General features: G+C 41.2%; 2 protein-coding genes across 3 annotated transcripts; one reads left to right on the forward strand and one right to left on the reverse strand.

Moving 5' to 3' along the window:
• Positions 1–12,617: 12,617 nt before the first annotated feature.
• Positions 12,618–12,905, reverse strand: LOC122742893 (small ubiquitin-related modifier 2-like). Of its 2 annotated transcripts, XM_043987468.1 has the most exons (2): positions 12,752–12,905; positions 12,618–12,694 (listed from the first exon to the last, which is right to left on the reverse strand). In XM_043987468.1, exons 1-2 carry the CDS (start codon positions 12,903–12,905, stop codon positions 12,618–12,620), a joined length of 231 nt encoding a protein of 76 aa, XP_043843403.1. The 2 variants fall into 2 exon arrangements, with proteins under 2 accessions (XP_043843403.1, XP_043843402.1); XM_043987467.1 differs by having other exon boundaries at positions 12,618–12,905.
• An 18,006-nt stretch (positions 12,906–30,911) lies between these two features.
• Positions 30,912–211,517, forward strand: PLB1 (phospholipase B1). Its single transcript, XM_043980996.1, has 56 exons — positions 30,912–30,945; positions 30,986–31,044; positions 34,229–34,266; positions 35,347–35,390; positions 39,806–39,896; positions 40,364–40,415; positions 41,637–41,723; positions 46,074–46,136; positions 50,015–50,094; positions 51,556–51,631; positions 53,674–53,778; positions 56,060–56,131; positions 66,351–66,422; positions 68,772–68,846; positions 71,183–71,246; positions 84,563–84,621; positions 87,892–87,965; positions 89,543–89,586; positions 94,775–94,883; positions 98,409–98,460; positions 103,304–103,384; positions 107,488–107,553; positions 109,431–109,531; positions 111,386–111,467; positions 113,105–113,209; positions 113,312–113,407; positions 114,887–114,958; positions 117,230–117,307; positions 118,133–118,193; positions 121,878–121,936; positions 122,565–122,638; positions 130,158–130,201; positions 130,627–130,735; positions 132,335–132,386; positions 133,030–133,110; positions 135,329–135,394; positions 137,907–138,007; positions 139,520–139,601; positions 141,218–141,322; positions 145,885–145,980; positions 147,649–147,720; positions 157,665–157,730; positions 162,507–162,567; positions 162,669–162,727; positions 167,128–167,195; positions 169,423–169,466; positions 169,722–169,821; positions 174,601–174,652; positions 175,730–175,810; positions 182,540–182,605; positions 192,372–192,460; positions 192,680–192,761; positions 196,274–196,378; positions 197,125–197,220; positions 208,309–208,383; positions 211,314–211,517. The coding sequence occupies exons 1-56, from the start codon at positions 30,912–30,914 to the stop codon at positions 211,515–211,517; spliced, it is 4,281 nt and encodes a 1,426-aa protein (XP_043836931.1).
• Positions 211,518–288,358: the final 76,841 nt, after the last annotated feature.

The raw sequence follows: 288,358 nt of genomic DNA on the forward strand, positions 1-288,358 counted from the left end.
AAAATATATAAGATAGTAGAACGAATTCTGAATCTGGAGCAAGATGCCATTTGTAAGAATCTAGGCTCTTTGACTTATTTACCAGCTGTGTCACTACAGGCAAGTGACCTCATCTTTCTGGGTCTCAGTTTCTATCTCTATAAAATAATTCTAATAATAATTAGCATTTATATAGCTCTTACTATGTACTAGGCACTGTGCTAAGTATTATCTCATTTGATCCTCACAGCAGTTTGGGGAGGTAAGTGCTGTTATTATTCCCATTTGTACAGCTAAGGAAACTGAGGCAAATGGAAGTTAAATGCCTTGCCCAAGATTATACAGATAGTGAGCGTCTGAAGCTGGATTTGGATTTGTCTTCTTGTCCAGGTCCAATGCTCTGTCTTACTATATCACCTCACTGCCTCCTACAGCCAAATGATCCCTTCCAACTCAAAATCCTATGAAAGGGTCAAAAAGATTAGGGAATAAGAATACTTTAAATGTCTGGGGGACTGTAGTTCTCATTAAAAATTGGAGTCTTCCATTTTCAGTTTCTAATCAACAAGCATCATTAAATCATCTACTATATGCTGTATATAGTGCTAGGTACCACAAAAACAAGATAGTCCCTGTCCTCAAGAAGCTTACATTCTACTAGATAAATAATAAAGTGAACTCTGTCATCTGGCATGTGTTGGTGAAAAAGGAAAGGCAGAGCATGTAAACAACTCATTCTTCAAGTTAAGCAGTAAAGCAAAGAAGGGATAGTAGATGATAGTTTAAGAGAGTGGCAAAAGGAAGGCTTTCCTTTCCTTTCCTTTCCTTTCCTTTCCTTTCCTTTCCTTTCCTTTCCTTTCCTTTCCTTTCCTTTCCTTTCCTTTCCTTTCCTTTCCTTTCCTTTCCTTTCCTTCCTCTCCTCTCCTCTCCTCTCCTCTCCTCTCCTCTCCTCTCCTCTCCTCTCCTCTCCTCTCCTCTCCTCTCCTCTCCTCTCCTCTCCTCTCCTCTCCTCTCCTCTCCTCTCCTCTCCTCTCCTCTCCTCTCCTCTTCTCTCCTCTTCTCCCATCTCCATTCCTTTCCTTTTTTCTTTTTGATAGTTGAAACCTGAGTATGTTTGTAGGTAGAGAGAAAAGTCCCAGTAGACAGAGACTGAAGAAGAGAAGGGCTTAGGAAGAGATGGAAGAGTGACAGGAATCATACAAATGAAAGATTTAGTCTTGGCTATTTCATTTTCTGAGATTGAATGGAAGATGAAGTTGGGAGGTTTGGAGACACGGGTGAGATGCAGATGCCCACCCTGGATGCCTGGATGTTGTCATTCTTCTCAGTAACAGGAAGTTAGATCACCTGCTTGGAGTAGGTAGGAGTGGAGTTGGGGCCTTGAGCAAAGGTCAAATAGTATAGAACAGTTGTTGTTGGGGGTGTGACCACTAAGCACAGCATGAGTATTTGATAGACCCCATCAGCATGTGACTTTCTCTAGCAGCATCTGATGGCTTAGAAATAAGGGTGGAAAAGACAGAGGATGAGAGTTACTCAAAGATGAGAATGGTGGGAGGACAAGGGGGCAGTGATTCAAGGGTAGAGAATAGTGCATCAGTGAAGTGGCTGAGTACAGGTAAATGAGGAAAATGGTGAAGTCAAAATAGGAGTTACTGACTTGGAAAAGAGGAAGGAATCTGAAGGTTTTTTTTTTTTTTTTACTGTTTTCTCTCACAACTAGCTAATATGGGAATTTTTCCATGACTACTCATGTATAACTTATTTTGAATTGCTTGAGTTCTTGTGGGTGGGGCGGGGTGCGAATGGAAGGGGGGGAAGAGAAGTTAGAACACAAAGTTTTTAAAAAATTGATGTTAAAATTTTGTTTTTACATATATTTTGGAAAATAAAATTCTGTTCAAAAAAAAGAAGAAAAAAGAAAAGAGGAAGGAATCAAGGGACCAGAGGTTACACTGTGAATGAAGAGAAAGTTTAGGAGGACCAGAGCTGTAACCAAGATGGGGACAAATGGGACTAGTCCAAGGTTGCCAAATTTAGAAGGTACTGATTTCATCAGCAGAGACACCACAGAATGTAGTAAGAATCATTAGGAGAGAGAGAGAGAAAGAGAAAAAGAGAGAGAGAGACAGAGAGAGACAGAGAGAGACAGAGAGAGTGAGTGAGTGAGAGAGAGAGAGAGAGAGAGAGAGAGAGAGAGAGAGAGAGAGTGTCAGTCTAATGGTAACCATCTTGAAGTTTGGGTGGGGAGGGGAAGGGGAAAAAAAGAAAATTGTAAGATAACTGGTGTATTTGAAAGGAATATCAAGTTGCATATAGTGGATTGGCAATCTCAGGGTAATGCTCTGTTTTTCTATCCCATTTTGTTATGGAAATGCTTGTTTTCTTTCTTAAGTGCAGAATAAAATAAATACTTAAAAAAAATCATTAGTTAAAATAGAAAACTAGCGGTTAACAATCTGTCATGGCCTCCTCAGCAGCAGACTCATGCCACTGTCTCACCCCACTCACAACAACTGAGGTATGCTTCATGCTCCTTGCCCACTTGTCTTACAAAATTTTCTAGTTATGGATCTTGAGAAGGAGTGAGAGAGTGGGGGAGAGGTGGGAGGATAGGAGATTGGGACCAGAGAAGGGAATTGCTGAATTTAGCATCTTGGAAGTGTCATAGTTTGGTGAGGTCCCAGGTCTGACTGACCTTGTGGATAGCCTTTATTTAAAAATGTGATAATGTAATTGGTAACTGTAACTTTATCATATGATATAGGTAATGTCTACATATCTAAACCTCGACATTATGAAATAATGAGATCTAACAGCAACCTGTATGTAGCAGGTAGAAAAGACACTAAAACCAAAATAAGAAGCATAATTCTTAGTCATGTGACTTTGTGCAAGTCTCTTAGGCTCTTTGAAGTTCAGTTCCCTTATCTGAAAAACACATAATTTGTGAGAAACAAATGAGCTAACTCTCCGTCTTGTTCCCCGATGCTTCCATTTGGTACAGTTGTGATGCCGGCCTCTCTCAGTTTCTAAATGAGGCTATAATAACAAGAGCCCAAATTCTGGCACTTTCTAGTGATCTGTAAAGGTTTTAAGTAAGGGACAATGATAGGCCTTATGCCTGTCAGTGGAGTACCAGATTAACTCTAATTGAAGAGGCTTTTCTTCGGTAGGTTGGAGGCAGAGTGATGATTTTTGTTGTGTTATAGCAACTTCCCCAACATGTCTACTACTGCATGTGTACTATTTTGTTTTGGTTTTTTTGCAGGGCAATGAGGGTTAAGTGACTTGTCCATGGTCACACAGCTAGTAAGTGTCAAGTGTCTGAGGCCGGATTTGAACTCAGGAACTCCTGAATCCAGGGCCGGTGCTTTATCCACTGTGCCACCTAGCCGCCCCTGCATGTGTACTATTGCAGAGTAGTTTTAGTCTCTAAGTGAAGGAAGCCCCTGCTCAGCTAGATTATGAATTCTTTAAATATTTTGGAACAAACGGGATTCTACAATGCTTTGTGTTTCTAGAGTACTATACAACTGAAAGTCACATAATCTCTGATTGCCTTGGCAACCTCTATGCAGTTGGCTGAGTTGACTAGTGTGCGATTGATTGGAAAAGGAGCTGCAAGTTCCAACGGGGTGACTACAACAGAGACATGTAGGGACAAGTTCAGGGGTAGAAAAATAGTACCAAAACTTGGACTCCATGACTTCAAATAAATTATTTACCCTCTCTGAATTTATATCTTCATCTGTCAGATAAAAATAAAATCAGATACAGATGATCAGATACAGTGATGAGGTATAGATGATACCATGTACCCCCTGCCAACCTCATGAGATTGTTGTAAGGAAGCCCCTTGTGTGGTATTACCGATAATCTCATTCTCATTTTTTTTGGGATCGAGTTCAGAGAAAAATGGTTTGAGAACAAGTCCCTACCCTGCTGTTAGGGCTTTATATTCACTGTTTTGTGTTCTGTTGTGCAGTTGGATAAAGTAACTACCATTTTGTAATTGAATAAAAGTATTAAGATAGATGCTCATCTTCTATAGACTTAATGAAGGCATCTTTGGGACTAGTCCAGTAGCAGACAGGATGATGGGGATGCTAAATGGTTTCAGTTTCTCCCACTAGGTCTCTGTATTTTGACATCTTTGCAATCCTTAGAGACTAAAGGCTCTGAGAATCTCCTACAGCAACATCTGTTAAAAATTGTCTTAAACTGTTATAAACCTATGTTCTCTACACATTGTTGTGGGCAAAAGTTATATATGTAATGATAAGCCAGTTCCAGTAGAGTCTATTTATTGACTTGCTATTATTATCCTCTTATTCTTCTCATCTCTTTTTCCCCCCTCATCTCTTTTCAATGCATGTCAGGTAGAAATGGTTCTGGGCCATGTTACTGTTCTATGATTAGTTTACATTTTATATTTAATGTCCTGTGGACTATTTTGCAGGTAGATAAAATGACTGCTTTTTGTAATTGAATTAAAGTATCAGGGTATAAGCTTATGCTCTGTAGGCTCACTGAAAGCATCATCATCCCATAAAAGCCAGGACAACTAGGACGATATGCACCTCATCCTGTGCCCTTCGGATTCCCATCTCCTCTTTTAGAGCTCTATATTTTGAAAGCTTTTTGATCCATGTAGCTTGGAGATTATGAGCATGTGGTTTGGTGACATCTATCGAAATGTTGTTCTTTAATTTTTGTGAATCAATGTGATGTTCAGTGATTGTGGGCAACAGTTTGGTCTATGACAAAATCATGCATAGTTTATTGGTTGAATTTTCTAAGGATATTTCAAGGCTTGTATTTGTAATATGGGGATTTGTCCCCTGTAAGTCCATGAAATATTAGTGAGTTTCTGATGTGTAATTTTAACCACCAGGTCATGTCTTGCTACATAGACTAAATTTTTACTGTCTGTAATTATGTTTTGCACAGTTTCTATCATATAATCTACATTGATCACTATGTCTGGGTTCTATAAGGACATAAGCCTTCTACAATCTCTGATGGCAATGACCTGGCCCTGAATTACAATAATAAACCCTTCTGTTTCTATAAACAAATCCTTATGACTCAGCTATTTGTTCCATATTTCTTTGCTGACATATTGTTGGCTGAGTTCATATAGATGTTTTTCATGGAAGGCCTTTGGATTCCATTATTGGACCTTAGCTGTTTCATAGACTCCATGAAAAGATAAACCACTTTAGGTTCCATTTGTCAAATTACTAGTAGTAGTAGTAGTAGTAGTAGTAGTAGTACTATTACTACCACTACCACTACTACCACCACCAGTACTCCTTGCACAAGTCATTATCTTGCTTTAAAAAAAAAATTATGGGGGCAGCTAGGTGGCGCAGTGGATAGAGCACCGGCCCTGGAGTCAGGAGGACCTGAGTTCAAATCCATCCTTAGACACTTAACACTTACTAGCTGTGTGACCCTGGGCAAGTCACTTAACCCCAATTGCCTCACTAAAAAAAAAAAAAAAAATTAAAAAAAAAATTTATGGCTTTGGCTAAAGTCCTTAACTGGAGTGCTCTCTAGCACCTACCTCACAGGATTGCCATGAGGATCAGATGAGTTCATATTTTAAAGTGTTTAGCACAGTGTCTGGCACTCACTCGGCACTTAATAAATGCCTGTTTCCTTCTTTCCTCCCTTTCCTAATAGCTATTTAATAAAATCATTTGTAGATTTGGAATTTCCCTCCTATGTACAGACCTTCTCATTCAAAATCCAGTGTTCCCTCCACTGTTATTACTTGTTTAAATACAAAATAAAACCACAGCAAATTCTCAGAAAACAGAAGATCTATTGGAGCTCTTCACACTTACCCCCAGAATGTGGAAGTGGTATATATAGCGCATGAAAGGATTTTCAACCTCTCTAAACTTTTCAAATACAATCTCCAAAGCCTAGAATGCCACAGTAGTCACTGGAAAAGGGAAAAATTCAGCCCACCAACTGGCTGGCTGGTCTACAAGACCACCCAATGCCAGACAACTACTTTTACTATTCCTTCTTATTCTCCCCACCCCAATAAAAATCGATAACTTCTTTTTGGGTTATGTGGACCAAGTCCCTTTGCCAGAGCAGGCAAACATTCCCCTCTCCATTTAGCTACAGGAAACCAACTCACTCCAAGTGTTATTAGCAGAATGAGGAGTAATAATAATGATAATAACTAGTATTTACATAGCACTTACTATGTGCCAGGTACTATGCTAAGAGCTTTACAAATATTATTATCTCAAGACAAATATTATCTCTCTTTTTTTTTTTTGCAGGGCAATGGGGGTTAAGTGACTTGCCCAGGGTCACACAGCTAGTAAGTGTCAAGTGTCTGAGGCCGGATTTGAACTCAGGTACTCCTGAATCCAGGGCCGGTGCTTTATCCACTGTGCCACCTAGCCGCCCGACAAATATTATCTTACCCTAATGACAACCCTGGGAGATAGATGCTATTTATTAACCTATTTTGCAGTTAAGGAAACTGAGGCAGGTAGAGGTTATGTGATTTGTCCAAGGTCACCCAGCTAGTAAGTGTCTGAGGCTGGATTTGTACTGCGGTCTTTCTGACTCCAGGCCCTGCACTTTATCCACTGTACCACCTAGCAGCCTCAGTAGGGGCCCTGATTCTCCTATAATATTTCCAGACACAAGACCCAAGTCACTTAAGCAATCTGGGCTTCAGTTTCTTCATCTGTAACATGAGGCAATTGGACCCCCTGGCCTCTAAAGTTTCTCCTGCCTCCAAATGTGGGATCCTATGGATCTAAGGCTCTCAGATGTAGCTCTCCTTGGATACTCGGTGTTTTCTGATCTGCTTCTGATTGATTTCAACAAATAGCCATTTGACTAAGCATAAAGAAAGGAAGAGTAGGGGGGCAGCTAGATGGTGCAGTGGTTAAAGCACTGGCCCTGGATTCAGGAGTACCTGAGTTCAAATCTGGCCTCAGACACTTGACACTTACTAGCTGTGTGACCCTGGGCAAGTCACTTAACCCCCATAGCCTGCAAAAACCAAACAAACAAACAACCTCCCCCCCCAAAAAAAAGAAAGGAAGAGTAGAGGAGTATGCTGGTAAATGATTAACAACTGGCTCTCTAACACATTTTACAATTTAATCTGTATTATTAACATTTTCTCCATCAATGAACCAAACAATAAATCAAGCCCTGGTACATACACAGCTTTGCTGATTTCTGAAGCCAAGCCTGAAAACTTGACAACCAGCTCTCCCCAGCTAATATAGCTGGCTCCACCACACTCCTAAGTCATTAGACCCTTCTTTCAATAATGTACTTCAGAAGATCCGCAGTTTCATCATCATGACTCCTCCCTCCACTAATGGAGATCACAGATCTCCATACCTTCTGAAGCCATTGTCACCAACAATCATTCTCTAGTGGCTCGCTCTCTACAGATGAGCTTTTCTGGCCTCAGAAGTAGCTGATTATTGATCTCATTCATGGACTTTTCCTAGTTTGTTCAACTTTTCAGGGCCTAGACTCCACAGGTAGTTTTCAGGAAACCAGGGTCACCTCCACAGTTGAATAAAGCATCTCTCTCTCTCTCTCTTTCATTTCTTTCTCTTTCTCCCTTACTCTCTCACTCTCTTCTTCCTTCTGTCTCATACTTTCTCACTCTCTCTTCCCTTCCCCCCTCACTTTCTATCTCTGCCTCTCTCTCTCCTTGCTCTTTTTCTTTCTCTTCCCCTTCCTCTCTCTTACTCTCTCCTTTTCTTTTCTTTCTCTTTTACTTTCTCTTTTATTGATTGTTGTTCCATCATTTCAGTCACGTCTGACTCTTCTGTGACCCAGTTTTTGGGGTTTTTTGGGCAAAGATACTGGAGCATTTTGCTGTTTCCTTCTTTAGCTCATTTTACAGATGAGGAGACCAGCAAATGGAGGCAAAGTGACTAGCTCAAGGTCATACAGATGGTGAGTGTCTGAGGCTGGATTTAAACTCAAATCTTCCTGATTCCAAAATCAATGCTCTATCCACTGGGCCTCCTAGTTGCCTCAGTTTTGTTGATACCTTTTCCAGCTATGTCTCTCCTCTCTTCCCTTATAAAGAAAACTTTAACTTATACATTTTTTTTTCTTTTCCCCCCTGGATAGTATTTTATTTTTTCCCAATTACGTGTAAAGATAGTTTTCAACAATTGTTTTTTATAAGATTTTGAGTTCCAAATTTTTCTTCCTCCCCAAGACAGAAAACAGTCTGATATAGGTTACATATGTACAATCACATTAAACATAGTTCCACATTAGTCATGTTGTGAAAGAAGAAGCAGAAGAAAAGGGAAAACCCTCAAAAACTAAAAACAAAAACCAAAAAAAGTACACAGTTGTGTTTTTTTCTGGATGTGGAGAGCATTTTCCATTATGAGTCCTTTGGAATTGTCTTGGATTATTGAGTATGGGTATATTGAGTATTGGTATATATATTGAGTATATTCGTATTACTGAGAAGAGCTAAGTCTATCACAGTTGATCAACACACAGTATTGTTGATACAATGTTATCCTGGTTCTGCTTATTTCACTCAGAATCAGTCCATTTAAGTCTTTCCAGGTTTTTCTGAAATCTGCCTGCTCATCATTTCTTATAACACAATAGTATTCCATTACATTCATATACCACGACTAGTTCAGCCATTCCCCAATTGATGGGCATCTCCTCTATTTCCAATTGTTTGCCACCATAAAAAGAGCTGCTATAAATATTTTTGCATATTTGGGTCCTTTCCCCTTTTTTTAATGATCTCTTTGGGATACAACCTAGTAGTGGTATTGCTGGATCAAAGGGTATGAACAGTCCCATAGCCCTTTGGATATAGTTCCAAACTGCTCTCCAGAATGGTAGGATCAGTTCACAAAAATATTTTTAAAGTAATAACTCACTTATCAAAACCCAGCCCCCACACCAACCATTTCTACAGTACATCCAACATTCATCAGCCATAGTTCCTCACCTCTTTAAGAAAGGAGAGAGGTGCATTTTCCCAGAGAAGCACTTCAGTGGAAGGAAAGATGATACAAGGCAGAATATGTTTAACTGCAGAGGAGAGGTCTAGACAAACTGCTAGAAGTTCCAGTAGGGAAAGATTGCTTTTGGTTGTGCAAATCAGTTCTTCATGGTGGGCGGTGGGACTGGAATTGGGTCTTGAAGAAAGAGGATTTTCAAGAGACTGTGATTGCGGTGGGGAGGGGCTCAAGGGGACCATTCCAAGCATGGGGACAATGATGCCAAAAGCAGGGACAGAACAGGACAGAATGTGAGGTGGGGATGAGGGTTGGAAATGTTGAAATAATATTGTTCGCCTGCAACCTCTGGCTTCGGGGAGTAATGTGAGATAAAGCTGAAGGGCAGATAAGGACCTCTGGGGTGTTTCATAACAACACCCACTCCCTCCCAGTTGCCTAGTTACTAACAATAAACCCTGTGGAAATGCATGGGACAAAGGAGATTGAAACTCTTACCCTAGTTCTTGTGGGGGAAGGGGATCAAACAATCCCTTCTCGGGCCAGAGATCTTGTCCAGGGAGACAATGCAACAAATCCCTGGGATGGTGGAAGACTGTCTTTGGGAGGTGCTCAGCTTTCTCATCATTAGAATGAAGGGGTTAGACGAGATAACCTTCAAGGTCCCAGCCAGATTGAAATCTCTGATCCTACCTGTGACTTCCTGTATACATGTGCTAGGTTATGAACTCACCTTCACTGGGCAATGTTAAAGATGCTCATTCATCTAAGGCTGGGGTGCGAATCCTTTTGTGTGATGAAAAATGAGTACCTCATTCTTCCTAAAGTTTGAGAGCACAGGTGTGCGGAGAGGGGGGGCGTGGCACTGAGGTCCCAGAGCAGGATGGGAGAGGGGATCCTACTATCTCCCCAGAATGCCTTGCCTGCATAGAATTCTAGCAAACCAAGGAACAAGAATAGAGGAAGTGGCAGGGACAATAAATAAGGCTGGGGATTGCTGATCTCTCAGGCAAAATCTGGGTCTGAATCCCACTTCTGCTACTTATTAGCAATGTTACTTTGGACATGTCACATAACTTCTCATTTTCCTCATCTGTAAAATGAGTGGATTAAGTAAGATCAGAGGTTCTTAACTGGGGTCCATGGATAGATCAGATGGTCTATAAACTTGGATGAGAAAAAAATCACAACTTTATTTCAATATAATTGTTTTGCTTTGGAATGCTGTGAATTTTATTTTATGCATCAATTTTTTTTTTCTGAGAAGGGTTTTGCCAGATTGACAAAGGGTTCCATGAGACAAACAAGGATAAGAACACCTGAGTTAGATCCTTTGTGATCAATCAATCCTTCCATCATCAATCAATCAACAAATATTTTAAAATGTACTTGCTAGGTGCCAGGCACTAAATCCCATGATCTCATGATCCCATGAATCATGACTTGGTCAAGTCACTTCAGTTTTGTAAGCCTCAGTTGCCTAATTTGTAAACTGGGAATAATAAGCCTTGTTTCACAGTGTAGTGGTGAGAATTAAAGGAGAGAATAGAAAGCCCTTTGTAGACCATAAGGAGCTATATAACTGATCACTCTCACTATTATCTGCAGCTCCTAGTCTCTCAGTTGGGTCCTTGGTCTATGGGCTTAGGTCAGGACTTCCCTGAGACAAGAATGTTGCTAGTTTGGTTGCCAGAGATAATGGGGAGTCCCTTGGTAACCACTTGCAAAGAAACATTCAAGGTCCTAGGCATGTGGTTTAAAAGACTGTTCTCTGGCATGTTTGATCTATGACATTTGTTATAGAAAAAAAAATGAATAAAGGGCATTTACTGTAATATAGTCCCAGCTCCACCATTTAGTCACTGTGTGATAAAGTGGGCACTTTCTCTCCGTGTGCCTCAGTTTCCTCCTTTGGTATAAAGTAGTGGAAGTCACCTAAGTGATCGCTAAGGCTTTTTCCCATGTTAAAGTTCTAGTATTCTATCATCTATGGTCTTACTAGAAAGCCTAGGTTCTTCTAATTCTCCTTAAAGGCTGAGCCTGAGAACTATATAAAAAAGTAGGGACCTTTGTGCTCAGGGCAAGTGACACTAACCATTCCCTGGACCCAAGGCAAACCCTCACTTAGGAAAGGAATAGTTCGTGGTATAGACTCATATTTGAGGCGACTTATCTGGAGACCAAAGCCTGGGAAGCTAAGGTGCAGGGCCAGGAGAAGAATAGGCTGGCAGGGGAGGAGCTCACCCCAGCTGAAAGCTCTCAGCTTTCTCTTCTGACTAGTTATTCTCCATAATGAGGGATTAAGCTCTACAGTTTCTACAATTTAAAAGATTCTAAGAGCTGTTGCCCTTCTAAACTTGGTGCCTACTAAATTTAGCACCCTTCAGCAAAGCCCTTTTCACTTTGCCATAGTTCCGTCTCTGCCTGTATCTTATTGGAACTTCTCATATATCCCCTAGAACAGTATTCTGCACACAGAAAGTGGTCTACCTTGTGATAAAACTCTCCAAATTTAGGTAGGCTGGTCTTTTTTAGGACAGACATATAGCCTACTAGGTGTTGCAGTGGATAGAACACTGGGCCTAAAGTCAGGAAGACCCGAGTTCAAATTTGACCTCAGCTACTTTCTAGCTATGTGACCCTAGACAAGTCACTTAACCCTGTTTGCCTCAGTTTCTTCATCTGTAAAAATGGGGAAAATAATAGCACCTACATTCCAGGATTGTTGTGAGGATCAAATGAGAAAATGGTAAAGTGCTTACATAGTGCCAATCACATAGTCATTGCTATATAATGTTAGTTTTTATTATTATCATTATTTACTACTACTACTACTACCACCACCACCACCCACAGTCTGGCAGGTCCTGTCAAATCTTAGCATCACATTGGAGAAGCCAGGGTGATCTCGCCACCATGAGGAATCACAACAGGACTTCAGTGGAGGGTTACTTAAGCTGTCTCCTCATTGGTTGTTGTTGTTTAGTCATGGGCCATGGCATGTAATACTGTCTGTGGGGTTTTAAAAAAATTTTAAACAAGAAGTTTATTTAAACAACAAAATGTTTGACTTGAAGGGAAAACTATCTAGGATCAATGTCTTTATAGTAATTTATCCCTACTGAGAGACAGAGATTGCCCTACATGTAACAGCTGTGTACAAAAAAGTTATAAAATCGTCCTTGGTTTTACAATGATAAAAGAAAAACATTGAAATTATCCAATCAAACAAGGTATGCAAGGATTTTTTTGTGTTTTTTTTTTGTTGTTGTTAAACAGTGAGAGCAAAATAACTTACTGGAATATAAAGATAAAAGTTGAATGAGCATGCCACTAATGGAGAAAAGGGGTATTTTCACAGAACCAGTTTGTTTTTCCCCCTCCCCATCTCCATTTGATGTTGATCAAAACACCATCGGCTATTTAGTTAAAAAAATACTCATTATGCCTGTGCACATACACCAGTTACTTTATGTACGATAAAGGAATGGGGGAAGGGAATCAAATAAGAGAGAAAACTATACTGCAGTAGTCAGGATGTGGATGAACCAAATCTTGGTTTTCTAATTGTGAATGTATTGTTTTCCTTGGGAGCACAGTTCTGGAGTAGAGTTGCAGGTCCTCTTTTTAGTAAACACCACCTGTCTGCTGCTGGAACACATCCATTGGATCTTCATCCTCCATTTCCAACTGTGCAGGTGTTTCTGTTTCATTGATTGGTTGCCCATCCAATCGGAATCTGATCTGCCTCATTGACAAACGCTGTAGTTCACAATAGGCTTTCATTAGTTTACTAAGCGGTGTGTGCCTCTTCATCTTAAATTGCCCCACGGAACCATCTTGCCCGGCTGCCTTCAAATTAATGTGGTTGTTGCTTTCAGTCTTGACTCCTTCCTTTGGCTTTTCCTCGGCCATGGCGAGCCTAGGGGTCTCCTCAGCCGCCGCTTCACAAAAGAGGCACGAGGATGGTCCACTCCAAGGGAAAGGGGAGAAGCAGCAGCAGCAGGACCAGGGGAGGAGGAGGAGGAAGAGGAGGAGGAGGAGGAGGAGGAGGAGGAGGAGGAGGGAGGAGGCGGAGGAGGCGGAGGAGGCGGAGGCGGCGGAGGCGGAGGAGGAGGCGGAGGCGGTGGCGGTGGCAGCGGTGGAGGTACTTAGGAAGTGTACATTCTGCGCTCCCTCTCCCCTCTTGTGTGCCCATGGGGTTTTCTTGGCAAAGATACTGGAAAGATTTGCCTTTAAGAAAAACAGAGGTGGGGGCGGCTAGGTGGCGCAGTGGATGGGGCACCGGCCCTGGATTCAGGAGTGCCTGAGTTCAAATCCGGCCTCAGACACTTGACACTTACTAGCTGTGTGACCCCGGGCAAGTCACTTAACCCCCATTGCCCCGCAAAAAAAAAAAAAAAAAAGAAAAAAAAACAGAGGTTAAGTGACTTGCCCAAGTCACACACAGCTAGTATGTGTCTGAGGTCATATTTGAACTCAGGTCTTCTTTACTCTAGGTTCAGTGCTCTATCCACTGAACTACCTAGTTAGCTGCCTCCTACCCACCTCCCTCCTCTCTATCTCTAAAACACATATAGACACAAAAGAAAGTGTAGAGCCAAATTTTATTTGCTTCTTTCTATTGGGAAATGGCAACTGTCTTAAATGAGGGGAAAAGAAGCAATCTTCCATTGATCAATAAAGGCAAATCCATTGGATCAAGGAGGTCTTGTGTTTTTGATGGAAAGAACATTGGACTAGGGATCAGGAAATCTGGGTTCATTCTTTAGTCTCACTACTTACCAATTGTGTGTAGTTACCATCATCAGTAAATGGGGATAATAATAATATTCATGTCTTTCTCATATGCCCATTGTGAAGAAAATCCAGGAGGAATCCAGGGCCATAGACTCATAGATTTCAGCCTGGAAGGGGCCTGAGAGTCATCTAGTCCAACACCTCTCATTTTATAGATAAGGAAACTGAGGCTCACAGAGCTTAGTAACTTGCCCAAGGTCACATGCGGAGTAAGGAGCAGACCTGGGTTTTGAACTCTGGTCTTCTGACTTCAAATGCTTCAGTGGGTCATTGTGACTTGTTCTGATTTTCCTTTGAATCAGTTTAGTCCTATACTAAGGAGATTTGGGTTTTGTTTTGGGTTTCTTTTTTTTTTTTTTTAATGGTCCAGAGCTGTGATTTCTTTGGTGTAGAAAAATTACTCTACCAATCTAGGCACTTGCCTTGCAATTTAGAATGCAATGACTGGGGGCATTAAGGGATTCATTGACTTGTCCAGGGTCATAGAGACAAGCTGTGTCAGCAGCCAGATTCAAATCCAGGTCACCACACACCAAGGCTGCCTCTAATTGTCCCTATTATTAGAGTAGGCCCACAAAGACAGGGAGCTACACTGTGTGTGTGCTTGTGTGTTGGCGGGTTGAGTGGACCTGAATCTGGGTGTTGTCCTGGAAAGGTCTGGAAAACAAGAGGCCTGGCCTCCAGCCTCAGCTCTGTCATTCAATTGCTGGAGCAAGTCACCTCTCCTTTTTGGTCCTTGATTTATTTCATCATCCTTAAAATAAAGGCATAGGGGTAGCTAGGTGGCGAAGTGGATAGAGCACCGGCCCTGGAGTCAGGAGGACCTGAGTTCAAATCCAGCCTCAGACACTTGACACTTACTAGCTGTGTGACCCTGGGCAAGTCACTTAACCCCAATTGCCTCATCACAAAACCAAACCAACCAAACAAACAAAAAAACCCAACTAAAATAAAGGCATAGAGTCATTTAGTCTTTATGATCCCTTTCCAAACTTTGACATTCAATGAGGCTCAGATTAAATACTCTTGATGAAGGTTGGGTTTTTAATGTGTGAAGGAGAAAGATGGACCATAGTCAGAGATGTGAGAGGAAGCTAGATTTCTGGGTCTCCTTTACTGGCTTCTCTTTCTATTATCTCTGTGCCCCACTTACCATTAGAGATGCCCTATTTCAGTGTCTTTCCAGACTATTTAGCCCTCTTTCTGTGTGACCCCCACCCCAAGTTTAGCATTCTAATTTCTTTTAGAGCTTACAAAGACCTTAGAATTAATATTCCTGGGGCAGCTAGGTGATGCAGTGGATAAAGCACCAGCCCTGGATTCAGGAGGACCTGAGTTTAAATCTGGCCTCAGACACTTGACACTAGCTGTGTGACCCTGGGCAAGTCACTTAACCCTCATTGTTCCGCAAAAAACAAAAACAAAATCAAAACCAGAATTAATATCCCTAATTTTATAGACAGGAAAACTGGGATCCAGAGAAGAGGATATTTCATATCTGTGATCAGTGAATTTATGGCAGATCCACCATTTTAAAAAAATCTTAAAAGTATTTTATCATTTTCCAGTTACATGTAAAAATAATTTTCAACATTTGTTTTGATAAGATTTTGAGTTCCAAGTTTTTCTCCCTCCCTCTCTTCTTTCTCCCCTCCCCAAGACAGAAAACATTCTGATATAGGTTATATATGTACAATCACATTAAACATATTTCTGTATTAGTCATGTTGTGAAAGAAGAATCAGAAGAAAAGGAAAAAAAAACCTCAAAAAACCCCACCAAAAAAGTAGAAACAGTGTGGCTCAATCTGCATTCAGATTCCACAGGTGTTTTTTTTCTTTCTTTTTTTCTGGATGTGGAGAGTATTTTCCATCATGAGTCCTTTGGAATTATATTGCTGAGAAGAGCTAAGTCTATCATAGCTGATCATTACACAATGCTTCTATTACTATGTACAATATTTTCCTGGTTCTGCTTACTTCCCTCAGCATCTGTCCATTGAAGTCTTTCCAGGTTTTTCTGAAATTTGCCTGCTCATCATTTCTTATAGCACAATAGTATTCCATTGCATTCATATACCACAACTTGTTCAGCCATTCTCCAATTGATGGGCATCCCCTCAATTTCCAATTCTTTGCCACCACAAAGTACATGTGGTCCTTTCCGCTTTTTTATGATGTCTTTGGGATATAGTACTAGTATTACTGGGTCAAAGGGTAGGTATGCACAGCTCCATAGCCATTTGGGCATAGTTCCAAATTGATCTCCAGAATGGTAGGATCAGTTCACAGCTCCACCAACAATGAATTAGTGTTCCAATTCAGATCCACCATTTTGATATTTACTTATTCAATAAAATAAATGGCTGGAGGTAAAACCAGTCAAAGATTGAAACATTTTTATTTTTATTTAGCAGACTGAGTTTATCTAACAAGCTGGATTATTTGGTTTCCCAACAAACAGCAAACTAGAAGTAACTGTTAGAGGTTATTTTGAGGTTTTTTGTCATTGCTCTGATTTTTCTCTTATAACATGACTAATGCAGAAATATGTTTAATATTATTATGTGTATATGTATATATGTATGTATGTATATGTATATATGTATGTATGTATATATATATATATATATATATAACCTATATCAGATTACCTGCTGTCTAGGGGAGGGGGGAGGGAGGTGAGGGAGGGAGAAAAATCTGAAATTGGAAAGCTTGTATAAACAAAAGTTGAGAACTATCTTTACATGTAATGGGAAAAAAATAAAATACTTTATTAATTTGAAAAAAAAAAACTGTTGGAGGAAAGCATGAGGAGACCAGGAGAAGAAGCAGAGGTTAACACTTTCATTGCCTAAAGAATGATTCCCAAGCTCTGGAAGCTGTGACTCCGTATCAGTTCTTACCTAGTGCAACTCAAGTATAATTAATGATCAAGCATACTTTCTTTAGAGTGAATAAATTAAATTTTGTGCATGCAGGTATTTTTCCTCCCTGGTATGGACCTGTGATTCCATTGGTGTTAGGAAATACTTGGGGTGGAGAGCCTTCTACTGATGCAGAAACTTGGAGTCTTAGATGGTTGCCTAAGTCAGAAAAGGGTGACTTGCCCATGGTCACACAGTTAGAATGAGTCAGAGGCAAGAAATTGTACTCAGGTTTTCTTGACTCCAATTCTTACAGACTTTCTATCCAGATCCAAACACAGCTGTAGGCAAAGTCCTAATAGGGTTTATCCTAACAGTTACTACCATTGCAGCCACACCCCTTCTATCCCCCAAGAAAAGAATGAGTTGGCAGTCGTCATGTATATTCATGCAACGATCATGTTGCTGTCTCCCTTAATCCCTAGTGCCTCTCCAATTTGGGTGGATGCTAGTCACCTTTCTGTATATTCTCAGTCTATGAGTAGTAATAGTATTCTATTGTGAAGGAGGAGGAACCACAACCTTTTTGTGTTGGAAACATTTGGACACTATTAATCCAGGTTTCTTTTATGTCTTCCTGCTGTATTCCAGTCAGAGTCATAGTGTTTGTTATGCCGATGATAAACTAATCTCTGCTAATGTGCTAATAGGTGATAAATGATTAAATTGTACCTCTCAGGTAACACTGTTGCATTGTGAACAATGCCTACCCAGAAGGGTGTTGTTATTGTTCATTCCTTTCAGCTACTTTCAACTCTTCATTACTCTATTTGGGATATTCTTGGCAATGGTACTGGAGTGGTTTGCTGTTTCCTTCTCCAGCTCATTTTATAGATGAGGAACTGAAGCAAACAGGATTAAGTGATTTGCCTGGGGTCACATAGCAAATAAGTGTCTGAGGCCAGATTCGAACTCACAAAGATAGGTCTTTCTGATTTCAAACCTAGCACTCTATTGGTTGTGCCACCTAGCTGCCCTTACCAGAAGAGTAGATAATTTCAAACCAAAAGCAGAATCAGGATGGATGAGGGATGATAGAAGATGAAGTCAAAGTTGGTGATTTTGCCTCTCAAATCACATCATATAGGTAAGGATCCTGCATGGGTAATAAAGAGAGAATAGTGTGATAGAAAAAACTGCAGCACAAATGAAAAGAAGAAGAGAGATGAAAACACATTATAGAGATTGAACCAACAGAACTTGGCAACTGATTGGATGCATGGAGTGAAAGAGAGAGGGGAGTTGAGGATTACTCAGGTTGTGAAGCTGGGTGTCTGGAAGGATGGTGGTGTCCTTTACAGAAATAGGGATGTTGGGTAGAAGGGTGGATTTAGGGAAAATGATGAGCTTCATTTTGAAATGTGGAATTTGAGCTCCCTAAAGAACATCTAATTGGAGATGTCCAACAGGCAGTTGGTGATATAGAACTCAAGAAGGCTGTAATCCAGCAGCACATTGGTTGGATTTCCTGTGGTGAAATTAAATTTGTAAATGTCCAACTCTAATTTTTGTTTCCAACAATTAGAGCTTCCCCAAAGTGGAATGGATTGCCTTGAGAACTGGTGAGTTCTCTATAACTGTACATCCTTAAATGAAAGATGAATAATCATAAGATTTAGAAGTGGAAGATGTAGTTCAATTCCATGATTTTATAGGTTTGCAAACTGGAGCCCAAAGGAGTTAAATGTCCCTCATCCCCTCCAAGGTCATATGACTAGTAAATAATGAAACTGGTATTCAAATTCAGGTCTTCTGACTCCAAATCCAATACTCTTCCCAAAATGCCACAGCTGCTTTATGGAATTATGGAATCTACAAACATCAGAGTTGGAAGAGACCTCAGAGGATCATCTCTTAGTATGATCTAATGTAAAGTGAAGTAGGTAGAATCAGGCAAGCAGTATACAAAAATGACTACAACAATGTAAATGGAAAGAACAATAACAAAAATAGTATTACTGAATGTTGTGAAATTATGGCCAAGATTAGCCCAAAAGAAATGAAAAGTTGTCTTGTCCTACTTCCTCCTTTATAGGTAAAGGTTCATGGATGTCAAATATTGCATCTATTGTCAGACTTCTTTTTGACAAATTGACTAGGTTTGCTAATCCCCCCCATGTCATCCTCTTTGTAAAAATCTTTGTAATAAGAGATGGTATTCTTTGAGGGGAGAGTGAAGGGCATTCAGAGGGAAATGTAGGTGATATAAAAACCAAAGACACAGAAATCTATTTTTTAAAACTTTAGTTTTTGGGGGCAGCTAGGTGGCACAGTGAATAAAGCACTGGCCCTGGATTCAGGAGGACCTGAGTTCAAATCTGATCTCAGACACGTGACACTTACTAGCTGTGTGATCCTGGGCAAGTCACTTAACCTTCACTGCCCTGCAAAAAACAACAACAAAACAAAAACAAAAAGCCAACTTTAGTTTTCTTTGTTAAACTTGGTTGATATTCCACTAATGTCTTCCTTTGGTGCCTCACTGTGATTTGAAGGTGATCCTAATTCAGAGAGGTCCATCACTACTTAAAATGATGATTTTTTTTTTCAGACAAAGCAATGGAGGAAGGGAAATATACCAAATAAGGGTTCTGATCAGGATTAGAAGAGATACCATCCATACCTACAAGTACTGAAGCATAGATTGGCCAGTGAGATCCTTGTACATCCAGATTCAGTTTAGACAGCTTCCCACTTTCTTCCTAATCCACAATGTTTGTGGTTTTTGTCATTAGAATTTAATACTTTAGAATGTCCTGTCCTTCTTTCAGGAGCTTCCCTTGTAGAATTTTAGGCATTCTATGGTATCCCATCTATCCTCTCTCTAAACTTTTTGAAACAGGTCCTCCTGAATCCAGGGCCAGTGCTTTATCCACTGTGCCACCTAGCTGCCCCCTAAGTGAAGTCTTAAGGATCACACCGTTAGTAAGCATTCGAGGCCAGATTTGAACTCAGGAAGATGAATCTTCCTGACTCCAGACTGAGCATTCTATCCACTGTACCACCTAGCTGCCTCACTGTGCTAAGCACTGCTTTATAATATAATAGCCCTTGCCCTCAAAGGCCTACATTCTAGTAAGGGAAGACAACATATAAAAGGGAGCTAGAAAAGATGGGGGGCAGCATTGTGTCAAGATAGCTCAGAAGTGGAGTAGATGTCAGATTCTGGGCCAGATAAGGTGAATGTTCATCTATGAGCGCATGGAGTCCCAGGGCTGGAATCCCAGACTCCAGTAGGGATGGGAGTGGAACCAGCCTGGTGTGGAGATAATGGAACTTTATGGCCATTATCTCATTTGGTCCTCAAGACAACCCGTAAAAGAGTTGTTATTATTAAACCCCATTTTCAGATAAGAAGACTGATGCAGTAAACAATTGCCTTGCACAAGGTCATTTAGCTAGTAAGTACTTGAGGTAAGATCTGAGCTCAGGTCTTCCTGATTTCAGCTCTTGATCTACTGTGCCACACTATGATTTTTTCTTACCATCTCTATTGAAGTTCTATCATGGAATGGACACTTTCCCCTAAGGTTCTGATAATTTTTACTTTAGCAGCCAGTTCCTTCTTTTTGGTCAGAACTGAGTCTAGACTATTAGTTCTCCCTGTTGCTTCCTGTGCCTTTTGAAGAATGGAATTCTAATTTTAAAAATCAAGAATTTCTCAGCTGCTCTGCTTTTGGCAGATAGTGAGTTCCTACAGATCTATGGGTGGTTCAGGTCCCCCATTAGTGCCAGGTCTATGATCTTTTTGCTGGACTCATTAATCATTTTCTTCTTCTGTCCAGGTGGTCTATGGTATACTCACATATCAGCTTTTTTTTCTTCCTTTGTCAATCCTCACCCATGCTTGCACCTAATCTTTGTCATGCTTCCTTGCTGTATTTCTTGCATTCTCTCACTTGAGTGTACATTCTTATCGTATAATGCTATGCCAACATCTACTTTATCTATTTTGTTCTTTTTAAGTGAAGTACATCCTTCCAGAGCCATATTCCATTCACAATTCTGATCCTACCAAGGCTTAGCAATTCCTATATGGTCAAATTTGGATCCTTGTCTTAAAATCTCTCTCTACTTGACCTTGCCTATTACTCATGCAATTTTATGTGTTTCTATATCTGAGGTCTTAGATTTTATTGACTGTCTTTTTACATTTTTTCCCAAAGGATCAGCTCTCTATTGCTATTCTTGTTTTGTTGTACATGTTACTCTCTGTGACACCTATACATAGACAAATATTCTCCCTCCTTCCCTTTGCCATTTAAAGTTCTCTTGATCAGTTTCACAAGATGCTAGGCAAATACATTTTTTACCAGCTCTTGTTAGGTGCACTCAATCCCTGGCCAAGAGCCTTCATATCTATATTTCAAGATATGGTGCAGATATCCAAATATGTTTTCCAGACACCATCTTCTGAACCAGTTGTTCACTTCCCAAATCTGCCAGTCTTCTGAAGTCTCTACCTTCAGCTGTCAGCAGTGATGGAGACACCTCCCAAGCCTATCACAGATGAGAATTACCCCTTTTTTCCTTTTTTGTTGTTTTTTTTTTTGGGGGGGGAGTTCTTCTTCAGGAAATAATTCATTCTACCTGATAATTAAAAAAGTAAAGAGGTGTTTATCTTCCATTATAGTAGAGGGACCAACCTGTACTTTGTCCATTCAGAAATGCTCCTTAATACTGACAGAAACAAAGACATAATGCACACTCTATGGGTCACTGCAAAATTCCCCATGCACTCAATGCTTGTTGGAGGCAGTCTTTCATCCTCTGCCATTCTTATTTGTAAGTCGTGGATAATTCTTGTAAGCTGGCATGACAAATGACCTATTTCCTGTGCTGGGAGCTCAGTTGCTAGGGGCTCCAAAGTGGGGCTTTACTTAATTATGGTAAGTCTTCCTGCTTTGCCTCTCTGTGGCTAGCTTGCTCAGCTTCCTTTGATTTCCCATAATCACACAGCTTATGACAATGTAAGGTAGGATTTAAATGCAGGTCTCTAGTTTCTAGTATCTCTAGTATCTAGTTTCTTTCAGCTTTCCATTCTATTTTACTTCCTCTCTGTGCCAAAGCTATGATTCTGTGGTTCACTTGAGCATTTTCCTATACCTAGGGTCAAAAAAGTAACTTCAGTACAAAATGGGGGAGGCAATGGTTAGAAGCTGTCAATGTGAAGATTTGGGGAGACTGAGTCAGATGGAGCACACCTGTAATCCTTGCTTTCTACAGGGGAAGCTGAGGCTGATGGCTCACTTGAGCTCAGGACCTTGGAGCTAAAGCAGGTTCAGCCAATCTGGTGTCTTCACTAACTCTAACATCCATATGGTGAACCCTGATAGCAGGAGGCCAACAGACTGCCTATGGAGGGTGCAAGGAAGTGAAGCAGGTCAGAGTTCCCAAGCTGAAAAGCAGTGACACTGGGTCCATGAGTAGCCCCTGCACTTTTAGCCTGGGAGAGATAGGGAGACCCAGTCTCCAAAAAAAAAAAGTTTCCACCCTCAGATATTAGTGCCTGGGACTTTGAGTTGTGCCCTCTTATTAAAAATGATACTGAAAGTAGACAGTCTTTCCAGCTTTAAAACCATAAACTCTGAACTGAGAGGCAACATTTGTATAAGTTTACAAAGAAATTTCTTCACAATAACCCTGTGTAGTAGGTGGTACAAGGGTTATTATCCCCATCTGACAGGAATTGAACCAAATGTCCTAGAGAGAGGAAATAACTTCCATCTGCCATCTCTGTGTCATGGCATAGGCTATCCTCTATACCCAGAATGCACCTTCTCCTCACTTTCATCTCCTAGAATCCCTAGCTTCTTTCAGAACTCAGCTCAAATTCCACCTTGTATAAGAGGCCTTTCTTGATCCCTTTTATCTCCACCGCATTGTAATTTCTTAGCATATGTTTTACATATACAAATATGAATAATAGTAGTATTGGTAGTAGTGGCTAGTGTTTATATAGATATTTTTTAGGGTTTGCAAAACACTTTATAAATATCTCATTTTATTCTCACAACAACCATGGGAAGTAGGTGCTATTATTATCTCCTCTTTTCAGATGAAGAAACTAAGGAGGAGGTTAAATGGCTCGCCCAGGGTCACACAGCTAGTAAGTGTCTGAGCCTGGATTTGAACCAGGGTCTTACTGATTCTGGGTCCAGTACTTTATCCACTCATCGTAGGATGCAAGTTCTCTGAGGGAAAGGACTGTTTCCTTTTTGTCTCCACCTCCCATTTCTTGGCAGAGAAGTGATGATGGAGTAGTGATGCGGGGTGAGATGTGTTCTCAGACCTGGACAATGTGTTCTTGACTACACATATCTATAACCAGGGAAGCTTCTCTTGGGGCTGGAGAGAGAGCAATAGGCTCATGGTTAGTGGCAGGGATGAGACCTATGATCTCATTGTCATGTTCGTTTTGAACCTTCTCTGTAACTTCTAGTCTAAGAGGCTTGTTTAGAATACTGAGAGGTCATGACTTGCCTAGGATCATATATCTTCCTGATAGAGGAGGCTGAAAGGGTTTAACAGATAACCTATCAATAGTACCTAAAAGAGTTAACAGAGAAACTAAGGTTTGTGTTCTTACAGTAACCAAGAGGGTTTGTCCCTATCAACCCTCACCATCAACAGAGGCTGTAACTAGGGACCATTAACCATTAATAGCCATTAATATTCCTAGATGACAGGACACCTAGAAACCAGATCTTAAGTAAAGAGATACCAAAAACACAGAGACCCTCTGAGATTGACAAGTTTAAGCATGCCCTTAGGGGCATGCACAGAAAAGGGCCAAATGTGTTCCTAGGTTCACCTTATGACATGTAAACCCCAAAAACACACCTCCAGGAAAAAAGGTTTTAGGACCCCAGGAAGTCCAAATTAGGATAAGACCTGCTATGAACCCCCCACGAGGAAGAGATTAAGATAATGAGGAGATAACCTACTTTTTCTTACTATAAATACAATTCTTCTTCTTCCCCCTTTCCGAGGCACCTATCTCCTTGGGTGATTCTCCCTGTGGTCACTTAGAGTATTGCAATAAAACTTGGGAAACTGAGTCACTGAGTCTTATAATTCTTTGGGACACCTCACAATCAATCTGATTAATGAACCCCTCCCCCCCCACATCATTCCCAGCTCCCTGGACAACTCTATCCACTGCTGATGCCTCTAGTGATGGATATGTCTCTCTTTGGCTTAAAAAAAAGCATTGATAAAATATTTTTAAATTTATAGAAGAAAACAAAAAAAAAGGAGCTGAAGAGGATACAAACAAAAAGAGAAATTTGTTAGGATCTTATTAAAATTTAAATGTTATATATAGAGTATATGTTATACAGGGTGTCCCCCCAAAGTTATAATATGTTTGTATTAATTTATATAATATATTATATATGTAGTATATGATATTTAATATAAATATTATATCATTGGTAGTATTAATAAATGTCACATATAATATATTATATACACATATACACATATATACATACATATATACCAAGATAGAGATATCTCCTTAAAAACAAACTTTGTATGTGTAACGATTGGAATGACGCCATCTGCTGGAGACTTACTATAGAAGAGTTCCACCCATGAAGCGAAGGTCTTTGAGGGCAAGACCAGGAGTCTTTTCTTTGGCGTCAGGAAGTGACGTGGGCTAGTGGGAGGAGGAAGGAAGAGACTGGCGCTCGGTCTCGCGCTCTTTCCTTTGGACTCTGGTGGAGAGCGGAGCTAGAAATGTGCTCTCCCTTTAATAGATAGGAATCTAGGCCTTTTTCTCTCTCTTAACCAAATTCTTGTTTTCCTTAATAAATGCTTAAAAGCCTAACTCTTGCTAAAGCGTATAATTTATTGGCGACCACTCATTAGATATTTTAGACAGACTAGCTAGAATTATAGCCCTTAACATATGATAGAAATTCACAAAATTTCTTATACAACATCTGTTTACCCATCTTTATATATTCAAATGTTTGTATTTGCTAATGACTATGTATTTGAAAAGAAAAAGAAGAAAAATTAGATGTATAAGACCCAGTCCTTGCCATCTAGTTGAGGAGACAAGACCAACACATGAACCAACAGTGACAAATAGGAAGTTGAAAGGAAAAACCTTCCTGAGGGCTTCACCCTGAGAAATGAGGTCAGCTTAGGAAACTGTAACAAAAGGAGTTTATTATTACATACAAAGCATACTCACTGAATGGGCCTGGCATGGAGATCAGGCCTCGCTCAACTTTTTAAAGACAAACTTGTAACAAGAGAAATTAATTCTCATGGGTTGCAATTACAGATGGGGATAGGCTAGTGTTGTATCACTGTTGAGTTTACAGTCTAGGTAAGGGAATTAAGACACTCAGCATGGCACATAGGGCATCTTCCCTATGAGAGGGCCGTCATGTTTACCCATGCAGCCTCCTGTCATGTAAATCTGTCTCTAAAGGGGATGAAAATCATGGGTATACTAGGATTTATGTGGTGGTAGTGGATAAATTCTTCAAGAATGAGATCACACGTAGTTGTAAGTTAAGGTATACAGTACTACTATTGTGACTTGCATTTAATCACATGAAAACACGTGCAACCTCAACAGTTGTCCTAGAAACAACCTTATGAGTTATGCAGTGCAAGTATGTTATCCCTGTTTTAGAGATGAGAATACAGTTGTCCCTTCTATATCACAGATGTAAGGGTGTGCCTCTCTCTCTATCTGGAAAATCTGCATAAAATTTGTTGGCCCTACCTTCATACCAGAGAAGTCTGATTTTTTTCTTTTTCTTTTATGAGGTGTTTACAGTATAATACATATATTTTTATGTATTTCTGAGTTTCTAAATTTTTTCCCTTATCTGCTGGCCTTTGTGTGTCATCTGGGGCTTCTGCCAAACTCTCTCCCCCCACTCCAAATTACCATTTAATTTTTTATGCTGACTCGAGTTATATTGAAACCATGATGGGGAAGGTTGTGATGTGGAAGGGACAACTGTACTCATAGAGATTAAATGATCAAGGTTATGGAGGTAGAAAATGCAAGATTGGAACTGGCTCCTCTGACTGTTTCTCTATTAGACCAAACTAGATATCCAGAGAGGGAAATCAATGAGATAGAACAGTTAGGAAAGGCTTCCTAGTAGAGATGAGATTTGAGAGGGGCCTTGAAAGGTAGATGGAGTTTTCATAGCCAATGAGGAGCAGGGAGGGCATTCACAGCCAGGACAATAACATTAGGGAATGGGCAGAGATGAGAATTGTGAGAAATAATTACTAATAATTGATATCTTGGGAGACCCAGTGACCTCCCCATAATTTTTAGTTCTTTCTCCCCTCCCGCCAACTCCAAAAAATCAAGTTCTCTTTGAGAGATTTCATCAAATCTCTCCATCTGGCCCGAGCCAAGCCCACAAAAGGAGCCTTGGGTGGAGACAGATTCTTTTGTCTAGATAAGATGAAGGACTTTACTGATGAGATTTGACCCAAGAACCAGTTCTAGGTGGTCATTGTGCTCTTATCAGCTTGGGTGGGGGTCTCTACATTTTTCCCTGATATCATTTTGAGGCATGTATCCCTGACTTCATTTGAACATAACCCACCTCCAAATCATGTCAGTCAATTAGATTTTATTGTTATATGATGGACCTCCTACGGTGGGAAGGTTATAAGAACCAAGACCCAGCCCAAGGAAGGGGTCTTTGGTCTGAGAGAGACAGCCAGCCATAGAGCTAATTTATTAATAACCTGCCACTATATTGATAAAATTATTAAAATACTCATATATTATATCTCTCATATTTTTAGTCATCACAGAATGAATGTGCTAATGGGTCAAGGACACTGAAGACGCCAAGCTGAGAGAGCAGAGGCTATGTGATGGAAGAGCCTGCTAATTTCTATTATAAAGTTGATACTGTTATTTTTTTCTTCCAGTGACCACAACCCAGGCTGCTCTAGGAAACAACCCCTGGGAAGAAGAGACATGGACAGAGGTGAGGACCTTGCAGGGTATAGATGGCTAGAACCAAGTCTTGCTTCAAATCAATATTCTTCTTCCTGCTTCAATAAAGATTATTAGGTTTCAATAATTTGTTTCCTGTGAGGACATTCAGGCCACTGACCTTGTGATGGCTGTACAATTTTTGTCACTTGGAACTTACCCTTCTTCATACCTTCTCTTTGAAGGGGCAACTCCCAAGAGTATCCAAAAAGGATTAGTGAATAGTTCTGGTATCTCTTTGAATCTTGAGGTAAATTGAATCTTGAAATAAACCCATATCCATCTGGTTTAGTCTTCCAGAACACCCCCAAGGCAGGTACCTGAACTATGAGTTCTATCTCTCTGTGTAATCAGCAATTGGACAGAGATCTACTCCAAAGCATGTTCATCCAAGAATTTCAGCTATTTGTATATTTTCCTGATAATGGACTGCCCCCGGGCCCCTTTTAGTGTTGATGGAAAAATAAATAATTTTCTTCTCCTCAAAATAGTTCCTCCACCTAGAAGGGACCTACTGCTATTGAAACAGCATCAGAAATTACTCGAAACAACAGCAAAAACAACAAGCATTTATTAAGTGCCTCCAAAACATCAGATACTGTGCTAGGTACTAGGGATAGAGAGGCCAAAAACAACAACAACAACAAACCCAATATCTTCCCCCAGGGGCATTATATTTTATTGGGGAATATAACATAACATTCATCCATCCATTAATACAGTCAACACGTATTTATTAAAAGCCTACCACATGCCAGACTCTCCATTTTTAGGTGCTAGGGATTCAAAGATAAAGCAAAGCAGCTCCTACCCTCAGAGAGTTTACATTCTGACAATATGATCAGAGATCAATAAATACAAAATTAATACTTGGTACTAAGGGAGAGACAAGGCACTAACAATGTTGCAAAAACTTGGTAAAAATAACAATAACACTTATATAGCTCTCTAAGTGCTACACATAGAGGGTTTCATTTGTCCCTCACGATAGCCTTGGGAGGTAGGTGCTTCTATTATCCCCATTTTATAGGTAAGGATAGTAAGGTGGAGAAAAGTTGAGTGACTTTCCCAGAGTTACACACCTAGTAAGAGTCTGAAACACGATTTGAACTCAGGTTTTCCTGATTCTAAATGTAGCCCTCTGTCCACTAGGCCACCTAAAAATGAATTCATCATTGTGAGTTCTCAAATGCTCTTCTTGCCTCTTCAACTGTACTTGCCCAGCCTTCAAGGGAGAAAAATTGTACCCATAGGCTATAGCTACATTGGCCCTTGAGTCCCCAGGGTTCATCCAATAGCAGAAGGAAATTGCTCACATAACTTCCCCTCTTAGAAGTTAAGCCCAATGAATACAGTATTCTAGATTTGATCTTCTTTCTCCTGCCCCACATACTGTCCCCCAGGGTGGTGCCCTGAGCACCACTGGCAAGTCTGTGGGTATATATTCTCTCCCAGTATGTGAGCAGATCTACACAGTAGGCAGCTATAGCATCTAGAGAAGATAATGTGGTTGTTTCTTTGGATATCTTTGTACGTGATTTCCACACAGTACCCTCACTATTTCTGATGTTCCTCTCATTACAGGTCCTGAAGAATTTTCCATTTCCCTGCAGAACAGAGGAGACAGCATCCAACCCTCCATCAGAGTCAGGTTGGTGCTTGAAGGCTATAGCTGGGTTGTTGATTTTTCATTGGTATTTCATTGATTTGGCCAATAGCAAATCTAGCCTCTTACTTTCTTGAATGTTGCTAACAGATCAGCCCATTCATCCCTACTATTTATTATCTTCATACAAAGTATTTAACCAAGGCTAAATGAGCATTGAGGGTAACCAACAGGCCTCAAATCTGTTGGTGAGTTAGGGGCATGTTTACCCCAAGCATGTAAAGACTTCTCCTAGTGGAATGGGTGGATAAAAACAATTTATTCCAATGGCTGTAGAGCTTAGTAAGACATTGAAGATACAAAGGTCATCTCCTGCATCCTGGGTCATTGCCAGTCATCTTGACTTTTGTCTTGCCACTGGACTTGGGTGACTCTGGAAGAGAGAGTGAGGCTGACAACTTTGTACAACTCTGCCTCACTTAAATCCAATTCATGCTCAAGTCAAAATGTCACCCATCTTTTACTACTTTAACCCAACATTGTGATGTCATTGATCCTCTTAGAAAATGAAGGACAAAGAACAGCCATCAAGGCAGTTAGCCAAAACTACCATTGAAAGAAATGAACCAGTATGAACCCTCTAGCTTTTGGCCTGGATGAGAAATGTTATCTAGCTTTCTTTCCTATGAATTGACAATTACTGAGATCTTTGTGATCATTCACTGTGTTCTATACCAGTGGTTCCTTAAACCTTTTGGTCTTGACCTCTTTATACTCCTTTTTTTCTCTTTATATTTTTTCTCTTTATACTCTTAAAAATTATTGAGAACCAGGGGCTGCTAGGTGGCGCAGTGGATAAAGCACCGGCCCTGGATTCAGGAGTACCTGAGTTCAAATCCGGCCTCAGACACTTGACCCTTACCAGCTGTGTGACCCTGGGCAAGTCACTTAACCCCCATTGCCCTGCAAAAAAAAATATTGAGAACCTCCTAAGAGCTTTTTATTTATGTGGATTATATCTATTGATATATGCCATATTAGGAATTAAATAAAATGTTTTAGTAGTATTATGAAAATGGGGGTTTCCTCAGACTACACAGTTCTAGAGATTGGCTTTTGCCTCTCTTCTACCAGGGTTTAAAAAGAGAGGTAGTTGAGTGGCCTGCCTTCTCCATCCCTTTCAAGAAGCAATGTCTTTAGGAGTTTTTCATCATGAATCTGCTGTTTTCCAGATCTCTCATTTCAATTCAATTCAACTCACATCTCTTAAGTGCCTACTTGCCAGGAGTGGGGGGGGGTAGGGGGGGACTTTAAAAAATGAACCAGTCCCTGCTCTCAAGGAGCTTACATTCTATTGCAAGGGTTATAAACACACACAATATGATGGCAACAAGTTTTTCACCTGGGTCTTCTCCCTTGGTCACTTTATATTGAGGGGATGGGAGCTGCTTCACAAAAACTTGTTTAATGAATGCATTGGTTCTCTTTCAATAATTAATTGAGAATTTCCATGTTATTATTGTGTAGTTATATGATGACTTGAATCTAGTAAGGCAAATTTCTTGGGGATCAAGTGGCTTCTTTTTAAGGTTTGCCTTTTTATCTCCAGTAACATGACCCATGGTCTATGTAGTGGTCCTCATTAAGATTCACTTTTTGAAAATAATAGTGACTTAATCATACAAAAGTTGGAGCTGTGTTTTATTTGCATACAGAACTTTGCATGGGAACACCTCATTTTTAATATACTGTCTACTCATAGGCAGTCTGCAAGCTGTAAGGGCCAAATTTAATATATGGAGAGTTAATTGAGTGGCTCACCTTAATACTGGGGTCCCAGAAATAATGAGGGATCTCTAGGTCCAAAGCTCCCTTCCCTCCGAACTGCCTTTTTAGATGTTTCTCCCAGGCCAATAAGAAAGGAGCCTAACAGACTCTTTTCCACAAATGAATCAGGTTTTATTAATGGGAATGAAATAAACAGCAAAGGTGAAATTAATAAAATCAAAAACAAGGGAATAGGGAAAAAGAAATATGGTTAATCCTTCTAACTCTAACCTAAGTCTATACAATCCCCAAACTTGCTTCCAGTTCAGCTAATTCAAAAGAGCAGGGCTCATATGTTAACTTACCACCTGGGGTCTGAAGCTTCAATGGAAAACCAACTTGTAGCCAGGACCTGAAGGACTTGTCTGCTGCTGCTGCTCACACTGGAAGAAAAAAGTCACTCCGGAAGAGACTGAGAAATGATATAACTCACTCAAAGTCATATACTTTGTGAGGGGCAAAGCTGGAATTCAGACTCTGATCCCAGCATTCCAAATTTAGTGATCTTTTCACCATACCATGCTGCCTTCTTCCTGACTAGGCTGTGACAAGATAACTTTAGTTTTGTGGTAAGATTATTGGAATTTGGCAGACCAATTGGGATGAGCCACACCTGGCCTGCCCTGAGTGACGTGTGCTGCTGATGTCAGCAGGAGAAACCACTCTCCACAGGCAGTTTTGAAGGGCCTCCCCTTTTGTGGGAGGAAGAGTAAATGCTTGCTGAGGGGAGTCTCAGTCTAATCCTAAACCTCACTTCTTGTGAGCATGGGGTTTTTCCACATGGATTCTGCCTGGGAAGGTGAGTTTACCCTTCTTAAATGGGATTCTTGTCTTCACAGTTCATGCTCTGAGAATCTCAGACATCAAAGTCATCGGGGCCATTGGGAACCTGAAAACTGTAAGTACTTGTAGCGGCTTGAGGAAGGAATGGAGATTTAGAATGGGTTATAATCATGCCTTAGAGTTGGTAACATGTGGGGTTCAGATCTCAATCCAGACAGTAGCTATGTGACCATGGGTAATTTGCTTAATCCCTCTGGGTCACATTTTCCTTATCTGTAAATTGAAGACATGATGACCTATAAGGTCCCTTCCAGTTCTAAATCTGTGACCATAAGAGGGGAGAATAATTAATGTGTCTATGTAAATAAAAGGAAACCTCTCCAGTTCCTTTGATCAAGTTAAGTCTACAGTCTAGATAAACCTGTAGTCTCCTCATTGTCCTGGTTGTTTCCCCTCTGAATTTGCTCCACTTTGTCAATATTCTTCCTAAAATATGGTGTCCAGAACTGAATAAAATGCTAATTCCATGGACTGACTAGGGCAGATCTGGTGCAGGGGGACAGTCACATCCACAGTTCCAGAAATTATGCTTGCTGATGTATTCTAAAAAGCCAATAGGGTTTGGAGCCCTTGTGTTTCACTATTGACTTATACCAACCCCACTGTCTGTTTAAACCCTTGGATTTTTTTTTCCTGGAGACTGAATCTCCCTGTTTAGCCCAGCCTAGAAATTCAGTGACTATTCACTGGCTTGGTCACACCATTGAGCAGCCCAAAAGCTTTGACTTGCCCCACGTCTGCCCTTCCTTAGGGTAGCCTAATGGTTCCTGCTCCACATTGTCATGGTATTTATTGATGCTAGACTGACTGCAGATGAACATTGGATTGGCTTTAGCATTAAAGAAGCTCAGAGCTCCTGAGCTCAGTCACTGCAGCCTCCATATCCCCAGTAGCAGGGATCATAGGCATGCACCACCCCACCCCCACCCAACTTCTGTTTCCCAAGCAGGTCTCCCCCATTTTGTACTTATCAAGTTGGTTTGGGGGCCAAATGGATAGGAAAATGCATAAGCTCCTGAATATCAATTGCAGAATCATAAAATATTAGAGCTGGAAGAGACCATGGAAATCTAGACCCCCTTTTTATAGGAAAAGAAACTGAATCCAAGAGAGAGAGAATGTGACCTACTCAAGGTCACATAGATAGTAAATGACAGGATTTATAGGATCATAGATTTAGAACTACAAAGGACCTTAGAAGTCATCTAGTCAAACCCTTTCATTTTACAGATAAGAAAACTGAGGCCTAGAGAGAAGAAATGACTTCATCTTACCAGACACCCAAAGTCACACAAATGACTTACCTTTACCAGGCATCCAAAGTCACAGAAGTAGTCAATGGTAGGGCAGGGATTTGAACTCAGGTCCTCTCACTCCAAACCCAGTGTTCTTTCTACCAAATCCCAAACTATGGGAAAGGGATGGCCAACAGGCAATTTTAGAAAATCCCCATTGACTAGAATAAAAGCTGACAGCTTCTCAACTCCTACTTTATGCTAAGGAATGGAATCTATGTATGTGTTGTATACATACACACACCACACATCACACATCACACATGTGTGTATGTATATGTGTGTATATATATATATATATATATATATATATATATATATATATGAGAGAGAATGAGTGAACACTGGAAGTTTATAAATATATGTATCTGTATATACACACATATATACATCTATAATGAGAATGAATACTGGAAGTTTATAAATATATGTATACATACAAACATACATATATATATATATGCAAGTGTTTTTAGGCTGTGTGGGGTTGTGGAGGATGGAAAAGGTGGGAATTGTTACTAGAAAAGATGCAAAAATAGAGTTTGAAATAATTCAGGGAAAAGGGCCTTTGTAAAAGATTCAATTTTCTGAAGTCTTTTGTGAATAATACTAGTTAAATTTCAGAGCCCAGGAATTGCTACTAGGTTGTGGCTATGTATTTTTCCACCATGTCAGAGTGACTTCAGACAGGAAAGATAGTCTTCCAAAACACAATCCACTCTACTTAAACCAGTATAGTAAGTTCCTCTCACCACCCCTACCCCTACCAGGTCTCGGGAAGGGAAGGGAAGCATTTTTCTCTCCCTTGCTGTTCTTGAATGGGGCTAAGCTGACAGCTCTTGTCAATCAGTCCCCCATCCTCCGTGTTTGAGCCTGGGGGCTGTCATCTCCACTGAGCAGAAAAGCTAGTTCCCCAGTGACTCTCTCAGATAATCCAGAGCTGGAATTCTTAATGGGGAACGGAAGTTCACCTTAAGCCTTTGGGTTCCCATCTGAAGCCCAAGCCTCCATTGGGCCCTGAGAGGAGGACTCAGGCAGGGACCTTCATGCTCATCTGGAGTCATCACCAGCTCTGGTCAGACCTGAGGCCTGAGACTTTGGGCCTCACTCTAAAGAAATCAAGCTGTGAAAAAGTATGATTTTTTTTCAGGTCAATGAGGGTTAAATGACTTATCTAGGGTCACACAGCTAGTGTCAGGTGTCTGAGGCAGGATTTGAACTCAGGTCCTCCTGAATCCAGGGCCAGTGTTTTATCCACTGTTCCACCTAGCTGCCCCAGTATGATTTTTTTTAGTATGATTTTTTTAAAAAGAGGAAACTAGAGTCCTAGCACCAATTTTTCTTTTTTAATTTAAAACTTCTTTACTGTGATGCTAATATGAGTCAGTCCGTCAATAAGAATTTATTAAGCACCTACTATGTATTAGGCACAGAGCTTCATAAGTACTGAGGATACAAAGAGGACCTCAGAGGTTGTTTTCTTGTCCCATCTGTACTTGAACAACGATGACGACGATGACGATGACAACAATCCCCTCTCTAACACACCTGAATTAAGAGCAGAGTTAACAATGAACCCTTGTTAACTGATAGTTTGAGACAGCTTTGGTAAAGTGAGGCCCAGGAAGGCGAAGGGACTGATCCATCCAAGGTTACACAGCTAATTAGCAGTGGCAAAACAAGGATCAGAACCCTGGCCTCCTTATTTTCAGTCTATTATTCTTTCCACAACTTCACATAGGTGTTTGTAAACTGAGGCAGGTGGCAAAGTCCTCCCTTCCTCCCGAGCACAGGGCATCATGGACCCTTTCCTGAATCCTAGGGGTTATTCCCCTTCCTTCAGGAAATTAGTGGAATTCAGTGAGGGCTTGAGGCTTAGAATTTGCCTCTATTTGACTGCTGCAATTCTTTGATGGGATAATTCATCTCCTGTGTCTTTTCCAGACCCCAGATGCAAGGATGATCCCGAAACAGCAAAAATGGTAACTGGGAATTGTTGTTGGCATATCTGTGACAATTGTGTGGTGATTGCTATTGACACCCATGATGGCATAGGCCTTGTGCTATATTAGAGGCATTATCAGCAGGCTGGTTTGGGGTCAGAGAAGTGATGCATGGGGTTGGATCTAGAAAATGAACAGAATCATAGAATTCCAAAGTCAGAAGGAAACTCAAAGGTCAGCCCGTACAGCTCATGTCTGAACAAGAATCCCCACTATCTACATATCTGGCAAATGGTCAGACCTCCAGGGAGGGAGAACCCACTACCTCCCAAGCCATCTCAGTCCATTTCAGGACAGCTCTAGTTAGAATTTTTTTTCCTGACAAGTCTAAATTTGCTTCTTTGTAGTTTCTATTTATCCCTCCTAGCTCTTACCTCTGGGGACCAACACAAGAAGTCTTATCCTTGCATATAAGGCCCTTCAGATACACTTCAGTACACTGTGTGGTCTGATTAGGGCAAAGATCAGGAGAACTCTCACCTCCTTATTAGTGGAAGCCATGCCTCTCTTAATGCAACCTAAGACAGCATTGTTTTACCAGACTGTTGCCTCATATTGAGCTTGTAGTCCACGAAAACCCCAGATTTTTAAAGTTGTTGTCTAAACACGTCTCCTCCATCTTATGCTTACGAAGTCAATTTCTTTAACCCAAATGGAATACTTTACATTTATCGCTATTAAATTTCATCTTATTGTCTTTAACCCAATTTCCCAACCTGTCAAGATCTTTATATCTTGACCCCATCATCCAGTGTGTTACTTATCACATCATCTACAAATTTGATGAAGATGTTATCTATGATTTTATCCAAGTCATCACTAAAAGCCAAACAAATGTCCTCTTAATACCTTACTTGGAGAGTAGGGCTAGTTCTCTGACTCCAAGCATATGCTGGCCAGTCTTTAGTGTTAAAGGATAAACCTGGAACCTACTATTCTGGGCTGGGGTTGAATCCAGAAATGCTTTAAAATATAAAATGAAGCAAGAACCTGACTATATTGGATTGCAGATACTAATTACATCAAATAAGATAATTCCATCTTTATTTCTTTTTGCAGGACTGAGAGAAACCAAATGCAGGAATGCACGCAAATAGTGACAGGTAAGGTCTCTCTAGTCCCATAGAGTCCTAACAATCTTTCCTTCCCAATCAATAAATCAATAAATCAATCAATCAGTCAATCAACAAAAAATTAAGTGCTTCCTATTTGCCAGGTACTATAGAGTGTCAGAGCTGAAGTAGGCCTTAGGGATCATCTAGTTCAACCACCTCTTTTAACAGATGAAGAAACTGAGTCCCAGAAAGGTGAAGGGACTAAATAATAATTCACATATATAGTGAGTTAAGGCTCTCTTTCCAGAATAACACTGTGAGAAAGTCAGGGTTGTTGAGTCATTTCAGTTGTGTCCAGCTCATTACTCCATTTGGCCTTTTCTTGGCAAAGATGCTAGAGTGGTTTGTCATTTCCTTCTCCAGCTCATTTTTATGGATGTGGGAACTGAGGCTACCAGGGGTAAGTGACATGCCCAGGGTCACACAGCTGATAAGTGTCTGAGGTAGGATTTGAAGGAGCTCTGTCCATTTCACCACTTAGCTGCCCTGAGGGAGGTGGTAGGAACATCATATTATCCCCATTTTACAGATGAAAGAATTGAAACTGAGAAGTTGTGTCTGACCCATGATCACAACAATAACAATAAGAATAACTAGCATTTATATATAGTGTTTAAATTTTAAAAATTTTCATCTTTATATATAGTTTTAAAGTTTGCAAAATACTTTACATATATTTTTACAATAATACCAGGAAGTTTGTGCTATTATCCTCATTTACAGATGAAGAAACTGAGGCAAAGAAATTAAGTGACTTGCCTGGGCTCACCCAGCTAGGAACTGAGGTTGGATTTGAACTTAGGTCTTTCTGACTCCAGGCTCAGTACCATCAGCTGCCTCTACCTGAAATAGATTTTCCTTTCAAATCTCTTCACTGACTCCAAGTCCAGTCCTTTGTTCACTATGCCACATTGTCTCTCATGATATAATCATGGAATTTTGAGCTGGAAAGGGGCCTTAGTCATGATCTAAGCCAGTCCCCCTCATTTTACAGAGGAGAAAACTGAGGCTCACAGAGTTGGAATTACTTACCTTAGGTCACATAGGTAGTAAGGGCTAGAGCTGGGATTCAAACCCAGTTTCCCAGAGGAGCAATTAAATGTCTTTTCTCCTAAGCCAGCAGCCAAATCTGATCATCCCTCTATTAAAATTCAATATGGCACAAGGAGAAAGAATCTAAAGAAATGTCCTTATCCTCAAAATCTTACAGTATACGTAGTTGACTAGCAATTAATTAACACAAACATATATTAAGTACCTACTATGTATCAGCTGCAGTGCTAGGTGCTTTATAAATATTCTCATTGTCAGTGGGGGGAGGGATTGAAGTTAGCTAGAGATGTTGGAGGATGGGCATAGGTCACCTAGAAAGGGGAAGCTCTCTCCTAGACAGAGGCTGGAGTGGGGGTGGGGGTGAGATTGGGGGGCAGTTAGGTGGAGCAATGGATAAAGCACTGGCCCTGGATTCAGGAGGACCTGAGTTCAAATCCAGCCTCAGACATTTGACACTTACTAGCTGTGTAATCTTGGGCAAGTCACTTAACCCTCATTGCCCTGCCCCCCCCTCAAAAAATAGAAAGAGGCTGGGAAGAGGCCTACAAACTTTCTAGACTCCACACTTTTATACAGGCCCAGGGGCAGAAGGGGGAGGGAGGGACTGAAGCTGCATTGAGAGGTATTTTTGTCATACAGCTGCAAAGGCAGAGGCCCTAATTTGCATGATTTTTGAAGAATATTTCTTTACTTTGTCTTTTGATACCTTATGCATAAAAAATAGCTTTGCATATGTCGAGTGCCATCTTCCTTTTTTTAGCTGAAAAGTGAGGGATTGGGGCTGGGCCATTCAATAGTCACTTCCTACTTGCATGTCCATAAGGAAATCATTTAGCCTCTCTGACCCTCAGTTTCCTCATCTGTAAAATAAGAGTGTCAAACCAGATGATCCATAGGGTCCATCCCTTTTAGCTATAATATTCCATATTTCCTGGATAAGAGGCAACATTGACTAGGGACAGTGGAAGGCTGGGTCCTTCAAAGGAGAAAGAGTCAATTAAAAACCTGTCTGATGGAAGAATACTTGACCACACCAAACTGGAAGAACTGATTCCTGTTTGGGAAGCTAAGATGAGGATTCCAAAAGCCCTAAGCAAGCCAGAAGAACCAGGAAATCAGCAGAATAAAGGCCAAGTGGGGAGAAGTACAAAGTAGTATACCTACGAATTGTACAGATAAACTGATTGTTCAAATCCATATGAAAAAGACCAATGGGTCATAGTGAACAACAAGTTGATTATAAGTCAGGAAAATAATGCCCATACATACCTTTCCTTTACAAAACATCTTTCTTTCAAGAACTTTCCTATTTATAGATAATCTCTTTTGGTTGCATGGCGTGAACCTGAAGTAAAAATGTTGATTCCTTCTTCCTGCTCCAAAGGATATAGTACCATAAACATAGAGGAGAGAAACACACACGCACACACACTCAAATGCATGTCTTTCTCTCTAATGTGACTATTCTTTTGTATTCTTGGTATACTTTGTATACTGTGCATATATGTACACACATGTAGATGTATACATGCATGCACACATGTATATGCATGAACACACATTATATGCATACACACTCTATATGTATCTCTATACCTGTATACACATCACATAAATATATTTTATTTTTATTTGCATATATATATATATATATATATATATATATATAGAGAGAGAGAGAGAGAGAGAGAGAGAGAGAGAGAGAGAGAGGGAGAGAGAGAGAATGTGTATTATACCATCTTCCAGCCAGGACTCCTGCCTTCACTGTGCTCAAAGTATTTGGAATCTCATTTATAGGTTAGAGAATCAGATTCATGATTGCTATAATGATAAAGCAAAAAAAGGGTTAAGCAACTTGCCCAAGAATGTGGATTTAGTGTTAATGCACAGAAGAAAGATTAAAATAGAATGGTTTCCTGATTTCCAGCCCTGAGTTTTTCTCCCTAGTCTGTGACCTAGTCTGGATGAGCTTAATACAGTTCTGAATACTAATAGGGAAAGAAATTTAAGTGACCTTTAAAATCCCCTTCTACACAATTCCCTTTTAAGTACCTTGGGTGTAACTGGACAGGGACAAGAAGAAAAAGAAAATAACAGAAGAGATAGGGATTGTGGAGGTGTTGTTCTCTCTCTTTAGCTCCTTGAAAGCTTTGCCTCCATTTCTCCTGGGAGCAAGATGTAGCTTACTATTTCTGAAAGTATTATTTTTAGCCATCCTCTGGCACAATCAGCACCCGGTCATGTTCTCTATGTGTGTGTACTCCCTGCAACTCTCCTCTCTGTCACTCTCTAGAGGGAGGGAGGGAAGAGCTGAGGAATAACAGGTTCTACTCCTAGAGATGGGCACTATGTCTAGCACTGATATTTTTTTCCTCTTCAAGAGACCACTGCTACCCCCGCCCCCAGCAGAGGGCCAGGGAGTGAAGGATAGACTTTCTGAATCCAAGAAAGTAGACAGGAATTCCAGCCTTCTGCTTTAGAGGGGCTATAGCCTAAGAGTATTAAGAAATTCAAAGCCATGTCTTACGAAGATTGGAAGAAGAGACTGGAGGTGTTTAGCCTAGAGAAGAAAACAATTGGGCAGGCAAGGGGATGGAACATTATACTTGTCTTTGCATATTTGAAGGACTGTTATATGAAAAAAGGATTAGACTTGTTTCTCTTGGCCTCAGAAAGTAGAACTGGAAGAAATGAATGGAAATTATAGAGAGATAGAGTTCAGATTAATCTTAAGAAAAGTTTCCTAACATTGAGAGCTGTCTCCAAGTGGAATGGGCTGTCTCAAGAGGTAGTGAGTTCTCTATCACTAGAGGTCTTCAAGTAAAAGTAGAATGTTGCTGGCTGTATTTTAGAGAAGATTCCTGTTCAGGTGTGAGTTGTACTACTACTATTTCTACTGCTGCTAAACAACAACAACAACAACAACTATTATTACTACTACTACTACTACTACTACTACTACTACTTACTAATGTTTATATGGCACTTGCTATGTGTTAGGCACTGTGTACTAAGTACTTTTATAATTTTTTTCTCATTTGATCCTTACAACAATCCTGGGAGGTAGGTGTTACTACTATTAACTTCATTTTACAAATAAGAAAACTGAAGCAAACAGACATTAAGTAACTTACCTAGGTCACATAGCTAGTAAGTGTCTGAGGCCAGATTTTAACTCAGGAAGATGTCCCCTTAACTTCAGGCCTGTGCTCTGTCCACTGTACTACCAAGCTACTTTAGAAGACCCTTGAAATCCTTTCCAAATTTGATATTCTATTATCAATGATTCCATAAATGATAGTTAGTACTATCCTCGCACATCTCTGACCTAAAAGCAGCTTGATAATTAGTTCTTTCAGATTTTATCAAGAGGTTCAATCCATCTGTCTTGCCACTTTCATGCCCAACTGATGAGGATGCTTCACCAAGAGTCGGAAATGAGTGAGTTCTTTTGCTATTTTTTTCATTGGCCTCTACCCTCTGTTGCCTTGGAAACCTGAAGCTGCCCACTAAGGACTGTAAGATGAGGGCATCCTCTTGGGACTCAAGCTGGATTAACCAAATGGTCTTAAAATAGAGACCAGCATTAATTCAGAGCTGAAATGACTTTCTTGTGCTGATTTCTGTATGATAAATATGGCCATTTTCTCTAATGAGGTCAACATGCTGACCTTTGGAAATCAAGTAAAGAAACAAAGTAGGCTCAGTCACTGATATTACCCTCAGCTAGGTAGGGGTAGAAGCTTCTAGTTCCTTCATCAATGTCCTTCCCAGTCCCATCCTTTACATTTTCATAACCTTAGAACAATATTTATTGAATTAAAGAGATGTACCCACTTAATGATCTTTCTTTCCCTCATCTTCCTTTCTTTTTTATTCGCCACCCTCTCTTTCCTCTTGCTTCCTAGAGACCTGAGGGTCCAGGCCAGAGAACTGGTACAACACATGAAAAAGAATGAGGTAAGAAGCTATCAAATCCACTTTCAGAAGCCCCTTTGGCTACTGCGAAGCAGTCAGGCCCAACTGAGAAGGGAACAGGTTATTGTAGTTACCCTCTGCTACCCAGGGTGGACCATTCTGACTTTCCCACAATTCTTTGTTTTATCTTTAGAGCTTTAAGATCATCTTTGTATGGTTACCCTCCAGAGTTTTTATATCTAGGATGGTTCATGTATGGCCCTGACTAAAATTAGGGGGATTACTGGCCTTCTCATTGTCCCTTCAGGTAGTAGGTCTTAATAATTAGACAGTACTTTGGGAAGAAAGCTTTTGTAACATTAGCCAGTGGATGCATAGGTCATCATCTCTAATATTTATTGCCTTGATAATTCACTGCTGTAAACCTTCTGCTGAAATGTCTTGTAGCCTCTATAAATTAGATTGATAATGGCAAGGTAGAAAATCAGGTCTCATTATAGGCTGCCATGTTTGAGCTAACTTGGACCTCCTAGTCCAGAGCCTGAGAGCCTGAACCCAGGGGAAAATTGTACCTAAGTTCTCACTGAGTAGCTTGAAATAAGTCACAAAATCTAAATTTGAAGATGTGGCAAAACCAGCTGAAACAGAGGCTAAGATCACAAATGTGGGTGCCACTCCACATGGAAACAAATGTTAGACCCATTTTGCCTGAAAATGAAGGTAGTACCACGAGGACTTTTATCTGAGTGACTTGAATCAGCCTCATAGATATTTCCAAAGACTGCTGTCTGGGATTGAAGTGGAAAGGAAAGAAGGGACTTGTTATCAGAGCTGTGGCTAATACTTTTGGTGCCTGAAGTAAACACCGTGAAAGAAATCCTTAAGTCAACCCTTTAAAGGTAAATTCAATTGAGCAGGTTAGGGTACAAAAGAAGAGAGATTCTGAAATACTTCAAGTTCACTGCTAGAGAAACTACCTCCTAGGGAGCAGGAGCTCATTGTGGCTGGGCCAGAACTTACCTGGGTGTAGTCAACTGGGGAGAGGAAGCCAACTGGTAACTTTCTAGTTTGATTAAGCGTATTCTTGCTTGCTCAATACTAAGCTTAGTTTTTTCTATACTGTTGAAGAAGTACAAATTCTACCGATATCCTCTAAATTTTGGTGCCTTGGGTCAAATCCGTATTGTCCTGTCTGAGTTATGGCTCTGGTTTAAACACAAAGCCTTACTATCTCTCTCTGCTCTGATATCTCTTTTATTTCAGCAAGTGGATTTTAATAATGACTGGAAGCTCATCAATGTTTTCTTCAATGCCCAGAACCAGTGTCATCCCTGTTCCTCCAGTCAACAGGTAAAATGGAGGTGGTGCTGTCTGAGAAATACCTTGCCTGCTTTTATCTGCTGTTCCACATGAGGGTATGGGGTATGGAGGAACACCAATCATTAGTGTTTTCAAGGAGCCCTGAGAAGTTTAATAAATAAAAGGACATTTTAGAGTCTTCTCCCCCAACAAGGAACTCAAAGAACTCTCAAATGTGAAGGAGGCCAATTTGATATTTATGAGATACCTGTTATTTATTTATTCATTTATTTATTTTTGGGGGCAATGAGGATTAAGTGACTTGCCCATGGTCAATTAGCCTAGTAAATGTCAAGTGTCTGAGACCAGATTTGAACTCTGGTCCTCCTGAATCCAGGGCTGGTGCTTTATCCACTGCACCACCTAGCTGCCCTGGAGGCACCTGTTATGTGCGAAACCAAGCCTCTGTGGTACCCTTCCCATCCTGACAGATCAATAAATCAAAATCTGGATAAATAAAATTGGTGTTAGAGGAAAAATGGGAACCCATGAATACCAGCTTCCCACTCAGTAAATATTTATTTCTTCTTTTTAAAAAAATAATCCTGCTTTCCTAGGAATATAAGGTTGATAGAATAAAACAAGGTTTAGGAAATAATAATAGTTCATTTCTACACATTTACAATTTATAAAGTTCTTTCTTCCCAGAAACCAATTGAAATTTTAATAGTGGACTTTAGTAATCTCATTCTACAGTTGAGGAAAAAGGAATTAAAAGAAGCCAAAGGTGACAATGTTGGAGCCATGTCTGGAACTCAAGTCTCCTAACTCTAAAGCCAGCATGCCATGACTATCTAACAACAAGTTTGCTCTTACTATTTTGATGAAGTATATTCTTTAGGTTCCCTCCAACCTCCTTTCTTGTTTCCCTCTCCCATCCCCTACCCATGGGGCAGTTGGGCTGTTGTGCTTTCTCTAAGACTGCAGAATTCCACCCGAACTTGCCTTCTCTAAATTGCCAGCACCCCACAGCCCAACATTCCAAACTTAGTGCATTCTCCGGCCATCTTTCAACCACATACTTGGGCCATAAGTTAGACTCTTGGCTTGCTACTCGTTGTTGTTTTGGATTTTAAAAAAATATTTAGAATTTAATTTTCCCAAATTACATGTAAAATACAAATTTTGACATCAATTTTTTAAAAACTTTGTGCTCTAAATTCTCTTCCTTCCCCCCTCCCCGCAAGAACTCAAGCAATTCAATATAAGCTATACATGCATGAGCAGTCATGTAAAACATTTCCACATTATTGGATTGCTACTTTTGAAAATTTCCCAATCCTTATTAGAAATTGTCCTCATTATTTCTAATTCACCTGCAGCAGGAATTCAGAGCCAAGAAAAATAGTGCATAGTTCCTGAGGGAAGGGTTGTGTCTTCTCCTTGTTATATACTTAGGCACTTCAGGGAATATGTCTAACATGAGAAATTTGCTTGTTTGTTTTGAAAATGATCAGCAAGGGGGCAGCTGGGTGGTGTAGTGGATAAAGCACTGGCCCTGGATTCAGGAGGAACCTGAGTTCAAATCTGCCTCCTTCCCTCTCTATATATAAGACCCATGTATTCTCAAAGCTAAGTTCAACAAGCAGAGGGCTAGACTTGGAATCAGGAGATCAGGGTTCAAATCTCAGCTCAGACATCTCTTAGCTGGTTGACCTTGCTTTCTCTAGGTTTCTGTCTCTTTCTATGTAAAATGAAGGTGGTGGACTGGACAATCTTGAAAGTTCCTTCCAACTTGAAATCCTACATATAAAAAGAAAACTAAATTCTAATCCTGACTCTTCTCCTAATTAGCTGGCCTTCTCCATCCTTTGGTTTCCTCTTGTGTCAACTGCAGATGTTGGATTGGGTGATCTCTAGTGACTTTTCTGAAAGAGGTGGTAGGATGGAAAGAGTCCTAGATTTCTAAATGGGAGGTTTGGGTTTGAATCCTACCTCCTATAGTTACTGGATCTGAGTGACCTTCTTTTTAAAATGGGGATCGTAACATTTTGTGCTTCAAAGAGGGACTTACTAAGTCATAAAACTCAGCAGAATGTAGGTTATTGTTGGACTGAACTGAAATTTGGCCTCTAGCATAGCATCTTGCCTCTCATGGGCACATCATTGATGTTGAATTGAAATAATGAGAATAAAAGGTATGAACATAGAATGGTTAAGCACAGGGGTAGAGACAGAGGACAGAGAAAGAAAAAGAAAGAAGGAGACATAGTTTTCAACAAGGGGAGGGGCTGCCAGGAAAGGTCCCATGTTTAGAGAGAGAGAGAGAGAGAACATGAATTTCCATAAGCTAAGGTAAAAACACACATCCCTGAATCCCTCATTTCAGACAGCTGAAACCTGCTGAGGCGACAGGTCTAGTTCCCCTATAAGAAAGACCTGGCAATTTTATTTTGAGGGGAGCTGGCCCACTGCCCTCCTCTGGGAGGAATCAATACCCGAGAGGATTGTCAGCTGTCTTAGCTTCTCTGCTAGTGTCTCCCAAGGGAATAAAAAAAACTGTCAGCCCTCTTTCTGAGCATCCCTGGCGGCCTGCCTGGTCCCTGTCGCTTCAGGGGACAGTCAGATAATGTGCAAATGGCTTGGATTGGGTAGAGGTTGGTTTGATTTTTCCACAGAAGAAGGGAGACTATTCATTTGTGGTGTCAGTCTCATATGCCTTTTGAGGGGCTCTGAAAGATGATTTCATTTTCCCAGCAACAGGGAAGGAAAAAAATGTTTTATGGGCTGAAGTTATCTTATTTACCATTTTTAAAACAGGGGCCAATGTAAGAAAGGTACCTAGGCTGTCCCTTTCTCTGGTGACCTTTTTTCTATCTTGATAAAAATATAGAGAAGAGGGGCTAACAAATATTATTCAATACACCATGCATTTATTAAGCACGCTTGTAATGCAAAGAGGAAACCACAATTTTCTCCTTATCCTCAAAGGGACTACATTCTCATGGGAGATGCTCTTTGAGGATAGACTATTTTATTTTTGATTCTTTCTTCATGGTCTAGCACAGGCCCTGGCACATAGTAGGTATTCAATAAACACTTGTTGGGTGATCGAATGAAGGAATGAACATCTTGAGGTGAGTTGGCAAGCCAGATTGCAGGATTGATTTCCTCTGGCAAAAACCCTGCTACCCGGCATATTTCAGAGAAACCTGGAAGGACTTACATGAACTGATGCTGAGTGAGATGAGCTGAACCAGGAGAACATTGTACACAGTATCAACAACATTGTGTGTTGATCTACTGTGATAGACTTGACTCTTCTCAGCAATACAATGGTCCAAGATAGTTCCAGGGGACTCATGACGGAAAGTGCTCTCCACATCCAGAAAAAAAAAGGAACTGTGGAGTCTGGATGCAGATTGAACCATACTATCTCTATTTTTTTTCTTTTTTGAGGTTTTTCCTTTTTGCTCTTTCTTCTTGCACAGCATGTCTAATACAGAAATATTTTTAATGTGATTGTATGTATATACATATATATGTATACATATACATACGTACACACACACACACACACACACACACACACACACACACATATATATATATATATATATATATATATATATATATATATATATATATATATATATATAACCTATATCGGATTGCTAGCTGTCTTGGGAAGGGGGGAGGGAGGGGAAGGAGGGAGAAAAAGTTGAAACCAGAAATCTTATAAAAACAATGTTGCGAACTATCTTTATATGTAACTGGAAAATAATAAAATACTTTTATGGAAAAAACACCCTGCTATCTACCAAACCTCATGAGAAAAATTCCTATTGCCCAATGCCAGTGAAGGGCAGCTACATAGCTGGCCAGACAGTACCTTACCCAGGTTTTGGTTTTTGGTTTCTCCTTTTCTGATGCTTAACATCTCATTTGTTTGGGTTTTTTTTTTTTTTTCCTGTCTTGGTAGATAAAAGAGAGGAGGGAAAATTTGAAGTAGCCAGAAACAGGAAGATGCCTGGAGATTTAGCCCCTATGATATCTCTTTGCTGGAGAACTATGTTATAGACCAAAGCTTCTTAAACTGTGGGTCACGACCCCATACGTAAATGTAATTGAATGTGGGGGTCGTGAAAAATTTGGTGGTAAATGAATTATATACCTATTTTATATATCTATATACCTGCGGTTCATGTGAAAATTTCTCAGGCAAAAAGGGGTCACAAGTGGAAAAAGTTTAAGAAGCCCTGGTATAGACTAACAAGGTTTGTCCTCTTGGCCAGTGGAGGGAGACAGGTGTCCAGTAAATTGCTAGTACTGAGCCCGTTCCAGCAAGAAACTTTCTGCAGAAGCCTTCTCCTCCAGGGCATTTTCTCTTCTTTCTTGTAGGAGGATCACATGACCAGCAGCATGCAAGAACTCACTAGAATCTTGGACTATTTGCATCAGGAGGTAAGGATTTTTCACACTTCTATTTCTCAGACTTCTAACACCCTGGTAACTCCTCAGCCTCTTGCCCATCTACAGAGAAGGCCCAATGCATCAAGGACATACTCCCATCAGCTAAAGTACCATCTACTAGAAGTTTGTCTTTTCAAAAGAGGTGAGGGATGCTGGTTCTTAGGGCATTGCCTCTCTTGTTCTGGATGCTGTCACTCTCTTAATGCAGCATCTGACTGCATGAGTTTTGGGGGCTGAATCACATGCCCAAGATCGAAACCTATCCAAGCCATCTCAGTTAACCTTTTAAGTATGTTAAATAGTAAACCATAAGAGCTTGGAGGCAAGCTCTGGGACTACGAACAGGACATTTCTCTTTTTTTCCCTTTGAAAAAACCCACAACATTTTTATTTAAAGTTTTGCTAACCTTCTTTCCCTCCCTTCCCTACTCCCTGAGGCGGTAAATAATCAGATATAGGTTATACATGTATATTATGTAAAACACTATGGGTAGGATGTTTCTAAGATAAATTTCTGTGTGGGAAAATAAGAAATGAAATTCTTTTTTTTTTTTAATGTTTTTTAAAGTGAGGCAATTGGGGTTAAGTGACTTGCCCAGGGTCATACAGCTAGAAAGTGTTAAGTGTCTGAGGCCAGATTTGAACTCAGGTACTCCTGACTCCAGGGCCGGTGCTTTATCCACTACGCCACCTAGCTGCCCCAAGAAATGAAATTCTGATGGCCAGTGGTAAACTCACCTGTGTGAGTGATTAAAACTCAAGAGTCCAGTGACCTCTTATCCTCTCAGTGATTACTCACATATTGGCATGTGGGTAGGGGTAAAAGTAGCCTGGAAAGGGATGGATGAGGATACTTTGTTTTCTTCTGGAACATTCTGTTGCCTATGGTGAGGCCACTAATTTGTACCTCCTTATTCTAAGGCTTAAGAGGTAGCCTGGTGTACAAGAATAATCATTGGTCAAAGGAAGGGAGGAAGGGAGGGAGGAAGGGAGGAAGGGAGGAAGGGAGGAAGGAAGGAAGGAAGGAAGGAAGGAAGGAAGGAAGGAAGGAAGGAAGGAAGGAAGGAAGGAAGGAAGGAAGGAAGGAAGGAAGGAAGGAAGGAAGGAAGGAAGGAAGGAAGGAAGGAAAGGAAGGAAGGAAGGAAGGGAAAGAAGGGAGGATCAAAAGAAGGGGAAAAGGGAGAGAGGAAGCATTTATTAAGTATATTTCATGTGCCAGGCACAGTACTACTTTACAAATATTATCTCATTTGATCCTCACAACAATCTTGGAAGGTGAATGCTATGATTATTACCATATTATAACTGAGGAAACTGAGATAGAGGTTAAGTGACTTGTCCAAGGTCACTCAGCTAATAATTGTCCAAGTGTCCAACATCAACATTTAAACTCAAATCTTCTTAACTTCAGCCCCAACACTCTATCCACTGCACTCCCCTTGGAGTCCGAGTACCTGTGTTCAAGTTCATAATACTCTGATATTTTTCTATCTGTGTGACCTTGGGGAAGGCGCTGACCTGCTCTGTGCCTCAGTTTCCTCAACTTTAAAACTGGAATGATGTACTACAGACCTCATAAGAATGTTGTGGGGAAAGTTCTCTGTGAGTCTCTAAATACTAAATCATGTAAGTGAGTCCTGTGTTGTTCTTTTGATACACATCCATTCCTATCTGTTCACCCAATCCATATGGTTTTTTTCTCAGTGAGGAAACTATTTCTTCTAAAGGAAGTTTCCTCAGGGGAAGAAGGTATTTTTAAGGACTGAGACCTGCTCCTCTCCCTGGAGAAAGCTTCCAGACACCATCCTGACATGATGTCATCTCAGAGGAAGCTATGGACTCAAAGCGAGAGAGTAGATGTTTCTCTCCATTGAATTGGACAGATATATTGCAAATCTGAGATAAAGCATTCAAAACTTGGTCCTCCCTGCCCTGTCTCCATTTTTTTTGCTTAGTTTTTCATTTTTGGGTTTTTTTTTGTTTTTTGCAGGGCAATAAGGGTTAAGTGACTTGCCTAAGGTCACACAGCTAGTAAGTGTCAAGTGTCTGAGGTTGGATTTGAACTCAGGTCCTCCTGAATTCAGAGCTGGTGCTTTATCCACTGTGCCACCTAGCTGCCTCTGCCCTGTCTCCATTTTAAAAATTGTACCTTCCCTGGAGGCTTTAAGCTCACCCTGTGTCTTGGTCTTGGGTTCAAAGGATTCCCATGATTTGAGATAGGGGAGCATGGGTCATGGTTGCCTTTGTTGAAGAATCCATAGTTATAGGAGCAGCTAGGTGGTGCAAGGGATAGAATAGCAGCCCTGGAGTCAGGAGGGCCTGAGTTCAAATGTGGCCTTAGATGCTTACTACTATGTGACCTTGGGCAAGTCACTTAACCCTGATTGCCTCAAAAAAAAAACCCAAAATACTCCAAAGAAGCCCCAAAACATACACAGTGATAGAAGTGAGATGGCCCTGAGTCAGAACTGCCCCCAAGGATGGGACAGCTCAGCTTTATGATACAATTTGGAGCTTCTGTGAGATCTCACTCAGGAAATTTTTTAGGGAATTTGTGGCTTAAATAAGGTCTTTAGACAAAGGATCACTTGATTGGCTTTTTTTGGAGAAAGGGTTTTCCCTGCTCTGGCAGTTTCCCAGGCCTGGGCAATGTGTTCTTACAGGTCCAGAAAAGCCATCATGGCTTCCAGTCTGACTCCATTTCCACAATACTCTGCACTCCATGTTATTTGATTTATAGTGAATATACAGAGGATCTGTGATTTAATCAGAGAAGTGGCTCCTGGTGTGAGAACACTCTTTTCCAATGCAGTTGCAACTCATCTGTAATGTGTAGAAAATGCTAAGGAGTCTTCTGAAGCATTGGGAAACAAATGACTTTCCCAGGGTCACACAACTATTAAGCATCAGAAGAAGAATTGGGATTTGAACCTTCTTGATGTTAACTCTAGCACTTCATTTTCTATGTCAACGACATCAAACTCAAATAGAAATAGGGCCACTAAATCATACATAAGGATCCTTGTGGACTCCTCATATTTACACAACCACATATTAGCATTATCTGTTATATTATTCTGTTGTATTTTTATTTATTTTGTCAAATATTTCCCAATTGTATCTTAATCTGATTCTGGTCTCACTGGGTAGCATTACAGGCCACAATGAGGCCTGTAGACAGCAGGTTTGATAACCTCTTATCTATGCCACATTGACTTATCATAAAATAAATACCTACAGGCTATGGTGAATGGAATTTTTTGCATTGAAATATATGTGGTTCTAAAAAAAATAATGTAAAGAAAAATGGCAGTGCCTCATTGTCCCACCCACCCCAACATGTTACATCTTTTTTTTGGGGGGGGGCAGGGCAATGAGGGTTAAGTGACTTATCCAAGGTCACACAGCTAGTAAGTGTCAAGTGTCTGAGGCCAGATTTGAACTCAGGTCCTCCTGAATCCTGGGCTGGTGCTTTATCTCCTACACCACCTAGCTGCCCCCTCAACATGTTACATCTTAAGATAGCAGCATGTGCAAACACAGGGGAACCAGTAGGGGACCAGTGATGACTTTGTGTATGGGGCTTCCTTGTGAACCTGATAGGTGGATTTAACATATACTCTAAACAGAATCTAATGTCCAAGCATGGTACCAAACATCCTTCCTTATGTGACAAATAAGAGAGACCTGGTGCACACAGGTATAAAAATGTCTTGTCCAAATGAATGTTGCACACACAGGAGCCCATGGGTCTGAGGGGTTTCTGACTGGGCTTAGATCATTACCCAACAGTGGCCAAAGGGTTAGGAGACTCCTCCAGCAGGATAATTGTGATTCTGCAGGTATCACTCTATCCTATGCTTTCTTAGGTCCCCAAAGCCTTTGTGATTCTGGTGGATACCTCGGAGGCTGAGAATGCATCTTTATCACATCAGGATCATGGAACCAGGTAAAGCTGACCACAAGTATCCTCAAATGCCATTTCTGGAAATCAGATAAAAGAACTAAACCTTCTTCTAGGATGCTGATATAAGAGCTGGCATGGAGTGGTAGAAGGACCACTGCTGGACTTTCTGAGGGTCCACGTTTAAACCACTTACTGTTTGAGGGAGCTACTTTACTTTTCCTGGTCCTTAGTTTTCCTCATCTGTAAAATGGAGAGGTTGGACTAGCTAGACATTAAAAGCTCTTCTAGCTCTAAATCTAGCATCTTCTGAATTTCAGCTCTTCTCTTACTACTTGAAGACTCTAAGAGGCCAAACCCAGTCTTGGGAAAGGGAATGAATAGGATTTTATCCTAAATTTTGTCCCAAAGTCACAAAGTTTTGCCTATATAATTTCAAGGGAAATCCTGATTGCTTGGATAGCCAATTCTTTTTTTGTGTGTGGGGCAATGGGGAAGGAAGACTCAAAGAAAAACTCAAAGAAAAGAGTGGGGGAAGACACTAAACTGTCCATAAAGAGCCCCAGGGGCTGTGTATTGACTTTTAAAAACCTTGTATTAACATTATCCATTATATTTTTTAAAATTTATTTTGTTAAATATCTACTAATTACATTTTTTTTTTTGGTGAGGCAATTGGGGTTAAGTGACTTGCCCGGGGTCACACAGGTAGTAAGTGTTAAGTGTCTGAGCTGAATTTGAACTCGGGTCCTCCTGACTCCAGGGCCGGTGCTCTATCCATTGTGCCACCTAGCTGCCCCTAGTGTGCCCCCTCTTACAGATGAGGAACTGATGGGGTTAAGTGACTTGCCCAGAATCACACAGCTAGAGTCTGAGGTCAGATGTGAGCTCAGATCCTGACTTCAAGTCCAGTGCTGTACCCACTAGCTGTCCCTTGAGATGAGAGAGGGATGCCATTATTAGAGCCCCAGTGTCGCTCATCCTTGTCCAGACCTAGTCTTTCATCCAGATTCTTGGTTCACCTTGTCTCTTGGTTTTTTTTCTCATTTCCTTTTGATGGTGTCCTCAGATCTTTCTCCTTCCAAACTCCTAGGCCTATCTCCTATGCTCCCATCTCTCTAATATGTAGTCATTCTGGCCCCCAGCATCTTCTTGTCCCAGAGAGAGCAAAAGATCATAGATTTATGATCTGGGATTCTTCATCTTTGTTATGTCATGGGCCCCTCCGGCAATCTGGTGAAGCCTGTGGAATAAAGTTTTAAATGCATAAAATAAAATACAAAGGATTACAATAGAATCATATAGACATTTAATTATCAACATTTTTTTAAAGTTCAGAGATGCCAGTTAAGAATCTCTCATCTAGTCCAGCCTCCTCCCATTTTTCAAATGAGAAAACTGAGGCCCAGGGAGGTTAAATGACTTGTCCAAAGTCACCAAGGGAATAAACATCACAGGCAGGATTCAAACCCAGTACTTTCATTTCTGCTTTGCTTTGGTCTGTAGGGGCCTGAATGAGGTGTGTGAGTGTACAGAGGAGCCTTTCCGACTGACCACAGTTATGCAGAGATGGTACTATCAGGTGAGAGCCCCTTTAGCAGTAAGCATTGGCTCAGGAAAAGCCAAGAAGCATGAGAGGGGACTGCATCTGATTCAACTCAAGTTGTGTTCTCCTCCAAGTCCTGGCACCCAGCCAGTGGCACCCTGGCCTTCCCTGACATGGCACAAAATTAGAGCAAACTTCTCCCAGAGTCCAACTTGCTGAAAGAGATTGGTGTCAAGAGCTATTGTACTTTCTCCCTGGAATCAATTTTCTCACCTGTCATTTGGCAACTTCCTTCCTGTATAATATTTGTGAATTATTTTTTAGAAAGTGTTGACTTTGCAAATTGATAATTATAACATGTGCAGGGTGTCCCACAAGTCTTAGTGCATGAAGACTGCATTTCAATGTCATGTTATGGCTTCTATAGGCTAGGGAGAGCAAGTATTTCCTCATTTGACAGAGAAGAAAACTGAGCCTCAGAGAACGGATGTGACTTAGCCAAGGTCACACATCAAGTCAGTATTGAAGCCAGAATTGATACTATCTAGTGACAGTCTGGACTGTTTGGCTCAGTCAATTAGGGCATCATTCCAACAAATTCAAGGTAAGACCATAGCATTTACATTTGGAATGAACCTTGGGAATTATCTGGTGTGACCTCTTCATCTTACAGGCCAATCCACCAACAGGAATATATTAAGCTCAGAATCATGCTAAGCCCTAGGTATACAAAGACAAAAGGGAAATCATTCCTGTCCTCAAGGATCTTGCATATTACTGGGTCATGGGCTCCATCATCATTTGGTTCAGTTGGCTTTGAATGGTGTGTTCCTTTGCCACAACTACCTCATATGGCATCTTGTAGATATATATTTTTCACACAATCTGAGATAGGAGTGACATCAGTGACCTTCTGGTAGACCTAGAAACCCCCTCTGTGACATCCCTGCCAAGGGCTCATCTGGCCTCACAATTCAAGAGGAAACCCACTGTCTCCCAAAGCCTCCCATCCTCTTTTGCACAGCTCTGAGAATTAGGAAGTCTTTCTTCATGACAAGCCTACATTTTTCCCCTTTGTAACTTCTCATCACCATTCCTGTTTTTCCCTCTGGTGCTGAGCAGCACTTGCCCAATCCCTCTCCCTTGGCCCAGGCCTTTGAATGCTGAAAAAGAACTGGCCTATTGGTCCCCAAAGAGACCACAAGACATTGTGGATAACTCGGAGAAAACCATCCCTCCAATTAGACAATAAACCAGAGCACAAATATGATCAACACCCTAGCGCTCAGTAATAATCTCTATTCATCTTAGTCAGTGTAACAATACCCTGACTCTGGCCTGTCATAACATTGTCTTTGTAGTTGAAGTTCCCACTGTAAAAATTGGACCGTGGCCACAGATTGTGTGCTGGCCTGTATCTCCTATCAGTGTGTAGTTTTTAACCATATATAGCTCCAAGATGTGACCAGTGACCCAGAAGGCCTCTTCCCTCAAGGAATTCAAGTTCTAGATCCTTATCCTAGAGGCGGACCTGAATCCTAAGAAACAGGGGGATCCAGCTTTCTCTCTCTCTAACTCTGGCCTATTATGTCCTCACCCCAGAGTAACTTAGGGAAATATCTATAATAAAACTAAGGTTTGGCTCATGCATGGGTAACAGGGTCCCTTCTAGAAAGGTGTTCATTTTACAGTATGAATAGCTGGTATGCTTAAAATGCTAATGACTTACAGGAGTCTATGAAGAAATACAGAAACACATTCAAATAGCATATCAGCTTGCCCTCAGAAAAGAAATGAACTTGGAGTTGTGTCCTATTCTACCCTTGGCAGTAACAAGGAACTTTTTGCACCTGAGGAAACACTATGTCCCCCCCTCCCCTTGATTAAATTAACCCACCTCAAGGCATTCTGGGTTGACTATTTCAGAACAAGACTTGGTGGCCTATCCTGGTCCAAGGTTCTATGCAACAGCCCCACAAAACACAACAAAAAGAAGAGTTTGGATGGTCAGAGGTGAGGGGTAGATACTGCCCAGCTGCTTGGCCCCTCACCAATTAGTTTTTATTTTTTTTCTTTAGAACTCATGGGAAAAATTCCTGGCCTCAGGCAGGTATGACACACAGGATACTTTCACAGCAATTTATCAACCTTTCCTGCAGGAGGTGGATCCTTCTCTTTTCTTGGTGAGTACGGGTGAATAGCTAGCATGAAAGATGGAAGGGAGGGGAGCTCAGGAACATAGCACTGCAATACATTGTCCTCTGGACACTACCACTATGGGTGAGAAGAGTCCAGATCCAGGAAACATTTTAGGGATCAGGTAGTCCAAGCCCCTGATTTGATATACAAGGGAAACTGAGGCCCAGGGAAAGAAAGATATTTGGTTAAGTCATTCGGCTATATTCCTTCTATCTATAATTTAAGTTCTGGGGGGGGGGAGTCAAGGAGGAGATGCTAGTGGCTTCTTTTTTCAGTTTTGTAAACTGAGGTATTTTTGAATCATTCAACCTCTAAAAGCAGATTCCAGAGCCCAATCCTGCTCCAGGAACAGTAAATGATGACTTCTCTTTACTGTTTTTTGGATCATAGTTTTAGGGACCTTAGAAATCAATTAGGCCAACCCCATCATTTAAAAAATATATTGACACAAACTTTATTAAATATTTCTTTCTATTATTCAACCTTGATTTAAAAATCTGACAATAGTTCAGCTATGGGCATCAAATAACATGAAAACCTGCTTATAAAAAATGAGTCATGGGGGCAGCTAGGTGGTGCAGTGGATAAAGCCCCAGCCCTGGATTCAGGAGGACCTGAGTTCAAATCTGGCCTCAGACACTTGACACTTACTAGCTGTGTGACCCTGGGCAAGTCACTTAACCCTTATTTCCTGCTCCAAAAAAAAAAAAGAGTCATTGGGTACACTTTTTTAAAATGGTGGGTGTAGTGTAGTCATTTTTCAATTATGTCCACCTTTTCAGACCCTGTTTAGAGTTTTGTTGGCAAAGATACTGGAGAGGCTTGCCATGTTCTTCTCCAGCTCATTTTATAGATGAAGAAACTGAGGCAAACAGGGTCAAGTGACTTGCCCAGTGTCACACAGAGAGTAAATGTCTGAGGCTAGATTTGAACTCAGGAAGATGAGTCTTCCTGAATTCAGGCCTGCCATTCTATCTACTGTGCCACCTAGCTGCCCATAGCAATATGAAGTGAGTCTAAATGAAGGGAAGCAATTCTCCTAAGGCTACATGAGTCCAGACAAGGATGACAACCCAAATTTGGAAGACTTGTGTTCCTAATTTTCCTTAGTCATTTATTTGCTATGTGGTCCCGGGAAATCCACTTGCCCTAGCTCAGACTCAGTTTGCTCCTTTGTTAAATGTCAACTCTCATTGCTGACACTCTCATTTTTGACAGATGAGAAAACCAAGACCTGTGGAGGTGAACGCCTTGTCCAAAGTAACACAGGTAGAGTTGCAATCCAAACTGGCTTCTGTGATTCCAAGTTCAGTGCTCCTTCCCCTCACTGTCACTGCCTCCAGCATTCTTTCTACCCATTTTCTAGAAAAAGTGCCAGAAGTACCACTTACCTCAGGATAAATGCCCAATTCCTCAGCATCCCAGGACTAGTAGAATTACACGTAGTGGGTTTAGCCACTGGTCGATCATTCACTAAGCTTCTGTTTGATAAGTGGGCCCAACTGGAAATTGGGCCCTTTAGGACATTAATTGGGGGTGGTTATCTGGAATCCATTACTCTAGTAAATTATATACGCAACCCTTCCCTGAGATGCTAACAGGAGTACCGGGCCTTAGACCCTGTGAGATATTGGTTAGTGTATACCCTACTGACCTCCTCCTGGGGCATTCTTTGGGAGCTTGGTTGTTCAGAATCCCATGGTAATGAGGAAAGGGGTTTTGTCTCAGTCCTCCTGTGGCTAATGATGGATCTGTGCTCTCCTTTAGATATCTCATGTGTTGTTGTTGTTGTTAGTCATTGTATCATGATATCAGGGTGATGTCATGATTTGCACTGAATTAGATTTAAGTGAGGGAGGGCTATGCAAGGTCACCAACCTCACTCTCTGGAGCCATCTGGGTCCAGTGGCAAGATGTATATCCGGATGACTGGAGATGGCCCCAGATATTTAAGACAATGGGGATTAAGCGACTTGCCCAGGGTCACAACAGCTAGTGTCTGAAGCAAGATTTGAACTCGGGTCCTCCCAACTTCAGGGCCAGCACTCTATCTACTGTACCATCTAGCTGCCCCTCTCACAAGTGTAGGTCTTTGGTCACTGGGGAAAGAACCCTTATGTACTAGTAGGGTTAATGTCTAGATGAATCAGTGTAGAAACATTTCTGGTGAGGTGGGAAATCACCTCCAACTACTTGGTGGGTCAGTAGCATCCTATCTGCATCCCAAGGTTTGAAGTATCACCTCTCTTATGGGTTCCTTTTCAGGGGAAACAGGCTTCTGGTCACTTCCTGAGCAAGTCTTCGGTTGCCCGTGCCTTGAGTCTGTGGAATAGCATGGTGAGTCAACATAATCACTATGGGCATGCTTTTCCTAGACCTGTGGTATGGGGACAGAGGCATTTTCCACAGGCTTAGAGCCAGAGGGGAAAATGTACAGCTACTCTATACCTCCCCCACTGCCCTAATTGTTGCAGAGAAAGCAGATAGGCATTCCGTGGGCTATGACCTTGGCAAGGTGCCATGTGGATCTCTGCCCAAGCTCTGGCTGGCACTGTTTTTAACTTTGGGTGTTCTGATGATTCTGGACTGTCAAGGGGCTGGGGGCAGTTGTGGGGTAGGCAGGGAGTGGCAGGACTGAGCTACACTTCAGAGTTAACATAATTCCCTTCATTCAAACCTCTTATGGGTCATATATCAAGGAATGATTTGCCTTATCTGTTGGACAAGGTCCCCCAGTGCTTCACACCAGTCAGCATTTTATTCTGGCTATAGAGCCATCTGTGGGTCTCAGTCCTCCTTTAGATATTCAGGCCCACTCTTCCCAGAAACTTGTAGCATGTTACACACTTATCCACTCAGCGGAGCGAAGAGGGCAATAGCACGGGGCTCAGAGACCTGGGTCCTATTCCTGGCCCGGCCGTTCGTCAGCTATACACATAGGCCAGCTCTGAACCTCAGGTTTCTGACTTGGGAAATGAGGGAACAGGTGATCTCCAAGGTCCCTTCTCCAGCCCTAAAGATTTATGACTTTAGGTAAAGTAGGTGCTTAATAAACACTTGCCACATTGGTTGAATTGAGCCTATGAGCTCTGTCATCTATGCACAGAACCCAGGTAATGGCTGAGATTCATGGTCCCAAATTTGTCAATAGGGTCGTGGTGGTTGTGGTGGCTGTTGTTCACCATTTCCTTCTCCAGCTCATTTCACAGATGAAGGAAACTGAGTCAGACAGTCTTAAGTGACTTGCCCAGGGTCACCCAGTTAATCAGTGTCTGAGGCCAGATGTGAACTTATGAAGAGGAGTCTTCCTGACTCCAGGCCTGGCATTCTATCCATCCCAACACTGAGCTTTCACAGGAGTTGAGTCTAAATGAACAGAGGTAATTCTGCCAAGGGTAATTATATACCTGATACTGGAAAAACCCCCAGGTTGGCAGTGAAATGTGAGCTCATTGAGGGCAGGGACTATCTCCAGCATGAGATAGGGATACAATGGGGAACACGTGCCTGGCATATAGAAGGTGTTTAATAAATTCCTGAATCTAGTGCTAGTGTTCCCTGCCATCTCTTTGTTTGAGAAATTCAAAGCACTCTAGAAGTAGCTGTACCTTTAAGGAGCTCTGTAAGGAAGCTAGACAGGTACAAAGCCTTGCAGGAGCTATAACAATAATTTATTGGATGTCTCCTATGTGCTAGGCATTGAAGCCAAGGCCTTAGGCTTGGGTCCTGGAGGTTGACAGGTATATATGTTCCTGACTTCAGTATTGTTAAGTATCAAGTGAGTGAAGGGTCAGGGTAGCTTGGGTTGTGGGGGGGGGGGAAGGAGGGTGTGTGAAAAACAAGCTGTGGAATCACGGGTTGTTGTTCAGTCATGTCTGACTCTCCATGAGGCTTTCTTGGGAAAGATACTTGAGTGGTTCGCCATTTCCATCTCCAGCTCATTTTACAGATGAAGAAACTGAGGCAAACAGGCTTAAGTGACTTGCCCAGGGTCATATAGCTAATAAGTGTCTGAGGCCAGATTTGAATGCAGGGAGATAAGTCTTCCTGAATGAAGGCTTGCCACTCCATCCTCTGCACCACCCAGCTACCTCATGTGAAGTCACAAGACCTGGGTTCAGATTCCAGTCCTGACTCAGTGCCTCTGTGACATTAGGCATGTCCCTTAACCTCTCTTTCTTCCTCATGTTTCTCTTTCTGCAAAATAAAGGGTAGAAATAGAAGGCTCTGAGTTCCCTTTCACCTCTATATCTCTGATGCTATAATAGGGGCGTCTAGGTGCCACAGTGGATAGAGTTCTAGACCTATAGTCAGGAGGACCTGAATTTAAATCCAGCCTCAGACATTTACTAGCTGTGTAGTGGCCTCCAGAGTCAATTTTCTTGCCAAATATGGGAAAAGAAACACAGACTGATGAAGAATACCTGAGTCAAGGTGCTTGCTTTGGGCATCAGACTTCCACTCTCCAGTCCCCTAGTACCTTCCAGTCCTGACCAGGACTAAGGATTGTAGTCAGAGGTCAACTTTCCTCACTGGTATTCGAGCCCCCACCTCAAGCCATTTCCTCCCCATGATTCTCCAGGCTCAGGCAGAGAGCTGCTGGTTCCCATTTTTTCTCCTTTCCAAGCTGCCCTATTTTTAGAACTCCAGTGACAGAAACATGTTTTTCTTCTCCCTTGGTTTAGAGAAAGACCTCCCTCCTCCCAGTTGACGTGGTAGGCTGACTGATGGGAACAGCTGCATTTCGACATGTGTCAACCTGGATGGGGCCTGAGAAGGGAATCTTGTAGGGGGGAGAAAAGTTCCCACCAAGGCAGCCAGAGTAAATGAAAAACACGCTGTCACTGGGTGGTGGCGGGAGTGTTATTGGATTTCTTTCTAGGGTGAAATGTTTGCTGGGGCAGCTTGTCTTACAAAGTCTTTTCTGTTGGGTTTCACTGACCCTGACCAGAGGGAGAAATCTGTTCAGGAAAATCCTATTGTTATTAACATGTGATGTGACCCTGGACTCATTTCCAGGTCTGAAATACTCAGACAAGGGCTGCCCCTGGTGGGCCCTCACCGTCCATTCCTTGCCTGTCGCCCTGGATGGGAGATGTGTCAATGATGCTTTTGACAAGCCTTGCAAAACCTTCCTCCCTCCCTTCTTCCCTTTCTCTCTCTCCCTCTCTCTCCCACCCTTTCTCTCTCCTTCCTTCCCTCTCTCTGACTCGTTCTTTCCCCCCTCTCTCCCCTTCTTCCCCTCCCTCCCTTTCTCTCTTCCTCCCTCACCCTTCTTACCTCTTTCTTTCTCTGTCTCTCCTTCCCTTTCTTTTTCTCTCCCCCTCTCTCTGTCTCCCTCCCTTTCTCTCTCTCTCTTTCTGGGACTGAGCCCACCAGTCTTGCATATGTGTGTGTTTGTCTCCTTTTCTCCTTTCTCTGTGTGTCAGTGTCCCTTCTCTCTCCCTCTCCCTCTCCTTCTCTCTCTCTCTCTCTCTCTCTCTCTCTCTCTCTCTCTCTCTCTCCCCTCCCTCCCTCCCTTTCTCTCTCATCTCCCTCTCTGTCTCTCTTCCTTTCTTTTTCCCTTCCTTCCTTCCTCTCCCTCTCATTCTGTTTCTCCCTCCCTTTCTCTCCCTTTCTCTTCTCTCGCTCCCTCTCTTCCCCTTCTCTCTCCCTTTCTCTCTCTCTCCTTCTTTCCCTCCCTCCCCCTCTTTCTTCTTCTCTTTCTATCTCCCTCTCTGTCTCTCTCCCTTTCTTTCTCTCTCCCTCTCATTCTGTTTCTCCCTCCCTTTCTCTCTCTCTATCTCTTTCATTTCTCTCTCCCGTTCTTTCCCTCACTCCCCCTCTTTCTGCTTCTCTTTCTATCTCCCTTTCTTTTTCTCTCTCTTTTTCTTTTCTCTCTTCCCCTCCTTCCCTCCCCCCCTCTTTCTGTCTCTCTCTCACCCCGCTTTTTTCTCTGTCCAAATCAATTTGGTATTTGCTGAGTACCTATTATGGTTCCCTATTACTCCTCCAAGCAAAATCTGGACTCCTTTGCCTGGCTTTGAAGATCTTCCTCAGTCTGTCACCATCCTACTTTTCCAGTCTTATCTCATTTTCCTCCCTACCTCCTTTATGCTCCAGACACACTGGACTATTCCTTACACTACAGTCATGCCCCTAGTTTTTGGTTTTTGTTTTGAAACTCTAAACCTTTATTCATGTTGTTAGATAGCAAGGTGTTGCAGTGAATAACCATAATACTAGCCAGCATTTATAGAATGCTTTAAGGTGTGCAAAGCATTTTACAAACATTATCTCACTTAATCCTCACAACTCTGGGAGATACGACACTTTACAAATGAGGAAACTGAGGTAAATAGAGGTTAAGTGACTTATCCAGAATCATGCATTTACTAAGGTGTCTGAGGGAGTAAACTCAGGTCTTCCCAACTCTAGGCCCAGTATTCTCTATCCATTATACCTTGCTGAAGTAGCAGGCTTGGAGTCACCAAGACCTGAGTTCAAATCCTGCATTAGATACTTAATAGCTATGTGACCCTGGCCAATTCACTTAACTTCTCTCAGCCTCAGTTTCCTCATCTGTAAAATGGCGATAATAACAACACCTACCTCCTAGAGTTGTTACAAAGATTAAATGAAATAATATTTGTAAGTGCCTGATATACCTTAACGTTCTAGATAAATGTTACTTATTATTCTTGTATTATATTATCTTTCTGCCTAGAATGTTCTCTCCTTTGCTTGCTCACCCAACAATTTAGTTCCACAAATATTTATTACATAGTAACAAAGGTTTGTCATGCCAGAGTGGGAGTGGGGATAAGCTCCCACTCTCTATAAAATGCTCCAATAACGTGTGTCTCAAATAGCCTCTGACAACTGAAGCCCAACTCCTGGCCTTCTTGTAGCAGAATTGTTTCCACTAACAGGAGAAGGGGCGAGGGTGAGTCACTGGCACCTTAAAACCAGTCGCTTAGGGCAGGTGGGGCTCATTAGCCTTGGTAGGCAACCCACCTAAGGGAAGGAAACCCTGATTTTAAGCCTCTGCTGCCTTGCAGCTATATCCATATATGGGAAAGGCTTCGGGAGTTAACCCCGAGGAAAAATCAGGAGTCGGAGTCCCTTAGGCAGTTGGATGTTGGACATCACATCCCTCTGGCAACTCCCACATCGGCACTGGTGCCAAACTGTATTGGCTCTGCCTCTCCTTTGGATCCACCAATGTTGCAGAGAGGGAAAACATGCTACATGGGCAACAGCTTGTTTTCCATATTGATCTGCCCAGGCCAGCACCCTGGAGAGGACACTCCAGTTACTCCTCATGGCGTAGATACAACACGGTATGCGGCAGTTACCGGTTATAAGTTACTCAGGATCTGCGGCTCCCGTATCCGACTGCACAGTCACACTGTGGCCTGTGGCTCTTCAAGGTGCTGATCCATGGTCGTCCACGACTGATGGAGGCCTACTACTACTACTAACGACTCCATGATTACTATAATGTCCTTTTTTCCTTTGCTTGCTCAACAAATAATTTAGTTCAATAAACATTTATTATGTAGTGACTATTACAAGCAAGTTAAACAACATGGGATAGTGAATTAAAAGCTATCCTAGAAGTGATGACATCCTGGGTTCAGCTCCTGGCTCTGACACATACTGGCCAGGCCAGTCACAACCTTTCAGAGGGCCAGGAAACTCTCTAAGATGACAAGTTACAGGTGGATTATTGATCCAAATTGGTAGAGGGAGTTTCCATACTGGGAGTTTCTCACACCAATGAAATTTCAGGCCAACACCCCCCACCAAAAAAAAAGCTATTGGAGGGTGGGGGCATAGCAAATCAAATGAGTATTATATTTGTTGGAAAGAGCAAGCCACAGTGAGAGTGAGGCAGAGATGGGGGAGGGCCTATTCCAGAATTCTTATTGTTCCAGCCCACTCCTTGCTACTACTTGTCCCCAAGAATTGTCCTACTAGTCTTCTGCAAGTCCTTTCACTTCCCACAGGGTCTCTGGGGAGTGAGCCATAGTAACACTGGTTATTAAGCTAGGTGATGAATTAGGGATTTTCTAAGACTACTTGAACTCAGTTTACCACTAAGGTAAATGTAGACCTCCCTCACAGATCTGAGTGTCACATAGCAAAAGTCTTGGCTGAAGTCTCAGTCGCCCTCCCCCCAACCCCATTTTCCTCCCACTTGCTGGACCACAACCAATTCCATGAGAAATTTGAGGCAGGAAAGCTGAATGGAAAAGACACTAGATGATTAATTCTAATTCTGTTTCATATAATTATAGATTTAGAGATGGAACAGAGTTCAGAAGCTATCTAGTCCAAACCCTTCATTTTGTAGAGGAGCAAACTGGAGCCCAGTGAGGTTAAGTGACTTGCCCAAGGTCACACAGGTGGTAGGGATCAGAGGTAGGATTTTAATTCTGGTCCTCTGACTCCAGAGACCAGTATTCTTTTTACTACTCTGTGTTGCTCATGAGGCCTAGGTTCTCATTCTCATTCTTCCATTAATTGAAATTTGGGGTGAATCACTTACTCTCTCTATGCCTCAGTTTCTCCAACCATCAAATAGGAATGACAATAGCTTAATTTTATATAGCCCTGTACAAAGGAGTGTTAAAAGTTTACTGGATTCCTTAAAAAAATGTACTTATGACACATTTTTAAGTTTAGTTTGTATCATTAACATTTTATCACTTTCTTAGGTGTTAAACCATCCATAAAACAATATAGCAAAACCCGATTTGTAGCATTTGCCGATTTCTGTGGTGAAAATGCTAATTCTGAGAACTTAACAATTGGCTCTTATGAGCAGGATCAAGTTGATTCCAGCATATTCCTTCCAATACATGATCTTGTTTCACTTGTATTACTTATGCCATCTTGTTCCATATATATTATCATTTGACTGTAGTGACAAGAAACAGGGGCTCAGAGGGTTAAATAGCTTCCCTAAGATCCCACAGCTGGAGAATAACAGTCAGGACTCAAACTCGGGTCTTTCTTACAAGTCCACTATATTTTTCACTGTATCACTTTGTCTCCCAATGACACTCCCTTTCTTCCTCCTCAGAAAGCTGTTGTGGATTGGTAAATACTCTTTTCTGAATGACTTTACACCAGTTTCTTCTTCTCTCAGTTACTTAGTCGGCATACCTTTAAAATGCAGGGATTGGACTAGGCCATTAACAGGTTGACTAGGAGGCCTTTCAACTCTAAATCCTATGCCACCATGATCCTTTCTGTACCCTGGAGAACCTCAGCTGGGCACCAGAACAAACCTAGGAGGCCAAGAGCCTCCCTTCAGTATTCTGTGCATAAAGTTTTCCCTGACTGCCCTGAAGAACAGCCTGGCCCAGCTCCTTATTCACAGCCCCACACAGAAGCTCCGATCCATGTGGAGTGTGAGCAGGTCTTGGGTTGCCTGGAGGATACGCTGTCTTTTCCTTCTTCCATCCCTTGCTGCGGACTGTTGTCAATCCTCCATGGGGTGACATGATCAGAACCCACTCATTTGGCTCCCCTACTAATCAGATGGCTCAGGGCTAATCAGAAGAAGGTTAAAGTTCTTTGCCCTTTCTCTTCAGTTACTGGAACACAGGTGCTATGATAAGATATTCTTGGAGAACTTGGTTCTGGCTAAGGCTAGAGTAAATAAACTAGAAAATGAAAGGAAGATGAGCAGGTAAAGAGTTCTATCAATCCACCAGTGGCTCCCAGCCCAGGATATGCCCTTGTCCCTGGGAGGGGTGAGGAAGGGGGTGGGGTAGGGAATTAGCCACATGGGTAAGATAAACAATTCATTTGCATTATTTGAGTACTTTTGAGAGTAAAGGGAAGGACAAAATTCACTTCAACAAATATTGATTAAGCACCTTCTGTGTGCAAGGCACTGTGCTGTGTGGTAAAACAGGGGTTCTTAACCTTTTTGTGTGTGTCATGGCCTCCTTTGGCAGTCTGGTAAAACCCATGACTCCTCAGAATAACGCTTTGAAACGCATAAAATAATATACAATGGGTTACAAAGGAAACTATATTGAAAAAGTTATCAAAATATTTTTTAAAGTTTATGGACCATGGGTTAAGAACCTTGTTTTAGAGACACAAAACCAAGAAATGGAACAGTCTTCGCCCTCAAAGAGCTTACATTCTCCTAGGGGATATGATATGTGTTCAAGTAACTAAATACAAAGTCTATACAAAACAATACAAATTAATTTCTGGAGTATGCCAATAACTAGATAGAAATTGTCTGGGTCATTCAAGTCCTTCCAAATAATTTTGTTTCCTTTCTCTTTCTCAAGTGGAGGAACTAATAATCAGTGAAATGCCCAAAATCCCAGAGAAAAATAGTGAGGACTTAGATGATTTACAGACTAGAAAATTAGCCCCAGATGATCAAAACTTGGTCATAAAAACTATAAGGAAAATGTAGGTGGCACCATACCATCATCACATCATACTAGACTGATTCAGCCAAAGAACATTAACCTATAGTATAGGTCAGGGTCCCAAGCTCCTCAGGTGAAAAATGGCGGCCTGTACAAGGAGATCACTAAAGTTCCTTCTGGCTATAACATTATGTGATGGTTCCATAACTTGTGGTTCCTAGGGAGGTATGGGTACAGGAACTTCAATTCATGAGTTTTATCCCCTTGGCTGATGGACACCCTGTGGCTTCAGTCATGGTCCCAGCTTTCTATAGTCAGAGAAGGTCAATTCAGTTCAATTCAACATTTATTGAAAGCCTACTCCATGCAGTACATTGCGTTGTGTGATGTGGATACAAGGTGAAAAATGGCAGATAGTTGGATGACTGTCATCTAAGTTAGAATGAGAAACATTCATAGGGGAGGTCAAATAGAGAGTCACGAGAGACTGGAGAGGGAGAGATCTCCTCTGGCTTAGGAAATCAGGTATGGTTTTCTGGAAGGTGTGACGTTTGATCTGGACCTTAAAGAAAGGAAGGTAGGTAACAAGTTATCACAAAAAGAGTATTCTATGTGGAATCTGGCAACTTGGGCTCTAATCCTGGCTTTGAATCTTAATAGCTGTGACCATGGGCAAGTCATTTAATTTCTTTCAGCCTCAGTTTCCTTCTCTATAAAATAGGAATAATAACAATGCCTATAGCATCTACCTCATAAAGGTTGTCCTAGGGTAGGATGTAAGTTCCTTAAGGGCAGGGGCTTTTTCTTAGTTTTTGCTTATGTAACCCCCAACACTTCACACTGGAACATTGTTGACAGTGTGTTTGTTGTTGCTCTTGTTGAGTCATTTCAGTCATATCCAACTCTTCATGTTTCTATCTGGGGTTTTCTTTGCAGAGATATTGGAGGGGTTTGCCACTTCTTTCTTTCTTCCTTCCTTTCTTCCTTTCTTTCTTTTTAATTTCCTATTGCTTTTATTCATGTCACACAAAAAGCATACCTACTACTTTTATTTGAATGGGTGAGGCAAAATATGTACCACATGAGAACAGCATTCTATTGGTGTTATATAAATAAATATTCCATGTTACATTTTGCATCATTCTCCATGTACAAGTACTGAAATTTGTTATAAGTTAAGTAAATTGACACAAAAATAGATAACATCTCAAACTATCGATTGATAGATTGGGTACAGTTCCTTAGTCTTATTCTAACCTTTCAGCACCCAAATCTTAGATAATGTAAATGTGCCCTTATTTAGAACCCAAAGTAGACCTTCATCATAGCACCCAAGGTCCAAGTCTAAGAATTGTATTTAGGGTATATGGGCAGGTTGTTGACAGTTTGAATTTGGTGAGTTGGACCATAAGACATGGAGGTAGGATTCTATTTATTCCTCATGCCTTGATGGGTTGGGTTGAGTCACTCTACTCTTCAACTTGTGATTCATTTGGGAATTTCGGGACAAAGTGACATTGAAGGCTGGGAAACAGTGAATGGTCATGCAGTAGTGTGGGCTTTAAGAAATGAACCCAAGTCCCATGTTGTAACTAGCCCATGAATATCAGTAGAATGTCAGCTCCTCTGAGAACAGGGACCTCTCTCTTTTTGTTGCTATTTCTTTCAACAACAAACACAGTATTCCAAGAACTATGGGAAATGCTGGGGGTTACATAAGCAAAAATTAAAAAGCCCCTGCCCTCAAGGAACTTACATTCTATTGGGGAGATAGAATGCAGCCTACAACAACCTTCTGAGGGGGATACCGCAGTCATAGTAGGTGTTTTATAAATGCTTGTAGACTGATTGATTAGCTAGTAGGAAGAAAACTGTAAATATTCGAGGACTACATAAAAATGTGAATTCATATCAGAAGGAGATGTGGAAGGAATTTTCTAGAAAGGGGCAATAGCATGCCCAAATACACAGAGTCAGAAGAGGAAAAAACAAAACTGGGGAATGGAGGATAATCTGGTTTGGCTGGCTGGTGGGTTCATTCAGAAGCCAGATGCCTCCTGACCTGTCCCTCAGTGTGACAATACCGGCTATGAGCTGCAGCATGCTTATTGGTGGTTCCCCAGAGTGATGTTCCTGAGATGAATTTCGCATGTCACTTTCTTTTCCAGATGGATCCAACAGGAAAGAAAGAAGAGTTAATTCCAGCAGGAAAAGGAATTCCAATTAAGTGTCCTACCCAGGTAGGCAGGGGTTACATGGGGTGGGGATGCTCTTGATGATTTGGAATGGCTAAGTGTGTCTATACCAAATGAACTTTGTAATTGCAAATGGCAAAGCAGTTCTGTGTCTGGCTGGTCCATTTTCCCCATTAATGCCCCTTCTACTCTCTTCAACACCAAGAATGGCTTTATAAAAGCCTCTCCCAACCTAGGGAGTTTGTAACCCTTTAGCTTTTTCCTATTTTCATATCAGGAGGGAGAGATGATGAGCAGAACCAACAGAACTCATCTCTGATTTCATAAATCTCCCCATGTTTTCTGCCCAGAGTCCAGACTGTGTGAGAGTGTGTCATTTTCAGACCTTCTGCTCTAGGCTGAAGAAGAGGTAGTGAGGGACTTGGCTGTGGTGTAGTGAGAGGGTTGGGGAAATTTGAGGATGTGATGTGGATGGTATTCTTTAAAAGCTCATGAGCTGAGGAACACATTTAGGGTGGTCACTGACCTGGTCCCTGAAGAGTAGCATCAGTCACTAGTCAACTCTCTCTTTGTACCCAGTCTCCCAGTCTATAAAATGGAGATGTTCACATTGATCTACCACTCATGGACATTTTTGAGCACTTTGGTGACCTCTGATTTCATCAGTGTGGGTACTCCTTTCAGATCTTCTTTGACTTGGCCTTCAAGAATTGCTGTGGCCAAAATAGTCCCTACTCTTTGGTAATGTGATGACAAGCTGCTCAAAACTTAGCTAGGCTAGTCCTAGATGGATGGACATCAGGTCCTTGAAGCTTTTGCAGCTTGGATGAGTGCTTACACTCTACTGGGATGGCCTTCAAGAGTCTAGCGCCATTTCCAGGCCAAAATGAACCATCAGAGTGGAGCTCTAGGGTCATGGTAAGTGAAGATAATGGCAAATGAACAGGGATGAGGTCCCATCATGGTGAAGCCAAAGCAGCTCCCAGGGTGGTGTAGCTGTCTTGGCTACTAGTCATCTGTGGGCCCCCATGAGGTACTCAACTTGGCCTTGTGACCTTGGTTTCATAATCTGTAAAATGGAATCCTTCCCATTGCCCTACCTTTACTGTGTTCTCCTTGTTCTGAGCTCCTGGCATCAGGTGACTCCAGTGGAAACATATTCTATGTTTTCTTCTCTCTGCCCACCCCTGTTCCTCACACATCGACCTGACCTGTGTAGCTTTGAGACTGAGCTTCAGTTGAAACACACACACACACACACACACACACACACACACACACACACACAACACACCCTACTTCTCCGTGACCACTTTCACTTTGAATGTGTTATTTCATCTACATCTGTGACTATAACACCCACTTGTTTCTGGCAAACAAACCCCATCCTGTCTGCACGACCTCTTCCTTCAGCGGAGCACGGCCACACCAAAGAGTTGACCATTTTCTAGCTCCAGCCCCTTCGGGACTCGGACCTTCAGAACATCAAGTTTATACCAGAATCTCCATGCTTATATTCTCCTGTGAGCCCCAGGAGCTTCCAGTTACATAGTCTTTGAGAAAAGCAGGCCTGGGGCATGGTATTAATGATTCACTTTAACATTCATCAAATAATTAAGTCCCTTTGAGGGAAGCTGTGTCCTTGTTCTCAGATCACCCATCACCTGGCTGGATCGGCCCCGACACAGGCCTACCACAGGCTGTAGCTTTATAGAAGAGAGGGAATCAGGGAGAGTAAGGAATTTTCCAGAGGTATCTGAAGACATATAAAGTGGTGTCTACTTCTCAGCTTAGCAGAGGCTCAGCTGGATAAGAATTTTCTCTAGCACTAAAATTTTCCCTTCTTCAGCCAGGGGATATAGTTAATTGAATGGTGGGACTCCTTCTGGGCCCTTGAGTCCAAATTTGTTCTCAGACACTCACTAGCCATGTGATCCTAGGCAAGTCACTTAACCCTATTTGCCTCAGTTTTCACATCTGTAAAATGGAGATAATAGCACCTACCTTTCAAGGTCGTGGTGAAGATCAAGTGAGATAACATTTGTAAAGCACTTAACATAATGCCTGGCACAGAGTAAGAGCCATATAAATGTTAGCCATAATTATTATTATTGTTGTTTATAACTGGAGAGACAGAAACTGTGAATCCTTTGAAATTACAATGACAAAGCTTGGCCCCAAAGAATTCACTTTCCTTCCTTCTTTGTAGAGGTGAGGGACTGTGGCTGTGGAACACTACATATGCTATCAGACTTGTCTGCTGAACTGGTTTGTTTTCCCCTTTTTCTTTGAAATTCTTTGTTAAAAAGGATGACTCTAGGAGGGTAGGGGAACTACCAAGTTCACCCTTACTCTTGGGTTATTGTCGTAATGTATGTTGCTTTCCTTCTACAGGAATGTCCCTATCTATTCACCTACAGAAATAGTAAATACCTCCCTATCTCACCAAAAACCACCAGGAAGACTGAGGTAATAAAAACTCTTTTGTTGCTTGTAAATACACAAATGGGGCAGTTAGGTGGTGCGGTGGACAGATCACTGGGCTTGCAATTAGGAAGGTTCATCTTCATGAGTTCAACTCTGACCTCAGACCTTTACTAGCTGTGTGAACTTAGGCAAGTCACTTAAACCTCTTTGCCACAGTTTCCTTATCTATAAAATGAGCTGGAGAAGGAAATGACAAACCACTCCAATATCTGGATATTGCCACGAAAGCTCCAAGTGGGGTCTCGGAGTCAGACACGACTGAAAAATGACTGAACAACAAAAAAATTTATATACAAATGCTGTATAGGTTCTGGATCATTAGAGGCTGTGGAAAGCCCTCTGCATTGTTCTTTAAGACCTAGACCCTCAGGTCCATACTACAGTGCAAGAGCGAGGCCTGAAAGGGAAAGTTTACGTGAATTTTGTCAGGCTCCTTTTCCTCTCTAGGGCTCCTTTTTTTCTTCTGTTACATGGAGAGCTTGAACTAAATTGGGCGGGGGGAGGTCTATGGATATATATTAGGAGGATATTTGTGAATTTGGATGCAAAAAATGACATCTTTATTTTCACTATCCTTCATCTGAAGTTTAGCATGTCTTTCAGTTAAAAAAAATTGTTCTGACCATCAAACTGTCAAAGGGGTCCATGACACAATAAAAAGATTAAGAAATCCTTAAACTAGATGATAATATAATAACAACTCAAAATTACTGACTCTTTCATGTTTGCAAAGCTATTTCCTTATAACAATTGTAAAGTGGATGGGACAAGTCCGGGGGTGTGCTGTACTTGTGTCAAGAGGTGGTTTAATAACTGACTCTCGGTGGGATGGGGATGGGGAAATATATGTGGGATACACTTCTAAGTTTAATCGGCATTATTAGATATTTCTCCAGCACTTTCTTAAGTCTATACAATCAACAAAACAGCAGGTCAGTCCTTGATTTATAGCATTTGACAGTTTTTGAGATTTAAATGTTAACAGTGAACATTTAACAATCGGCTCTTACAAGATCCCATGAAAGCTGACTCCAGCACATCCCTGGACAAATACTGTGCAACTTTCCCCATTTTAATCATGAAGAAACTTGATCAGATAACATGCTGACCTCAGAAATGTCTCATGGATCCCAAGATCATAGATCTTGATCCAGAAAGGACCTGAGAGGGCATATAGTCAAACCCCCCTCATTTTACAGATGAGGACACTGAGACCTGAGAGGTGATATTACTTGCCCAAGGGAACACAGGTGGCAAAAGGTAGACCTGGGATTCAAACACACGTCCTGTGACTCAGGCTGAGGTCGATACTTTTCTGCTGTCTCCCAATGCATATATACTGGAGTGTCAGAATGGCTCCACCTTACTAACTTTGTGACCTAGCAGCCACCATTTCCCCACCCCTGTTCTTGTAATACCTGTTGTCCCCAAGCTTTTCTGTCTAAAGATGGTTATCGCTCTGAAATAAACAGAAGGCATTTGCAGGTTGGGAACAATGCAGGAAGATGATTCCAAAGTCTGCAGCCCTCTTTAACCACAGAATTACTCCTAGCCATGCTTTCCTCCTTCCTGCCTCATGGAGTCCCTAGGTAACCCTTCTTATTCTCTCTTCTTCAAGAAGAAGTGCTATTGGGCAGCTAGGTGGCGCAGTGGATAAAGCACCGGCCCTGGATTCAGGACTCCCTGAGTTCAAATCTGGCCTCAGACACTTGACACTTAACTAGCTGTGTGACCCTGGGCAAGTCACTTAACCCTCATTGCCCTGCCCCACCCCAAAAAACACACACACACACAAAAAGAAGTGCTATTATCTGAGGGAGCCATCCTGAGATGTGACCCTAGACAGTAGGAATTTATCCCCAGAGGTGACCTGGTCCTATTTCCAACCAGAATAGAGCCTCACAGGTCCTTGTTATTTAGAACTAGAGTGAGACTTATCTCAGCCAAGTGTTGGAGTCTGGAATGTATTTAAATTAGCTTTGCAGATAGGCTCAACAAGCTCTTTGGCTCATACAGATTTGCCCATCCAGGCCAATAGCATAGTGATAATGAATCATCTGATGATGAGGGAAACCTGAAACACAAAGAATATATTTCCCAATGAGTCCGACTTTATATGTATTGTTCCTTTCTTTTTTTTTTCTCCCCCAAAGCCTGATTTCTTTCAACCCTCCAGTCCATAGATGTGTGCTCATTTACATGACTGCTGAAAGCCATGGCCCAAAACAGGGAAACCTCTATGTCCCTTCAGTCTCCTATAGTGAAAATTTAAGGTCATAGGGCATCTGAGTAACTACAAATATTTTTGGTCATTTCAGATGAAAGAAGGATCAGAAGTTCGATGTCCTGATATGAATCCCTCCAACGTGGTGCCCACTTCAGGTAAATAAACCTCTGGAAAGTATTTTTTAAACACATTGGAAACCTGAATCTGAACCAAGTAACAAAAATTAGGCCTTTCCATATTTATGAGTAATAATAATAGAATCATAGATTTGGAGTTAGAAGGGATCTCAGAAGTCATCATTTTACAAATGAGGAAACTGAGACCCAGAAAGGTGACTTTCCCAAAGTTACACAGATAACAAATAGCAGAGTCCTTCAACTCCAAATTCAACACTCTGTTCTACTCCTCTATCTCTGGATGCTAATAACAACTCACATTTATATAGCTCTTTGAGGTTGACAAAGTAATTTGAACAATTATCTCAGTTCATCTTTTTTTCTTCTTTTTCTTCTTTTTCAATTCCATATTGGCTGAATTAGATTGCCAAGGCAATCTTTTCCAATTCAGTTTTATTGATGCCTCTTGTTTTTACACAATAATAATTTCTGGAGAAAAACCAACAATCCTTCCCCACCCCTACATTAATCCCTTCCTCCTGACAGTAAGTTTAACAAAATTCCTCATTACTGTGACTCCTCTCCCACTCCCAAAGCTGACAACATTTTCCTCTGGTAGCATCCTATCTCTCTGCTGAGAGTAGACAGTTATGTTTCATTATCTTTACTCTAAGACCATCATTAATTTTTCAACCACTGGTTGAGTTATTCTTCAATCACAATGCTAGAGTTGTCTCAATAGAATATAGCAGTGGTGTCAAAGTCAAATAGAAATGTGATAATCAAATATAAAGATTCATGTGGGCTATATATTGACTTAGAAAGCCACATATTAACATTATCTATGTTCTATTGCATTTTTATTATTTTGTTGAATGTTTCCCAATTACATTTTAATCTGCTTGAGGCAGTACTCTGGAGTGTTCCAAAGTGTTTGACATCTCAATTTAGAGGATGTTAGAGCATGAAGGGCCTCCAGAGATCATCATTCACATCTTGTATTTTATAGGAACAACTGGGTGGCTCAGTGGAGAGAATGCTAGATTTGGAGACAATAGTCTAAATCTTGAATTTGCATCTGGCTCAGATACTTACTAGCTATATGATCTTGAGGAAGTCACATAACCTCTGAGCCTCTGTTTCCTCATCTGTAAAATGAAGATAATAATACCGCACTCCTAGGGATTCTGTAAGGATCAAATTACATAAAATAGGTAAAGGGCTTTGCCAACCTGGGTACTATTATTTAGAAGGAAGCGAGAAATCATTACCCATAGATATTCAGCATCTATAGGGCACTTGACTAGGGGTAGGGAATATGAATAGAAGCCTTGGCCCAGATCCATAAGGAGCTAGCAGTGCTAGGCTAGTCTGAGATCATGAAAGCCAAATTAATCTTAAAATGAAACTAATCATCCGATCCCCTGACTGCCATCAGAGGTCATGAACAGGGTGTAATCGTGGAATCCACATGGCAACGAAGCATCTATTTTTGCAGATTGGTCATTTTCACTGCCTTGTAGATCGCAGGGGTTTGGTGATCTGTGAAGGTTGAGAGGAATTTAATTTCCTTCATGGAGCAAGAGAGCATAGTCATGGCAACCAACTCACGTACCATTAAATGTTGGTCCATAGGCCATCTTCAGGCTGCATTACATAGGCTGCTCCCCTAATTTCCTAAGAGGAAATTAGAGAATTCTTCATTTCTAACCTTGGGGAACTGCTGATGGGTCCATGGGGCAGAGGAACTGCAATACTTTACTCCCTTCTTCACCCAGAGGGCTTTTCTGCCTTTGGACTCTGGGATGTGGTTGGATCAGGTTCAGTCCTGGGGAGCCTAACCCTTAATGAAAAGGGGGGGGGTGTTAGGCTACCATTCTTTGGCTTAATAAATCACCATCCTGGTTACCTAGGGAAAATGTTTACTTATATCTCCTATTATGCCTACATATAGTGTTTTCCCAAAAAGAGGAGAGTAAAAAAGGTACTCAGTATACAATATTGCTGAGATATGTAGGTGATTTATTTCCACACCTACACACACACACACACACACACACACACACACACACAAGGTTAACCATAAAAGACTAACAAGTATGCATTAACAGAACAGGATTCAATAACTAAACTTATAACTACTATTACAATCACTTAGGAGGCTGATATTTAAACCTCATCAGAACATAAAGCAATTTGCAGGACTGCTAATTAGTCATTTTAAATTTTGTCTCAGCCCTACACAGTCCAAACAACTCCCAATCCATGTACGCTGGTAAAACAGCTTGGCTCAGGCCAATCCTCTTATTAATGGTTAGATTCTCCAAAGTAGAAGTTTCCCCTGGTACCATTTAGCTCCCACCCAATGGGACCCAAGGCCTCTGAGCCTCTCAAACTCATAACGGCCTTCAAACCTGGACACCATCATCTCAGAATACTTGTTTGCCTAAAGTCAGCAAAGAGCAAACACAAAAGAATCAGTCCAAAGCCAGGCTTAGATTTGCCTCGGCAGGATCTATGTTTTTCATGCCACGTGCTCTTGACCATAAGGTAGCTGGTGTGGGGGTCAGGGATAATGGCATGCCACCCTTTTTTTTCTATTCCACCCCATGTTGAGAAGCAGCTCAAAATAGTAGTGACCTGGTTTGCAGTTGGAAAGGAAAAGAGAAGAACTGAGGCCAGTGACACACCTTTGAATATCTACTGTTCACCAATTCTTTTGACTCCACATACAATAATGGGGCTCTTTGTTATTTCAAAGAAAGCCCATTAGTCAGAATCACATATGGTTACAAGTACATCCCTGTGCTTAATTCAATGGGAACCAGGAATACCAACTCAGACAGAGCATGCTCTATGGATGGGCCTTTGCCGGCCAGTTTAACCTTGTCATACATTCATGAACTCATTCATTCATTTCTTCATTGAACAAATAGTTACTGAGTTCTTGTTATGTGTGATTTACCTGTCTGGGGGATATGGCAAGACAGAAGACGTTTAAGATGGGGCCCTTATCTTCCAGAAACTCACATTATCCTGTGAAATAAATGAGGGAAGGAATATTATCTATTTTTTATGAAGAGGCTAAAGGTTAGAGGCAGGATTTATATACTAAGATCTCTAGGTCTAGAAATAGCTCCATCTTGCCTCTAGGAAATAGTAACTGAGCCCTTTGTGTAAACCACCTTGCTGGGAGGTCCTGGGTATAGAAAAGAAGTCTAAGATGAGGGCCTGGTCTTCTAGAAACTTAGAGTTTAGAAAAGTCACTCTCTCCACTGACCAAGCTCTCAGGAGGTTGACAGGATGCTGAGAAGACAGAATTTCAGTTCAGAGAACTGATCTCAGGGTCTGTTGTGTGTCTTGTTGGCATGACATATCTCAAAACTAGAGAAAGTTTTTCCATTATCCTTGAGTTAAGTGTGGGTGAAGTAAATCAAGTACCCAGGCTTTCACTTTACCTAGAACCTAGATCTTAGACTCAGTCAACAAGCATTTATCAAGTGCTTACCATGTGTGAGGTACTGTTAAGTGCTTAGGATAGAGACCTTTCTAATGGAAGAAGTGGGGTTGGGAGGGCAAGAGGGAAGGGAATGTTTTTATTAGTACCTATTACTTCCAGATACTGTGCTAACGTCTTTACAAATATTATCTCCTTTGATAGTTCTTAAAGAATTAAGACCTTCATGTGGAGATAATTCTCAGTTGTCCCTGTGATTTAGTAAGAGATATTCTTTAACTCAATTAGAGTTATCCCTCTCCTAATCTTTTTAGCCTGAAAGTACACTTTGGCTACCTACCTAGATCATCTGTGTTCCAAGATGACAAAAGTTATCTTCAAGTCAAGGTCTTGTACTTAACATTTTCGCTCAGATAAGATATGAGCTTCTTTCCTTATCTGACTCTGAAGACTCCTGACATTTGACCATATAAAATGAGAGAGAAATCTCAGTACTAGAAGATATAAGATGTTATGGTGACAGGTGCGGGATGGCCAAAATAAATTAATAAATAAATAAACAAACAAACAAATAAATAAATTTAGAGCTGTCAAGTCCTAATGAGTGGGAAACTGGAGTAGAGCATTCCAACAATCCCATTTGTTGGGGACCCTAATTTTCTTTTCATTGTAGATTGTTATAGTGATGTCCTGCCCCACCCCACCATGAGGGTTAAGTGACTTGCCCAGGGTCACACAGCTAGTAAGTGTCAAGTGCCTGAGACCGAATTTGAAATTGAGTCCTCCTGAATTCAGGGTTGGTGCTTTATCTACTGTGTCACCTAGCTGCCCCATAAGAGCTTTTAAACTAATACCTTTTGGTGGCTTTTTTATCTTCAGAAAACAATTTCCAAAGAGCCTGTTTTTACTTTTAAGAACAGAAATTGGTGGTTTTCCCAAGATGAACAGCATAACCTGATCTGAGTTTTGCTTGGAAACATGAGCTCTGGGAATATCAAGTGGATTGAGTCTTTGGCAAGCTGTGATTCTCACTCCAATCCATTTTGGAGAGTTGTGGTTGCCTTAGATAGTTCTATGAGCCAGTGGTTTCTTTGGGATGAGAAGTACTTGGTAAATTAGAGTTGTCTCAATCCTTTGTCATTTTATGGTGAAGATGAAAGTTCTTTTATTTATATTATCTCATTTGATCCTCCCAGGAACTCTGGGAAGTAGGTACTATAGGCATTGTCACCCCTATTTGATGATGGTGTTGTTGTTCAGTCATTTCATTCATGTCCAACTTTTCATGACTCCATTTGGGGCTTTCTTGGCAAAGATACTGGAGTAGTTTGCCATTTCCTTCTAGCTCATTTTACAGATGAGAAAACTGAGACAAACAGGGTTAAGTGACTTGCCCAGGGTCACACAGCTAGTACCTTTCCGAGGTTGGACTTGGGTCTTCCTGACTCTAGGATCAGTGCTGTATTTACCATACCAACCAGCTGTCCCCACCCCCTTTCTATATAGGTAAGGAAATTGAGTCTTATGGAGATTATGCAACTTTCTTAAGGTTACACAAGTGTGAATCTGGGTCTTTTTGAATCGAGGTTTAGTACTAGCTAACGAGGAAAAAATATTGCTACCCTCTTACCTCTCCCTATGCATACTTACATAAACTTGGCAACTTTTGTAAACCTATACATTATATATTTGTATTGTTATATAACTTTTTAATAGTATTTTATTTTTCCAATTACTTCTAGACAAATTTTAACTTTTTAAAAAAAATTTTGAGTTCCAAATTTTCTCCTCCTCCCTCCTTCACCTCCACCAAAATATTAAGCAATTTAATAGAGTTTACATACATGCAATCATGTAAAACATTTCAATACTACTCATGTGGGAAACTTTCTAATTATTTTTTTATGTTTTTTTTTTTTGGTGAGGCAATTGGGGTTAAGTGACTTGCTTAAGGTCATATAGCTAGTGTCAAGTGTTTGAGGCCGGATTTGAACTCAGGTCCTCCTGACTTCAGGGCCAGTGCTTTATCTAATTACTTTTTGTGTATGTCAGATATGTGAGTTCACTGATGGTAAGGAACTCTCAAAAAGGAAATGCCTTCCACCAATGCAAATCCATAGATACTCTGCAAAAGAAAGCTGTAGAGAGATGGCAGAAGGTACTAAGTGACTTGCGTCAGAGGCAGTAGCACTTTAACCCAGGTTTTGCTGAGTCAGAGGCTGAACTTTCTCTCCATTAGTTCACAGGTTCCTTACACACTCATGATATTTTACATTACCAGAGTTTCCATGATGTGATTTGGATCTCAAGGGGACCCCTTGGCTGACTTAAAGTTTTTCCCAATGAGCAGAGGAATAAAGTATTTGCATCCTGCAGGATGGGAATAGTAAGATGGTATATAGCTTCCTCCTAGCTTCCTCCCTCCTATTCCTATTGCTATTTCATCAATTCCATAACCCTCCTTGTTTCCAGTGAGTCAAAGGAGGTCTCCTATATGAACAGAGTGCACTAAAGTTTAAAGGACAGGACAATATGGGAGGGAAGTGTAGGCACTGAGAAATTGGGGCTGCATTGACAATTGGGCGTGGTTCCCACAAGTGAGATCCGTAAAAGGCGGGAGATGGCTTGTTAACTTTCATTTATATTTCACAAGTCTTTCCCAAGTCCCTCAGATGACTTGTTTGACCCTGTTGATCAAAGTTAGGCAGACAGTGAAAATGCAGAGATGAAAAGAGCTTACAATTAAACAGCCCTTTGAGGTTTACAAAGCACTTCACAAATATTAGAGGAGGCAGAGTGGCACATTGGAAAGAATGCTGACTTTGGAGCCACACGACCTTGGTTTGAATTCTGGTTTTGCCACACTTTCTGTGCGACCCGAGGGAAGTGACTTCCTCTTACTGGGTTCAATTTCCCCAACTATAACATGAGGGGTTTGGGCAAGATGACCTCTGAAGTTCCTTTCTGTTCTCATTCTGGGATACTGTGATCTTCTGATTCTTACATATCCCTGGGAGACAAGTAGGATAGCCATTTTTATCCAAATTTCACAGGGGAGTAACTGAAGCCCAGAGAAGTTGACTTGCCCCAAATCACCACAGGTGGTACTGGCTAACTAGGTGGAACAGCAAATAGAGCATGTGGCCTGGAGTCAGGAAGACCTGCATTCAAATCTGACCTCCCACACATACTAGCTATGTGACCCTGAGCAAGTCACTTAACCTTTGTTTGCCTAAATCCACTGGAGAAGGAAATGGCAAACCACTCCAGTATCCTTGCCAAGAAAATGCCATCATCTATAGGGTCACAAAGAGTTGGACAGGACTGAATGACTGAACAAGAAGTGTTACTCGCACAATCATAACACAGACCTCGTCTGATTTCAAGCCCAGGCAGTGAATGGAGGTTCCAGAGTAATTCTTGAGGTCAGCTGGTGGTACAGTAGATAAAAGCACTGGTACTGGATTCAGGAGGACCTGAGTTCAAATGTGACTTCAGATACTTGACACTTACTAGCTCTGTAATTCTGGGCAAGTCACTTAACCCTGCAAAAAAAAAAAGTAATTCTTATCTGTGATAAGAAGCCTACTGGACTCTCATTTGCATCAGTTGACATTTGAAAAGAAAGGTCTGAAGAGGAAGATATAAATAAATATATGTTATTCAATTCCCTAAAGGAGAAAAGAGAAGACAGACTCTTTAATACCCATTCTACTCTGGTATTTCCTGTTAGAACTCTTTAATCTCTATAGACCCCAGAATTTCCACTACCTCCAATCTGCTTTTTCATATTAGTTTATTGGGGACTTTTCATTCTTAGCTAGCTATATAATTCTCTATGTAGACCACGAAGCTGTTTATCCAAATGTTTGAGGGTTTTGTGACCCAATCTATTTTGGGATCAAGAAAGGATGGTACATTTGGGGGGAATGATGGGAAAAGCTGCCTACCTCCAATGAATTCAAACTCTTTTAAATTACTTCTTCCCTAGCTGGTGGAAAGAATGCTGGATTTGGAAGTGGGTTCTAATCCCATCCCCGATACTTTTTGGCTATGTGACTTTGGTCAAATCACCTAATTTCTCTGGGCCTCAGGGGTTTTTTTTTGTTGTTTGTTTGTTTGTTCTGGTTTTTATCTGTGAATAGAGAATGTTTGGCTGGATGATTTCCAAGGTTCTCCCTGGTTTGGCCAGAGAATCCAATACATTGCCCGATATTTTGTGAGAAACATGCAAAAAAAGTCAAAGGTACAAAAGATGTTAGGTAATCTTCAACCTTTTTCCATCTGGCTCTTCCAGCTCACCTGTCAACCCTTCTGCTCAACAACCTCTGCTTAGTAAAGGGAGCCCCTCCTGGAATAGATCAGAGGAAGGAAATGAGCCCAATAATCCCCTTGTTCTCCAAAACAAAGCTCCTTTAACCGAGGCAATTAGTTCACCACCATTGTTGATGTTATCTTAGGAGCAGGTGAGTAAGTTTGGAAGGCCTGACTTGTGAATAGTAAAGAGTAGACTGCCGTCTTTTCTGCATCCAGATCCTCTTGGTTTTAAGTGATATAGCTTAAACTCCCTTAACCACCCCCTCCAAATTAGAAAAGACAAAACAATAAACTGTAGAGGCTTCCCCCAGTTATTAGAGTTCAAATCCCTCCAAATCTCTTTCCTGGATTGAACTTTTAATATATAGGTGACAATTTCCCATATATCCTAAGTGGCAAAGTTTTCCGTTACCCATGACACTTTGTTACAAAGAGGCAACATGGTTCAGTAGAAAAAAACATTGGATTTGGAGGCTGGACTTGAGTTCTGGGTTCAAATCTTTTTGAAAGTACTTTAACTTGTCTTAACCTAATTAGATCATAGATCTAGAGATGGAAGAAACCTCATAAAGGAGCAAAATGGCAGAGTCAGCTTAGCAAGTGTTCCATGGATCCCCCAAAACTTCTTCCTCAACATAGAGAATAAATCAAACCAAATGCTGAATGGGAAAGTGAGGAAAATGTCAATTTTGCAACCTAGGACAGTTTAGGAAAGTAGATAGGTCTGGAATTGACAAAACAGGCATTTGCTGTGAGCTGGGCAGCAGCAGTGGGCAGTAGCCCAGAGCCCAGGGACAGTAAGGAAACTGAACATGTGGTCAGAAAGAGATCCCAGGGGGACCTCTGGCAGCTCTGTCACCCTTTACCCAGTTTCAGGTCATAGTTCCAGGCATTCAGGTCAGTCATTTCCCTCCCCATCTCCAGGTGAGCAGAACCCAATTCTAACATGAAATTAAGAAATGGGCTGGGGCAGCTAGGGTGGTGTAGTGGATAAAGCACCAGTCCTGGATTCAGGAGGACCTGAGTTCAAATCCGGCCTCAGACACTTGACACTTATTAGCTGTGTGACCCTGGGCAAGTCACTTAGCCCTCATTTCCCTGCAGAAAAACAAAAACAAAAATAATAGCTAAAACTAGTACCTGAGTTCAAATCCGGTCTCAGACACTTAATACTTCCCTGACCTTCTCTTTTTTTTTTTTTTTGGTGAGGCAGTTGGGGTTAAGTGACTTGCCCAGGGTCACACAGCTAGTAAGTGTTAAGTGTCTGAGGCTGGATTTGAACTCAGGTCCTCCTGAATCCAGGGCCGGTGCTCTGTCCACTGTGCCACCTAGCTGCCCCCAAGCAATGCTTTAAAGAAAAATCCAGATTGGAGACCAACCCAACAAGAATTCCTTGGAGAGCTAAAGAAATAGATTTTTTTAAAAAGCCCTGCCCCCAAAAAGGTTTTAATCAAGTAAGAGTGGTAGAGGGGGAAATGGGGGGAAATGAGAACCATGAGAGAAAGTTATGAAAAGAGAATTAACAGGGGCAGCTAGGTGGGGCAGTGGATAAAGCACTGGCCCTGGAGTCAGGAGGACCTGAGTTCAAATCCAGACTCAGACACTTAACACTTACTAGCTGTGTGACCCTGAGCAAGTCACTTAACCCCAATTGACTCACAAAACCAAGAGAGAGAGAGAGAGAGAGAGAGAGAGAGAGAGAGAGAGAATTAACAGCTTGGTAAAAGAGAGCAAAAATTACTGAAGAAAGATAACTCCTTAAGAAAAAAAAATGGCCAAATGGTAAAAGAGATACAAACCTTCACTGAAAAAAATAACTCCTTTAGAATTAGAATTGGATAACTGGAAGCTAATGACAATAAAACAAAGTTAAAAGACTGGGAAAAAATAGAAGAAAATGTGAAATATCTTATAGACAGAAAACAACTGACCTTGAAAATGGATCAAGGAGAGATAATTGAAGAAACCTTAGAGACTAGTTCAATTCTCTCATCTTACAAATGAGGAAACTGAGTTCTAGAGAGGCTAAATGACCTGTCCAAAGCCTTAAAGGTAGGAGCTGAATCAAATTCTCTAACTTTCTATGGTGCCACATTGCTTCCCTCAATTTCTTCATGTGTGAATTGGGGCTAATAACAGCATATCCCTAACTGGTTTATTATGGGGATCAAATGAGATAATGTATGAAAATAATTCTGTAAATCAATGTGAGCTTAAATTATGGTATGCAATCTATCTTCTGATAAAAGTCCAAAACCTCCCATCTGAGAAATCTGCAAGATCTTGAATGTTCTAGTGATGTATCTATCAACATACTGTCATTTTGTATGGATGTTACATTACCAGATGGTGTTCAGCTAATCAGCCCCCAGATTTAATCTTATCATTTAGTTGTCCTTTCCTCCTAGGATCAGCCATAAAACACAGTATCTCTGGGCTGTGCCTCTAGCTATCTGTGGTCTCCGTGATATTAACAGACCTAAACCAGGAATCAAGTCAACCTAAAATAGTTTTAACTTATATTTTCAGATAACAGGTCAAACTCTTTTCATTCTATGGATGACTTAATATCTTTGAGGGAAATTTCAAAAGAGATAAGAGGGAAAGTCTGAGTGAGGTTTTCCTCCCCCCCTCCCCTTTTAAATGGGTAAGTGATCTAGTTAACTTCCACCGCCCCTTTCACTGGCAAATGGATCACACATGATCTCTAGAGAGACGGGGGGGGGGGGGGGGGGGGGGGGGGGGGGGGGGGGGCAACCTAGAGGGTAGGTTTAGAAATCTATAAAGTCAGGGGCAGCTAGATGGAGCAGTGGATAGAGTACTGGCTCTGGAGTCAGGAGGACCTCAGTTCAAATCCAGCCTCAGATACTTGACACTAGCTGTGTGACCCTGGGGAAGTCACTTATCCCTGATTGCTGAAAAAAAAAAGAAATCTATAAAGCCTTTTCTCTCTGCCACTTCTGGGTATTCACTCAGAGGCTCCTGGGATGGTAGGGACCACCAGTGAAGAAAGTAATGCAGGTGCAGGTACAATAGTGGATCTTTAGTGCCAGTCTTGTCTTGCCCATATTCTGACTTTTTTGAGGTCTGGCTGTTTACCTTCTAGTCCCTTGACCTGGAGGCCTATTCTTATTTGTCATGACTAGCCACATTAATTGAAGTTATGCTTCAAGAAACATGTCACAAGCATGAAATACTAACAGGTAAAAAGCAAGAACCTAGAAGGCAGTAACCAGAGAGGGTGTCGGTATGGATCCAGCAAAGGAAACAATAGTAACAATTGCATTACCTCCTTTACTAGATGGCTGGGAGGAAAGTGCTTTGTGAGCCTTATAAATGTGAGTTATTACTAGCTTTGTGACCCTGGGTGTGACCTCTCAGTATTTGAGGCAAAGGTATGACTCTTATGTTACCAAGAAGGGACCAACCTACATTAGCCCTATGGGAGACTGGACTAGAAAATATCTGAAGAAATGTCCTCATTGTGGGGGGGGGTTCCTTGTATCAGTAAAATCATAGGTCCAGTTCCTAGCCCCATCCTTATTAATAAATGGTGTTAGTATTTTTACATGTGCTGTGTAGGAAGAACTAATGGTGAAACATCAGTCTTTTCTTTTCTTTTCTTTTTGGTGGGGCAACAGGGGTTAAGTGACTTGCCCAGGGTCACACAGCCAGCAAGTGTCAAGTATCTGAGGCCAGATTTGAACTCAGGTCCTCCTGAATCCAGGGCTGGTGCTTTATCCACTGTGCAATCTAGCTGCCTTTTAAAAAAATTGCTTCATGTTTTGTTGTTGTTTGTTTGTTTGTTTTGGCAATGAGGGTTAAGTGACTTGCCCAGGGTCACACAGCTAATAAGTGTCAAGTGTCTGAGGCCAGATTTGAACTCAGGTCCTCCTGAATCCAGGGCCAGTGCTTTATCTACTGTGCCACCTAGCTGCCCCTACTGTTTCATGTTTAATGAAATATGGTTGCTCTTTGCCAGGAGAAAGTGAGCCTCCTTGGAGACAAAGTTCTTAGGTCTTCTATTAGTTTCTCTCCTGGGCAATGGCCATAAGAAACCTTCCCAGATCCCTCTTAATGCTGGTGCCTTCTCCCTGTGGATTGTCTCCAATTTACCTTGTATACCTCTTGTTTGTACATAATTGTTTGCATAATGTCTCACCATTAAATTGTGAGTTCCTTGAGAGTAGGGACTGATTTTTTGCAGTCTATTGCTATCTATACAATTTTTGTATCTCTAGTACTTGCCACATAGTAGGTGCTTAATAAATGCCAGTTGACTGACTGACTGATAACTAAACCAATAAGCCTTATCTGTAACCCCAGTGTCTATGACCCTCCTTAAATGTGAGGGAGGCAGGGGCAGCTAGGTGGCACAGTGTATATAAAGCACAGGCCCTGGATTCAAGAGGACCTGAGTTCAAATTTGACCTCAGACACTTGACACTTACTAGCTGTGTGATCCTGGGCAAATCACTTAACCCTCATTGCCCCGCCCCCCCCCCAAAGTGAGTGAGGCATCTTGGGAGTCTCCTTCTGACATGCAGGCAGGTCCCAGCTAAAATCCACCATCTAGTAGAAGTCTTTCCCAAATCCCTGTTAAATCTAATGCTTTCCTTGGTTGATTATTCCTAATTAATCTTGCTTAGAGCTTGTGTACACATAGTTATTTACATGTTGTCTCTCCCTGTTAAACTGTGAGCTCTTCTGGAGCTGGTATTGTTTTTTACCTCTCTTTGTTTCCTCAGTGCCTGGCATGTAGTAGGTGCTTGACAAATGTTTGTTGACTGATTGAATGATTGAGAAAGGCAGAGTAGGCATTATAGGAGACCACAGAGCTATTGTGATTGTAGGACTTGCAGCTGGAAGGGACCTTAGGAACCATAACATCCAAATGCCTCTCTGCATGGATAAGAAAACAGTGACTCCAACTGGTTAAGAGAAGCACAGTCATGCAGAGTCGGGTTTTGAATCTAGCTCTTAGTACTCCAAGTTCAGCACACCATGCAGAGAATGTGATATGATAGTTAACAGGTGGTTGAGCTATGATTTACGAAGAGTAAATCATTTAGGGAATATTGACCATGATCACAAAGTTCATTCGTATGAGAATGTGGATTTGGGTATACTCTAATGCATATGTATACCATTTACAAAGTGCTTTCCTCACAAAGATCCTATGTGGGAGCTGGTATAATAAGTATCATCTCCATTTTGCAAATGAGGAAACCAAGGCACAGAGAGGTAATTTGGATAATCACTCTGCTAGTAGGTAGTATCACAGATTAAAGAATTTCAGAAGGAACCTTGAAAACTATCTAATCCACCTTCCCCACTAAGTATCAGAGAAGGAAAGTTACATGCCCAAGGTCACACAGTAAGTGGTAGAGCCTGCTCTTGAACCCATCTTATCTGACTGCAAACTAGGGCTTTACTTGTTCGATCTTCTAAGTCCGAATCCAGCGTTCTTTTCCACTGTCCATTGCTACATTTCCGATTTGCTGATATTAAGTCCCCAGTTCTTTCCATGGACTATATTCATATACCTTATGTAAAATATAATTTAATTTTTATTTTTCAGTTCATAATTTGCGACCTGCTGACATCAAGGTGATTGGAGCCCTGGGAGATTCACTTACTGTAAGTCGTTTGCATTGGGGGAAGAAGTAGGTGTCTAGCTGGGGTCAATGCAATTCAATGAGCATTTATTAAGTGCCTACTGTATTCTAGATTCTATGTTAAGCTCTGGGGGCAAAAATCCCCAAAATACCATGGTATCAATCCATAAGGAGTTTATGGTCTACTGGGGTAGTAATAAGATGTATATGGATCAGTAAATAATAATGATAGATAGATAGATAGATAGATAGATAGATAGATAGATAGATAGATAGATAGAAAGAAACTATTTTCAAGGAGTGCGGCACTACCAGCTCAGATATGAGGAAGGGGAGCATTTCAGCATGGGTGACAGCCCATGAAAAGGCTCAGAGGTTGGAGACTGAATGTTCCATACAGAAACCAGTAAATTGGCTGGTTTGGCTGGGGCAGAATATGTGTAATAGGACAGGAAAGATAGCCTGAAGTCAGACAGTGAGAGATCTTAAGTGCAAAACTGGTGATTTGTCTTTTATTCTGGAGGTAATAGGGAGTCACTGAAGCTGCCACTGCCAGTTTATGGTGATGGGGAGGAAGGTAGTTCTGAAATCTAAGGCTGGGAAAAGGAAGAGGGCTTTAAATGACAGGGAGAAGTATTTTGGTAGTATATAATAATAAGGAATGAAGGGTTAGCAAGGATAATAATCATAAATTTAATACTTCACATTTATCTAACACTTGAAATTTGCAAAATATAATTTTGTTTGATCCTCACAATAAGTCTGGAATTTAGGTGCTATTGTCTGTATTTTACAGATGAGGAAACTGAGGCATAAAGAAGCTAAGTGATGTGTCCAGGGTCACACAGCAAATAAATGTCTGAGGTCAGATTGGAAATCAGGTCTTCCCAACTCCAGTTATAGTGCTCTAACCACTACACCACTGAGCTGCTTCAGTGGGCAGGACAGTAGGAAGAGAGGGTGATGCTACTAACTTGTACCTAACTCTGCACCACCTCTTCTTTAAAAGAAAACTACAGGCCCTCTCTAACCCCTCCAGCTTCTGGGAAGTTCTCAAGGTCCTCTAGAAGCAACTGGACATAGGGAAGGGCCCCGGATGCAAGAGGAAAATTTCTCAGACTACTAGATCTGATCCATTTTTATTGAGAATTCAGAGCTCCTTTGGAAGCAACTCCTAATGAGGGGTCTTCAGCAGGCAATTGGATAGCCCTCCCCCAGCACAGGTTTGGACACCCTACGAATGCCCTATTGACCTCCACCAGTTAGCAAGGGCAGAAGGTTCTTCATCAGCTTTCAGGGATTTCCCTGGGGGTGGGGGGCAGCTGGCATGTACCTCTTACTCACCCAGCAGTAACAATGGAAGCTGCTTTTGTTCTCAGCCCCACCACTTATTGCTGGCCCTCCTAGTTCCTTTCTTTAGCATCCTTTCAGGGTATGTAATGAATGAGTCATCAGGTGTCAGCAAAGTTTTATAGGTTTTTTCTGAATGATCTCTAAGGAATTTCCTCAATGAGGCAATAGTTCCTGGCAAGACCTGAACATGGAAACTGGAGAATGGGGTAGGTGGGGACGAATACTGGGAAAACCAATCGATCTGAGCTTACTTCCTCCCCTCCACTATTTAGGAGGCCAGATTCCTATACAAAATGTGATTTGTGGGGGCAGCTAGGTGGTGCAGTGGATAAAGCACTGGCCCTGGATTCAGGAGGACCTGAGATCAAATCCAACCTCAGACACTTGACACTTACTAGCTGTGTGACCCTGGGCAAGTCACTTAACCCTCATTGCCCCACAAACAGAAACAAAACAAAATAAACAACCAAAGTATGATTTGCCAACTTTGAGTGCTTAGAAAGATGTGGAGTATTAGACCTGGGAGGAACCCTAGAGATAATTTAGCTCAAGGGCTCTTAACCTTGTTTGTGTCATGAACCCCCTTGGCAGTCTGGAACATGGACTCTCAACCCTATTCACAGAATGATATTTTGTTACCTACATTCATGATGGAAGAAAATGCTAAATTTCAGTTGTTGGTTATTGAAAATAAAGATGCAACTTTTTTCCCATCCAAGTCCATAGACCCTCCAAGGAGTCTTGGATCTCAGGGTAAGAAGCCCTGATCTAATCCAGTGCCCTCATTTTATAGATGGAAAGACACAGGCACTGAAAGGGCAAAGTGATTTGCCTTGAGTCAGTTAGTTTATGATAGAGCTAGTACTAGGACAGGCAGCCCGGTGGTTCAATGGAGAGAGTGCCAGGCCTGGAGTCAGGAAGATCTGTGTTCAAATATGGTCTCAGACACATATTAGCCATGTGACCCTGGGTAAGTCACTTTAACCCTGTTTGCCTCAGTTTCCTCATCTGTAAAAATGAGCTGGAGAAGGAAATGGCAAACCACTCCAGTATATCTGCCAAGAAAACCCCAGATGGGGTCACAAGGAGTTGGACATGACTCAACAAAATCAATAATAACCTTTGGGTCTTTTCCAGTAGTAAATGATCGAGGTGGAATTCAAACTCATGTCCTATAACTCCAGCTTCCATTCTCTTTCCACTGACCACACTTTGAACTTTATAACTTTAGCTAGAATTGGCCCAAGTGGGAAGACAGCCAGTACTCACAGCTAACCCCCTACCAAGTGTCTGCTTAGAATGTTTTTTAACTTCTCTGAAAGATTGTGTCTATATGTAGTGAAGCAAGACAGGCCTGGCTAACAAACACCCTTCTTTTCACAAAAAGATTTTTCGACACCAAACCAGGGCAGAAAGGTCAAAGGAAAGTTTGATTCTTGCTTTCCCACCCTCACCCCTAATAAAGACTGTCACAGGGGAGGAATCTCATAGGCAACCTCTGTGAGAGTCAGTGTGGTATAGAAGATGACAGATACTCAAGCCTCAGAGCCAGAGAGAGCTGGGTTCAAGTCTTGAACCTACTGGCTGTGTGACCCTGGACAAATCATTTAACCTTTCAGTGCTATAAGTTGCCAAGAAGGTATAGATCTCCATTGGTAGAGAATGTTTCTCATACTAATGAAAGTTCAGGTCCAATCCCTTTCCATCTCTAAATATGTGGGTTGACATGTCCAAAGAGCTTGACCTCTGAGGAGTAGAAAGGATAAGTACTGACACTAGATATGGTTGATTGTCATTTCCAAATGTACATGAGCACTTCTTGGATGGACAAGAATAAGAATGTGAGTATCTGGAGAAGTGGCACCAACTGGATTTCTTTTAAGGATCTCTCTCTCTCTCTCTCTCTCTTTTTCTCTTTTTCCTTCTTTCTCAATGTCAGGCAGGTAATGGGGCAGGATCCAGTCCTGGCAATGTCCTTGATGTCTTAACTCAATACCGAGGTCTCTCTTGGAGGTGAGTGTCACCTCCCTTACCTCCTTGTGAGAGATAAAGGCAAGGTTTCTAGAAGATAAGGAGAGGGTTGGAGGAGGCTACAATTGGAGGAGAGAGGGAAGGAAGAGATGCCAGGCTGTTCTCTACCATGAACAAAACCTGATGAATGGCTCATCTCATCAGAACAATGTCATCCATTACCCCAAGCATAGGGACTGGGATCTGAGCACTAATTTGAGGTTCAAACCATAGAAGACAGGAAAGTACAGGCCTGGAAAAGTCCTGCAGCGACTCTCTACCTGGTCTCTCCACTATTTGCAAGGATTTCTTCCTGTTACAGACCTTAGGAGTGTCATAGACTGTCACAACTACCAGGCATCCTAGAGATCAGTCTCTTCTGGCCCCTTCCAAGAGAATCGTAGAATTCGAGATCGGGAAGCGTCCTCAACAACCACCCTATTTTACAGATGCAAATACTGAGGCCCAGAGCTTATGTGATTGGCACAATATATCTTAGGTTATAGTAGAGCGTAGGAGATTCAAATTCAGGTCCATAACTTCAAGTGAGTCCAGCATTTGTGCTACATTGAATTTCATGACTTCTGCTAAAGAAATGACCCCAGGGGGCAGCTAGGTGGCGCAGTGGATAAAGCACCGGCCCTGGAGTCAGGAGTACCTGGGTTCAAATCCGGCCTCGGACACTTAACACTTACTAGCTGTGTGATCCTGGGCAAGTCACTTAACCCCAATTGCCTCACTAAAAAAACAAAAACAAAAACAAAAACAAAAAGAAATGACCCCAGGCAAGAAGACAGTTAGCACTCATTGCTGACATCCTCACCCCCCTCCTCTGAGGCTCTCCCCTCCCTGACCCCCATAATGATTATGTGGAGGCTGAAGCTAGGTAGCCCCTGTCAAGCACAAGAGCCAGAGAGGCAAATGGCTTCAAAGGCAAAATAAAAATGATGGTCAGTTTAGTTTCCTTACTCCAAGGCCCAAGCTCGCAGTAAACAAAAGGGGTCTTGGTAGGAAAACCCCGGGATTAGAAGATAAAGAATTGTGGGTAAATCCCAGCTCTACTCTTTATGAACTTGGACACTTCATTAACCTCCTTGGGCCTCAGTTTCCTCATCTGTAAAATGAGAAGGGTTGAATTAGATGACCCTGAAAGTGTCTCTCAGTTCTAAAAATCTTTGATGCAAACTGAATATTTCTTTTTTTTTTTTTTTAGTGAGGCAATTGGGGTTAAGTGACTTGCCCAGGGTCACACAGCTAGTAAGTGTTAAGTGTCTGAGGCCGGATTTGAACTCAGGTACTCCTGACTCCAGGGCCGGTGCTCTATCCACTGCACCACCTAGCTGCCCCCAAACTGAATATTTCAAAGTCAGATTTGGGGGAGAATAGGTAGGAGGGGAGAGGGAATTCTTTCTACAGTTCGAAGGGGTAACCTCAGAATGAATGCACAAAGTTAACCCAGGAAGAAAAGGTGTCTTTTGTCCTGCAGGTGGCTCTTTGAGTGTGTGGTTCTGTTTTCCTGGCCTTCTGATTACTTTTTTCTCTCCCCCCACCCCTCCCACCCCGCCCCCACCTTGGAACAGTGTTGGAGGGAATGAGAACATCAGCACCGTCACCACCCTAGCAAGTGAGTACCTGTTCAGTGGTGCCTGGAGGGGGCTGGGGAGCGCTGGGGTGATTTATGGGGCAACTGGCCTCTGGAGCCCAGGTAGCTCCAGTCAAAGCATCTGGTAGCAACGGGTCATCCCCCTGCAGGCTGTGACACACCCTGCACTCCTCATGAGGCATCTTTCACAGGGGCACAACCCAGGAAACTGCTGCCCATGGGGAGGATGCTGCAGGGGCAGTGCACTGTTGGCACTGGAGTCTCCCCTCCCTGCCCGCCCCCCCCCAAGTTGGGCTGGGCTTGTTGGGCTTTGGCATGGAGCCTGTAATTGAGGTTGTGAGAACTGGTGGGCAGGTGAATGACCTGACTGTTTATTAAACTTAAGTGAGAGGAGAGTGAGTTCAGCCCCAGAGCAAAATCAGGATATTGCAAATTGCCTCTAGTCTGGGAAAGAAATGAAGAGAGAGACCCAAAAAGAAAGAGAAGATAATTCGAAGAGAAAAAAGTGGGCAGTTGGAGTCTACAAGCATTTATTAAGCACCTACTATGTGACAGGCACTGTCCTAAGCACTGGGGATAAAAAGGGTATCTTCCTCCCAACACACACACACACACACACACACACACACACACACACACACACACACACACACACACACACACACACTGTGTCCCTGCTCTCAAGGAGCTTACAGTCTAAGGGAAGGCAGCAGGCAGGCATCATTAGAGCCTGAAGACCCCATGTTTGAACCCTGACTCCATTACTTACTTTGCTGTGTGATCTTGGGTAAGTCATTTAACCTCAGCCACTCTCAATTACTTCATTTGTTTAATGGAGTGGTTGGACTAGATGGGCTCTGAGATACCCTTTAACTCTAGATCTAGGGAAAGAAGGAAGGAGGGAGGGAAGGAGATGTGGGGGGGGAGGGGGGAGGAGTTGGGAATGATTGAGGAAGATGGTGGGAGTGTTTACCCCCTTGTACTTAGATTCCTTATAAAAATAAATGAAAATTCTCACCCTTAGAGTGGTAGTGCTATTATGATTTGGGTGCACTGGGACCCTGAGCCCTGGAAAAACAAAGAGCTAAGCCTGGGGCGTTATTAGATGTGATGTAGTGTGTCTATCTAACATCATATGTAATGTTGCCTTCACAGCAGTGAGAGGTGACTAGAGTCTGTTATCTTGATCTCACTCTGCAAACATAGCCATATATGGGGCCCAGTGCAAGCTGCAAACTATTTTCCATTTCTTTTTAAAGTCTGACTAGTCTGTCATACTCCTTCTAAATCCTTACCATTCTACATAAAGGGAATTCTACATATACATATCCTTGTTTTTACCCCCTTTATAATATTTCTTTGCAACCTATGATATTTTTAAGCCATTTTAAAACCTGTTATTAAGACTTTGATCCTTAACAAGAGAAAGTGATGTCATAACCAAGGGAAAACAGAACTGACCAGGACAGAGAGCTTGGAGCCCAAGCCAGACTCTGGGAATTTTAAGTAGGCACGATTCTGTGCCCAAATGTATTCCCTGACTTCTTCATTTCAAGGTCTGTAAAAATGAGCTATAAATAAGCTTCTCTGGTGCTGAGGGATTATTTGGGATGCTCAGTAAATGTGAGTCACTGTACAATCAGCATCCTATAGAGCGTCATTGCTGCTAAGCATCCCAGAGTGTGCTGTAGCTTAAAGAGCTAGCTAAAGCCTAGAGCAGCTGGTTTTCCGTCAATCACCAGGCATTTATTAAGTGCCCACCATGTGCCAGACACTGGGATAAGCACTTTGCAATACAAAGGTAGAAAAGAAATAGTCTTTGGTAAGCACTAGGGAAACAAAGACAGAGAAAAGGAAGGATCTTTCTTCTCAAGGAACTTATACCTTATTAGGGAAGATAAAATGCACATGTAGGTAAATGCAAGTTTAAACAACACAAATTTACACAAGGCCATTTTAGGATGGGTGAAGCATTGGCTAGCTGGGGTGATGAGGAAAGGCCTTTTGTAGGAGGCTGTCATGTCTCTCTTAACTAGAAGATAATGCATATTTTGTCTTAGGTGTTTTGTGGACTCTATTTGCCACTTTGTTTTATGAATACTTTGTACTGATTGGGGCAGGTATATGGTGCGGTGGGTAGAGCACTGGCCCCGAAGATTGGAAGACCTGAGTTAAAAGCTAACCTCAGACACTTACAAGCTGTGTGACTCTGGGCAAGTCATTTAACCCCAATTGCCTTAAATATCTGGGGCCATTTCCAGCCATCCTGATGCATATCTTGCCTCTGGAACCAGTTGGCTCTGGAGGAGTGAGTGAGGTTGGTGACTTTGCATAGCTCTTCCTCACTTAAATCCAATTCATTGCAAGTCATGATATCACCCTGATGTTATGGTCCTCTTCAAGAACAAAGGACAAACAACAATTTTATATTAATTCAACTCTTATAAATGCTAATCATCAAAAATAATAGAAGAGCTATTTGCTAATTTTCAGAGTTAATAGTTCATTAGAATTTCTGTCTTGTAATTGTACACAATATCTTCATATATTTTTCCTTTCTTTTAATTTAATGTTAAGTTTGACTTATATTCTAACCAGTTAGTGGTCTGACTGCATGCAGAGATGATGACTTGAAATGAATCCTAAGTCAGTAACTAGTCATTTCTTTTCTTTTCTTTTCTTTTTTTTTGGTGAGGCAATTGGGGTTAAGTGACTTGCCCAGGGTCACACAGCTAGTAAGTGTCAAGTTTCTGGGGCCATATTTAAACTCAGGTCCTCCTGACTCCAGGGCTGGTGCTCTATCCACTGCACCACCTAGCTGCCCCAATTTCTTTTCTTTTAAGAAACTGCATCTAATGTTATAGTCAGTTTTGGTTTTGTGATGTTCTTTAGCACTCAACAAGTCTAATGCCTTCCAATTTGCTACATTAAAATATGCACTGTGTAGAGGTGTGAGCCTTCTATGTATTTGACAAGCCTTTGACCTCATTTATCTCTTCCTCCTGAATTAAGTTTTTCTGCTCTCTCTCTCTCTCTCATCCGCCTCCTTTTGCAGTAGACTCATTGTGTATTAAGGTGTAATTTAAATTACCTTGAAGTATGTTCTCAGGTTCTTCTTAGAATTTCTCTGTTTCATCCACTGGAGCAGACATTGTTACATAAGCTGCCACTGTCTTTATGGCTGTCTGTTCCTTTGTTTGTGTTCATCACAAACACTTCGAGGTGAGATGACCAAGAATCTCATGAAATGGCATTTCTGGTTGCCCTCAGCCCCATCACCTCCTTTCTTTGCCTTCTCAGAGAAAACCTGCAGTGATGGAAAATGCTTTAGAAAAGTTCATTCCTCTATGTTTCTCAGGACCCAAGTGATTGTGCATGCAGCATGCAGCTAGTGTCTGATGGGATTTATCACTCCAGGAGAGCCAGCTGCTGGCATCTCTATTGTTCTGGCATCAAGCCAGTTGCAGCATAGCATCATAGGTTCAGAGATTTGGGGCTGGGAAGGACTTTAGAAATTTAAACCCTTTGTTTTAAAGGTGAAATTTTTAAAAAGGTGAAATAACTGAGGCTTGGAAAGGTTAAATGATTTGCTCTTGAAGCTAGTAACTGGCAGAAGCAGCCAGGTGGTCCCATAAATAGAGAAGGCAAGACCTGCAATCAAGAAAACCTGAGTTCCAATCTGGCCTCAGACATTTATTAGCTGTGTGATCCTGCATCAAAGACCTCATACATAAAATGGGAATAATAATAGCACCTATGTTCCAGGGTTGTGGTGAGGATCAAACAAGATAATGTTTGTAAAGTGTTTTGTGAATCTTAAAGTGTTGTACAGGGTTTCCAAAAAGTCACAATACAGTTAAACTATTTTAGTTTATGTTACTAAGGTTATTTTGTTCAAACTATTAATGATATTTAGCTTAAGCTATTAAAGCTTAAAACTGAACTATGACTTTTTGAGGCTCTACAAATTCTAGCTATTATTTTAAAAAATTATATATATACATATGCATATATACATATATGTATATATATATGCGTGTATGTGTGTGTGTGTGTGTGTGTGTGTGTGTGTGTGTGTGTGTGTATTGTGGGGCAGTGAGGGTTAAGTGACTTGCCCAGGGTCACACAGCTAGTAAGTGTCAAGTATCTGAGGCTGGGTTTGAACTCAGGTTCTCCTGAATCCAGAGCTGGTGCTCTATCCACTGCACCACCTAGCTGCCCCCTAACTATTATTTTTAATAAAACAGTAACAACTCCATGTTCAGTACTTTCTACTATACCACATTCCTCTAGGCCCTTGTTCTGGTAATTGAAAGTAATCTGGATCTTGTTACAGTATGGATAGAGAGGTAGTGTGGTAGAGTAGATAGAGCCCCCAACTGGGAATCAGCTGTACCTAGGTTTGTATCCTGCTTCATATACTCATTAGCTGTATCACCCTGGGTAAGTGAAACACTTCACCTCTGGGGATCAGTTTTCTCACCTGTAAAATGAGGGTATTGAGATTTGATGACCTCCATGTTCCCTCCCAGATCTAAATTTATAATTCTATGAGAGAAGCCACATGCTTGTATTCCTCTGGAAAAATTACCTCTGTCTGTCCATAATTTTTTTTTTTTTTTTAGTGAGGCAATTGGGGTTAAGTGACTTGCCCAGGGTCACACAGCTAGTAAGTGTCAAGTATCTGAGGTCAGATTTGAACTCAGGTCCTCATGACACCAGGGCCAGTGCTTTATCCACTGTACCACCTAGCTGCCCCCACCCCCACCCCCATGAGCCTTTCCTAAACAGATGGAATTTCTTTTATTTAGATCTTAAGCTCTAAGATTATAGATTCAGTGCTGGAAGGAGACTTAGAGGTCATCTTGGCCAACTTCTTAATGAGGAGGAGGAAAACAAAGACCACAAAGGTTGAATTACTTGACCAAGGTCACCAAAGTCTGAGCCCAGCTCCTTTTGACTGGCTCTACCCACTGTGTTCTGTTGCCTCCTTGAGCCTTGTCACCCTGGCTTGTGCTTCCTGCCTTGTGCCCCTCAGCGTCTGCTTCCCAGATTCTCACAACCTCAAGAGCATTTTCTGTGGGCAGCATTCCCTTTGAGGCCAGAAATTTGGGGGATCTTTATTTTCTCTCTCCTTTCTCTCTCTTGCTTTCCCAGGAAGCCTTCATACAGAATTGAATTCTTGATATTTTTGCCCTTATGTTTATAGACATCCTTAGGGAATTCAACCCATCACTGATTGGCTTCTCCACGGGCACTGGAAACCAAAACAGTGCGGCAGCCTTCCTGAACCAGGCAGTGGCAGGAGCCCGAGCAGAGTAAGTACAGGTGGCCTTGGGGGCAAATAAGCAAAAAGCCAGAGAGGATAGCTGCCTGCCCTAGATTATGGCTGTAGAGTTAGGTGGGGATTCTGTACAAGGGAGATCCATGAGCATCAGGCTAGCAGGGGTATGCCCTCTGAGGGAACCCCTTGGCTCATTGCAGCAAGCATGTTTAGTGTGGGTATGTATATCATATGTATATCATGTGTTCACTGGTGTGTTGTGCTTACACATACATGTATACATGTTCATGAACATGTACATTATGTGGTTGCATAGGCATTATGTGTATGTTGGTGTATGCATGTATAGGTGAATGTATATCAGCTATAAAGAAATCTCCAAGTTTGGGTATCAGAATAAATTTGATTTCTAGAATACATCCACACTTTTTTTTTGGTGGGGGGGGGGTGGCGGTCACAAGGACAGTAGCTTTTATTTGAGGAGCCGTGGAAAGCATGCTGGATTTGGATTCAGAGGACTTGGGTTCCAATTGCACCCCTGCCAGATGTTCACTATGTTACCTTAGACAAGTCACTTAACCTCTGGTCCTCAGTTTCCTCCTATGTAAAATGAAGGGTTTGGATTCTTAACCTGTAACCCTAATCCCAGATTCTGTGAGCTGCTCTTTCCTACCCCGGCAATTCCTTAATAACTCTCAGCCCAGCTCCTTTTCTTCTAAACCAGCTGCTTTGGGCCCTCTCTGACACAGGAAGGCCCCTCCCCCCACCAAGAGCAAAGCCCTAATTTACCCATCGATGTATCGATCAGTTCACATGCATTTATTAAGTGCCTACTGAGTGCCAGATGCTGAAAATATGACAAAGACAAAAGTGAAACAATTCTTGCCCTCAAAAAGCTTACATTCTTGGGGAGAGGCAAGGTGTATATATATAAATGTATACAAAATGATGTCAAATAAATTCAAGATATGAGTGAGGGTGGGGAGGGAGAAGGGATGATCACCAAAACCCTTGTATGAAAGGTGGTCCCTGATCTATGTCTAGAAGGGATTCTAATAGGCCATGCCATTGTCAGGGATGAAAAATACTCTGCTTGGATTGGGCTTTGCACATTTTGCTCCTGGGTGGCGAGAGGAAATCAGGCTGATGAGAAGTCTTTGACTCAGTGAGTTCCAAGCCTTAGGACTGTCAATGTCTTGCTTTGGGTTTGTTGCCTTGTCAGTGAAGAAATAAAACAGCCAGCCTCAGTTAAAAGAGAAACCAAACCAAACCAAAACCAAAACCCTTTCCTTGTAGCTTGTACATTTTCATTGTTGAGTTGTTCCAATTGTGTCCAACTCTTTGTGACCTCATTTTGGGGTTTTCTTGGCAAAGATACTGGAGTGGTTTACCATTTCCTTCTCCAGCTCAGTTTACTATTGAGGAAACAGGCAAACAGCATTAAGTGACTTGCCCAGGTCACACAGCTAGTAAGTATCTGAGGTAGGATTTGAACTCATGAAGATGAGTCTTCCTGGTTCTAAGCCCAGTGACACTGTACCACCTAGCTGTCCCATATTGCACATAGTAGAGGCTTAATAAATGTCTATTAGCTTGAACTTAATTGCTTTAAAATTCCTTCCCTGGCCCCAACCCCTAAGAAAATCAGAAATCTTATTCTTCAGCCCTAAGAAATCTGATGATGTAGCATAACTGGGTGTTTAGATGTGTAGAAAGTCATTTAAATGGTGGTAGGGACTGATAGAACAGATTGATTTGGTCTTGGAGTCCTTTGGTATCATTAGATCTGGAAGCAGTGACCTATACTAGAATGATCCACCCACTTCCTCACCCTCTGCACCAGAGGAGCAATAGTGGCACAAGGCTAACAGAGGTGCCAGGCTTTTTCAAGCTGTGCTGAGAATTATGGGATTTCCTCCCCTAGCAGACTGGCCTGGCTGCCTAATTTGGTGGCAGATAATATTGAGACTATGCTTCATTCTCTGTCTGAGCCCACACCTGTTGAGAATGTTAAAGGGGAAGTGGCCACGAGGCCTGCTGGGCTCTGGAAGCCATCACAGGATTAAATATTCCCTACAAAGAATCAACATCTCCAGCAGATAACTGAGGGCTGTCTGTAGTCATTTAATCCAGTGGATTTCAGCATTAATTTTTCTTCCCCAAACCTCAAAGTGTTTTCATATGATAGATTTGCAATTATTATTTTCTCCATTTCCCAGATAGAGACACTGAGACATGAAGAGGCAACTTAAGCTAGTATATCCAAAGGATATGGCCTCTTTTCTTTTGGGGCATGATTCTTCCTTGAACATGGAATTAATTCTTGGAATGAACCAGTTGGTTTAATAAGCTAAAAGTTACTTGACTTTAAAAGGTAAAAGGGTAAAATTCATAATTCTTCCTAAGATGTGTGTGTTTCAGCCAATCACTGACATTTATCTAATGCTTTAAAGTTTGTAAAGCATTTTATCTTCATTATCTCCTTTGAGCCTCATAACAACCCCATGAGATAGGGCCTACAGGTATTACAGTTCCCATTTTATAGAAGAGGAAACTGAGGCTGAGAGAGACTAAGTAACTTGTCCAGGGCCTCACAATTAGTGTCAGGGGTGGGACTTGAACCTGGGTCTTAAAACCTTCAATTCAACATTCTAAATCCAGCACCCTACTCCATATGCCCCACTACCTCTTTGCACATCAGAAAATACTGCTCACCTTCTCTTTGGTTCACACAAGCTCAAGACATCTTTGGTTTTCTATGTCCTTAACAACAAAAGCAACTTTGTTAGAGAAGTGGGCATAGGCATCTCTTTAAGTGGTATAGATGGGGAAGGGGGTTGGCAGGGGCAAGGAATGCTCATCTACTTTCAGGGATTACCCAGGGTGAGAAGAGAGATGAGGTAGAAAAACTCTCGGGACTAGGAAGAAAGAAATATCCCTCCTGCATTTTATAGCAGAGGAAGGCATCTAATGAGTGTTAAATTACAGTTCTACTGGACTCCTGGTCCCTTTCCTCCTCAGTCTTCCTCCTATGCCCACCCTTGTAAACCCGATACCTTCATCCTGCCCTCGGGATGCCAAAGCCTGGCACTATGGGTCCCTATCCCCACAAGAGAGAGTGTCCTCTCTCTTTCATCCCCATGTTATGAAATTTCCTCTTGGAAAATTACCCACATTAATGTCCCATAGATTGACTTCATTGGATAAGTTTGCTATCTTAAACCTATAGTGCCTAAGAAGCTTTGGTATGTCCAAACTGGGGTGAATATATGGCACCTTTGGTGCTAGGATTTAAAAGTTTGACTTAGAAAACAGAAAAGGCTATAATACATCATGTAATGGCCCAAGGGGTGGAAGAGGAGACCACACAGGGATTTCCATTGCCATCCATTTGGTCTTTGTGTTTTCACCTTCCACTTAAATTTAGGTGCATCAGGCATCCTCTTGCAAGATCTTCCTTTTGTGGACCATTTTCCTACATTCTCTCTACTATAACTTACTCTTTGTGATCTCAAGGTATCATCACTTCTAAAATATCCTCCTTTCTGTGTTATTGTAGGGATCTGCCTAGCCAAGCTAGGAGATTGGTGAATCTGATGAAGAATGATACGGTAAGTATGGATTCATTGAATGATTTGGGGGGGGGCAGGGCAGTGAGGGTTAAGTGACTTGCCTAGGGTCACACAGCTAATAAGTGTCAAGTGTCTGAGGCTGAATTTGAACTCAGGTCGTCCTGAATCCAGGGCTGGTGCTTTATCCACTGCGCCACCTAGCTGCCCCCAATTCAATGAATGATTGAAAGGAACCTAAGTTATTGATTATGGAACTACCTTGAATAAAATGCTAGGCCAGAGGAATCAGGTGGAGACCTAGCTGGAAGCCAGTTGTGGGATAAATGGATGAATGGATGGGTGGGTGGATGGATGCATGGATGCATGGATGGATAGTTGGATGAATAGATAGCAAGCTAAGTCTCAAACTGAAGACATCGGAAGCCTACACTTCTCTGTACAAACGGCCTCCCTTCTCTCTCTCTCTCTCTCTCTCTCTCTCTTTTTTTTTTTTAGGCAGGGCAATGAGAGTTAAGTGACTTGCCCAAGGTCACACAGCTAGTAAGTGTCAAGTATCTGAGGCCGGATTTGAACTCAGGACCTCCTGAATCCAGGGCCGGTGCTTTATCCATGGTGCCACCTAGCTGCCTCCCTCCCTTCTCTCTTCTCAGCTGTCCCCAAGTTGACCAGTAGCTCCTGTTAAAATGTTTCCTGGGGCCACATCCAAATGGATGAAAAAAATCATTAAGAAGTTATGGGTTTATTTTAAAGGCAGTATGTAGTAGTGGCTGGAGAGCTGGCCTCAAAGTCAGGAATACCTGGGTTCAAGACCAGTCTCTGCCACAAGGTGGCTGTGTGATCCTGGGTAAGTCATTGGACTTCTCAGTACTGCAGGCAACTCTTCAAACTATAACTTGCATAATAGTTGCTGATTTGCATTGGCAGAGAAAATCTTTTTTTCTTGTGAGCAGATGAAATCTCAGGTCTCTGTCAAAAAGGAAATGGATAAAAGTTGGATGATATTGAAATGTGCCTGAATAACGTGTATTGTCAAAGTCTTGAAGTCATTTCAGTATGACTGCTACCACCATTACAGTTGCCGTTGTTAGTTTGTTCCCCTTGATTCTTTTGCACCTTTCCCTCTTTCAGAAGGACAGATCAGAGAGACTAAAGTTACAAAGAGCTGAGACAGGATAAAGGGATAGCAAGGGCTTTGCAAAATCTTCCCAAGGCACCGGATGGTGCTGCATCCAAAGTCTGGAAAAGAGCAGTTTGCTCTAGAGAGAAGAAAAAGCCCTTCCAACCTGTCCTGTGCTCACCACACCCTAAGTCTCTTGGCTTCCTAAGAGGGAGGGTGTTTTGAACTTTGGCAAAAAGCAATTCAAAGTGTGAGCTTGTTCAGCAAGTCCTCCATGTTGGATTGTCTTCTGCACAACCCCACCCACCTCTTGGTTCTCAATATTAAATTATATGATGCTTTTACTCAGAGCTCCTTTTCTCGGGGTTCGGTGGGCTATTTCAAAAGGACTTCAGTAGGAGATAATGCCATTCCCTTTTTATTCAAAATGCAAATCCTGGTTTCCAGGACAGTAGAGAACAACATCCTTCCCAGACTCCCTTAAGGTGGAAGAGTCCCTTCGTGTCATCTCTTCTTGCAGTAATCTCCTGCCAAATCATGCCACTCCCATTATGGGTGATCCCTTCCACACCCTTCTTCATGGCTGAGGTCCAGGAATACTTCTGTCTGAGTGGGCATCTGCATTCATGTTAGGACATGTGTCAGTGTCAGAGGGAGTGAGGTCCACCTGAGTGATTTGGCTGCACTGAGCTAGGCACTGGTCTATTCACTGGGTGTGGCCGATTAGAATCACATGCAGGGCCAGTGGTTCTGACCCAGCCAGTGCTGCCAAGCCTTTAATGCCTGGTGTTTGTTTGTTTTTTTTTCATCCAAATTCTATCTCTATCGCTTCATACCCACCTAATCTTGGACTAGATATATCCCACTCAGGTGTTAATATCATCCAAGATTAACTATTCAAGATTCCACAACAGATATGTTTAGTTCAATAATTTTCAGTGTCAACATCATCAACTGAGGCATCAAACAGGGAGGTATATGTTCACCAAAGGAGTTTGTCAGTGTCATAGGGGGTGTACTTTACAAAGTCCCTTTTGATGGAGAAGTCGTCCAGCAGATTCTCTTGTTTTCAAAGGACATTATGTTGAGTGCAACAAGATTTTACAATTTATGAGGCCTTCTCAATGAGATCCAGACACTCAAAAGAGATTGACCTAAGCCATTGATACAGGAGAGACAAAAAGCTAAGGATACACATTGCTCAAATTATGGAATGTGGTTGGAGGGTCAGTTCACTAAAGTAGTGGGAAAATATGGGACCCCCTCAAAAGCTGATTGAAGTTGTCTGGGGAATGTCTGAGAGGTAAATTTCAGCTGGGAGAAGGGTGCTTACTAATGGCTCCTTTACTTCCCCCCTCCCCAGCAATCAGGATCACATGATGAGAGAGACCCAGGGCTGGTCATGTGGGGGAAGAGTTTAGAGGGCTGCCCCTTTGACTGTACTGCATTCCAACTGGTTAGCATTTGGCACCAGTGTCTTGACTGGCAAATTGTAACTGAGGAAGAAGGGTGGGGCCAGCCAGTTGAGATAAAAGGGCTCCCGAGTCCCACACTCGCTGCCATTTCCATTAGGGAGCTGGCCCATTTGTGCTCAAATATATAAATAAAGACCTTTGATACTTCTCCAACACCGAGTCCCCAGAAATTTTTAAATGTGGTTTCTCACAATTTGTTTCTCACAATCAGTCTATACAGATGGATGCTGAGCTGGGCATAGAACTGAATAGGAAATAGATTGATTGTGCTCCATTTGGGCCATTGCATGAGGTTTTAAGTGATCCTGTTTGCTGCTACAAATGCCCATCTTTTTAACATCAACATTCCCTGGTGCTCTGTGTCTAAACAACTACAAAGCAGCTCAATCTAAGAAAGAAAATAATTGTAAGTGACCCAAAGGACAAGAGGAAGATTCATGGTGGGTTATAGAATATTACCAAGGATGACCTGTGCATACAAAGTAGCATAAAAGAAATGATCGAGTATATATCTGACTGGAAAGAGGAGAGGATAAGTCTTGTGGTGAGGTTGAGAGACAATAGAGAAACAAAATATCATATTGGTATTCATGCTAGACTGCTAGGTGGCACAGTGGATGGAGTCCAGGCCTGAAATCAGGAAGATCTGAGTTCAAATTTGACCTCAGACACTTACTACCTGAGTGACCCTGGTCAAGTCATTTAACCCTGTTTACCTCAGTTTCCTCCTCTGTAAAATGAGCTGTAAAAAGAAATTGCACACCACTCTTTTTTTTTTTTGCAGGCAATGGGGGTTAAGTGACTTGCCCAGGGTCACACAGCTAGTAAGCGTCAAGTGTCTGAGGTCGGATTTGAACTCAGGTACTCCTGAATTCAGGGCCGGTGCTTTAACCACTGCGCCATCTAGCTGCCCTGCACACCACTCTTTGCCAAGAAAACCCAAATGGTGTCATGAAGAGTCAGACTTGACTAAAACAACTGAATAACAAAGCCATAAAATATAAGAACTCACTAAAGACTTCAGGTTGGGTGGATCCTCTGGGAAGATCTGATAGAAAGATATGAATAAGCTTTGCAGTGTATATTCCACCAGGGGAGTGAGCAACCACAATGAGGAGATGACAGAGTCCTTTAAAGAACTGAAGCAATGAGCTTTGACAAGTCAGTTAAGGCCTTCTGAACCTCAGTTTCCTTACCTAAAGGAGGAAGATGGACAGGAAGATCTCTAGGATTTAGGACATGACTCTAGAATTTTTCTGATGCCCTCTATGACTCAGGACACCCAAACCAAAGAAAACTCAAATATCTGTATCCACTTTCAGAACATGAAGTTCCAAAGAGCAAAGTTAAACCTGTCCATCTTACCATAGCAAGATCTAGCTGGAGCTGAAAAGGACCTTTGAGGGTTTTCTAGTCTAGGCCTTCTTAAACTTTTTCCACTTGTGACCCCTTTTTGCATGAGAAATGTTTACACATTCCCAGGTTTATGGATATGTAAAATGGGTATACATAACCTTTTACTGTTACCAATTTTTTTTCTACCCCAGCATTCAGTTATGCAACCCACAGTTTAAGAAGCTAGGATCTCATCCAGTGGTGTCAAGCTCAAGTAGAAAGAGGGGCAATATTAACATTATCTATGTTTTATTGGATTTTATTATATTTTATCTATTATATTCTTGTTAAAATTTTCCCACTTATATTTTAATTTGGTTCAGGCCACCTTCAGGATTGTTGACTCTCATATTGCAGCCTGCAGACATTTGATACCACCAATCTAGTCCAACTCCATCATTGTACAAATGCTGTAGTAGTTAAAGTGTTTCATTTGAAGTCAGGAAGTTCTGGGTTCAAATCCAACCTCAGACACTTACTAGCTCTATGACCCTAGGCAAGTCATGTCATCTCTCTGAAACTTAGTTACTTCATCTGTAAAATGAAGGGATCAAACTCAGCCTTTGAGGTCACTTCCAGTTCTAAATCCATGATCCTACAAAGATGAGCCTCTGAGAGGTTGGGTGATTTGGCTCCAATGACAAAGGTAATAAAGGAGCAATTTCAGGGTTTACATTCATGCCTAGTGCCTTGCTTATTTATTGATATGTGCTTGAATGGCCCTTATTGTTCGAGCTTTTTACTTCCTTTTAGTTTTATTGCTATCATTAAAGTGGTCCCTTCTTGCTTTCTACCTAGATCTTATTGCTTCTGAAGGCTCTGCTATTTCTTTTTTCTCTTTTCCTATGAGTTGTGTTTTCTGTGTTATGTTCATTTACTTTCAAACTCTTTTCAGAGAATCAATTTCCAAGAGGATTGGAAGATAATAACTCTCTTCATAGGAGGAAATGACCTTTGTGACTCCTGCAATAACCTGGTAAGTCCCTGGTCTCCTTGAACTAATATCCCACTCTCAGAAAAGGGGTTACCATAGCTTGTGCTTGACAGATTCAGGGAATAGCAGTGTTGGTGTTGGGATAACATGATGCCGGGCCCATTGCAGCCCAGCTAGTTAGGCCTATGAATCTGATGGTCTCCTCCTAATCATTAACTAGGAAATAAGAAGGTCATTCACCTCTAGGGGAGATAAAGCGGAAGAGACGTCATGGTTTTGCTGCTGATTGCTTTTTATCTTGGCAGTTTGATTGCATCTTGCTAGAAGATAAGATAACATTCTGGTGATCACTGAAAAGCTTTAATTTCTTTATTAAGAAATATAAACAGGGGCAGCTAGGTGACTCAGTGGATAAAGCACTGGCCCAGAATCCAGGAGGACCTGAATTCAAATTCGGCCTCAGACACTTGACACTTACTAGCTGTGTGACCTTGGGCAAGTCACTTAACCCCAATTGCTTCTCTCTCTCTCTCTCTCTCTCACACACACACACACACACACACACACACACACATATAAAATAAAAACAGACAAAGGATTCCTCCCCTCCACTCTCTGACATTCCTTCTCTTTTGTGCCCTTTCTACCTTTGTGCTTCTAGTCTAAGTGAGAATCATAGGATCTCAGAGTTGAAACGGTCAGGATTAGCGGTCATCTGAGTTAATTTCTCCACTCCCCTTGCCCCATGTAAGGATCCCCTCCCTCCATAAAATCTCTTAGAGAGGGTCATCCAGTTCTTCTTGAATATTTCCAATGGCAGGGAATTAAGTGCCTGTCTTATACTATCATTGTTTCCTTTATATTCAACCAAAATCTGCCTGTTTATATTCTCACCTACAAGTACCAGCTATGTCCTCTGGCACAGCATGGAGCTAGGGTACTAGACTCAGGAAGAACTAGGTTCCAATCCTACCTATTGCCTAAATGTAGCTATGGATAAGGTCACTTAATCGTTCTCAGTCTCAGTTTCTTTCTTTTTTTTCTTCAATCTTAGTAGTCTTTTATTTTTTTTTCCAGTTACATGTAAAGATAGTTTTCAACATTTGTCTTTATAAGATTTGGAGTTCCAAATTTTTCTCCCTCCCTCCCTTTCCTCTCCCCTCCCCAAGACAGAAAGCAATCTGATATAGGATATATATGTACAAGCACATTAAACATATTTCTGCATTTGTCATGTTGTAAAAGAAGAATCAGAACAAAAGGGAAAATTTTCAAAAAACCAAAAAGGAGTAGAAATAGTATGGTTCAATCTGCATTCAGATTCTACAGTTCTTTTCTTTGTTGTTATCATAAAAGTATTTTATTATTTTCTAGTTACATGTAGAGATAGTTTTCAACATTTGTTTTTATAATTTTTCTAGTTTCAAAATTTTCTCCTTCCCTCCCCCCTCCCCAAGACAGCAAGCAATCTAATATAGGTTATATATGTACAATTGATGTGGGGGGTGGGTTTAATGGATCAAATTGATTGTAAGGTGTCCCAAAGAATTACAAGACTTAGTGACTCAGTTTCCCAAGTTTTATTAAAATACTGTGCTAACCACAGGGAAAGCACCCAAAGGTGTCTCAAATAGGGGGAAGAAGAATAGTTATATTTATAGTGAGATTAAAGTAGGTTATCTCCTCATTATCTTAAGCTCCTCCTTGTGGGAGGTTCATGGGAGGCCTTATTCTAATTCGGACTTCCTGGGGTCCTAAGGCATCCTCCAATCCTCAGAGGAATGTTTTTGGGGTTTATATGTCATAAGGTGAACCTAAGGACACATTTGGCCTTTTCTGCGCATGTCCCTAAAGACATGTTTAAACTTGTCAGACCCAGAGGGTCACTGTGTTTATGACGTCTCATAAGATCTGGTTTCTAGGTGTCCTGTCATCTAGGAATATTAATGGCTATTAATGGTTAATGGTCCCTAGTCTCTGTTGATGATGAGGGTTGATAGGGACAAACCCTCTTGATTAGTGTAAGAACACAAACCTCAGTTTCTCTGTTAACCCTTTTTAGATACTATTAATAATGACTCAAGCCTCAGTTTATCTGTTAATTACTTTTTGCCTTCTCTGTCATGATCACATTAAGAATATTTCTGCATTAGTCATGTTGTGAAAGAAGAATCAGAACAAAAGGGGAAAACCTCAAAAAAGAAAAAGCAAAACCAAAAAAAAAGTAGAAACAGTAGGGTTCAATCTGCATCCAGATTCCACACTTCTTTTTTCTGGATGTGGGGAGCATTTTCCACCATGAGTCCTTTGGAATTGTCTTGGACCATTGTATTTCAGCCTCAGTTTCTTAACTTATAAAATGAGAATATTATCTTTATTACCTGTATCACAGGGTTATTAAGAGATTCAAATGAGATGATGATACAGGGTGTCCCAAAAGTCTTAGTACAGTTCTAAGCTCTGTTCGAAACATTTCTCTGACGCATACTTGCTATGTGACCTTGGGCAAATCCATTGGCATCTCAGGGGGCTAGGCATCTCTCTAAGATCATAATTTGAAGAGAATGTCATAATCCACCTTGGCAGGGTTAGTTTCCTCATCCAAGAGTTCCCTATATCAATGAAATCATGGGTCCTGTCCCTATCTCTATGTGTTATTATTGGGGCAACTAATGTGACACACTGGATAGAGCACTGGGCTTGAAGGCAGGAGGACCTGAGTTCAAATCTGGCCTCAGATACTTAGTACATATGTGACCCTGGGCAAGTTACTTAACCCTGTTTGCCTCAGTTTCCTCACCTATAAAATGAGCTGGAGAAGGAAATGGTAAATCCTTCCAGTATTTTTGTGAAGAAATCCCCAAATGGGGTCACAAAAAGTTGGAAACAACCAAACAACATTTATTAAGTGCCTACTATGGGCCAATCACTATGCTAGGCTCTGGGAATACAGACACAGATACACACACAAATGAAAAGAATGGTGGTTATTATTAAATCTACTATCTCTTCTTCCTGACAGCACTTCAGCTACTTGAAGACAACTATCGTATATATGTGGATATATGGATATGTATCCATGTATATCTTTGTGTACATGTTTACCTGTATATTATGCATGTGTGTACGTGTATATGGACATGTTTATATAGATATTTTGTTGTTCAGTCATTTTTTCAGTCATGTCTGACGCTTTGTGACCTCATTTTGGGGTTTTCTTGGCAAAGGCACTGAATGGTTTGCGTTTCCTTCTCCAGCTCATTTTGCAGAGAGGAAACTGAAGCAAAGAGTGTTCAATTACTTCCTCAGGGGTCACATAGCTAGTAAGTGTCTGAAGCCAGATTTGAACTCAGGAAGAAGTGCCTTCCTGATTACAAATCCAGTGTTCTATCCACTGCACCACCTAACTACCCATAGAAATGCATATACGTATATATGTGTTTACGTGTATACATATTCTCTAGTCTGCATTCCAGTTATTTCAGTCATTCCTCTGACATACCTTTGAGATCCCTAACTATTTGGGCCGCCCTCCTTTGCACATCACTTTCCTTCGCTTGGCTTGAAAGGCCCATTGTCAGAGTCACCAGCAGGTTATACAACAGACTGCATATAGTTCCAGTACACATATATTACCTGGAAAACTCTTAGTCTTCTTTTCCTCTTCTTTTAGCATGGTAGGGAATCTACTTATAGGATGAGCTATTTGACATCCGGGGCTCAGAGAACAGTCGAGTTCCAATGGGGGAGATGCATAGGCTGATGCTGAGCCCTGGGTTCATGAGCAGTGTTGGAGGGGTTGAAAGTGGTGTCCAAAAAAAAAAAAGCCAAAGAGAAGCTTTTGGGGCAGCTAGGTGGTGCAGTGGATAGAGCACCGGCCCTGGAGTCAGGAGGACCTGAGTTCAAATCTGACCTCCAACACTTAACACTTACTAGCTGTGTGACCCTGGGCGAGTCACTTAACCCCAATTGCCTCACCAAAAAAAAAAAAAGCCAAAGAGAGTTGTGTCCATGCTAACCTATACCCACCTGGCAATTCTACTGAGGGGCTGGATACCAGGAAAGAATGGAGCTCAGGAAAGAGAAATGGATGTTGAAAACATGGTGATCTATCCAAAGAGTTAAGAAGTTTTTTGTTTCTACAGGTTCACTATTCTCCTCAGAACTTCACAGGAAACATTGGAAAGGCTTTGGACATCCTCCATGAAGAGGTATGGAATCCATGTTTTATGTCCTCTAAGAAGCTCTGGGCTGTACAACAGCAGCCCAGGAATAACCCTAGCTCCTGTAATATACTACAATGGAGGGAAAGCTGGCTTTAAAGGCAGAACACCGGGATTCTATTCCTGGGTTCTATTCTACCATTTACAGGTGACCTTGGGTAAGTCACCTAATGTTTCTGGGCCCTTATCACCTCATGTCTGGACTACTGCAATAGCCTGGTGACACAAGTCTCCTGCTACTCCAGTCTATGGTCTTCCTAAAGTACAGATCTGATCCTCTCATCCCCCTGCTCTATAAACTCCAGTGGCTCACTATCACCTCTAGGAACAAAGATAAAATCCTCTATTTGGTTTCCAAAGCCCATTATAAGTTCACCTCTCTCTCTCTCTCTCTCTCTCTCTCTCTCTCTCTCTCTCTCTCTCTCTCTCTGTGTCTCCCTCTGTCTGTCTGTCTTTCTGTCTCACACCCTTTTCTAGTCACCTTCTGTTGATTATTCCTAGTTTATCTTATAGATGATTTATTTGTACATAGCTTTCTGCATGTCATAGCTCCCATTAGACTGTGAGCTCCTCTGGAGCAGGGATTGTCTTTCTTTGTATCCCTAGTGCTTAGCCCAGTGGTTGGCACATAGTAGGAACTTAATAAATGCTTATTGACAGCCTGACATCAGTAAAATGAGGAGGCTGGACCAGGTCACTCTCATGGTTCAATTTGGCCCATGGCTTGAGTAGTTTTTAATCAGAAGTAGTCACCCCTGTAATAAACTTCATTGGCCACAAAACTGCCATTTAGCATCCTTAAATCATTCTACCAAAAACAAGACCTCAAAGTGCTGCCAAACTATTTCCTCTATGGAGCCAAAAGTATTGACTCTCACAGAGTCACTGAGGATAAAGAGAAGAAAGCATAGATTAAAGGATGGAAACAATGAGTTCAGGGTAGTTAAAAGTCATTGAAGGGGGCAACTACATGGTGCAGTGGATAAAGCACTGGCTCTGGATTCAGGAAGACCTGAGTTCAAATCCTGCCTCATATACTTGACACTACCTGTGTGACCCTGGGCAAGTCACTTAACCCTCATTGTCCCGCAAAAAATAAAAAAATAAAAAAGTCATTGACCTCTGTGAAATGAGAGACACTTTGGAAGGCTGCCAAACCTCCAATATTTTGACATGCAAATGAGGAAATCTACATAGCTCTTCAAAGTCTAGAGGCTTGTGTTTGAATCCTGACCCTCTTATGTACTAGCTGGATAAACACGGACAAGGCTTTTTTAGCCTCTCTAAGCCTCAGTTTCATCAGCTATAAAATAGGAATAATACTTATACTACCCATTTCATAATGTTATTGTGATATAACAGTGGCAGCTAGTAGGTATAGTGATTATAGAGCAGGACTTGGAGTCAGGAAGCCCGGTTTGAATCCTGCTTTAGATACTTGGTAGCCCAATGTTCTTGGATAAGTCACTTAACCATTCCTTCTCAGTCTCTTCACCTGGACAATGAGGATAAGGCTATCACAAGGCTATTGTGATGATTAAATGAGCTAGTCTATTAAAATGCATTGCAAACCTTAAAGCCATTTGCCCTGGCTAATGTGGAAATGTTTTGCATGACAGCTCATGTATAGCTTATATTGAATTGCTTGGGTTCTTGGGAGAGGGTGGGGAGGGAGGAAGAGAATTTGGAACACAATTTTTTTTAATTGATGTCAAAATTTGTATTTTACGTGTAATTTGGGAAAATACAATTCTAAATATAAAATAAAATTTAAAAAATTTTAAAAGCCATATGCAAATGTTAGCTATTACATGTTACATGAACATATCACCATCATCATCACCATTATTTCACCCTTTGGGCAGGTACCTCGGGCCTTTGTGAATCTAGTAACTGTGCTAACAATTTCCAGCCTGAGGGAGCTGTACCAAGCAGAGAAAGTCTACTGCCCAAGGCTGATACTCAGGTATGGAACACTCTGCCAAAGACTAGGGCTATAAGAGATTGAGCCCTGTGAAGAAAAGTGGCCTTGATTATTTAGAAAGTTCAGTAGAACTGAATGTCAGTGATGTAGGTAGTCCTGACTCAGCCTCTCTCCTCATTAGCACCACCTTTTTTTTTTTTTTAAACCAAAAGGTGATTTGGGAATGGGAAAATAGCTAGGAGTACTGGACGCATACACCTGAAGTGCTAGTGCCAGGGATGAGCAGTTGTGGCTGTCTTTATTTAGTTTCTCCTATGACTGATACTAAAGCATCTGCTCCACATCGAATCCAATATTTATGCAGTGCCTCATATGGGATGTTCAAGGAGGACCAGCACCTCTGGAGTGAGGGCTGCCTGGCCCTTTGCAGGCCAGCTTGTCCACCTTGGGTGTCCACCTGGCACATAACTCTTACCTTTGGCTCCAAGAAGCTGTAACGTGTGCAGCATCAACACCCTGGTAAACCTCAGCAGACAGGTTTCAAACCTCTTGGTGAGTTAGGGGGAGTGTCCATCCCAAGTATATGAAGACTTCCCCCAACAGAAGGGTGGATGAGAACAATTTGTTCCAATGCCTATGATGATGGCTGAAGCAGGTGCTATATGGAGTGCTTAGAGCTTGGTCAGATATCAAAGACACCAAGGTCATCTTCTGGATCCCATGCCATCACCAATCATCTTGACTTTTATCCTGCCCCTGGACTTTGATAACTCAGAGATAGTGAGACTGAGAACTTTGTGCAACTCTGCCTCACTTAAATCCAATTCATACATGACTCAGGACATCACCCTGTGATTGGTCCTCTTTGAGAAGGAAGGGCAAATAATATTTGGTGCCCACAAGATGCCAGGAACTAATGCTCTAGGGGGTTGGAGATAACGGGGGGGGGGGGAACCCTGCCCTCAAGGAGCTTTCACTCATTCTATTGGGGAAAACATATAAGCACATACAAACCATGTACAAAGAAAACAACACAAGGTATTGGACCCAGTAGGAGAGTGGGCTTGATTGTTGGTTCATGGTGGAAGGACCCACTGAAGGCTCAGTCCTTTTGTGGTTCCAATCATTCTCTATTCTCAACTACATCAAAGCTGCCATGAAGGCTAGCCCATCTGGTGGTCTGTGTGCCTCATGACACCTGTCGGGGGTAGAAAAAGAAATCTGAAGACTATGATTCCTCCACGGAGGTGCAGGGGTCAGTGTCATAGGCTTTTCTTCTCAGGGGAAAATCTCAGGACAGAATCCTAAAATTGCATAGGATCCTTTGAAAACATTGTTTCCATCTCTATTCTGAATTCAAACCATGATAACACTGCTTTCCAACCTTTTCTCCCATTTGGCATTACAAATGTTTAGAAGACCATGACCTTCATGGATGGGAAGTCCTTCTTAGTGTCTAATCAAAATCTCTTCCATTCCTTACTGGAAATTTCAGGGGAGGGAGGGCAGATCTGCTCACCATTTTTCACACAATGGCCCTTGGCATACTTGGAAGTTGTTATTAAATTCTCACCATGATCTCTGAGTTCCTCTGTGAAATACTCCCATCAATCATTCTTTCTTTCTGCCTCTCTCACCTCCTCTAGTTACAGTGTTGCCCAAAGCTTTTGATATTTTCTTTCCCTCCCATTCCAGAGGCTCTTGCAGAAATGCCTGTTGTCCCACCTTTCCCCCAGACTTCCAAATTCAAATACTCCTCCAATACTGCCCCTTCCCAAGGGCCCCGTGTCCTGGCTAGTTGAGCTTGTAATGAAAGCTGCTATCTCTTCTGTAGCCATACAAGTTCCAACTGATGGGTTGGGTTGGGTGGGGGCTCCTCTGGCTTCCAACCTGCAGGTCCCTGTGCCCTTGTGTGCTGAAGTTTGAAGACAATTCCACGGAACTCGCCACCCTCATCCAGTTGAATAAACAATACCAGGTAAGATGGAAGGAAGACAAGTCGGCTTAAGGGATTTAATGGAAAGGCATTTGCCAATTCTGGACTCTTTTCAAAGAGCCCTTTTAATGCTCAAGGAAATTTGACTTTGGCTCAGGAGGTAAATACTGCTGACTAGTGTGCTGTTTGGATTTAAAGCTCATTGATTCTGAGAGCTGGAAGGCATCTTGATGCACTCAGTCCCAACCCCTCCTTTTTTTTTTTTTTTTTTTGGTGGGGCAATGAGGGTCAAGTGATTTGCCCAGGGTCACACAGCTAGTAAGTGTCAAGTGTCTGAGGCCAGATTTGAACTCAGGCCCTCCTGAATCCAGGGCCAGTGCTTTATCCACTGTGCCACCTAGCTGCCCCACCCTTTTTTAAAACAGGAGCTAAAGCAGAGGATCAGACAGAAGTAGTGACTTGAACTAAAGTTCAAGCTAGAACTGGGACCAGAACTGGGATCTTACCGGTGGTCAGGGATCTGTCCCATTGCCCAGCCCTGCTATGCTTCTGGATAGTGTACACATCAGCTGCTGGCATTTGTGATTTTTATGCGCGAAAGGAATGTTGAAGCCCTTCTGAATCTGAGTGTCATAGGCTCATTGATTTAAAGCTTGAAAGGCCCGTAGGGGGAAATTATTGTTCCAAGGCTGCAACCTTGGGAAGTAAGTGGTCAGTTGGGATCTGGTGAATCCTGGTCCTAGAATTCCTCATCTAAGAATCTAAGAAACATTTCCAGGTGCACATGGGAATGAGTGGCTGGCATATTCTGTACCAATAAAGGACAGAGGGAGTATAGATCAAGGAAATGCATAGATAATACGAAAACTATTTATGCCCATAGCTTCTACCTCCTCCTGCACTAAATCTTTCATCAGACCAGTTAAATAGCTGTTAGAGGGGTGGGGAGGTAGTGCAATCAGTAGAGCACCAGCCCTGGAGCCAGGAGGCCCTGAATTCAAATTCATCCTCAGACACTTACTAGTTGCAGGACTCTGGGCAAGTCACTTAACCCTGATTGTCTCCCCCTCCCCTCCAAGTAGCCAGGTTGCCATGTCTTATCCCTTCCTTTTTTTATACACAATTATATGAAAGGCCTACATGATCACAAAGGGTTGGGGACAGAGCAGGAGGCACAGACAATCCCCAAGCTAGGTAAACGGGGCCCTGAACAACTTTAGGAGCAGATAGATGGTGCAGGGAGTAGATCACTGGGCCTGAAATCAGGAAGACCTGAGCTCAAATCCAGGTGCAGACAATTACTAGCTGGTTGCTCCTGGGCAAGTCACTTAACCCTGTTTGCCTCACTTTCCTCATTAGTAAAATGAACTGAAGAAGGAATGGCAAACCACTTCAGTATCTTTGCCAAGGAAACACCAAATGGGGTTAAAAAGAATCAGACATGACTAAACAACAAGAACTGTTAATCCAATTTTTTCATGGTTGGCTGTTTTTGACCACTGGGTTATATACTTTATGGTTCATGTTTCCTTATTCAATTTTTTTCAGGCAAAACAAATTTTGGGGCTAAGCCTACTCCCTGACCAAAGGCTTTTGCCCAGGGTAATCTGGGAAAATCCCTTCTGGCTCTTGTTTTACTTCCCCCCCACCTCTTTCCCCACCCCTACTCCCTACCTTAGGAGGAAACTCACCGACTGGTTGACAGTGGAAAATATGATACTAAGGATGATTTCACAGTGGTTTTGCAGCCATTTTTGGAGCACGTGCCTATGCCAAAGACCTCGGTAAAAAAAAAAAAAAATCCAGATGATTTTCTTATCTTTTGCCTCTAGCAAGCCTGGCCACATGATTTGCCTGACTCTCAATCTTCCTTTTTCTGTGACTAGGAGGGGTTGCCTGACAGCTCTTTCTTTGCCCCAGACTGTTTCCATTTTCACAGCAAGACCCATGCACGTGCAGCCAGGGCTCTCTGGAACAACATGGTAAGATGGAACATCTCTCCTCTAATGAGAAAAGTCCTTTTGCCTACCTTGGAAGTTGGTCATCTGTGGCCTAAAAGCCACAGAGATAAGTGCAAGCAATAAATACAGGGAATGATCCATTTTTTTTCTACCCCGTTGACCCTCTCTACCCCACCTCCAATTCATAGTCCAGACCTTTTGCCCCAATTAGTTCTATATTTAGTTAGGTTCAAATAAATCCACTGCATTGGTACAGGATGGAAAAGTGGCTAGATTACAGTTGGTATGAAAAAGATCTCAGGGTTTAAGTCAAGGGGATACCAGGACCGGTTCTAATTGACCTGTGAGATCCCATTGTTAAATTTTTCAGTGGAAGTATTTATAGCTCAGAAATCACCCCGAGTTATTGGTGGGTTTTTTTAATTGTCTAGAGTTAAGACACTGATAGGGAAGATGCTAATAATATATAATAAATTTTAAAGCATATCATGCACACATTTCTCCTACCCCACTCCTGCCACAAGAACTGGTTGTTTAACATTTACCAGCACACTCCTGGTTTTAGTAGACTACAAGATCTATGAGACAACAATGATATGGCAGCCAAAAAAAGCTAATGCAATCTTAGGCTGCATCAATAAAAGGCTAGTAGATTACAGCATGAGCAAGGTGACCATCCTGTCTTACTCGGCTCTTGTCAGACAGATCACATCTCTGGCATGATGCTCAGTTCTGGGAAGGACATTGACAAACTGCTGTCCATTCAAAGGACGGTGGCCAGGATGGTGAGCAGGCTGTAGATGATAGTTTACAAGGGTCTTTTGCAAATCAAAATGTAAACTCTGTTGAAATGTAAGCTTCTGGAGGGCAGACATTGTTTTGCTCTTGTCTTTGTATCCTAAGAATGTAACACAGTACTTGGCAGAGAGCAGATACTCAATACATCTTTGTTAATTTTTTTTTAATCTTTATTTTATGGGATAGGTCTGGGGGTGGGGAGAAATGGAGGAGTAAATGTTGGCAAAAGAAAATCTATTTAAATATACTTGTTGACTAACTGTCATAGACCAGGCACTTAATAAATGCTTGTTGATTGATTGATCAGTTGAAGAAACTGTGAGGATTTAACCTGGAAAAAATAGATATAGGAAACAAAATATGAGAGATGCTTTCAAGTATTTGAAGGAAGGTCATGCCAGAGAGAGAGAAACTTATCCTTCTTGGTCCCAGAAGACACAGCTGGAAAATGAGAAATAGGAGATTTCAACTTTATAGAAGAATGTTCCTACCATTTGAGAGTTCAAAAGGTAACAACTTTGCACTCCCCAGAGGTCTTCAAGCAGAGGCTGAATGAGCCTTTGGTGATGTTGCAGAGGACATTTGTATTGTTGTATAGGTCAAACTAGATCATCTCTAAGGTCTGTTCTTGCCATCTCTAAGCACTTGTGATTCTGGGATTTCTATTTCTTTTACTCTTCTCCCAACTATTTCTTTATTTAGCTGCAACCAGTTGGAGAGAAGAATAATGAAGAACGGTTTGAAAACATGATTGATCTAATTTGCCCTAGTCAGGTAATGTGCTTTTATGGAACTTCGTCTTTCTTGATTCTCCATACCTAGCCTTTAGTTGGTACCATAACTGTCGCCACCACCTCAGGTCCCATAACACTCCTCAGATAACTTCCAAGGCCCCAATTTGAAGGCTCTGTGAAACTCTGGTTTAGTTGATCTCTAGCACAATTGCTAGTCAGCTAGCTCCCTCACCACTGGAGCGGATAGTGGAGGAGATCTTGGCAAGTTTTCAAAGGAAATTTCTAGACCCTATCCAACTGTTATGTACATGGACATCTGGGGGTGATCTCAAGTCAGCCACTGACTTGAGCCCTGGTGGGAATGAGGACTGAGCACACATTGCAAGTTATTAGGTAAGGGCAACTTTCTTCAATAGGTCAGGGGTCATGAGCTCACTGATCATTCTCAAGATGGAATCAGGTCTTGCTGACTGGAGAGAGGATTGTGGTGTTGGGAGCAGGTCCAAGTGTGGATCCCCATCTTTTGGGCTGGGAATTTTGAAGCACCAGTAGAAACTGACTGTATTGTTGAAGTTGGCCTTCTCCTCAACCATGGCATCTTCTGAAGCCACAAACTGAATGGTTGTTTGTAATTCCTGCAATGCCTTCCAAAGTCTTTTGTTGTCTCTAGCCCCTTACCTGCTCCCAACACCACTCTGAGAAACATTGTTCTGTCGTTATTAAAATAACATTAGGGGGCAGCTAGGTGGCGCAGTGGATAGAGCACCAGCCCTGGATTCAGGAGGACCTGAGTTCAAATCTGACCTCAGACACTTAACACTTACTAGCTGTGTGACCCTGGGCAAGTCACTTAACCCCAATTGCCTCACAAAACAAACAAAAAAAAATTGGGCATAATCTTAAATAACCAGTGTGTTTCATGTGGGTACTGGGAAGAGATACTGGTATGGTCCAGGAAGATAGAAGCTATCTATTGCCTAATGAATGAATAAGTGTCAAATTCCTCAGGTTGGTATTCAAAGCCCTATAAAACTTGGCACCCTGTACATTTCCAGCTTTTCCCTCAAACAGCTACCATCAATTCACTCCATGTTCTCACCAAACTGGCCTATTTGCCTTCCCTCATTCATGTCCTATGCCTTTTTCTTAATGCTATCCCCAAAGTTTGAAATGTCCTCTCTTGAATTTCTAACCATCCTTCAAAGTCCAACACAGATGCCTCATCCTTAAATAATCCTTCCATGTTTCCTCCCAGTGAGGTTCCTCAGACCCTTAAAGTAATGACCTTTCTCCTTCAGACCCTCCCTGACACTTTGCTGGTACCTCTCTCATGCATTGATCATATTTTGTATCCTAATTATCTCCATATGTGTGCGCAGATCTAGGAATGGTATGTGTAATGCCCACCAGACTAGAAGGTATATGAAAGCAGAGGGCCATCTAATTTATGAGGACTATTTAGAATCTGTCAGTGACAGAGGGACATAGAAATGGTGATAGCAACAGCAACAGTAGTAAAAGTCATAGTACTTGCTGCAGTACTAGCACTAGTAAGGCTCCTGATAGGAATATGACTAGTAGTACTAGCAATAGTAGTAGTCACAGCAGCAGTAGAAAGTAATACAGTAGAAGTTGTGCTAGCAATAGTAGAAAGAGCAGGGATTGTAGCCCTGGACAAAAATGATAATAGCAGTAGAAGTAATAGTAGCTAGAGCAGTAATAGTTGTAGTAGCAGAAGCAACAATAATAGCGGTAAATAGTAATAGAAGGGGGCAGCTAGGTGGTGCAATGGATAAAGCACCGGCCCTGGATTCAGAAGGACCTGAGTTCAAATCCGGCTTCAAACACTTGACACTTACTAGCTATGTCACCCTGGGCAAATGACTTAACCCTCTTTGCCCCCCCCAAGGACAACCCCCCCCAAAAAATAGTAATAGGAACAATAACTGTAGTAGCAATAGCAGAAACAATAGTAATAGTAGAAGTAATAAGAGTAGCAATAGTAGAAGTGATAATAGTAGCACCAGGCAGTAATTATGGCAACAGCAGTAATAGTAGCAACACAGAAGTGACAACAGTAGCAAGAACAGTAATAGAGATGGCAGAGGTGCTACTGAAAGTCACAAGAGCAGTAAGAGTAGCAATGTATGTAGTGAAGAATGATTCTAAAGCTAAGCTCTTATGATCTTCAAGTGCTATGTAAAAGTCAGTTTTTATTAGGGAGGAAGTTCAAGTCAGAAAGTCTCAGAGGTAAGCCTCCTTAGACTGTTCTATTTGTAGCAATCAGATGCTAAACATGCTCTTTTTACAGAATCAGCCCTATCTCCGAACCTACAAGAACAGCAATTATACCTATCCAACAGCAACAGCAACAACCACAGCAGCAGCAGCAACAACAGCAACAGCAACAGCAACAGCAACAGCAACAGCAACAGCAACAGCAACAGCAACAGCAACAGCAACAGCAACGACCACAACAGCAACAACAACCACAGCAGCTGCTGCAACAGCAACAACCATCAGTCCCAATCTGGTATTGCTCTTTGGTTTTAACTTGGTTTTAAAAGCAAGTATAGGGGGTGGCTAGGTGGCGCAGTGGATAAAGCACTGGCCCTGTATTCAGGAGGACCTGAGTTCAAATCTGGCCTTAGACACTTGACACTAGCTGTGAGACCCTGGGCCTGTCACTTAACCCTCAGTGCCCCCCACACAAGTACAGTAGTGATTACTTTCAGGACATCTGTCTGAACGGTTTGTGAATGGTTTGTACTAGAAACAGTAGAGTGTCATCTACTTACCTAAGCCAACTAGCTGCTCCCCTTGATCTCAGGGAAACTGAGTTTGAATCTAGGATTTGACATTTATTACCCATGTGACCATGGACAAGCCATTTAACTTGTCTGCGCCCCAGTTTCTTTATCTGTAAAATGGCCACCTTGACCTTGAAGATCCCTTCCAGTTCTCAATCTGTGATCCTATGATCATCCAGATGGACTAGGGGAGACTTGAAACATGAGCCAAACAGGGAAGGATTTATCAACCCTTCTTCCCCGTACAACCAGTCAAATCATACTTTTATCAACACCAGAAAACCAAATAATATTTCCCTTTTCAAAGGTAGGTTGGAAGTGTGTGTTGTGTTGGAGTGTGCTGGTGATGAGTCCTGATCCCTGCTTGTGCCCTATGTCATTCAGCTCCATTTTGTTCCCTTTAGGTTTATGGCAGCCAGCTTCAGTGTGAAGACAGAGCCCCGTCTACCTCCCTCCCCACCTCAGGTAAGCACCTTGGGACAAACAGGGGCTTGAATGCTTGCTTCTTCAGTATTCTTGGAGCAATTGTGCATCAATTACTGTTTAATTAAATTTTTAAATCTGGATTAAGAGAAGGTACTCATTGGTCTGAATGCCAGACACTGTGCTCAAGGCTTTACAAATGTTATCTCATTTTATTATCAGAGTCAGCATGCAGTAGGCACAGATGTGGTGTGGTAATCATTCTAGAGATGGCGCCTAATACTACCTAGTGGAATTCCCTCTCTGAAATGGCAGTTGATATTCAGAGAGTAACAGCTTTGCTTACTGTGCAGGAGTGTGGAGAGAGAAAGGATATGTCTTGAAGTGGGGAGTGGAGGGGAGCAGGGTCTGTATAGTTCCTGGATCCCTTCAAAAGAGAGTGATGTGGAAAACAAAATTATGGAATTTTAGAGCTAAAGGTGGGGGAGGGGGCTAGAGGTAATCCAGTTCAACCGCCTTGATTTTTTTCTTTTTTTAAGAATTATTGTATTGATCTTTTCTTTTCTTTTCTTTTCTATATTCACTCCTATTCACCTCTTCTACCCCAGTTAATAGCAACAAATAAGAAAAGTCAAACACAAACCCCCCATATACATTGGTCATAACTGAAAATACATGTTCCAATACACACAACTAGTCCACCACAGAATTCTGAAATCATAATTGGCCACTGTGACAATCAGAGTTCTGAAGTGTTTCAATGTTGTCATTTGATTCCTGAATTTTACAGAAGAGGAAACTGAGGCCCAGGGATGGGAAGTTACTTGACTGAGGTAACACAAGTTAAGTGGAAGAACCTAGGTAGCCTAAACACAACACTAAATGATTGTTTTCCCCATCATCTCTTGTTTGCTTCTCAGGAAGCATGAATGATATTGGATGGCTGAAATCCAGAAATTACTTTCAAGTATTCCACTAACCCTTTGAGTTTATGAGAGAGTGGCTAGTGTCCACCTGAGCAGTGCATCTTTTTTTTTTTTTTTATGGGGCAATGGGGTTAAGTGACTTGCCCAGGGTCACACAGCCAGTAAGTGTCAAGTGTCTGAGGCCGGATTTGAACTCAGGAACTCCTGAATCCAGGGCCGGTGCTTTATCCACTGCGCCACCTAGCCGCCCCCCTGAGCAGTGCATCTTTAAAATTGAGTTCCAATTGAACACACACGCGCGTGCACACACACACACACACACACACACACACACACACACACACACACACACACACACACCACAACCCTTGACCCCATAAGACAGTCGAAGGTTGAGCCCTATCCATCAAAAGTAGCTGTTTTAAGCTTTTGGTTTTGACCACCCTGTTTCCTCAAGATTCCCCCAGACATTCTTCTTCTCTGCCTTTTTTCTTTCTTTCTTTCTTTCTTTCTTTCTTTCTTTCTTTCTTTCTTTCTTTCTTTCTTTCTTTCTTTCTTTCTTTCTTTCTTTCTTTCTTTCTTTCTTTCTTTCTTTCTTTCTTTCTTTCTTTCTTCAGGGCAATGAGGGTTAAGTGACTTGCCCAAGGTCACACAGCTAGTAAGTGTCAAGTGTCTGAGGTTAGATTTGAACTCAGGTACTCCTGAATCCAGGGCCAGTGCTTTATCCACTGTGCCATTTAGCTGCCCCTCTGCCTTCTTTCTTTCAATGGCTACTACTTATCCACCTACATTATCCCTAAAAAGCCCCTATTGTTTCTTCCGATTTTCCATTTCCCCTGCTTCATCTCATCATCATCCTTTTACTCTTTAATCAAAGGAATTATGGGTCTGGACCCCCAGGATCCAGGACTGGGGCTCATAGTTCAGGGTCCTTGTTCAAAGAGAAAGCCTTGACCATGCATCATGCATACTAATTCACTGTGAGAAAGTTGGGATTTAAACTCACAATCTTGGCATTCTTTTTGGTCAGCCCCCTGAGGCATTCCTAAATATTCCTAAAGTTTCCTGGTCTGTAATTTCCACTGAGTAATGAACTCTGTGCTACACAATTGTGCTAACAACAAGCATTTGTGTATGTAGAAAAGAGACATAATGCTTGGTTGGTACAGTGTTGGACTTAGAATCAGGAAGTTCAAATCCTACCTGAGTTATGTATTCATTGTGTGACCCTGAGTAAGTCACTTAACTTCTGTGTGCCTATGACTTATCAAGGCCAAAGGGACTGCTAAGTTTCCTCTATCTCAGATCTATTTCCTGACACTGACAAAATCACAACTCCTTCACATGTGCAGGGCACTGTGCTAAGCTTTGGGGGAGAGTCTAAGTTTGGATAGGACATGATCCTTGCTCTCATGGAGCTAATCGCCTAATAGATAGAGATATTAGGCATGAACACAAAGGATAAAAATAATGCACAATATGTTATGATAACGCATCTGAGGGATATAGAACAAAGTTTCATGTAAGATTTTAAGGGGTGAGTCTTGAAAGGCATTATCATTTGAGCTGGACTTTAAAGAATGGGTAGAAATTCAACAATAAAATAAACTGAGGCATTGAGGATGGGGGTGGGGAGTTGCCATGTGCTAAGGATCTGAGTGGTCCAGTCTAATCAATAATGAAACACCAACAGATATGTCCTTTCCCAGTAGTAGGCAGTAAAAAGAATAAATTTCTCTCTCCACTTTGATTCATCACTAGATTTAGGAAGGACCTCAGAAGTCATATAGTCGGGGCAGCTAGGTGGCACAGTAGGTAGAGCACTGGCTCTGGATTCAGGAAGACCTGAGTTCAAATCTGGCCTCAGACACTTAACACTTACTAGCTGTGTGACCCTGGGCAAGTCATTTAACCCCAATTGCCTCACCAAAACAAACAAACAAAAAATAACCAAAACAAAAAAAAAACCCCAAAAATCATATAGTCCAACCCACTTGTTTTATAGATGAAGAAACTGAGACCCAGAGAGTTTAAGTGATTTGCCCAAGGACACACATATATTAAGTGACAGAGCTTGGATCCAAATTCAAATTCAATAACTGGGGGTGGGTGGTGGGGGTGGCAGAGATTGAAGGGATGGGGATAGGGTCTAGGTCTGTGATTTCATCAGTCTGGTGAATTCCCATTTTGGAAATGTCCTCCATTTATAGAGATCTGGAATTTATAGTTTTAGAGAATTACTTTAGCATGCTAAGAAAGTAAGTAATATAGTCATGGTCATATAACTAGTACGTGTCAGAAGCAGGATGTGATCTCAGGTCTTCCTGACTCCAATTTTTTTTTTTTTTTTGGTGAGGCAATTGGGGTTAAGTGACTTTGCCAGGGTCACACAGCTAACTGACTCCAAGTCTTAAGACTCTTCATCCATATCGAAACCGAGTTCTAAGTGGAATTTTAAAGGGCTTGTCTTAATGGTCAAGCCAGGTTTCCCACCTGGACCCAAAGTTAGGGATAAATTTGGCTTTCCTCACATGTATTCAGGCCATGTTTTAATGCTACTTATTCCTGAGAATTGCCATCTACATCTTTGATTCAGTAGCATTCCCTCCTCCTATCCACATACCCTACCTATACCCTTTGCATTCCTTGCCTTCCTCCATGTCCTTGCTTGCCTACTCCCTCCAGGACAGCCCCAATCCATGGACTGTCAGTGCTTTCTATCTCCTTTAAGCAAGGAAGGGCTAAATTCTGTCTTGTATTTCCTTTCAAAAAACTCATGTTTGTCCACTTGTCTTTCCAGTACATGCTCTGAAACCAGCAGACATTCAAGTCGTTGCAGCTGTGGGTGATTCTCTGACTGTAAGGAAATTTGTCCCAACATCAAGCTTTTGGGTAATAGGGTGGGATGGATGGGAATGCCTCATATGAGCTTAAGGTAGCATTCTCCCATCTGCTAGCCCCTTTGATTTGCCACCAAGAAGGAATAAGGTGGTGACTGCTTTATACATAGTGAAGCTCCCATTATCTGAGAAAAGGCCAATTTGTGACATAGAGAGGTTAAATGGTTAGCAGCAGAGATAAGACTAACCCCCAGGTTCTTCAAGTGCTAATTTGGTGTCTATGTGCTATACCAAACTGAACCCAATAAATAACATCATTGGTACCCAATAACTAACACCACCATAAAATCTCCATTTATGAGATGCTTTTAGATTTGCAAAGCACTTCACATAAATAATTTCATTTGAGCCTCAACAAAAAATTCATGCTTGTTGCTATTTTTATCACTATTCTACAGATAAGGAAACTGAGGCACTGAGCAATGAAGTGATCTGGCCATGGGTCACACAATAAATATCCAAGGCCATATTTGGACCTGGGTGCTCCTGACTCCAAGTCTAGCACCCTTCACACTATGCTATGGGCTGAGACCTACATTTTCACTGGCTCACTGATTTTTTCTTCCATTTTTGACATGTTTTTTAAGGCTGGAAATGGAATTGGCTCAAAACCAGATGATCTTCCTGATGTCAGCACTCAATATCGGGGATTATCATATAGGTAATTCAAACTTTGGATTTTACTAGACCTGGGGAATCTCCTCCCCACCACATACCAACAGATGGGAATTGGGAAGGGTGTAAGCCTGGTGGAGGGAGACAAAGGTAGGCACCAAAGGAAAGTGATTGGACTGGGGACTCTTTTTCAAGGAAAAAAGAAAAAAAATTACCATGGTTCCTTGACTAATCAGGGAATCCAAACTGGAAATTGTGTTTAATGATACCTTTTATTTTTAGATCACAGTCTTTTCCTGAATGCCCTGCCCTGCAGCCTTGAACCTTCCCTTATAATGAAGAGGAAAAAAAAGCTCAGCAACAACCCATAATAGGGCCCTTTCTGACCAGTGGGTGGGCCATAATACCCCTTCAGAATCTCTGGCAAGATCTTGTTGATAACCATAAGTCATTTATTCATTTATTTTTATCATGCAGAAAAGCTAGAGTTCTCTCCTCACTCCTAGGTCAGCAAAGCCAACAGTAAACTCTTCAAGACTTTATATTCTCATGCAAATGCCTTCTCATCTAGCATTTGTCAATTATAAATATTTATTCCTATGTCAATTATAAATAGGCATTCAAATATATACAAAGAAACTATTTATACACATATACACACCTAAGCCCATGTGTAGGCTTTACATTGTATTCAGAGGACCAGAGTATTCAGAGCTGGAAAGGAACTTAAAAGATCCTCTAGTTCCATTCTTTCCACTTGGTAGCATAGTCATTTGATTGCTAGTCATAGAGTCAAGAGGGTCATGAGTTCAATACTACCTCAGATATTTGCTAGTTGTCTAGCCCTGGTTAAGTCAATTAATCTCTATATATCTTAGTTTTCTCAACACTTAAATGGGGTATGATGCTATTATTTATTATGAAGATAAAATAAGATAATACATGTAAAGGATTTTATAAAATCTTAAAGTGCTATATGAATGTTAGCTACTATTATTATTTTCCAAATAGGAAAACAGGCCCATGGCAGTCATATATAGAGTTAGTAACAAGGCCAAAATTTCAATACACAAGTCTTCTGACTCCAAATTCAGGGCTTTTTCCACTACCCTATCCATGAGCCAGACCAAGATAGGAAATACATGTTTTTAGGTTTCTTTCTCTCCAAAGAAACCCTATTTATTTTCACCAAGATGCCATCTAAGAATAGATATCGAGTATCTCTCCTCAACTAACAAGATAAACAGAACTAAGATGGCCAAGGGATTGTAAAGAGGTCATGAAAGGCTTGGCAGTACAAGGACCTACCTGTCTCTTCTCTGCCCTTTTCTTCCTTCCCATCTCAGTAACAAAATTAATTTGAAAGAAACACTTTTCCCTCCTAAATAAAAAAAGAACATTGGCAGTTGCTGTGATCATGCTTTTTGATTCAACCTGAGGAGGGTCACAAAGTGAGAGGGGGACAGGGGTAGTGTCCTGGAAGCATCTAGTTTACAGGCTTCAGAACTCTCTCAGGAATGAGCAAGGAGTCAGTCCGCTGAGAGCCATGGCTGCTGAAACCACTGGATTTGCTGGTTGTCCCCATCCTATAAAGTAGTTCTTAATAACAAGTTGCCATTAGAGACAAATATTTGGAACATTGAATGAATGTACAAACCACTCCAATTCTCAATTCGGAATTCAGGTTCTCTTTGGTTCCTCTCCTTGATGGTTGTAACTAAGGAGCATATCTTTGCCATCATAATAAAAAGAGAATGAGAAAACCAGCAACCCCAAACTAATAACAAGCCATGGAAGTCAGGACAATGATAACACCTTCACCCAGCCTTAATAAGGCAAGGATAAAACATCATGGTCCTGCAAATTAGAATGTTAAAACCCAAGTGAACGAGCCCCACAACAGGTGATAGAGAAGATAGAAATGGTGGGTCAATCAAGAAAAAGAAAGAAATCTGCCCATTTCTGCTGCAAGAAGACTGGTTTCCCAGGTTTCAGATATGACAAATCCAACCTTTTACAGAAAGTACTGTCCCTAAAAGAGTTAACTCTTTAACCAATACCCCATCTTTATCTAAGGGTGAACCGAAAGTTTGTGATGGGTAGAGTTGACGAATCCAGCTATGACTTCAGCTCCTAAAACCCATCATTGATCTGCCATTGACTCTTTCCAGTTCTGTAATAAGTGAACTGAAAATTGAGTTGTCAACCTACAGAGATATCATCCTGTCCTAAGAAAAAGGTGCAGAAAAGATGGCTACACTCAGTCAGAGGTTGACACTTAGTGAAACAGGCACCCAGATTGGGTAAAAGTCACTTTGAGAAAAAATCAGGAGCTTTTGCTTTGAAATGATAGGGAAGCAGATCATCCCCCATGACTTCTCATGTATAACTTATTTTGAATTGCTCGAGTTCTTGTGGGTGGGGATGGGAATGGAGGGAGGAAGAGAAGTTGGAACACAAAGTTTTAAAAAATTGATGTTAAAATTTGTTTTTACATATATTTTGGAAAATAAAATTCTATTCAAAGAAATGATAGGGAAGCCACAATTTGAAAAGAGTAACCTACTCACTCTAGGTATCAGGAAGCCAAGAGTTACCTGATCTTACATTGAGGGAGTACATTGATAGTGAAAGAAGAGATGTCACCAGAATTCATTAGGTGGTTATTATTGTGACCTTCAGAATGCAATTTGGCTGTGAATATACCTGCTGGGCTCCTTGCTTTGGAGAGAGCTTCAAAATAACTAGTGGTCTGTCTTCAAGGGGTTAAACTATTTGGGAGTGGTTGGATGTCTTTATGACCTGCTTTTGCCTTCAGTAGAAGTAAGTTGGTTGGTTTGGGGTTGCTTAAATGCATCAAAATAAAAATCACCATTTTGAAATTCCTTTCTCTGTCTCATTAATTCAGAATCTGAGCTTATGTCACTGAACTTTCAATTATCTGAATCATCTTTTTTTCTGTCTCCCTGCTTTTACATTTTACACAGTTTGTGTACAAAAGTTAAAGTGTTCCAAATAACCATATTTATTTGCACAATTTTTTAAATGAAACTTCACTGTCAGTAGGGCAGAGTTGAGACTATTCCAAGCATTCTGGTACTGGTCTGCCAGACCTCTTGTCTTAGCATGGGGAAAAATTTTCCCACAAGGAATTGTGTCGGAAACTTCTTGAGCATAAGGGTGTCAATGTGGGCATAATGGTGTATTTATAGAAGTAGGAAGAGTTGTAATGGAAGGATGCAGAAGTATGTGTAGGATGAAATGAAGAAGGTAAAGTGTATTTTTGTATGTATTTAAATCCAAGGTTTCCTTTTTACTCAAGTTTCAATTCAGAGCCTACATATCTTTGATTCAAAGAAGACATGGGTAGCTAATATAAGTTTCCTGTCCTGTATCTTCTAGTGTTTGGAGATTCCTCAGAACCTCAAATAAATGTCCAAATACTATAAGCCAAGATTGGCACTAGCGTCCAGGGCTTGGCTCATGTGCAACTTCCTATGGAAAACCTTTCTTGATCTCTGGTTATTAGTCTCTCTCTCTCTCTCTCTCTCTCTCTCTCTCTCTCTCTCTCTCTCTCTCTCTCTCTCTCTATCTCCTCCCCTCTCTCCCTCTCTCACTTCCCTTCCTCTTCCCCCTCTCCCTATCTCTGTCTGTGTCTGTGTCTGTCTCTCCCCTCATATAATCATGTATGTACTTTTCTGTTTCCACATTGTATTATCCTCAGTAGAATCCTTGAGAGCAGGGTCTGTTAAATCAATAAATTAACACGAATTTTTATGGTACCTACTATGCTCCAGGAGCTAGAAATACAGAGCCCAAAACTAAAAAGTCCCTGCCTTCAAGAACCCAACATTCTGTTGAGGGAAATATACCTACGCACAAGTAAATCTAGAATATACAATAAGTAAAAGAAGTTAATGGATATGGGGGTGGTGGTAGGGGTTGATGGAGACACCAGCAGCTGAGAGGAAACAGAAATGGTCTCACATAGGAGGTAGTACTTGCAATAAGCTTTCAGGGAAGGTATGAATTCTCAGAGATGGAGATAAGGGGGCAGTGCATTCTAGGCCCTGGGGACAGACTGTTTAAAAGCATGAGAGATGGGATGCCCTGCATGCAACTGACCAGGAAGGAGACCATTTTGCCTGGAATGAAGAGTATATAATAGGAAGTGAAGTATAATAAGCTTGGAAAGGTAGGTTGGAGGTAGATTAGGAAGGACTTTAAATATAAAACAAATTTATATTTCATCCTAGAGGAAATAAGAAGCCACTGGAACTTACTGAGCAGAGTGACATGCTCCCACCTGAATTTTAGACCAATAATCAGGGTAGTTGTGTACAGCATGGATTAGATAGAGCAGGGAAAGATTGAAGGGAGGGAAACTAATGAGAAGGCCATTGAAATAGGACAGGCAAGAAGTGATGAGGGCTTGGACTCAGGTTATGGCTATGTGAGAGGAGAGAAAAGGAATGATGGGAGAGATGTAGAAGAAACAGAGTTACTGGACTTAGCAATTAACTAGACATGAGGGATGAGTGAGAATGGAATCAAGGATCCCTCTTAGGTTGTAAACATAGGTGCCTAGAAGAATATTGGCTCCTACAAGAGAAATAAGGAAGTTAAGAAGAGTGTGGTTTGAAGGGAGGGAAGGGGAAGAGAGAGAGGATACTTGAACTCATGGGAGCTGATGAAATCAGTAAGAAGAAGGTCACAGAGAAGAGAAGGAGGTCCAGGACACAGGTCATGGAGGATGATACAGCAAAAGATCCTGGGAGGGATTAGCTAGAAAGGCAGGAGGAGAACCAAGTGAGAGCAATGTCAGAGAAGGGTGACAGTATCCAGGAAGAAATGGTGGTCAGCAATGTCGGATTCTGCAGAGAGGTCAGTAATGATGTGGAATGGGGGACAGGAAGTCATTGGATGTGCCCAGTAAGAGATCACTGATAGGGGCAGCTAGATGGCACAGTGGATAGAGCACTGGCCCTGGATTCAGGAGGACCTGAGTTCAAATCCAGCCTCAGACATTTAACACTTACTAGCTGTGTGACCCTGGGCAAGTCACTTAACCCCAATTGCCTCACCGGAAAAAAAAGGGAGAGAGAGAGAGAAAAATCATTGATAACTTTGGAGATGACAGTGTCAGATGAAAGATTAGGTAAGAGACCAAATTGCAAAGAGTTGAGAAGTGATATGAGAACAGCAGAAGTGCAGGCAAACTCTTCAAATAGGTTTTTTTCCCTAGAAATTTTGCTGTAAGATGAAAAGATAATGATGGTTTAAAGGGATGATAAGGTAAAGAGAAGAGTTGTTTCCAAGGATAAAGTGGGTATGTTTGTGGGTAGCAAGGAGGAAGGCAGTTGATAGAGACTGGATATTAAAAAGAGAAGGGGTAGGGGTGGGTGGTTGTGTAGGGAACATGAGAAGGATCACCTCTTCAGAGAGGGAAGCAAATGAGAGAATTGAGGATGAGGAGAAGGGTCTGACATGTAAAAGAGAGAAGAGAGATCTCACTGCAAAAGGCTTCTCTATTCTCAGTGAAGAGTGTGGCTTTTGTATCCTCTGTGCCTTCACACCTACTAAATGCTTCATAAAAGCTTGTTGGTTTGGATTAGAGACAGCAAGAAGGGAGGCCTCTCAGCAGGGAGGAGAAGAGCGAGTGCTGACTCACTCCCTCTTTGGAGCAGCTGCTGCCTCTGTACAAGGATTTAACCCTTGGGCTGACTTTTCACAAAGGGCAGCCTGCTCTGTTCAAAAGGTCCCTTAATGGAAAGAGCAGCTGTGTAGCTCTTAGAGCCTCTGAGGAAGATCCAGGAGCTGCTGAGGGGCCTCTGCTCAGAGCCCGACTGTTGTTTCAAAGAAGGGAGGAAAACAAATATATGCAGAGGAGAGAGAGTTGTAAGCACCCAATGTTGTTCCTGGTTTTCTCAAAAACAGGAGAGATTAGAGGCACCTTTGTGGGGCTAAGGGAGAGAAGGTGTTTGTGCATGTGTGAAAGGCTGTGCTTTGCAAATGTGGGAGTCTGATGAAAATGAAGACATTTTTCTCTTTGCTCTCCCTGACCCATGTGCACTGTTAAATTCAGGAAGGAAAATTGAGTCTTAAAGCTCAATCATTTAAGATGTGTCTAGTGTATAATATTGCATACCCATTATGTGTCAGTTACTCTAGTTGGAGACTTGAAGTTTGGGTTCCAGGACTGGACCAGGTCCCCTGAGTGCCAGGCCTCCTTTCAGTTTGTCTTTGTATGCACAGCACATTTTGATGTTACAGGAGAAACAGAGCCTCTGGTGGCCCAAGGGCCATCCTTGAAATAAGGGAGATCTGGGTTCAGTGATGGTACAGTGGAAAGAATGTTAGCTCTGGAGTCAAAAGACTTCTGATCCCAGTTCTGATGCTTGCTACCTGTGTGACCTTGGGCAAGTCACTTAATGTTTCTGAGGCTTGGGGGGTGGCATGCTATTTAGTGGCTAGGACATTGGAATTGTTATTTCAAGTATTGGTTTCAAATCCAACCGGAAACCTTTACTAGCTATGTGAACCTGGTCTATCTCTGAGCCTCAATTTCCTCATTTGTAAAATCAGAGAGTTGAATTCAATGTGCTCTCAGGTCCTTTCTACTCTAAATTTATGATCCTATGATTTACATTGGAGAAGGGAGTTCTCACACTGGGAATTCTCAATACTGATAAATTCACAGATCCAGACCCTGACCCTTAAAAAAAATTCCTAGGCTCTAGAATATTGCTTTGCACATAGTAAGCAGTTAAAGAGTGTTTGCCATGTTAAATTGAATAAGATTAAATTAGGGATCATCTGACTGAAAGGGAGTTTGAGGTCAGGTAATTTATTCTCCTGGGCCCCCATGCTGAACAGTACCAGACAGAAAAGAATTTATCCAATTTCTGAAGAATTCCAGATGAACCTCTTTAGTTCAAAGGCTGACTTAGTCCTGATTTAGCATTGAACATTCCAGGTCTTCAAAAATGGAAACTATGGGTAATGACTTGAATAAGTTTCTCAGGACCAGCTAAAGACTACAGATTTATCTGCCAATCTTGAAGGTTGTGATGATTAGGATGTCTAAACAATTATGAAAAGAATGTTGTTGAGTCTCTTTTGCCTCTTTTTGTATCCTTACTGGCTTTGTACAGTGCCTGATGTATAGTAGACCTTAATAAATGTTGATTGATTGAGAATCTCAAAGAGTTTAAGTGACATCTACAAGGTCACACTCCTAGTAAGTGTCTGAGGCAGGATTGGAATTGAGATCTTTCTGACTCCATATCCAACCCTCTCACCTGACCATCTGGCTGCCACTAGATACAGTGTTGTAGTATCCATCTGGACACCAAGAAGAGCCCATTGGATTCAGTCACACTCTGCTTTTCAAAAAAAGGAGTTCAACAAATGTTCTTTAATCTCCTATTATACGGCAGACTTTGGAGTGGAGGGGCTGGGGTTGTGGAGGGCACACACAAAGATGAATAAGTCCCTGCCATCAAGCAGCTTGGAATTGAGTAAGGAAATAAATGTTTTGACAATTTTTCTTTCTCTGGTTGCAGTGCAGGAGGTGATGCCTCACTAGAAAGTGTGACTACCTTGCCTAGTAAGTAAAGACTTGGCCCTTGACTATCATAAAACCTGGGTGTGGGGTCTCCTGACTAAGGTATCCTGAGAGCAAAGCTGAAAAAGGCATAATGTGACTCCTGTTGAGTGCCTTTAAAGGGGAGGAAGAATGATCTCTTTCCATTTATCTCCAGACGTGACCGGTGTGTTTAGGCTGGCAGAGTTTATACCTCCATAACTGTGTATACCTGCCCCTGGGGGAGCCAATCCTTGGAGTCTGTCCTGCTCAGCTGCCTGCCTCCAGTTCAGACCTAGCAGATATTTTATCTTCCTTGCCTTTCATGGATTGTTGCACTGGGACGTAGGGCTAAATAAAGCTCAGCTTTGGGGAAGGGGTGTTCACTCTGATCTCATAGCTTCCCCGGTTGAGAGCTGTTTGCTTTTTACTCCCCCTCCCCCTGCCAGATATCCTCCGAAAGTTTAATAGGAACCTAACAGGCTTCGCAGTGGGCGTGGGGAGTGCTGATGATGCCAACGCCTTCCTCAATCAGGCGGTCCCAGGAGCAAAGGCTGAGTATGGCATTGGGGGAGGGGTGAGAGGGGTACATGGAATGGCTCATTGTAGACCCCTTTCTGACAATAACAGCAATCCTGTCCTTGTGTCAGTGTTCCACATGCATAGGGCAATGGGCTTTAAGTAGCTTCCCCCTCAATAGGCTCTAATCATTCTCTTGTCTGACCTCACTAGCAACCAATGTATAACCAAGTTAGCCCAGCCAAGACCAAGATTTAAGACCATGGAATCAATCAGAATTGGCCATACCACCCAAGGACTGACCATGTTCGGAATCTAAATCCAGTGCCCTTTCCCCTTGCATCACCTTACCTCATGTCCCAGAGGGTCCCCAGGGAGTAAAGTGGCATTCTCTAGCTGTCAAAATTTATCAACTACAAAAAAATCCTTTACTCAGTTGAACTATAAAAAGAATCCATCCAATGAGCATGGCGTGATGATGCTGAAGGGATCTCCCCTCCTTCAGAGCCTCATTAGTGACAAAATATAGGATTATAATTATCCTAAGAGGGGGAATCAGTAGAAGTTGCAAAGAGGTAAATCTAGGTTCACTATAAGCAAAAAAAAAAAAAAAAATCCCCTTTCAAATAATTGGAACTAACCCAAAAGGGAATAAGCTGGCTTAGGAGATGGTGGGTTCCTCCTCCCTGGAGGTTTTTTTGTTTTTGTTTTTGTTTTTTTAGTGAGGCAATTGGGGTTAAGTGACTTGCCCAGGGTCACACAGCTAGTAAGTGTTAAGTATCTGAGGCTGGATTTGAACTCAGGTACTCCTGACTCCAAGGCCGGTGCTTTATCCACTGCACCACCTAGCTGCCCCTCCCTGGAGGTATTTAAAGCGTGGTCTGGGTGATTTCTTGTCCCAGGTATGGAAGGGAGATACTCAGGGCAGATTGGATGAGAATCCTGCATCTACCATCTGTATGACCAAGTAACTCGGCCTCAGTTTCCTCATTTATAGAATGACAATTTCAGACCAGGTGACCTCTGAGGTCCCTTCCAGCTCTCAATCTATGAAGCTTCCAAGGTTTCTTCTGAAGCTGAGATTCTGTGAGATCATGTAATCTAAAGCCCTTATTTTATAGATGAGGACACTGAGGTGAAGAGAGGTTAGATGGATATTACAAAAGGTTAGCTCTATTGCACACAATTGTATTACTCAATTACACAATCCAGGTAGTAAGTAGCAAAGCCAGGGCTGTTTGAAGTACAGCAGGACTATTTTTAGTAGATTCACCTAAACAAAGAACTGTGGAAGGTGGAGAGTCCTGGATCGGGAACCAGAAAACCTGGATTTGAATCCCTCTCCCTGGACCCCACCATAATCCATTCCCCAAAGAGAGTTTAGAATTCCCATCCCACTTCTCTACTTAAGCTCAACCTTTGGAAGGTGACATGACCTAATCCCAGACCTTGGAGGCCTGTGTCCTATTCCTGCTACCATCTGAACCTAGGCAAGTGGTATCCATCTCTCAGCATCATTAGTACCTGCCAAAGGCACTAATCCCAGTAAGATCTCCATGGCAGTGGCTTTGAGAGGCAAAGAGGATAAGTCTCCTTTCCCCCCATATTCAGAAAGAAAAATTGTCTTTTGCTCCACAGGGACCTTATAAAGCAAGTCCAAACCCTGGTGCAGAAGATGAAAACTGACCAGGTAAGTTAGAGGCTGACTGGTTTAGGAAAAAACAAAAACTAAAGTTCCTAATTCGATATATCCTAATAAAAGAGATTGGGGGAGGGAAGGGGGGAAATGGGCCACCTCAAAAAGTAGTGATTGTCCCATCACTGGAAACATGCAAGGAGAATATGAATTAGCATCTGTGAGGGTTACCCATAGGCTCACAGCTCTAGAGCAAGAAGGGAACCTCAGGGGACATCTAGTCTAACCTCCTCAGTTTATGAGTAAGGAAATTGGGGCCCAGGGAGATTAAGAGACTTGTTGAAGAAGGGCTTTCCATAAGGGATAGATGCCCTCTATGATCCTTTTCAAAACTGCAATTCTATGCCTTAATTCAACAAAGATGTATAGAGTGGTATCTATGTGTTTGGTGCTGCTTTGTGAAGAAGTCAAGTTAATAAGCATGTATTAAGCACCTACTATATGCCAGGCCCTCTGCAAAGCACTGGAAATATAAATCAGAACACAAATCATGACAGCCCTTGCCTCCAGGGAGCTTATATTCTAAGGAGCAAGACTGGAAGGTGCCAGAGGGGCAGGTGGACTCCTTGGGGTACACCGCTTCTCTAGCAAAAATGAAATGAAATAATATGTTTAGCATTCTCCTTCCTCCATATAGAGAATTGATTTCCAAAGAGACTGGAAGGTGGTTACTCTGCTTATTGGGACCACTGACCTCTGTGACTACTGCACTGACTCAGTAAGTAACAGCACTGGGGGCTTCTCCTGCCTAGGCTTTCAATGTGGAGTTCCCAGAAAACTTTTTGGGAAAAATTCCCAAAAGCATACTCACAACATGTCCTCAATCTTTTACCCCACCCTACCCCTAATCCTGTCCTCAGGTCTCTCATTTCAAAACTCAGCTCAAGTGTCTCCTCTTAGACCTATCCTGATCCCCTCAGTTGCCAGGACCCCCTTTGGAAATTACCTTGTATTGGTTTTGTATATATTTGGTATTGTTTATTATCTGTGTGCACATTGTTTTTCTTCATTAGAATGTAAGCTTCTTGAGGGCAGGAACTATTTCATTCTTGTCTTCCAATCCCCAGTACCTAGCATGGTGACTGGCTCAAATCAGTCAACAAGTATTTATTAACCCTACCATGTTCAGGGCACTATGCTAGGTACTGGAGACATAAAGACAAAAAATAAAACAAAACACCAGTCCTGCCCTCAAGAAGCTTACATTGTAATAGGGGAGTGTCACCTCTGTGTATATATATTTAAAATGTAATATATATTATATACACACATACATATATATTACATAAATACAAAGTAACTCGATGAGGAATCAGGAAAATCTCATGCAGGAAGTGATGCTGAGCTTTGAGGGCAACTAGAAATGATAAGAGATGAAGATAAGGAAGGTGTCTGTTCCAGGCATGGGGGCAGCCTATGCAAAATCATGGAGACAGGAGTTGAAACAGGAAGTCTAGTTTGGCTGAAATGTAGAGTGCATGAAGGAGAGTAACATATAATAAAGGCAGAAAGAACGGAACCAGGTTGCGAAGGACCTTTCTTATCAAACTATCATAAAGTCATAGAACTTACCAGAAAGATCCCATGATCCTTGATGTGGAGCTAGCAGGGAATCACTGGTGATCTAGTCTAGTCCCAACATTTTACAGATGAGAAAACCAAAGCCCAGAAAGGTGAATCAGTCAAAGATGCTACTGGTCATAAGTTCATAGCAGAGGCAAAATCAGAACCAATGTCCTTTAACTCAAAATCCCAGGTTCTTCACACTTTCCCATCCCAGAGCATTCCAAGACTGCAACAAGGGAGCAAGTAAAGGGCCCTTGGTCAAATCCCTAGCTCGGTGCTAATATACTTGTCATCCTTTTAGTTCCAATGGATCCATAGAAAAGGACTTGAGAGGTTTAGAAAACTAAGGTCTGATAATAAAAAATAAAATAAAATAAAAATAAATTTTAAAAAAGGAGAAGAAAACTAAGATCTGAATTCCTAGGTCTGCTATTTACAAGTAGTATGATCTTGGGCAAGATGTTTAACCTCTCTGAGCCCCTGTTTCTTTTTCTGTAAAATGACAACTTTCTTTGCACTACTTACCTCACAGCACTGTTATGAGTATCAAAGGAGAGAGTAACAACAATGAAAAGACACAGGTCTATAGGACTTACAGTTTTTTTTGTGTGGGACAATGAGGGTTAAGTGACTTGCCCAGGGTCACACAGCTAGTAAGTGTCAAGTGTCTGAGGCCGGATTTGAACTCAGGTCCTCCTCAATCCAGGGCCAGTACTTTATCCACTGTGCCACCTAGCTACTCCCGGACTTTAACATTTTCTTTTCTTTTTTTCCGGACTTTAACATTTTCAAAGTGTTTTGCTTGCAATTACTCTCTGAGAATTATTCCTAAAGTATTTAGCATTACAAGAGGATATGGGAACTAAAAATGTGAGTTGTAACTGTAGATTTCAATGGACTATAAAGGGAATCTGTCCCTTTCTCTTTCTCAGATAAAATTCTTTCAAGACCATTCAGTGGCATCTTGGGCAACCCTTCCCCCCATCTTTAGTTGTTTTTTCAGGCATTTCCCTCAAGGGTCCTGTCCCTGGTATAGTGGGGAAAGAGCAACCAATTTGAAAACAGGGGATGTAGGATCAAATCCCATCATTACTTCCTGTCTTGGGAAAATCCCTTTATTTCTCAGAATCTCATCTGTAAAATGAGAAGTTTGGACTCTAAGGTCCCTTCTGGTCATAAATACTATATATACGAATATATAGTATTTATGCTTTCAGACTCAGTTGGAAGTGAAGCACGATCAGCTGGTCATGGCCAAAGATCGGAGTAGAGAACAAGGTTTTGGTTCCAGAGTAAAGAGTGAAAATTGAATCATCTCTCACATTCTCTTAACCTAACCATCTCATTCTTTCCCCCCTTTCTCTTGACAGAATTTATATTCAGCCACCAAATTTTCTGCTCACCTCCGAAATGCCTTGGACTTCTTGCACAGAGAGGTGGGTTCAGCAGCCTCCTCTCTCTGGGAGGAATTCATAAAATCACAGAGGAGAACTCAACTATCCCTGTGTTCTAACAGAGCAGGGGAAGATGGCAGAGGGCTGGGCTTCACATGCCACTTATTGGGGTTCATATCCCTATGTATTTCCCATTTTCCTTTGGAACCTTGATGCTCAGAAATCACAGGTCTTATAAGAGAACTCTGAAAGCTGATATTAATTGATCACTCAATTAGGCAGTGTTTAAGAGCTTACTATGTGCTAGACACTGGGGACAGAGTGAAGGCCAGTTTGTCTGGCCCACCAGGATGAAAGCAGAGAGTGTAAAAGCTAACTTGAAACTTAACATTAAAAAAACCCCCAAAACTAAGTCATGGCATCCGTCCCCCATTACTTCCTGGCAAATGGAAGGAGAAGAAATGGAAGCAGTGTCACATTTTATATTCTTGGGCTCAAAGATCACTCCAGATGGTGACTGCAGCCATGAAATTAAAAGATGCTTGTTCCTTGGAAGGCAAGCTATGGCGAACCTGGACAGCATACTAAAAAGCAGAGACATCACCTTGTTAACAAAACTCTGTATAGTCTAAGCTATGGTTTTTCCAGTACTAATGTATGACTGTGAAAGTTGGAATATATAAGGAAATCTGCATGCTTCTGAATCAATGCTTTGAAATTGTGTTGGTGGAGGACTTTTGAGAGTCCTCAGGACAGCAAGAAGATCAAATCAGTCAATACTTAAAGTAATCAATTCAGACCATTCACTGGATGGTCAAATAATGAAGCTTAAATATTTTGGCCACATGAGAAGACAGGACTCATTGGAAAAGACCCTGATGTTGGGAAAAATTAAAGGCAAAAGGAGAAGGGGATGGCAGAGGGTGAGATGGATAGATAGTGTGATGGAAATAATGAACATCAACTTTGATAGACTTTTGTGATAGGAGAGGAGAGAAAGGCCTGGCACACTGTGGTCCATCAGACACGATGGAAAAACAAGAACAACCAGGCCAGGGCCTCCTATTGCTGCTTAGCTGTTGGCCCTAGGTCCATTTTTGCCCATATGGCTTCCTGTGAATCAGGCCGAGTCTGCATCCCCAGTGACAGCCCTGCATGCCGTGCTGCAAGGAATTCCTTGCCACCTCCAAGGCTAGAAATGGAGCTAATAGCTCAGATGCCTCCTGAAGGCTTCGAGTTTGGGCTTAGATTTAGAATATCCTGAATGTCCAGGTGAAGTCCCCATTTAGCTCTCTTAGCCTTAATGTCTCTCACAATTAGGCAAGGACAATGATATATGATATATTTCACAAGGTGGTTGTGAGAAAAATCTATTAGGACTTTCAAAGTCCCTCCCCAATGAAGGCCAGAAGTCAAACTGTCAAGGAGCCCTTTGGCCACCAGCCGAAGCAGTTAAATGCATGTGTAAAGGGGACCCATCTGTGCAGCCTAATTTAGAATGGATCTAGTTCTGAATAGTACCTTCATGCTTTGTGAGGTTAATCTTTGGGTAGAAGATCAAGGAGATTTATCATCTCACCAGACTCAAGGGTCTGACCATGTCATTGTCTTGCTCAAGAAAATGCAATAGCTCCCTACTGCCTTCCAGATCATTTATAAATCCCTGCATCTCTGGAAGCATTGGATATAGTGCTAGACTTGAAGTCAGGAATATCAAAATTTGAATCCAGCCTCACTCATTTTCTAGCTGTGTGATTACTAGACAAGTCACTTAATGTCTGTCAGTCTCACTTTCCCTATCTGTAAAATAAGGGCAATAATAGCACCTACTGCAAGTGAGGTAACACATGTAAAGAACTTTGCATACCTTAAAATGGTGTATAAACGCTAGTTATTATTATCCTTCCAGGTTGATTTCACAATACTGTTACTCACACGGTACCCATTCATTCCAGCCAAACTTAATTAGCTATTTCCTGTGCACAGCAGTAAGTGAAATATATGACATTTTCCCATTACTTCCACTGCTCTATTATATCAAGTTCTGAGGTTTGCAAAGCACATTATCCCTTTTCATTCTTACATAAACCCAATGAGGCAAGACAAACAGATTTCATCATCCCCATTATACAGATAAGCAAAGTGAGGCCAATAGTAGTTTAGTGTCTTTCCAAGGGTCACACATAGCTATTAAATGGAATCTATGTCTGGATATTAACCCAGGTCTTAAAGAAACCTGTCACAGAGTCGATGTTAGGGCTATTAAGTAAGAGTCTGGGTATGGGTTTCACAGAGTGGGTGATTTCACATCTCATCTCTGTTGCTTGCTTGCTTGCTGTGGGGTCTGGGGTCAGTCACTTTAGCTCTTTGATAAAGGTAAGTTTCAGCTTACCCTTTCCGTAGAATGGGTCTTATGATAATAGTTGCACAACCCACTGCCAGTGTGATAAGAAAAGTGTTCCATAAAATTAAAATAACTGCATCAACATGAGATGTAATTACTAAGGATTTGAAGCAATTCTGGCCCATTTTTCAGCTACATCCTTTTATTTAGGTACCCAGAGCCTTGGTCAATCTCGTGGACTTTCTGAACCCCATGATCCTGCGGCAGGTGTTCCTCGGTAACCAAGATAAGTGTCCAATACAACAGGCAAGGTAGGCATAGGATTTGAAGAAGGATTGTATCTGTTGGTCTGGTTCATGAAGGTTGCTGATATATAGCTATTGGCCCATCTGGTTCTTCATGTGATGCCCCATCTTTTTTGGAAACCAGATGTTTAGAGGGAGCATTGGTCTCCTGGAACTGCCTATTTTGATTTGTGCCTGCCCATTCTCACTGATGTATGGGCCCTGGCACAGATTACTCACACACAAAATGCAAGGCTGGGGACATCCATGTCTGTGTGGGCAAGACTGAAGCAAAAGATAATTTTTAAGGGAGAAATCCAATTCCTGACAAATATTTATTAAGTATCCACTATCTGCAAGGGAGCTGCTAGATGGTGCAGTGGATAGAGCATTGGTCTTAGAATCAGGAAGACTCATCTTCATGAGTTCAAATTGCTTATTAGCTGTGTGACCCTGGGCAAGTCACTTAAGCTCTGTTTGCCTCAGTTTCCTCATCTATAAAATGGGCTGAAGAAATGACAAATCCCTGTAGTATATTTGTCAAGAAAACCTCAAATGAGGTCACAAAGAGTCAGACGTTAGTGAAATGATTGAACAACATCTGCTAGGCACATGGGATACAAAGATAGAATGAAAACCAGTCCCTTCCCTCAAGGGGTTTACATTCAACTGAGGAATAAAACATGCATACAAATAAGTATGTATGTGAATATATTTTTTTATTTAGAATTTTATTTTTCCCAAATTACATATAAAAACAAATTTTAATGTATATTTTTAAAACTTTATGTTCCAAATTCTCTTTCTCCTTTCCTCCCCACCCTACCTTAAGAACTCAAGCAATTCAATATAAGTTATATATGTGATTATTTGAAAAGGGAGAGAGAGGACCCTAACAACTAGGGGAAGTAGGGAGAGGATATGGCTTGTAAGCTGAGCTGGATTCTAAGAAGTATAGCAAGAAAGGGAATGCATCACATGGATAATGGGGATCATACCCTGGTCTTCTCAATGGGCAGGGGAGGGACTGGAAAGAGAGAGAATTTGGAACTCATTTATATATACATGTGCTGGATCTTGAGTTAGAAGGCCCAGCTTTCAATCTCAGGTTTGCTACTTCCTTCCTACCTGAATGATCTGGGGCAGCTCAAGCCTAAATTTTAGTCTCCTCATCTGTGGAATGAAGGGATCAGACTAGGTGACCTGTCAGATGTGTTACAACTCTAAATCTATGAGCCTAAAGTATTCAAACATTAATTAATTTGAAGGATAATCCATTTTTATAACCTGTTGACTTCCCTTTATTCAGTCTTCATTCAGTAAGCTACTCAGCTACCAAAAACGTGATTACTATCATTTGTGATAGGAAAACAGTTTTAAGGCACACAAGTGGTAGTCTAGGGACTGGATCCAGCCAATGTGCTAAGACCAGAGTGGGAGCTAACTGGGCAATGTCTCCGAGTTTGCCCTGGCCCAAAGCCTGGATTCCTTGATGCCAAGATGATTCTTCTGTGACTTCTTTAACCCACCATATTGCAGCTTTTTGTGTAACTGCCTCCTGATGGTCAGAGAAGGATCTCCAGAGCTGGCCAGAATGAAAGAAGTCATCGAGGACTACCAGGTAAGACATGAGACAGAGAAGCTCTTTGTGTCCTCCATTTCCACTGACCAATACTACTCCTATTGGGACCCCCAAGAGAATGGGAAAGAGCCAGTTAATAAAAATTGAGGGCACACCACCCTAGCAGCCTCCTGACATGGTCTGTCTTATATGAGATGGGCATTTTACCCCCACCCCTTCTCAGATCTAATCCTTTCCTCTTTGAATCTCAGGCCACCCCTTGCTCTCCTATCATTTTCTAACTTTATGTCCATGTCACATAGCTCTTACTTGAGTTTAAGCTCCTTGAAGACAGGCACTGACTGTCATATTTCATTGTTACCCCAGAACCTCATGCAAATCATTGTAGATAATGATACCAAATAAATGTTGAACAGAATTCAATGGACCTGCCCTTGTTAGTGGAAGGTGCAGTTTCCCACCAGATTTTCATGTAATCAAATTTACCTCATCACTGGCTCTTTTCAGTCTTAGAGTTAGCAGGTTTAGCTGGTAGGTTTACCATAAAAATGTATAATCAAGCTAAAATGCCCATAAAGGCCAACCAGAAACAAGTTCTCCACTTGAGGAGGGATGAGGTGAGGTGGAACAGGGAAGAGTAGAAGGTCAAGGGTGTACCAAGGTTGACCCTGATGTAATTTCTCTGGGTAACGTTGTGTGAGACCCCTCTGGCTTTGATTCCTCCATCTGTAAAACCAAGATTGTACCAAGTAATCCCTAAGGTCCTTCAAGCTCTAAGTCCTCTGCTCTTATGATGCTGACAATTTTCCAGGAAAAGTCTCCTCATTTAGCCTTCTCCTTGACTCATATAGTTTCCTAGATTATAGATTTAGAATTAATAAGGAAATTGGAAGTCATCTAGTCTGATTCCCTTATATAACAAATAAAGAAATTGAGGCCTAGAGAAGTAAAATGTCTTGACCAAGATCAGAAAAATAGTAAGTGCCAGAGATACCTTTAGACTTGGATTTTCTGACTCTAAACCCAGTTCCCTTTCTATTGTTTCATGCTGCCCACAGGCTTTCTGTTTAACCATAAATAAAAAGGGTTACTAGACCTATCTTCACTTCTTCTTCTTCTTTTTTTTTTTTTGCTGTCTACTCTCATTACCTCCATTTTCTCTCCTTCCACTTACTTCTTTTTTGTTTGTTTGTTTGGTTTGTTGTTATTGTTGTTGTTGTTGTTGTTTTGCAGGGCAATTGGGGTTAAGTGACTTGCCCAAGGTCACACAGCTAGTAAGTGTCAAGTGTCTGAGGCCGGATTTGAACTCAGGAACTCCTGAGTCCAGGGCCAGTGCTTTATCCACTGTGCCACCTAGCGGCCCCTCTTCACTTCTCTTTGAAAGAGTTAATGAGTTTGTTCAGGAAGTGTTCTTGAGCCAAGTCCCACTGCTGGATGGAAGCCGGGGCATAGAGGATTTGGAAAGAAGTTTAGGTTGAGAGGGTAATGGGACCACCTGCCCAGATGTGGTTGTTTTATAACATAGGGAGGGTGGGTGGTGGCTTTCTAATGGTAAGAGTTGATGGCCTGGGGAGTAGGATGTCCAGAAGGGCCTTCTTGTCCAGAAATGCTAGCTTGGGCATTGAGACCAGGCTGTTCCTCTTTCCCTATTTCAGAGCAGCATCCGACACTTGGTGGAGTCAGGCCATTATGACACTAGAGAGGACTTCACGGTGGTACTGCAACCTTTTATTGAAAACACCAGTCTTGCCTTCCAACCGGTATGGCCCCTTCTCCTGCTCCTGCTCCTGTCCTTACTGCTAACCAGCAAGCTCATTTTGGGAGAGTCAGCTGAATTCTTCTTTTTATACTCCCTCTGCATCTCCTCTTCTCTTCCTTCAAAGTCTGATTCACCTTTTCCATGAAGCATGCCCTGGAACAAATGCAAAATCTTACACTAAGGTTCAAAAAGTCAACTTCACAAGTATAAGATAAAAGTAGCATGGTTAGCTAGTAGTTTTCTGAGGGAAAAAAAATCTGGGAATTTAGGAGACCACAAACTTATCATGAGTCAACAGCATTGTAAGGTGGGCAAAAAAAAGCTAATACAGTCTTGGGCTACTTTGAAAGATTAGTGTCAAGGACTAGGGGAGGTGATAGTCCTGATAGTCCTCTGACCTAATAAGACCACATCTAGAGTATTTTAACTTCTGGATTCCACACTTTAAGAAGGACTTTAACAACCTAGAAGACATTCAGAGGAAGACAACCAGGACAGTGAAAGGCCTTGAGCTTATATATACCACATGAGAATTAGTTAAAGGAACTGGGACCTGAATAATAATAGCTATCATTTATATAACATTGTAAGGCTTACAAAGTTCAAAGCAAATATTACTTCATTTTCTCTTAGAATAGCCTCTGGGAGAGAGGTGCTATTATTATCTCCATTTTTTCAGACTGAGGTTTATAGAGGTCAAGTAACTTGCTCATGGTCACACAGCTAGTGAGTGTCAAAGGCAGGATTTGAACTCTGGTCTTCCTGATTGAAGGTTCAGCCCACTATCTATTTCACCACCTAGATGCCTCTAAAAGGGGGGAAAAACTTGCTAGGGTGCAAAAATTGGGAAGGGGTGGCAGAAGTGTACTGAAACCAGTGCAGGAGAGATTGTTGTTAAATTTTCAGTAGGAACATTTTCACTTAAGAAATTGCTACAGTGGATAAAGAACTGGCCCTGGATTCAGGAGGACCTGAGTTCAAATCCAGCCTCAGAAACTTGACACTTACTAGCTGTGTGACCCTGGGTGAGTCATTTAACCCTCATTGCCTCTCCCCAAAGAAAGGAAAGAAGGAAGGAAGAAAGAGATTGCTACAAATTGGGGCTTGATTTGCAGTTTTGTTGAATGTCTGCAATCAACAAAGTGATTGAAGTGATGAAGAAATTTTTAATAATGCAGATTAAACATTAACTTGTGTTGTTGGTACATTTTTTTTATTTGAAGAAGCAGTTGTCAAATATTTACCAGCATTTCTTTGGGTGGTCATGATAACCTTTCTTTGAATATTTAAAGGACTGTCAGGTGAACAGGAATATAGACACATTCTGCTTGTGCCCAAAGGGCGGGACTAGAACCAATAGGTAGAAGTTGCAAAGAGGCAAATTGAGGTTTCACATAAGAAAAAACTTCTGAAGTCTAGCCATCAAGGAGTTTGAATGGGCTGTCCCAGAGGGGGTGGTCTCTAACTCAGTGAAGGTTTTCAAACAAAATGTAGATATTGACTTGTTGAGAATATTGCAGAGGGCATTTATGTTTGAGCACTATTGGACTAGGTGGCCTTTGAGGCCCTAAACAACTGAGATTCCATGATTTCCCCACCAGCTAGAAATATTCTTTCTGCCTTTGTTTTCCCAGAGCACCTTGCCTAGACCTCTCCTCTGCCCTATCATATTTAATTCCATACACATTAAGAACATAAGTTGCATGAAGGCAATGGTTATATTGTTTTTCATCTCCATATTCCCAGCTTGTAGCACGGTTCTAAAAGTTCAAATGAGTTGAAGTTACATTCTTAAGGTTAGCCACAGCCTGGAATTCTTAAAGAAACTGAGAGGAATGCCGTTATTTATAAAGGAACAACTCTATACTGTGTTTTCAGTACTGAAAAACAGAACATAAGAGAGATCTGAAAGTGGCTTGGTGGTCTCCTCTCCTCTCTCCCCTTCTACTAAACCCATCCTTCATTGGTGGGTGATGGGAAGGATGAATGAGTAATATAGACTACTCCCATTGAATTAGATTAAGTCCTTGAAACTAGTGAAAAAGAATGGGCTTGGGGCATAGAATCATTGTCAAAACAGCTCTACTTGGACCTGGCCCTTGGGCCAAAGCCCCAGTTTTTCAATCAATGAAAATCTGCCTTCTCTTCTATCTTTCCCTCTCCATTGAGAGAGCAAGAAACAAAATATGTCACAAACATGAATAGTCAAGTAAAACGTTTCCCAATTGGCCATATCCCTCCAATGCCTCAATCTGCACTCTCCCACCTCTCTTTCAGGAGGTGAAAAGTGTGTTTCATCAGGAGTATTCTGAAATCTTGGTGGATCACTGCATTGATCAGAGTTCCTAAATCTTTCAAAACTGTTTGTCATTCCAATATTATAGCTATATGTAAATTGTTTTCCTGATTCTGCTCATTTTATTCTACACTGGTGCAAACAAGTCTTTCGAGGTTTCTCTGAAATCATCTCCATCATTTCTTACTGCACAATAGTATTCCATTACAAACATATGCCATTGTTCGGCCATTCTCCATTTGATGTGTACTGTCAGTTTCCAGTTATTAGACACCACAAAAAAAGAACTGCTATAATTGTTTTTGTATATATGGGACCTTTCCCTCTTTCTTTAACCTCTGTGGTATTAGTGAATCAAGGGGCATACATACTGTAACAGCTTCTTGAACATTGTTCCAAATTGTTTCTCTGAATGTTTGGACTAGTTCACACCTCTTCCAACAGTGCATTAATGTATCTGTTTTCCCATAACCCCTCCAACATTTGTCATTGTCCCTTTTTCTTTACTTTGCTGATCTGAAGGGTGTAAAATGGAATTTCAGCGTTGTTTTCATTTGCATTTCTCTAATTGTTAATGAATTTTGAGCATTTTTTCATGCGGATATGGATTCATATGGATGTGGATTTTTATTAACTGGGGATGGCTCTAATTCTTATAAATTTGAATTAGCTCCTATCCATCCTAGAAATAAAACCTTTATCAGAGAAATTTGCTACAAAGATTTCCCCTATTTACCTGCTTCTCTTCTACTTTATTTTTTTGGTGGGGCAATGAGGGTTAAGTGACTTGCTCAGGGTCACACAGCTAGTAAGTATCAAGTGTCTGAGGCCGAATTTGAACTCAGGTCCTCCTGAATCCAGGGCCCGTGCTTTATCCATTGAGCCACCTAGCTACCCCCTTTTCTTCTACTTTTAGCTGCATTGCTTTTGTTTGTACAAAACTGTTTTTAATTTTATGTAAACAAAATGGTCCATTTTATTTTCTGTGATCCTTTCTATCTCATAATTATTCACGGACTCTTCCTTCATCTATAGATCTGGCAGGTGATTTCTTCCTTGTTCCTCTAATTTATGATATCACCTTATCTCCAAGTCAAGAACCCATTTGGAGTTTATCTTGGTATAAAGAGTCAGATATACCTAATTTCTACCTTTTCTCTATTCACAAATAGTGAGTTCTTACCCTGGCATTTGGGGGATTTAATCAAACATTAGGCTAGAGTGCTAGTTTGCATGTGGATATTATACCCAATTTGTTCCATTGATCAACCTCTCTATTTTTAATCAATTACAAATTGTTTTGATGATTACTGCTTTGTAGTATAGTTTGAGATCTAGTACAGCTAATGATGTAGTATCATTTGAGATCCAGTACTGCCAAGCCCCTTTCTTCCCATTTTAAAAATTGTATCCCTTGAAATTCTTGACTTTTTGTTTCTTCAAATGGATTTGGTTATGATTTTTTTTAGTCCTATAAAATAATTCTTTTGTAATTTATTTGGTATGACACTGAGTAAATAAACTAATTTAAATATTATTGTCATTTGTATTTTATTGACATCCTACTCATAAGCAAGTAATATTTATCTAATTACTTAGGTCTCTCTTTATTAGTATAAAGAATATTTTGTATTTCTATTCACGTAACTCCTATGTGTGTCTTGACAGGTAGACTTTCAAGTAATTTATACTTTTTATAATTATTTTAAATGAATTTTTCTCTCTATTGCTTCATGCTGGATTTTTTCAGTTATATGCACAAATACCAATGATTTATATGAGTTTATTTTATATCCTGCAACTTTGCAGAAATTATTGTTTCAATTAGTTTTTTAGTTGACTCCCTAGGGTTCTCTAAGTAAACCTTCTTATCATCTGCAAAAAAGGAATAATTTTGTTTCTTCTTTGCCCTATGCCTATTCCCTCAATTTCTTTTTCTTGTTTTTAATTACTCACTAGTCTTTCTATCAGGAGATAGAATAATAATGGTAGTAATGGACATTCTTGCTTTAACCGAATCTTATTGGAAAGGCCTTTAGTTTATCCCCATTATTGATCATGCTGGCTTTTGATCTTTAAAAGATGCTGTTTCTCAAGCTCCTTTTATTCCTATGCCTTATAGTGACTTTTCTTTTAAAAAAAGAGGAATGGGTTTTTTATCTTGTCAAAAGCCTTTTTCTATATCTGTTTCTATGAGCATATAATTTTTATTGTTCTTGTGTGTTAATTAATTGATCAATTGAATGGAATTTAATTTCTCCCATCAGGATGGAAGCCCAGATGTCTCCTTCTTTGCACCAGACTGTATCCACCCAAATCAGAAATTCCATTCCCAGCTTTCCAGAGCCCTTTGGAACAATATGGTAAATGACCAGGATGCTTACATTTATACCAAAATTTATGCAAAGGAGCTATCTTATTCTCACCCTTCCATTTTAGCTAAGGAGTTAGGGTACCAGAGGGGGATCTCTGTCACACCACAAGTTAGGGGAAGAACAGATATCCCTTCAGAAACCCCAATACCATTGTTTTCACCTGACTAGAGAGTGTTCCAACATTCTATGGGATCTGTGACTTCTTTGATATTAGTATTCCTTCCAACAATGCCCATCATAATCCATCTATACTTGCCTGTCCTAATGGGAGGTGGTAGCTTAGTATAGAAGACAAAGTATTGATTCTGGATTCAGAGAATTTAGGTCAAAGTCCCAGCTTTGCTACTGGGACACTGTGTGACCTTAGGCAAGTCATTTAACCTCCCTGGGCCTCAGTTTCCTCATCTATAAAATGAGATGATTTGACTACATGGAATTTAAGATCATTTCTGACAATAAATCTGTGATCTCATAGTGATCTTCCCATTGGTTCACCACAGAGGGTCTACTTATCATGTTGTAGGTGTTTTTTTTTTTTTTTACCAGATCAGAGGTTCTTAACTTGGGGTCCATGAAATGTGTGTGCATGTATAAATTTTGATCCATATAATTGATTTTCTTTATAATCCAATGTATTTTATTTTATGCATTTATAATAATAATTATGAGTAGGGGACCATAGGCTTCCCAAAGGGAATCATATTTTTATGAAACATAAATAGGTGAAGAACTACTGCCTTAGGCCTCTTGACATTGCATGAGTTATTCATTGATTGTTCCTTATCTAGCTATGTAAATGTCCCATCTTTTTTCTTCCCATTCAAAAATTTCTTGATTATATGTATATGTAAATGAGAATGGGCTCTCATTTGTGTAAGAAGGTATATAATGGGCCAATCAAATTGTTGCAGACAAAGAGAAAAGGAGTAGGAAGATGGATTTCTTCCCAGTCTAGCTAAAGAAGATGGAATGAAGAGAAGGAAGAATGGGCAGATTGTTCTTATGGACTGAGATGGAAATGTAGTATTGCCAGTAGACACCATAGCTGAGTATTCTATGTTGCTGTTCATTTGTTGAGTCATGACCCCATGGACCACAGCATGCTAATACTGTCTATGGGGTTTTCTTGGCAAAGATACTGGAGTGGTTTACCATTTCCTTTTCCAGTGGATAAAGGCAAACAGGCATGTAGAGTCTTAAAGAGCTTACACAGCTAATAAGTTTCTGAGGCTAGATTTGAATTCAGTTCTTCCCAATTCCAGGACCAGCAATCTATCCACTGAGCCACCTAGCTGCCTCTGAATATTATATAGTAGCTCTTAATTCTTTTTTTGTAATGGACTACTTTGTCAATCTGGTAAAGCCTGTGGACCCTTTCTCAGAAGGATGCTTTTAAGTGTATAAAATAAAATACATGGAATTACAAAGAGAGCCAATTATTTTGAAATACTGTTATCACATATTTAAAAAAGCAAGTTCACTAACCCCAGATGAAGAACCTCTGTTCTATAGTAACCTGGAATGGCTTCATTGAGGAGCCCAGCCCCACAGAACTTGGAAATTATTGGAGGGACTCTTTACCTGGGATGGGGCCAAGGACTGTCAGAGGAAACAAATTCACTAATCTCCACTACTGCCTCTGTTTTCTTTTTATAGCTTCAACCACTAGGGAAGAAGATGAATTTCCTGGATTTGGCAGCAGATATAGCTCTATCCTGTCCAACCCAGGTAACAAAGCTCCTTCTTGCTTCTTCTCAGAGGGATCGCTGTTGTGACCTTTCCCTTAAACTGATCTCCTTCACCTCTCCTATCTCAAGCCCTTTTGCCCTTCAGACACTGCCAATGCCCATTTCCTTGGCTTTTCCTTTTCCACTTAATTGGAAAAGGTTGTTTGTAGATGGTGATTGGAGATGGGCCCCCAAGGAGTTTGGCTGAAAAGGGAATGGTAAGTGTAGCTTTGGAAAGGGGAGAACAGGGCCAAAGCAACTTAAGAGAAGATTTCTATAAGGAAGGAGATGTGAGTAGAACAAAGGAAACAGAAGTCAGAGGAATGTGGGTAGGCCTTTGAGAAGAAGAGAGATGAGATTAAAGAATCTATCCAGAAAGCTCTTTTCAAGGTTGACTGGAAGAAGAGCAAACAAATGTTTGGGGGAGTTATTCAGGAGCAAAATACAGAAGAGGCACTCAGTAAACCCTAGTGATGCCCCATTGCCTCTAAGAGGGAAAAGTGGAGTCTGGGTGAAGGTTTTTTGTTTTTTTTTTTCCAATCAAGAATGAAGATGAAAAGGGAGAACTCAAGAATTATGCAGAGAGAAACTAGTAGGGTTGGAAAAAATCCATGCATTTGAGCAGTGACTCAAAAACTGGTTTTGAATGGGGGTAGATTGGGAGAGTAATTTGAAATTCAGTGTTTCCAATTTCTTAACTAGTCTACCTCTGGTAGCTTTTTAAAAAACCAAATTAGGCCAAAAACAGAGAGACAGCAAGAGATAGGATAGTGTGATACAATGGAAAAAGGGGTGGGATTTGGGATCAGAGGGCCTTGGTTTAAAAACCATTTCTACTTCTTGTATGACTTTGAGCAAGTTACTTGAGTCAATTAATCAATTGTAAACTGAGGCAGTCAATCTCTTGAGGGAATTTAGATCCCTCCCCCCTACCCCCCCAAAGGAGAAGACACCTGGAGTAGCAAAGAACAGTTCTTGAGATTTAATTCCCCCTTTTCCCTAAAGGGAAGAAAATCAAAGGAAGAAGATGCCTGTGAAATTAAAGGTTTTTATTAAACAGGGATGGGAAAAAACCATGCATATGGGGACTGACAGCCTATGCTGACAGCTCACTAAGCAATGGATGGGGAGGGTTTATATATCTTTTAAACAAAGGAAGGTGAAGAATTTGTGGGGAAAGATGGGCTTAGGAAGGGAGTCTGTAAGCCCCATCCCCAAAGGGAAGGGAGAGTGAGGGTTCCCAGGTATCAGAGTTGTGGTCCTTTAATACACAAATCAGAAGACTTCCTTGGTGATAAGTGGTCCATAGTTCAGGATATTCTCTGAGATCCCAATAACCAACAATTAGGGAAGTGTCTAGAGATAAGGATATCTTTTAAAGGTCCAAAAACCACCCAATGGCTTTGGGTCTACTTCAAAGCTGGTATGAACTTAATTGGCTTCAGAGCTTCTGATTTTCTACATGTCCAGCTAGGTTTACTCTTGGTCTCAACAAAGGATTGTTGGTGTGTCAAGTCAATACAACCAGTGCTCATATAGTTCTTCTGGTTACCTGGATAATTGAGGGGAGGGGCACTCAAGTAAATCAAGGTATCCATTTTCACACAGTAAACATTCATTAAGAACCTTCTATGTGCCAGATACTGTGCTAAGTGCTGAGGATACAAAGAGAGGCAAAAGACAGTCCCTGCCCTCAAGGAGCTTACAGTCTAAAGGGGGAGCAACATGCAAACAAATATATAGAAAGCAAGCTATGTACTAGAAAAATAGGAACTAATTAACAGAGGGAAAGCATTGGAATTAAGATGAATCAAGAAAGGTTCCAGTGAAAGATGGGATTTTAATTGATACTTGTTGTTTGTCCTTCATTTTGAAGAGGACCATGACAATGGAATGAAGTCATTACTTGAGCTGAATTGGATTTAAGTGAGGAAGGGCTGTGCAAGGTCACCAACCTCACTCTCTCCTCCAGAGCCATCTGGGTCCAGTGGCAAGATATATATCAGGATGACTGGAGATGGCCCCGGATGTTTGAGGCAATTGGGGTTAAGTGACTTGCCCAGGGTCACACAGCTAGTAAGTGACTGAGGTGAGATTTGAACTCCAGATCCTCTTGACTTCAGGGTCAGTGCTCTATCCACTGTCCTATTAGCTGCCCTAGAGATTTAATTGAGCCAGAAAGGTCAGTAAGCAGAGGGGATAAGGAAGAGTTACTTTATCTAGACCTCAGTTTCCTGTAAAGTGAAGGAGTTGGGCTAGAAGTCTTGTAAGGTTGAGAAGGAGGTGATAGTTGTGGACCTTGCTACACTATTGAGTGGATGGAGGAATGGCCAAATCTTTGTGGTCAGTCAGTCAATGTATGGTTTATTAAGCACTTACTATGTGTCAAGTACTATGTTGAGGATTCATAGAAAGGCAAAAAGTCTTTGCCCTCAGGGAGTTCACATTCTAATGCAAATTACTATTTACCTAGAAGATATGTATAGTGTAAGCAATTCTTTTAAAAATTTTATTTATTTATTTATTTTGCAGGGCAATGAGGGTTAAGTGACTTGCCCAGGGTCACACAGCTAGTAAGTGTCAAGTATCTGAGGCTGAATTTGAACCCAGGTCCTCCTGAGTCCAGAGCCAGTGCTTTTATCCACTTCACCACCTAGCTACCCCAGAGGTAGAATTTAAACCTGGACTTCCTTGACTTCAAGTTTCCGTACCCCTGTGCCTCTTTGAAAGACAGTATGCACATCTCTTTCCCCTGTGATGAGCAATCCCAATTCTGCTTTGTTGAATGGGCACATCTTCCTTCCAAGTAACCTATAGAGGTCCATTTCTGAGAGGCATGGTTGCTAAGCAACTCTGGAACCCATTCCAAGAGGGTCCATCTGTTGGCAAGCACATCTTTTGCTACATAAGACAACTCACTCTGCCAGCCATGGGTTCCATCTGTTCCATTCCTCTGTGACTTAAAGCTATATAAATCTGCATGTGTGTTAGGGGGCCAGGCAGCAAGCATTTTAAATGGAACCAAATCTAAACATAGAGGTAACAGGCAGGACCTGAGCAGGGGTAGGAGAGGAGGAAAAGGTGGCTGCCAAGTTTTTCATTCCCTCCCCTCCCCCTAATTAAGCTGTAAGATAGACGTATTCCCCTTGTGCCAGGTAGAATGGCTTCTCATTTTTAGCTATTTCTAAAGTACTTTCTCTTGGACAACTTTTTAAAGTTGACTCTCTGTTATCCATATATACTACTGGTCATCCCATTGAGCATGTAAGTGGAAAGATCTGGAGCCTCAGCAGGTCTGCCTCTTTCAGGAATATATGTTTTGGATGGGGCACTACCTAGGAAATGCTGAGTCTCCCCTCTGGCCACCAGAAGTGCTGAACAGAAGTGGCCAGCACATAGATCTATCCTCACACCTATTCCCATGGGATCTCTATGGAATGATCACCATTACACATGTGATGGTGCTTCTACCAAAGCTTCGACTTCCTTTCTTGTGAGAAGGCCTTAGAGCCTAAAGACCTTGGGAGGCATACTTGCCAGCTTGGGAAGAAAGGAAGCTAACTCAAGTTCAGGGCTGGAGGGTAGGGTTTGACAGAAAGACAGAGATAGAAATAGGGAATGAGACAGAGATAAGGAGAGAGATAAAGAGACAGAGACAGACCAGGAGAGTGAGGGAAGGATGCCCTCTTGTCACATCAAACTCAATGTACCCTTTACTTTCCTCTCAAAATAAACTCTCCCCACCCCCCACTGGAGTTTCTATATTTCTACCAATAAGACTATTTTTCCCAGTGGAACACATCTTTGCAAGCCACACAAGCAATTCACAGCAGGGATGTTTTGGAGAGAAACTCAGAGGTTGGGGGAGGGGGGGAGGACGATGTAGGTTGATTGGAACAGAATCAAATTCTGGGAAGAAGGAAGTGGAGGAAAAATGAGAGAATTCCTCTGTTCAAGCCTTCTGTCTGAGCACAATTGCTGCTCAGCAGCCCGGTAAAGGGCTTTTCATCAGCACACAGTAAGTCAACAAGAAACACTAAGAGCATACCTAGGCATATTTTAAAGCCGGGAGGGTAGAAGTCCCTCCATGAGCATTTTCAGAAGCAGGTGCCCCAAGACTCTGTGTGGACACTGTCTATGTGGGTTCTAAGGATTGGGCCTTCACTGGCCAGTGTGTTTCCTACCCCCCCCATTATATTGGTGACCCACCCTGGGAACTTCAGTCACCTTAACTCAAACAAATTTCTCAATTTGGATTTTAAAGTCCTTTATAATACCTTCCCCCTAGTCCAGTCAATAGAATATAACCAAGAATTGTTTTATTTTTGTCTTTGTATCTGCCTAGGCCCAAGAGTTTAATATATGCTTATTGATTGATTGGCCTCTCATATCTAATCCATTGTCAGTTACTGAGTCGACCCCATTTGGAGTTTTCTTGGTAAAGATACAGGAATGGTTTACCATTTCCTTTTCTAGCTCATTTTATATCTGAGGAAATTAAGGCAAACAGGATTAAATGACTTGCCCAGGGTCACCCAGCTAGTAAGTGTTTGATAAGGGATTTGAACTCAGGTCTTCCAGACCCCAGGCTAGGCACTCTATCCCCTAGCTCCTCTATTCACTAGCTGCTAGGAGTCAACAAGCACTGTATTTATTAAGTACTTACTATTGCCAATTGCTGTGCTAATTGCTTGAGATATAAAGTCAAAAACTGTCCCTGCCCTCAAAGAGTGATGCTTCCTCGCTAAGGTCTCTAAGCCTCTCCATTCTATATCATTCCATTCTGTGCTGCTACAACAATCCTGGCTTCTGTTACCTTACACTTGGTCTTCTTCAATAACTTCCTAGCTGGTTTCCCTGACACCAGGACTTTTTCCCTCTAGGTCATGTATCTGGTTACTCTTCCTATATAAATCACTTCCTTCCTCATTTTCCATCTCTGCTCAAAGCCTATATATGGTAAGGTATTTAGATGAAGCCCCTTAAGATGGGGGGAGGAAGCACTCTAAATGCTATGAAACTGTCCTATATACCCCATGGCCTGGGTTACCAAGTCCAGTGCTTTCTCTCTCATTCTGCATGCTCATAGAGATATGATAGATAGATGGATGCATGGATGCATGGATAGACAGACAGACAGACAGACAGATAGATAGATAGACAGACAGACAGGTAGGTAGATGGAGCATTATATTAAGTTCTTACTATATCCTAGTACAGTTTCTCTCGTACTAGTCTTCAGTTCAAAGCTGGGACATCCAATTCAATTCTCCTCCCATGAACACTCTCACCTTTCCTTTCTCTCACATTCTCTCTCTTATCTTGTCTCCTTACCCTTAGCCTCCCTCTCACCTTCAACCTCTCTCATCCAAATTCTCAGGATCAGCCTCTCCAAAGTCAGCTCAACTTTTTCCCCCCTTAAATTTATATTCCTAACACAGCACAGTACCTAGAATAGTCATAAATGTTTTATCTATCTATTTAGACTGATCCTCCTTGGGATGATAATAATAATAGATCAATAATAGCTGCCTTTTTTGTAGTGCTTTAAAGTTGGCAAAGCACTTTACCTACAGTCTCATTTGAGTCTCACAAGCCTGCTGAGGTAGGCACTATAGGAATTATTGTGCTCATTTTACATGTTAAGGAAACAGTCTGAGAGAAGTTGATTAATCTCTCCTTGGTCACAGAGTTGGTAAATATCAGAGGTGGGATTTTTAAAAAATATATATGTTTTATTCCCCCCCTCCCAATTACATGTTAAAACAATTTTTTAAACATTTTTTAAAGTTTTCAGTTCCAAATTCTATCCTTCCATCTCTTCTTCCCTGTCTCCCTCTCTGAGATAGTAAGCAATCAGATGTCAGTTATACATGTGCAATCATGTAAAACATTTCCATATTAGTCATTTTGTACAAGATTTGAATAATAAAAAAGAATGAAAGAAAGTGAAAACTAGCATCTCAATCTGTAGTCTGTCAATATCAGTTCTTTCTCTGGAGGGCGACAGTATGCTTCATCATAAGTCCTTTGGGATTGCCTTGGGTCATTGTATTGCTGAGAATAGCTATCATTCACAATTCTTCATTGTACAATATTGCGGTTACTGTGTACAACTTTGTTCTGGTTCTGCTCACTCCACTATGAATCAGTTCATGTAAATATTTCCAGGTTTTCCTGAAATCGTCCTGTCTGTCATTTCTTATAGCCCAATAATATTCTACCACTATCATATACCTCAACTTGTTTAGTCATTCCCCGATTGCTGGGCATTCCTTCAATTTCCAATTCATACCCACCATAAAAAAGAGATGTTAAAATATTTTTGTACAAATAGGTCCCTTTCCTTTTTTTTCTTTGTCTTTGAGATATAGACCTAGCAGTGGGATTGCTAGGTCAAAGTGTATGTACCATTTTCTAGCCCCAGAGGCACGCTTTTAACCCCAGCTTTTCTGACTTGAAGTTCAGCAATGCACCTCCTCTGTCTACTATGTTACACCTCAATGGGCCCATTCCAGAAGCCTTTCCTTCTGATAGAAGCTGTCAGAGTTTGCACTCACTTCACAGGCAGAGTCTTTGAGAAGCCAGAGTACCCAGAATGCTCCTCTTTGCTTCTAAAATAAAATGCAAGCACTTCTGTTTGGCATGGAAATCCCTTCCCAATCTGGCTCCAGCCTCAGTGGTGTCACTCGCTTTCACATACTCTGCTTTGTAGCCAAACTGGCTTCTGTGCTGTTTCCTCCATAGATCATTCCATCTCTGTGCTTTTGCACAGGCTGTGCCTTATGACTGGTGTGTACTCTTTTTCCACCTCTCCCTCTTAGAATCACCAGCTTCCTTCGAGGCTAACCTCAATTATCAGCGCCTACCCCTGGTCTTTTCCTGAGCCTCCCAGCTGTTTTCCCCTGCCCTGAATTATTACTTTAATTTTTTTTTATATTTACCTATCAGGGCAGCTAGGTGGCACAGTGGATAGAGCACTGGCCCTGAAGGTGGGAGGACCTGAGTTCAAATATCACCTCAGACATTTACTAGCTATGTGAACCTGGGCAATTCAATTAACCCCAATTGCCTTAAGGCATCCAGGGCCATCTCCAGTCATATGTATGTATGCATGTATGTATGTGTGTATGTATGTATGCATGTATGTACACACATTCATATGTACATATATGAACATACAAACATACTTATATACATTGTCACTGGACACAGGAGGAGAGAATGAGTTGGATGATCTTGCACAGCCCTCCCTCACTTAAATCTAATTCAGTGCAAGTCATGACTTCCCTCAATATCATGGTCCTCTTCGGAAATGAAGGACAAACAACAATTTATCTATGGAACTGTTGCTTCCCCTCCCCCCCCCCAAGGAGGAAATATCCTAGAGGGCAGGGACTATTTCATTTTTGTCTTTATATATTTAGGCAACCTAATAAATAAATGCTTGCCTCATGAATGACTGAGGCCTTGGAGAAGGACTTCAATGAAGGATGAATTATTTTTAAAACCACAAATTTATATATAATTCATTAATTCTTTCAAAGGACAAAAATGATATCTCAAAAATAATCAAAGAACTGGACATAGAATCATAGCAATAATGAAAAGATAATTATACCCTACCAGGGAAGTGAGAATCATAGGATCATAGATTTAGAATGATGAGCAAGATTTCAAAGGTCATCTAGGGGGCAGCTAGGTGGTGCAGTGGATAAAGCACTGGTCTTGGATTCAGGAGGACCTGATTTCAAATCCAGCCTCAGACACTTGACACTTAACTAGCTGTGTGACCCTAGGCAAGTCACTTAACCCTCATTGCCCTGCCAAAAAAACCAAAAATCCAAAAACAAAGGTCATCTAGGCCAACCCTCTCATTTTACAGGTGAGAAAACTGAGGCCCAGAGAAGTTGACTTGCCTAAAGTTATATAGGTGGTAAGAGATAAGGGTAGGTTTTAAATGTAGGGCCTCTGGATCCAGAGCCATTACTCTTTCCACAATTTTTTATTTTGTTATTTAGACTCAGCCTGTGACTTCATCTCTGCCAGTAAGGAACTTCTTTCAAGGCAGATTAGCATATATTTTTGCAACTTGGACTCAGAGTCATGTTGAGAAGTCTTAAGTGACTTGCCCAGGGTCACACAGCCAGTACATGTCAAAGGAATCACTTGAACCCCGGCCTTCTTGAATCCAAGGCCAGCTCTCTATCCACCTTTCCATTCACTGCCTCTCCACTAAGGCAGCTTTCCAATGTACCACACAGATGTGGGGGCAAGAGGAGACCTATGGGATGGGCATCCCAGCTGGGTATCTGCAATTTCATTAATGCTAGTATCACATGCCTGTCAAGGTGAATGTCGGTGAGGAGCGGGTAGGAGAAGCGCCTGGATCCCAGCACATAGTACTTTTAGAAGCAGAAGTTCTCACCAGGCTTCCTTGGGGCAAGGAGCAGGAGGTAGGGCAGAAGGTGTCTAGAGAACAAACGTCCTGAGTTCCCTAACAACCCAAGGTCATGCTATGCCGTCCATATTAAATAACTTTTTGCACTGACAGAACCAGCTCCTGCAGTGTGGAAGGGCTCCTGTCCCTCTTGCGTTGCATTTTTGGAATGTATTTCTTTTAGGAACATTATGAACATAACAGAAGGAGATGGAGACATGTTACGCTTTGTGAATGGAAGCTTCATTCTGGCATGTACTAAGGGAAATTGTTAGGCCCTCTTATTGTAAAAAAGCAAGCCAAAGCTGTTAAGTAAAACCCCTCTAGAATGAATGAAATTATGTCTATAAAAGTGCTGGGTATTCTCAGACAGCTGAGAGGGAGCCAGCAAATGAGAAGGGTTTGAAGATTAGGGAGAGAGAAAAGATTGAAAGGGGTGACTCAAGACTACAGGAGGCCTTTCCCAGTGTCCCCTTCCCCACCCCAATAAGTTGTTAATGTCCACTCTGCCCCTCAAAAGTACTTATGGGGCAGCTAGGTGGAGTAGTGGATAAATCACCAGCCCTGGATTCAGGAGGACCTGAGTTCAAATCTGGCCTCAGACACTTGACATTTACTAGCTGTGTGACCCTGGGCAAGTCACTTAACCCTCATTGCCCCACAAAAACCCAAAACAAAACAAAAAAACCAACTACTCAGCTACTCTGTATATATTGAGTATTTGTCTATATATATGTTGTTTCTTCCGTTAAAATATAAGCTCCTTGGGGGCAGCTAGGTGGCACAGTGGATAAAGCACCGGCCCTGGATTCAGGAATTCCTGAGTTCAAATCCGGCCTCAGACACTTGACACTTACTAGCTGTGTGACCCTGGGCAAGTCACTTAACCCCCCATTGCCCTGTAAAAAAAAATTAATTTAAAAAATTAAAAAAAAATATAAGCTCCTTGAGGGCAATCAATCAACAAGCATTTATTAATCACCTCCTGTGTGTCTGGCACTGGGCTAAATTCTGGGTTTACAAGGATAAAAGTGAAATACTCCTTGCCCTGAAGGAATTTATATGCACATATATAAGTATAGCATGTCTCCCAGAAATATGAGCATGTTCCACCTTTTTGGAACATGCTGTATATAAAAGGTATAGACAAAATAAATAAAAGATAGTTGGGGTGGGGGAACACAAGCACCTGGAGAGTATCAGGGGAAATCCTAATGTTGACCAAAGAAACTTTTGTTTTTGTCTTTGGATGCCCTGTACCTAGCACAGTACCTGGCTCATAGCAAGAGCTTAATAAATAAGTGCTTGTGGAATGAATGAATGAATGAATGAATGAATGAATGAATGAATGAATTGAATTGAATATAAAAGTTCTAGCTACTCAGGAAGAATTCAATCCATCCAAAAATCAGTCTCATTATTATTAGATACCTTTTCTTTTTCTCTCATTATTCACCTTTATTGCTGTTTAATGATCAGTCACCGGGGCCATCTCTTTCCAACAGGAGGAGCCCTTCCTGAGGACCTACAGGAACAGTAACTACACATACTCAGCCAATCCTACTATTGAGGTAATTCATCAAGGTCACATGTTTGTGTTGCACAAGGTCCAATTTTTTCCTACCTGGCAATGCTCTTATTGTGTAGTTTAGTTTACTTGCATGCTTGGAAATGTCCACACCTTCCTTCTATGAGAAACTAGGCAGGCAGGATAAGCAGAATTCATTCAGAATGGACCACATCAGAGAAAGGAAATACCAGAACACTGGCCTGAACATGTCCGTGAATCATCATCACAGGTTTCCAGGTTACAGCTGGAAAAAAAATACCATTTTAGACATTGCTCTTTAAGTTTTTGCAACTATGTTCTCACAGTCATCTGTTTCTGATCAGGCAAGCTTAACCTTTCTGGAGGAGTCAGTGGGGAGCTGGGGGAGGTATTTCAGTGAATTCCTGCTCAGTGACTACTGAGCTAAAAGAAACTTGAATCCCAGTTGCTGGGTCTATAACAAGCTTCCTTCTTATTGCATTGACTATTTAGAATTAGAAAAGTCATTAAGGCAGAATGCATTTATCAAGAGTATACTATGTGCTAGGTATTTTACTAAGCATAGGAGAAAGAAAGAAAGGAAGAAAGGAAGGAAGGAAGGAAGGAAGGAAGGAAGGGAGGGAGGGAGGGAAGGAAGGAAGGGAGGAAGAAAAGGAAAGAGAGAGGGAAGGAAGGAAGGACCAAAAAAAAAAAAGAGCAGTCCTTGTTCTTAGGAGTTTCCAGTCTAGCAGAGGAGACAGCTTGCAAACATTATATACAAACAAGCTATATATACAAACAAGCTATATACAGGATAAATCGAAGTGAATCAACACAGAGAAGGCACTAACATTAAGGAGGATCTGGAAAAGCTTCTTGCAGAAGATGGAATTTTAGCTGAGACTTCCTGGAAGCCAGTGAGACCAGAAGTCAGAGCAAAGCAGGGAGAGAATTCCAGGCATGCAGGACATCCAGGAAAAAGGTCATTTGTAGTGCTGAGATGGAGCGTCCTGTGCAAGGGATAGCAAGGAGGCCAATGTCACTGCATCATAGAGTAAGCTAGGAGAGGGGTGGGGATTCAAGTGTAAGAAGATTTCTCTGGGATTTACTATTTGTCTTTCTGAGGACCAAGCCAAGTAGCATCAATCTGCCCCTTTCTGGAAGAGGGAGCCTAAGATTTGATTGCAGCTATGAATAAAAAAACTCAGAAGTCACTAGAAATGCCAAGCCTCCAGTTGCTGTATGTGTGGGAACTTACCTTTCCAGTCTTATTTCATCTTACTTCACATCATTCACTCTCTATTCCAGTAAAACTGGTTTGCTGGCTGTTTTCCTGCACATTACATTCCATCTGCCATCCCTGCACCTTTGCCCAAACCCATGTCTGGAATGCAGAATTCCCAGATTCTCTTTGAGCTTAACTGCCACCCCCTACTCACCTCCTTCTATTTAGGTGTGTGACCTTGGGCAAGTTACTTAGCCTCAGTTTCCTCATCTGTAAATGGGGATAATAATAGCACCCACCACACAGGATTATTTCCTTTAAGTAAAAAGCACATTGCAAACCTTAAGGCACAGTATAAATGTTAATTACCATTGTAACTACTAATTCGATTCAACAAATGGCTACTATGTGTAAAATACTGTGTGAGGTTCTGGGGCAACAAAGACAACCTGTCCTCAAAGAGCTTACATTCTGCTGTTGGGAATGGAATTTTAGATACTATACACACACAGAGAGAAATACAAAGTGAATAAAAAGTAAGTTCAAGTGGAACTAACCACTAACGACTGGGGGATTATTCACTTTGAATTTCTCTCTGTGTGTGTATAGTATCTAAAATTCCATTCCCAACAGCAGAATGTAAGCTCTTTGAGGACAGGTTGTCTTTGTTGCCCCAGCACCTTACACATAGTAGCCATTTGTTGAATCGAATTAGTAGTTACAATGGTAGTTAACATTTATACTGTGCCTTAAGGTTTGCAATGTGCTTTTTACTTAAAGGAAATAATCCTGTGTGGTGGGAGCTATTATTATCCCCAATTTACAGATGAGGAAACTGAGGCTAAGTAACTTGCCCAAGGTCACACACCTAGACAGTCTCTGAGGCAGGTTTTGCACTCAAGTCTTCCTGAGTCCAAGTCCAACACTATCTATCCACTGAGCTACCTTCGTATGTCTCCTAAGCTAGTGAAGATGAGGCATTTCTTACCTCTCTGCCATTCGTATACAATATAGACTTGCTAAACATACAGCATGTCATCCTATCTCCTTGAACGACCATGTACCCTCTTGATTTCTGTAGCCCAATTTACATCATAAGCATTAACCTGATACAGGGAATATATTTGTACTGCTCTGCCAAAAGCAAGTCACTAAGATATTTCTCAAGGGCTGATTGTTAGATTAAAACCCTATTTTCTTCTTGCATTTCTTATATAAAACCAAGCTTCATTATTTGGTTTAGTTTTCCAGACACCAAATAGGGAATATGTTACCAAGTTTAAACTGACCAGTCTCTGTGAACCAGCTAAATGATGGGTCAGATCTTCCCAAAACCTTCCAAACAGCCTGAAATGATGGAAGAACATCAGAGTGAGGGAGGTTTCTATTAAATCCACCTGAAACTGATTATATATTTGGTCCCCTGTAATCTAATTAAGACATTTTAACAAAATTTGGCTCAGCCATATTTTTCCATTTAGAAAAGGTTGCATCAAAGGACATTAATGATTAGACCCCCCATAGAAAATCAAATACCTAATCACTAAGCATTTCCTGAGAGTCTGCTGTGTACCCAGCACTCTGGCAGCCATCGTGAGTAGCTATTCTGGGGAGCGAGAGAGAGATAGAGAGAAAAGCCCATAGAATAACATCCTTCATTCAACTCTGCCTGGGTTGGAAGCATCTGTAACTTTGGCCACCATCCTCCTGAGTGCTTTCAGCATCCTCTGCTCCAGTCACTTTAAAAACATGCTTCTTGTATTTCAAGTATGACAAACACTCTTTTGATTTGGATGAATCTATAATATTTCAGGAATCCCTGTATTCATACCTAAGTTTATGTGTTCAGAGAAGTAGCACTTCTTGAATCCACATATGTGGAAAATCTGATAGCATTATGCTTGTGAAATCCTCTTGCTTTTCTAAAAACATTTCCCATAACTAATTGTCAGAGCCTGGGGGACACAAGGAGGATTTCGCCCTAGGGCATGAGATTTCCAAGGTTCTGACTGCACTTGTAGTACCTCAACAGCTAGAAACATTGGTACTTAGGATCTAGTTATAGGAATCTACCAATCAGTGAGTGGGGGAGGGGGCTACTTCTCTATCTTCTGACCCTGTTTCCCCTCCCTCACATTCAGCAGACCTACTCACCAAGAGACTCCTAATGGTTTTACAGAGTCTGTCTTCTTCCATGGAGTAGTCTTGTTCCCGTTCTCCTCCTTGTCTAGTCCTGATATGTGGTAACTGCACTGGACATAAAAATCCCTAGCTACAAATTATTTATGGCTTAGGTCCTGGTATTACAATTAGCTTTATTTTTAAAATAATGATGATGACGATGATAACTCTCCTGGGAGAATATGGTAAGATGCTGACTTAGGGAATTGGTGATAAAGTAGCATCAGTCTATAGCAGCTGATGGTGTAGTAGATAGTGTTAGAACTGAAGTCAGGAAGACATGAGTACAAATGCATGCTCAGACACCTATTAGCTGTGTGACCCTGGGCAAGTCACTTAAAGTCTATCTGCCTCAGTTTTCACAACTGTAAAATGGGGGGGGGGTAATAATAGCACCTACTTCCCAGGGTCATTGTGAAGATAAACGAGATAATATTTGTAAAGGCTTGGCACAGTGTACTTCCTAAATGCTTGTTTCCTTCCTCCTTATCTACTATGCAAAATAACCAATCCCTGCCTGCCTTGGGATACTGGTAGGCCTTTATAATTTCTTCCAACAAGCATTTGTTGAATGCCTACAACGTACAAAGCTGGTGCACCAAAGTGGATAAAAATGAAGCCCTACCCCTTGGGGAGCAAACAATTATAATAATTGTAGCAGAAGGGGTTGAGACAGGTATGCAAACATAATGTAAATTAGAGTGTGAGACAGCATGAGAAAGGTACAAATGGGTGCTATGAGAGTTCACCATTGGGAAGTATCACTCATGACTGAGAGATAAGGGAAAGCTATAAAAAGGAGGGGGCATTTGAGCTGAGCCTTAAAAGATGAGTAGGATTTCAACAGGCAGAAATGGAGGGCATTCTAAGTATAGAGAACAAAGGCATGGAGGTAGGAAGTTAATATATTCAAAGAATTTAGTATTATCATTTATATAATTATATAATATTATTAAATTATATAAATTTAATAATTTATCATTATAATTCAGAGAATTCAGTATTATATTCAAAGAATGGCTGGGCTATAGGAAACACAAATGAGAGGAGTGTCAGATAACAGCTATAAAGTTCGGTGAGATCCAGGTTGTAGAAGGCCTTGAATGCCAAGTTAGAGGGCATTATAAGATAATGTGACTTCTTAAAAGAGTGGTATAAGTATGTCTTCATGTGGAATACATTCACCCATTCCATCTAGGCACTGTATCAGGATGTTTAAATATAGTATAGCTTTTAACCTCACATGCCCCCTTACACCAACACATTCCTATTTTGCTGAGGTCTGGACTTAGTTGAAAATAGGTGGGTAGTTCGGGCTGTAATTGATTTCTTTACATTATGAATAGAAAGAGTTTTCAAGAATAACCTTCCTTCTCACATATGAAGAGAGTGCCTTTTCTCTTGCTTGTTTAGAACTGGGGCAGTGACTTCCTGTGCCTTGAGCAGGGCTCATCCAACAGTGGTCCCACATCAGGTGAGTACAAACAACCCTGATTGTTACTATGCCCTCCCTTTGGGCACTGAGTTGTAAAGAGAGACAGTACAGAAAAGTTCCTGATTTCTTGTCTCTTTCAGTCCACCAACTTCGGCCCGCTGACATCAAGGTGGTTGCAGCTCTGGGAGATTCACTGACTGTAAGTAATAAGCCTGAAAAAGCTGTTTCACTCTCACATGCTCTGGGGAACCAGACACTTTAGGGGCCAGCCACGCACTTAGTCAGCCTCTTGCCCAGCCTTAGCCCTGTAACTTAATCAATTGTTGAGCAAAAATTTTGTGGAACCCTTACTTGATAATCAAGCTCTGTCCTTTGTCAGACAAGGGAGATGGGGAGGGGTGGGGAAAGAAATATGAATAAGATACATCCCCTATCCACAAGGAGAATAGTCACTTTGAGAAACAAGATTTGCATGACTGAAGAGTTAGGAGGGAAAAAAGGTAATGTGTGATAAATGTTATATGAGAGTAGAGATAGCCTCTGCTATAGAAAAGAGAGAGAAAGGTCCCTTTGAGCTGAGAGATTTAGGGAAAATGTCAAATGTCAAAGAGCAGGTGAGACTTCAAATGGTCTGTAAAGGGTGAGTTGGATTTAGATGACTGAAGAGGAGAAGCCAGGGTATGAGGGGAGAAGGGGTGTGCACAATGATTGAAAAATGAAAAATATGTTCCACTGACATAAAGTAGGCTAGTTTGTTTGGGGAAAAAAGGGTTTGTATAGGAGAATCAGGGGCCATAAGGCTGGAAAGGAGGACTAGGGACAGATGAAGGCAGAAATGGCATGGTTATTAAATTCACAGAGGATACTAAGCTGGAAAGGACAGTGAATACACTGGTGACAGAAATGGGATCTTAACTCAATAGACTAGAAGGAGGGGGTGAATTTCATAAGATGAAACTTAATAGGATAAAGCACCGGCCCTGGATTCAGGAGGACTTGAGTTCAAATCCAGCCTCAGACACTTGACACTTACTAGCTGTGTGACCCTGGGCAAGTCACTTAACCCTCATTGCCCCACAAAAAAAAAGAAAAGAAAAGAAAAAGAAAGAAAAAAGAAACTTAATAGGGACAAAGGCAAAGACCTATAATTAGATTTTGGAAATCAATGGCACAAGCACAGAATGGGGAAATTATGGGCTAGGCTGGCTGGTATTATGAAAATGATTTGGAGCTTCTAGTGAGCTGCAAGCTCCAAGAATCATGGGATATTTGAGTTGGCTGGCACCTAAGAAGCCATCTAATTCAGCTCACACCTGAAAAAGAAATCCCTACTACAACATGCCTGACAAGTAGTCATTCAGCCTTAGCTTGATGACCTCCAAAGAGGGGGGACCTACCTCCCCTTGAGAAAGGCTATTCCCCTTTTGGACAGATCTAATTTTTAGGAAGTCTTTCCTGACTTTAAACCTAAATTGATCCCTCTGTAACTTCCACCTGTTATTCCTGGTTTGCCCTCTGGTGTCAAGCCATGTGCCATCTTCCACCTCATAGCCCTTCAAACACTTGGAAGACATCTGTCCCCTTGAGCCTTCCCTTCTCTAGTCTGAGTATCCCCATTGCCTTCAATCTGGCCTCATAGATCAACAGTGACATGGCAGCCTAAAAAAAATTAATATGAGCATAAGTTGCATTATTAGAAGTACAGTGTGGAGGTAAGGGGGAAAGAAGGTGTTGGCCCCATAGTGCTCAGCCACAACTAGTGTATTGTGTTCTCTTCTTAGAGACAGTATCCATTTCACGGAATGATAGAATGAGTACTGAATTTGGGATTAAAGAAACTGGGTTCAGATCTCAGCTCTTCTACTCACGATGTGGCTGGACTAAATGGCTTCTAAGGGTTCTTTCATCTCCAAATTTATGATTCTACAGAGAGAGAGACATGTGCTATTATGATAGGTAGTAGGAACTGGCCATGTATAGCTTGAAAAAGAGGACACTTGAGGAAAATCTGATGCCTGCCTCCCCCCAAGCAATATGAAGGAATGTGGAAAATAGAGTCAATTTATTCTGCTTGTCCCTAAAGGACAGAATTAGGACCAGAGAGTAAAAATGATGATTTTGACTCATTAAAAGAGGAACTTACTAAATGATTTGAATACTCCTCCAGGTTGCTGTCTTTAAAACACTGAATGGAAATAAAACTTTCTCAAGAAATTTAGCCAAGAAGGGGAGGAGAGATATAGGATGATAGCTAGCAGGGAGAGTAGGAGCAAGTGATGGTTGTTTTTTTTTTATTAGGTCTAGGGAAGACATGGGCATATTTATAGACAGTATGGAAAAAGCTAATAGATAGGGAGAATTAAAGAGCATAGGACCTAGGATTCTACTTTAGGTAATTCCTATATTTAGGGGGCAGAAAGAGGAGCCTTTGGAGGAGCCAGAGAAGAAACAGGTTGAGAGGTAGGGTAACCAGAATACTATGTTGTCATAGAAACCAAGGGAAAAGAGAGCTGTTAAGGAGATGATCAACGGGCTCCAATACTACAGAACTTCTATGCCAGGTGCTATATGAATTCACTTAGCAAAGACCACGTTTCATTTTTACTTAACTCTTTATTAAACATTTATTAAATGGAGTGCTAGACATGAAGTCAGAAAGATATAGTATCAGATCCCATCTCTTATACTTCTAAGCTGTATAAACACGGGCAAATCACTTCACCTCTCTGTGCCTCAGTTTTGCAGTTTTGTAAAATGGGAATGGGAATACCTCAGTACCTAAGAGAGTAGTTTTGAGGCTTTGAGAGTTGTTAAGTTCAATGTGTTTTTTTCTTGGCAAATGAGATAAAATATGTAAAGCATTGTTTGAACTTTAAAGTGCCATATAACTATTGGGTCCTATTCATACTTTTATAAAATCATTATTATCATGCAGAATAATAGAAAGCTACTAATAAGAGATATAATGGATAGAGTTTGAGTTTAATGTCAGGAAGACCTGGGTTCAAATCCCATTTCTGTTATTAGCTATGTAACCCTAGACAAATGACCTACCCTCTCTGGACCTCAGACGGGTTGTTTAGAAATGGTCTACTATGTAACAGACCTGGTTGGGAAACTCATTGGGAAAGGGAATCTCCACACCAGGAGTTACTTATGAAGTAAAATCGTAGAAACTTCCACTATTCTTTTGCATATTTAAATATGTGTGTATACATGGTATACCTAGAAATCGAGAAAGACACACACACACAGAACACTGTGATGGGGTATAAGTAAAAATTAAGTAAGACATAGACTCCATTCTCATGAAATCCACCTTCTAACATGATTGAAGAAAGGCTATTGGTTTAGAAATTAGGCCCAATTCAGTAGTGCCTTTCAAAAGTTGGAGGGGGGGGGGAGGAGGAAGCCAAATTAGAGTAATTAAGAAAAAAGTGGGTGTGGAGGTAGCAAGTAGAGGCAGGTGGTTCAGATCAGTTTATGGAATTATAAATAAGAACCTTTATGGAAATTTGGCAGTGAAAGGAAGGAGAGAAATTAAAATGATTATGTAGAAGCAGCAGCAGGGTCAAGTGAAAGGCTGTTGATTTTGTTTTACATTTTGGATTTGGAGGGAAGGGGTTGGTTTGGTTTTGTATTTTTTTAAGAGTGTAGAACTATGCATGTTTGATGGTAGAGAATTAGTGGAGAGGAATAGATTGAAAATGAAGGTAATAAATGGAATAAACTGAGAAAATCATGTTTCAGGGAGGCAGAAAGGGATGAAGTTAATGTTAGGAAAAAGGGAAGGGAGAGAAATGTTAGCTTTAGAAAGGAGGAAAAAGAAAAGAAATTATAAAATTGGGTGTAGACAAAGTCATATTTTTAGGCATTGAGAAGGGAAGATTAGGAAACTCACAGGCAAATAACATTCCCAATTTCATGAGAACTCCTGCTGGAGAAGGAAAAGGAGTAATAACACTGGGAAATATTTCATATGTCAAGGGGAAGTTGACTATCATTAGTCAGATGTGCCCATTGACAGTACAGCTAGATGGAGAAGTGGATAGAACACTGGGCTTGAAATCAGGAAGACCCCTCTTTATGAGTTCCAATGTGGCCTCAGACATTTACAAGCTATGTGACCCTGGGCAAGTTACTTAACCCTGTTTGCCTCAGTTTTTCATTTCTAAAATGAGGAGAAGGAAAGGGCAGAATACTCCGGTATCCTTGCCAAGAAAACCGTAAAGTGGAGTCATGAAGAGTTGGGACATGACTGAACTGACTGAACAACACATGCCCATTGAATTGTTTTCCTAGTATTTAGGATTACAGATAAAGAGCTAGAAAGGACTTTAGAAAAACATAAGTCTGGCCCCACCCCTTATTTTACAAATGACTAAACTGAGGCCCAGAGAGGTTAAATGACTTGAGGGTCACACAGGTAGTGAGTGGCACAGCAAAGACTAGCATCCAGGTCTTCTGATTCCTAGCCTGGGATGCCATCTACCATACTACTTGCCCAAAGTCAGTTCATCTGCAGCACAAGGTTTTTCTCAGTCCCCTCCACCAGGGCCCTGAGCCCACAGTACTAACTCTTCCACTTGCCTTTCCCAGACAGCTTTAGGAGCTGGAGCAACAAACATCACTAGCCTGTCCACAGCTTGGAGGGGAGTGTCCTGGAGGTGAGGCTCCTCTTGACTCTTCTTTTGTTGATGACTCTGGTCCTTAGGGGCACCTTTGCTGTGTTTCATCTGGAGCAGAAGGAAGTTATCCTTTACTTCTCTTGAGGGCAGATTTTTGATCCCTAAGAGGCAACAGGATCTAATAGAAATCTCTGGATTTGGAGTCAGAAGACCTAGGTTCAGATCCTAGCTCTGTGGAATCCTGCAGAAATGACTTCATCTTTCAGCCTCAGTTTCTCCATCTGTAATATGAAGCTATTAGTTTATCGTTTAGTAAAATAGGGGTAATAGTACATGCACTACCTACCTTCCTGGGGTTGTTTTGAAGAAAGTGCATTGGAAAACTAGAAGCCCAATATGAATATGAGCTATACTTAGCATCTGTTCAGAACTGAGGTACCTCCAGACATCCTTAGGAACCTTCCTTTTGTGCTGGCAGTTTAGGGGTGGGGGAGGGGGGTATTGCAAGGAATGCTGGTCCATGGGTTCAGATAAAGAGATGTAACCTGTAGTAAAGTCAGGGCTTCAGAATCTGGGTGGGGAGCTCTGGATAGAAGATAATTCCATTCAACAAACACTTCTTTCAAGAATGAAAACGATTAAAAAATACTTGAAGGTTTACATAGTGCTTTCCTCACCAACAAGAAGGAAAGGAAAGGAAAAGAAAGAGCCCTATGTGGTAAGTAGCAAAAGTATTCCTGTGCCCATTTCAAAGATGAGGAAAATGATTCTTAGAGAGGTGGCTTGTTCTAGACCACACTGCCAGGAAAGGGCAGGACCAAGACATGACTCCAAGTCAGGTGATCTTTCTTCCACAACCCACTGACTACTTACTGTCTTCAAAGAGCTTCCGGACCCTCTTCTCGATTCTATACTACCCCCTCAGGGGGTATACTACCAGCCTCTCCAGCTATTGCAGTAGCCCACTGTCACTCTTGTCTTCCCCTAATCCAGCCTTCCAGTCTCCTCAAAATAATCTTTCCTAATCTATCCCTAGGTCTAGTTATAACCGTACTCAGCTCCAGATCTTTTAATGGCTCCCTGTTGTCATATAAATAAAGTTAAAATACATTGGTTTGATATTTAAGGCTTTCTACTTGGCAGCACTGTATACCTTCTTTACTTCATGTCATCATTACTCCTCTTCCTGCTGTACACTATGCTCTAGTCAAACTGGACATTTGTCTTATTATTTATTTATTCATTCATTCAATCACCAATTTATTCACTCATTAATTTATTTATTTTGGGGGGCAATGAAGGTTGAGTGACTTGTCCAAGGTCACACAGCTAGTAAGTGTTAAGTGTCTGAGGCTGGGTTTGAACTCAGGTCCTCCTGAATTCAGGGCAGGTGCTTTGTCTTTTTAAATCCCTCAACATTCCATGTGGTCTCACACCTCTATGGCCCCACTCAGGCTATTCCCTAGAACTGGAATGTTTTCTCTTCCCATCTATTGAACTACTTTTAAAAAATTTGTTTTAATCTTATTTTTGTTGACCTCTTTTGTTTTCACATTGCCCTTATTTCTTCTACCCAGAAAGTCATTCCTTGTTATAAAGAATAAAAAGCATGTCTGACAATATATGCAATATTCTAAACCCATAGCCCCCCACCTCTGCAAGGAAAGGGTAATCCCTATTTCCTTTTTTAAAACTAAACCTGTGATTTCTTCCTTATGAGGGGTTTTGGGGAGGAATTCCCTAAGCCAATGAAGAGTAGCACACTTTCTGCAATTTTTAGTCTTGAAGAGTTGCCTGGGGCACTGAGAGGATAGTTGACTTGTCTTAAGGTCACAAAGTCAGTATGTTTCAAAAGTGGGACTTTGTAGTTTTCCTGACTCTGAGGCCAACTCTCTGTCTCCAACAAATTTCCACCCTTTCCATTTCTCTCTCCTTCAAATTCTTAAAAGTTCCATTCAAATACAACCTCTTCCTAAGAAGACTTCCTTTATTCCCTCCTTCCCCAGGAAGGACACTCTCCCTAAACCCTCCCTCCCAAAGCACTTTCTTTCCTTACTCTCTGAAGTACTTAACCTATAATATTGTGCACCAGCTTTGGTATAATCCTCCACTAGACTGTAAACCCCCAGAGGGCAGGGATTATGTTTTATCTAAATTTGCATCTCCTTCAGAGCAATTGTAGGTGCTTTTAAAATGTTGGCCTTTTTGACTTTTTGGAGAAAGTTTGCTGATTTCCACTTGAGTGATTCTACTTTTCCCTCCCTAGCATTGGAGGAGATGGAATCTTAGAAACTCACACCACTTTGCCAAGTAAGTAACCTAAGCAAGAAACACTCCTTTCTGGGAACCCAGATTTAGAGTTTACCTTCTGTAAAGTTGTGACAAAACAAGGTGTGGGGAAGGAGGGGTGGAGTGAGGACTAGGGAGGGAACCTTCCTCTGTAAAATGGAAAGATCTAACCCCTGAGCTCCAAAGAACTCTCAAAGCTCAAGACCCTCTAACTCAAGTCTACTGGGTCTCCTGCTGCCTCTCATTCATACTTTTTGTCTTATTTCTCTTGGAAAGATATTTTGAAGAAATTTAATCCCTCTCTGCATGGATTTTCTACTGGCACTGAGAAGGAGACCGCTGGATTAAATGTAGCAGTGGGAGGGGCCTTGGCACAGTAAGTAAATTTAATGGAAGCAGTGGAGTAAGTTGAGGATTCAGAGTGAAAGGGCTTGGGTTCAAATTCTAACTCTGCCACTTCATTCAACCTCTCTGGATCTGTTTCTCCTCTTTAAGATGAGGCAATTGGGAGGGCAGCTAGGTGGTGCAGTGGATAAAGCACTGGCCCTGGATTCAGGAGGACCTGAATTTAAGTCTGGCCTCAGACACTTGACATTACTAGCTGTGTGACCCTGGGCAAGTCACTTAACCCTCATTGCCGCCCCCCCCCCCCAAAAAAAAAAAGTTAAGATGAGGCAATTAGATTAGATGATCTCTATGGTCCCTTATAACTCTAAGTCTAAGACCTTCTGATCTAGTGAGAAGGATGAGAATGAAAAAGGGTGGGGAGGAGGGAATGGAAAGTTAAAATGGAGAAGCACATTGAGCCAGATTGAGGAGATAAATTGAACCACTTGATGATAGAGCTGGAAGGAACCTTAGAGATAATCTCTGTTAATCCTCTCTTTTTACAAATGAGGAAACTAAGGCCCAAGAGATAAACTGACCTAGAATACAACAAATTAGAGAGAGAAGCAAAATCAGAATCTGGGTTTCTTGGTTTCTGGTTTTGGATGGTTAATAATGAGAACAAATCCATGGCCCAATAGCCAAGCAGTTGGCATTCAGAAATCAGACCTAAATCCCAGCTGTACCTAATTTGTATAGTGGAGGATGAGGTCAAATATGGGAAATGTAGGGCTTTACAATCACAATTCTTTATATTTGTACAATCTATGTTTATAAAGTGCTTTTTTCCCCCCATTTCATTTGATCTTCAAAATAACCCTATAAGCAAGGCTAATGTTAATATTACTATTGTATAGATGAAGAAACTGAGGGTCAGAGAGGTTATAAATGACTTCTAAAGTGTTCAAGAAAAACTGAATATGCACTTATCAGAAAAAATACATAGATTTAGGCATCAGGGAAATGTTTAGACTAGATGGTCTCTCAGGTCCCTTCCAAGACTCCAAATCTGATCACAGAATCACAAATCTGAGGGTTAGAAGAGACCTCAGCAGTCATCAATTCTGTCTCCTCAACAATATATCCTTCAAATGGTTATTAGCCCTTCCTTAAAGACCCCCAGGGAGAGACAGCCTGCAGTTTGCTGAGGCAGCTCATTCCACTTTTGAATAGCTCTGTTAGAAGTTTTTCCATCAAGCCCAAACCTGCCTCTCTACATCTTCATTTATTCCTCTAACAAGCATTTATTAAGCACAAACTATGATCCTAAAAAACCAAAATAGTAAATGCCTTCAATTGGGGGAAATAACATGTATATATATGCCCAGGGTCACACAGCTAGTAAGTGTTAAGTGTCTGAGGCCAGATTTGAACTCAGGTCCTCCTGACTCCAGAGTTGGTGCTTTATCCACTGCTTGACCTAGCTGCCCCCAGGAGCTTATATTCTAATAAGGGAATAACAAATAAAGGGAAGTGGCAAAGTGGTTCCATTACTGAAATGCTGAGGAAAGCCATGAAGAAATAAATTGACACTCATTCCTGTAGCAATGGTAATAATGATTCTATCAATGATAGCATTGATCAGGGCATGGCCTCTTATCTGAAGAGTGGGAGAATGGATGGTGGTTGGATGGGGAGGAGATGGCTGGTTGTTGTATAGTGGTAAAACATGACAGGAGCTTGCTTCCATATGTTGGACCATGAGAAACATATCACAATTTGGGGAATCATGGGCCCTAGGACAAGAGTTCCAGAGCAAAAGCATTAAGTTCCCCAGGGCATGGTTTCTGATTCAGTGAGAAGAATGGTAGCCAGGGTAGAGAGCAAGAAGTCATTTGGGAGGAGGGCACTAGTAACTAGGGGATCAGAATAGGACTCATGTAGGAAGTAGCAATTGATCTTAGCCATAAAGGAAACTACAAAATCTAAGAAGTAAGTCGGGAGAACACCCCAGCAATGGGAGACACACTATGCAAAGCCAGGGAGAATGCCAGTCTATGAGGAATGAGGAAATGAAAAAATGATTGAAAAAAGCATTTATTGGGGCAGCTAGGTGGTGCAGTGGATAAAGCACCAGCCCAGGATTCAGGAGTACCTGAGTTCAAATCTGGCCTCAGACACTTGACACTTACTAGCTGTGTGACCCTGGGCAAGTCACTTAACTCCCATGGCCCCGCCCCCCCAAAAGCATTTATTAAGCTTTACTATGTTAAAGAAATGACACTAAACTCTAGCAATAGAAATATGAAAGTGAGACAGGCCCTTCCCTAAAGGAGCTTACATTCTAATAGGGAGAGGTTGTTTTTGGCTGGGAAGTTTCAGGGATGATGAATATGAGCAATAGGTCTATGGACTGACTCAGCCTTTCCAGAAGTAAAGTAGTATTGATTTGATTAAATATTCCAGTGTTAATCTTGGTGTCTGGGAGGGGAGGGAAGATACATAGTACTAGGGTAGGAGTTTAGAGCTAAGTGGCTTAACCCCATTTGCCATGGTCTCAGGAGATTCAGTCTGAAGGGTAGAACAGCCACAACATGGAACAGTAAAGAGGCTGTGTTGGTGGGAACTTCCACCCACTGTCCCTTGTCATACCCTCTTGTCTTATGCCCAAGTTACAGGACTAGGAAATGGTTAAGTCAGCTTCCACAGTACACTACCTCTAGATGAACTAGAGAACAACAACATTAATCAATAAGGCCAGATCTTTTAAAAATTATCTTTTTTATTGATGCCTTTGGTTCTTACCTCACCTTTATTTGCAAAATGGATCCGTCCCTTCCCCCTTCCCCATCAAACCATTCCTTGTAACAAAGATTATAAAAGACAGTAATTTTAAGAAGAAAAGTACTTTAGCAAAGCCAACCCATACATTAACTCTGGATAAAAGTATGTGCAATATCCCATACCCATAATCCCCCAAATCGACCAAGAGGTGAGGTAGATAATGTTTCTTCAACCTTTCTATGGTACCAAGCTTGGTCATTGTCATTATGAAGTATTCAGTTTTATTCGTTTGTTCTTTCCATTTGTGTGGTATGATGGTATCTTCAAAAATCTTTCCCCCCTTTTCTGTCATGTCTCTCTGTCCACATTTGCCGCTAAATAGTTAACTGTTTGAGCCTCCCAAAGATCATCAGCAGTTGTTTACTTGTTCTTAACCTTTTTTTCTGCCAACAACTGGACTGATTAATTAAAACTAGACAGCTTGACAGAGTCCAGTGATTTTTTTTCTCCAGCCATGCTGATTCTTTGCCTTTGTATTACCTGGGGAAACCTAATTGGTTTGATTCACTCCCCCTTTCTTGTCAGTGTTCTTTTCAGAATGTACCACCCCCTGAGCCTCAGAGCCAGAGGAAAAGATAACAATTCTTCAATGTCAAACAGTGAGAGCTTTCTTGCCACAAAATAAGTTGAGTCTCAGAGGTATTATTCTGATGCTGTGTTGTTGTTGTTGCTGCTCATCATTAATATAATTATAAAGCCAAGCCTTGATCGTCCAGGAAACTGATTTTTCAATGTTGATTGTTCAAGTCCTCTGTTTCTGTTTCTTCCCATTCCTGTTCTACCTTTGCCCTCGAAGGGACACAGTATTTAGGATTGTAAGATGCCTTGGAGATAGTACAGTTTCACCCACCCCATGTCCCATTTTACAAATCAGGAAACTGAAGCCTAAGGTTAGTCAATAAACCTTAATTAAGCATCTACTGTGAGCTGAGCAGTGGGGATACAAAGGCAGAAGATGATTTCTGCTCTTAAGAAGCTCAAAGTCCAATGGGGGAGACAATTTGCAAACAACAACATACAAACAAACTATAAACAGGATAAATTAGACATATTCAACAGAGGGAAGGAACTGGAATTAAGGGGATTAGTACAGGCTTCCTGTAGAAGGTGTGATTTTTATCTGTGACATGAAGAAAACCAGAAGGTGAAATTATTTCCTCAACATTAAATAAATAGTAAGTATCAGAATTGGGATTTGAATACAGATTTATTGCTTCCCTGCCTCTTGTTCTTTTATCTCTAATAAATACAAATGGAATTCACAAGCCCAGTCTGTGTCTCTATCCTAAAGTGTATCCATTGTGCACTTTCATCCATCCCTTTGGTAACTAGAAACAGCTAGTGAGAATGTAAGTTTTCCCATACCACAAGCCAGAGGATCAGAGATCTTAGAACTGAAAGAGGAGACAGCTAGGTGGCCCAGTGGCTAAAGCACTGGCCCTGGATTCAGGAGGACCTGAGTTCAAATCTGACCACAGACATTTTTTTTTATGGTGAGGCAATGGGGGTTAAGTGACTTGCCCAGCGTCACACAGCTAGTAAATGTCAAGTGTCTGAGGCGGGATTTGAACTCCAGTACTTCTGACTCCAGGGCCGGTGCTCTATCCACTGCACCATCTAGCTGCCCCTTGGCTGCAGACACTTGACACTTACTAGCTGTGTGACGCTGGGCAAGTCACTTAACCCCCATTGCCCTGGAAAAAAAAAAAGAAAGAAAAAAGAAAGAACTGAGAGAGATTCAAACCTCTGCCTTTGGGCAGGTAAGGCATCATGCTCACTTCACCAAAGATGAATCTGAGGACTAGGTTGTGAGAGGTTGTGTCCTATCCTACATCACACAGCAAGTTTACAGCAGAGTGGGAATCACCAGCCTCCTTTTTCTAGCCTTTTAATCCAGTGCTCTTTTCACAGAACCATTCTGCCACCAGTTCTATCCTAGGCAACTCTTGTTTCTAAACCTCCTCTTGCTTCTCTCCCCGAATAGGGACCTGCCAAGCCAGGCCCGTGAACTAGTGGACAAAATGAAGAACAGCTTGGTGAGTGCCTGTCTTTGGGGCCACCATTGGGAAGGTATGGAGGTGACCTGGGTTAGGGAAGGGCATGGGATTCTCCTTCAACTTCACCTTTGGCATCTCTCAGAGAACAGCAGTGAGAGGAAAACAGTCAGGGAGCAAGAATGGGAAGATTTTGCTTCTCTTCCCCATGAGTCTAACTACCTCTCCTTTCCAAATATACTTTTGGAGGAAGAGAGAGTACAGACAGTGGAGCAACGGACTTTAGCTGTTTCCCACCTTAACCCTGATTTTGCTTCATTCAGAGTGGTTATGTAAAGGCTGCATTCTAAAAATAGAATTCTCATGCCAGGCTTCTTCTCTCCCCCTCCTTCAGCTCCTCAGCCCTGTCCCCTGAAACCTTGCAGGCACATTTTTTTCTCCATGACTTATTCTTTGGAATTTAGCTCCTGACAATAGCAGCAAAGCTCCTGTTATGGAAGCAGCTAAAAGGGGAACAAGCCTCCCAGCCCTGCTGCAAGACCTCCATGAGTCTTCTCAAGCCCCAGGACCCAGGAGGTTTCCTCTTTTCCTCAATTCCTCTCATATAAGTACCAGTTCCTGCCCTTTCTCTGCTTACTTCTTCAAGAGACATCTCGGAGGGTTTGCTCCTATTTTCATCTTTTTCATCTTCCCCCTTTACCCTCAATGCCACACCATTTGTGAAACCCTAGCTCGTCTCTGTCCATTTAACCCTTGTAAGTTCAAAGAAGTCTCTGAGCCCAGTAGGTGTCTAGCTGTTCTACCAGCTTCAGCTTTCTGAAGGGATTTTCAGCATGAAAATATGTGTGTGTGTGTGTGTGTGTGTGTGTGTGCACTCGCGCGCATGCCATAATACTCACTTTGTGGTGGGTTTAGTCCCAATAGATCATGGTAGGATGATAAATTCTGGATTTCCCCTCATCGTTTACTTCAAGATCTGTCCAAAGAAGAGCCAGTCCTTCCCTGGGTCTTGCTCTAAAGTAAAAAGCAGAAGGTAACTTGCTAGAGCTTGCCTGTGTCACCACTGTAGGCCCCCTCACACTCCTGAGTTCTAAGCCTCTGGGTCTTCCATCCCCTTAGGAAATCAACCTGGAACAAGACTGGAAGCTGATCACGATCCTTATTGGAAGCAATGATCTCTGTCAGTACTGTGAAAACCCGGTAAGCACTAGCTCAAACCCAGGCCCAAGGACTCTTTGGTCCCTCATCCTCCCTGACTCCCCTCCCTAATAAGACTACAACTCCACTAATCATTCCCAGATTTACAGATATTCCATTTAGAAACAAATCATACAGTTTTTAATCTCTTGTGTTCCCTAACTTCCCACAGTCCTCTGTTCCCTAATTTAGAACCCCTGAGTAATGTCTCCCTAGAAAGGTATATTTATCTTTCAAAGATGTAGAGGTATAAAGAGGCACATTTTCTTATATTCATGTAAAGAGACTGTACTGATGCCCAGGATATTCAACTCTATCAACAAGCATATATTAAGGACTTACTAATGCTGGTACTGTTCCAGACCCTGGATATACAAAGAAAAAATAGAAGCAGTCTTCATCTTTGAGGAGCTTGCTTCCTACCTGGAGTATGAGAAGAATACTTATGTGGATCTCTCTACCATCAGTCTCTGGGCTGATCTGCATTCAAATTGGCAAGTGTAGGGTTCTCAGAGAGGGGCAACCACCATGCTGTTACCACTCAAACTCTCTTTCAGGGCCCCAGAATTAACCCTGGTGTGGGGCAGATACATTCTTACTATTTGCTACCATAGCTCTTGAAACCCCAGGAGGTACTTCTCATTTACCACAAATCAATCACTATGACACCATTAATTCTCAAATATAAAATATCTACTAAATGACAAGGTGGAAAAAGGAATAATCATGACATTTACTCATTAGATAGCAAAACCAGTCATAATCAGACATCATTGTTGCCCAAAAGAAAGCTAAAGCAAGAATAATCAAAACATCACACAGTCCACCCATAATTCTGGGTCATACTTTTGTTTGTAATATCTAAGGGGAAGAATAGGTATACATTTACAGGCATAGGACAAGGAAGCACATGAGTGAGAAAATCTATATCCCTGGGACAACTCACAACCCTAGACTGTAGACCTTGATGTCATTGATCCCTTTAGAAACAATCTATACCATACAAAGAAGATTCTACGGTAGATGCTTTCCTTCTTGCCCTTACTACTTTCCTGCTGAGCAAAGCCATTCCTCTTGTGCTCTTGAGCTGATGAAGCAGTAACAAGATCTTTTAACTCATGACACTCTTGACAGGGCACAAAGAAAGTATTATGTTATTGCATTGACAAACACTTCCCTTCAGCCAGAGGAACTTCCAGTAGCAATGGATGCTGCTTTGTTCAATAAGGTCCAAGTCTCTTCTCATAGCAAAATAGACACAAAACTTATCTTTTCCCCTCTATGTCTCCCTTTCAAACCATAGTAGTCAGCAGAGGGCAAACATGGGCACCCCTGAAAGGTTTCCCTTCTTGTAGTCTATAGATGACACTAGAGAGAGCAATAAGGCCTCAGTAGCTCTTCAGACAGGAACAGGATTCAGCTCTCTCCAGTGAGCTTCTAGCAGTTCTTCCAGCCTATCTCTAGCCAATCAACAAAGCTATCCCTTTCTTCTAATCAGTAAGTCCCCAGCAAAGCAGCTGAAGAGTCAGCTGTTTCCACTAGAAGCCATCTATGCTCCGGCCTCATCATGACTCCTCACTTTCTCAGCTTACTCTCTTGCTTCTTTTCTGTTTATCTTTTCCTATAGCTTCTTCTCTGGCATCTTTTACAGCTTCTAATGTCTCAAATCAGAGCCTCCTGGTGATGAGTGACTCATCTTTACCTTATCAGGTAAAATTCATAAGTGTTTCTGTTAAGTATGAACCCATCAGTCCTTAAAAAAGACCTTCCCATAGTTCTTTGACAATTATTTGATTTATGATTTTGTCTGTTATAACTTTTAAAACTATAAAAATAGTACAATGCAAATGAACTGATGGAGCATAATGACCTGAAACCATGTACCTTTAGTCATTACCCTGCCTTCAAATAATTCTTCTCCTTACATTTATCTAAGGGGAAGTTCTCCAGCTACTTTATAGAACAGTCTGTGTCTCTCCTCAACATTTTACCTGAGAGACTGGTTTTCTCTCAGAGAAGTGGATTTTAACAATTTTCCTTATACAAATGTTATTTCACTGCCCCTTTCAGAAACCAAATTGTTTACATACAAAAACCTTACCCACAGATAGTAAATATACAATATGTGCAAAATAAATTGTACATAATATATGTAAAATATATGATATATGCAAAGATATAATATATATAATATATTAATACATAAATTGGGGTAGCTAGGTAGCCCTGTAGATAGAGTGCCAGGCCTGGAACCAGGAAGACCTGAGTTCAAATTCAGCCTCAGACATTACCTGTGTTTCTCTGGGCAAGTCATTTAACCCTGTTTGCCTCAGTTTTCTTATCTATAAAATGAGCTGAAGTAGGAAATCGCAAACCATAGCAGCATCTTTGCCAGGAAAATCCTAAATAGGGTCATAAAGAGTCAGACATGATTGAAATGACTAAACAATAACAACAACACACAAAATAAATGTAAAGTCATTTGGGAAGAGAGAGAGCACTAAGAATTGGCAGAATCAGGAAAGACCTTGTGTAGGAGGTGGCATTTGAACTAAGTCTTAGAGGGAATAAGGGATTCTAAGAGGGAGGGGTAAGGAGGGAGAATATTTCAGAAATGGGGGGACAGCCTATAAAAATGCACAGAAAGGAAGGAAGGCATGTTGTATATAACAAATAACAATTAGGCCATTAAGAAAGATATCTACTTCATGTCTCCCCCATTCCAATGTTCAGAGAGTCCCTCTCTCCTTGTTGTCCTCTCAAGAGAACCAGCCCATCAGAGTCAGACTGGTGTAGTGGATAGAGAGAATTGACCTCTGAGTCAGAAAGCCTAAATTCAGATCTTGCCCCTGACACATGCTGGTTACTGACTCTGGGCAACTGATCAGGCAACTCTGACTGTAAATGGAGACCAGATGCTGACTTGCATTGGTAGAGGGAATCTCTATAACAATGAAATCACAGCTCTGGGATTTAAAACCTTTTATATTTCAGGTCTATTCTGAGTTACATAGGCTTTTTCATTGGAAGCCAGGAAACCTATATTGTTTCTACAGGAAAATGTTTGATGTTCCTAACAATTTAATTCTAAATGACAGTAGAATATAAACTTCTTAAGGACAGAGACTGTTTTGATTTTGGTTTTTGAAGAGGAGGGGAGTGGGGAAGTGGATGTTCTTGTATATTCAATGCCTAGCACTGTACTTGACACATAGTAACTACTTACTGAATTGAATTGTAAGATGTGGGTTACGTGTGGCATTGACAAGTTGGGGGCTTCCTGCCTCTTTTTTTCTAAGTGGAAAGAGACAACTCTGAAGGAAGGGAGGGCAGAGGTGATAGTCACTTTCAAGGTACAGTATGAAAGGAGTAACTAGTATAAGGCTGGTCACAAAGAGGAGTTACATGATTAGTCATCATTTGTAAAAAGCCTGTGTAGGAGTATTATAATAATACTAATTATCCTTGATGTTTGTATACAGCTTTTAGTTTTTCAAAGCCCTTTCATATTTATAAATTCAATTCAATTCAATAAATGTTCACATATATTTACCTAGTAAGTACAGGGTGTTCTATAAATTCTATCATTCCCACACACCCAAGATGATTGGAGTACACTTAGACTCTAGGAGTCCTTGAGGATTTGCAGGAAGGTATAGGTTTTTTCTAGACAACCTCTGAGGTCCTTTCCAACTATGAGATTCTGTAATTCTCATGATTCCAGTCTTTCCTGGAAATGTACATGTTTCTTACCAATAGAATATTAGTTCCTGGAAGGGAGAGAACGTTTCCTGTCAATCAAAAAGCATTTATGTGTAGCATCCATTCTAGAGTCATGCCTCAATTTAGTCAAATTCACAGCTTAGATCCCTAGAGGGACAACTATTCTCAGGCTTCAAGAGTGTGTTCTGTGGCACCACTCCTCTAAAACTACATCTCATAAACCCCCATCGCTGTACTTAATATTAACAATCGGCCAAGAAGCACAATTAGGTCTTGGCAAAGGCACTTACTAAGATGTCATAAGAAAGACAATGACTACAAAACATTGCAAACATTGCCCCCATAAACCTAAGATATATCCTCCCACAAATACATACAGAATTGTGTGTGTTGGGGGGGGCAGGATGTGTGTAATAGGAAACACAATTATTTTGCAACATCTCCTTGGCCTAATCCCTTCAAGAACATGGTGACCCAATACTAGAAAGTCCCTAACTGCTACTGCAAACTATGTAAGGACAACTACTTTGCAGTCCTTGGATAAAAGACCCCGCAAGAAATTTTGTCTAAAAGAACTTTCTTCAAAATTATGAAAGTATCATCTCTTCCTCTTGTCTCCTTCCCCTGAACCCAGAATGTTTTCTTATTCCAGTAACAAATCTTGCACTTTCATTCCAATTGCCCCCTTTTCCCCCTTGAATGATCACTCTTTTTCTCTGCCCTACTGATGGGTATGCCTCTCTGAAGAGGTTGAGAGAATACAATGATAGTATCCATGGCAAGAGTAGGTTCAAATTTAGGATATAGTGGTATTCAAGCACACATGCAGAATATACATATGTCAAAGGCAACTCAACCCCTAGACCTGTAGGTCCTAGAAGTCCTTCTTCTATTTATAGAGTAGAAGTCCTTTCTCTCTTCATTGAGTCCTTATGTAGTTTCCCTTGGGTGCATCATCTCTGCTAGAGGGGCTATTCATCTGCATTCCCAGGCTCTGCTCCTCTCCTGACTCTCTTCTCTGCTGCCATAAATCATGCTCCTTGACACTGCTTCCTCTCATGGGTTGACTATCTCTGTATTCATTCTATCTCCAGTAATTGTCCCTGTTCCTCATTGGACATAATATCTGCAATATCTCTTACTGGTCCAGGAAGTCCCCTTCAAAGCTACATGACCTAGTGAAATTCCCTCTCACATTCCTCCCCCTCCGTAAGTATTTCCCAGCTTGCAATCTCTCCCACTCTCAAATTGCTGAAATTCATCCAGGTTTTAGCTATTTAAAAATCCCCAAAGGCATGGCTAATTTGTTTGCTCAATCAAGTTGTTCCCTTCTTAACTCAATCAGAGTAGTGTTCATACCTCATAAAGGGATCTGAGGGTGTTATAATTTGTTAATACCTTAAAACCTTATGGTGAATGACTACATTCTGTTACTACACCAAAGGAAAGGAGGGGTTAAGGGAAGGCAAGAATCACACCCAACCTCCTTTACATATGAACCACCTACCATGTGACAGGCATTGTTCTAGGCGATAAATATTAAATGGTACCTTCCTTCAAAAAGCTTGACTTATAAAGCAAGAATCAACATGTACACAGTTAAGGAGAAACAAAATACATACAAAGCTGCTTCAGAGAGGACAGAGGAGGCCTCACATAAGAAGTGTCATATGTAGTAGGTACTTAATAAATGCTTGTTGAATTAACACTGAATGAAGAAAAGGGCACGATTTCTTGTACGGACACCTAATTGACCATAATGTGTCAGTAACTCAGGGGAGTAGTAGAAGGAACCCTGGATTTGGCATTAGAGGCTCTGAGTTCAAATGATGAAATATAAGATCACCTAAGTACCTATAAAATGAAGGCATTAGACTAAGTGTCCTCTACAACCCTTTCTACCTCGAAGTATATGACCCTATGTTCTAAGTCTCTGAAGATACCTATTTGGCTTTATTGCTTATGTTAGCAAAGTGTGACTAATGACCAAGGAATTGTCACCAGAGTGTATTCCTAGTCTATTCCTAGTTCCTTAGCATCTATGAAAAAACACTCACATGCTGACACCAGTAATTGTGAACTGAGTCCAAATCCATCAGAAGAAAGGGGCTCAATTTCTTGAGTAAGAAATAGCCCATTCAATCCAGATCTAGGATTTGGTTTTGTCTTCCCTTTGCAGACCCTTGCCACTAGGGAGACCTCTGATTCCACACTTATTTCCTCAATCTCTTGGTCCCTGGTTCTAGCATGCCCTAGGAAGTATCAGAGGGGTAGAGAAAAGATAACATGGAGCCCTCTGTATAGATATACCAGGATGGGATTAGGGATATAAAGGAATCAGACCTGCTTTTCGGGAAAAGAGCCAGCCCTAGTACCTACAAAAAAGCAATGCACTCAAATGCCCTTTTCTGAAGTAACAGCAACCACTTGGAATACTTTCTTGCCAGGTCCTACCCAATGGAAAGGAGATCCATCTCTGTTTAGTCTCTTTCTTCTCTCTTGCCTCACCTTACTACATGCATGGCTGCTTCTCCTCCCTGATTAATCCTAGAGTAAGCAAAGGTGGTGACAAGAGTGCCTGGGTCCTGTTCACACTGAGTGCTAGAAAATTGTGGAAAATAATGCAGACAGGTTCTCCTCTTCTTCTGGGAGCTGGTTTTTCCCTCTCTCCACCAAATTAACTCACTCCTACTCCCCCAAAATCTACAGCCTTCTTCTGTGCTTACCTGATCAGCTGTACACCTGATACTTCCTTCCCCCAAGAGCAGTGAGATAGTTATGCATGAACCAAGTATTTATTGAACACATAGTCTGTGCCCAGCACTTCTGAATGCAAACCAAATGAGAACTTGCTATCCTTTTTCTAAAACTCAAATCATGTATTCCTTTGAATTGCTCTGCATCACAAAGCATTGAGTCCAGACATCTTAGAGAACTTGGGTCTTTCTCTTTTCTTTCTCCTGCAGAATGAATACCTAACAGGTGACCTCTCCATTTCTTTTCCTGCAGGAGGCCCACTCAGTGAAAAATTATGTACAGTCCCTCCAACAAGCACTGGACATCTTCTATAAAGAGGTAAAAGCTCCTGATTGTATCCTGTAATCCCATGTATTTATTTTATGCATTTAAAAACATTCTTCTTAGAAAGGAACCATAGGCTTTATCAGACTGCCAAAGGAGTCTATGATACAAGAAAGTTAAGAACTCCTGTCATTAAGGGAAGGGAGCCCAGTTTTAACAAAAGGTACCTGTATGTCTCTGCACGTAGTAAGCAATGCTCCCATAAGCATTTCCTCACATCATCAAGGAACTATGTGATAGAAAGATGGGATGGTCATGTGGTAAAGGTGAGGGGTGACAGGCTGATGGACAAGGGGTGCTCTAATGGTACTCTCACAGTGCCAGAGCAAAGTCAGAAAGGCCTCCAGCCTTTCATGTGGATCCTTCTTTTTTACTTCTTTACCCTCCCCATAGTAAACTGTGAGAAGGAAGTGGACAATAATCACACAAGAGAGGCAGGCTTGAATGGGTTGCAAATTGTATCATTGGAGGGAACTTCCAAGTCTAGGAGACTGCAAATCCATCTGTGTATTTGCATTTGTCTTACTATGGGTAATTTGGATGCAAAAGTGAATATGGGCAATGTCATCAAAAAGTATACTGGAAAATAATGGATCTGTGTCAAGAAACAAAGGAGGCCAAATGCTTATATTTAATGAATGTTTGCTTCAAGAAGAGAATGCCAAAAAAAAAAAAAGAAATTAACTATATCTTAACAGACAGGAAATGACTGGTTATCATTGTAGAAATCATTTCCAGATCAGCTACCTGTGCACAGTCAAGCCATCAATTTGTTAGAGCAAAGATCAAAAGTGAAATCCAGGGGGCAGCTAGGTGGCTCAGTGGATAAAGCACTGGCCCTGGATTCAGGAGGACCTGAGTTCAAATCTGGCCTCAGACACTTGATACTTACTAGCTGTGTGACCCTGGTCAAGTCACTTAACCCTCATTAACCACCACCCCCCCTCCAACAACAACAACAACAAAATGAAATCAAGGTAGAGGAAAATATGTAGTTGAGAAGATGTTAAAACCAGACCTATTCAAATAAGCTATTAATACCAAAAATTAGGAAATAGATCATACAGACATGGAGCTAACATGTTGTTTGGTTCAGAAGAAAGAGCACTTTTGGTTTGATGTTTGGTTTTGAAGAAAGCACCAACTTAAGAGTCAGAGATCCTGGGTTTAAATCCCACCTCTGACACCACCCATGTGACCTTGGACAATTCACTTAAACATGCTGTGCCTCAGTTTCCTCATGAAGAGGAAGTTGGACTTGACAGCTTCTGAGATCCCCTCCAGCTTTAGATCCATGATCACCATAGACTTATTACCAATTCCGAAGGAAATTTGATTGATGTAAAGTAAACACTTCAAAGAGGAGGCCATAAGAACCCAGAAATCACCATGGCCAACAAATCATTTTTCTCCTCACCAAGTGGGGAGATATCACAGCTAAGAACAACACCAATTCAGAATATAGGGATTGCTACCAGAAAGGATGCTTGAAAGAATATTTAAAAACTGCCTACCCATAGACCTTTTAAAAAATCTCTAAAAATTCCTTTGGAGAATGATTTATTTTTGTTTAAAAATAGTATCTTTAAAGAAATTATAAAAAGGGAACAGTCAGGTTTTCTTAAATGATAATCACTAGGAGACTACCTCTTTATTGTCACACAAATGACTGAAAGATATAGAGAATACAAGATCCATGTTATTGTGCTTATTGTTCATTGACTACAAAAATGCATTTGATTTGGCTGACCAAAATTTCACCTTAAAGATTCTCCTCCAAAAGGCTATTTTCCATTTATGTATGAGTATCATAGGGGAGTCATTGAAATACATAACAACAGAGATCACTTTGTTCAATAAATCCACTGATTATTAATTACAAATCAGGAATAAAAGGAGACATATGCTGTGTAAAATGTTTGCCACCATCCTGGAAAAAGTGTAGCATGGAATACAATTTTAAGAAGGATTTACTATATTTGTAAATAGTGTTTTGTTGATTGTATAAAATCCTACAATATTTCAAGTCCTTTCTTTTTTCTTTCTTTCTTTCTTTCTTTCTTTTTTTTTGGTGGGACAATGAGGGTTAAGTGACTTGCCCAGGATAACACAGCTAGTAAGTGTCAAGTGTCTGAGGCCAGATTTGAACTCAGATCCTCCTCAATCCAGGGCCAGTGCTTTATCCACTGTGCCACCTAGCTGCCCATATTTCAAAGTCTTTTCAATGATTTCTAGTTCATCCTAGCTATTCACATGGGGAAAACCAAGTGCATACTTATTGTCTGGACTATGATATATAGTTGGAAGAACAAACAACAAAAATAGTCTTTCAGTACATATATTTTGGAAAAACCCTGCAATGGACAATGAGTTTTGTAGGGTGGGAAGATGACAGGTTAGATTGCATATGGGAAATTGTGCAGTCCTTTTGACAACCTTAAACTATTTTCTGAAACAAAAGCCCATCTTTGTCAATATCCATATTCTTCCCATGATGCTAGATGTCTGAAAAATCATGGAATATGACAATTTCTGAAGAATCAGAATTGTAAGAATCCTAAAGGGTATGAGTGGATAGTGACCATAAAATGGTTGTAGTATATGACCCACAATATTTTTTTTTTGGTGAGGCAATTGGGGTTAAGTGACTTGCCCAGAGTCACACAGCTAGTGTTAAGTGTCTGAGGTCAGATTCGAACCCAGGTCCTCCTGATTCCAGGGCCAGTGCTCTATCCACTGCACCACCTAGTTGCCCCTGATGCACAATAATTTGCACAAGGAGAGGTGTTAAAGAGACCTAGAACAGGGAGTGGACTGATTGTGTAAGGAGAATGAGGGATGACAAATGGACAGATGACTATGGGGCTCGCTGGACAATCCCTGTATAGAGGAAGGCCCTCCTTCAACTTATCAGGATCCACCCCTCCAGAGGATTTATGGGAAGACAAGAGTTGTGCAGGATGAGGAGGCATGGCTGAGTTGAGGTCTGTGTTGCTGGAGGGAGTGGCTACATAAAAGAGATACTTTTTGGACTTGTATTCCATGCTGGACATTGGCCAGGATAATGACAAACACCTTTCATGAACATGCTTTTCCTTGTTTTATGCCTGACTTGCTATTGATAACCAGCGGATTGTTGAACAAAGTGATCTATTATATGTTTCAAGAAGTCCCATATGATATTAATCCCATATGAATGGAGGAGAACTTTTTTTTTTTTTTTAGTGAGGCAATTGGGGCCAAGTGACTTGCCCAGGGTCACACAGCTAGTAAGTGTTAAGTGTCTGAGGCCGGATCTGAACTCAGGTACTCCTGACTCCAGGGCCGGTGCTCTATCCACTGCACCACCTAGCTGCCCCCGGAGGAGAACTTTTAAGGTGACATTCTGGTCACCTAAATCAAACGTATTTTTGTAGTCTACAAATCAAGGAGAGAGGGGTCTACATAGGAGAGAAGGAACATCCTTTGAAAAATTGAAATAATGTCATTTGCCATACAACTGATGCCTTTGGGGAGCAATTAACTGTTGTTGCTGCGGCTAAAAGCCTTAATGTATCTTTAGTCATATCTCCTAACCTAACTGGAACCACTCCTCCCAAACCACCCTAGACCATGATTAAATAACATACTAACCCAAAAAACACGAGCTCAGAGCCATGAAAAATGAAGAATAGCAGAGACAGGGAAGGTTGGGAAGACTAAGGGGAACAGATGCAAATGACAGATGACTAGAATGAAAGAGGGATAGACAGGGAGCTACTATAACAAATATTTATTAACTACTCTGCTAAACATTGGGAGGAGATACAAAAATGTAGATAAAACATAGTCCCTGCCCTCAAGGAGCTGTAGGGGAATAAGACGTCAATGCAGATAGCTGAAATGCACTATGATGAAAAACAAAGTGCTATGTGAGGGTTGAGGGGAAGGTTCTTACTTGGAAGATTTCCTAGTAAAGATTCCTAGAGGTAATCACTAATACCTTAGAGTGAACTGGCTTCCTTGGGGGCAGAAACTATCTTACTCATCTTTACATCCACAAAGAGTCCTAGGACAATGACTCACATAGTAGGCATTTAGTGCTATTTTTATTGGTCTGGAGGAGCAGAAGAAGAAGATCATGAGGCAAAGAGGAAAAGGAAGGCACACCATGCATTAGGCACAGCATGAGCAAATACAGAGAAGTAAGACACGTCTACTCATGGTAGAGACTGTAGAGGAAGTACTATGGAGGTTTTTCTCACTCACTCAGAGGAGTAGATAGCAATAGGTATAGTACAAAGCCAGCAGGGTCTACAGGGAAGAACTCACCCACTGAAGAGCCCACCCACTGAAATTAGGTGAGGAATTGCATAGAAAATACTCAGAAATGCACTTTACCACCACCATGACTTAGACACCAAGAGGTAAGGGAATTTAGACAGAATGACCTAATATTATGAGTCCTCTACAATTTCCATGATGATGATGATATGAATATAAGCAATTATATAAGGGTAAAACTAACAAACATTAAACTATTCTAAATCGTCACTCAAAATTCTCTTAAATCTTTGCAAAGGTTGGCATCTGGTTATTGAGTTATTTCCTTGGTGTTTATTATCCTCAAAAATCATTATTAACTCAAAGAACATAAGCTCTTGATATCTATTGCTAGGTTGTACTCCAGCAGACTCAATTTTTTGTTTGTTTGTTTGTTTTTTTGTCAGGGTAATGAGGGTTAAGTGATTTGTCCAGGGTCACACAGCTAGTAAGTGTCAAGTGTCTGAGGACAGATTTAAACTCAGGTCCCCCTGAATCCAGGGCCAGTGCTTTTTCCACTGCACCACCTAGTTGCCCCCCTTAATTTTTAATGCTACCAAAAAAGTATCTCTTCCACATGGCCCTGCTGACTTTGTATTTCACCATTTTAATTTAGTTTTACTATAAACAAAACGTGAGATGTGCAAACCTAGAGATAACCCATCCTAAATGTTCAAATGGAATGACTATTGGTGTTTGACCTGTGATAGAGCCTTCTGAGTTCATATTGGTCTGATCAGCCATAGTCGAACACACTGTACCTTCACCCCCAACATCATAATGTCATTTGATCTTCTTTGGGTACAAAGAACAAACCACAGCTACTGTAATAGGTATACAGCAATATCTTAAAACTGCCAATATGTACATTTTTTATTGCAAGGAAAATTGCATTTTTTCCAAGGTAATGATTGATTATCATTATTCCCTGGTATGCAACTTGCCTCTTCATCTATTTTGACTTCTTACTGCCTTCATGGAATTAAATGTCAATCCACCTCATTTAGTCAGAGCCTTGGGTCCCCATACCATAACTGATCCCTTTCATTTATGCTCTACTCTTTTAATCCCAATCTTTCATCCGTCCTACACATACACACCTGAACCCTTGAGCCCCACCTGACCCAGTAGAATATAAGATCCCAGAGAGGTATTATTGTTTCATTCTTTGTCTTGTATCCCTGGTGCCTAGCACAGTACCTGGTACATAGAAGGTGCTTAATAAACATTTGTTGAGGGGCAGCTAGGTGGTGCAGTGGATAGAGCACTGGCCCTGGATTCAGGAGGGCCTGAGTTCAAATCCAGCCTCAGACACTTGACACTTACTAGCTGCGTGACCCTGGGCAAGTCACTTAACCCTCATTGCCCCACATTAATAAAATAAAATTAAAATTAAAAAAAAAACATTAGTTGAACTGAATCCTACTTACTAATTCCCTCTTGTGTACATGGGGCCTCTCTAACACTTTTTCATAGAAAAAGAGACTATTTACTCCTCTGCTATTTACTGACCCAAATAGTTCCCTGACCATCCTAGGCTCAGAGGATGTGATGAAACAACTCAAAAAAATAGCCCCACTCTTCCACTGTGACTCATTTGTTTTGAGTGAACTAGTGCCTTTTTACATGGGAAAAAAAGCTATGAGTCAGCTACAAATCCCTAAAATCATCTTTATGGGCCTACAAGGGACCTAGTAGTGTCAGCTGATCTGCCATGAACTTCAAGGCTTGAAACCCAGTTTTCTCAAATTAAATGGCTGGGCTCAGTGACCTACTTCAAGGCATTCCCTGAAGAAGAGCCTTATATACAAGGATAGTTTGGGTACTTGTCAAGTAGGTGGTGATTATCTTCTGGGCCTTTCCATCTCTAGTTTCAGCATCCTTCAACTTGAACTGTCCTTTCTCCTAGGCAGTGCCCCAACTCTGGCACTATCTTTCTATCCTATTTATTCATTCATTTGTTTGTTCATTTGTTTGTCTGTCTGTTTGTTTTGGTGAGGCAATTGGGGTTAAGTGACTTAGCCAGGGTCCCACAGCTAGTAAGTGTCAAGTGTCTGAGGCTGGATTTGAACTCAGGTCCTCCTGAATTCAGGGTTGGTCCTCTATCCACTGTGCCACCTAGCTGCCCCCCCATCCTATTTAAATTGACCAGTAATACACCAGTCATTCAACAGAGGGCTGTCCTAAAATCAAGATCTTATAAAATAATTCCAAATAAAGAACACAAATTCATGAGATCTGGCATAATAATGGATGTCTGCATATATGAGTTATAAACTCTAATAATATAATTTCATTGTATGATAATAATATTAAGAATATAAATGATGTAATATGAATATAATTCATGTGTAAATAATATATTTATATATTATAATGACATACAAATATATAATAATATATGCTATAAGTTATCTGCCCTATAATAGGAAAATTTTATTCATCAATGATGACGGAAGATATAGGTGAGGTGGAAAGGGAGATGTTTCCTGGCATCCATCATATCATTATGTATGTCTATATGGTTGGCTTTGCTTACATTCCAATTAATCATCATTCTTCTAAATCCATTTCAACTCCAATCAAATGTCATCCCAACCCCCACCTCCATTTTAGTGGATCCCTAAGGAATGGAACAGAACTCTAGCTAAGCATGACTAGTGCCCACATATCTTCTAGGCTGTCTATCACATTGGCCTGTCCAACACTGCATTAAGCCACTCCTTAGGAAAACTCACTGTTTTTTCTACAAAAAGTTCCTTCTTGTTATTTTCATACAATTCCCAAATTAGATATGGAGGCCCATCTCATTTTTAGAATATGTGACTTTTTTCCAGATGAATTTTCCATGTCTAGCAGAAAACAATGATGATGTACTTACTTTATTTGCTAAAATTAATTTGGGAAGACACTGTCAAAGTCATGGACAGTGAGCCAGCTACAATTCCATAGGTCAATAGAGGATATTTAGGGGATTTTCCCCCTTTTTAAATAAGGCAGCCAACATCCCTAAAAAAAAGTCATCCAAATTATTTTATTTAATGAAACAACAATCTTGCATACCCTATCTATTTTCTTCAAACTGCAAACACATAGCACGATGTAAAGAGCATTGGCTCTGGAATCAGAGGGGCCTGGTTTCAAATTCTGCCTCTGACACAACCTGTGTGACCTTAGGCAAGTCACTTAACCTCCATAGGTTGCTGGCCAGGAGAGTAACTATAATTCCAACTACTAGAAGGCTAGAGGATTGCCTGTATATTCTGGAGTTATGAGCTACAGTGGGCTAAGCCAGTCTGGTGTCTGCATTAAGACTGTTAGCAACATGGTAAACCCCTTGGAGTTGGTGTCCACCAGGCTACCTAAGGAGGGACAAATCAGCCTAGGTTAGAAAGCTTAAAGTTCCTCCTACCATCAATAGTAGGACTGGGCTTGTGGGTACCTATTGTACTTCTAGATAAGGAAAACCAGTTTCAAAAAGAAATTAAATTAAATTTTAAAATGTGAAAGGAATTGAACTAAAGGGCTTCTGAGGTCCCTTCAAACTCTATGATCAGGGCAGCTAGGTGGCGCAGTGGATAAAGCACCAGCCCTGGATTCAGGAGGACCTGAGTTCAAATGTGGCCTCAAACACTTGACACTTACTAGCTGTGTGACCCTGGGCAAGTCACTTAACCCTCATTGCCCCAAAAGAAAAAGAAAAAAAAAGAAAAAAAAACTCTCTATGATCCCATGATTCTCTGTATGGTCAGCATGTTGCAATGGATAGAAGACTGGACTTGGAGTCAGGAAGGCCTAGGTTCAAATCCTCCCTCTGATATTTACCAACTGTTCAATAATGGGGAAATCACTTAACCTTGAGCTTTCATTTCCTCTATCTGTAGTAACCACCTCATGAGGTTGTTGTGAGGCTATTTTTAAAATGCATGAGAAACCCTTGGTCAATGTGAAGGGATGATCTGTGTGTCAGCTACCACAAAATTAGTTATGGATTTTTTTTGAATTTTAACTATTTAGTCATAGATGGGGATTTTAAAAATACTCCTTTCAGCCAAATCCACATGAACTATTTAAAATATTGGGTTCTGCAAATGACTCAATCTTCACCTCCCTCTTCCTTTTTAAAACAGTTACATGAATATGTTATTTCAAATATTAAATGAATAGAAAAGAGACTCAATGTTACATAGCAAAAACATTTCTGGACCCAGAATCAGAAGACTCTGCTCTGAGTCTGACTTGGACATTTCTTAATCCATTCATCAGCAATAATTTACTAAACACCTATTGTGTGCCAAGTGTTGTGTGAAGCATGGGAGATTCAAGGACAAAAGGGAGATAGTCCTGTACCTTAAAGAGCTTGCTGTATATTAGGAGGACAACATGGTACACATGAGCAAATACAGGCTATGGATGAAATGAATCCCCAGTGATGATGGGGGACAGGAACAACTGTGGGAAAGGCCTCTGGAAGAAAGTGGCATTTGAGCCACACCTAGAGGGAAGCTAGAGTTTCCAAGAGACAGAGGTGAGAAGGAAGAACATTCTGACTATGTAGAAACACAGAGGTGAGAGAGAGGATGTTGTGATCAGCTTCCCAAAGGGTAGACTGAAGTCATACTAGGAAGGGCTTCAAATGATCAGCAGAGGAGTTTGTATTTAACATAAAGACAAAGATTGAAATTTCTTTTTTTTTTTACTTTTTACTTTTTTTTTGGTTTGGTTTCTTTAGCATTTTATTTTTCCCCAATTACATGTAAAAACAATTTAACATCCATTTAAACAACTTTGTGTTCCAAATTCTAAGACTGAAGTTTCTGAAGCAGAAGGTGAAATGGTAAGACCTATCTTATAGGAAGGTGTGGGAGGTGTATCTTAGGTAAATTATGCAAATACCATGAGCCTCACTTCCCTTATCTAGAAAGTGGGGATAATGCTAATTGTACTGCCTGCCTCACAAGGGTGTTATAAGAAAAATATCTGGTATACTGGAAAATAATATATAAATGAGAATTATTATTATTAGACTTTGTTTCATGAATATTTGTGTCTTTATATAGAGGGGCATTTTGCTGCTATTGAAAAATAACAACATTGAAGAATCTCATTTAAAATGTTTTAAATCAGTATTTTCATTTTCTTTAAAAAATTGGTTTTTTCAACCAAATATCCCTATAGTTGCTACTCTGCCTCCCATTAAAATTATAACACTGTAAAAAGAGCCCCTAACTTGGGATCTAGCAACTCATTTTGTGTGTGTGACTTTCAGCCTCAGTTTCTTTATAACATGAAGGGTTAGACTAGGTGACCTCTAAGATTCCTTCAGCTCTAAATCTATGATTCTACAATCTCCAGGGTCCTTTCCAGTTCTCAACTTCTGTGATTCTATAGGATTCTTTCCTCATTCCTCTTGCTGTTCTTGGAGAATCAGCAAAGCCCATTCTTGTATCTCCTACAGCTGCCTCGAACTTTCATCAATGTGGTAGAAATTATGGAGATGGTTGATCTACGCCAGATACAAGGGGGAAAATGTGAAGTGACAACTGAGTAAGTGGCCAGACATATCTTCAGCAAGTCCCTAAACTAGTAGAGTTCATGGGAAGATGGGACAGGAAATCAGGTGCAGAGGAGTTTGGTGGAAATCAGCACCTACTTCGTGGCAGAGGAGGTGTCGGCCTCCTGGGTAAGACAAAGCCAGGCTGGGGACCAGCCAACTTGGACTGGGGTTTGATGGGACCCTTTATCTTAGCACTTCTTATTCCATAGATCCATTTGCCCTTGCTTTGGACGTTCCCTGGATAATTCTCTTGAACTGCAAGAAATGAAGGACATTAATAGACACTTCCAGGTAAGCTTCCAAACTTCTCTTTCACTGTTTTCCCTTTCTCCTGTCCTAGGAATGAACAGTTCCTTAATCATATGAGTAAAGACTCATGTTATCTGTCCAAGAAATATTTTTTGAGAGCAGGCCCATCCTCAAGATAGCATGAAAGTTCAAGAGCTGGGTCTGGAGTCAGACAACCTGGGCGAGAATTCTAGGGCAGCTTTTTGCTAGTCCCGTGTGATTCTGAACAAGTGACTTAATCTCTCTGGGTCTCAGTCCCATCCAATGTAAAGTGAAGAGGTTGGACTAGAAGAACTCCAAGGTTCTTTCGAGCTCTGAAACTTCAATTCTAGCAAGGGGGAAGCCTGCCCAATGATACTATACAGGCAGCCCTACATCCATCAGGTGAAGCCTGGTTAGCGGGGCAGGTTGGAAAGGAAATCATACTCCCCTGTTTCAGTTGTTGCTCTCTGGACCTAAAAAATAAATGAATGAATGAAAAGTGAGAAGTCTTCCTATGTACTTGGAATATAATTTGTATGTGTTGCAAAGGAAAATGGCAGATTACAGTGAACAGAGAGCCTGCCTCAGACTCAGGAACACTTGGGGTCAGGTCCCACCTTTGACAGACAACATATTCTTGAGGGCTTCCTCCTGGAGGAAGAGCAGTTGCTACTATGCATCAGCAGAGGGAGTTTCCTCCCTGGGGAGTAGTAACCTATACTGATGTATCACATGTCTGGAACAAATATATGTGTATGTATGTATGTACATATTAATTGCTAATTATTATATTTAGACACTGTAATATTAAGTATAATAAGATGATATTGATGTAATATGTACGTGTATAATACATTATTATTACATATATATATTCATATGCTTATCTATGTATCTGTTTTTCCCCAGTGGAAAAAAAATTTGAGGGAAATAGAAATATCTGCCTCAGATACTAACTGTGTAACCCTGAGCAGGTCATTTAACCCTGTTTGCCTTAGTTCCTCGTGTGTAAAATATGCTGGAGAAGGAACTAGCAAACCATTTCAGTATTTTTGCCAAGAAACCTTTTTTTTTTTCCTTTGAGGGCAAGGACTTTTTTTCTCTTTACCTTTGTAAACCCACCATTTAAAGTGTTAAACTTGGAGTCAGGAAGACCTGAGTTCAAATGTTGTCTCAGATAATTTCCAGTTGTGTGACCCTGGGAAAATCACTTAACCTCTCTCAGGCTCAGGATCCTCATCTGTAAAATGGGGATAATAATAAGAACCTACCTCCCAAATTTTTTGTGAAGATGAAATGATGTAATACAGAGCTAGCAAAAACATGCCTAATAGGCCACTCCCAAGTATGGCCAGAATGAGATTAAAATGTAATTGGGAAATATTTAACAAAATAAATAAAAATACAATTGAATATAGATAATGTTACTATATGGTTTTCTAAATCACTATGTAGCCCACAGGAATCCTTGTGTATGGTTTAGCGAGTGATGGAATGACATTCAGTCATTATGTTAGCTTTTAAGATGAAGATGACTATGGAAAGGATGGACTGGATGGGTAAGAGGATGCGAAGATATTGTGGAAGGATACAGTATAGCCTGAAAAGTGTACAGAGGCAGGGGTGGGGATAGCCAGACTATCTCCATCCCTCTCCCCTTTTCCTGGCTTATTGCCTTAATAGAAGCCTCAGCTTTTGGAGGCATCAGTATGTAGCAGCTCCTCCTCCCCAATCTGCTGCCTGCAGCTGCAGCCCAGACTCACTCCCCTCAAAGCACAGAGGCCAATGATGGCCCTGATGAAGTGAATAGCATTAGTTACCAGCATGAACCCAGGATGACACAGCAATTAAATCTCTCTCTCATCCAGCACCCTCACCCATCATCACATGGTCCATCTCTCACCCAGAGACATGGGAAAGAAATAAATATTTATGTTACTGCTAGTCCTTGGTCTTTAAAAAAATTATTATTTTGAACTTAATAAATATTAGCAAAGCTCAACATTTCAGCATATAAAGAATAGAAAAGAAAATTATATTTGAAACTGTCAACTTCTATTATGTACAGTTTTAAAATTGTATATTAAATTAAACATTTTAGAACAAATCCTGCCCTTCTTGTCCATGCCCCCTTCTGAACTTCTTTTTTCTCTTTTGTGTATTTTAAGATGTTTCATTGATGTACTTTTCTTACATCATGCTCACTATCCCACAACTTCCCTCCTTTCAAGATCTCTTGGAACCAATAATTATGAAACAAATCAACAAATTGACTATGTCTGTAAATATATGTCGTTTAGGGCCAGCTAGGTGGCACAGTGGATAAAGCACCAGTCCTGGATTCAGGAGGACCTGAGTTAAAATCTAGCCTCAGACACTTGACACTTACTAGCTGTGTGACCCTCTAACATTATTTTTGTGATCTTCTTTTATACATTGTTTCCATTTCATATATGCATTTCCTATCTCCTTTTCCCAACTAGACCATAAACTTCATGAGGGCAAGAATCAAGTAACATATTCACCAGAGTGCCTAGGGAAAATAATCAATAAATGTTTCTTAAGTTCATGAAATGCTAAGGGTCCATTCTTCAGCTGGAAGTTAATTTACTCTCTTCAGCTAAGCCAGCAAGAGACATCCCCAGTCTGGGTTAAATCTGAACTGATGAGCTTGATCTGAATAACCCTAGGTCTTTATATCCCTAGAAAAAATGAGAGCCAGGGCCAGAACAGTGGATATAGCATCAGATTTTTTTTAATACATTGATTTTGTTGAACATTATTTTCCTTACTCTTTATCTCTTCCCTTTTTAAAATAAGGGATGACTCTCAGGGAGTTAAGAAGGGGTGAGATCCAGTGGAAAATGTAGGTGGTGTAAAAACAAAAGATCTCAGTAAAATTCTATTTTTAAAAAAGAATAAGGGTCACCATTAACACAGACAACCAGGTCAGCTACACAGATCCAACTTTGCAAAGGATTTATGGGATGGAAACCAGAGTGCTTCTCCCCTTGAATATTACCTTTGCCCTTATTTGCCTAGGTAGCTTGATAGTTGCTTCAGTCAGCAAGCATTTATTAAGTACTGTACCTGCTGTATGTCAGACACTGTGCTTGGCACTGAGGATGCAATTCAAAAAGGTTGACCAGTCCCTGACCTCAAGGAGTTTACATTCTACAAGGGAAAGACAACAAATCACAGATAAATAAATGGCCCCACAGAAAAATACATTGGGGCAGGGGTGTTGGTGAGAGGCACTTAACAACTGGGAAAATCAGAATCAGAAAAGGCCCCTTGTAGGAGATGGTTCTGGAGCTGAACCTTGAGAGGAGCTATGGGTTCCTCGAGGTAAAAGTGAGGAGGAAGAGTTATTCCAGGCACCTGAAAGCAGCCCAATCCAAGTTCTGCAGTAAAACACCCTCTGACCAATAAGCTATTAACAAGCAGAGCTCCCAAGTGATTGGGACTTCAGGGAAGATTGAGGATGGCATGGAAGGTAACTGACATTTGGGGCCTCTCTCCCCCATTCCCAGAGTGGCAGCTCAATGATTACCTACAGTCACCAATACATGGAGCGGGAGGACTTCGCTGTGGTGGTGCAGCCATTCTTTCAAAGCACTGTGGTCCCATTGGATGATGTAAGTTGGGGGCTTTTCTTGGAGGGGAAGGATTTAATCCTGTTTAGGGGATTTATGTCACACGGGACTTTTTCTTCCCGGAAGAGCCATGGGCACAGTTTTTTCTGAATTAATTTCCCCAAACCTCTCTGCAGGGTTGGAAATATATCGCCAGGATGGAGGGGTGAGGGGGTGGGGGGAGTGGGAAATCTTTGGGGGAGGAATTACCTACCCCAGGACTTCTTAAAATGTTTCTACTCGTGACTCCTTTTCCCCTGAGAAATTTTTACATGACCCCAGGTATATAGGTATATAAAATAGGTATGCATAACCTTTTATTGTTGCCAAATTCTTTGCAAAACCCACATTTGGTTACATGACACCATATGGGGACCCACAGTTTAAGGACTTTTGACCTAACCACACTCTCAGTGGTTATTAACTTGGGTTAGACTGCAACTGTAACCCAATCGGTTGGTCCCTCTGCAGGTAACAGTATAGAAGAATGAGAAGAAAGGATACAGGTGTCATGCAAATAGTCAGCATTCAGACCAACGCATTAAAAGAAAACTTCAAAAATCCACATTTTTATTCTGCTTTATCTAAACTAATGACCAGCATCCGTGTATGGGCTGATGGTTAAATTAATTGGGCAGATCTTTCTCAGCTTCAAAGCTTGAACTGGTGATAGGATCCATGCCCATTTCACCTTCAAGTGAAGAAGGCTCTTCTTTCCTAGAAGATAATCCCTTTGTGTTTGCTTGCAGAAAGGAAAGCCAGACCTGAGCTTCTTCTCTGTGGATTGTTTTCACTTCTCTGAGAGGGGACATGCAGAGATGGCCATTGCCCTCTGGAACAATATGGTATGTGATGGGCGGTATGGTCCAGCTTCTTCATGAACAGCTCCGCATTGAGAACGCCTTCTAGTGCCCACAACACCCCTTCTGGCTTGTGGCATCCCTGTCTTTCCAAAAGCTTAATTTGACTGTAGAGCTCAGTTTATTTGTCCTCAAAGGTTTGTTTATTTAAAATACTATAGCTCAGGGGCAGCTAGCTGGTGCAGTGGATAGAGCACTGGCCCTGGAATCAGGAGGAACTGAGTCCAAATCCAGCCTCAGACACTTAGCACTTACTAGCTGTGTGACCCTGGGCAAGTCACTTAACTGCAATTCCCTCACCAAAAAAAAAACACAAAACAAACAATAAATACTGTAGCTCCATATTGGCAGTAGGGGCAGCTGGGAAGTGTAGTTTTTCCAGGCAGAAGGAGACACTGAAGGATGGAACTTCTAGGGAAGGGGAGGCCAGGAAACTTTGGAGAGAGAAGAGAACTCAGGGCTTCTCCTTCTCACAAGACTCTTTCATTTTATGATCTTTCAATCTCACCTACGCCCTGGGAAAACTTCAAATCCCAGAAGCCCCTGCTTCTGATATAGAGCTACCATACATAGGTGGCCCAAGTCTACTTTTCTGTAAGGCAAGCTTGAACATATCCCTGGTGAGATCAATTATGTTCCCTTCTTTCTTTATACATCCCCATTTCAAAAGAGCAGAACAAAAGCAGCAGGTTTCCAAGTCCACTCCTTTCTTCCTTTACTTTTCTTCTTACCTGCCTCTCTTTTTCTTCCCTTTAATTCCCTTATTTACCCTCAGTGATTGCTTTTGTTGGCATATGAAAGTGGAGATCCACCTCCTCCACATTACTGGGCTCTTCTCATTCTCTGTGCCTGCTACTGAGGAGGGTGAGGGGAGAAAAAAGGAAGGTATCATATAAACCCCAGAATGTATGCAGACAGTGATCTCACATTCTTTTCATCATATAGAATTTTGTATTCCTTTTTGGGGGGTTGATTTTAGTCTAATTTATATGATCATTATTTGTATGTATGTCTTTTCAATTTTGTTAGATAATAAATTCCTTGAGGACAGGGATTATGTTTTTATATGTATGGCTGTATATATATATATATATGTGTGTGTGTGTGTGTGTGTGTGTGTGTATGTATGTATCCTCAGTATACTATAGTAGATGGAATATTAGTCTTGGAGTCAGGAAGGCCTAGGTTCACATTCCACTTCTGACCACCTTATTAGCTATATAAGCATGGAAAAGTCACAATTTCTTTGAGTCTCAAGTTTTATCATCCCTAAAATGAAGATAATATTTCTGGCATTTAAAACTTTTTTCTTCTCACTCTATATCCCCAGCATTTAAAAACTATTCTTTACTAACTGATTGACTCATTGTAGTCTGACCCCCACATTTCCATTCTTATTCTTTACTCCCTGGCATGCACACTGTGGTTTGGCCAAACTGCCCTTCCCAATGTTCTTCTAACAGTGGTTTGCATGTCTTTGCACTGGGCAGCCTACATGCTGAGAAGATACTCTCTCCGTCTTGGAATCTTTTTTCCTTCAGGATTCAGCAGAAGTGCTGTCTTCTACAGGAGACCCTTTCTGGGCTCCCTGGCTGTTTGTGACTACCCATCTATGTTTATCTTCTTTCTATATATCTAACTCTATATCTATCTATATCTCTCTGTCAGTCTGTCTGTCTATCTAACGTCCCTATATTATATAGGCCATGTAAACTAAACTCTGTGGAGCCTTATCTCAACTCCTGCTCCTATTGATATATCAGGTTCCTGGAGTTAGTTTGGGTTCTAGGGTTCTAGCACAGAGAGATTCTCTAATGTCATTGGTTCAAGTCCCCATTCCTGTGTGCTCTCCCCTCCCCCAAATATTGCCAGCTGAGAATAATTTAGTCAGCCATCCTTAAGTAGCTTTTAGAAAGGGGCATTTTCTAATTTACAATAAAAATAGTTGGTACTAAAAAAAATTTTTTTTAAACTACAAATCTCTGTGTCTATGAATATAATTGTATTTCCAACAAGTATACGCAGAATTCATGAAAAAGTGGTTTCAAGCATAGAGAGCCCATGTGGGAAAAGGGTGACCCACCACACCTTGCTTTTGGAAATCCTTTTCTCCCACTCATGGAGTGCTCAAGAAGTTCCCTGTAATGATAATAAATATTTGACCATCAGTCCTTGACTCCCTGTGCAGACACCACCAGCTGATCTGGGAATGAGGCTAGGACACCAGTGCCCTTTGAAGTTTACTTTGTTTGTCTATCTCTGCTTGAAACCAAGGCCTCTCCTCTACAAGTGATTCTCCCTTCAGTGGTGTGCTGGAAAGCCACACTTGCTCTGACCTTTGGAAATCTTCTTTTCTCAATTTGGTCGATAATTTATAGATGAAACCTGGAGCATAGCCAAATTTTCTCAGCCAATACAAACACAATTCTTATTTAATCTATTCCAGTTGAAGGTCTTTTTTAGATTTAATTTAAGGCCTGTGATTGAGTGATTGAGACATGTTCTCACCTAGTTAAGATACCAAGACTAAAATTCTGTGAGGTAGTTTTAACCCCACCCTTATACTCTCCCTTCAGTTTTAATATTTGATGTTTTCATTAAATCTACTGGAGTATGTTTGGCAAAGATCAGATCATGGCTATCTGTTTAGTGCTTTGGAGATGCTCTGCATTTCCTTTTTGAATGCCTTCCCCAGAGCCTTGTCACTAAGAAGCCTTGGGAAAAGCCTGTGTGGTACAGTTCATAATCAAATCCAGTAATTCATATTCTCCCATACTTCCAAATACATAATGATACAATTAAACAAACATTTACAAAGTTCTAATAGGCTACACACCTTTATTGTTGCTTACAAAAAGGACCTTCCTCAACCCCAAACATAAAGAAAAGGTGAAAAAAAATGTCTCCACTCTCAAAGGGAAGGGCAGCTAGGTGGAATATTGTAGAGTGCTGGATTTGGAGTCAAGAACACTCTGTGAGTTCAAATCCAGTCTTAGACACATACTAGCTGTGTGACCCTGGGCAAGTCACTTTGCCTCAGTTCCTCATCTGTAAAATGAGCTGGAGAAGGAAATGGCAAAGAACTATAGCATCTTTACCAAGAAAACCCTAAATGGGGAGACATAACTGACATGATTGAATAACAAACTCAATGGGAAAAGCTGATCTCTTACATATCACAAAATTGTTAGAGATAGATCAAAACTGATACCAAATAAACAAGAAAAAGTGTAAAGTTGGGATCGCTTCAACTTGACCAATGTAAACAAGTCATCACACACCAAAAATGGGAAGTGAATAAAAGAACAGATAGTGACATAGACTATCACTGTTTCCTAGAAGAATTAAGTGGATAATAAATCAATCACCATGGGGAAGAGATCAAAAGAAACCAGAAACTGCTGTAGTAAACAAACATTTATCTCCTTCCCAATCAAAAATATATGATATCCAAGGGCAACACTTACTTAGAATATAGATTTATTTGTTTATAATTCTTAATATCAAGAGAGTAAAAAAATAATGAGACACATGCCTATTTCACTATCATGAAAACTCTCCAGAATAAAGTACAAATTGAAGAACTTCCTTATAGATGGTGATATCCTACATCTAATCTTATTTACATATAAAAATTATTCTGATTGCATCAAATCCTAAAACATTGCAGAACCTACTAAATGAGATGTATAATAACTCAGAAGAGTTCATCCCAAGAAAAACTTAAGTGGAAGAAGAATACCTATTGTCCATACCATGATATGTAGTTGGATTGATAATTCATAGCTTGAATCCATTTATATATAATAATGGCCATAATTAATATAACATATGAGAATAATAGCTAATACTTATATAGTGCTTACTGTGTGCCAGGTACTATGCTGAGTGCTTTACAATTATTATCTCATTTGATCCTTATAACATTTGATCTTCCTTTTATTTTCCCTATTTTTGAGATAGGAAACTGATGCAAACAGAAGTTAAGTGACTTGTTCAGGATCACAAAGCTAGTAAACGTCTAAAGACTGATTTGAACTCAGCTCTTCATGACTTTAGGTCTAATGCTGTATCCACTGCTCTACCTAGGTACCCTGGATATAGGCACAGATATAGATATAGATCCATATAGAGAAAGAGGGAGAGAGGGAGGGAGGAAGGGAGGGAGGGAGGGAGAGAGAGAGAGAGAGAGAGAGAGAGAGAGAGAGAGAGAGAGAGAGAGAGAGAGAGAGAGAGAGAGAGAGAAAGGGGGGAGGCAGAGAAAGAATACATAAATGTATATATACATATATTATATGTGTTTATTGGATAGACACTGTGCATGGACAACGAACTGGGACCAGAACTGAATCCGAATGGAAGAAGAGTAGGATGGATTATCTTTGGGAAATTACATAGTGCTTTTAATGACCCCAAGCTTCTCCCTAAAACAAAGGCCCAACTTTATGACATCAACAGCTCCATAGCCATAAGTCATAGAATATCCTTGACTCTGAAAAATTAAAGCTGTGAATCATCCAAAAAGTGCATGGTAGTTGTGAGCAAGCTACAACATATTCCCAAAGAAGAATTGTACAGGGGAAGTGGTGAAAAGCAGCTGCTTCTCAAATGTTTCCCACTCACGACCTCTTTTCACCTGAGAAATTTTTACACAACTTCGGGTTTATAGGTATATAAAATTGGTATACAGACAAAACATTTACTGCCAAATTGTTGCAATATCCACATTCAGTTATGTGACCCCATATGGGGTCATGACCCACAGTTTAAGAAGCCTTATTATAAAGGATATTGTCAGAGAGATAAATGACCAGAAATTGAGGTTGGTCAAGCAAGGGATAACTGATGGACAGCCATTATGCTCCATTTTTTTTTACACAATGTGAAGAGGTGTAGCGGAAGGTCTCCAACATGTCAGGTGACCCCCATCTTCCCCCAGAGTAGCCTGACAGGAGAAGATAAATCAGTCGGACAAGATAAGACAGTATGAATGCACTATGACCTGCACCACTGAAGGGAATACTCAGACTGATAAAATTATATATTCCTCCAAGTATTAAAAAGTCTTCCCTGAGCCTAGCAAAATGAGTTGCACGTAGTAAGCACATAAGTGGTTTGGGTTTTGTTTTGTTTTGTCTTTTTTTAAATGTGTGTGTTTTTTTAAATGAATGAGTAAATGATGGAAAGACTAGACTAAGGACTTCACAAATGTTTGGTTTATGGTCAGCAACCGCAATGACTTCATCGACATTATTATCTTTTCAATGTATTCGTTGTTATCGCTTTTATCTATTCTAATAGACATATCCCCTATGGGACTACTGGCTATAATTATATAGTGCTGTCTCCTATTTTTCATAGTGTACATGATAACCCTTACACTTGTGTTCTCAGACAAAATCTCTTCCTTATCCCAAAGTCTTCCTTTCATCTGGTCTCAGTGGTAAGCTGATCCTTTCACCTGTTGAATACATCCCATAATCTTTTCCCATAGCAACTAAGCAGTCTGCAATCTTCCCCTTTCTGTAGTTTCTCGTCTTGTGGATGAGGATGGTGCATGCCAGACATTACTGTATGCTCACATCTGTCAATCCAGCACTTCTGTCTCATAGTTTGCCTGGCTGACTCATAACAGGCTTTCTCTTTGGCTTTACAATTGTGCCTTCTCCAGCAGCCTTTTCATGTCTGAATAAAACATCCAGAGTCTGACATCAGCTGCAGCTCAAGAGCAGGGAAGCAGGACAGCACAAGGGATTGAATATCAGGGCCTCTGTATTCTCAGCTCAGCTCAGCTACTAAGAGGGGAATGTGGCCCAAGAGGGGAATGGGTTATCTCAGTCTGTCTTGGTGGTGTTGCCACAAAAATTAGCCTGCCCTGCCCATTTCTTTTATTCGGTTATTTCTTCCAAGGGGTGCTATGACGTCATTTAAACATCATCCCACTCAGACTACTGACGCCACTCTTTCAGCCTTGGGAGCCAAATTACCATCAGGACATCTCTGAGTCACCAACAGTGATGTTATCACCAGCACTTTCACAATCCAATCCACTGGGTACCCAGGTTTCTCCCCCAAATCTGTTTTGGATGACCATTTCTACTTCAACAACCAATTTGTCTTCTTTCCTTTAAAGATGCTGTACTTTGGGGCGGCTAGGTGGCGCAGTGGATAAAGCACCGGCCCTGAATTCAGGAGGACCTGAGTTCAAATTCGGCCTCAGACACTTAACACTTACTAGCTGTGTGACCCTGGGCAAGTCACTTAACCCCAATTGCCTCACTAAAAAAAAAAAAAAAAAAAGATGCTGTACTTTATTCTGGTCTTCCTTTCCTTTTCTAGGGGACTTAGGAAAATCAAAAGATTCAAGTGCCAGAACCAAAAACACTTTTCCCCCCTCTTCTCCTTTCTTCCTCTAGTTACTTTCCCTGCTCCTTTCCCATCATTCATTGTTTTGGGAGGGGAAGATTTCATTGGTACCATATTTTTAAAATAATATTTTATTTCCCCCAAATTACATGTAAAAACAATTTTTTTTTTTAGTGAGGCAATTGGGGTTAAGTGACTTGCCCAGGGTCACACAGCTAGTAAGTGTTAGGTGTCTGAGGCCAGATTTGAACCCAGGTACTCCTGACTCCAGGGCCAGTGCTCTATCCACTGCGCCACCTAGCTGCCCCGTAAAAATAATTTTTAACATTTTAAAAGAAGTTTTGAGTTCCAAATTCTACTCCTCCTTCCCCTCCCTCCCTGACACGATAAGCGATCTGATATAGGTTATACATGTGCAATCATTACATTGGCACTTAAAAAAACAACAACAATGCTATCATTTCTAATACTACGCTTCCCCCTCCCCCAGAATCAACTCTATCTCAACGCAAAGATGTATACTTAAGAAAAATAAATTGAAACACTGTATCTGGCATCCTTTTCCTTAATCTTCATTAGAAGTCCACCACTGACTCTGGATTTGGGGTACTGGCTTCAAATGCTGGTTCCAATGCTCTTGGTTAACCTCTGTGGGCCTCAGTTTCCTTATTTGTAAAGTGAGAAGATTGGAACATATATATATATATATATATATATATATATATATATATATATAATACCTTGGCCAACCTTTTTCTAAAAGAGCTATGTTTCATCATCACTTCTCTAGAGTCTCTACTAGTCATTGATCAACCATTCATTCTTCTCTCTTCATCTTCTGTAGGATTTAAAGCAAGAGCCCTAGGGATAATCTACTCTGAATTTCTCATGCTACATCTGCCCAGAAAGGTTAAATAATTGGCCTAAGGTCACATAGCAGGAATTGTACTCTCCATCTCTGGTTTTTCCACTCCTCTTTTGAGGTTTGTCATCACATTAATAGTTGACATGTATAGAATACTTGACTGTAAAGAACACTTAACAGACATTATCACCTTCAATCCTCACCACAACCCTTTGAGGTAAGCCACAGATGTCCCAAGTGTGAGTGGATAGTTACTTCCTTGAGTGGACAGTAACAACCAGGCTGACAATCCCCCTGCCTCAGAACCACACTTATTTCCCTATGCATAGGGAGAAGGAATTTGTGGTGTAGCATGCTGGACTTGGAGTCAGGAAACCTTGACTCTCCTATCCTGGCTCTGAGATTTATTTGCTGTGTGACCATGGGCACATGGTCCAGGGGAGCTCTTTGTAAATGTTAAACTATAACATGAATGTGAGTTCTTACATTATCTTCAGCCCCAGTCCATCAGGGACCTTGCACTATGGGGCTAGGACACAAGGTTAAACCTTTGACCAGGAGACAGTGTTCTCCCCATCCGCTGTCCTATTTTGGAAGAGAAGATAAAGCTGAATGATTTCATCCAAGATCTGCCCAGAGATAAAATTACAGAATTTTGCAAACTACTTGGTGTTCTCTCCTTGCTTGCATTCCCCTCCCCCCTCTGGCCCAGAATGCCATGTGCTTTATCTTTTAAAAATTCCCATTTATTTATTGTGACATTTTGAGTTCCAAGCTATCTCCCTCCCTTTCTCCCAACCCCTCATTAGAGAAAGCCAATGTTTGATACAGATAATTGTGAAACCACACAATGCATACTTCTACCAGTTATTTCTCTGAAAGTGGATAGCATCTTCCTTCCCAAGTCCTTCATAGTTAATATGAATGATAATATTACTCAGAATGGCTTAGTCATTCACACTTACTCTTCAAACAATGTTGCTGTTACTATAGACAACATTCTCTTGGTTGGACTTGTTTCATTTTGCATTATTTCATGTAAGTCTTTCCATGAAAAATCAACCTGTCATTTCATACAGCAAAGTAGTATTCCATCACAATTAAACACCACAACTTATTCATCCATTCCCCAATTGATGGGCATCCCCTCAATTTTCAGTTCTTTGTCACCACAAAAGACAGCTGCTATAAATATTTTAGAACGTATAGGTTCTTTCCTTTTTCCCTGATCACCTTGGGAAATAGACCTAATAGTGGTATTGCTAGGTCAAAAGGTATATACGTGGTTCTATAATTCTTTGAGCATAATTCCAACTTGCTCTCCAAAATGGTCAGATCAGTTCAGAGTTCCACTAACAGTATTCTAGTGTCCCAATTTTTCCACATCCCCGCCAGCATTTTTATTTTCCTCCTATCATTTTAGACAACCAGGTATGTGTGAAATTATATTTCAGATTTGTTTTGGTTTTGTTTTTATTTTTGTGTATGGGAGGCAATAAGGGTTAAGTGACTTTCCCAGGGTCACACAGCTAGTATTAAGTGTCTGAGCCTGGATTTGAACTAAGATCCTCCTGCATCCAGGGCCAGTGCTTTATCCACTGCGCCACCTAGCTGCCCCCTCAGATTTGTTTTAATTTGATTTAGAGCATTTTTTTCATATGACTATAAATAGCTTTGATTGCTTCTTCCCAAAATTGCCTGTTCATAGTCTTTGACCATTTATCAACTGGGGAATGACTTGCATTCTCATAAATTTGACACAGTTCTCTATATATTTGAGATATGAGTCCTTTATTTGGAAAACTGGCAAAAAAAATTTCACAAAATATTCTTCTTTCCTTATAATCTTAACTACATTGGTTTTAGTTATATAAAACTTTTTAGTTTAATATAATCAAAATTTTCCATTTTATATCCCACAATGCTCTCTATCTCTTGTTTATTCATAAATTCTTCTCTTATTCATAAATCTCATAAGTAATATGTTCCATTCTCTCTTTCTGTCTAGGTCCTATATTCATTTTGACTTTAACATGGTAAATGGTGTAAGATATTGGTCTATACCTAGTTTCTGCCAGACTGTTTTCCAGTTTTCCCAGTAACTTTTGCCAAATAACAAATTATCCCAAAAGTTTTAGATCTTGTGTTTGTCCAATACAAGATTACTATAGTCATTTACTATTGTGTATTGTCTATCTACTCTATTTCACTTATCCACCATTCTATTCCTAAGCCAGTATCAGATACTTTTGATAATTTCCACTTTCTGACATAGTTTAAGATCTGGAATTGCTAGACCTCCTATCTTTACATTTTTCATTAATTCCTTTGATATTCTTGACCTTCTGTTCTTCCAGATGAGTTTTGTTATTACTTTTTCTAGCTCAATAAAATATTTTTTAGTAGTTTAATTGGGATGGCACTGAATAAGAAGATTAATTTAGGTAGAAGCCATACACTTTATGAGAGTTTATTATAGAGCCAGAAAAAACCTCAATCTCTGTCTAGCCCAAACACCTGTGATTTAGAGCTGGAGCCAAACTTGTTTCTGGTTTAACGTAAGGAAAAATTCACTAACAATTAGTCAAGTGTCTGAAGTTGGATTTGAACTCAGGTCCTCTTGAATCCAGGGCCAGTGCTTTATTCACTGCATCACCTAGCTGCCCCCAATGTTATCTCTAATAATAATAACTCACCTTTAAAAAATAAATTTCACTGATATCTTTTACATTGCATTATTTTATCATTTCCCAATATAGCTTTCTTCTCACCCAAACCTTCAAACTACCCCTTGTAATGAAAAAGGAAGAGAAAAGAAAAAAATTTAGCAAAACTCACCCACACATCAACTGAATCTGACAGTATGTGAACCATTCCACAACTACAGTCCCCCACATCTGCAAAGATAGGGGGAACTGCATTTCCTCATTTCTTTTTTGAAGACAGGATTGGTCATTATCATTATAGAGCATTCAATTTCAACATTTTTGTTGTTGGGTTGAGCTTTTTTTTTTTATTTCTCTAGTCATTGTGTATATGGTTTTCCTGATTCTGCTTGTTTTACTCTGCATCCATTTATAGAAGATTTCCCCAAGCTTCTCTGAATTTTTCACATTTATCATTTCTTTGAGTTCAGCAAGATGTCATTACATTCATGTGTCAAATGGATAGGCAACTGCTTTATTTCCAGGTCATTGCTTTCACACATACACAAATTAAATGTTGGTAACTCACTTACTTTATATAACATTTTTCTTGCCACAGTCCTGTGAGGTAGTTAATGCCAGTGTGATTGTTTCCATTTTGTAGATGAGGAAATTGAGGCCCAGAGGGAATACACGATTTCTCTATGGTCACACAGTTACTTAGTGAGAAAACCAGGTTTTAAACCCAGGTCTTTTGATTCCAACATCAGTCCACCATACCCTCTGACCCACTGGAGAAAAATCTGCTTCTCTCTGATAGGGTCCAAAAAAAAAAAACAGAGAACTTACTTTTATTCCTCCCTCACCACACTGAAAGTGACCCTCTCATATTTAGTTTTACTATTTCCATGTGAGGGTGATTTGGGGTTGATAGATTGGTTTCCAAGAACTCTCTCAAAATATGAGTTTGAGTGTTGTGCTGTGTTGTGCTGTGCTGTGTTGCATTGTGTTGTATTGAATTCCCTCAGTGCTCCTCTCCTAGGTGAAGGTTAGTGCCATTCCATCAGCTTCTTCCCATTCTTTCAGAGGCAGAAGAAAGTATGTGTGGTGGGCCCAACCACTCTTTTCCCCCTGTGTCAGGCAGCTCTGGCAGTAAGTGGAATCTGAAGGATCAACTTTCTCTGTGCTCTGTTTCAGTTGGAACCAGTGGGCCAGAAGCAGACCTACAACAACTTCACTTATAGCAGGACAAAAGTCAAGTGTCCAACTTCTGTAAGTAAAAGTCTATCCAGCTCTTGTTCTGTCCTGCTCCCTCCCCCGTGTAATATCATCTTTCCTTACTGTCTGTCCAGTGGTAAAGTGCTTTTAGTTCCAAAGGCTCTTTGGTTAGACTCTTTTGATAAACTCTAATTCAGATTTTCTTAACCTGGGGTCCAGAAACTTAAAAAAAAAATCATAATTAGTTGCCTTTGTAACCCCATGAATTTTATTTTGTTCATTTTAAAGAGGTCCATAGGCTTCCCTAGACTGCCAAAGTGGTTCTGTCTCCAAAAAAAGTTTAAGACTTCCTGCTATAGGCTATCCCTTGTATCCCTAGCACCTGTGGGTCAGGCCTTGTGTCAGAGTCTGACACCTAGGGCTTATTGATGGGTCTAGCATGAACAAAGTCCTCACCTAGACCTGCCACTCTCAAACCTTGTGAGGTTTTAGCAGCCTTGTGTAATTCCAGAGATCAAGGGTTGGCATAGCAGCTGGTAGCAGAGGAGCCTGGACCTGCATAAGAGCAAATGACACTCCCTTTGGCTGAGATCCCTTGGAATAACCCACTTCCTGACACCTTCACTGTCAGCATGTTCCACTTTCCCCATAATAGCCTTCAGAGCAGGGGGTCAATAATTCTAATAGACCTTAAAAGGAGAGGCTGGATGGAAAGGACTTAGAAATTTCAAGGCAAAGAGGCCTATTACTAATGAAGATCTCGTGGGTGAGGGGAAAAAGAGAACAAGCAAATAAAGAATGCCCTTCCCCCAAGCTTCTAATGCTATCTCCTGTAGCCCTAGGATTTCACTGACAGAAGACTGAATATGAAGAACCTAGCCAGACTACGATTTATTATAGAATCCTAGTTCAATGGTGGGAGGAACTTTAGACATCATCTATTCTAATACTCTCATTTTATTTCTGAGCATCCTAAGACAGACAAACAAGTGACTTACCCAGTCACACAGAGAGGGAGTATCTGAGACAGGATTTGAACTCAGATCTTCCTGACTCCAAGTCCAGCACTCTATCCACTATACCATGCTTCTGTCCCTGAGCCATAATCCATACATACACCATCCACCACCACCATGTCAATCCCCTGGAAGCCCTCCTTATTCCACTTGGCTGACCAGCTTTACCTTTTCTTAAGAAGTATCTGCAGCTAAGGGGCAGCTAGGTGGTGTAATGGATAAAGCATGGGCCCTGGATTCAGGAGGACCTGAGTTCAAATCTGGCCTCAGACACTTGACACTAGCTGTGTGACCCTGGGCAAGTCACTTAACCCTCATTACCCTGCCCCCTCCCCAAAAAGAAGTATCTGCAGCAAAGAAGATAGGAAGGAATCAGTTTCTTTATATGTAAAATGAGAAGGTTGGCCTACATGTTCTCTAAGGTCCCTTCCAGCTCCATCAATGATCCTACAAAGGTGTGGATGAGATAGGACCATAAAGGAATGGGGACTGACCTCTCAATTCTCCCCCAAGGAGATTAGAAATAAACTAGGTCCTCACCACCACGTCAGAGGGTTACAAACAGCTACTGAAACTTCCTGGGGCTATAGGGTGAAAAGGCTAAGCTCCCTGTAGTTTAATTGAGGCCTTTGGAAAGAAGTGTTAGAAGAAATGCTGGCAGAGCCTCATGAACCACAAGCTGCTTCATGGAGCAGCTAATGAAGACCAGTAAAGGCAGCATCCAGCAGCTGGGATTCTGCTCTCCTCCTTACTTAATTGTCCTCCTCTTCCATCCTCCCTTCCCTAATCTTTTGACCTTGGATCAGTCACTTGACCCTGCTGGGACTCAGTTTCCTCATCTGTAAAGTGAGGAGGTTGGCCTGAATGGGCTTCGAAGTCCCTTCCAGTTCTAAATCCTATGATTCTGTGATTCTCACTCTTATCCAACCAAGCAATTGTATGCCTGAGAGCAGGCAGAGAGCTGGAAATCAATTCTTTTACTCCTTAGCTATTCAGGGAACAGAGTTATCAAGAACAGGGTCAAAAGGAGAATCATGTATGTGGAGTAAGAAGGCCACCTCCATTCCCAATCTCCCCCTTCTTCAGGCTCTTTATCCCCAATTTTATAACATTTCCATTCAACATTTATTAAGCACTTACAATTCCAGCTGGGCTGCATTATCCATCTTCCCTAGCCCACTCTGAGCCTTGGACATGAATGAATGAATGAATGAATGAATGAATGAATGAATGAATGAATGAATGAATGAATGAATGAATGAATGAAACATGCACAACGTGCAAAGGATTGTGCTAAATGCTAAAGATACAAATAGAAAAAAAAGACAAAATCACTGATCTCAGGGAGCAGGGAGATGACACAAGTAGGAGATTTTGGCTGCAGGGCTGAGGTCAGACTGGCTTATCAAATCATGTTGGTTTCTGGTGTTAAACCATTTGAAGGTACCAGGACCTTTTCTGGGTCTTCAATAGCCGTGACTGCTCAGGGGACAGGGGCTACAGCATCTACAGAGGCTGCAGATTCAACCTCTCACCAGGTTAAATCTCCAAAGAGGTTGTTCCTTGGAAAATGGTCAGGCTGGAGTAGGTTCCATAGTCAGGGGTAAAAGATGCTGCTGTTCATGGGACTTTGGGGGGCTCAGAGTCCTAGGCTGTCTCTACCTGAGTCTAACAGAGGAGGTGGTGGTCAAGGGCATGGTAGGAATTTGGCCTGCCTGACCTATGCCATCGGCTATCTCTCCACATCTTGCTGCTCTAATCAGGTTGGCTTGCCTGTCCCTTGCTTTATACATACAAGTTCTCCACCCAGGGTAGATAAGCTTAAAGGGAAGGACTTTCATTTTGCTTTTCTAGGCTCAACTTTTTTAGCTCAGTGCCATTTTTGATTGAACAAATGTTAATTGATTGATTGATAGTTATTCTTGTGAGCCTCTAATCCTCTGATGCCTGCTGTTGCTCATTTCACAGGACAACCCCTACTTCTATACCTTGAGGAATAGTGGGCCACTTCCACAGGAAAACAACACGGCCTCCAGGGTTCCCTACTGGGCCGTGCTGGTTGCTGCTGCTGCCAGCTTCGTGGCTACTCTGGTTCTGGTGCTGGTATGGAGGACCAGGAAATGCTCCCGGAAAGAAGAGCGCCCTATAAACCTGGTGTCCACGGTTTTTTAAGCACCATCTCCTATTGAAGCAGTCTCATATCAAACTCCTCCCCCAAATGCACTCCCCCAGGATTCTCTCTACCTCAGCCATGCCTTGCCAACATCCAGATCATTAACTTCAAGGTCTGGTGACCATTGGAACCCTCAGGGAACAACACCAACATTCTGGGGCCAGGTCTCCTGAAATCACCACTTTGCAAACCATTTAAAATCAAAGACTAATTTTTTTTTAAATAAAGGCAAAACAGCCTTGGACTCTTGGATTGGTCAGGTACAGAGCCTTCTCTTTTTATCTGGTTTCAGGGGAAGAGATGGGAGTCATGCTAATTTTATTCCAACTCACATCAAATATCACCCTCATGATGTCATCAGAATACATCCAGACCCCTGTCTCCTATCTCTTTCCATTTCAGCCCTAAGGTGAACTTTCAATGGATCAAAAATTCTGCCTCTTAACTAGAAAATTCTGGTCACCAGGTAATTGGTAATGACTAGAATTTGCGAGTTGGTTACCTAAGCATTCAATTTGATTTAAAAAGTGCAAAATAGATATGTTCTTGGGCCATATAATATAAATACAACTAGGCTCTCTAGTTACATGGATAGAAAATAATCTTATTTGGCATCTGGCTGACCCTATCTCACCGTTTCTGCACATGTTGGGAATAGGATGAGGACCATGGCTGGGTGCTTGCTCTTTTATTCAATTATATCTATTGATATAATTTTAGTCCAGTATCAATCGACTATACCTTAAACAGTGATATTCTAGAAGTACAATATTTTGAGGCTCAGAATAAATGCCATTTTCCCAAATCACTCTCAAGGAGAGGGTAATACTTTGCTCATGATCACCAATATAGCTCCCTCCCACCAAATGCTGGTTATGCTAAAACAGAAATCAGGAAAGTTAAATAAAGTAGGATAGATAATAGGATGTACCAGAATAGACAGGTTCTCTGGCTTGGAAGAAAAATAAAAATATCTCAGCTCAAAAAGTGAGAAAACTCTCACCAAGGGAAATTCCCTCTTAGTCGTCTCCAGGGTTGCAAGTACTGGACATCGGGGGACATTGGGAGTGGTGGTGGATCAGCCTCCTCACATGTCCGAGGCTCCAGAGAGATTTCTGGTCTATCATTCAATCAATCAAACATTTATTAAGGGGGTGGGAAGGGAGGGAGAAAGAGAAGTTGGAACACAAAGTTTTAAAAAATTGATGTCAAAATTTGCTTTTACGTGTAATTTGGAAAATAAAATTCTAAACAACAAAAAAAATTTATTAAGCATCTTCTATGTTCCAGGCACTATGCTAAACATTCAAAATGCCATGTTTACCACAACCTCTTCCAAAGTCTTCTAATAATACCAAGTGTTTCCAATTTCTGTCCACCTATACAGGCAAGCATGTGGGATACTTCATTGACTCAGAGGTCTCTGAGCCAATCAGAAATAATTTCCCTTGTTCTACACAATGCAGCTTGAAAAGAAGCAGGGCTATTTTTCAGGGGTGAAGGTGTTACGCAAGCATTTATGAGTCACTTATTATGTTTCCTGTGTTCATTGGAAATGTTTGATTTACAAATGTAGCAGGAACGACTAGGAGGATCAATAAATGATGAAAACCATTTATTATGTACTTTCTATGTGTCAAGAATTGTGCAAGTCCTGGGGATAGAAATAAAAATGCAAAATAGTTACTGACCTCAAGGAACTTACATTTTAGTAGGGGAAAACAATACATATAAAGGAGTGATGGCCAAGGAAGGTCTGAGAATTCACAGGGACAATGAATAGAGCCAATTGACATGCACTCTCAAGGAGCTATGGTATTATTAATTCGACTATTCTTCCAGGACAAGAGGTAGAAAGCAGAACAGGTGGGAAAGGTAGAGTAGGACGGAACTCATAATGGGCAGATGGTTGGACGGGATGTGAACTGGGGTCTGGGGACAGATAGAATTGACAATGTGGGTTGGCAACTGGTCTACTCACAAATCAAGACAGCATGGCCCACTGTTTGAGGTAGCAAGGTTAGAAAGAAGATCAAGGAGATGGCTGGAATGCGCTGTGGTCTCTAGCTGAAGAAGACATTGGGATAACATAGGAAACTCCTGATTGGTCCAACAAGCCAGGGGTTTCCCTGGATAATCCACTATTGTACATAACAATTACATTTCTACACACACACAACTTTTGAGCAAAATGTCTCTTGGAAACAATTGAGGTCCACCCATATTAACCCTAAGTTGGTGGTGGAAGGTAGGATTTTATCATGCCCCTATGCTAAGGAGACCTCAGCTCAGACATCTCCCCATTTCTCTCCTGGCTGCTCTCCCTTGGGATTTCTCTGACTGACTTCACTATGTCCCAGAAAGCTGATTATTGGGATTACTTCTTTATCCTGTAAGATCTCATAAGCCATGGGGCAGCTAGATTGTGCAGTGGATAGAGCACCAGCCCTGGAGTCAGGAGGACCTGAGTTCAAATCCAGCCTCAGACACTTAACACTTACTAGCAGTGTGACCCTGGGCAAGTCACTTAACCCCAATTGCCTCACTAAAAAAAAAAAAAAAGATCTCATCAGCCACCTCCTTACTACCCTCTGTTTCTCTGATTGCAGGGTGGGGTCATGAACTCTAAACCTTCATTTAAGGAGAGATCTCAGCTCAGACACCTCTTCATTTCATTTCTCCCCTGGTTACATTATATTGGGCCTTTTCCCACTGACTTGTCCACCATGACTCAGGTATTCTTCCCTTCTTTTCAGCTTTCTTTTGTGTTTTATCTTCCCCCATTAGATTGTAAGCTCCTTGAGGGCTTACAGGGACTGTTTTCCTTTTTTTGTATTTCTATCCCAGCACTTGGATGGTGCTAACTGTAGGGTGGTCTCTAAACAGGGAAGAAGCCAGTTTAGTTCTTATGAGAATTGAATATTTCTCTCATATTTAGTAGCTAATTATTGTATTAGGACCAAGGTTTTTCCCCTTTTCTACTTCCTCATTCAGAAACCAACTAGTTCAATATCTAATCAAACAGTAAAAAGAATTCTAAGTTTGGGCTAATGGGTGCATTCCTATTTATTGTGTTTGCTCAGACAGGTCTGGGGAAAGGTTGATTCTCCCTATTATCAAGACAGGTGAAATGGAAATTGATGTCTCTTTGACCAAGATTTGAGTGACCTAAGTCATATACCCCCAAGATAGCCCACCTCCCATTATGTTAACCAATCAGAATTGAGTAGGTACCCCTTGGAAACACCTCCTCTTCAAAGGGCATATAATTGTGACCTCCACCACCATTAGGGATCTTTGGTCTGAGAGATACAGTCAACTGACCATCCTTTTATAAATAACCTGCCAGCCTTATTAATAAAATAATTAAATTACCCAGAAACTATGTCTCTCGAACCTTTTTAATCATCACATTCCCATTGGCCAGCACTGCCTTTGGTAGGGTGTGGGGCCCATCCTTAAAATCCTGAGAGAGCCTCTGTTGTCACTAAGTCTGGCTGGGGGAAAGCTGAAGAAGCTTCTGCACCTTCTCTCAAAAAGCCCAGACTCTTCACCATGAAACTTAGAGCCTAGGGCCTGACAGGCATTTAAAAGCAAAAAATAGGTAGAAAAGCACCCAATACCATGGAAATATGTTACCTTTAGTAAAGAGTCCTTCCCAGCCAGAGTTTTGTGCTCAAGGCCCTGCTCTGAAGGCACCTGTGTTCAGGAGGCAACGGGAGGAGTATGCTGATAAATGTTTAACCTTTTGAGGGGCAAGGAGATGGGCATACAGCACACTTTTAAGTTTAATCTGAATTATTAATATTTTCCCATCACCCACGATAAAGCAAGCCCTGATTTATAGCCTTTGTCTATTTCAAAAGTGTAAATGCTCACAATGAAAATTTAACCATCACCTCTCGTGAGCTAGTTCAACCTGGCTCCAGCACATCCCTGACTCAGAATTAGAGGAGAATGGGACTGGAATCTATGTTTCCAATACTTAGTAACTATGGGACTCGTTTTTTTGCTGGGCAATGAGGGTTAAGGGACTTGCCCAGGGTCACATAGCTAGTAAGTGTCAAGTGTCTGAGGTCGGATTTGAACTCAGGTACTTCTGAATCCAGGGCTGGTGCTTTAACCACTGCGCCACCTAGCTGCCCCAACTATGGGACTCTTAAAGAATAGTGTGGGTCTAGACTCTACCATGCTCTACTTGTGTAACCTGGAGAAGGTCACATACCATCTCTTGGCCTCAGTGTCCTCATCTGGAGAATAAGATGAGGGACTTGGACTAAATGACCTTCAGGTCCTTTCTGATTCTAAATTGATGACTTTCAATGGGGCAGCTAGGTGGCGCAGTGGATAGAGCACCAGCCCTGGAGTCAGGAGGACCTGAGTTCAAATCCGGCCTCAGACACTTGACACTTACTAGCTGTGTGACCCTGGGCAAGTCACTTAACCCCAACTGCCTCACTAAAAAACAAAACAAAACAAAACAAAACAAACTAAATTGATGACTTTCAGCAAGTCACTTTGCTTCCTCAGCTTGGACTTTTTCATTTGTAAAACTGAAATATTCATATTTCCCTATTTGGCAGAGTTATTGTAAAGAAACTCCTATACAAAGTATTATGTAAATATGACTTATTAGTATTATTATCTCAAACTACTAGTGTCATGAAATGGGGATGGGGGAACTGAAGAGAAAATGAAGAATGCTGTTCAGATATACTAATAAATAATATAAATAAAATAAGTTAATTTATTTTATATATTTATTTAGCATAATATAAATACATATAAACATATTTATTATTTTATAATATATTCTTAATTGATATGCTATTAATTGCTAATATATTATTTTATAATATTGTATTTTATATATAAATAGTATTTATATAGCACTTTACTGTTTGCAAAAAACTTTATATATGGTCATTCATTTGATCCTCACAACAACCCTGCGAGGTAAATGCTATTATTATCTTCATTTTTACAGGAAGAAACTGAGGCAGAAAGAGGTTAAGTGACTTGTTCAGTGACACATAACTAGTAAGCATGTGAGACCAGATTTGAACTCAGGTTTTCCTGACTCCACAGCCAATGCCTCTTCCACTGTACCATATTACATTTCATTATTGTAGGCAATTTCTTCACTAACACAGAACAGAAGTCCTCCACTCCTTCAAAAAAATCATTGCTTGGTATCATCTTCCTGGGAACTATAACATGTCTCTGAATTTAACTAGTCCCATCTTTGAATAACAGACTGAAATCCACTGTCCAGATCATAGCAGAAGTGTTTTCAGATTGGTAGGACCTGCACTGACACAGTCTTTCTGAATCCAGAATCACCTTTACATACTAAGCTTGAAAAACCCACAGAAGCAACACCAGTGTTGTAAGGTGGATAGAGTCAAGAAAAGCTGAGTCCAGATCCTGTCAGGAAAGAACAGGTAGGTCCTACCAGGCTGGAGAGGCTTTAAATACATTGAAAGTCTTCCAAACTCAATGAGTGCCATGACCAATCTTGACTAATGATATAGACCTCTCACGTCTCAGAAGAGGGGTGTATGATGTTTAAAATCTAATGTGTGGGGGCAGCTAGGTGGCGCAGTGGATAAAGCACCGGCAGGGCCCTGGATTCAGGAGTACCTCAGTTCAAATCCCGCCTCAGACACTTGACACTGTGTGACCCTGGGCAAGTCACTTAACCCCAATTGCCTCACTAAAAAAAACAAAAAAAACAAAATCTAATGTGTGGTCGCCTTTTTTCTGCCCCCAGTGTGGGGGAAAACTAGCTAAGGTTTACTTATAAGTTAGAAGTGTTGGCACCAGTTTTTGGCATTAAGCATTTATTAAAGAGTAAAGAGAGAACACCTGGGTCAGAAAACCAAGAAAAAGCATAAGGGTTCAACCTGGCTTCCTTCTTCTCCCCAGTCCTCCACCACAGCATGTTTGGGAACTGAACTGAGAGAGGAAATAGCCCTTCCACTTTCTGCCTCCTTCCCTGGAAGAGGCCATCCTTCAGGCTGATTGGTCAGCGTCACCCAAATCCCTTGGGTCACTGGACTTAGTTGAGTTTAAAGCTCTTAGCTTCTGAGAACAATACCCTATTGAGGGCTGGCCAGGTGTGGTTTTGATTTAATTAACTTTAAGTAGGTTAATCAGCAAAGTCAATCATTCTCAGTCAGTCTCACTTAATTCAATCAGTCTAGATTAATCTCCTCTGGTTGGGGCCTTTGAGTGTTGACAAAAAGTCCATTGCTGTGAAATAAGATACAACATTTTCACACATGGCCCCCATGGGATGATTTGTTTTACTTGACTTTATAAGGAAGGAGCCTATTGGCATGGGGTGGGAGAAAGAAGGGAGTCATTAGGAAGTAATAGGATATTAAAAAAAAAAAACATGAACAAAATAGCTTGGTATAGTGGAAAGAGCAGTGACTCTGGAGTCAGAGGGGTCCAGAGTTCAAATCCCCACCTGTGATACTCATTACCTCTATGACATCAGTCAAGTCACTTAATCTCTGGACCTCATTTTGGGGTTAGACTAGCTGGCCTCTAGGGTTCCTTTTTTTGAAGGGGTAGCAAATGAGGGTTAAGTGACTTGCCCAGGGCCACACAGCTAGTAAGTGTCAAGTGTCTGTGGTCAGATTTGAACTCAGGTCCTCCTGAATCCAGGGCCAGTGTTTAATCTACTGTGCCACCTAGCTGCCCCCTCTAGGGTTCTTTTTAACTCTAGATCTATGATCCTAAAAAGGTTTGGGTTTTTCTCTTTTTAAATATATTTTTTTTAATTGTGAACTTAACATACAAACAAAAATACCTTGGGTCCATCTGGAAGTGGGGAACATATTTAATCATAGGTCCTCTGAAGTTATAATCAGAATTCTTAAGTCTTTCAAAATTGTTGGGGGTTTTTCTTTCTGGGATACCTTCTTGCTCTCTCTCTCTAATATATTATGCAAATCTGGAAAAATCAAAAGGAAGGCTTTGAGTAGAGGCCCAGGTATAGACTATATGCCCATCATCTAAGGCCAGTCTAACTAAATTCAGAGGTTTGTTGATAATGTGGCCACGGACAGATGAAGTTTTTGACCACAACATTTCTAAACACTATTTACCAAGATTTAAAAGAACAATGTGTACATTGGTACAGGGAGTACGCATACTGACAAAACCATAGATCCTTGAAATACTGAACTAATGGTGATAATGATAATGTAATCCACATCTGTTGGACAGACAAGACTGCCCCCAGCAAGCAGCTGCTGGAGAGTTCTGCTGGGAACAGCTCGATTCAATTCATCGAGCATCTGTTATTTACCTGCTATGTGCCAGGCTCTGTTGTAGACCTCGAGTATTCAAAAACAAAAATAAAAACAGTTCTAACACTCAGGAAGCTTATATTCTACCGGACAAGAGTACTGGATCCTGTTGAGTGAGGAAAGACTTATAGGCAAGAAAATTCAACTTGCTTTTTTCTATCACTTTTTCAAGACTGTCACCTCATTTCCTACCTGGCTGCACTATTTTGGTTTTTTTCTGGCTTCTCCACCATACCATAGTGCTGGGTACCTTCGCCTCCCCCTGCCCACCTCTGCTTTTCAGCCTCTTTGTGTTTTGTCTTCCTGCATTAGATTGTAAACTCTTCAAGGGCAGGGACTGTCTTTTTTCATATTTGTATCCACAGCACTTAGCACAGTTCCTGGAACATAGTAGGCACTTAATAAATGTTTATTGAATTGAGGCTAGAACTAAAACTCTGTAAGAATCCTCTAGTCAAAAAAAGATAAGCCATGAGAGAAACAACATGTGGAAAGGTGCAATCATACAGTATAAAGAGGGCCAAATTTACAGTCAGAAGAACTGGGTTTGAATCCCTAGTTCTACCATTTTGGGCACCTGTATGACTAGGAACAAGTGATATGAACTTCCCTTAGCTTCAGTTTTCTCTTTTGCAAAGTGAAGACATTGTCCTGGGAGACCTTTAAGGTCCATTCCAGATCTAAAACTGTAATCCTAAGCCTTGGTCCCTTGGTTCATTGGTTTTACTTAGGAATAGAGAAGTCAGAAGCCTGGAAAAAATCCCATCAAAGTGCTGCATTAATTATCTCTTCTCAACTTTCCCCTCTGGGGTCAAATGGACTCTGTTTCTTTCATTGCTTCCCTATCTTGGCTGTTTCATTGGACTACAGAAGACTTAGCATTAAGCTCTCACCTCTGTTCTGATCATATTATTCCATTGAGAAGGTCAGGGAATGGAGGCAGCTAGCTGGCACAGTGGATAAAGCACCGGTCCTGGATTCAGGAGTCCCTGAGTTCAAATCCAGCCTCAGACACTTGACACTTACTAGCTGTGTGACCCTGGGCAAGTCACTTAACCCCAACTGCCTCACCAAAAAAAAAAAAAAAAGAGAAGGTCAGGGAAGTGTTTCATAGACAGTTGGGTACTCAATAAACACAGCACCCTTCCAGAGTAATAGATACCTGCCAGGTTATGTTGTCATACATTATATCCTCCTATAACTTATCATTGGTCACAGCCAGGAGCAGTTTACATGTAGGTAGGGTAAATAGTCACCTCTTGGCGCCAGGACAGCCCCATGCATCCAAAATGTATGCCCCACCCTGCCCTGTGGCTAATGCCTGAAGTTATAGCTATTGGGGACCTTAGAAGTTCAGTCTTTTGGGTTAAAGAAAGGGTCCCTTGTAGATTTCTGGGAAATATGCAAGGCATTAAGCCTGATCTCATATCAGCTTCTTGGTAGGAATTCGTTGCCTTTCAGCAAACTAAGAACAGAGATATAAAAAGTAAGCTTTGATTGGAGGCAAGAGAGGTGATGGTGGTCCAAAGGCAGGGCACTGGCTGGAGAAAGCAGGACATAATTGAGCCCTACAGTGGAGGAGTGGCCTAGGCAGCCCTCAGGGCATCATGGATGTACAAGATAGCTGGGAAAAAGAAATTATTTGAGGGGGGAAATTCCGACCTGAAAAGTGGAAGGGAATAAAAAAGAGGCAAGTCCCATTAGGTGGAAAGCTCACCAAACTTGTGATCAGAAGACCTGAGCCAAAGCACAAGCCCCTCCAATGATTATTCTCATTTGTGAAGAAGAGGAAGCTAAGCCTTGGAGAGAGGAAAGAAAATGCCCCCAAAGCCACATAGCTAATAATACTGGCAATAACTACCTCTCAGAGTAGTAAGTATTATGGGAGCTCAGGGGAAGCAGAGATCATTTCTGTCTGGGTGGTTTAAGAAGGCTCCACAGAAAAGCGGATTGATCTAGACACTTTCCCAAGGTACCTTCCAGTTCCAATAGTCTATGATTCCATGTAGCAATAACAATATGATTAAATTAGTACAGCAGTATAAAAAGGTCACAAGTACGCCTCACTGGGTCATATTGGAGAAGCAACTTAACCACTCTGAACCTCAGTCTCTTCCTCTGTAAAATGAGAATTGGGCGAGAGGGTTTCTAGGATCCTCCTACAACTCTAAATCCTATGATTCAATGACTCTTATCACTATGCTGTCTAGTTTTCTAAACACCTGGTCTACAAGGAAAGGATAGGCAATTTGTATTTCTTTTTAAAAAAAAAAGTTGAGTTTTATGTAGCAGGTCACAGTGGGTAGAAGACTAGCCTGCTGGGCTTGGAATCAAGAAAAACTGGGTTCAGATGTCATCTCTGGCACTTACCAGCTGTGTGACCATGGACAGACTTACTTGCCTTCTCTGAGATCCATTTTCTTTTCTGGAAAAGAGAGTTAATAATCCTAGGAGATGATAATCTGCCTGGACTCAGTGCTTAGTGGTTAACATACTCCCACCCCATCAACCTCTCCCCATTGCAATGATTTTGAACCCACAGATGTCATTGGACAAACCCTGTTCCCCACTGCCCACTGCCCACTGCCTTATTTCAGTCCCCCTCAACCCTACTCCAGCCCCAACATCCCTCCAGATTGATCTGCTGCTTCCCCAGTGCTCTCTAAAAGGCCTGATGCATATGTAACATACATGCTTTCATTTGCCTTTTTTGACTCTATCCCCCTCCTTATACTCACTGAGATCTGGCTCCTTCTTGATGACATGACATCCAGAGCCCCCCTTTCTGGCACTGGTTCCCCTTTCATACATATGGCTGCCTCACTGGTCATGGGGGGAGAGTTGGAATACTCCTTGCTTCTCATTGCCACTTCCAGACTTTCCCTCTACAACCATCACTCAGGAGTCTCTCTTTTAATGTTCACTCAATTAATATTTATTACCCAAACAAGATTCTGGTAGCTGGATTCTATCAACCTCCAGGACCTACTTCTTCCTTCCTCATTAAGTTCAGTGACTGGCTTACAATATTTCCTCCCCAAGTTTTGCTTTCATACTAGGGAGTTTCAATATATTGATATGCCTTTGAACACCTTAACTTCCATGTGTTTTTTTTATTTATTCATTTCTCATGAGCTATTCCTCCATCCAATCTCAGCTATGCACAGAGATGGTGGTACCTTTGATCTTCACATCATCTACAAGTGTTCCCCTTCCATATTCATGACCTCGAAATTACTTTATCTGATTAGAATATTTTATCACACTATCTTTCCTTCTAACTTGCAACTCTTAACCCTGTTCTTTATCTGCATGGAGATCTCCAATCTTTTCATCTCTCAGTTCTCTCCCAGTCCTTGGCTACACTCCTCCCTTCCCCATTTTGAGCTCTTGGTAAATCTGTTAAACTCTACATTATCCTCTCCTCTCAAATTCCTTGCCCCTTTATCCTATCACTGATCTTTCCCTGTCAAGCCTCAGTCTTGGATTACCTGCTTCCTTTGCTCTGACTCACATGCTGCTGAATGAAGCTGGAGAAAAATAACAAAACTAAGCTGACTGGGTCCACTAGAAGTTTATCTTACATAATCTCAACTGGGCCCTCACTGCACCAAGGCAGTCCTTTTATACACCCCCTCCCACCCCAATCTATTCAGCATTTCACTCACCACAGCAGCTTTTTCAAACCTTTCCATCCCTTCTTAAACCTCTTTGTCCCCCTCAGCAGAACCTTGCCTCATATTTCACTAAAAAATTAAAGCCACTGGGGCAGCTAGGTGGCGCAGTGGATAAAGCACCAGCCCTGGATTCAGGAGGACCTGAGTTCAAATTTGAGCTCAGACACTTGACACACTTACTAGCTGTGTGACCCTTGGCAAGTCACTTAGCCCTCATTGCCCTGCAAAAAAACAAATAAGCAAACAAACAAACAAAAAAATTAAAGCCATTTACCAAGAGCTCCCTCTTTTCCTCCAGATGCCTTCTGCCACAACTTCCTCTTTCTTCCCTGCCTTACACAAAGAGTTGGTCTCTCTCTTAACTTAAGCAAACTCTTTTAAATGTAACAATGATTCTATTCCATCCCATAATATCCAGCAAATTTCTTGCTCTTTATTATCCCCACGATTTTGCCAATCTTTGATCCTTCCCTGTCTATCAGGTGCTTCCTATAAACTGCCTATAAACATACCTATGTCTCCCCAGTCCTCAAAAATAATCCTCAAGATCCATTCATGTCCACTAGTTATCAATTCTCTTCCCTTTCATGGCTAAACTCCTTCAGAAAGTGGTCTACAGTAAGTGCATCCTTGTTCTTTCCACCCATTGTCTGGCTTTCAACCTCATCATTCAATTGAAACTGCTCTCTCCAAAGTCACCAGCCATTTCTGAATCATTCAATCTTTTCTCGGTCCTCATCCTTCTTGGCCTCTCTGCAGTCTTTGATATTGTCCATCACCCTCTTCACCTTGTTACTCTCTTCTCTGGGTTTTCTTGCTATTCTCTCCTGTTTTTCCTTCTACCTGTCTGACCAACCCTTCTCAATTTCCTTTCCTGAATCTTCATCTAGGTCAAGCCCAATAGTACCCATAGGAGTATCCCCCATGACTCTGTCCTGGGTCCTCTTCTCTTCTCTCTCTCCATTCTATTTCATTTGATGGTCTTATTATCTCTCTTGGATTCAGTTATCATCTCTATGCAGGTGATTCTCCTGACCTGCAGTCTTGAATTTCCAACTGCCTTTGGAACATCTCATCTTAAATTCCACATATTCAAAACTGAACTCAATATCTTTTCCCCCAAACTCTCCCCTCTTCCCAATTTCCTTATTATTGTTCAGGGTATTGTTATCAAGGGCTCCATTATCCTCCCAATCCTCCAGGCTTGCATCCCAACTTTTCACCCTCTCTCACCCTCCATATTCAATATGATACCAAGTCTTGTTGATGTTACCTTCGCAACATCTCATCTATGTCCCCTTCTCTCTTCTGACTGTCACCATCCTGCTACAAGGCCTCATCACCTCACCCCTGACTTAGTACAATAACCTCTGATTGATTTCACTGATTTAAGTCTCTCCTCAAACTAGTCCATCCTCCATTTAGCTAGCCAAGTGATCTTCCCAAAGCACAAGTCTGACCAAGTCACTCCCTATTCAAAACAAAATTGCAGTGGCTTCCTAGTGCCTCGAGGACCAGATAGTAAATCTTCCATTTGGCTTTTAAAGTCCTTCAAAACATGGCTCCTTCCTGCATTTCTAGTCCTCTGTGCTGTTCCCACCTCAAAACATCAATCTCCCAATTGTGCCTTTTCCACTGTTTGTCCCCCAACCTGTAATTACGTCCCTGCTCATCCTTCTGGCTTCTTGGCTTCTTTCAAGTCTCAGTTCAAATCTCACATTCAGAAAAATTCCTTTTCCTATTCCCCTTAATGTCTTCTATTTGAGATAATCTCCAATTTATCCTCTCTCTCTCTCTCTCTCTCTCTCTCTCTCTCTCTCCATATATGTGTGTATAAGTATTTGCACATAGTTGATGTATGTTGTTTCCCTTATTAGAATGTGAGTTCTTTAAAGACAGAAAATGTTTTTGCTTTTCTTTGTATCCACAGAGTTTAGCCTAGTGCCTGAGCTGTAGTAGAAACTTATTAAGTGCTTGGGAATTGATTGATTCATTACAGTGTGTGTGAGTGTGTGTGTGTGTGTGTGTGTGTGTGTGTGTGTGTGTGTGTGTGTAAGTGTATGAGGTCTGGTTTTTCCAGGAGGCCTATAAGACTTGCACTGACCTCTGGAACAGGCAGTATCTTCCAATCTCCTCTTCCTCACTCTTTCCCCTACCTAATTCAGAAAACTGCATACTCAGAGAGTTTCCTGTACTGACAAACCAAACTTCTCCCCAGCCTCATCTCTTGTTTCCCTGGGACAATTAAAACTCTCTGTGTTCTTCCAGATTCTCTTTCCCACAGGAGAGATTCAATCTAGCTGGTAAAAGGGCTGGATTCCAGGAGTGGGCCCAAGGGGGTAGACTAAAGAGGAAAAGAGAGGAATGAGTAAGGATTGGGGGAAGGGAGAAGGAGGGGAGGTTGAGACAGTACTGAGAGGCATAGAGAAAGGACAGGGGAAGGGAGTGAAGATGAGAGGAGGAAGGAGAAAGAGGAGGAAAAGAATGCAGGCAGAGGAGAGAATTCTGGGGAAAGGAAGGGAGGGAGAAAATAGACTAGGGCTAGGGGAGAAGAGACAGAAGGGAGAGGAAAGGAGAGCAAAGAGCCCCAGTTTCCTCTGCCCTTCAAAGTAAAGGGCACAGATTATTATTCTTAATTTTCTTTTGGCTCCTGTTCTAACCTTACAGCCTGGGGAAAGGATGTAACTTGATTCAAGTGACACAGGAAGTCAGTGTGGGGAAATACCTTTTCTCTAACTGGCCCCAGACCTATTTTCATTAGGGCCTCTTGGCTTGAAAGGCTTAGCCAGGGTGATTTATCAGCCCCCTTCTCCAGGCCATCTGGTTGGCAGAGAGGAGGAGGGGAGGCTGGGAGGATTGAACAGGAGGGATGTGAGATGTCATCTGAGACACCCCTCTCCTCCCCCAGCCACACACACACACACACACCATCAGTTGCTCTGCCCTGGTGTCCTGGGGAGATCAGGAGACAGTTTGCTTTTCTACCTATCAGATTGTTTCCTACTATCAGTGTGTAGATAAAAATCCCTCGATCCTAGATCGAGAGCTTGAAGAGACCTCAAACACCATCTCATCCAACCCTCTCATCCTATGGATGAGGGGACTGTAATCCAGAGAAATTAATTCAGTGGTACAAAATCACACATACAGTAGTCAGTAGCAGGGCTGAGATTTTAACCCAAATCATCTGACTCCAAAGCCAGCTTTCTTTACTTTATCCCATGACTGCCTCCGGAACACAGGATTCTAAGATTCAGATTCACGACACTAGATTCATAATTTTAAAGCACCATATAAATGTCAGTCATTATTTCCAGTGAACTGGGATTAGAGTCAAGAAGACCTGAAATCAGCCCCACCTCTGCCACTAAGCAGCTTTCTTACCCTAGGCAAATCATTTGATTTCTACTGGCTTCTGGCAACTCCCTAGGATTTATGTACTATGTCATTGACAGGTGGGTGGAACTCCCCACAGTGATGAAATCAGAGATGATGCTTCACATAGTATTACTTTTGGTCTTATGTTAATTCCCTCCAGAGCTCATAATGAAGGGCTTTTGTTACTATTATTTTTAAAAATATAACTTTGGAAACAACCCAGCCACAATATTTCTCCTCCTCTTCCGTGTTTCCCTAACTTGGAGTCCCTCAGCTTCCCTCAATGTCAGTTTCCTCATTAAAAAATGAGGAAGATTGAGATAGCTTCTGAGATCTCTTCTAGTGCTAAGTCTATGATACAGTGCCTTTTATTTCATTTACAAAGCACTTTACATGTGTAACATGGTTTTGTTCTGGCCAAGCCTATTAACATTTTAGCCCCCACTGATTTTTGTTCTTCCCGTTTTAGGGTCCCTGTGACTAGTACCCCAGTTTTATAGAACCAATTAATATGAGAATAGCTTAGGTACTTTAAAATCTCCCTTCTTATTTGTATTATTTATTTTAATATTTTTATATATTCAAAGATATAGCAAGAACAAACATATAAGCATTCACACACACACACACACACACACACACACACACACACACCCCTAGAGGTCTAATTATCCTAACACTACCTCAGTCTTGGGGAGAGAAGGGGGATTAGATTTTCAATTTAATTCAGTTCCTACATGGACTCAGTCCCAACAAGTTCAAGTTCGAAGGCCCACTAGGCTAACTATAACACCTGGCCTGGATTCCTGTATCCCTCTGGATCACTTTTCCTGGTTGGAGTGTCTATTCTCCGGCCCTACAAAAAGAAAAAAAGGGGGGGGGCAGCTAGGTGGCTCAGTGGATAGGGCAAAGGCCTTGGAGTCAGGAAGTCAGGAGTACCTGAGTTCAAATCCAGCCTCAGACACTTAATACTTACTAGCTGTGTGACCCTGGGCAAGTCACTTAACCCCCATTACCCCGCCAAAAAAAAAAAAAAAATGAAGGAATTGGCCAAAACCCCAGACTGGCTTCTTGGGAGCACATGGGGTAGTGGGAGAGGAGGGTGGGTGAGAGGAGTTGAGTCCTCCCCTTTACCATAGGGTACTATCAGATCCAAACCCAGGAAAAAGTCCCTGGGTACTGCTTAATCAGGTTGTTTTCCCCAGATATAGTCAGGAATTGGTAAAAGACTATTCCCAACTGGAGGGAGGCCAATGCAAAATGTCCACACATGCTCCAGTCTTCCAGAAGAAAGTTCCTGTATTGCCTTCCATGTGGGTGACTCCATCTTAGGTGGTCTAGGCACATGGAAGACCCCATTACACATGCATTATCCAATTTGAGTCTCAAAACCCTATGAGGTAAGTACAGTATTGACCCCATTTTACAGATAAATAAACTGAGGCACAGAGACATTCAGTGACATGCTACTAAGTTTCTGAAGTGAAATTTTAACCTAGACTTTTCCTTACTCTGAGTTCTCTCCTCTTCCATATTAGCCTTTCTAATTATAAGATCATTGATTTAGAATCTAAAGGGTCTCCATAAGTCACCTAGTCCAACCTCCTCATTTTATGGATGAGGAAATGAAGCCCAGAGAGGTGAAGCGACTTGCCCAATACAACACAGGAAGTAATCAAGAAACCAGGATTTGAATCCAAGGTTTCTGACGCCCAAGCCAGCATTCTTTCTGCTGGACAACTTTAAGGTTTGTCAACTGCTTTTTTTTTTTCCACTACAACCCAGTGAGCTAAGTAGGGTAAGAATTGGCACCTCCATTTAACAGATAGGGAAACTGAGGTTCCTAGCGGTTAAGTGACTTGCCCATCATGTTCAAAAAGGAAATGTCAGATTTCAGCTTAGGCTTCTTGACTCCCAAGTGCAAAGGAGCCACTGATGCTCAGATGTCCTGGAGATCAGACTTCAGCAGCCTGTTTCTTCTTGGAGGTCAGAATGAGGTAGCAGCTCTCCTTGTCCTGTCCTCAACCTTGTGAAGAACAAATTGATGAACAAATAAATGAATTAACGAAGAATCATTTATAAAGCCTACTTTGTGCTAGGCACTGTGCTAACAACTTGTAATACAAATACACAAAAATAAGACAGTTCCTGTACTCCGAGTGCTTGTGTTCTAATAGGGAGAGAGGGTGTGTGGATACAGCAGCTAGAAGGGGGCTTGGGAGAGCTTCATGAACACACTGGCATGGTTTGGAAATGTCGAGACAATGAAGAGGAGACCAAACTCTGGCCAAGATGAGTAAAAATTCCCCCATCAGAGCCCAAAGTAAGGCAAGTCTCTTTTAGGAGGGCAGATGTTAGATGCTGATGAATCACTACTACATTATGCTTCTATGCCAAGATTGTGATCTGTTTCCTCAATTCCGCGCCCCCCCCATTTTCCCTTGTCCAGGTGGTCCATAGTCTACTCCTGTCACAATATTATTTGTTTCTTTTGCCGCTGAGAAATGATTACCATATGTTACCTCTCTAGTTGTATGTTCTCTTACATGAGTATACCTAAGTGTGTGCAAGTGTGTATGTGGGCGTATGTCTAAGCCTCAGTTTTCTCATCTGTAAAATGGAGAGAATAATATCTGTAGCACCTACCTCACAGTATTGCTGTCAGGCTTTACTGAGATAATGTACACAAAGTGCTTTACAAACTTTCAGGCTCTATATAAACATTAGTTATTATTATTATTACATATGCTGCTACTCTACTCCACTACCCCCTTCCATTTGTCTCTCAAATCATGCCTATGTTTCTGGTATGAGTCACATAAAACATATCTCTGTGATACTCATGATGTCAAGCATTTCCTATCACATTAAACTTTCTGCTTCCCCCCCCCTTTTTTTGCAGGGCAATGAGAATTAAGTGACTTGCTCAGGGTCACACAGTTACTAAGTGTCAAGTGTCTGAGGCCAGATTTGAACTCAGACCCTCCTGAATCCAAGGCTGGTGCTTTACCCACTGTACCACCTAGCTGCCCCCTGACCTTACTCTCATCTAATTTGGCTAAAAGAGGGAATAGCATATAGACTCAATTGGTTATAGAATTTTATCTTATCCTATGGGGAAGTAAAAGGGAAAAGGGGAAAGAAAAGGGTGCAGTGCTGATAGAAGGGAGGGCAAAATGAGGAGTTGAAAGGGGAAAGGACAAAAAGGAGGTTGGGTTGATATAAGGGAGTGCAGACTGAGGTGTCCAGAAACAAAACACTAGTGAGAAGGGACAGGGGGAAATGAAATAGAAAAGCACAAATAAGGGGGAAAATAGGATGCAGGGAAACACACAGTTAGTAATAATAACTGAATGTGAATGGGATGAACTCTCCTATAAAACAGAAGCAGACACTGGCCCTGGATTCAGGAGGACCTGAGTTCAAATCTGGCCTCAGACACTTGACACTTACTAGCTGTGTGATCCTGGGCAAGTCGCTTAATCCTCATTGCCCTCCCCCCCCCAAAAAAAAAAACAGAAGCAGATGGCAAAGTGGATTAAAAATCAGAATCCTACAATATGTTGTTTACAAGAAACACATTTAAAGCAGAGAGATAAACACAGAGTAAAGGTAAAAGGCTGGAGCAGAATAGATTAGGCCTCAGCTGAAGTAAAAAAAAAAAAAAGCAGGGGCAGCAATCCTTATCTCAGACAAAGCAAAAGCAAAAATTGACCTCACTAAAATAGATAAGGAAGGAAACTACATCTTGCTAAAAAGTACCATAGACAATGAAGTAATATCAATACTAAACATATATGCACCAAGTGGTACAGCCTCCAGATTCTTTTTTTTTTTTTTTCCGTGAGGCAATTGGGGTTAAGTAACTTGTCTAGGGTCACACAGTTAGTACGTGTCAAGTGTCTGATGTCGAATTTGAACTCAGGTCCTCCTGACTCCAGGGCTGGTGCTCTATTCACTGCGCCACCTAGCTGCCCCTAGGCTCCAAATTCTTAAAGAAGTTAAGTGAGTTACAAGAAGAAATAGACAGCAAAACTATAAGAGTGGGGGACCTCAACCTACCCCCTCAGAGCTAGATAAATCTAACCACAAAATTAATAAGAAAGAATTTAAGGAGGTGAATAGAATTTTAGGAAAATTGAATAGATAGACCTCTGGAGAAAACTGAATGGGGATAGAAAAGCATATACCTTTTTCTTAGTGGTACATGACATGTACACAAAAATTGACCGCGTATTAGGGCATGAAAACCTCACAATCAAATGCAGAAAGGCAGATATAGTAAATGCATCCTTTTCAGAACATGGTATAATAAAAATTATGTGTAATAAAGAAGACAATCTGAAGGAACTAGGTATGCTTAACTAGGAGATGAGAAAACTTAGCAATGGGGGTGGAATGTAGGGAGTGGAACTAGGTGTAAGAGCTATCCTCAAGTATTTGCAGAGCGATCACACAGAAGAGAGGAGATCCTCCAAGACCTAATTGGAGAATGCCCCATGTGTGGTCCACTATATTAGATCAACTGCTCCAGATATGCTAAACTTTACTCCATCCTCCATCTTTAAGAGAAGGGAAGAGAAAAAATATGAGAAAATCTGAGGAAGGTCACAGGAAGGGGGTGGTGGGTAGGGGTGGGTGGATTTGCTGATCTAACATTCTCCTCTCTAACTCAGGGACAAAGGAAGCCACATAGATGGAAATACTAGTAACAGTCTTGGGACTATTAGCTCCCTTCCTAAAAGGAATGTCAAAGTGGTCTTGTGAGTAAATAAAATGTGTTGTGATTTCAGTGGTTCCCAGAATCCTTCTTGCACCCAACTCAGTAACTAGTTCCTAAAATTCCACCATAACAGTTTCTTTCCTCTGGCCTTCATCTTTGTTGTAAATTCCTCTGGAAAAAAATAACACATCAAACCTCATTAGTCATTTATTATTGTAAAGGAGTTTGTCAAGTCTTTTCCCAAGAGCTCCATTTGAAAAAGAAGATAACAGCATGTGGGGGAAGGGACACCTGGGTGAGAGGCCCTGACAAACCACATTTATTTCAGAATATTTCCTAGGGTCACCTCTAGAATGGATAGCTTGGTTTCATAGATGAAAGTATTCAGGAAACTTGTATTTCTTTCTTTCATGGGATCATAGGATTCATTTAGAACTTGAAGGAATCTTAGAGATCACCCAGTCCAGGCAGCTAGGTATCACAATGCATCTTAGTGTGAGTTAAAATTCTACATCAGACACTTAATAGCTATGTGACCCTAGGAAAGTCACTTAACCTCTCTGTCTACCTCAGTTTCCTCATCCGTAAAATTGGGATAATAGTAGTACCTGCCTCTCAGGGTTTTTATGAGGATAAAATGAGCTCATGTGTGTAAAGTTCTCTGTAAACCTTAAAAGCACTCTATAGCTTGCTCGTTATTTCTATGTAGTCTACAGATACACTTCTCCCCAAGGGAGTGGATAGATTTCAAGGGCTCTGTGGTGGGAAAGATGCACTTTTATTTGTATAAACTTCTAACTGAAATTTAGCATTTCCTTCAATTACGTTTTTTTAATTCTAAGAAGGGATTGGGGGGTTGTGGTCCATAACACACAAAAACGGTCCTTGCATTTTATAGATGATCACAAACCAGGGCTCAGAAAGGGAGATGGCACTCGCCCAAGGTCACACAGGTAACAGGGGTCAAGAATGAGCTGAAACAGGGTCTTCTGGCTCTAGATCCAAGGCTTTCTCCTACAAGAGCCAAAGCCAAAGCGCAGGAGAGAAGAAGAGATCCCACGCTAGCACCTTCCTGCTACCCTCCAGACATTGACATTTTAGGTGAGTAGGTCAGACTAACAGAGTGCAGCTGGCTATATACAATGTCATATCAAGTTTCAAAAAATGGTTTGGGGGTTAAAATGAGTATAATAGGTTATTTTGCCTGTTGATCTCTTTTTTCCTCCCTCCCTGGTTGTCTATCCATGTCTTCTCACAGCAATCCTCTGAAATGGATGCAAATTAATATTGGTATATGTTTGTAAAGGGCAGCTAGGTGGCACAATGGATAGAGCACCAGGCTTGGAGTCAGGAAGATTCATTTCCCTGAGTTCAAATCTGGCCTCAGACACTGACTAGCTGTGTGACCCTGGGCAAGCCACTTCACCCGGTTTGCCTCAGTTTCTTATCTGTAAAAATGAACTGGAAAAGGAAATGGCAAACCATTTCAGTATCTTTGCCAAGATAACCCCAAATGAAGACATGACTGAACAACAACAAATGTTTTCAAAGGAAAAATCACAGTGCTTTGACCTTCAGCGCCTTCACACCCTCTTTCTGGCTGTGTAAATTTTTACCTCCACACCTTTTTTCCTGCCTTTTCCCTTTCCTGGGGTATTCTCGCTACCCTTTCTACATCCTACCCATTCTTTGAATATTATCTTTCCCACAAAACCTTCTCTGACTACTCTTTTGAGACAGATTTCTTTCCCTTCTCAGTGTCCTAATCATACTTGAAGTCATTACTGTGGTATTTAGCCCTTAATTACTATATTATCTTTTATTGTTCCCCAATTGTTTCCTGAGTGTGATTCTAGATGGCCCCAGCTAGACTATGAGCTCCAGGAAGTCAGAAACCATTTCTCTATTTCTTTGATCATAATAAGAACTATGCCAACAAAACAATAATACCAATAATAACCAGTAAAAATAACTTCAACCCCCCCCCCATCACCATAAAGGGAAGGGGAAAAGATGAAGTTTCAGGAAGGTGGTATAACAAAATAGGAGAATATCAGTCAAGGTGACATATAGGGGGGCTTGTATGTACCCTGAGACTATTACTGTAACTTTAAAGACCTAGAAGGAACCCTGAAAAGCTGTCAAACTGAGATCTAGCAATATTATTGACTGCTGTGGAAACCTGGTCCATGTGATACCACTATTCCTAAGAGTCAGAGAAATTGATGGACTAATATGAGATTGTAGGCTGGCCCTACTCAAAGTCACCATGATGATAAGTTTGAGATGGAGGATAGTAGATTGAGTAGCACCACTTTGTGTTCTGGTATCACAAGAAGGAAGGACAGCTGGGGGATACATTGGATGGAGTTCTGGGCCTGGGATCAGGAATTCTTCTTCCTGAGTTCAAATCTGGCAGGGGGGGGGGGGCAGCTAGGTGGTGCAGTGGATAAAGTACCGGCCCTGGATTCAGGAGTACCTGAGTTCAAATCCAGCCTCAGACACTTGACACTTACTAGCTGTGTGACCCTGGGCAAGTCACTTACCCCCCATTGCCCTGCAAAAAAAAAAAAAATCTGGCAGCAAGTTACTTAACTCTTCCTCCATTTCCTCATCTGTAAAATGAGCTGAAGAAGTATAAAGAATTAATTGTAATTTGAGGTTATTATGACCTCATCTTTTGGCTAGAATTAAAAAAAAAAAACCCTCAGTGTGCACTGGCCTGGGGCTCTGCAGACCTCACGGTGCTCCACCCACTGGTTGTAGCCGTTGCCATGGCACTGGCTCCTCATGTCATCACCACTCCCTGACGCCTACATGGGCCTGGCAAAATTATAATGATTGGAAACCTAGTGAGGGCAGTCATGTGACTGTCGGAGAGGCCAGCCAATTGGCTGGGGGCTGTGTGGGGTGTGCTGGGAAGAAGGGAGTTTTTTCCTGGGAAGAAGGGAATTTTCCGAAGCTGGAAGGCGCTGGAAGACATTGCTATGTATTCTCAGCTGATTCCTGAGCGGTGGTATTATCCAGGTTGTATAATTTCCCTTTCCCCATTTTATTTCCTTTCCCTTAATCCTACTGATCCTGTTTGTGTTTTTTTAAGTTCGTTCTTGTTAAATAAATCCTTCTCTGTTTTGAAGGAGGCTGCCGGTCTCCTTCCTTGCCCCAATATTGCAGCGAGCCGCTTAGCTAACACTCCCCAATTAAAAATTGGTCCTCACAGAAGGAAATGGAAAACCACTCCAGTATCTTAGTCAAGAAAACCCAAAATGGGGTCATGGAGAGTTGGATACAACTGAAAAACAACTAAACTGAACCACCAGAAGGCAAGATACACTGGGACAAACCAGAAATACCAATGCCCCACCTGCCAGAAAGATGGTACTCATCAATAATCAGTACCTTACACAGCACTAAAGGTGGCAAACCAACAATACATATGAAATGGACTGAAAACATGAATACTTTCATTATGTGCAATAACTCTCTTCCTCATCTGCCACTCAGATACCTTCTGCCACTACCTCCTCCTTCCCCCCTGTTTCACTTGAAGAAGCCTTACTCCTTATCAAAACATTACAGGTCAACACTGTCCTCTCAGTCTCTAGGCTCATGACCAAGGAGTCATCCTGGATTTCTCACTATCTCTCACCCTCTCCCTCAGTAACCAAGCTATTGCCAACACCCGTCAATTTCACCTTTGAAACACCTCTCCAATATGCCCCTTATCTCCTCTTTTACCTTTTCTCTTTCCACGCTCTCCATTGTCCTCCTAGAACTCTGGGAACAATAATCAAGTTAACCCTACCAATCCTAGAAAGGACATGCCAACCATATGGTTCTACTTACCATCCTTGTGACTTTCCAAACCAAAACCAACTTCCTTCCTGGCCACTGCTCTTTTATTGTGTTGTCTTTCCTTATTAGAATTCAAGTGCCTTGGAGGTAGCAACTGTTTTATTTTTGTATTCGTATCTTCAGCATTTAGTACAATTCCTAGAACATAGCAATCAATTAGTGAATGCTTTCTTCTGTTCATTCATTCAACAAAATTGAAAATTTTCATTAGTTAGAGTCAAAGGCTTCATCCTACTTTCATCCTTTCATCCTACCTCAGCTCCAAATCACACAACATATTGTTGAGCAATAAAGAGCATCATCTCTAAGCCTGTATTAGATGAAATAAAAGATGAAATCAAGGAGTTACCAAAATCTAAAGAGGGAAAAGTTGAAGGCCCTGAGGACATTAAAAATCTCTATTAATATAAACTCTAGAATGGCTACTTAAAAACAAAACAGAGGATAAAAACAAATCCACTGTCTCCAATGATTTTGAAAAGGAAATGGGGGCAGCTAGGTGACGCAGGGGATAGAGCACCGGCCCTGGAGTCAGGAATACCTGAGTTCAAATCTGGATTCAGACACTTAACACTTACTAGCCGTGTGACCCTGGGCAAGTCACTTAACCCCAATTGCCTCACTTAAAAAAAAAAAAGGAAATGGGCATACTTAGGCTATAATTTTGAAAATCTCTGAGTTTGAGGAAATGAATACAACTAGCAAACCAAGATCAAAATAGTCATTCAAAAGAGCTGATATCTGCTTAGTCATCATGAATGAACCTATTTTCCCCCAATATTTGATAGAAAATGTAGAAATACTTCAGGACTTTCACAAAACAGTATATGCTATGAAGATACTATCCTACTGTCACTGACAGGTTGGGCCCCCAAAACAGGCTATTATTCAGTCCCTTAAGGAATCTAGGGTTAACTTTGAGGTGTTTTTCTAATGCTATAGCTCATGAGCCCCCACTAGTGTGCTCCTCTCATTGATTATCAGTCACTATCAATTAGTCAACCATACTTAAATAACTTTCAGAAAAGGTTATTTACTAAGGTGGTTTAGTATGAAGAGCTGGTACAAAACATCTTTCCAAAAGTCTGTGCCACACTCTCCCACAGGCACATGCCAAATCCAGGAGAAAGTAAAAGAACATATTCGGCAAAAGGATAATTCACAGCTATCTGATGTCCTTTGTCTTAAGTCCTCAGGCATGCCCCTTAAGTACAGTGTAGCCTTGCTACTAGACTCTCTTATAGAGCCATAATCTTCTTTCCTTATCATCTCTAGTTTTTCCTTGGTTCCCATTGCAGGAACTGTTTTTAGCTGTTCCAGGTACTCTGTTATGACACTGAAGGGAAAATGGGAAATCCAAAATCCTCTGGAACTTTGAAAGTTCACAAGATCCTCTTTTGGTCAAGGATGGAGGGAAGAGATTAAGACAATTCTGAGGCTCTGCTCCTTCCCCAACTCCAAGCAATTCCTTCTCCAGGCATTAATAGGAACACTCTCTCCTTTCCACTGCTATATATTTGACAACTTTTTGTCTCAAACTGGCTTGATATTTTAAAAACAATCTACAGGACATGACCAAATTTTCTCAGTCAATCCAAACACATTTCCTTGCAATATGGTTCTAGGCGATGAAAGACTTTTTTGCACTTAGTCTAATGCCTATGATTGATTGAATAAAGACATGTTTTCACCTAGTTAAGGTATTAGAATTTAGTACCTTGACACTTTAAATGGGATGGGGTGATTTTATTGATTTACTCATTTGAGCAAAAAATATGCAAAAACCATTACAACAGTAAAAACCGTAAATGTATGGCTATCCAGGCATAGCTGTAAGGACAGGAGTCCAATATCATCATTCATCATTAAAAATATACAGAAAAGTCTTGGGAGATCACATCAGTATCTACCTAAAAAAAACAGTAGAGAATGAAAATTCCATATCATCCTACTATGTCGACAAAAAGAAAACATGCACAATAGAAACTGAGCAATAAAATGACATCAGAAATCCTACATTCCTTTAATCAATAATTGAAAGCAAAAGCCAAAAGATTTAGGCTATACAAGGAGTTAAAGCAGCACAAAGAACAAAGTAGAAAATCCAATATCAATCAAAAACTTTAGATAGATGTTTCGATCAATGAATTTATTATGCCATTCATTGTGCTAAATGCTGGAGACACAAAGAAAAAAACCCAAAACAGCCACTGTTTTTAAGCTTACATTCTAATAAGGGATGATAGTACACATACAAAATGAATATGGAGTAGAGAGAAGGTAACTTTAGATTTTATAGCATTAGCTGCTGAGGAGGGGGGAGGAGTAGCAGAGACTTCTTAGAAGAGGTTGTATTTTAGCTGAGTCTTAAAGGAAGCCAGGACTTCTGAAAGTTATAGGTTAAGGAGAAAAAGAATTGGGGCATGAGGAATAGCCAGTATAAAGTCTTGGAGACTTTGTATAGACAGTGCAAAGGAGAAGATGATCAAGAGCCACATAGGAGAAATAGCATATACACCAGTAGGTTGGATGGAGAGTGCATAAAAGAGTAAAATGTAAGAAAAGTGAAAAGATAAGAAGGGTATAGTTTATGAAAAGATTTATATGCTAAACAAAGGATTTAATATTTTGTCCCAGAGGTAATAAGGAGTCACTCAAGTTTTTTTTAAGTAGGGGAATGACATAGACAGATGTAATCTTTAGGAAAATCACTTTGGAAGATATGTGGAGGATAGATTGCAGTGGAGAAATACTTGAAGCGAAGAGGCAAATTAAGTTTTGCAATAATCCAGAAAAGAGGTGAGCATTGGAAATAAAATGGTGGCTATGTGATTAGAGAGAAGGGGTCAGGTGTAACTGATGCTATGGAGGCAAAAATGGCAAAATGTTGGCACCTAATTGGATATGTGGGGCAAAGGACAATGAGGAATGAAAGATGACATCAAGGTTATAAGTGTAGGTGGTTAGGAGGATGGCAGTGTCCTCAGTAGTAATAGGGAAACTCAGAAGAATTCAGGATTTGGGGCCATGGGGGATAACAATAACTAGCATTGATATAGCACTTTAAGGTTTTCAAACAAATCTGGGGAGCAGATGCTATTTTTATTATTCCCATTTTGCAGATGAGTAAACTGAGGCAGACAAAGGTTAATTAACTTGCCATGGGTCACACAGTTAGTGAGTGCCTGTGGCTGGACTTGAACTTGGGTCTTTCTGATTGCATCTCCAGTGCTTTATCTATTGGTCCACCAGGTTGCCCATTGAAAGTTGATAAGTTGGGCAGCTAGGTGGAGCACTGGGTAGAGCACCGGCCCTGGATTCAGGAGGACCTGAGTTCAAGTCCAACCTCAGACACTTGACACTTACTAGCTGTGTGACCCTGGGCAAGTCACTTAACCTAATTGCCTCACGCAAAAAAGTTGATGAGTTCTGTTTTGGACACATTCCATTTGAAACGTCTGAGACACACAGTTTAAAACTCTGTGTCTCAGGCATCTCAAACTCAATGTCACAAAAACTCAGAAAGGAAAATTAAGCAGGAAAAGGTATTCAACAATGTCAAGTGCTACAGAGAAGTAAAGAAGGATGAAGATTAAAAGGAGGTCATCTGATTTGGCAATGAAGAGTTCACAGGTAACTTTAGAGAAAGCAGTTTCATTTGAATAATAAAGTTGTGAGCTAGAATGAAGATGCTTTGCCTTAGAAGTAAGTGAAAGGAGAGGGAATGGATGTGTTGTTGGAAATGGCTTTCTCAAGTTTAATTGAAGAGAGAAGAAATAGATGAAAATTGGCAGGCATGGTAGGATGTAGTCAAGTCAATAAGCATTTGGTGTGGGGTTTTTAAGGATAGGGAGACAGGCATGTTTGTTGACATTAGAGAATGAAATAGTAGATGAAAAGAAATTGAAGATTAGAGAAACAGTGGGGATGATGGTAGGGGCACTCTCCTAGAGAAGACGGGGGGGGGGGGGGAGACTGGCTCAAGAGTACATGAAAAGGGATTGGCATTGGTAGGAAGAAGGAAAAATCTTTTCTTGTGATATTGGACAGGGTGGACAATAATGCTAGAAGGATATGAAATGAGGAAGAGAGGATAAGAGGGAACTTTCAGCTAATGATCTCAATCTTTTGGCTAAGTATAAGGCATAATATACATATGTGTGTATGCATATATATATGTGTGTGTGTATGATACATATATATGTGTGTGAATAATACAGGGTAGGGGGAAAGAGAGGTATGGAAGGATTGAGGAGAGACAAGGTTTGGAATAATTGTTGTGGTGAGTTAAATAGAAACTCTATTAGGGAAGAGTAAGGACTCTCTTGTTATAGGGAGTACCTGGTTTAAATTAGCTAGTATAAATATGCAACAGACCCCTCAGCACTGTTTGATGATGTCCTTCAGCTCTGCAGTAGTATGTAAATTGGAACAAAGGAGGTGTATGGGAGCATATTCAGGGATGAGGGTTTGGAAAAGCATAATGGGACAAAGGGCCAAGAGATTCAAGAATAGAGAATACTATAGAGTTGAACTGGTCCATTGAGGGTCAGGATTAGGAAGAGAAGAGAGTTTATAGTCAGAGCACATGATGGTCTGGGATAGCTGTTGGTTATCCTTCGTTTTTGGAAGACCAATGACATCACAGGGTGATGTCTTGATTTGTGAGTGACTTGGATTGAAGTGAGGCAGAGCTGGGCCAAGTCATCAACCCCTATTCTCTCCTCCTGAGTCTTCAAAGTCCAGTGGCAAAACAAAAGTCAGGATGACTGGTGATGGTCAACAATGCAGTGGATGACCTTGGCATCTTCAGTGTTTGACCAGTCTTTAAGCCCTCCATAGCTCCTGCTTCAGCGACCTTCATGGCCATTAGAACAAACTGTTCTTATCCATTCATTATGCCAGAAAAAGTCTTCACATGCTTGGAGTAGACATCCCTCTAACTCACCAACAGGTCTCAGTTACCCCCAACCTGGTTTAGCCCATACACCAAGATAATTTACTGGGTGTGGCTGCTGTGCATGCTACAGCTTCTTGGAGCCACAGGTAAGAGTTGAGTGACAGGTGGACACCAAAAATGGATGAAAATGGGTCAGCAAGTCCTCACACCAAGGGTGCCAGTCCTCCTGAACACCCTTGTATACCTCAGGCTGGGATAGTAGTAAGGGATAAAGGAATTGTAGGTCATAGTAAGGATAAAGAGTAGATTAATTAAGAGTGAGGCATAGAGAGTGATGAACTGAGAAAAAGATTATGATCAGATAAAGAAAATCCAGAGTTCTTGAACATGGAAGGAGAAATATTGTGGATGATGGCAAGATCAAGGGTAGCTGAAGTGAACCAGAGTAGAGGATATTGATGACCTGGGAGGTTAGGGTATTTGAAGGAACATCAACCCTTATATCTACATTCTCAAGAACAAGGGCAAGAGTTCAGGTGGAAAGGAAGCACTATTGTATAAGGAGTGAGTATTTCCTGGGGCTAATTAACTGTTACAAGAATCTGGACTACATGATAAATTTGAGTGGAATGAACCTCAAAGGATGGTGTTCCTAAGTAATCAGGAGAGAAAGAATTTGAAAGTAACAATGGGAACCAAGGACCTTCCAATTCCCCCACCATGACCATAGAGTCTGGGGGGGTGAGATTAGTGGGAGTTTGGGCCATATCCAGGGAGTACTGCAGCTGCAGTGGCAACAGCCCATCCTCTTCCCCACCCCTGTCTCAGCCCCCACCTATTGCTTTGCAAGCCGAGTGATTTGGATTATAAAAAGATTGGACTTGGGACAGGGGATTTGTCAGAAATATTTTCCAGATATTAAACTCTACAGGGCACTTTCTTCTGTTCCAGAGTATGGAATAGGAGTTGTGTTTTATATTCTTTTTATTCTTGTATAATGCGTTTTTTAAACTTCAATTATTAAAGTAGTTTTAATTGGATTTTTATAATTCATGAGTGCCTATTGCATTACAAAAAAAGACTTGAACCTTCTAGCAGGAACCAAATTCAGGCTTAGCCAGCAATATTTGGTGCTTTGAGTAGAGGACTTTAAAAATTATTGTCATTTATTTTGGTTTTTGCAACAGCATCGTGCTTAAATTCATTTTTTAGTGGGGAAAAGTGCTATAGAAGAAAGGGAGCGCTGTACAATGAATTAGTTAGAAACAGGTTCTTTTTTTCATTGCCAAAACCTTGTTTAGAACATATGGAGAACCTCCTTTTTGGAATAAGGAGAAGGTTCCTACTGATGCAGAGGAATTATTAAGATACATAGAAGAAAGTGTTGCCAAAAAGGCTGGAAGCAATATCTGGTTCCTGCTGTCATCTGTGAAAAATAGTATAGCCAAAGCAAAGAGAAAGAACATAAGTTGTCTTTAAAGATAGGCAATTAGAGCAAAGGTAAATGATTTTTTAATTAAAAAAATATTCAGTAAAGTCAGAGAACCACAGATAAATTTGTTGATTGCTCAGGTGAAGAGGTCAACGTTAATGGGGGAACTAGTCAGTCAATAAACATTTCTTTCTGTGTTTTATCTTTCCCTGGTTTAGGTACTTGTTTCATAAAAGGATTTGAGTAGGGTGCTTTGTTCCTCAATTTTTGAGAATAGTTTGTGAAGCATGGGAACTAACTGTTCTTTAAAAGTTTGATAGAGAGTTACACTCATTTTTTCCTTTTTTGTCTTTAAAAATATTATTTATTAAATGTGATGATCTCTGGGAAAGAGTAGGAAAAGGGATACTGGGGTAAACTATAATGATATGTTTTTAAAAGATACCAATAAAAGCTATTTGTTAAAAAAGTTTGATAGAGTTCATCAGGACTAGGAGTTAGATTTTTTTCCCCTCTTTGGTAGTTCCTCTAAGAGCTATTTCCTTTTCTGAGGTTGGGTTATTTGAGATTTCTATCTGGTCTTCTGATAGTTTGGGTATTTTGTATTTTTGAAGACATTTCTCTATTCCCAGAGTCCTTTTCTCCTCTTATGGCCTAAAGAGAGAATGTGGCATCACTTATCTTTTCTCTTGAAGCTAGAAGCCTACAGTGCCCAACGAGACTGAAAGGATAGGATCTTTCCTCTCTCCCACTCATACCATCTCTGTCCAACCCCCCATAGGTGCAGAGCATTGACCTCCACTAATGAAGGCGTCCCAAATGCATGGGCCTAAAGGGCTTAGGTTACACTGGAAATCTCTGTTCATAAGGACCATAAATGGAATCTTCGGAAAGCACAAAAACAGGTCCCAATGGACTTCTGGAGTCATAAACTCCCCAAAGCAGCCATTCGTTATACTACGTTTAAGAAACAATTGCTTTCGGGGCGGCTAGGTGGTGCAGTGGATAGAGCACCGGCCCTGGAGTCAGGAGTACCTGAGTTCAAATCCGGCCTCAGACACTTAACCCTTACTAGCTGTGTGACCCTGGGCAAGTCACTTAACCCCAATTGCCTCACTAAAAAACAAACAAAGAAACAATTGCTTTCATGCTGTTGAGCACTGGTTGCTGTTGAAATGATGACCCAAAGCCATATGATTATCCTTCATCCGTAACGGCCTATCATGATTTAGGTAGTGCAAGATAGGTCCTGTAGCAATATGGGTAGAGCACAGGAGATGCTCTTTGTCAAATTGAAATGACACATACCAGATCATGTTCAGTCATTAATGCCCTTTGTGAACAAGTTATGACATTTCCAGTGGCTGAGACCTCCAGTTCTACTCCCTACTCTCTGATAGACAGGGACCCATCATCTTAGGGCAGCTATAGTAAGGTTGACAGTTCCTCACTAAGATGGAAGAAGATTGATAGACATTCTCAGATCACATGAAAAAGCAGACATCGCTTCGTCAAACAATGGTTGAAAATGAGAAAAGGTACACAGTATTACAGTTGAATTTGTCAAAATAATGAAAAGTGGCTCATACACAGATAGAGCCTATGAGATTGCTAAGTCAATGGTATGGTGATAAGTGTTTAACAACTGCCTCTGAAAATTATACTCTTCAGCGTTTAATTGGAATTATTCATATTTTCTCCACCAGTTTCTTAAGACTAGACAATCAACAAAACAACAAGTCAAGACCTGATTTGTAGTATTTGCAGGTTTATGAAGTACAAATGCTCACACTGAAATTTAGCAATCATATCCCTAGTTCTAGCTATCTCCAGTATGCCTCTGGCTGGAATCAAAAGGTCCTCTATAGGCTATCTCCTTATGAACTTAGCCAACAATATGTCAACAAAAACCGATTAAACAAATGGCTGAGTTATTTGGATTTGTTTATGGAAATAGAAAGCTTTATGAGGACAATTCAGTACCAGGTCATCACCACAAAGAAATTGCAGAAGTGTTAGCCATAAATTGCCCAGACTTGATGATCAGTGCAGATTATGCAAGGAAACAATAGAAACTCTGGGTTGTAAAAATGTAGTACATACCAAGTACAGTACTTACACAAATGTGACCTGAGGGCTGGAATTGTGCATTAAATATGTCCTCCTTTTTCACAAACTGAGAGGACAAATCTCCATGTGATAAATACAGACCTCAAAATATCCTGGAGGACTCAACCAACAGATTGACTGAACTGTTATAGTCATCTAGATATAACACTGATTCATAAAAAGAACAATATTTTTATAGATTTCACTATGCCAAAATATATGCCTATATATGAATATATATATACACATATATATGCATATATACATACATATGTGTGTGTGTGTATATATACACACACACACACACACACACAAATACTGTGGTCCAATCTATTATTGGAGATATCCCAAATACACTGTCAATGAATCTATAGAAGATGAGCTTACATCCTAATACTCCTATTCAATTAGAAAATGTAATCATTTTATTCAATTCTGTAATTGTCCACAGAACGTTAAATATGAAAGGATTATAAGAGTCTAGATTCTGGTCACAGGATCACTTCTCTCTGAACTCCAATCAAAAAAGTTGAGAATGAGATGGATAGCAATAATGATAATAACATTAATAATAACAACTGATGTTTATATAGTTCCTTATGGTTTTAAAAGTATTTTTTGCATGATCTTATTTTTAAGATTCAGAGCAGCACTATGAGGTAATCAATAAGACTTTTAAAAACATTTATTTTGTGCCAGTCACTGGGGATACAAAGCCAAAAATGAAAGTGTCAGAGGTACTATTAAGTATTATTATCCCCATTTTACAGAGGAGAAAACTGAGGGTCTTGCATATGGTCAGATAGCTAAATAAGCTGTGTGGGAGGTGAGATACAAACCCAGGATTCTCTGGAATCCAAGTTCAGCACTCTACTGTGCCATGCTGTGTTGGACACATAGTAGGCACTAAATAAAATATTTGTAATGGTCCAAATGACAAAATGGTATTGTGGATAGAGGGCTGGCCTTAGAGTCATGAAAACCTGGGTTCAAATCCTTCCTCTAACACATACTTGCTCTTCAACCCTGGACTAGTTACTTAATCTCTCAGTGTCTCAGGCAACTCTCTAATACTGTAAGTTATAGATGAGTTGCTGTTCTGCACTAGTGGACAGAATTTCCATACTGAGAGTTCAATAGACTGACAAAATCACATGTCCAGATCAAAGGGTCCAAGTATAGATTTTAACTTTCCCTCAACTCTGACTTGCATAAAACCTGGATTCACCTGTAATTGCTTTTATTTTTCAGTTAATACTGGCTTTTTTTTCCTTTCCAAAAAAGATCAGACCCAATCTGGAGAACCGTGAACAGTTCTGGGTGCCACATTTTATGAAAGACTCTGACAAGCTGGAGGACACCCAGAAAAGGGGAGCCAAGGATGATGAAAAGCCTGGAGACTCTGGGGTAGAAAGGTAGTTTAAGAAATGGAAAGATTTTATGTGTGTGTGTGTGTGTGTGTGTGTGTGTGTGTGTGTGTATGTGTATAAGAGACTGAGGAAGGGGGAAGGAAGGAAGGAAAGAAGGAAGGGAGGAAGAAGGATGGAAGGAAGGAAAGAAGGAAGAAGGATGGAAGGAAGGAAGAAGGAAGGAAAGGAGAGAGAAATGGAGGGATGGAGGAAGGAAAAAATGGAAGATAATCTCAGCAAGACAGCACTAGGAGGGGGCAGATAGGTGGCACAGTGGATAGAGTACTGGCTCTGGAGTCAGGAGGACCTGAGTTCAAATCCAGCCCCAGACACTTGACACTTACTGGCTGTGTGACCCTGAGCAAGTCACCTAACCCTGATTGCCTCACCAAAAAAAGAAAAAGAAAAAGAAAAGAAAAGAAATGAAAGAAGGAAGAAAGGAAGGAAGGAAGCAGTAGAAGGCAGGAGGAGTATCTAAAAAGGTCTCTTACAGAAAGTGGGATTTGAACTGAGTCTGGAAGAAAACCAGGAGACAGCTGAGGAAGGCAAGCATTTCAGCCAATGAAAAGGGAGTCAGGAGATAGAAAATAATGTGCTGAGAAATTACAAGAAGGTCAGAGTTAGACTTGATGGTCCCTCATTTTCCTTACAACTCTGAAATTATATGATGTATTTTAGGGATGTAGTTTATATTAAAGACCAACACATTCTGACTAATCTTGGCATGTGTCAAGGGTTTATTCAACACCTAAGGCAAATTCTGACCTTGACATTTCTAAAGTCAAGCATCAGCTAAAAAGGCAACTGGGTGGTGCAGTGGCCAGAGCACTAGGCCTGAAGACAGGAACATGGGTTCTAATCCATCCTCAAACACTTACTAGCTGTGTGAACCTGGGCAAGTCACTTAACCACTATCTACCTCAGTTTCCTCATCTGTAAAATGAAGATAATAATAGCACTTACCTAACAGAATTGTTGTGAGGATAAAATGAGATACTACTTACAAAGCAATTCACAGGGGGCATCTAGGTGGCGCAGTGGATAAAGCACTGGTTTCAGAAGGACCCGTGTTCAAATCCAGCCTCGGATACTTGACACTTACTAGCTGTGTGACCCTGGGCAAGTCACTCAACATTCATTGCCCCACAACAACAACAACAACAACAACAACAACAACAACAACAACAACAAGCAATTCACAAGCATTAAAGCACTATATAGATGTGAGCTTTTATTATTACATGGCCAGTTGCTTCTGTCCAAGCATTTGTCTGGCAGGATCAGAGTTCATAACTTCCAAGGGAATAAGGAGGGATCCAATAACCACAAAGCTAATAAAAAGCTGGCTTCAGTTAAATAGACCAGAGTCAACATCCAGAGGAGCAGGCCAAGCAAAAGAGTACATGCCCGGAGCAGATTTCACAGAGAGAGACTGAAGACACCTTGTTCACACTCCTCACAGATGTTGTTCAGTCATATCTGACTCTTCATCAAATACATTTGGTGTTTTCTTGGCAAAGATACTGTAGTGCTTTGCCATTTCCTTCTCCAAATCTTTTTTTTTTTTTTTTGGCGGAGCAATGAGGGTTAAGTGACTTGCCCAGGGTCACACAGCTAGTGAGTGTCAAGTGTCTGAGGCTGGATTTGAACTCAGGTCCTCCTGAATCCAGTGCCAGTACTTTATCCACTACACCACCTAGCTGCCCCCAAATCATTTTACAGAAGGAAAAACTGAGTTAAACAGGATTAAGTGACTTGCCCAGAGTCACACAGCTAGTAAGTATCTGAGGCTGGATCTGAACTCAGGTCTTTCTGACTGCAAACCTGGCACTCTATCTAATGGGCCACCTAGCTGCCCACACAAATGAGAGGGCCCTAATAATAACGAGGTCCTGAACCACAGATCTAAGCACAGAGGCTGTTTCTCACGGCTCCCATCTTTTGCATCCTACCTCATGAACACAGACAAGGGTTTGCCTCTCTATTGGCAGCCCCGCTAGAAAAGTGAGGTTCCTCAGGTGGTCTTAGCTGTTGACTGTGGCAGAGTCTAAAATTGTCTCACAAAGCCACCACTGTTTGGATCTGTTGTCTAAACCCTAACCATCCTCCACCCTGACCCCAGCCCTCATTCCATCCTGAGTGGCAGGCTGGGGGCCTTGACTGAGGGTCCAGGGGTGTGGCAAACATGGCCTGAAGCCCAGACTGGGGCTGGAGGTGGGGGAGAGGTTTGTTTGCAGAGGATGTGTGTGAGAGGAGACTCTAGAGACTCAGAGGAGAGCAGAGCAAGAGAGCAGGATGAATGGTTGTCTTGTTATTGATTTAAAATTGTGTTCTTCTTATAGAGTCCCTTTGTTGACCACTTCTTTTTAATGTTTATGTAGTTTGGCACATGGGTTTGAAAAGTGTGCCAGCCCTGGGTCTGTAGTATGCCAAAACACCAATCTGACTGTGTCATGGAACTGGTTTCCATCTCAGATCAAAAATGTTGTTTAAGTTTTCTTTGAAATGTTTAGTTTTGATAAAGAATATGGTCTCCTTCTCCAAATAGCACCTTCAGGAAATTCTATGTCTGAATCAGTCCCTAGTAATAATACAATCATGATTCACATTTATAGAGTACTTTAAGGTGCTTTATATAAAGTATTCTACATATTTTATCTCATTTCATCCCCCTGACATTTCTGTAAGGCAAGTAGTGCCAGCTCTACTTTATAGATGAGGGAACTTAGGCAAATAGGGTTAAGTAACTTGTCCAGGGTCACATAGCTAGTAAGTGTCAAAAGTGGGACTGTAAAGGCCCATTGACTAAAATGTTTGTTGACTAACTGACTGACTCTTCTTCCTACCTAAGGCCAGGGCCCTTTCCATTACACAATAATAACTCTAGAGTAATCTCACAAGGCTGGTAAATCGGTTTCTTAGAACTAAGAGAGTTGTATATTTAAACTGAATTGCTACTGTTGTTGAGTCATTTCAGTTGTGTCTGATTCCCCATGACCCATTTAGGATTTTCTTGGCAAAGATATTGGAGTAGTTTGCTATTTCCTTTTCCAGCTCATTTTACAGAGGAGGAAACTGAGGCAAATAAGGTTAAGTGACTTGACCAGGGTCACACAGCTAGTAAGTGTCTGAGACCAGATTTGAACTCAAGAAGATAAATTATCCACTGAACCACCTAGCTGCCCCTTATACTGAATTACTACAGTCAGTTATAAGATGATATAGAAATTAGTTCATTCTTGCATTCAATATACAAAGTGTTCTGAAAGTTTTAAGTGCTATTAAGATTTTTGGAACACCCTGTTTCTCTTTTGAACACCTATTACTTGCAAGGTATTGTCCTAGTTTAAAACATTTCCACTAGAATTACTTGAGGAGTGGAAAAGGATATAGAAAAGAATGAAGAAAAATCATCAGTGATGGCATAGGAATGTAATAGAATATTATTGTGCTGTAAGAAAAAATATATATATATACATATAGATATATTAAAATAAGCTGTATTTAATAGAGAGTCATGGTTTCATATACACCTTCTTTTCCTCTCCTTTGTATGTGGGAAAATTCATGTCTATTAAGTTCAGAATATCAAAAAGTAGAATCCTATTTTAAAAAAGAAAATTCATTGGGGAAAAATAGCAAAAGTAGAAAACGGTCGGCTCTCCTCTGATCCTGGAAATAGCCTACGTAATTCTTTAATTCTTTGCTTTATTTGTGGAGAAAACAATTTAAGGATTCCAGAGCAGGGAGAACATTAGATAAATTAGCACCCAGCTAGATATCCTGTATGTAAAAGGTGCTTAATTAATGTTTCTTGAATTGAATGGAACAAATTTCCCTTTGCCCCTGTCTCTCCTTATTCCAATTTATCCTCCACTCACCTGTCAAGGTGATTTCCCTAAATAGCAGGTTGGTCAACATCCCATCTTTGTTCAGTGAACTCCCTTGGCTCCCTTTTACCTTGAGGATCAAACAAAGTCTTCTGCTTGGCATTTAAAGCCTTTAACAGCCTGACCCTTTCCTCCCTCCTACCTTCCATGCACTCTACAATTCAGTTGCATCTCCCGGCTTGCCATTCCTTGAACATGACACTGAATCTCTTGGTTGTTCCTATGTCTGGGGGACTCACCCTTCACATCTCTGCTTCCTTCAAGATTCAGCTCAAATCCCATATTCTGTAGGGCTTTCTTGTCTCCTTCCCTTCCTTCCTTCTAGTGCCTCCCACCAAGATTATCTTCAATATATTCTGTAGATAGTGTGGTGGATAAAGTGCCAGACCTGGAGTCAAGAATGATGGTGGAACTTGTGAGCTGGATTAGAGGGCTAGCTCACCCAAAGAATTAGAGGTTCATCATGAATATTGTAAAATAAAAAGATTTATTTGGAGAGAGGAATACATGTCCAGGAGACAGAGTCACTATGGAGACTGTTTCTCTGAGTAATAGAAGATCTGGTCTTTTTGTATGTTTACAAAACAAAGAAAGTGAAACAACTGGTGAGGGAACAACAGGGAGGGGATTTTTGAATAATGGGGCATCTGCAAGATATTCATCACCCATCCACATCTTCCATATAATCTTGCAGACCTTGGTATTGCTTGTCGGGATTGTGCTTGGCCACACAGCATTCCTGAGGTGGGAGGCAGAACTTTTTTTCTCCTGGGAAAGCTTAAGAATTCCTTGGGGGTTGGAATCTTTGGGTTTCTTGGGATCCCACTACAAGAACTTCAAATGTAGCCTCAGATACTCACTGTCTGTGCCACCATAGACAAGTCATTTATCCTCTTTTTGCCTGTTTCCTCAACTGTAAAAGGGGATAATAATAGCATCTACCTCCCAAATGAGATAATAATTGTAAAATACCTGGCATATAGTGTTACATAAATGTTAGCTAGTAATATTACATAACTTATATATACATTGTTATTAACATTGTCTCCTGAATTAGAGTGTGAGCTTCTTAGAAGCAAAGAAAGCTTGCCTCTCTTTGTAGCCTCCTATCTCCTCATTTTTCATCTGGCTGCATTACTTTGGGGCTTCTCTGACTTCTTCACTGTGCCCTAGGAAGTCCATTATTGGGAAAACCAGATCCCATCAGCTTTGGTATTCCTCTTCATTTGCACTCTCTATCCCTCTGATTGGACAGTGGAGCCATGAATCCCAAAACCATTTAAGGAGGCAGCTCAGCTCAGGATATTTCCAGAACATTCTTACCTGGCTGAGCACCTAGAGCTAGACGCCAAGGTCCTCCACTGGGTCATTGCCAGTTGTCTTGACTTTGTTCTTGCTACTGGACTTTGCTGACTCTGGAAGAGAGAGTGAGGCTTTGTGCAATTCTGCCTCACTTAAATCCAATTCATACATAGGTCAATACATCAGTCTGTGATGTCACTGGTCATCTACAAAAATAAAGGACACATAAACTTTGGGACTTCTCTGACTTTTCCATCAACCCCCTTCCCCTGCCAGAGTTACCTCCCCTCCCCACCCTTTTCAGCTTCCTTTTGTGAGTTATGTACTGCTATTAAATTATAAACTCCTCAAGGGCAGGGACTGTCTTTTCTTTTTCATTTTTGTATGCCCAGCATTTAGCACAATGGGAAGCTTGGTGGCACAGTGGATAGAACCCTGGGCCTGGAGTCAGAAAAACCTGAGTTCAAATCTGGCTTCAGACACTTACTTAGCTGTATGACCCTGGGCAAATCACTTAACCCTATTTACCTTAATTTCTTCATCTGTAAAATGAGCTATAGAAGGAAATGGCAAACCACCCCTATATCTTTGCCAAGAAAACCCCAAACAGGATCACCATGAGTTAGTCACAACTGAACAACAATACCACAGTGCAGTCCCTGGCACATAGCAGGCACTTAATAAATGTTTACTGACTGACTGACTATCTCCACTGTTTAGCATAATGTCTGCCACATGGAAGATGCTTAATAAATGCCTATTGACTGACTGATCATTTGCTGAGTTTAGAAGACGGTATTAGGTATGATTCTCTAAGCTGAACTACCCACAGCCAGTGGTAGAGAAGTAAGTCAAAAAAGTCTTTAAATTTATCTGAAACCTCAGAGCCACCTCAAAGCTATGGCAAAGTTCTGACTATAAATCTAATTCATGGGGAAAAAATAATCCTAGAGGAGTCATGGTAAGAAGAGTACTTAATTGGATCCTAGGAATTTCCCCCCATCTTCAAGTTTGTTTTATACTATTTATGTCTTTTTTTTCTTTCCTCCCTCTTCACCACTCCAGTCAAGCTCAACTGCATTCTTTTATATGTAGCTTATATTGCTATAATTTGATATCAATTCTGCTCCTGGGCTGTGATTACATAAGGAAAATTTGCCTTACATAGCTCTTGGTTCAGTATCAAGCAGCATCGTTGGAACATGGTCAAGTAATTCTGCCATCTTGCCAAAGTCCTAACTTCTAGTTGCCCAAATTCCTTGGCCTGGGCTCCTGTCCCTTTGCTACCCTAACCCTTTGCCTCGGTTTTTTCTTTCCCGAGCCTGGCATCCTCATACTACCCATATGACTTCTCATACTTTGAACTTCATAGCACATCCCCCACCCTGCATCGTTGTCTAGCAGAATTCTCTTAATCCTGGTCCACTGGTCTAGCCTGTCCAGTTGTTCATGTCCTGTGATCATGCTCTGAATAGCTTGCTGGTTAATGCTGTTTAAATAGTAAATTTTCTGTAATTGAGTAAGAAATGTAGAGCTCATGATTATACAGAACCAACAGATAGACAGTTTTGTATGGTGGGGATTTGGAGTAAGGAACACCCTGGTTCAAATCCTACCTCAGATCCATATTGGCTGTGTAGCCCTGGACAAGTCAGCTAACCCCTCAGTGACCCTGGGAAACACTCTTAAGACTATAAGTTATAAGCACATTACTGATCAGCATTGTTGGAAGGAATTTCCTATCACAGATGAAGTCACAAATCTGGGCTGATGATATATATCTCTCTCTCTCTCTCTCACACACACACACACACACACACACACACACACACACACACACACCAATTCCTATATCTATAGTCTCTTTACCACTTACAAAGCAAATCTTCATATAACCATGTGAAGCAGTAGAAAATAGGAGATTTGTCATCACCATTTTACAGACAAGGAAACTAAGGCTTAGAAATGTAAAATGATTTTCCTAAGGTTACTCAGCTAATAGCAACATATCACAAAGATTATATATACACTATGACTGGGCTAGATTTATACCAAGAATGTATGACTGCTTCAATATTGGGGAAATTATTAATATAATTCACTACACTAAGAATAAGAACAATAAAAATTATATTATATAAAAATCAATGCAGATAAAGCTTTAGATAAAATATGACACCCATTTTAAAAACATACATACACACACTCTAGAAAATGTTGAAATAAATGGACCTTTCTTTAACATGGTAAGTATTATCTATCTAAAACAAAGAGCCAACTTCATCTGTTATGGGGATAAACTAGAGGCCTTTCCAATAAAATCAGGGATGAAGTCAGTATATCCACTGTCATCACTACTATTTGACCCAGTATTAGCAATCTTAGTAAGACAACAGTGACAAGAAAGGGAAATTGAGCAAATAAGCATAGAGAAAAAAAAAAGAAACAAAATTATCAGGTTTTGCCAATGTACTTAGAAAACTCTAGAGAGTCAACAAAAGATTAGCCAAAACAACTTTAGCAAAGTTGTGATTAATAAAATAAATCCATATAAATCATCAGCATTTTTGTATGTTACCAACAAAACCCAACAGGAAAAGACAGGAAGAAAAATTCCATTTAAAATAACTACCATCGGGGCAGCTAGGTGGCGTAGTAGATGGAGAACCGGCCCTAGATTCAGGAGGACCTGAGTTCAAATCCGGCCTCAGACACTTAACAATTACTAGCTGTGTGACCCTGGGCAAGTCACTTAACCCCAGTTGTCTCAAAAAAGCCCAAACTACCAAATATATAAAATATTTTGAAGTCGACTTACCAAGACACACACAGGGATTATATGAATACAACTATAAAATAATCTTTATGGAAATAAATACAGATCTAAATAATTTTGTTGTTATTCAGTCATTTCTCAGTCATGTCCAACTTTTCCTGACTTCATTGGGGTTTTCTTGGCAAAGATAGTGTAGTGGTTTGCCATTTCCTTCTCCAGCTAATTTTACAGATGAGGAAACTGAGGCTGACAAGGTAAAGTGACTTGCCCAGGATCAAACAGTAAGTGTCTGAGGCCAGATCTGAATTCAGATCCTCCTGACTCCAAGCCCAGCACTTTATTTACTATACCACCTAGCTGCTGAGGACTGTGGATATGGAAATTTGCCCATGCTGTCAAATATGATCACTGTTTCGGTTGGTTTTACCTACCTGTTTTTGCTTGTTTGTTTTGTTGTTGTTAGAAGGGAAGGTTTATTAGATGGGGTTGGGGAGGTGGTGGTATGTCTTGAAGCAACTGTGATATAAAAACAAAAGGTATTAAAATTGTTTTAAGCATGTACCACATGACCTTTCCATCTCTAAAATTGAGGCATTCAGTATCAGTGCTCCCTGAGATTTTACCTGACTCTCCTTCTATATGTTGTCTCTTCCAATTATAGTGTGAGCTCCTTGAGGGCAGGGATTACCTCTTTAAGTCCCCAGTGCATAATATATGTTGTCCTTCAGTCATTTCAGTTGTGTCCAACCAATTCTTTATGACCCCGTTTGAAGTTTTCTTGACAAAGGTACCTAACTCATTTTACAGATGAGGAAACTGAGGCATACAGGGTTAAGTGACTTAACCAGGGTCACACAGATAGTAAGTGTCTAAAGCCAGATTTTAATTCAGGAAAAGGAGTTGCTCTGGTGCTCTATCCATTGTGCCAATTGCTCTCAGATAGGCCAAGCCAATATAGTAAAAATGACAATACTACCTAAGTTAATTTATTTATTCAATGACATACCAAACTGCCAAAGGATTACTTTATAGAGTTAGGAAAATAATCATAAAGTTCATCTGGAAGAAACAAGGTTATTCAATTAGTAAGCATCCAAACCAAAGCTCAAACTGCAGGGACCAGAGAGATCTTTTTTTATACCTTGCTGCCTCTTAAATACAGTGGGTCTTGAAACAGAAAGCCCCCATTTGAATCTCAGGCAAAACTTTATCTTGTGGGGCATCTAGGTGGTGCATTGGATAGAGCACCAGCCCTGGAGTCAGGAGGACTTGAGTTCAAGTCCAGCCTCAGATGCTTGACACTTACTAGCTGTGTGACCCTGGGCAAGTCACTTAACCCCAATTGCCTCACACACACACAAAAAAAGACTTCATCTTGTGTGTAGTTCAGCCTAGCAGATCAAGGCATCCTTTAACAACTTGGGGGCAGCATAGAGAAGTTGCAGACTCAGGAGTTTGTTTGGTGAGATAAGCTTTTTTTTTTTTTCAAGGTAAATACATATCTTTTAAAGACTGTGACACAAACCTGAAGTTATAAAGTGACCACAGCATCACGCACTGATGTTCCTGCCTCCCTTATACTGAATGGTTGTTTAACTGAATTAACCTATTTATAGAGTTATTTCTTTGCACACTTTAAGATGCAGCCTTAGCACAGGAGGGGTTGGCCAACAGACACAAAGGGATGGGTGCTTTGGGGGAAGGCATTGCATGGGCCACACTATGCAAAGAGCATGGCATGTGTCACCTCTTCCTCAGGCAGAGGGTAAGTTGACATGGGAGAATTATCAAATCCTTTCAAACATTGTCCCTACTCCAGGTTCAAAATGTCTGGCTACAACCTTGATTGCCAATGGATATTAGAATTCGATGAAACATAGGATTCATCAATCTAGAACTGAAAGTGATTTTTTTAAGGCAATCTGGCTTAAGTGACTTTTCCAGGGTCACACAGCTACTGTCTTTTTTTGTTTGTTTGTTTTGTTTTGTGTGTGTGTTTTTTTAGTGAGGCAACTGGGGTTAAATGACTTGCCCAGGGTCACACAGCCAGTAAGTGTTAAGTGTCTGAGGCCAGATTTGAACCCAGGTACTCCTGACTCCAGGGCTGGTGCTCTATCCACTGTGCCACCTAGCTGCCCCTACACAGCTACTGTCTTAATCCACATTTGAACTCAGGTCCTCCTAACTCCAGGACCAGTGCACTATCCACTGCACCACCTAGCAGCCCCCTGAAGGGGACTTTGGAAGCCATATGTCCAACCATCTCATGCAGATGAGGAAACTGAGGCCTAGGGAGGTTAAGTGGCTTCCTGGGGTCACATAAACACCAGACTCATAATTAAGGGCCTGACTCAAATCTCCCCAGAGGAGATATCCATCATTTCAATCCAGCCTGGGACCTCAAAGAATCCCCAAATCACAGTGAGGTCTCTTTTTGCAAGGACTCCACACAAATCTCTCCAGACCCCACTGAACACGTTAGTCCTTGCTAGCATCCTCCTCAAAGCCCAAAAGACTTGCACCACAAGGGATGCTGTTTACAGACAACTAAAGGACCACAGTCTGGTGCAGTGGAAAGAACTGGACTTGGAGTCGGAGGACCCAGGTTGAAATTCCAGTCTAGTCACTCACTACCTAGGTGACCCCAGGCAAGTCACTGAATGTCCCCAGAGCCTCATCCCCAGCATGGCCTCTGAGATCACGTCAATCTCTAAATCCACGATTGTATGATGCTCCACTACTACTATCTCAAGGTAGTGTTTTCCCTATGACTTCCTGTGTTCTGAAAGTGCCTGGGATAGGATCAGAATCTGCCTGATGTGGCTTCTCTCCTGCCACCTACAACATGGGGAAGCTTTACCTAATAGAAGATGAAGCTGCCTACAGGACCTGCTTGGGCCCAGTTTCCCTGCTACTGCATCCTGCCTATCTGATAGCATAAAAGGTCTCGGTGGAGCGGAGTCTTTGCTCCTTCCACTTGGAGATTTTCAATAATTTCAATAAACATGTATTAAGGCACTTCTATGGGGTGGGTGGGGGGGGACAGGACACACATTTAAAGATTTTAAAGATATATAGAAAGATATGAACGTATGTATGTATGTATATATTTATATATGTTTGTGTATCTGCCGCTATAATTTGAGACTGTGAGGTAGGTATTTTGGGTGCTATTTTCTCCATTTTATAGATGAAGAAAATGGGGTTGCATTGACTGGGATCACAAAACTAATAAGTCTCAGAGGCAGGGTTTGAATCCAGGTAGTCCAGATCCCAAGTCCAATGCTCCATCCACTGTGTCAGTCAGTCAACAAGCATTTATTAAGGGACTTTATGCCAGGAATTATGGTAAACATTGGGGATACAGTATTCTGCCTCTCATCAATGCCCCTGAATAAATGGTGGTTGAATGTAAAATAAATGAATGGCTACCCTTGGGAAATAGGCTCCATTGCTCAGCAGACTAAGACTGGGAATCCAATCAAAATTTCCTTGACAGGCAGCTAGGTGACACAGGGGATAAAACACCGGCCCTGGATTCAGGAGGACCTGAGTTCAAATCTGACCTCAGATACTTGACACTTACTAGCTGTGTGACCCTGAGCAAGTCACTTAACCTTCATTGCTCCACCAAAAAAAAAAGATTAGCATTAATCAGATAGTGTTAACAGTAACCTTAGAAGTGTAGTTAATGTTAAATCTTAAGAGCAACAAAGTTTCCTTGGGTTCTGACCCAGACTCCCCTGCTCAATGGCTGGATGGCATCAAGTGAGGCCATCTTGCCACCTCTCTGAGTTTCAACCATCTCATACAATAAAGAACATTCCATCGATAGCCTCTAATTCTTAACATTCTGTGACTACAAAAAATTTCTCCTAACCTCTCTAGGTCAGGTTGGTCACCTATTAGATGGGGTTAATTGTAGTCTGTCTCAGAAGGGCATTGACTCAATTAAGTACATGATGATTGGAAGGCTCTTAGAAAATATAAAGTGTGGTGTCTGTGTTCATCATTCATTATTCAGTCTCCAGGGTTATTATCCCAGCTCCTTCCTTCAGGATTAAATTAATTAAAAATCACCAGAAGAAACGCAAAGCAAAGCAGCAGCTCTAGCCCACATTCTGCTACGACCCTAGGAGTCTTAATTGTTTCACTGCCTTATCTAATTGGATTGATGTGAAGAAGGCTACTGATGGATCTTGACATACTGTACTAAATGGGGAGGAAATAGACTTGCTTAATTACAACTGTAATTCTTCCTTTCTTCCAACACTCACAAGGAAAGATGGGCCAGGTTCTTGACCTTTGAATTTCAAGGAGAATTATTAGACAGGGTGCCCTCCCTCCTCATCTCTATTTCTTGAAATCCCTAACTTCCTCTAAGGCTCAGCTGAATTACCATCTCCTATAGGAGGCTTCTGGCTTGATCCTCCACCCATGTCCCCACCTAGTTCTTAGTGCTCTTCCCAACTCCCCCTCCCAAAATTACTCTGAATATATTGTTTGTATATCTTTTTTATTTTGAAAAAATTTAATAGTATTTTATTTTTTTCAATTATATATAAAGGTAGTTATCTAATATGTTGGTTTTGCAAGGGTTTTTTTGTCTTCCTATTTTACATGTGTGTGTGTATGCATATGTATATATCTGTGTGTATATAAATATATATACTTATTCATTCATTCATTTGTTTGGTTGGTTTTTTGTTTTTATTTTTGAAAGGCAATGAGAGTTAAGTGACTTACCCATAGTCACACAGCTAGTAAGTGTCAAGTGTCTGAGGCTGGATTTGAACTCAGGTCCTCCTGAATACAGGGCCAGTGCTTTATCCACTGTGCCACCAGCTGCCCCCCCCCCCCCATTTTTCTTTTAAAAATTCTTTATTATATGGTATGGCTCCCTGGGGGGAGGGAAAGGTCTGAATTTATTTTGTATAAATTTTGAATTTATTATCTGTGTACAAGCTATTTTCTCCCTCCTACTCCTTGGGTGAGGGACTGTTTCCTTTTTGTCTTAGTACCTACATGGTATCTGGCAAATGTTGTTAGTGGTGGTGTTTTGTTATTTCCAACTCTTCAGGGTTTTCTTGGCAAAGATACTAGAGTGGTTTGCCATTTTCTTCTCCAGCTCATTTTAGGGATGAGGAAACTGAGGCAAATGGAGTTAAATGACTTTCCCAGGGTCACACAACTAATAAGTGTCTGAGATCAGATTTGAACTTATAAGGAGGAGTCTTCCTGACTCTAGGTCTGGCACTCTATCCACTGTGACACCTAGCTGCCAGTACTTAATGAATGTTTGTTGAATTGAATTAAATGACAGGGAAGTCTAAAGCTGGACACTCACTGTAACATCTTTCAATTTAGAAACCCTGGGTTATTGTTCAGTTTATATCAACAACCTGTATTATGCTAGACACTGGATAACCTATGCAGAAGCCCCTTATCCCAACCATCCAGAAGGAAATCTCTCTTCTTGCACAGGTCTGTCCACTTGCTCTAACTCATCCCTAGTGGTAACAGCTGGGTTCTGGCTCTAAGTCCTGGATGAGGACTCAGGGCTTGGCTGGCATTCTTGGCTTCTAACCATATCTTCAGACTTCGGATGCTGCCCTGAAATGCCACAATAGAGCCAGTGGCTACCTGAGGGACCAAAGAGGATTCCAGAACAAGCTAGAGGGGGGTCTATGAGAGCATCTGAGGGCCAAGCAACCAGCACAAAGAGATATTGGAAAGGGCAAAGACCTGAGACAGAACAAGCAAATGATTCATGGGCCATATTCAAGGAAGTGTAACATACAATACAATGGATTCTTTACAGTCATTATTTTTCAAATAAAATTGTTATCTTTTGTTTTTACATCACCTAAATTTCTTCCAGTATCCCTCCTTCTCCCTTATTGCAGAGAGCCATTCCATATTACAAAGAATATTTCTCAGAGAAAAAAATCAGCAAAATTGATCAAGATATTGAAAAGATTTGAAAATGTATACAATGCTTCATACTTGTGGACTTCCCACTTCTGTAAAGAAGTAGGGGAGATGGGGCAGCTGGTGGTGCAATAGATAAAGCACCGGCCTTGGATTTAGGAGGACCTGAGTTTAAATCTGACCTCAAACACTTGACACTTACTAGTTGTGTGACCCTGGACAAGTCACTTAACCCTCATTGCCCTGCAAATAAATAAATAAATAATTTTTTTTTTTAAAAGAAGTGGGGGGAGAACTTCTCAAATCCCTTCTTTGGAGCAATATTTAATCTTCTTAATTTTGCCACATTTGCTTTGGACTGTTTTGTGGTGACTGTTTTTTTATTTGCATTGTTGTAGTAATTGTGTATATTGTCTTTTTTTTTTTTTGGTTTTGTTTCCTTCACTCTGCATAAGGTCGGAATCAATAAGCATTTATGAAGCATCTACTTTGTTCCAAGCTCTGCACTAAGTGCTAGGGATATACATAAGGCAGTCCCTGCCCTCAAGGAGCTCACAGTCTAACAGGGGAAAAAAGCACACACAAAGAAGCTGAAAAGGGATGGGAGAAAGATTGCTTGGTACAGGAGCATAATGAAGTCCTGTGGTTGGGGTGGGAAATTATTTGAGGAGGGGAGAATTTCAGAGTTAATTTCATCTTGCATAATGATGAGTTTTGGAGATCCAGTGAAGTTCTGGAAAGTATGATGAGGAAAATTCCCTGGGTGCCATTTTTAAATAGTGGAGGATTAAGGAGGAGGTGCCAGATGTTCCACCTCCAAGAGCAGGGGTGTTCTGGGGAAGTATCAGTTCATCTAAATCTTCCTATAATTCTCTGTATTCAATCTATTTGTTATTTCTTACAGCACAGTAAGGGAGCAGCAAGGTAGAGCAGTGGATAGAGTGATGGACCTAGAGTCAGGTAGACTCATCTTCCTGAGTTCAAATCTGCTTCAGACACTTACTAGTGAGAGAAATGATTGTTAAATTACAAATCACTGGGGAGCTCCCTGATCTTTCTCAAAAATGTACCCCACCTAGACTATCTTATCTAGATGGAATTATTGCCTCACCCAACTAGAAAACCTTGTGAAGAATTTAATCTAAGGTGAATTCCAGCCCTTTGTATTCCACTCAGGCAGGTTTGGGCAGTGGGGCAGATCCTTTATCTAGATTGCCTGAGGCTGGGGGTGATTTGGAAGTAAATGACATGATCAAGTCATATCCCCCTCCCCTCCTTAGGTCTACCTCTCATTATAATATTCATTCTCTCTCATTACCTGTTAACCAATTAAAGTTGATTGCCACCTTTGGGGGCATATAAGTGTTGAGTAGGTTCCTTGAGGGTTTTTTTTGCATTTGAGAATGTCACTGACCCCTTTTATAAATTATATGCCACCATGATTAATAAAATGATTAATTATCCAGAAATTATGTCTCGAACTTTTATGTCACACTAGTTTCGTGCCCCTGGGCAAGTCACTTAACTTTGGTTTGCCTCAGTTTCCTCATCTGTCAAATGAGATGGAGAAGGAAATGGTACACCACTCCAGTATCTTTACCAAGAAAAGCCCTCGATGGAAACAACTGAACAACAAAAGAAGGTAACCAGTGGAACACAGGCACAGGGACAGCCAAGTGCAAAGGCATAAAGAGGGGAAATGTAATCTCACATGTGAGTAGCAGGAAGAAAGTCTATTTGACAGGTCCAAAGAATGCCTGGATGTTCATAATTCCTAATAATGTTGTAAAGGTAGGTTGGGTACTGTAAGAAACAAATAAACTGAGATAGGACCCCCGGTCTGATGCAAAGCAGGAAGGCCATTTATTCTCGACCTTGCAAGGACAAGCAAGTACCTCCCTTTAGGTACTGTAGATTTTTTACAGTGAAGTTCTCCTTTTATCCTAAATCTAATGCAAGGTCCCTCCCCGATCTGGGTTCACATTCTTTACTGACACTTCTAAACATATAGACCACCTCCCCCTTTCCCCCCACCCCAGATGTGGCACCCCTACCCCTGGGATGACCAGACCCTGAAAATTTATGAATCTTTGTTATCTAACTTTAGAAAACCTCTGTTGACTCAGCAGGGAAAGGAAGGGAAATTTGGGGGAGTGGGAATAAGCTTTTAGGGCTTCAATTATGTAGTTTGTTCTTATCTGAGAGGAATATGCTTTACAACTTAATTGTTATCTCAGCAGTAAAAAGGAAGGAATGGTGGAGAAGGGGGAGAAGGCCCCAGGACTTGAATAATGTATCTTGCCAACTGAGGCAGACACACCATTTCTATCAGGGACAAATTATAAAGGGATTTAAATACCAAACAGAGGAGTTTAGATTTGATCCTAGAGGCAAGAGGAAGTCATTGGAGTTTATTGAGTAGGGGAGTGGAATGGTCAGACCTTTACCTTAAGAAGATGAGTTTGGTGTCTGTGTCCAGACTCTGGTTGAACACTTCTAATGTATCTTGTACCTTTTAAAAATTTCTCTCCTAGGAACCCTCAAACCCTAGAATAACCCAACCCTGGATTCTCCAAGTCATCTCTTTGTTTGTTTTTTTAGTGAGGCAATTGGGGTTAAGTGACTTGCCCAGGGTCACATAGCTAGTAAGTGTTAAGTGCCTGAGGCCGGATTTGAACTCAGGTACTCCTGACTCCAGGGCCCGTGCTCTATCCACTTTGCCACCTGGTGAATAATAACCTGGATTCTCCAAGTCATCTCAAGTCAAGTAGTAAGTTAAAAGTTCTAAGAACAAAATTGTCATGGGGGAAATGGTGTGGGGGTCCTTAGGTAGTTTGCTGTAGTAAAGAATTACACTCTCACACACAGTCCAATTAAGATTAAAATGGTCTTTTATTTACTGCTAGAAAAAGTGACCGAGAGGTAAGTCAAAGACTTCCCCTGGGGAGGAGGGCTCAAACATTCTCCTCCCTGAACAGAAGGAAGGCAAAAGCTTTTATGGAGGATGGATGGGGTGGAAAGTTCCTTTTGGGGGTGGAGTGGGGAAAGCTTGGATGTTTGTTATTCCTGATAGTTGAGGGGGAATTTCTTTTTTGGAATGATGGTCCTGATCTCTGGAGTTATCACCATCTCCTGGCTCAGGTCAGGTAGTAGCCACACTTAATTGACATTCCTGCTATAATTTTATCTCCCCTTACTTTTTGTTTGTTTGTTTTGTTTTTGGAGGGCAATGAGGGTTAAGTGACTTGCCCAGGGTCACATAGCTAGTTAAGTGTCAAGTGTCTGAAGTCAGATTTGAACTCGGGTCCTGAATCCAGGGCCAGTGCTTTATCCACTACACCACTTAGCAGCCCTTCCCCTTACTTCTTAAGTGGTCAGTTTAAACTTTAATAGTCCCTTAATTCCCTGATATGTCTGTCCTGTTATCTGGTCACCCTAAGTCCCATGTCAAAATGGACATTTATTCACTATAATTATGTGTGTGTGTGAGGGAGAGCCTAGCAAAAGACTATAAGATAATAAGGTATGTGAATACCAGAAGGCATGGCTTCAAATCCTTGGGCAAGTAATTGGCTTCTCTATAAAATGAGGGATTTCCTCATCTATACAATGAGGGGTTAGACTAAAGGATTCCCTAAAGGTCCCTTGCAGCTCTAAACTGAGAGAACCTTCATGAAATTGTAGTGAGGTCTGAGGACATCAGTTCCTCTATGGGAAGAAAAAAAAGGTTCTTAGTTCCTATGTTCTGAGTGTTGAATTCCCAGAGGCAGCATTGTTTACTGAAGAGCTAGGAGAGTCTAGGAGACTCTCAGGAGACTGAATGTACACAAACAAAAGAAGAGGGGGAGGTGGAGGAGAGAGAGAGAAAGAGAGGAGGGGCAGGCAAGGGAGGGCAAAAAGGAGAGGGAGAAAGGGGGAGAGAATCAAACTGTTTCACTTGTGGTTGGGGATGCAAATTGAGATGGGGAGGCTGAACAGCTCTTGCTGTCAGAGCTCTAGGTCCTATAGACGCCTAATAATAATAGATGACAAGTATGTCGCATTTTAAGATTTGTAAAGCACTTTACATATATTATCTCATTTGATCTTCATAACAATCTTGTGAAGTAGGTGCTCTTATTCCCATTTCACAGATGAGGGAAATTGGGCTGAAAGAAGTTAATTGACTTGCCCAGGGTTCCGCAGCTAGTAAAAATAGCTGAGGGAAGTTTGGAACTCAGGTCTACCCCGACTTCAAGACCACCACTCTATCCACTGTAACACCTAGTTGCCTTGTGTCCTCCAAAATAAATATCAAACAGTGAAGTGGTTGTTTCTTTCCCTTCTTTCTCACTGCCTGAGATAGTGGACATTTAATCCATTTTTTTTTTCTGTTAAGTAGTACTGTTAAGTAGATAGAACACTGAGCTTGGAATCAGTGAGACCTGAGTTGAAATCCAATCTCAAACCCTAGCTGTGTGAGCCTGACAAATCCCTTAACCTTTTCCTCAGTTTCTTCATCTATAAAAAGGGGATGAATAGGGCAGCTAGGTGGCACGGTGGATAGAGCACCAGCCCTGGAGTCAGGAGTACCTGAGTTCAATCTGGCCTCAGACACTTGACACTTACTAGCTGTGTGACCCTGGGCAGGTCACTTAACCCTCATTGCCCTGCAAAACCAAACAAACAAACAAACAAAAAACTTTTGGGGGGCAGCTAGGTGGCACAGTGGATAGAGCACCGGCCCTGGAGTCAGGAGTACCTGGGTTCAAATCCGATCTCAGACACTTAACACTTACCAGCTGTGTGACCCTGGGCAAGTCACTTAACCCTCATTGCCCTGCAAAAAAAAATCAGAAGAAATATGAGAGAAAATGATATTGATGTATTAATTTTAATAAACATTTGGACCTGGCCTTTTGCCCTTAGGTGAAAGTGGGTCAGCCACCTTTACTATTTGGTCAGAGGCTAAGCTGATCTCACTACAATCTCCATTGGTTCTCCTCACCCCTACGAAGCAGGAAGAGAGAAGTTTTGTTATGGGGTAGAGTCAAGGGTGGTGACTAGAAATCAGGTTAGGTGGGAGGAGGAAAGGAGTATCTGCCAAAAATGCCTGCATTCCAAGGGTGGGAGTGAGAGGAGGGAGTGAATGCCCTTCCTTTTGATTTCATCCTTCAACTAACCAAACCTCCCAACCCTCAGAGACTATTTTGTAGCCTTTTAAAAGGCTATAAAAAGATTTACCACTATAAATATGCCACACTCAACTGAGATACTCCTATCCCTGAACACATGTAATAATGCTGGTTATTTTAAGGGATATTGAAGCACCATCAGGTTGAAAAGCTACCAAATACCAAAATAACCTACCAATAACCACACAATATACTCAGCAGCTACCCCTTTGAAAAATGTCATCCCTTCCTTAATGCTCATATAACTTAGTAAGAACCTGGTACTAGATGAGGAAGTTTCTGGAACATAATAAGTGCTTAATGAATGTCAACTGACTAGACTTGAAGTAGTCAAGTACAGTAGAAAAAATTCTGGATCTGGAATTTGATAGACCTGGATTCAAATCCCACCTTTGATGCTTTGCAAACCATCAAGGTGCTAGCTATTATCCTACTATACGTGTGATCTTGTTCAGGTCACTTAAATTCCTTGCTTTCAGCTTCCTCAATCTGTAATTGCAAGGGCATTGGATTAGATAGTCCTTGAGGCCCTGACATGGGACTTAGGATAAATAAGAAGTTTCTCCTGCGAGAAGCAAAACCAAAGATGACCAGATAAGAGGACAGAGGAATTGAAGAATTGAGGAATCAAGGGACTATTAAAGTTTAGATTGACCAACTAGATATCAGGACAGACCTAAGAAATAAGGGGAGATAAAATTCTATAGCAGGAAAGGCATTAGGTGTGGTTACTACCTGATCAGAGCTAGAAGACAAAATAACCCCAAAGGTCAGAACCATCATTTCAAAAAAATCTCCCTCAACTCTCAGGAATATAACAAGCATCCAAGCTTTCCTCACCCCAAAAGGGAACTCTTCAGTTTTCAAATGGACACCCCATCTATCCTCTATAAAAGCTTTTGTCTCCTTTCTGTTCTGGGAGACAAATGTTTCTGAGCCCTCCTCCCCAAGCGGTGAAGTCTTTGACTTCCCACGTGGTCACTTTCTCTAGTGCCAAATAAAAGACCACTTTAGGGGCAGCTAGGTGGCGCAGTGGATAGAGCACCGGCCCTGGAGTCAGGAGGACCTGAGTTCAAATCCGGCCTCAGACACTTGACGCTTACTAGCTGTATGACCCTGGGCAAGTCACTTAACCCCAATTGCCCAGCAAAAATAAATAAAAGACCACTTTAATTCTAATTGGATTGTGTGTGAGAGTGTAATTCTTTATTGAGGAATAGCTAAGGACCCTCAACTTTTTTCCCATGACATGTCCCTTCCAGTTCTATAGCGATATCTGAATTCTATTTCTATATCTATATTTAAGGTCTCTTCAAGACAAGTAAAATTAATGTCTGGCAGGCTGTTAATGACCACATTTGCACATCAACAATAAGTCAGCTCTCGAGATGTGTTATCAAACAATGGTATAGGAATCATTTGCTCACTAACACTGACAACAGAACATCTCTTTATAATGATAGTCCTGGTTCTAGCAGAAGCCAGCCAAGAGTTCAGAGCTTCCTTCATCACTTCAGGGACTAGCCATTCCTAGAGTATAGATTCAAGGTGAAAACACCTGACATTAGGCCAAGACCTGGTCTTCTTGACCCTTGGTTGCTACTACCCATATCACCCTATCTACAGGCTACTATCTCTCTGGATACTATCCTGAGCTGTCCACAGCTCCTCCTCATTGGCCCACTCAGTTCCAGTGGCAGAGGTGTAAGGGAAAGGTACTTTTGAAGCCACACTGAGGCCACCACCCTTGACAGGCTGGTACATACCTCTCCTCCCCCTCCCTATCTCCCTCATTGGTTTGGCACTACAAATAGAAGAGCTTGCCAAATTGCTGCTTGAATCATCCTCTAACTTTCACCCTCAGGGAAATTATCAAAGAATGCATGAAGGAAAAGCAAATTAACATAAGGCAGCCTTGCAGATGAGTTCCAGCATCTTACCAGCCCACAGACTTGGTCATCACAGGGTTTAGCCATGCAGGAGCCAGGCAAATAAGATCAGCAGCTTTGCTTTTGTTCTCTCTCAATATAGGCTATTAACCAGCCTGAACACACTGCCTGCACAGTTGTCCTTGGGGACCTTGCTTTGGGACAATGAAATAGTCATACCAAGATCCTCCTGGCACTTTCCATCATAAGCCACTTTGGACAGAGTCCCAAACAGACTTGCCTTTGACTAAATTCTGTATTACTGTGGGTCACGCTGGAAAGAGAATACTGTGAGTTGACAAGGCTGGCTGGTGCCATGGTCCGTGGTATCTAGAAGGAAGGTGTTTAATACATGCTCATTGATTTGAAAAAGGGCCATTAAGGCAGCTTGGGCTTGAATGTTTCTGCTTGGTGAGCATGATCCTGCCTCCCATTGTGTCCTGCTTACCTCCTCCCCAAGATAGAGTTCTCTAACAGCAACAATAACAGACTATATATCAAATGCCTGGTCTATACAGGGCACTGTGCTAGGTACTTATAATACCAAGAGAAAATAACAAAACAGTCCCTGCCTTCACAGAGAAGACACTGTGTTGGGAGTGGGGGGGGGGGAGGGGGAGATACAACAGGTACATAGAAAAGCAAACACCAGGCAGCCAGGTAGCAAAGTGGATAAAGCACCGGCCCTGGATTCAGGAAGACCTGAGTTCAAATCCAACTTCAGACACCTGACACTTACTAGCTGTGTGACCCTGGGCAAGTCACTTAACCCCCATTGCCCTGAAAAAAAAAAAGCACACCAAAAAACAAAACAAAAAAGAAAAGCAAACACAAAATACATAAACATAATGTAAGTAAATTTCAAGAGGGAGGGGCACTAGCAACTGAGGGAATCAAGGCTTTACATAGGAAGTGGCACCTAAATTGTGTTTTGTTGTAGTTGTCATTTTTGTTTTATAATGTCTACTGATTTATTTTTTAATATATTTTTTCTAATTACATGTAAAACATTTTTAACATTTTTTTTTTTGGTGAGGCAATTGGGGTTAAGTGACTTGCCTAGGGTCACACAGCTAATAAGTGTTAAGTGTCTGAGGCCGGATTTGAACTCAGGTCCTCCTGACTTCAGGGCCAGTGCTCTATCCACTGTGCCACCTAGCTGCCCCTTAACATTCATTTAAAAAAAAAATTGAGTTCCAAATTCTCTCCTTCCCTCCCCTCTCTCATCATTGAGATGGCAAGCAATTTGATATAGGTTATACATGTGTAGTCATACAAAATATATTTCCATATTAGTCATATTGTGAAAAAAATACAGACCAATAAAACACACACACACAAAAGTAAAAAAAAATAGTATGCTTCAATCTGCATTCAGACTCCATCAGTTCTTTCTTTAGCAGTAGATAGCATTCTTCATCATGAGTCCTTTGGAATTGTCTTTGATCATTGTATTGCTGAGATAGCTAAGTCATTCACAGTTGATCATTGTATAATATTCTTCTGACTGTTTACAATGTTCTCTTGGTTCTGCTCATTTCACTTTGCTTCAGTTCATTTAAGTCTTTCCAGGTTTTTCTGAGAGCATCCTGCTAAACAGTGTTTTGAAGGAAGCTAGAGACCCTAGGAGTCAGAGGTAAGAAGGTAGTGCATTCCAGACTTGGGAAAACACATATGCAAAGTCACAGTGGTAGGAGACGGGATGTTATATACAGGGAATAGCTAAAATATAGAGTAAATGAAAGTGGGGTGGCTCTCCAGAGGGGAAAAATGTATGCACAACACCCTTATTTATTTATTTATTTATCTATCTATCTATCTATCTATTTATTTATTTATTTATTTTGGTGAGGCAATTGGGGTTAAGTTGTCCAAGGTCACACAGCTAGTAAGTGTCAAGTGTCTGAGGTTGGATTTGAACTCAGGTCCTCCTGACTCCAGGGCTGGTGCTCTATCCATTGTGCCATCTAGCTGCCCCCACAACACACTTTTAAGTTTGATCTGTATTACTAGCATTTTCTCCATTGCTTTCTTAATTCTGGACAGTTAACAGTGAATCAAGCCCTGATTTATAGCTATAGCATTTTCTGATTTCTGAAGTATAAAATGCTCATACTGAAATTTTAACAAACAAGTTCTCAAGAATACTAGTATGAACTGCCCCAGAGCATCTCCAGTGGAATCCATCTTGCAAAGAGCTTTAAATGTCAAAATAGTGATTTTATATAGAACACAGGCATAGTATTCATGGCAGCAGTATTACCCAGGTATGCCACCTTTATCCTCTTTTCTTTGTCTCTGGGTTGGTTTGCTCACCTTTACCTGGCCTTACACTCCTAAGGAGAAGAGGTGAGCCATGGCCTCAACCATGCTAAACTCTAGGGATTTAGCTATAATCCTGGTATGGGCAGATTCAGTCCTACTTCTAGAAACTTTAGCTCCTGAGCCCCAACCAGTATATTTCTCATTTACACAAAATCAGTCATTGATGACACACCATTAATTCTTTTTTTTGGTGAGGCAATTGGGGTTAAGTGACTTGCCCAGGGTCACAGAGCTAGTAAGTGTCAAGTGTCTGAGGTTGGACTTGAACTCAGGTCCTCCTGAATCTAGGGGCCCATGCTCTATCCACTGCGCCACCTAGCTGCCCTATTAATTCTTTAAAAAAAAAAAAAAGAAAATTTACTAAACTAGAAGAAAAAGTCAACAACAATAATAATGTAACATTTACTCATTAGAGGGTAAAGGCAGTAATTATCAAAATATAGCAGTCCACCCATAAATCTGAGTCACACTCTCAGCACCAATGTACAATGTTCATGGAAAAGAGTGGGCATACATGTACAGAAACCTTGCAGTGAGACATCCCAGTAGGGAAACCCAAGCTCAGAGCAACTCACAACTGTCTACTGTACGTTTGTGTTATCTTTTATCGAACAGTTTGCAATAAATGTCAGCTGCTCCTCTTGTGAGTCTCTCCACTCTCTTGGTAGCCAGAGATGCTTCTCTGCTCCCTTCAGGCTACTGAAACTTTGTTAAGCAGCAATATTAACTCTTTCAGTGAAGCAGTAGCCTCAAGCCTGGGGTCTGCAGCTGTCTGGGTCTGCTTCTTGGCTGGGCGCTGTGACAATATTAGCTCCTTCAATGATAAGCAGTTCTCTTAAGCCAGAGAGCTTGGCTTTTCTCCCCATGGCCCTAGGGAATAAATCCCTCTTAAACCAGAGAGGGTTGTATAGGGCAATGCCCAGAAGTTCCTAAGGAATTTCCTTTCCTGAGGGTGATTAAAGGTAATAAACAAAGCCAGATCTTCCTTTTTTCCAATCAGCTTCCAGTATCTACTGCACTCTCCAGTCAAACAGTTCCCCACATCAGCCATAGAACCCTCTGCCTATCACCTGGGTTTAGCTCCTGTTAGCTTTTATATTCTGTCTTCAGGAAGCAGCTTCAGTAATTTACTTCTCAAGCTTCCAACTTTCTCTTCTCCTAGAGCCCCATCCCTCCTGCACTGAGTTTCTAACTGACTTTACTACCTCAAAGCAGGACTGTCCTCTGGTGTATAGTGACTCCTCTCTACTTGATGATGAGAAATTAAAAAAAATTTTAAATCAACATTTCTGTCAGGTACAATCCCCTACAATTCTTATACTCTTCCCATAGTCCACAAACAGTTCTTTGCTTCATATTTTCTCAGCAATAACATTCAAAATTCTTAAAAGTCATTTGTAATTGAATTGATTGATAGAAATGCCTTGCAGCCACCCCCAATTGTACTACTTGTGCCTTTGACCTGCTTTCAAACAGGCACTCTCAGTACATTTATCTGAGGGACAATTTTCTCTCAGGTCCTCCAAACTGTCCCAAGTTGCTTTTCTTAAAGAATGTCCTTTTTCTGTAATTTTTGGCAAATAAAATGTCTGAAATTGGAAGTGTCTTAAATATATTTTATCCTAGGTACTACAGGAAGCCACAGAAGATTTTTGAACATAGGAGTGATAAGATCAGATCTATGTTTAACACCTCTTTTGGTCTACTTCCCCAACTTGCACTAGCAAATTAAGTCCCCAGAGCATGGATGATGCCTTAGATTCTAAAGGTAACCCTGAGAGGAGAGCCACTCCTACTGATTTAGCTCACAAGTTTCCACTAGGGTGCTTCCTATAAAAAGTCAGCCAATGGATCCAATTAGCTCCTGGCTAAGACATTTACTCAAATGACATTGGAAGAGTAGTAGTTACAAACATTCCTCCCCCAAACTTAGGCTACACTCTCCCACAAGTCCACACTATGTATGTGGGAGAAATGGGGTTAAAATTTCGGTATGATGGTAGTGAGGCAAACACGTGTAGTGCATACATGTGGCAAGTGCAACTCACGACTTCTGGTACCTGGGAACCAAGAAGTCTTTGCTCTCTTTGTAGAGTCCTGATGAGACTCCCTTTGGGTTCAACATCTTAGGTTGCCCAACTGGGCTCCTAGGTTCTACTCTTCTCCATGATTGAATATTGAATGCCGGGGCTAACACCTTGAGGTTACTTCTTCCTCAGGTCTCTCTGTGTCTGTATCTGTGTCTGTGTCTGTTGGAGTGGATAGCTCTGCTTCTTGCTAGACATGAGGTCTCCTGTCAGTCCAGTAGCTTTCCTTCAAAGCTACATGGCCAATAAGGGGGGCAGGAGGAAGGAAAAGGAGAAAGAAATTTCTTTTTTCCCTTCCCCAGAGTTCTTCTAAGTCAGCTCCTGCCTTATAAACTCTCCAACTCACCAAATTAAACTATTTTTGAAAATCCCCCAGAGGTATGGCTGATGTGTTTGCTCCGCCAGTTTTTTTGTTCCCTTCTGGACTCTATCAAAGAGGTATTAGCACTTCATAAAGAGATTTGTCTTTTTAATGCCTCATTAACACCTTGTCTTCTGAGCCTTCTGAGATTCTTTCAAATGAACTGGGGAGAGGGAGTGAGGAGTGGGAATCTTATCCCTCTCCCCCTTATGTATATTTTAATAATATTTGGCAACTGTGTGGAAGACAGATTGGAGTAGAAGGGGAATGCCAGCAGGGATATCAATTAGGAATCTATTGCCAATACAGCCTGAGATAGTGAAGGACTGAACAAGGATAGAGATTCTGTGAGTGAGAGAAGGGGGGTAGGTGAAAGGGTTGTTGTGAAGGTAGACTCTGAATCTTGGCAACTGATTGGCTGACTGAAGGAGAGGGAAGAGTAAAGTTATTTACAAAACTGTAAATCTAGGTGACTAAAAGAATGGTAGTCGGGGGCAGCTAGGTGGCGCAGTGGATAAAGCACCAGCCCTGGATTCAGGAGTACCTGAGTTGAAATCCATCCTCAGACACTTGACACTTAACTAGCTGTGTGACCCTGGGCAAGTCACTTACCCCCATTGCCCTGCAAAAAAAAAGAAGAAGAATGGTAGTATCCTCAATAAAAACTAGGAAGCTTATTTAAAAGCTAACCACAACCATTTTGTGTAAAATAATTGTGTCCCACCCCTTCATACATTCTCCTTCAGAAGTGGGGAGTATATCTTAATAGGTTCCTAATCTGTGAACAGAATGGTATTCTGGGACTCAAAACTGTTCTGGGCAGAATGAGTAGGTCAATAAACATTTATTAAGCACCTACTATGTGCCAGTCACTCTCCTAAAAATTCCAATTCTGCCACTTCCCATATGACCATGAGCTTAATATCTTAATATCATTTAGTTTCCTGATTTATAGAATGAGGAGGTTGAACTAGATGATCTCTAAGATTTAAGTTCTAAACCTATGATCCCTACAGGTCTCAGTTTCCTCATCTAGGGTGGACTAGATAGCTGTTAAGGTCCTTTCCAATTCACAATCCTATCATCTTATTGGGAAAAGGCCATTGGACTGAGTAATAGGGAGGTCATTCGTTGAAGACCCTAGGGATAGTAGTTTGAGTAGAATGGCAGGGACAGAAGTCAGGTGCCAAGGGCTTAAGCAATGACTAACTGGGGAGGACATAGGAGAATTGGATATAGACTACCATTTCAGATGGAAAATGTCCTCCTCCTACTGTGGGACTGAAGCCACCAAGATTTTAAAAAAAAAAAGCATTTTGCAAAAGGTCATACGGGTGTACTTAAGGCAGAAATTGTTTCCACACACTAGCCTGATTTCTTTGCCAGGCAGGATAGCAGAAACCGGGAGCTTTGGCAATAGTCTTCCATGTGTTTGGGCCCAGCTATTCCTTTCCCAGGGCTTCAGTTTGGGCACAGGCAAAGAAAGGTGATTTCACCCAACTTACATAGGTGTGGAAGAGATTCATTAATGTCAAAACAAAGGTCTGAGATCCAGGGTGAGAAGGCATTGTACCAAGCCAAAAAAATGTTCACAAGCTAACAAAGAACATGACAGTCGGGCATTGTTTCTGCTTCCAGCCTAGGTCAATCCCAGTTATGTAATTAGAGGGACAGAGCTAAAAAAACACTTACCTAGATGACAGGTAACAGGCAGGACAAGTTTCAGAGACTTCAATTAGCTGACACAACAAGTCCCTGCAAATAGTGAAGATGGTATGGACAACTCTTGAAGGCTGGGTTCAAATCCTAGCACAATTACTTACTACCTGTGACACCTTGGGCTTCTATTTGGGAATCTATTTCTTCATTTATTAAATGGAGAAGTTGAATGAGATAATCCCTAAGATCCTTTCCACCTCGAAACACCTACTTCTATGAATCTGGTGGGTCAGTTTTGTCAGCCTTGTAGTACAAGAGCATGAAAAGCAATTTTAGGCATTTGTAGTAGTGTTATAACCAGGGCTGGGCAAATGAGACTTTGTCTCTTTGTTGTTGAATTTAGAGGGCATTGAAATCACTTTCAGTCATGTAGGAATAATTAAGTATAATATGATTTCTCCCTTAATCAACTGCATACCCAATGTCCCTCCCGTCTCTCTTCTCTGCAACAATCAGTCTTGGTGTTTCTGCTGGAGAAAGGGACAAGGGACAGAGAACCACCAGTGCCCACATGATGATAGGCCTCTGGCATAGTGGAATTTAACAAGGCAATGGAACTTCTCAGAGTTCATCATAATTTGGGGCATCAGATAGACATAGCTGGTGGATCTGTGATTCTAGGAAAGCCCAACAGCCTTTTCCACCCACCCAATCATTTTTCCCATCATGAGTATGGTATTGATTCACCTATCATCTATCTACCTATCATGTATCTATCTATCTATCTATCTATCTATCTATCTATCTATCTATCTATCTATCTATCTATCTATCTATCTATGAATGCCCCAAACTCTGGCTATCTGCCCCTCCCTCATCAAGTTAATAGAGATGAAGACCAACCTCAAGCAGATGGTTGCTTCCTCCCTCCTTGTTTCCCTCCCTTCCTTCCTCCCTCCTTCCTTCCTTCTCTCCCTTTCCTTCTTTCTTTACTTCCTTCCTAGGCACTGTCATAATAATAACAAAGTAATAACACATTTACATAGCACTTTAAGGTTAACGAAGTATTTTATAACTATTTATTTTATCCTCACAACAACCCTGGGAGGCAGGTGTTATTATACGAACATTTTACAGTTAAGGAAACCGAAGCAGACAAAGGCTAAGTGACTTTCCTAGGATCATGCAACTAGTAAGTTTCTGATACTGGATTTGAACTCAGATCTTCCGGAGTCTAGGTTCAACATTCTATCTATTGTACTACCTCTGTGTTGAGTGATTCAGAAGATACAAAGATTAATAAGGTAAGTCACTGCTCACAATGAACTTATGAGAACTTACTAGAATTAGTAAGGATGATAAGATAATAAATGTAATCTACATGTCATTTGAGCGCAGATGGAATGAGTTCAATCTTATCAATAATATCTTATTAATAATAACATCTATGTGGCTCATGTTGCTCCCAGTTAATGCAAATTGAGCTTGTTTCTGAGTCATTCTAATCAGCTCATATTTTATGGGGGTGGACAAAAGAGGGGGGAGAAAACATTTATTAAGTGCCCACTACATGTTGGGCACTACTGCTAAGAACTTTATGAATATTATCTGATTTGAATCTTACAGTTCAAGAAACTCAGGCAAAGAGAGGTCAAGTGACTTGTCCAGGGTCATACAGATGGTAAGTATTTAAACTCAGGTCTTCCTGATTACAAACCCAGTGTTCCATCCACTGTTCCATTGGCCATATTAGGCTTCTATGAGGACCACTTGAAGATCTCTGCTGACTTGCTTTCTTCAGCTTAAGGACTCTTAGGTGAGTTAGGACATTTAAATTCCCTTCACTTTTTCTCTGACTCATGGCTCACAAGGCTAGAGCTTGGAGAGAGCCTGGAAAACATCTGGTCCAAAACTGAGGAAAGAAGAGGTTCTAGATCCAGCATGAAGGGACCTGACCTTGTATAGAGTGCAGGAAGCATTATTACTCTCTACTCATCTCTGGGTCACACAACTAGTGTGAACTGAAGAGGGGATTTGTACCTAGGTATGACTTCTGGGATGAGGAGTGGTTGGTTGCAGACCCTGGACTGTGTCCTGAGCAAAAAGATAATTCAGAAGGAGCAGGAGCGGTGTAACTCTGATCCCAAGAGTGAAGTGGGATCTCAATTTCCTGTTGTTGAAAGCCATAAACAAAACAAAAAGAGTTTAATTATCATATTTTGAGATGTCATAAAAGAAAACTGCCTAGATATCTTAGAACCAGAGAGTAAAGTAGAAACTGAAAGAACTCAAAAGTCACTTCCTAAGAGAAATCCCAAATTAAAATTCTTGGAAACAGTATGGCTGAAATCCAGAGCTTCCGGGCCAAAGAAAAAAATATTGCAGTCAGCCAGAAAGAAAAAATTCAAATACCAAGGAGCCACAATCAGCATCACGCACAATTTAGTAGCCACTACTATAAAGGAGCAAAGAGCTTGGAATACACTATTCTAGAAAACAAAACTGAGAATAATCCTAGAAGGGGAGGGGGGAAGGAAATGGATCTTTAATGAAATAAAGGACTTCTAATCATTCCTAATGAAAAGATCAGAACTGACTTGCAACTTTGATGAGCAATAAATAATTAGCCTGTGGGGATAAATACCATAAGTGATAGAGTTTACAATCTATTATGGGCATACGAATAATATAGTCTAGTCAAAAAAAAAGAGAGGGAGAGAGTGTTAAAATCAGGGCCTCTGGATTCTATGCCAGTTATGGTACTGTGAGACCTTGGACTAGACACTTAGCCTCTGTAGGATTCAAATGTAGGTCCTCTGACCCTAAGTTCAGTTCTTTTTGCATTCCATCATACTGTCTCTCAACAACAAAACAAAAAGAGTGGGGGAGGGGGCAGGGTGTAGGTTTTATTTGGTATTCAGCAGGGATGGATTAGGTCATTCCCATGTTGCTGAGCATGCACTTTGACCCCTTTTGGTGAGATATGTACTCTGGTCCCTTGCCAAAAGGGCACTTCAGGATGATGCAATAACTCCTTACTGGTCAGGTTTTTGCTGGAGTCGGGATGTGAGAGCCTAGCAATCTGCCTCTGTCCAGGTAGCCATCATGGTCAGAAGTCCCAAACAAGAACTTTTCAATGAGTGGGGGATGGGGGAGGAAGCTTGGTCCTGGGTAGTAGCACTGGAAGGCAGGTAGAACACAAGGCACTGCCTGGTAGGACAGGCACCATCATGGAGCACCAGGGCACAGAACTCAAACTGTAGAGTATATGTGCCAAGAAATAGGGAGGGGAGGCTGACTGTACACAGACTTCCCTTACTTCCCAATTTTGCCTAAGACTAACCTTTTCCAAATAACCCAAGGATGGGCCTGTGGATCTATGATTGTATAAAAGGGGATAACAGGATGGAGGATGAGTCACCATCTCCTGACCCCTGATATTAATCCTCCAGCATGAAAACCAAACATCAGGGTAGCTAAGCCAGCCTCCACTTCCTCTAAATCTCCTTGTTTAGTTCACAGACACGCTCGGCACCTGGGTGCAGTCAGGCAGGTTCAGCCAAACACAAGCATTTAAAAAGCCACAGTCATTTCAAGGTCACTGGTGGCTTTGTCCGTGCCTGCTGCCTGGTGACTCATCTTCTACTCCCTCTACCACATGCTGAGAATGTCTCATTGTTTGGGGTTTCATATCACTGTAGCATGTTCTGGGAATTAGAGGTTGGGCAATTGATTTTTATTAAAGACAATAAATAAAGAAGGCAGACCTATGGCATATACAAGACACAAAGTATTTGGGGGTTTGTTTGTTTGTTCTTCTCTGAACTTCCAGCATAACTTAGAGGTCTGGCATAATAAATAATAATAATAACTGCATATATATACATATGCATAATACATTGTGGTGCTATTATTATCTCCATTTCACAGATGAAGAAGCAGAGTAAGAGAGGTTCAAGTCCAGGGCCACACAGCTAATATGTATATCTGAGGCAGGATTTAAACTCAAGTCTTCCTAACTTTAAGTCTAGCCCTTTCATGGCTATGCCACCCAGATTTCATCTAAATTACAGAGCCAGCAGTTTTGTGGCCCTGAGAGAGGAGATTCATTAATAGCAATTTTACTGACTTCTAAAGGCAAAGTTTGGGTGGCAGATTTTCTGGCCTTTAAAGATCAGCTTCAGGGATGAAGGGCCAACATGCTGTGAAGTGTTGCATTCCCCCTGATGAGATAAAAGTGTTTTCCAAGTGAAGTGTATCCCTAACCTAAACCCTAACTCACAGATCTACAACTAGTAATTTTTGTGCCCCAAATTTTGTACTTTTGGTACCCTCTAAATTTTTGTACCCTGGGACAAAGTGTCTTTTGACCTGCCCTAGTTATAGACTTTGCCCTGCTAGACCATAGAACCTATCGATCCCACGGCCTTTGTTGTCTGTGAAGCATCACATGCTTGGGAACTGGAAAAATAAAAAGAAGTAGAAACATTGAGTAATTTGCTTGTATTTCCATAATGGAATGAATAAATGTAGCCTTAAAACATGATCTAGGGGGGGAAAAACCAAACCTCTGGATTGGGAGTCAGAAGGCCGGGCTTCAAATCCTGGTTCTTTCACTTATTAGCTATATAACCTTGGGCAAGTCACTTGATTCCTTTGGGCTTCAAATAGAGCAGCTAGGTGGTACAGTGGATAGAGTGCTAGGCATGGAGTCAGGAAGGCTCATTTTCCTGAGTTCAAATCTGACCTCAGACACTTAGTAGCTGTGGGACCCTGGGTACGTGATTTTAACCCTGTTTGCCTCTGTTTCCTCATCTGTAAAATGAGCTGGAGAAGGAAATGGCAAAACATCTTTGCTAAGAAAACCTCAAAAAGGGTCAGAAAGAGTGGGACGCAACTGAAAAAATTCCCACATCTGTAAAAGGAGCAAGTTTCACTAGATAACTTCCAAGGTCTCTTCCAGCTCTGAATCCTATGATATTCCAAGGTTTGTTTGTTTTTTTCCCAAATGATCCCCTCAGAGTATGTGTAGAATTAAACAAGCAAGTATAGCTATGTATTGACCATGCACAAGACCCTGTATTACAAGAGATACAAGGGTGAGTAAGATGATCTCGGTTTTAAGAAGCTCATAGCTTGGTAGGAAGAATAAGATGAATGCTTATAAAATAAATTTGAAGGTAGGAGGACATAAGTGAGATGCAAAGTACTGTGAGTATTCAGAGGAAGGATTACTTCCTGTTAAGGTGAGCAGGAAAAGCATTATGGAAGAATTGGCATGGGAAGAATGAGAAGGATTTCAAAAAGTAGAGTTGAAGGGAGCATATTTCATTGGCATCTGAAGGATGGAAAGAATTTCAATAATTGGAGTTGGGCAATAGTACTACTAAGTCTGCATTCCAAAGAAATGTTTTGTTTTGTTTTAAGGGAAAGTACCTTTCTATAAAAATATTTATAGTAGCACTTTTAGCAATGGCAAAAAAAAATTGGAAATTGAGGGGACACTCATCAATTAGGGAATGGTTGAACAAATTGTGGTATATGATTGTGATGGAATACTGTTGTACTATAAGAAATGATGAGCAGGATGCTCTCAGAAAAACCTCAGAAGACTAACATGAGCTGATGCAAAGTGAACTGAGAAAAACCAGGAGAACATTGTATGGTAATATCATATGATGATCAACTGTGAATGACTCAGCTATTCTCAACAATACAATGATCCAAGACAATTCCAAGGACTTAATGATGAAAACTGATATCCACCCCCAGAGAAAGAATTGATGGAGTCTGAATGCAGATCGAAGCATAGGTTTTTTTTTTTAACTTTATTTTTCTTAGGGTCTTTTTTTTGGTCTATATTTTCTTTCACAACATGACTAATATGAAAATGTGTTTTGCATGATTGTACATGTATGACCTACATCAAATTGCTTGCCTTCTCAATGGGGAGGGAGGGAGAGGATTTGGAACCAAAAAATTTTTTTTTAATGAATGTTAAAAATTGTTTTTAGGGGTGGCTAGGTGGTGCAGTGGATAAAGCACCAGCACTGGATTCAGGAGTTCCTGAGTTCAAATCCGGCCTCAGACACTTGGCACTTACTAGCTGTGTGACCCTGGGCAAGTCATTTAACCCCCATTGCCCTGCCAAAGAACAAAAACAAAAAAAATTGTTTTTACATGTAATTGGGGAAAAAATTAAATATTTTTAAAAAGAATTTGTGGGCAGCTAGGTGGCACAGTGGATAAAGCACCAGCCCTGGATTCAGGAGGACCTGAGTTCAAACCTGACCTCAGACACTTGACCCTTACTAGCTGTGTGACCCTGGGCAAGCCACTTAACCATCATTGCCCCACCAAAAAATAAAACTAAAAAAAGAATTGAAGTTGGGAAAAGAGGGAGAGTGTTCAGGCACTGATGAACAATTCAGTTTGACAAGAGCATAGATTATATGTAATCCTTGTGTCAAAGGTTTTCTCCAGATAAGAAAAGCCTGAGTACTCCTAAAGGGAATTCTCACTTCTTTGGCTCATAGCCACTATCCAGATTATCTGAGAACTTTCTTTCTGGTGCCACCCTGGGGGTTTTCACTAGCTCACCCTACAAGCATCCTACTCCTATGGCTTAAAGAAAGAACAAATTTATTTATAAATCAATGAAAGCAATCTTAGAACATGAGAGATAATAATGCCCACCATTATTCATGAATATAAGAAAATCCATTTTAGAACCTTAGAAATAATAATGTCGATAACCAAAGAAAACAGAATCCCTAAATCTCAGAGGTGGAAGGGAACTCAGAGACCATCAAGTGCAGCCCATGCCCAAAAAAGACTCCCCACTACAACACACCTAACAAATGGTTATCCAGGCTCTGCTTGAGGAGCTCAAATGAAGAACCCACTGAACTTATGGAGAGCTCTAGTTGTTGGAAAGTTTTTTCCGGCATCAAACCTATATTTGTCTCTTTGCAATTTCCACTCATAACTCCTCCTACTGTCCCTTGGAGACATGCAAAACAAATATAATCCTTAAAGCTAGCTATCATGGATGATTCTCTTCCAATTCTCCCATCTGCCAGACAAATCCTTCCCCAGAGGCTACTATAACCTCAGACACTTATAGGATGAAAGGAGTAGAGTTCTCACTGTAAAGCTCCCACCTTAACTCCTGAGTACACGCTTCCTTTGGAGGTTCCTGTGGTCCCTCTTCTGACTGAGTTATGTTCTCTACACCACTCCTCATTCAGTTCTCAGCTTTTAGCAGATGACATCTGACATCCTAGAAATGAGGACTTCACAAGGGCACTCTCATTGTGTTCTCCCTTTCTGCCACAAGTATCCTAGTCCAATTGTCCAGAAGGCAATGCCCTCCTCCAATGGCAAAGGAATGCTCTTAGTACTTTTTTCTCTGACCTAGGAACTTGAGAGTTCTTCCCCCATTTGGGGGCCAGTTTTCACTCAGTGAAACTTTTAGGTTTCTCTTAGGTACCACAATTTGGCCATTTTCTTGGAGGTAAGAGAAGCACTCCTTTAGCATGCTTCACTTTTCTCCCAGTTGGGTCAGAAGCCCACCATCTCTCCCCACTAATCATAAAGCTTATTCTTCCCTGATAGCCTTCAACAAATGTCCTCAAGTAAAATTACTCATGATTCCCTTTGGTTTCCACCACAATCAAATAGCTTTCTATAATAAAATGGGATAGGTAGTAAGAGCTAAGTACAATCACCCCCTTACACATCCCAAGGTCTGACATGTAAAATGGAATAGTATGAAATTAGGCTGGAAAGGAAGGTTGGAGACAAATTGTGTAGACCCTTGAATAACAAGCTGAGGAGTGTTTACTTTATCATTCAAGAAATAGGGAACCACCAAAGATTTTTGAGCATAAATGGAAATGGGTGGTCAACAATAACAAGCATTTGTTAAGTACTAAATAGACACCAAGCACTGCAGTAAATGATGCAGATACAAATACAAGCAAGCAAGAAAGCCTGTCGTCAAAGTGCTCACATTCTAATGGGAAAAAATGACACATGAAATGGCAGGAGATACAACATGGTATGCTATTGAAGTCCAGGAAGTTTGAAGCAGAGCCTATAAGGACCTCTCCAAAATGAAGAACCAGGAGGAACTCACCAGTGGTGGAAGGGAACAAGCATAGTATTGGGATATTCTGGGGTGAGAAAGCTCCAGGTGCCAAGAGAAATTACAGAGTAAGAGGAAGCTATGGGGAGGATTTCATCTGCCCATTGGGAAGCGATATGGAAGCAAATTGTAGGATAAATTAAATGAGCATAGAAAGACTTTGAGGCACAGAAAGCATCTTGAACATCTTTTCCCAAATTTTAGACCAAAGGGTAGAGTTGTCTTACACCTAAGCATGGTTTACAATTGAAACCATGTAAATATACAAAAAATATCCCCCAAAAGGTAAAACTGTGGGGACCAATTTTTAATTGGGGAGTGTTAGCTAAGCGGCTCACCGCAATATTAGGGCAAAGAAGGAGACCAGCAGCCTCCCTCAAAACAGAGCAGGATTGGAGGGCAACTAGGTGGTGCAGTGGATAAAGCACTGACCCTGCATTCAGGAGGACCTGAGTTCAAATCCGGCCTCAGACACTTGACACTTACTAGCTGTGTGATCCTGGGCAAGTCACTTAACTCCCATTGCCCCTCAAAAACAAAACAGCAGGATTTATTTTAACAAGAACGAACTTAAAAAAAACATAAACAGGATCAGTAGGATCAAGGGAAAGGAAATAAAATAGGGAAAGGGAAATTATACAACCTGAAAAACACCACTGCCCAGGAATCAGCTGAGAATACACAGCAGCACTCCTGTCTCCGGCAAATTCTCCTCCCTTTTCCCAGAAAACCGCAGGCAGCCCCCAGCCAATTGGCTGGCCGCTCTGACAGTCACATGACTGCCCAAACTAGGCTTCCAATCATTATAATTTTTCTAGGCTCATGTAGGCATCAGCGAATGGTGAAGACGGGAGGTGCCAGTGCCATGGCAACGGCTACAACCAGTGGGTGGAGCACTGTGCGGTTTGCAGAGCCCAGGCCAGTGAGTGCGCCGAGGTTTTTTTCAAAAAAATTCTAGCCAAAAGATGGGGTCAGCAAAACCTCAAATAACAATTAATTCTTTACATAACTAATAGACACACACACACACACAAACACACACACACATACACATACACAACCCAAATCTCAATTCTGTTAGTTCAATACCCTTCCAAGCCAGTTTTTCTTTCTTCTTCTAGTGATCCTACTTGGGACTGTCAGGAAATATAAAAGTGGCATAGTAGAAAGTCCATGTGCCTGGGGGTTAGAAGGGCCTATATTTTCATAATGGTTATACCAAAGAGATGTGTGACCTTGGACACCTTCGTTCTTTGGACCTCTGTTTTCCTATTGGCAAAATGAGAGGGTTGGACTCCATCTATAAGGCTCCTTCTGGCTCTAAAAATCATATGATTCTATTATTTTATCACCCCTCCCCCCAAATAAGTGAAAGTTGACCCAACTCTGGGAAGGCAGGAGGGAAGGAGAAAAAGGGCAAGGATAGAGATGATGAGCAGGAACACAGGAGTGTGGGGAGGGTTTTCTTTGAACCCCTCCACCTTTCCTGAGAGTCTCCAGGATTCCATAGTCATCAGCAGAGAGCTAAATAAAGATTGACTTTCACTTTTAGCTGGGTAGTGAATATCACCCCTCTGCCCCCCTTAGCAGCAGGATCATTTTCTCAAAATAGAGCAGGAGGTAAAAAGGGAGCCACCATATCTGAGCCATAGCCTGCCCTTAGAAAGAGATGTGGCCCATTTTTTCTTTAGCACTAATCTGTGCCCTACCTCCTTCCCTCTCTCCAGGTGGTGTCTGTGCCTTTGGTCTGCTAGAACTAGCATTTAGTGGTTTGTGGACAGTCGATAAATAGTTGATTCCACTCACCCCATTCCCACTGCTCCCTCACAGATATTGGGGCCATATTATTCCTTCAAATCCCAATGCTGGTTGATTCTCCAATAAGACAATGCCCCTGTTGCTAGGAGTGTGTTTGGTGTCCCTCAAATAATTTTGGACCCAGCAAATCTTGTCTCCAAATAAAAGGTAGGAGGATAAAATAGAGGCAGCAAACAAGTCAGAGAAAAAGGCATACAAGAACATAGAAAAGAACAAGGAGGGTATATTGCCATGAAATGGGGCGGGGGAGAAAAAGGAGAAGGGGGGAGGGGAGATTTTTTAAATTGTCCCTCTTCATCTTCTCTTCTCTGTATGGCAGCTTTTCTATATCGCTCCTTACCTCTAAAGGATGTAGCCCTGGTCTAAGTTCATCTTTACCCTTGCCTTCCTGAGAAATACTTCTCTGCTGCTGAGTCCATCATTATCTACAACAGGGGGTCAGTTGGAACAGATAAAAACCTCAGCATCTTGGCAGCATCAGGTTCTCTGACCTTGCTCATCCCCAAGTGTGGCTTCCAAACCAGAGGCATATCAAGGGACATTCACAGAAGTGAAATTCAGTGGAGCTGAGGTTATCACTGTGGAAACAGCTGGTTCCAGGGCTGGGTTGGAGACTGTATTTGGAAGCCTCATCATTAGTTACACAAGGACCCTCTCCCTGAAGGGGTGGCTCTTCTCATACACCATCCTAACCTTTGTCCTCTCTGAGATCATGCAGCTCCTTTGCCTGAGGGTTCCCTTCCTAGTCCTCTTCCCATGTGAAGGATCTTTGTTCTCCACCTTTCACCCTCTCTGAGTGTACCCCAGGAAGTCCTAGGAAGAGCTAATGGGATTTGACAGAAGCAAGACAAATAAAAACTGAGTTGATAAAAATAAAAGGAAAGGAGAGAGTGGTCAATAGCACTTAATGCTGCTTGGATATCTATGACAACATTCAGAAATGAGAAAAAAACACTGAATTTAGCATTAGGTAGAGGTTTTTAAAACTGTTGGTGACTTTAGAGAATGTGGTTTTTACTCAAGTAGTAAAGATGAAGTCAGTTTATAGAAGGTCAAAGGACTAGGTACTTTCATCCTGTCAGTCCCCTACTCAACAACAATGGTTCCCTATTGCCTATGACATTAAGTCCAGATTCCTCTGCCTAGTTTTAAAGGATTCCATCATTTGTATGTACCCTATGTGTAATTTAAGATTCTAAATGTGGATTCTAATCTGTTCCCCCAGTTTTGGGGGGAAACTGACTAAAATCACTGATAAAACGAGTTTAGGTTCTTAAGGGTTTATTGGAAAATAGAAAGAAAAAGATTGAGAAACAGAATTCCAACAGCCTGGCATTCCTATCTTTTCTCAAATTTCTTGTGAAGTCCTCTGCTGCTACCACCACCACCAAGTCAGGAACCCAAAAGCGCAAGAGCTCTCTCCGCAGGCTCCCTTTCCTCCTTCCTGTCTCCTCCCAGAAAATAGGAGGCTCCTCAAGTTGATTGGCTGGTAGCCTTGATAGACAGCACCCATGAGCAAACGTCATTTCCTGACGCCAAGGAAAAGCCACAATGCCTCTGAGGCATTTTCCTCATGGCGGAGCTTTCCCACACCTAGCTATCCTACTTTATACCACTAGTTCCTACTATAAACCCTGTGCTCCCATCAGGCTTACCATACCCATGTGAGCAATGACTGATAGCCTTCCTTCTATTTAAATAAATGTCCTTCCCGCTACCCCCACCCTTCATGTATTTAAATATCCTAACCCCTTCAATGTCCCACTCACATCTGAGGCCAGGAAACCTGACTTCTTGCTTACTAATTCTCTTTGTAATTGTGGTCAAATCACTGGATCTCACCTTCCTCATCTGTAAAATGTAGATAATGATACTTGTACCTCTACTTTCTCCACATGGTTTATATGGGGCAGCTAGATAGAGCACTGGGCCTGGAATCAGGAAGACTCATCTTGCTGAATTCAAATCTGGCCTCAGACACTTACTAGCTGTATGACCCTGGACAAGTCACTTAATCCTGTTTGCCTCACTTTCCTCATCTCTCAACTGAGATGAAGAAGGAAATGGCAAACTACTCTAGTATCTTTGCCAAGAAAAACCCCAAATGGGGTCACAAAGAATTGGATACAACCAAGAAACAAAATATTTACTTACTTAAAGAGAAAATACAAACTAGGGTAATCAGGCAATTCTCACCTTAGGAAACAGTCCAGGAAATTGAGCCTTGAAAGAAGGTAGGCATTCTGAAAGATGGAAGTGAGAGGGAGCACATAATTAAATAATTAAATACATAAATACATACATATATACATACATATGTGTGTGTGTGTGTGTGTATTCCAAGTACAGCATCCAAGGCACATCAGAATCATTGCCCCAGGTTAAAAATATTCTGTGGGGCTGCATCCACTCAAGAACATAGCTCAAGAGCCCCTACCAGTGTGATGACTTTTTTTTTTTCTCCAGAAAGCTTGAGGACACTAGTAGTTCAAAGCAAAAGAGCGAAATGCAGCAAAGGAACATTCCTCCTCCCCTCCCCATAAACAGTCTTTCATAGATACACACAGTGAAGAGAGACAACACATAGATATACAAAGAGGGCCCCCTGCAGAAGGAGCCAGGTCCTGGGCAGGTCACACAAATGGAGAGGTAGCTCATACATTTAATGCTGCAGAAACACTGATGGATTCTGCTGATGTAACTGAGCTGCTCTCAGTGGGTCTGCTCCTGCCTGGGTGTGGCATTTCCAGTGGACTCATCTTTCCTGGCAGCTGCTGGCTCCAGCAGTCTCCACTTGTCATTACCCCATTAGTTTCAGAGGGTAACATGGTGGCTGCTGGGATTGGGCCACATAGCTTCTACAGGGGATTGCTCCCTGCTTCTGGCCTCAGGTCTTCAGGCTTACCTACCAGTCATCTCCACTGGCAATTTTTAAGAGGGTAAAGAGTTAGTTTAGAGTCTCAAAAAGTTTGAGAACAGCTCTGTGAGGGTAAAACGGCTAGGACCTTTTTGTATAAGGACAGGCTTAAGTCACTTAAGTCACAGCTATCAGGAGCCCGGCAGAGCCCCTCCAGGGTTACAGACAAGTGTTTCCTCCTTTACACCGGTGCCAAGGTAGACCTCTCAGCCTCCTGTGATAGATAATGTTCTAAGTTAGGGTTAGTTAGTCCACAGTCCTCTCTGGTTTAGTATATGCATAAATTTCAGCTGGAGCAAAACAGAAGTTAAGGAGGCAAGGTCCTGATTCCCCACACCTATCTGGCATTCCTGCCTTTATGGTTCACATCTGTCCGCAGCAAAACCCTGATGATTTGTTGCTGCATTTTGTTCCCCAGAAAATGCTCCCTGTCCCTTTACACGGGAATGGGGGACAGCTTGTACAAATACACAGAGGAAGGAGATGGGACGCTGAGTTCTGGGAATAGCAAGTAGACTGATTTGGCCAGAACATAGAGTTCATGAGGGGAATAATGGGAAAGAAGCCTGGAAAAGAAGCTGGAGCCAGATTGCAGAGGGCTTCAGTGCCAAGCTAAGGAGATTTCTTTGAATGGTATACTCTACAGTCCTATGATGCTTATACACATGAGCATCTAATTGTTCTCTAGTTGTTTCTTGTAAGTTAATTTTTTCTTCTCCCCAGGGAGCTTGTAGGAGTCTTTTTTTTTTTTAATTATAAAAGTATTTATTATTTTCCAGTTACATGTAGAGATAGTTTTCAACATGTGTTTTTGTAAGATTTCTAGTTTCAAAAGATTGTAGGAGTCTTGAAAGCAATGGATTATTAGATATTTTCCCCTGCATCTCTCTAGTGCTTAAGAAATGTGTGTTGATTAACTGATTAATTGTCTAGCACAGTGTCAGCCACAGAGGAGACACCCAATAGGTGTTGGGAAAATTAAGGCAGTGGGAGGAGAACATGAGTCTATGGAGGCAGCTGGATTCTAGACTTGGGGACAGGGACAGAGCAAGGGAATAAACACTTATATAGAGCCTACTATGTGCCAGACACTGTGCTGAGCACTTTCCAAATGTTATTTCATTTGAACCTGACAACAACCCTGTGAGATAGGTACTATTATTATTATTATTCCCATTTTTACAGTTGAGAAAACTAAGGCAAACAGAGCTTAAGGGACTTGCCCAGAATCATACAGCTAATAAGTATCTGAAGCTAGATTCAAACTCAGGTCTACTCTAGGCCCAGCATTTTATACACCTTACAACCTTGCTCCCTCTGCCTGGACAGAGGTAACTATGTTGAAAGCAGGAGCAGCAGTTTCTCTTATCCACTGGTGCCCCTTGTCTAGTGTCTTGTTTGTAAGGGTAAAGGACTGGACCCAGAGACAGACCATTTGGGATCATCTTTAATGGGACAGCCATGGGGAGGCAAAATGCCAAGGATGCCCCTTTCAGAGAGGACTCCCACTTAAAGGAGATGCTAAGTGCTCTTCAGGGTCCCTGATGAAGGTGGCTGCTTACCTTAGATAGTGATGGTCAATAAATAAAAAAGAGCACAGAATTTTGTGTCAGAGGTTATGGTCATCATTTAGAGTTCAAGGGAATTTTAAATATCACATTGTCCAACCCCCTCATTATACAATGGAGACCCAGAGAAGTCATAAGGGCCTAAGCTCACAGATTTGAACTTGGAAGAGGCCTTACAACCCATCAAGTTCAATCCCCTCATTTCACAAGTGAGGAAACTGAGGCTCAAAGAAATAAAGTCACACAGCTGGTGAGTACCTGAGACAGGATTTGAACCTAAGACTTCCCGATTCCAAATCCAGGCCCTTTTCTGTCACAGCAGAGGCATCAAGAACACTACATTCTGCCTACAACACTCCCAAATGTGAGTGCAGCTGGAACCAGATGGAAAAATATTTAACAAAATAAATAAAAATACAACAAAACATAGCTAATGCTAATATGTGATTTTCTAGGTCAATATGCAGCCCACAGGGATCCAGCTGAACAGTTTGGTGGTCCCCATTTCTATTCGAGTTTGATACCACTGTGCTATGCCACATCAGATACAACCTCTTCATTTTACAAATGAAGAGAGGTTAACAGGCATCAGAGAATAAAATTACAGAACCTCAGCAGGAAGGATCCTCAGAAGCAACATAATTTCATACACATCTACATCCGTGATATAGAAGAGGATCAAAGATTTAGATTTGAAATGGACCTTAGACTTCATCTAATCCAACGCGCTCATTTTACAGGGGCAGAAACCAAGGCCTAGCTGATTTAAGTGACTTATCCAAAATCATGCAGGTCATTCACCACCTGTGGCAGAACTGGGATTTGAACCCAAATTCCCTGACTCCAAATCCAATGTTCTCTCTTTAGCTTTCATCTTTACTCATTTCAGACCATTGTGTACATGACTACCAGATTAATCTTCCTAACATCTTGCTTTCAGATTTGGGCAGAGCTAAGATGGTGGAGTAGAAAAGCATTCAGCCAAGCTCTCCCAAATTCCCCTCCAAATAACTCTAAAATAATACCTCAAATCAAATTCTGGAGGAGCAGAACCAACAAAAGATCAGGTGCATTGGCCATACACAGTTTCCAATCATAATCCCAGGGCCAAAAGGAGCAATAGCAGTTGCAGCCTCAGGGGAGCAGGGGCCCCGGTCATGGTTCTAAGTCAGAGAAGAGTGCTTGTAGTCACTCACAGACACTGGTCTCAATTCCAAGACAGAATGGAACACAAGAAATTGTGGTTACATGAGAACAAGGGACCTGGTCACAATCCCAGGGCCAGGAGAAGTGGTAGCAGGTGGTTACAGGGGAGCAAAATTCCTTTCCTGGGTAAAGAACAGAGCACAGGTTAGTAGAGCAAGGACTACACCTCTCCTTGGATCATATCACCTTGGAAGCACCAAAAATGTAGATATCCCCTTGAACTAGTTCTGGAATTTGCAATAAGAAGGACCTGAAGCTTAAAACAGTACCCCACAGGGGCAGCTAGGTGGCACAGTAGATAGAGCACCAGCCCTGGATTCAGGAAGACCTGAGTTCAAATCTGGCCTCAGACACTTAACACTTACTAGCTGTGTGACCCTGGGCAAGTCACTTAACCCCAATTGCCCTAAAAAAAAAAACAGAAAGAAAAAAAAAAGAGCAGTACCCCCTCTTCCCCAGGAGCAGAGTCCAACTTTAACATGAGGTTTAAAGTCAAGAAATAGCCTGGAGAAATGAGCAAACAACAAAAAAAGAACCTAACCATAACAAGTTACTATGGGGGCAGCTAGGTGGCTCAGTGGATAGAGCACCGGCCCTGGAGTCAGGAGGACCTGAGTTCAAATCTGGCCTCCGACACTTAACACTTACTAGCTGTGTGACCCTGGGCAAGTCACTTAACCCCAATTGCCTCACTAAAAACAAAACAAAACAAAACAAAACAAAACAAGTTACTATGGTGGCAGGGAAGATCAAGACACAAACCCAGAAGAAAACAACAATGTCAAAGCAGTTACAAGAAAAGCCTCGGAGGAAAATGTAAATTGGATACAAGCCCAGTAGGAATTCCTGGAAGAGTACCACAAGGATTTTTAAAATCAAATAAGAGAGGGGCAGCTAGGTGGCGCAGTGGATAGAGCATCGGCCCTGGAATCAGGAGTACCTGA

Source organism: Dromiciops gliroides, chromosome 2 (assembly GCF_019393635.1).
Source record: "Dromiciops gliroides isolate mDroGli1 chromosome 2, mDroGli1.pri, whole genome shotgun sequence".
Taxonomy (NCBI): domain Eukaryota; kingdom Metazoa; phylum Chordata; class Mammalia; order Microbiotheria; family Microbiotheriidae; genus Dromiciops; species Dromiciops gliroides.

Coding starts and splice junctions, on each gene's coding strand:
- PLB1 (XM_043980996.1), top strand. CDS start 30,912: ATGGGGTTTTTCCACATGGATTCTGCCTGGGAAG. Junction 35,391..39,805: donor ATGCACGCAAATAGTGACAG/GTAAGGTCTCTC, acceptor CTTGATAATTAG/TTCTTTCAGATTTTATCAAG. Junction 192,461..192,679: donor AAATGTGAAGTGACAACTGA/GTAAGTGGCCAG, acceptor CTTATTCCATAG/ATCCATTTGCCCTTGCTTTG.
- LOC122742893 (XM_043987467.1), bottom strand. CDS start 12,905: ATGGCCGAGGAAAAGCCAAAGGAAGGAGTCAAGACTGAAAGCAACAAC.